Raw genomic sequence first — 253,123 nt, 5'->3', positions numbered from 1 at the left:
CTTGTGCCCTGCAGGCGTGTACCTTTTGACCTCTGCCTTTACCCCAAGTGACTCCCAGCACAAAGGGGAACATGCAGGGCTCCCACCTTCCTCCCAACTATCGTTCTCATCTGCCCTCCCAATCCCAGCTAAAGGCTACTCTGACTGGCCAGGCAAACCAGCTGAAACTCCTGAAGGCATTATGGCTGAGAATGCCTGGTTTGCCTTAGCTGAGCCCTATGGGGTTGACAGACGTGACAGATGTTGCTGAAGTGCATGGGGCACCCTGCGTACACCCTGAGGTCTGGGCAGACTTGAGATATCAGTGGCTTTGCCTGGGGGTCAAAGGCATATCATACACTGAAGCAAAGTGAATGCTGCCTCCCAAGTCATGAACAACAAAAAACAAACCAGAAATGGAAAAAAGCTGAGGGAAGTAATTTTCTTTCCTCCAGAAAGGGCACTGGAGGTTGTTAAAAACAATTCTGATACAGATTTAGCATTATCAGGGTCTGTTTTGGAGGACTGACTTACACAAAAGCATAAACCAGAAGCAGCTCCAATCTAAAGCAGTCCAAGTCCGTGACTGAAAATACTATTGAGACATAAAGCTGAATATCCAGAACTGTATAGAATTAGATGTGTGGACTGTGTCTTGTTGCCATACTTTCCACCACTATGATCCTCATCTTTACCTTAGCAAAGTGATGCCAAGCAATCTGAGAAAAAAAACCCAGGTCCCACAAAAGAAGAAAGTGCCTTCACATTTCCCAGTATCCAGTAGAAATTATTGAGACTGATTTGGTAATCCATCCAAATCAAGGTTGTTTTAATAGCCATGGCAAGGGGGGCACAGCATGGGAGAATGATTAACTTAATCCTCCTACCTTGTTTGTTTGATGCTGCCTCACTCCAGTGCGAGTCAATAAAACTTTGTGCACTGACACACAACTTCCAGCACCTGCCAGCTGGGCCAAAATGGGGATTAGCAAAGCTGCCTTTCTCTTTCTTTTCCTGCTCAGCTCAGGTAAGAGTCCTTTGACTTCTGCTTGTCTAGGTGAGACTGGGGGCAAACACTAGCAAGCTCTATGTGTTGAAGGTAGATCCCTAAGCCAATGCATCACTCATTTCCTGGGCAATGGCGGATTTGGGCCTTGCAGGTCAGAAAGAGTTGCCGTAGAATGAAGTGAGAGCTGTGTTGTTCCACAGTCGTGTTCATCAGTGACACAAGAAGAGCAGCAGCTTTGGTGTCTGCATGGGCAACTCCTGGCTCCCGGCAAACATCTCCCATGTCCAGAGATGGGGGCACCTTTGGGCAGCCTGTCAAAGGCTTGTACAAAACCCATAGCAGTCAGTGAGAAGTCATCTCTGATTTCAGCAGGCTTTGGATCAAATGCTAAAGGTAAAGCTGTGCTTACTGCCAAGCATTGTTAAGCACAGTGGTACTGATCTTCATCCTTTATGACAGGAGTTTTAAAGCTTTGAAATGGAATATTTAAAACAAAATTTAAAATGAACAGGTTCCCTTATATTCCAGAAATTTCACATTCTGTTTTCAAACACTTATAATAAAATGTTCTCCTTTGTTTTCCTGATGGCAGTAGGTAGAAATTTACTCTTCAGTAACCTAGATCACCTTTTCCAGGAATATCTTCAGAACTCTTTTTTACAACTCCAAAAGAAGATAGGTATTCCACTAAAGGTAATATATTAATTTTAAGCTTATCTACAAATTCTGTAAATCAATATTCCATGTGCAGTATACATTTCAATCAGATGTCAATCAGATACCATACTCTCTTGTACTTTGAAATTACATATAGTTGCATGGCACTTAAATGACTTTTTAAATGTACTGATAAATATGTATCAGTACAGTTTTTATGAGTTTTTAATAGTTCAGACACTTAAAGTCAGAATACCAGGGACATATCATTGGATGATTGTGCCAGGTTATAAAAGACAACTAAGGAAGTGGGGGGTTTATTTGATCATTGTTATCAACTCTAGCTGACTTGCTTGAAAGTGATGATCTACAACTGCCTTAAAAACCAATTTTTATGTCTTCTGGGTTAGTATTGGTCAAATCTGGAAAGATGCATATATAAAAGAAGAAACTAGTTTGTTCACATATATTTAAATATTCTGTTCAATTATCATGTGCAATGTCTGGGTTTATAAAGATTTTAGTCAGACTAATACATTTCCCTGATGCATTTGAAATCTTTCATATTTTTTTCTTAAGTTTATACTTTGCAGCGTTTTTCATGCAACCTTTTCCTTTCTATTATCTAAGCTTCTGCCAATCTGTGTTGCCTTTTACTTTATGCATGTCATCCAAAATCCCATGTAATCATTCTTAAACCAACTGTAATAATTTTTTTTTTCTTATAGTCACTGAAAAGGAATAGTATCCAAAGTAGTGCTCTTTGAAGAAACACAGAGTTTTAAGATGAGTCAATAAAGTTTGGAAAGGAGTATTTTCCTGTCCTGGTCCCCTGGAACAGTGACCTCAGTTAACTTAGGAAAAAATTCAGGAAAGGAAGCACTTGTTCACTGAATCCATCAGGAGAAATTAGTAGTCTAGACTATTGGTGCACCACATAGTCCTGCTGTAACAGCAGGATTAGATATGGGAAGCCTCAGTGTCAGGGATTTCTTAAGACGTGGGGTTTATAGCATTGAGCCAACTCAGCAAAAAGACACAGAAAATGCCCTCAGCCAATTAATAATCTTACTTTCACTAGCGGCCCAAATACCTTTTATTTTGTGTGAATCTGTGTCATATGGAGGTAGATGATGAATGGCCCATATGTCATGGGAATTAGTAACACTGGAGAGATGCTGCAGTGAATTCAGCCCTAATACGAATGCATAAATGAAAGATTCACAACATTACCTGTACAAAATTATGAACTTCCTGCATCTGTCAATAATAATCTAGATCAAAAAAATGAAATAATTAAACCATATCACTTGTGCAACATTGTAACCTGATGCTGGAGATGGAAAAAAAACTCTTGTAGAAATTAGGAACAGAAACATAGAATCTTTATAGACATAAAAAGAAAAAAAGTTAATTAGATGGCAAACTCCATCGTGAGCAACAGTATTTTAGAGGTGTGTTAAATGTATTAGCAGGTACATCATATAAATCTTGTGCACATGCAGTTTTCAGATATAATAACACTAATTGATTTACTAATTTAAAATCTTGGGTTAATTTGTTGCAACAGAGACGTAGCCTGACAATTTCATTACTAAGTCTGCTCAACCCATTACAATAAAACAATGGTGGCCACTGTAAAAGGCTATACAGTAACTTTCTGATTGAGGTTTCTTGCTCTAGGGCAGGACATTTTGGGACAAACAACTAGGCAGTGACCAATAAAACTATAGGGATTGCACAACCCACATGACAGGCCATAATCTCACATCCACCTCATTCATGCTTCTCCAAAACTTTGATACAGGTATCACTTCCCTTCATCTTTCTCTAATCAGTGTTGACACCACTTAATCTCTCTCTCTGTTCCCCCTCACTCTTGTTTCACATTTCTTGTTTTTACCTTCAAACTCCTGCATAACTCTAATCAGAACTGCCTCTACATCTTTCTTCTGCTGCTTTTCTCCCATGACATGTTGCAGTCATTCAGCTCTGATTGTGTCAGGAGACAGAAATCACCTCAGAGTTCATCATCTTTTAACCAGAATTATGCAAAATAAATTGTGTCTTCACCTGTCCGAGCTACATGGAAAATGGGACTGAAATCCACAAATCTTCTTAACTGCAGAATTCTCATTTGTAATGTCTGATTCCTTTCCTTTCCTTTCCTTCCAGTGAAAGGAGATATACTGGATGACTATTTAAGAACAGATGGTGTTTGGATACTTACTCGAAATAAACAGTTTTACAAGACAAATAATGAAAAAGAATGTGCAGAGAAATGTGAAGCAGAAAGAAATTTAACCTGCAGGTAATTTCTGTTGAATCTTAAAACAGTGCCATTGTGTGTGTCTGCGTATCAATGATATGTTCCTACTGTTGCTCAGAACCAACATCCCCACTCTGCTGCAGCTCTGCCTACAGCAGTGTCTCCCATGCCTGTGCCTTTAGCTTGTGACTTATCTCCACTCATAAATCACCACAAGATCAAGTAAAGAGTGGATTTACAATGTACTACTCATTTTATAGTAAATGTTCAAGCTCCTGTTTTTATCCAACGTTACACGGAGAACTGCTTGAGCCTCTTTAGCTGGATGCTGCTTTGTTTCACAAGAGTGAAAGGTTTCTAATCCATTGTAGGGACAGACACTAGCCTGAGCAGCTAGGATGCTGCTGATAATGTTTTGCCAATGCAGTTTCTAGTTGCCCACACAATAACTTATTCACGTAGTCATATATCCTGAATAAGTGAGCCACTTGAGAGTAGTAGATAACACTAACCTCTTACTCAGTGTCTAAAGTACTGAGTGCAGTATCTGAAAGATAAAAAGGAATAGCAGTGCTACCAAATTAATAATTTATAGAAAAATAATTATGAGTTGTATAATTTGAATTGCGTTTAAAATATTGCTTCCTATGTCAATATTGCTTCCTTCTCAATTTCAACAGGGCTTTCCTATTCACCAGGAAAAAGCTAGAGTGTTTAACACTGGCTGAAAATGCTAAAATGACAGTGATGTTCACCAGCACGGACACAGTTCTTTATGAGAAGAGAAGTATGTGTACAGTAAGATGCTACATATTTACTCATCAAGCCTATTCTAATGGCATCCATCTGTTCTCCACTGCAGTGCTGGAGCAAATTCCTGTACAGGGCAGAAAACTAACAGAGAATTTGGGGGCCAAACAGGAAGAAGCCACATTACTAAAAATGCTGTTCAAGAAGGATCAAATACCAAGGCCTAGATCCATGGTGGTTTCTATGTGCCATTTGAACTCAGAAGTTACTTGTTGTCTTCCTTCCAAATCCAGTTACACAGTCTTCACCTCCTCTCCCTGGGTGTTAGATATGTCCACATTTATTATTTAGACAGGCTAAAACAATTTAGGAGGAACCTCGCAACATCAGAAAGTCCATGGGCAAGGCTATTGACCAGCCATGGACATGCTGGGACCTGGGTCTCACTGTTGAAGCAGCAGTGACTAGACTTTTGGTCCCTCCAGAAGTACCATGACAAACCAGGCAGCAGCTTCCTTTTAGCAAGACAAACAGCACAGACATTTGTAGTCCCAGCCACAAACTGTGATGGCAGTAACTATTGCAAGGTGTTCCAGCAAGGCTCAGTTTCTTCTATCACATTGCTCTCCTGTCCTTGCTCTAACATTTCCATTTTATATTTTGAGGTTTAGGGAGACTCCTCTTGTGCAAGCCAGAAAGGGGAAAAGGAAGGGGAAATCAAGATCACTGCCCTGAATATCTGGAGATTTTTCAGTGTCTGTTGCCAGTAAAAGCATCATCAATAAGATCTGCATTCTCTCTGCCTTGGAATCCAACTAGAAAAATACCTGGGATAGTCTGAGGCTAAGATGAATCAAAGATTTGGGGGCCACTTATGTGACAAGTGTATTTTGATAACTAAATATTTTTGGCTTAAAGGGATAGTTGGATGACACCCACACTGCAAATGTGCTTACAAACAATGCCTTTCAAAGAATCTCCAGCTGCTGGTGAAAGACATTCCTATTTATCCCGGTATTACAATAGTATAAGCATGCATTTTTTGCACGTCAAAACCAACTGTGATTTGATATAGCTGATCTCTTGACTTGATTTTGTTAGCTTTATAGCAATGCTTCAGAAATTTTTCTCATTAGATGCCTAGTAGTTGTAACTATTTTCTTTTAAAATACATTATAGAATCATAATGTTTGCAGGCACAAGAGGTTCAAAACATGAGTAAAACATGTTTCAGCATGTACAGATGAGCTTCAGTTATATCTGCAGATTTTCAGTACCAGGAATGAATGTTGTAACACCTCTGAATTAACAAATTTGATTCCATTTCAGTTTACCTTATGGAGTGTAAAAGAGGGATTGGGACAGACTACAGAGGAACAGAAGCCAAGACTCAGAGGGGTATTCCATGCCAGAAGTGGGCAGAAAAAATACCCCACAAACCAAAGTATGCCTATTTTCATTTCTTTATGCTGTTCTGAACCTCTTCCAAGCTTCTTCATCCTCATATATATACACAGATTTACAGCGCAAGTTATCAAATCCTGTTGTCAGGTGACTTTTTAAAACAGCTTTATCTTCATCTGTATTGTTACTTTTGACTCCACTGGCAGAGAACTGCAATGATCTGGATAAGGAAAGGATGCATTGTCAGCTAGGGAAGTTGGGTCTAAATGTGAGGTGTCTTAAGCAGATTAAATGCTCCTTCTCTCAAAACTATGAAGATTTTGCTATTGGTGACAGGGGGGTCATAATTGCTCTGCTCTGTATAAGGTGGTATCTGTCCACCTCTACGGCCCCTCTACCTGCCATACAGATAGTCAAAAAAAACCAAAACATCAAGAAGAGTATCCAAGGGTCAAATGGACCTGACCAGGTAGAGTTTTCTCAGGGCTGTTTGTCACTGGGCTCCCTGAAGCAAGTGGGGAAGCAGAGGTCCTGTTTCCTCTGATTTATGTTGAAAATTATTTTTGTTGTTATTCTAATGAAACTTGAATACACTTGCTCAGATAGTTTAAAAGTAATTTGGTCTTGTCTGGGAAGATTACTGTAGGAAGAAGCCTAGCACCACTTGCTTCAGATCTCTGTGTGACCTGGTTGTGTTTGGTGAATAGTCTCTAGAAATACATAACTTTTAAAGTAGCTCCATTAAGACAAACACGATAGAGCCACAGGTTGTCCCTACAGCTGGATGCATGTAATTAAGGACAACAACTGTCCTTTGAGATTGTCATTGTCCTTGCAGGCTGTAAGCTTGCTCCTTATTGGCAACTGGGACCTAGGGAGAAAGCTACTAATAATGGTAGTTACGGCATGTTTTTTCAGTTTTCATTTACGGCTTACAATGGGGAATCTGTTTCTCTCATTTTACTGTGAATGAATAAAATTCACAGCTAGGTGCACAAGTTGGACATTTCCCTTCTGTTCCACCAAAGTATGGGAATTAAAATAGAATTTTAATACTATTACAGTTATACACCCGAAAAACACCCCAATGCAGGGCTGGAGGAAAACTACTGCAGAAATCCTGATGGGGATGAAAGTGGACCTTGGTGTTACACAACAGATCCTGCTACGAGATTTGATTACTGTGCCATTCCAGAGTGTGAGGACCAGGTCACACACACTGGAGAAGGTATATTTACTTTCCAGAGAAGGGATGTTCAAGTAGGTAATATTATTCCTGCTACTTTTTGGTGCTTTATTTTTACAGATTGTTTTCAAATTAGAATTTAAATCAAGCTGAACTTAAGAAGTTCTCAACTCAGAGGTGTTTTCCTAATTGGCTTGAGTTATCAAAGTTCTTTGGTAATCATGGAAGAACTAAAATTTTCTGATAATTTGCTGATATAGTTTGCTTTATCTTCATCTGTCTTGTTACTTTTGACTCTACTGGCAAAGAACTGCAATGATCTGGATAAGGAATATATTGCTCTTGTACCAGTAATTTATGTAATTGTAACAAGAGTAAAGATTGACCCAAGTGCTGTGTTACACACTGAATTCCTATTGCTAGCAGCACATACAGATACAAATTCCTCCCTGCAAGTGAAACATATTCCTAAAGCATTATTAATTTGGCCAGGCTGTAATGCAGAGTCTTCTGAATTCCTTTCATTGTTAGCCTGAGCAAACCCCACTTCTCCTTCCAGTGTAGTCTTCCACAAATAGGCTGGTGCATTCCTCACTTTGTTTTCCTTCTGCCTAGGACCTACAGGGGAGTGCATGCAGTGTAATGGCGAGGATTACCATGGACAAGTTTCAAGAACAGAGTCTGGACTTGAGTGCCAACGCTGGGATGCCCAAGAGCCTCATATGCATGGATTTACCCAGAAACAGTGAGTGATGCTCAGCACTGAGTTCATTCCCACAGAGCCTGGGAGACCCTGCCTGCAGTCAGCCTTGTTGATACATCTGGCCATAGCTGACTCACGAGCTTCTCTTTCATTTTCAATGTGCAGCTATCCAGAGAAGGATCTGAACATGAATTATTGCCGCAATCCTGATGGTGAACTTCAGCCCTGGTGTTTCACTACCAGCCCAAATAAACGCTGGGAATATTGCAACATTCCTCACTGCTGTGAGTCTGATTTCCTGAGATGACTCCAGAGGGTAGCTCTTCTCATTAAAATTATGCAGGGAGGGGAGAGACAAGAAACCACAGTTCTGAGTAACCTAAACATACCTCTGTGAAGCAGGAGAAGTGCACGTTAATAAGCAGAATCACTCATTAAATTTCTGTTATGTAAAACCAGGTATGGTCAGTGAGGACGCAGGTGTCACGAAGAGCAATAAGGCCAAAGATGTTATGGAAAACCATAATTTGCCTTTAACCACTTTACTTTTCAACTTACCTGGGAGGCAGGACATTCAGGTTAAATCAGGTGGTAGTTTACTGCTGATCTGCTAACTCACAGAAATCATCTGAATTGCCATGTGGCCACACTGTGATATTTTACCTGGGTCTGATCAGCACAGCCAGCACTGCCTTTTTCTTAGCAAGGGATGAATCCTGAGAAACAAGTTCAGACCTCATGAGAGAAACCTGACATACCAGCGAGCTAGCTTAACTCATTAAGCAGAGACCACTAAATCTGGATGTTTCCAAGGCACTGAATTAAGAGATAACATTGCCAATTGTAGAAGTGGATTGTGCTTTGAGAAAAAAAATTTAGAAGTGTGTTTTTCCTCTCTAGAGTTTGCTTTCTTATGTATCTGCACTTGCCAGTGCTCTAAGCAGTGGGGTGTGTTTGCTAGATGTAGTTCTCTTCACCATGCTTAATTACAGATGGCAGAATAACTATTTATAGACTTCTGTATGATAAATTGTGAATGTTACCAAAGCATTTCCATCCTGTGACTAAAACTTAAAGTTTAAGGAACACACCAACCTTTTAGGGTTATACTCATGTCTTTGGGAAATTCTGTATATTATAGGTATGTGCTGTAAATGCATTTTCCATTTGCCCTCTGCAGGTTCTATGTCTCTGATCATTACTCTTATTTTCTTTGCTGCTCCCCACATGGCAGACCATTTCACTTTCTTCCTTTTTTTCACTATTCCTTCTGCCTCTCTTTCCCAATTCACTGGCTCCAAAGGCTCAGCTCCAAGGTTGCTTTGCTTTCTCTCACAATTTCTTCCTGGCCCTTTCTGCCCTTCCATGCTACCTGTATTATATTACTGTACTCCATTTCACTTGGGTTTACAAGACTGTACAGGACTACTTACTGCCTTTCCTGTTCTGCTCTCAGGGGACAGCATGCACAGAGTCTGGATCAATCCAGCAGAGTTATTTACTGGCTGCTGTAAAAGGGCAGACATAGGACATCCATCTGGCAGTCTGGAGGCTCATAAAAATGTTCTCTTTGATTTTGACATGGCTTTTAACCAGATTAACCTCTGCTGAAAGAAAAAAAAAAGCATCTTCAACATTATATTTTTGAAAGCACTACTTATCAGTATTTTTCTCCCTTCCCCTCTGTGCTCTCCCCTCCCCTCTCCTTTTTTTCTTTTCCTGTTCCAGCTACACACCCACCAGTCTCTGGCCTAGACTCCCAGTGTCTTTCAGGGAAAGGAGAAGGCTATCGAGGAAGGATATCCATCACCGAATCAGGAAATGCCTGTCAACACTGGAACACACAGTTTCCTCACAAACATGGTTGGATTCCTGACAGATACCCCTGCAAGTACGCTGAGTCTCTCGTTGTAACAAATACCAAAGAACAGAGTTATTCCCTATGAATCCAAATGCAGAGGCAAGAGGAGCACAGGTTTTCCTCATTTATGTTATGTTGTACTCTCGCTGTTTGTCAGTGCTCATTACTCCTGTCCAAGTCTTGCTCTTCATTTTTTTCTGCCTCCCTGTTTATTCTCAGGTATTTTTCTCACCTGTCTCCTCCACATCCCACTGCAGAGCTATAAGTAGTTCACTACTTTTATATTAAAATTCCCTTGGCTGTGTTTTGGCACATTTTCAACGCATTACTCTTCTGGAAGAGTGATGCTCCAAGGACAACATACTCCAATACATCCTTGTGCTCCAAGGTCAGAGGAACTGGGTTTGCAGAGCATTAGCAATGTGCAGGAATAGCTGGGACTGACTGGCTTATAGCTCTGCAGTTTGATCCAGCAAGTTTTCCTAGGCACGTGAAACCCTGTCCATTATCACAGGGCAGAGAGCAGCGTGCACCAGTGCTCCTATCTACACACTTCCAGTCTGTCACATCCAGCCTTGCCTGGTTCTGACTGTAATCTCAGGGGTATCAGTGCCTTCTGTTTTGAAGTCAGCTGTTACTGCTGCATCTTGGCCTCAACAATAAGAGCAGAAAGTGTAAGCATCGGAGAAGTTCTTCCTGTTATCTTCAGCATTTATACCGTAAAGTCGAAGATCATTGATTAGTCCCAAAGCAGTGATGCATGGGTTAATCAATCTCCAGAAAGAATAAATACACCACTGAGCTGAATTCTGCATGCAGTAGTTGTTAATAGTCATGCACGCAACTCTTCTGGATTTCTATGAATGGTTTAAAGTCAGTGTTCCTGTTTCCTGTTTTAAGGGGCTTAGAGGAAAACTACTGTAGAAACCCTGATGGAGAGAAGAAGCCTTGGTGCTATACCACCAGCAGCAGCGTTAGATGGGAATATTGCACAATTCCTCCCTGTGACAGGACAGATCAAGGGATTGCTGGTATGGATAGCGGAGTGTACTTGTGATAAGGACTTTAAAACAGTGAAAGATTTATTGTTTCGTATTGTAAATGTATTAACTCTTTTTTTCAGTCACTTTGTCACTGTTAATGTTTGTCTGCCTGGCATGTTGCAAAATCTGCCAAATATTAAACTTTCAATGGTTAAGGAAATACAGTGATGGTTGCAAATCACTAGTTGACTCAACAGAAGAATTATAGAATGAAAGATATTTATGCTTTTATATTCCTTTTTTTCCCAAAGGCAGGCCAATTATAGCAAGTTCATTGAAAAATTAAAAGCAAGTTTAAACAGATGAAAAATTGCTAAATAAAATGAACTCCCATTTTTGGAAATTAGCAACAAAAATAGGATAGGAGCTTCCAAAGCAATAAAAATCACATTGAAACATTCATTCATTTAAGCACAAAAAATAACAAGAAAGTCTTAGCACAACCAAAAGGATAATAGAGAGATTGAAGTTTAACATAATGTCTGAAAAATTTATCATGGGCACAATCACCAGTATCTAATCTTTGAGGATTTTTCAACTTTCTTGAAGTTGAACTTTCTTGAACTTTCTTATCTTTAATTCTAACATGTTCACATAAGCCAAAATGAAACTGACTGGTGAACACCACCTTCACTGAACAACATCTAACATAACCAGTTAAAACTGTGAAAGTTTTCTCAGTATGTTTGGAAATGCCCTTCTGCTGCAGGTGTGATGATTTCACTGGATGCTGTCTGCATAAACAAGTCATTCATTTTTGTCATGCTGTGTGTTTGAGGCTTTCTTGTGCCTGCTCAGTAAGAACATAAAATTCTGATGCCAAAGACCAGTTTCTGTTGTTCGCCGCAGATGTGCCCGCACAAGTTCCCCAACCAGAGGAGTGCTACCGAGGCAAAGGCCAGAGTTATCGTGGCACAACTTCCGTCACTGCATCGGGAAAGAAGTGCCAGGCCTGGAACTCCATGTTCCCACACAGGCACATAAAAACCCCAGACAGATTCCCAGACGCGTATGTTTATCTCACTTTTTCTCGCTTTCTCTGGCAATAACTATTGCTGGTTATATTATCTTTGCACATCTATGATTTAAAACACTGATAGGGAATATGTCTATAAGAGTCAACTTTTCTAAGATACAGAAAGGTTTTCTGTTAGTCTCATTTTTAAGAATTGTGTTTTCTTGTTATCTAAATTCTGTAAGTAAGTAAGATACAGCTGTGTCCCTTACTCTTAAATCTGATCGTCTGTAACCAACACCAGGAGACTTGTATCCAGAGACTGGGCATCTGCTGAAATATGTGTTTTGTTTATGAATTTGAGACTTTTTGTTGTGGCCTTTCTAATGATTTAATCTGGGGAGGACACAGCATTTATGATGCAAAACACGCAGTCAGATATATCATGCTTAGAAATACCATCTAAGTGTTCTTTGCAGGTGGAAATGGGCACTCAGAATTGCATACGCTGAAATTTCCCCTTATCTGCTTCAGACTAACAAAACTGTACCAGCGCTGACTGGACCAGTGATAAGATAATCAACATCACTAATGTGCCAGTTTTTAGTAAGTGTAGGAAAGCAACAGGATTACAATTGTGAGGAAATACATCATGCTTGGTGTATTATAACTATAACCAGGAAGGGTGATACTTTTCTTATTTTTTTTCCCTTTTTATGATGTCATCCTAAATAATTTGAAATTTTCAGTTCTATTTTGGCATCAAAAAACTTCAGCATCCTCAGAGGGGATGATATCTTTCAAAAACATTTAAAAAAATTAAAATCAAGCTGTGAAAATGTGGAAATCATGTTCTGTCATATTCAGAGAAAAAGCATTTCAGTTCTTTTTTATTCTGAGACTGTGCTGTGAATCAGGACGGGGAAACACTGCAACTGTGAAAATTATTGAAGAGAGAAATTCTACTCCCCCGTGCCCCAGCAAGCACAGACATGGTAGTGGTCTCACTGAAGTCAGTAGAAACGGGGTCTGGGGAATATAAGAGGGAACCAATTGCATAAGCATCTATTTGCCATTCTTCTGAATATGAGAACAAACCCTTTGACATTTAAAAAAAATTTTGGAAAAGCCTAAGTGCCCACCAATAGTATGAATCTTCCTCCATATTTATTACTAATTCACACATTCTCACAGTTGTGTATGCTTATACATGCATACTTAGAAATGAAAATAATTGCCATATGGGGCAATTATTTAGGTACTCAGTGCCTTGAAATACTACAGCCAGAATATAATAGTATATTATAAGCCAGTAAAAGAGTATAAGCCAGTAGTTGAATTATGTTTCCTTATGCATAAATATATTCAAGACTCCAATATGCATGTGAAATATAACTCTTCACTAGCATCACAGCCACGAATGTGTTTGCTGGTAATAGCATATCTGGCCATAAATAAAACCAATAATAAATGTATTTATTTGTACATAGTAGATGTACATAGTACATCTTTTTGTCAAGATAGTCCTATGCTTACTTTCAGTCTTACACAGCATGACTGTAGACTTTATTTGTGCAGGGATTTGAGGGACAACTATTGCAGAAACCCAGATGGTGACAGCAGCCCATGGTGTTTCACCACTGACCCCAACACGATATGGGAGTACTGCAATCTCAAGAGGTGTGATGATCATACACAAGAGCCTGCACCAATGACTACCTTGCAATGATGGAACAAAACATTGGCCCAACTACACCAACCACATCTGGTAACAGCTGGCTATAAGTGTCACCTCCTGTAGAACCTGTGGGTAAAGGAAATAGCAATCCATCAAAATTACTCGAGTGTCATGGTTTAACCACAGCCAGAAACTAAGCCAGAACCATGCAGCTGCTCACTCATTCCCCCATCCCTTCTTTGGTGGGGAGGAGAACTGAAAAAAAAAAAAAGAGTCATGAGATAAGAATGCTTTAATACTTGAAACAAAACTATGTATAATAACTATAATAATAATAAGAGCAGCAATAATAATTGTAATGAAAACATGAGAGAGGGATAAAACCCAAGGAACACAAGTGATGCAATTCAAGTGAACAATACAACTGCTGACCAATGCCCAGCCTGTTCCTGAGCAGCAATTAGTGGCTCTGTCCAGTGTATGTAAAAAACATGTTTTTCTACAGTTGGAATATCCCTGTGGCCAGTCCAGGTCAGCTGTCCTGGCCTTGCTTCCACCCAGCTTCTTATGCACCTCCTCACTGGCAGAGAATGGGAAACTGCAAAGTCCTTGAGTTAGAGTACACACTACTTAGCAACAACCAAAATACCAGTGTGTTATCAACATTATTCTCATACTAAACCTGAAACACAGCACTGTACCAGCTACTAAGAAGAAAATTAATTCTGTCTAAGCCAAAACCAGGACACTGACTAGGCCTGCAACATAACAGTTACATCCCTCCTGCAGCTTTCAGATCTGTACTGCTGAATTTTGCAGCAAGCACTCTTTAGTTAGTACGTGTCCTGTAGCCTATGTCATTTTACAGTGCATTCTGAAGGACGTCTTTTTAATTTACATGAACAAGAGGAAAACAGACAACATTTCTAGTATTTCTCTAGCCATGTGCTACTGAAATACAGAAATGTTGCTATTATAGGAATTTTGCTTGTTTTCAGGGGGGTGATCTTTGCTTGTGTTGTTCACAGGCAGCTTTGTTTTACAAAATGAGGTAAACGAGGTTTTGCTCTGTCCTGTTTTGTTACTTCCTTAATTAATAGTCTACATTGGTCAAAGTGGTATGACATTTCTGAAAGTATAGTGGAGCTTTGCATGGGTTACCTATTTTGCAAAGGAAGGTGGAAGGGTTGAACAAAAGATACATTCCTAAATTGAGTTGTGTGCTCTTCTTACTCACATGCAGCAGAAAAAAAGTACCTGTAGCAATGTCCTTGGAAGCAAAAGTTGCTCTTTCAGTCTAACGGGCTGCTGAAATAAGCTTCTCTCATCAAAGTGCTTACTGATACCAATTTAGTAAAAACCTTGAAATCTTTCCAGATATTTGCAATATGTTACAGAAAATGTTTAGCCTGAAGTTCCTTCATATGAATATGTAATCATCCTGAATTTATGAATGGAAGTATCAAAAATAGTTAATTGTGTGGTGGATTTACTTTGGGAAGCACAGATAACTGTCAGGTAAGAATAATCTTTGAGTATAAGCAGGTCAATGCATATAATTTGGACTTTCAAGGCTCAGAAACAGTTTCAGAAGCTCAACAATTCTGCACGAAGCCCAAGAACTGAGGTATACACAGCATTTTTTTCTTAAGTCACACAGTCAACCAGACTAGTAGGCAAATTGTGTAGGGTAATATCCTACTCATACTAGCCCAGTGCTGTGAATACCCCACTCACCTGAAGCAAAGCCTGTAATACACTGCCTGAACATAGAGACTGTGGGCAGTGCATTCATTGATAGAGTCAAAAATCATTGGACATAGGTATTTATATGCTGCATGCCTGGATTTTAAGGAACAGCATTAAAACAGTTTAATTATTTTTGTCCAGATCAAGTAGATCGGGGATGTGGAAAATTAGGAAACTTCCACTTTTTTATGTGTAATTGACCTTACAGTGATCTGGGGATGTACTCACATCCATGACTGGTGGATCTTCAGACCAAGAGCATGGCCTGGATGCTTAGAAACTACTTTTTTTTCCCCCAATTCTTTTACTCTAGTGATGCCTTTTCCTGGTCTTAAAATCAAGACTCAAACACGGTTAGAAGGGGAAAAGGGGTTTTACCTCTGTATTTATTTTAAGGATCCTTAGGTGCACTAAGTCCAGGTCGAATGCACCAAAATGCACACATCAATGCCCACCCACGAAAGATCTGGTATAACAATATAGGTCTTACTAATTAGCATATCTATCAAAAATTCCCCAATGAGAGGCTCCAGTGAGCCTCCCTTCCCCAGGAACCTTCCCCTGGATGTTCTATCTCAGTTTACAAAATGTGTTCTGGAGAGGACCTTGGTGTCTGGGGCTTTCTGATCCCTAACTACGAGGCTTCTAAGATGTTTAGTCTCCTAGCTTAACAAAATTAAGTCTAAGAATGTAGGCAAAAAGCACTAAGAATACAAAAAGCCATAAAAAGGTATATAAAAGGGGTATAAAAGAAAAGGCAAAAAATCATCATGGCATCGCCAGCAGGTCTAATAAAACACTTTCTCTCTCTCAAGTCCTTGTGTCAGTCACATTTTGAGGCCTTTGGAGTTACAATATTATTCCTGCCAGTATTTTGCTGTTTGCATGCCTAGTGTCTCTATTACTAGAGGAATCACTTTATACTCTCTTTTCCTCCCTAGGCTGAAGTTGAAGGACCTCTGGTCTGCCAAGAGAAGGACATATTTGTCCAATATGGAGTCACTCTTGGAGACTGGACTGTACTCAGCCATCAAAGCCTGGTTTTGTCCGAATTCCTAGTTTTGTTTCTTGGATCAAGAATGCAATGGCTTCCCACTGAATCTGGATGCAGGCTAAGTGCCCTGGAAAGCAGTCCCTGTGTCAGAAACAACATTCCAAGCATGGTTTTACAAATTATGTAATAATTCATAGGAATCTTAAATAAATACCACTACTGGCTGGGTGTAAGTAGCTATTGCAAAGCAATAGGCAAGCTGACCAATTGCTACTGTCTGTCAGTGTCCGTGTTGTACCTGCGTGAGTCAACCATGTTGCACGTGGCAGCAGCTATAAGGCTCCTACTCCACCCCTGTTACACCCCAAATACTTAAATAGGCACTAAACTGAAGGTTTCTTTACTCTAGTTGGTGCAAAGGGAAATCCCAACCAGATATTCTCAAGAAGTGAAAAATCACACAAAAGTTTACTGGCAAAAATATAGAAAATTAAGGGATTTTGGCAAAAGGATTGAATAGGACATCATATTCAACACAAAACCACTAATAGCATTACTGAACATTAATTTAGTATTTAGCATTTACTTTCACCCGGAAACCTTTAAACCTATGAGATGTTATGTTACCCACAAAGTTCCATGAAAAGATAATTAGGATAAGAAAGACAGAGAGAAAGAAAGAAAGACAGACAGAAGAGAGACAGAAAAACACACATAGAGCTACCAGCTCCTAGGATTCCACCGTGGGTGAGATAGGAATTCCAGGAAACTGGCAGGGTCAAGGCCATGTGCTCACCTCGTGCTCCATCTTTTAAGCCCCTGGGCCTCCATGGGCCTTCCCCCTAAAGAGAGACTTCCAGTTGCGTGGCCAATCAGGGGCTGGGATAGCACCACCCCCCCCTCCCCATTTGATTGATTGATTGATAGCTCTGCCAGGGCTTGGGGGGTCTGGGGGCAGGGCAGAGTGCTGCCTCACCTAGCAGCACACAAGCATTCCAAACACCCCAAAAAAGACACTAAACTTATCCAGTCTCTGACAACCACTCCATGTTTCAAGACATCAACTGGGACCACGACCCTGGGACCTTTCCTCTCCTGGTCCCATCTAGCAGACGGAGTAGAGAGGAATGAAGAGGAAAGAATAATGGGAAATTGCTACACCAATAAAACCTAGCTAATATCTTTTTATGCAGTTCATTCCCCCCACCACCCTGTGAGTCAAAAATCTGCAGGACAATCAGGCTCTAGGGGGTGGGAATTCATGCAGCAGTCTTTCAGCACCCAAAGAATCCAGCAGATCATCCAAGATGCCCTGTGTTCTTGGAGGCGGCACTCTCCTTCTGTGAGGTTTAGCATTCTCTAACAGATAATTTACACAACTATTTGTGATACTTGTTGGACTTGTAAGCTGAGTTCCAAAAAAATCTTGGGTGAATTCAATTTAGGCCACCTTGCTTTTCGGACTCCACAATCTTACACTTCCAGGTATCCCCACAACCCAAACAAACACCCATGTCCCAGATCACCACCCTTATCCCTCCCACCAACCAGGTTTCAGGGAGATTCCCAGAACCTGTACACAGGGAGAGAGACAAGGTCAGTGGACATAATGGTGAGGTAAAGAAATTTAGCCAAATTAAATTTAATAAAGAAATAGATTTTATTCCGCGGCCGAAAGATCGGTCACACAGAAAGCCACGACTGAGAAAAGCAGCCCCGAGCCCGGGGTCGGAGCTGGGTGAACACGCATAGATCTGATCTCTATCGCATCAGACCTCCCAAGTTCACGACTGCTGCTTCCGCTGGTTCCTTCTTATACAGGTTTTGGGCAGAGTCCAAATTAATTCTATTTTTCTCGCAATTTAGCATATTCATGATGTTTTCTTGTCCCGAAGTTGGGCTGCACAAAGCCTTTCCTGGGTCTGATGAATTGTCCATCCTGGGTGATGAATGGGCCATCTCTGATGATGAATGGGCCATCTCTGGTTCCTGGAACAGTTATTTTTAGTTCCCGGAATGTCCAACTCCTTATCAGCTGAGATGTAGATATCAGAAGATAGCGATCAAGACATCATAGTGTTAATGTCCCGGTGATAAGATCCAATCACACCTGGGGTGGAATCCTCACCTATTGATTACATCTGTGCTGAAAAAACTTCTTGTTCAACTGCTCTAGTGTTGTGAAATTTTCCTCTCAGCCAGGTTGGTGGGGGGGGGAGTTGAAACTCTGTCTGCATGGCTTTATTACATTTCAGTTTTATACATAATAGCACGAATTACATACTTTATTTATAACAATGGGAAACAACATACAGTACAATTCTACTCATTAAAATGATCTGGATTGCCTCAGGGGTGGGAGTCAAAGATAAAATAACACTCATTCATTCCAAACTCCTCAGCACATCATTTTTAGGGTCATGATTTCAGACCAAAAACCTTTTCAACTTAACCAAACCCTTCAGTGGTTCTCTGACATAAATTTTTCTTTTAATCCTTCCCTGTCTACAGCTGGAAAGAACTTTCCAGCTGCCACTTCAGCACCACAATTACACTTCACACATTCCTTACTACATTCACACATTGCATTACTACACACACTTCCCTTGGTAATATTATGCTTTACCCTGAAGAGATAGGAAGAGGTACACAGATTAGTTTCAATAATGAGTTCCCAAAACTAAATTGAGGGAGGAACCTTTTCTACCCACTGTGTCAACCAGTGAGAAAATACAACTATCTTAAAATGCTGCAGGCAAACCTATATAAACGTATATGAATATGAACATAGCAATAAGAGTCAGAAATAAGATAATTACTAATGAAGTTATCCAGTACTTTAAAAATACAGACGAGTACGCTCAGTATTATGTAAGCAAACAAGTTGGAGTAGCCAGCCATATTGTGAGACCTTTTTATTTTGTACAACGTGGTTTTGAATGGAACGAGGTATTTTGCAACTATACAGCTCCAGGGACACTGGAACTTGAAAAGGCATTGCAAGGGCACCATGGCAGGGTGCCAACATTGCCAGCTCCACACATTCTAAGTTGTGCCACCCATGGTGATGAGGACCACTGCTACAGTGTCCAGCTGACATTAGAGTTCGGGTTAGGGTTGAGACAGTAAAAGAACTTCCAGCTCCAGGGACACTGGGGCTAGGGAAGGCATTGCAAGGCCATCACAGCAGGGTACCGAGACTGCTCACTCTACACTCTTTTCATCCGTTCTATAGTTGTATCACGGACACGGACATGTACGGAGTTAAAATGAAGTTCCTTTACTCTTGTAAGCGCAAACACATTTCCCAACCAGATTTTCTCAAGAGTTCACAAATACACAAAAGTTTACTGGCAAAAACTCAGAAAATTAAGGAACTTTGGCAAAATATTAAACACAACACCAAATTCAATATAAAGCAATTATACCTTAGCAGAAATGCAGCATTAATTTAGTATTAACTTAGTATAAACTTAGCCCATTCAACCTAGAAACCTTTAAACCATAAGACAGTTTGTTTCCCAAAAATGTTCCATGAAAGAAGATTAGAACATGAAGAAAGAAAGAGAAAGACAGAATGCCAGAAGAGATATGGAAAAAACACACATATAACTACCACCTCCTGTCTCCCCAGGCAGAAACTAAGAGAAGGCAGGGTCCAGACAATGGCCACCTCCTGCACAGCCTCTTTTAAATCCTTGGTCCTTTGTAGGCCCTCCTATTAGGCAGGACTTCCAGTCACTTGGCCAGTCAGGAGCTGGGTTAGCTCCTCCCCCAGTGTGTGATTGATTGGTTGACTGCTTGATTGATTGCTTGATTGATTGATTGACAGCTCAGCCAGGCTGGGGGTCTGGGGGCAGGGCACTGCGTCACCAGAAGCAAGGCTTGACCCCTTCCCACCACACACGCGCTGGCATTGGTTTGAGACACTAAACTCACCCAGTCTCTAACAACCACCCCATATCTCGAGACAATCGACTGGAACCACTGCACTGGGACCTTTCCTCTCCTGCTCCGATCTAGTAGATAGAGCAGAAAGGAAAGAAGAGGAAAGCATGCTGAAACTCCTATAGTGGGCAGCTGCTATTCGTAAATCTAGTTAATATCCCTTTATGCAGTTCATTCCCCCCAGCACTTCAAGAGTCCAAAAATTGCAGGACAATCAGGCTCTGGCGGGGGGGAGAATTCATGCAGCAGTCTTTCAGCACCCAAAAGAGTCCAGCAGATCATCCATGATTTCCAGTGTGTTTTTGGAGGCGGCACCTTCCTTCTGTGAAGTTTAACATTCTCTATCATTAGATAATTTACACAACTATTTTTGATATTTGGACTTTAAGCCAGGTTCCAAGATAGCTTGGCGACTTCAATTTAGGCTGCCCTGTCTTTTGGAGTCCATAATCTTACATGTCCAGGTATCCCCACAACCCAAACAAATATCATATAAACTTACATAAACATATATGAATATAAACATAGTAATAACAAAAGTCAAAACTGTGACAATTATTAATGAAATTTATCTTACCTAGTGTTTAATAATATTGATGAGTATTCTCAGTATTATGTAGGCAAAACGAGTTGGAGTAGCCAGCCATCCTTTGAGACATTTTCACTTTTAATTTGTTAAATAACCAATTATCAATGTGAGGTTAGAGTGGTCCTCAGTGAAAAAGACATCCCTCTCTTTTACTTACTTACTTATTCTCTTGGCATGTGAAGCCATACTTGCTATTACAATTCATACAAGCTCTTGCTGGGATAGCTGACTAACCCAGGGACAAACAACATTGTTGGTATACTGGGAACACTGCCCTGGAAATGCAAAACTTTACAATAAAATACATTAAATAGTTCATGTCTTTGTATTTTGTTGCAGCTTCCAGTGCGGTTCCTCTGTGTTCTTCTTTGCTTACAGCTGACTTTATTCACATCTGGACATATACCCAGTCTCTTGGCTGGAGAGGGTGTAGTAAAACAACAAACTTGCAAAATGATGAAAGCATTTTTCCTGGAGCAGCAGTTCCGCCACTGGCCTCCAGTGGCAGGTAAGGTTTAAATTCACTGCCACCAGAAGGAGGCAGTGCACGAGTATTATGCAACGTTTCATTGAAAATAGAGGGAAACTAAATGTCCCTGTATTTTCGGTGAGTTTTGGAGGATGTTCGAATTTGCCCCCCACTCCCAGTTCACCTTTTGGGGGTGGTTCTGAGAGTTTTTTGTCTCAGGCCTGATTTTAAATTTTGGAATTAATAACAATAATTTGGGAGAAGGCCAACAGGGTATCAGCTCCTTCTTGGGCATTGTTAGGAAGCCTGCCACTTCCCACATTGTCCCAGTATTTTTATCACATGTTGGAGGGGGAAGAGGGATCAGTTCTCCGCCCTCTAACAAGTTTAAACTTTTCATGCAACAGTATGAAACAGTATGGCTAAAAGATTAGACTCCTTTATCATATGTTTTCTGTTCAGAAAGCTTTATTTCATTTCCCCAGTAAAATTTTCAAGAGTCTCTGTCCTTTGTAACTTAACTAGTTCTGTTGCAGGGTGTGGTATTATCACCTTCAGCTCTGCGTTTTGATACACTAATTCCTTAACAAAAGGGCAGGGCTGAGTGTGAGTGTCTGAGGGCACATAATGATAATAAAACCAAAAATGATAAATCAACTACATGCTAAAACATTCCTATGTGCTGTTTGAATGAAAATGGCTTGGAGAGTGGCTATGGACACCTAAAATGTTACTGGGCATAGAAGCTTTGACCACCCCAAACTGGACAGTAACATCGAGCTTCACATGGCACCTCACAGTGAGAGCCACTGAGTAATAATGGCAAAGTGACAACAGTTCATGGCAGAAGCGATGGTGTCCCTTCACATGTGAAATATTTGCATCCAATGCCATCCCTGACACATCCTGATGGCAATGGGGTTGCTCAAACCCAAACTCATGTCCTGAAGCCAGGGAAGTCACAGAAGTTGCAGCAGAAAGGACAGCCGGGTCCGTGCAGTCTCAGGGTTGCTGCACTGTGCTGGAAGGAGAGGCAGGCAGGCTGCACAATACTGAGGGGTTGCAGCATAAAACAACAAAATGGGAGCAAGTTAGCACCGAGAGGTAGTAATCACCAGCTCTAGTAGCTGGCTGGATAATCAGAGGTAACTGTTCATGTGGGAGAACTTAGTAAATATTTCATTTTGAACACTGTTGACTTCCTGAATGTAGAGGCCTTGGGAGTGTTTCACGTGCTTTTTGCCATGGGGACTGGATTCATAAACATTGGCAAATAACTGAAAGCACATACATGAGTCACTACTGAGGCACATTACAAATTTTTGATTTAACAACATTTTGAATTAGGAAACCCACAGGGATATTGTGGATTTTATGCAGTGTAAATGCTTCTTTTACTATGTACTTGCCTGGGAACATAAGTTGTCAACAGCTAGAAAAAAAAAATCCAGAAAGCTGTGCTTCATTTTTGTTCCTCCTACTCCTGTAATTCTCTCTTTTATTTATAAAGCCTTCCGCTGATGTATTTTATTTGGAAGCTTAATAACAGAGACAGCATAGTGGAAAAGAATCTTTAATTAGAGACTTCTGAGAGGCAGAACAAAGTAAAAGAAGGATGAATATCAGTCTTTGTTGACTGGAAGCAAATAAAACATTGGTGACAGTCTCCCTGCCACTGTTCTGCCACTCGTGGAATCAAGGAGAATAGTCCTTAGTGAAGTACATGTTTTTGTTGAAAATGTAAAAGGCAAAATACTGAGCATAGTGCCTAACATGTCAGTGATTCACTTTCCTGTTTCATGTATGTATTCTTTATTCCATACTGCTCTTCTGCTCACTTTCCTCCCACCTAATACTCCTTAGGCTTTTGAAAGGAATGAGATAGATTTGTCTTTAGAAACAAACTGGGGGTCTGCTGGTAGGTAAAGATAGGTACTGAGAGACAGAAGAAGCAATGGGAAGAGCCATAAATTCCATAGGAAAAGAAAAAGGGGGGGTATACATAAGAAGGGGGTCTGTATTTAAGTGATTCGGGAAGTCTGTACCTCTCAAGTACCTCAGCCAATGGGGAAAGAGAGAGAGAAATGCAGCCAGGAAATTAGGATAAAAAGGAGGCTGCACCCTCTAACAATTTGAGAGACCCCAGGGGAATGCCCCATGGCCTCTCCCTTTATTTGAATAAAGTAACAGGACTCCTTTGTCTCCTTTTTGGACATAAACCTCTGGTGTTTGTGAATTCATTTTCCTGACACTTTGAACTGTCATTTTCCCAAGCTGTCAAATTCCTATGAAGGAGAAGACTTCATCCAGGAAGATTTTACCAACCACAAGGAAAATGAAATCTAGGCCCCTGAACTGAAACATAGCATTGATTTCTGTAGAAAATTAAAAACTTTTCCTTTATGTTTTGGCTGCTGCAAATCATGGGTGCACATGGAATGCAGCCAAGTGATATGCAGGTTGCAAGGGACACCTGGAGGTGAGCTCACCCCAACACCTGCCCAAAGCAAGTTCAGGTATGTCAGATTGCTCAGTGCCTTGTTCCTGTCAAATTTGGAATGCCCCCAAGGATGAAAATCCCGCACCCTCTCTGGAGCCCTGTCCCAGTGTCTGAGTACCTCAATGGAGGAGTAATTTCTCCTCATATCTAACCTTAACTTCTCTGGTTGCAATTTGTGTCCTTGCCTTTTGTCCTTCAACTGATGCTCCTCCAGGATGATTCTGGGTCCATTTTCCCTCAGCTTTTCACTGGTTAGCTGTAGACAGCAATAAGATCCCACCCTTTACCCTTTCCTCTCCAGGATGAAGAAGCCTCTTTGCCTTCCTCATATGCCATATGCTGCAGCCCCCCACAGCTTGGTGGCCCTGCATCTCCAAGGCTGGGCCCACTCCAGTCTGTCTTCTACCAGCAAGGTCAGAAGTGGCTGTGGCAGTCCAGATGTGGTCAAACAGGTGCTGAAGATGAGTCAAGATTATGAAGAGTTAAAATTTAGCTAGGAGTTAGAAGCATTTTGTAGTGATTGAACCAAAAGGTAAGTTAACGAAGAGTTAGAAATTTAGCCAAGAAGTATAATGCTATTCACTATTATCTACCTGTCTGAAACTTTGCTTGTAGTACATAAACTGTCATGAGGACAAAAGAAGCTGATAGAATTATAGGTAGCACCTAGATTGCATGATCAAATACAGGCAGGAGATATGGACTGTCTCTAGAAGGCTTGCTGAGGCTTGCCCACAATAGAAGGCAGAAAGTTCATGGTGACAAAGAGATCCCTGACTTCATCTTTCAAGACCACTGGCTCAAATCAAGACCGCCGACCCAAATCAAGAAAAGAATTGTGCATGCACAAAGGACTAGTAACCTCATTTTAATAGGAAGCAGGAATGGGAGGTGCTGGAGATATGTATATGATTAATATGTAACACCTTGTGAAATAAATAGAGGGCAAATAACCGTGTCAGCAGCTGGCACATCTCTAGGAGGCGACTCCCGTGCCGCCCACCGGCGTAATAAACATACCACTTTCTTACTTTAATTAGAGAGTTTTTGTCTGTGAATACCGAGTTTTTTAACGATTCAAAGAGAGTGAAGAATCCCTTCCCTCAGGCTGCTGGCTGAGGTTCCCGCTATAGGGCCCTGTATGGGCTGTATAACCCAGCTGGCCTCTGCTGTAAGGACACGGTGTTGTCACAGCCTGACCTCAGGCCAGCCCCTGCAGGGTTGCTTTCTGTGCATTTGGCATCCAGTCTCTGCTGGTGCACAGGGCTATTCCTGCTGCACGCAGGACTTTGCCCTTGCCTCTGTCGAGCTCCGTTTGCAGCTGCACACTCAGGCAATAGGTGGCACTGATGGACGATGTAGTTTGCGTTGTCCCCGGGAAAACGTCACTGCGAAAGAGAAACCCAGCAGAGGAGAAACTGGGATTGTGTCCTCACTCGGAGCAGCGGCCAGGCAAGGACAAGCAGACATGTGGCGAGAGATGCTTCCAAACGCATGGTGAGATCTCTTCGGCACAGGGAGGAGGGACTCCAGACTGGGCTCCCTGGGGTTGGGGGTGGGAGAAAGCCTCGGGAGGGTCAGCAGGCCACTGGAGAGGGGGAGCAGGCAGCTGAGTTCTCCTGAGCATGAGTGCGGAGGAGGTGCTGATCGACTGAGTCTTGTTTTGTGTCGCTCAGAGAGCTGCTTCTGGGACAGGCTTGCTTTGTTAGCAGTGCAGAGTTTGTGCTATTGCTTTGATGACTGGTTTCACTCCTCTGAGCTCCAGGATGTAAGTGCAGGGGGATATTCCTACCTGTTTCATAAGCTATTTGTTCTTAGGAGCCCTGTTCTTCCATGGCTGGAAGTGATTCAAGGAAAAAAATCCAACATAGGCTGTCTCAGCAATTGTTACCAAATTGCCTTGGAGGCTACTGGGATACCCAGCACAGGCTCCAGGTTTTGCATTTCAGACAGCACAGGGAAACAATTCTAGGTGATAACAAACACCCTGTGGAGTTGATTTTTCATGGATTATCAAGTCTTTTTCTTTTTTGGCATTTGTTTTGGTTTGTTTTGTCAAAGTACTGTAATTACGACACCAAAGAGCTCCCTAATGTCGCTGCGTTCCACAAGGCAGAGTAACAAGACTTTCTCTTGTTGCTTCTATTGTTGCTAGATTTTAGACTGCGTTGTTGTACCGGACTCTGCTAGTCTTAAAGGGAGCCTAGGAGGATACTTTTTTTTTCCTAGCACGAAGGGGAGACCTAAAGGCTTGATATCCAGTCAGGAGTAGCTAGAAGTGTCAAAGGTACAGCAGCTCATTAAACTCTGAACACGGAAGGGTCCCACAATACTCTTCTGGTGCCAGCCCTGCGGCACGATGGACACAACGTGGCTGGCAGCAGCATAACCCTGGAGCTCGGAATTGCCCTGCCATGGCTGTGCACCTATTGCAACACAGCAGTCAAAATAAACAATTTTCCTGGCTGAAGTTACACAGCTGGTCACGGGATGAAACACTGCAAGAACACCTACGCAGTTGTTTGCTGCCTTTTATCTAAATTGTTCGGAAGGACGGAATATTATGGCAACAAATTATCTAGCTAAAGCACAGCCCAGGAACACTGTCTCTTTGTACAGAGGCAGTGCTTTGTGAGCACCTCTCTGTCCATCCTATGCAAAGAGTCGGAGAAATAATGGCAGATGTTGCCAGGTGGCTAAACAGCCTGTGATCACATGCCTGGGCAATGAGTGGTACTGGCAGGGGACATTCTTTGCACCGTCAACATGGCTTGGTATGGGACAACACTTTCAGACTGTTAAGGATCTTTCTGGTTTTTCCCCTTTTGTAGGGAGACCGTCTTGTCCCAGATCAGGTGAGTGAAAGAGCTGTTCTGTGCTGAGACCTCCTCTTTTGGTGAGCGCCCTGGCTGGGGCACAGCATTGTCCCTTCCATACTCTGGATGATGACAGCAACGAAATTTTCACTCACAGCCCCCTTGCAGCCCCGTGCAGGAGCCCCAGACACCTCTACTAATCCACAGGGGAAACTGGAGAACTTGAAGCACAGGTCAGAGGGGTGGGAAGGTACACTACATTTAGGACTGCATGTCTGTCAAATCCAGCTCTGGTAACTTAGTTCCCACACCTCAAGTCTGAACTTGCTGTTTAGAACAGAAACAGGGGCATCAACAGACATACCTTACTGGAAAGCTATGGGGGAGAGCCAGGATTGCCCTAAGAGATGATTGAATCTGTAGGGGAGCTATCGATAAAGCACTGGCAAGAGGAGCATGTCCAGCACATCCAGCTCTCTTCAGCAGCTGAAGACTTTTGTCTCTCTTCCTGTTCCTCAGCCCACTCTGCCCATGCACTTTTTGTTGCTGGACAAGTTCAGCTGCTATTGTCTCATTCACTGCAGTACCTGCCTCAAAGTAGATTGGCCCATATCCTATTGAACCTTGTCTCCCTGGGCACCCTGGTTCACAAGGAAAGGGACAAGGAAGCCTTGTGATTAGCAAGTCCTGATCAGCAAGGACTTGAGAGCCCTAAGAAGCCTTGGTAGATAGTACCCTGACCCAAATCTTGCCCATGATCTTAAAAAAATTATAGAAGTGCCCAGTCCCTGCTGACTGCCTTGGATTTATAGGCATTTGTCCCTTCTCAGTCCCAGTGCATGTGAATACAAGCCTCAGCACAGTCCCTTTGACACTGCTGTCATTGAACACAAACAATTTCATGCCTCCCCAGGTCTTTTGAATATTCTCAGAAGAATGCGGTGCTGGTCCCTGCGGCCGCCCTGGGGGTTGGAGGGATGCTGCTTTACTGGCTCAGATCTGGACGCAAGTTCAAGACTATTGACATGGGCGATGGGTGGTGGGGCTCAGGTGAAAGACCCCTCGGAGGGAAAGAAGATGAAAGCATCCGTCCCTTCAAGATTGAAACATCTGACAAAGAAATCGAGGTACCACTCACTGGGTGGTAAGGAGGGGCAGAAATTTGCAAGGGGTGAGTCCATCACCCACCTCACTGCTTCGAGGGGATGTCTTGGGGATGACAGCAGGGCACTTCCATGTGCCAGGGCAGCTACCCAGCTCCTTGGATGATGCTCTGGTTCACCATTCTTTATGAAGGGGATTTGGGCTCTGGGCCATTGCAATGTCCCCTGAAGACTTTCTGAGACAACAGCCCCTCTGTGCAAGCTGAGGCTTCTGCAGAAAGGCCACACTTTGAGCAGCAGACTTTGACAGTGGTCTGTGGATGCCAGAGCAGGGCGGGAGGGCATTGGAACAGCAGTGGCACCAGTAGGGCAGTACTAAGGAGCTTCCACAGAGGAAAGGGCTGTAAGGCTGAAGAGGGATGGGGCCTGGCTTGAGTCATAGCTCCTCTGTCCCTGCATGCCTGTCCCTAGTTATCTGGCCAAGTAGCAGCCAGCAGCTCAAGGTGAGATTCTTATTCTCCCCACCAGCAGTGCTGCCAAGCTCCTAGTGCCAAAGACCCTGAAGTGAGTTAGTAGCAAGCCAAGAGTAGGACCCAGTACTCCTGGGTGCCCATGGGGGACTCGTAACCTTTAGAAAATTGTATTCCCCACATAAAAATTCAGGCAGTCATGCAGCGTATGGCACTTCTTCAGGAGGGCTTGTGGTGTCCCAGAGAGCAATACAAAAGCCAGCAGAGCCAGGAGAGCCTGTCTGTGCCTGCCCTGGCATAGGGGACATGCCAGCAGCTGGCCAGCCTGGCAAGAAGGGCTCCCTTCCACAGGATCTACACCGGCGCCTGGATAACTTCCGCTTCACACCACATGTGGAAGGGGCCGCCTTCCACTATGGCTTCAACTCCAGCTACCTGCGGAAGGTGGTGGCCTACTGGAGGAATCAGTTTGACTGGCGCAAGCAAGTGGAAGTGCTGAACAAATACCCCCACTTCCACACCACCATTGAAGGTGAGGGGGCCTCTGTGGCTTGAGCAGGTCTCACTTGGAATCGCACAGCAAGAAGGGGGAGATGTAAGAAGTGACAATATTTGAGATAACTGTATGTGTAACAGCTTAGTGATATGAGTGAAATCACTGGTGGAGGCTCTATTATTAATAACCTTATAGGGATTAAGACCATTACACAGTGTCAATAATATGAGGTCTGCTTCAAGATGCGCTTCATCTGGCTCTGAACCCGTGCTAACTAACAATGAGGTGCTCTTCAGCAATTGCCTTGAAGCCGCCTTTGAAAACTGCGAAATTTAGCCAGACTGAGGCTGGAATATTCCTCCCCACCACCCAGTAGTTTAGCCAGGTGAGCTTAGCCAGACTTTATATAAATGATGTCTTGATGGGTTAGCCAGACTTTACATAAGTGATCTCTAGGTTAGACTTCTATAATGCCTTTTTTCATGTTTCTCTTTTAATTATTGTAATGTTTTTGCATGTGTCTTACCCACATTATGCTATTCATTCAAGTGCAGCTCTACTTATATACTCTGAGACCAGTTTCTCAGGAGATGGATGCTAATCTCCATGTGACCCCAGTATCTGGAGCTGGGGTCAATATCTCTGTGTAAAAGACAAGACACAGATACAATACCAGACATCCCCTTTCAGCCAGGCATGTTCTTGCAGTAGGCCGATTGTAGAACTTCTGCTCCAGATGCTAATTACAATTTTGCCACCCTCCTTCTTCAGAATCCAGAGCAGAAACTGTGACGGTACCAGAGCTTTAATTTTATTTTCTTGGATCTGTGGCAGGGATTGATATCCATTTTATCCATGTGAAGCCATCCTATGTTCCTCATGGTCGAGCTGTTCAACCTCTGCTGATGGTCCATGGCTGGCCTGGCTCCTTCTACGAGTTCTACAAGATCATCCCTCTGCTCACAGAGCCAGCCAGGCATGGCCTGAATGAGGGTGATGTGGTGTTTGAGGTCATCTGCCCCTCCATCCCAGGTTATGGCTTCTCAGAGGCCCCTCACCAGAAAGGTAAGCTATGAAAAGGCTCTGTTGGAATTGCAGATTTTGGAGTAAGACCTCAACCATCCCTGGCACCCCTGGGCACTGCAGTTTGTGAATGCAGATGCCTGGCTCTTCACTCAGGCCCATGCGGCTGAGGCTTTTGGGCTGGCTGTGGAGATTTGGAACACAATAGTAACTGGATGTCAGCTCTTCACTTTTCACTGAATTTCTTTCATCTTGTGTTCACTTTCTTTCCAAGCAGTGAGGCAGAGCAGCATTGCACACTGTGCCTTCCCACATCCCTACACACACGTGCCTCGGTCAGGTCACAGTCTTTGGCCAGGGGAGGAACACTAGGACAAACAGATCTCCTTTGTTTCTTTTACCTACAGGCTTTGACTCCATTGCAACTGCTCGGATATTTCATAAGCTGATGAACAGACTGGGCTTCAAGGAATACTACCTACAGGGAGGAGACTGGGGATCTCGTATTACCACAAACATGGCCCAGATGCTGCCACAGTAAGTAGCAAAGGAAATCAGTGCAGAAAAGCTGCCTCCAGTTCCCACCCTGCCTTCTTGCTCCATAGTCCTACCTTCTGTTTGCCTTGCCTCTCGTCCCCTTCTGCTTTATTTCCTTTGGGGATAACCCAACCCTCCATATTCAATTGCATTTATATGCTTTGAATTGAAAAGATTTTTTTTGAATCATGATGAACCTGAAGGGCTTTGTGTATTTGATTCAGTCCAGTGCTTCTCTCACAGTTGCAGTCAGACTTGTTTTCTAGAAAACTTGGAGACAGAAAATTGCTTGATTTAACCTTCTATTCCTTAACTTACTTTTAGATCTGTGAAAGGGCTTCATCTGAATTGTGTTTTCATCAGCAAACAAGGTTTGGGAAGGTTGATTAGTATAATGCTTGGGGCTTATGTACCATGGCTCGTAGGCCTCAGTAGGGAAGATGCTCGACGTTTCTACCCTTTCATGCAGAAGAATGTATATGATGTCCTGCGAGAGTCTGGATACTTACACATCCAAGGCACCAAACCAGACACTGCAGGTAATGCACCTTCTCTGTATCCCTGTGAACACAGTATTCAAATACCATGAGTGATCAGTGTACAAAGGCCAGCCAAATTTGAGAAGCAATGAGTTCTGGTGACTGAGTGCAAGACCCATGTGGGCAATGAGTTCATGGGGACAAGAACTATGTAAAAGGAAGTTAAAAGGAACCACTCAAAAATAGATGGAGATTTCAAGTACCACTTTTCAAGGTCTTTTAAATAGCATGCCACTTGTCTTGGGCAAGAACCCCTTTCCAAAAACTCTCTTAAAGTAAAACACAGGGTCCTGAAATTGAAGCTTTGAGAAGTAAATGGGGCTGAAAACAAGAAAAGTATCACAAGCAAGTAGGCGCAATGTGAAAGTTGCAGAGAGGTAGACACAGCTCAAACACCTGAAAACATCCTGGGGCCAGTGGATAAGGAATATGAAGAAACATATGGCCATTTCATAATGCTTAAAGGAATTCTTTTTATCAGTCCCCACTAGAGAGGATTCTGGGGTATTATTTTATTGAAATAATGCCTCATCAGGAAAGACAGCTGGGCTGTATGAGGCTGGTGTCAGATGTGGAGACCAGAGAACAAACAACCCCCCATCCTGGCAATTCACTGAAGGAGAAGAAGCTCAAACTGGAATGTCAGCTAATGCCTAGCCTATTGCTTGAAGTGATCACAAACCCAAAGAAATAAAAGGAGATATACAATATACCAGGTGGGAGGGAGTTATGGTGGTGGTGGTGTTTCTGATTGTCTTGGTCTTTTTAAGGGTCAAAAGGTGAAGGCATCCACAGAAAAATGAAGATTAGTATGTCTAGTCTGTGATGATAAATCTGACAGAATTGTTTAAACAAGGAGAATTGATTTACAGGGGATAATGTCACAGGGAAATCATGCTTCAAAAATCAGAGCTCAGGCAGAATCAAACAGCTGTAGACCCCCTAACAGAATTTATATAATTTCCAAAAATATTTTGTTGAGACTCCTCCCCCAGCACTCATAAGAAACTGAACTGCCTTAAGAAAAGAATTAATACTAGTTAACATGAGAATCCGAGCATAAGAATAAATAAGCAGGTTCCAGGGGAGGGAGAGTATCACAAAAATCTGTGCTGACACCTATACACTTCAACAAGATCCTAACTTCTCTATGAATAAAAGTTAATGTTTAGGTGTAAAATTGACAGCTATCCAAGCTTTGGTTTATAAGTAACTGGTTGATAAAACTAGCCAAGAAAAACTGATATCAACAAAGTTCAAAGCAATTTAAGTGGAGGAAGAAAATCACAGTGGGCTCAAGTTTTGCTGCTGCCATATGAGAGAATCCATGAGTCAAGGACAGTGCTTTCAAACACCAGCCAACTCAGAGATAAAAGCACTTTTGCAAACTCTTAAAAAAGTGAAAAGAAAAAGCACAGATTCCATTATATTCATGACATTCTGAATCAGTTGCATTCCTGTTAGCCCTGTTTCATAAATGTATTTTAGTTTCAGAAGAATATGTCCCATCCTAAGCAGGGCAGAGCTTCCAAATATTTTATCTCAAATTTCTTTTCAGAGTGTCATCTCTTTATTTGCTCTTTCTGCCACACATCACCAAGAACCCAGTGGGACTTCCTTAGGTCTCAGCTTCTTTTGTATAGGAATTACCTAAGTTTGTCGTGCCCTCAGTTACAGTCAGAATTCCTTTGCAGGGAATTTATCACAAATAAAAGTACTATCAGGGTAGATGAATACAGACTCTCTACTGAATTCTCCTGGAAAACTCTGAACTCTTCATGAAAGTCCAGTTTAACTTGCACTGAAGTATTGCAATGCCAGGCAGCTGCAACAGCTCTTCTCTTCTCCTGAGTTAGGTTGTGGACTGAATGACTCCCCGGTGGGGCTTGCTGCATATATCTTGGAGAAATTCTCGACCTGGACAGACAAATCATTTCTGTATAAAGATGATGGAGGCTTGGAAAGGTAAGAAAACAGATGTTATTCCATGAGAAGTCTCATTAAAAGACTGACAGGTGGGAACTAATAGGAGGATACAGGTAAAACACTGGCCAGTCAAAGCTGGAATTTAAGGATGAACAGTTGCACATGACAAGCAGTAGTTTAAACTTACAGCAGACTGCCTGCACACTACTGCTTCAGCACCAGGCAGTTTTGCTCTGGGCACACAGGTGCCACTTAATTTGCTGCTTGAAAACAAGTGGAGATTAAGAGGAACAGCAGTTCTCCAGGACATGAGCCCAATATGGACCACTGCGGAACACCTTCCAGTTAAATTTCTTCCTCTCTCTCTCAACAGCAAATACTCTCTTGATGAGCTTTTGACCAATGTGATGATTTATTGGGTGACATCCTCCATTGTATCTTCAATGCGATACTACAAGGAAAACCTTTCCAAGGACCCTAGTCTAAATGCTTATAGCAGGTAATTATGTGGGTAGTTGCAAGGCAGATTTGCAAATGAGGTTGAAACATTAGTCTGTATAAACATTTAGATCACTTAAACCAGCAAATTTATTAGTTCTAAGAAAAATAAAAGTCCAAATTCTTATTTGCTTTTGATAAATATAGTTAAAGGTCACTTTTCTTTTGAACCTGTAACTCACACAAGGTAGCTTGCAGCCAAAACAATGCAGAAGACTTACCAAAGCACCAAACTCAGCCTTGTGTTCAAAATACAGGTCTATATACTTATTCACCAAACAAATGTGACTTGTAACTCAGTTCAGTGAAAACATAACAGAAGATCATGGGCACATCTAAGAGAGAAGTTTAAACTGAATTAGGAAGGCTATGGCTTGCTGGAGGACAAGCTAAGAACTACAACAGTTAAGCACAAACTTGGGCTAGCAATTTGGAGAGCAGTACTTGAAACCCAGCACCTTGTGACAGCTAGTGCATTAAGATGATTCTAAGAGAGGCTGAGCATAATGTTGCTGAGCAGACTTCTCCAAGCAACTGATCATCCAAACAAATGGGAAGTCTTTTCCTATACGGACTGAACCAGCCCACCTTTTCTCTCCAGAGGTGTTTGTTATGCATTTGGTACCAAATTCTAAAGCAAGCAGGAACCAGCCCATTTCTCAAAGAGGTGTGGTATCTTGTCATGTAGCACAACACTGCAGCTTACAAAAGTTAAACTCAAAGATGGAAAACGTTTCAATATCAAGCTGTGTGCAAAGTTGGCTCTACTTTACACCTCTACGGGTGTAATGTTCTTAAACTCGAGGATACCTAATTAGAAATGAAGTTCCTCAGCAGAGTGCAGACCACAAAGTGCACTGCACAGAGCAGGGAAACTTCTCCAGCTGAATGTGTTACCAAAGTCAGAGGTTTTTATAGACTTCCCCCACGACTTGTTTAATCAATGCAATTAACTTATGTCTTCTAGGTATGGCATATATGTTCCCACAGGGATTGCAGATTTTCCTCAGGAAATTTTACACACACCACATGTCTGGGCAAAGGACGTCTACAAGAACATCATCACTTACTCTTACATGCCACGTGGAGGGCATTTTGCTGCCTTTGAGGAACCAAAGCTTCTGGCACAAGACATCATGCAGTTTGTCAGGAAAGTGGAACAGCTGTGAGACTGCAGTTGAAATACATGCATAGAATGGAAGCAAGTTGTTCTACCAGAGGCAGAACCTGTAGATTGGATTTGTTTAATCCCTCAGAGTAATCACATATAGAAACCAGCATATTATTTTGATAATAATTACAGTACAGAATTTTTAAATCAAGCTCTATATGTTTTCATAAGAAAAAAAACAAATTTAAAAATCCCCAAAGCATCTTGTGTTCTTTTCATTACTAGCACCCTATCATTGCTGCATTCATAGTTCAAGTATAACAGAAAATGTAAACAGTTTATTGCAGTAACATTGCACTCATCTGAGGAAGAGAGGTGAAAGGAACTGGCCCGGGCTTCTGTTCAAACGCTTCTTTAAACACTAGGACAATCTTAAACGTGTTACAAGCAGCTTTGGTGGAAGCATAAAGGGTTTTGATCTCCTGAGCACAAACACTCCTACATTCAAGTTATATTTCCTTCAAGAGACCTGGGATTTCATATTCAAGTGTGCAGCTGCACATAAGGCAGCTTTCTTCACTTTAACAGTTTTTCCCTTAGAGCAAGTTTAAGAATCAGCTGCAGCACATTGTAAACAGATATTAATGGATAATACAGCAGAGAGCACTCTAGTGCTCTCCAAGCTCAACAACATCAAATTAAGTTCCTGCTACTTCTGTCATCTCATTCCATTCCAAAAGGACAAAGTTAAAATAGGCGCCAAGTGTAGAGGGTTACTTCAACCTTTACCCTCTTGTACAAATGATTTTTTACCACCCCATTCTGCATTTTTGACTAGTAACAGCAAGTACCCTCACTACCAGTAGGCTCAAGTTTCTCTTCAAATGGGGGGGGACTTCTATGCATTTCAGAAAGGTTTAAGTCTAAGAGTAAGTTTCTTCCTCAAGTGAGGATAATCTACCATTATTAGAGCACCACTCCTAACTTTCTCTGAAGAGGGTTAGAGAAGAAACTGCTTACTTTTAATCTTATAGCTAACTGATTGTCAGGGCTGTTAGATAAAGATCAGTAAAAAAATAATAAATTGCTTATTGCTACCCTGCCTCCACCAAACTGGTCTCTTTCCATCTTGAGGACAGCATTAGCTACAAGACTTTCCAGTTGCTGAGAAGTCTTACTTTGGCATGTTAAGGAACAGAAAGTGAGTTAGGGGGATGTCTGATTTTATAAAATAGATGGGCAAACACTTGAGTACTCAAGTGGGACACTACCACTGCAACTGAGGCAGTGCCAGGAGCTCTGGCTGCTGCTTGCTGGGATAGCAGGGGGCCCCTGGAAGCGGTTCTGCTGTCTCCACCAGCTCCCCAGCACCCCTGGCGGCTGCAGCCCTTTGTAGAGGAGCTGCCTTCACGCTGGCAGCATTCTTTATCAGCCAGAAATAAATCCCTCCTCTGCAACAATATTACCTCGTGTCCTGCTCCCGTTTTGCTCTCTGGTTTTCTTGCTAGGGGGAGCCTTTTAAGGACTGCACAACGTCTTCCTCCCAGAGAGTTATTTTGCAGGAAGTAATTTCACTTAAGATAGCCTATGGGTAACCTGGCAAAGGCAGGGTCAGAAAATGGCCACATTAGAACTCAGGAGAAGACTGTATGTATCCAGCATTTGCCAGTTCACCAAGCACACAGCAGGGCAGTTTTACTCCCAACAGATTAATTAATCCCATTTCACAGATCAGGCCCCTAAGGAATCACTGAACCTGTGTGCAACTGTGCCTTAAAGTGGATTTGCCTTTGACAACAACTCAGGAAATAAGGACAACAGACGAGCACAGCCAAGGTACAGGAAAGCAGTAGATGCCATGGAGGAAAAAAAAAATTCATACAGACATGGTTCAAAAACACATGGTTACATTTGCTGAAATTATTAACACTTGAAGAAAAAAAAAGTAATCAATATTCCAGTTAAATTTTTACAGAAACCATTCATTCACTAAATCCTTTGAGGGTCACTGGTGCTTGGAACCAGACATAGTCCTCCCAGGTGGGTGCTGTGTGCTGTGGAGGTGAGGCACTGAGGTGGAGGTCTCCATCACAGGACAACGTAACAGTCAGCTTCCTCCCTCGGGTTGGCACTTGGTAGTTGAGCTTGGGCCGGAACCATTCAACACCACAGTCACGGTGTCCCTGGACCAGGACAAGGGTGCCTGTGACAGGGAGAGCCTTAAGTTCACTGAAGACATCAGCAACAAACAGGCGGTGAAAGAGCTGGCGAACACAGGGCGCAGTCTGGAGGCTCTCCTCAGCAGTGCCCTCACAGAACCCTTCCAAGTTCAGCTCATAGAGCTCCTTGGGGTTCATGACGTTGCCTCCAAGTAGGAAAAGAACCCGAGGAACCAGTGTCAGACTAAACATGACCTCCAGGTGCTGGAACAAACCCTCCAGCTCCATCAGCACCTGCTGGCACTTTTTGCTTGCCAGACCCAGGGAGAGTGGCTTCTCAATTCCATCTCCATCCTGGAAAACAAAAATTCAGATTAGTACATTCAGTTATGAAGATATATTTGTTCTAATGTACTCTGCAGAAAGCATGGCCCACCCCATCTCAGAGAGTCAAGAAACAAGAGGTTTGTGTTCGTTTTGAGAGCTATAGGTACCCACATCGAGAAGATGTACATCTCTCCATATCAAGCGATGAGAGAGGAACACAAAAGCACAATCCATAGCTATTCGGTTTGAATCACACTACTGATGAATTCCAATAGGAATTAGAAGTCCATCTTTCAAAGATCAGCCACCACTCTGAAATTACTTATTAGAATTTTTTTTTTTTTTGCTTAGAGGTATTCCAGTAACAAACAAAGCAGTGACACTCTTTGAGCGTAAAGTAGGAAACAATCAATTAAGAGCAATTTGTCGAGACCTTCAGCAGCCTGAAAGTCACGTTGCCTTTGCCTCGTTTTTAAAGGAAGAGGTAACATTTAGGGATGCAGCTACAACACGCGCTTTACTTTAAAAGCGGCAACACATTGCTGTGCGAGTCACCGAGCGAGAACACGAGCTCACAAGCGAAAACTCAAACACCACAGCCCCCCCTAAGCTCCCCGTCCCGGGGGCCGCCTCCGAGCACGGGGGTGCCCCCCGCGGCCACCGCCCTCACCTGGGCCGCCCGCCGGCAGAAGTAGGCGAGCTGCTCGTAGGGCAGCGGGAGCTGGTTCCGCTGGTGCAGGACGTGCTTCAGGAGCTCGCAGGCGAAACGGTAGCCGCTGCCCCGGCACACGGCTCCTGGGAACTCCACGGCCACGGCGGGGCTGCCCGATACCGACCTGTTCCCCTGGGACCTCATCCCGTCGCCGCCACCAGCACGATGCAGGCCCGCCAGCAGCTGGGAAAGAAGGAGCAGTGACGCAGCCCCAACGGCCGCCGCGGGTTTAAATGCCGCCCCGCCGCGGAGCCTCACGGGAGTGGCGCACGGGCCGCGCCGCACGCCCTCCGGCGGCGGAGACCCCGCGGTTGGTGGGCGCGGTGGGAGGCGGGGCATCGGTGTAGCCCCGCCCGCGGAGGCGTGGTCACAAGAGCTGGGCCCGCCCCTCCGCTCCCGATCCCCTCGCGGCACCGCCCGGCTGAGGCGATGCCGCGAGCTGTGGCTGCTTTTTGCAGAGCTATCCGGGGAAGGCCGCAGGAAGCGGCTCCGCTGGCCTCGGCCCCGCTCCCGGCAGCCCTGGCGGCTCCGGTGTCTTGCGGAGGAACTGCCTTCGCGCCGCCGCGGGGAGGCGGAGAGCGTGCAGGGAGTGCCGTGTTTGGAAACATTGCGCTCGCCGCCCCATTGGGTGCCGCTTCCAGCGCACGGCGAGGGGAGGGCGGGACGGCGAGAGAAGCCGCGCCGAGGCTGCTTTACAGGAACAGCGGCCGCCTGTGCATAGCGTCACAAAGGGTGTCAGTGGTACACAAACACTGATCCAGCGCCGCCCTCCCCAGGGGATGCGGCGGGGAAGGAGAAGGCGCAGTGGCCGTAGAACTGGAGACTGGGAAGACACTGAGTGAGGGGATGCGGCGCACAGCTGGACGATGTTTTGCTGTTCCCGCCGCCTCCCCCCCGTAGGAGCTTAATGCGTCCTGTGGGATCGCTCTGTACCGGGCTGCTGCTTCTGCGTAGTCGTGAAGTACCTCCAATGCCAAACAGCTTCGAAAGTGCCCCAGTTTGCCGAAGCCAGTCGGACTGATCGCTCAGTGTCAATAACCAGGGAATCCGGGGCTGTGAACTGCCAAAGGGGCAACCCGCGGGCGCCCACAGATCCCGGCGAGCAGGGCCCAGGGAGCGGCGGCATCCCGCGCGTTGCCCGCCGCTGCCGATAGGCGACGCCCCTCCCTCGGACTCCAACTCCCATCCGCCCCCGCGGATGGAACCCGCACGGGAGCGAGCGGATCGCCCTGCGGGGCACGCCGGGAGGTGTAGTTTTGAGCGGGAGGCGCGCGGTGCGTTCTCGGCGTTGTAGGCGGGCGGGACTCGCTTTCCCGGGGCGCCGCGCGGCGGTCGGTGACGCCGGGGCCGGAGCCGGGCCGGCGGGGCCGGGCCGAGCGGGGAACGGAGCGGGTGCTGCAGCGGGGCGGCGGAGCCGCGCTGTCCGCCATGGACTCGCGGGTGTCAGAGCTGTTCGGGGGCTGCTGTCGGCCGGCGGGCGGCGGGGCAGGCGCAGCGCTGCGCGGGCGCGGAGGGGCCGCGCCCGGCGGCGGCGGTGGCTCGAAGGCGAAGAAGAAGAACGGGCGGAGCCGCGGAGGGAAGGCCAACAATCCTCCGTACCTGCCGCCCGAGGTGAGCTCTACGGCCGTCGCGTCCCGTCAGCCGCGGAGGCAGCGGGGCCAGGCCCCGGGGCGGGGGGCGCCGCCGCTGAGGGGCGGGAGGGGCGGAGGGCCGGTGTCCCCCCCAGAGCGGGTCGGTGCCACGCCCGGACCCCGCAGGTTGGGTGGCGGGTCCGGCTGGAGGTGCCGGCGGTGCTGCTGCGGGGCCGTGCCGGGGTCGCGCTGACAGCAGCCGTAGGAGCGGTCCTGCAGCCCCGGCCCCGCGAGCCGTGTGCCCGCCTGCCCCGGTCTCTCCTCCGGCTGTGCTCCTGTCCCCGGTGCCAGCGAGTTCCTTGTGGGGTCCACCGGAGTAGTATCGCACTGCCTGGCGTCTATCTGTGGGCGCTTTGCCGCCTGCGATCGAAATAGCTTCGGAAATAAAGCTTTGCTCGCCTCGTAGTCCCAAAGATCCCGTTCGCATCTCTCTCCCCGAGAGATGATCTGGTGGGTGTGAGCCCCTTTGCAGTTGCCAAGCTCAGCAGGTTCTAGTGACTCCCTTCCCAGCTAATTTGACAGCTGTTTTCTTACATGGGGCTGCAGGTGATATGGACAGAGTGTGAGGCACTTGTCCCTTGCAGCAGGGAGAAGTGGCATTGGTAGTACGTGTGTGTGTGGTAAGCTGGGGCAGTTGTCACTGCTCTTATAGAACTGTCAGTGTGGGGAGAGTTGAGGTGGCCCGGACTCAATTGCTCAGCCCCAGTCAGTGAGCTTTCTGTAAAATATATAATAGCCTGTCCTGGGAGGGAGCAGTTCCTCCACAAGGCAGGGCTGGGACTCTTGGCAAGATGGGAAGACAGCGCTTCGCTACTGATAGATCTTCTCCACAGGCAGGACTGTGCCCTGCAGCCGTAGTTTAGTTCTTGTTCCTTTCAGCTGGAGGCTGGACAGACCCCTGTAGTTTCAACACAGCTTCCTGTCCCTGGCTACCCTGTGCAGTGTGTGCCCCAGCAAGTCTAGGCTTGTTGCTTTTCTGGTCTCAAGTGCCTTGAAGGAGACCCACTCCCTTATTTAGATGACAGTGCCATAGGTGAATGGTTTTTTCTTAAAATTGGAAAGCTGGTAGATGGCAGGAGAGGAAAGCCTTCCACAAGTTCCCTTTTCTCACTGTATAGCTCTGCTGCCAAAGAACTGAGCTGACAATTGAGAACTTCTCTTGGCCTTTTGCCACTGTAAGCACCGCTGTGGTTAAGAGCTGAGCTGGAAGGCAAGGAGAGGGCTGTTGCCTCTCCTGACATGCAAATAGGTGTCCAGAGGAAAAGGAAGTGCTTACTGTTGCCAGCCCCATTTAGTCTGACAGAGTATGTGGCTTCCTGCAGGCTCCAGCCCTTTCTCAGTGGTCCTTATACTGAATCAATGGGAAAAATTACTTCAGTGTTGTCTAGATATTCTATATGGAAAGCTGGAGCCTGTTGTGGTTGAAGTGAGCTTGATGAATACCTGGGCCTTTCTGTTACAACCCCGTATGGCTTCAGCCCTTGCTGAGGAAGTTCTTCTGAGCACATTGTGTACAGACAGTCCCAATCAGGTCTGGTTCTCCAGAACTGTCTGGCCAGTGACTAGCTGGCAAAGGAGTCATTGCCTTGCTTCCTTATGTCTGTAGTCCTTCCTTGTTGAGAGAAGATACATAAGGATATAGAAAGGAGTCAATGAAAAACTAATTGAGTGAGGGAGAGTATCACTGAGCAGGAGAGGAGGCAGAAGCTTTTGTTCTCAGGCCCCTGTTTCTGTGCACATTGGATGGATGGAAGCTGCTGGATAGGGTGGGAGTGGGATGCTGTGGGTGGCATTTTGTGGGTCATGGATGGGTGAGGGGGGAGACTTTAAATCATATGCTGGCCTGTGCCTTTTTGAAACTGGAACTCTCTGTCTCTCTCTCTGTGACTGTTAGGCTGGCCCTATTCTTTACTGTCCAGAAAAAAACTCCCCCCTGGACAGTATTACCCTTGTGTCCCACTCTAGTTTTGTCCTCTGGTGTTCATGATGTGGGATGCAAACAGCGCAAACAAACCATAAGGAGAGTTCTAGTTGAGTGTAGGAAAGAATGGCAGAAAGCTGGGACTTAACACAGTCTCTTTCTGCCCCTTTCCCTCTCTCTGAAATCCTCAGCACCAGCTTCAGGATATCTAGGCATCAGGTGCCTGTAGAAGTCCCTGTGGGCACAGCATCTAACTCTTCTGTCTTGTTTCATTCTCTGACCAGGCAGAAGATGGAAACATCGAGTACAAGGTGAGTCTTTTGAGGTTGCAGAAGGAGGTCTTCCTCCCAGAGGGTTAGAGGGTTATTTTGCAGTAAGTAACTTTACCAAAGACAGCCTATGGGTAACATGGCCAAGGAAAGGACAGAAAAGTGGACACTGCCCTAAGGAACTACCATTCATCTTCAGTGTCTCTGTGCCAAGCATTACCCAGTATGCAGAGCTGGAAAACTTGCTCTCAGTACTCATTTTTAGGAATCTTTTTTAGTATATGATACCCACTATGTTTTTCTTGAGAGAGAGATGCAGATATCCCTGAAAACAATTTGCAGCTTTCTTGTGGCTGCTCTGCCATTTGCACTTACTGGCTCCTGGATCACAGATTGGTCCCAGAGTGCTGTCTTTAATCCTGCAGCAGGCAGGGTACGGATCCCTTTGTCACGAGGTGGGAAGGTTCTTCTACCTTTGTGAAACCCTTTCTCACCTGTCCCATGGCTTCTGTTCAGACACTAATACAGGCTGTACTTTCTAGAGGTGGGTCAGAGTTGGGAGCATTGCTTCACAGAATTGGGAGTTGCTGGCTTGGGCAATGGGATTGCCTCTGCATGCAGGCTGTGACTAGAATACCCCTCTGTTAAACAGCTAAAGCTGGTGAACCCCTCGCAATACCGCTTTGAGCACCTGGTGACACAGATGAAGTGGCGACTACAGGAGGGCCGAGGTGAGGCTGTCTATCAGATCGGCGTGGAGGACAATGGGCTGCTGGTGGGCCTCTCGGAGGAGGAGATGCGAGCCTCGCTCAAGACACTGCGCCGTATGGCGGAGAAGTAAGTGCTCCTCTTCGTCTGCAGGGCCCACGAGCATCAACAGCCTCTGGTACAGAGGCTCCCTCCCTGGACTCCCCTGAGCAGCTGGCTTCATCCTACAAAGCCCCTGTATGACTGACATCCCTTCAGTCCTGAGGCTCTAGAAACATGAGGAAAGTTATAGGGCTTTTGTCTGGAAGTGCGAGGATCCTTCCCTGCTATCCCCAGCTTTCATCCCCTTCACTTTGTCAGCTGTTATTGTAGAGGTGCAAGAGCTGTCAAGTACAAGTGTGTCTCACGCCTTCCTTTTGTCTTTGTGGCAGGGTTGGGGCTGACATTACAGTGCTGCGGGAGAGGGAGGTCGATTACGACAGTGATGTTCCAAGGAAGATAACGGAGGTGCTTGTCCGAAAGGTGCCTGACAACCAGCAGGTAGGGACCTGTGATTTGGCAGTCTTCTCCTGCTGGAGACTTAGAGGCTTCATACAAGCAGCTTCCTTTTGGGTTGGGAGCCCACACCCTAGAGGCACTTTGTCATAGATTGGCCCATAGCAGATGTTTTAAAGGGCTGCCAGAGGGAGGCTTGATGATAACGCTTCTTATCTCCAAGACTGTGATTGAGGCAGATGTCAGTGTGGGAGATTGCCCGAATCAGAGGTGAAAAATTATTTTGCTTCTATGGCAGCAGTTCTGATGCAGACCAGTGTGCAAACAAGGAAGGATTTAGAGGTCTGCTGCAGCAAATGGCCTGTTTTGTGATACCAAAGCCTAATGTGTCACATCTCAACTCTAGAGAGCGTATCACGACTGCTGGGCAGTGGTTTGCTGGGAGCAGGAGCAGAATCTGAGCAAGATTAAACTGCACAGTGTCCCTGATGCAGGGAAGCTCTCTGAGCTGCATCTCCACTGCCCAGTAGTGCTCATGCACTCAGCACAGTAGTGCTTAAGTTTAATGATTTCTTTGTTCTTTTTCCTGTAGTTCTTAGACCTTCGAGTAGCTGTCCTAGGGAATGTGGACTCAGGGAAGTCAACGCTGTTGGGTGTCCTAACGCAAGGAGAGCTGGACAACGGGCGGGGCAGAGCACGCCTTAACCTCTTCCGGCATCTCCATGAAATCCAGTCAGGAAGAACATCAAGCATCAGCTTTGAGATCCTTGGCTTCAACAGCAAAGGAGAGGTAAGAGAGTGGGTTGCTGAACTCAGAAAGCTAGAGGAGAATAGGACTACCCTTCTGTTAGAACTGTGAGTGGGACAGGAGGGAAGAGAGGTGGCACAGTTCTGTGTCCTTTTAGGTGAATCTGAGTGCTGCTTGTCCGTTTGCAACAGACACTGTTTCCTGCACCCATGGTGGATGATCTCTACTTACTAATTCTGAGATCAAAGTGGATAGATAAGAGCTGGGTTTTCTTTACTTGCCTGCTGGGGCTGCCTCTCTCACAAGCTCCTTATGTTCCTTAGGTGGTAAATTATAGTGACTCCCGGACAGCAGAAGAGATCTGTGAGAGTTCTTCCAAAATGATCACTTTCATTGACCTGGCTGGCCACCACAAGTATCTGAAAACAACCATCTTTGGCCTCACCAGCTACTGCCCAGACTTTGCCATGCTGGTGGTTAGTGCCAACACTGGCATTGGTGAGTGTTGCCCTGCCTGCATGGATTGACTGCAATGTGTGAAGAGAAATGGACAGTGGGGGGAATGGGTCCTTATCAGCTGTGAATGGTTGTCAGAAGAGTTTATTAACCTGTAACCTTCTACTGATATCTTGTAAGCCAGTGCCTGTGAGTGCCTGGGAGGGGAGTAGAGCTGGGATCCTCTTACCAGCTGTAGACCGCATTAAAGTACCCTGGACAGAGAGGCTTTGTTTGGGATTTGGAGCTGTGTTTGTTAGAAAAGAAAACAACTTTGACATATTCTTAGGGCTGCTGAATCCCAAAGCCTTGTAAAAAGGCATCTGGAGTTCTCCCACATCTATCTCTGACATTTTTGTGGCTGTTCTCTGGCAAACTTTAGCCAAAGAATGAAAACTACTGCATCTTTCTGAAGCAGACAGATCAGTCACAAAAATTCTTGGTGGTTTTTATTTTTCTGGACTGATGTTTGGTTTTGTTTAAAAGAATAATTTTGCTTTTTCATTGTATGATGAACTAAGCAGTTACGGTGAAATCTCTAGAGTGGGCCCGTGGGATAGCCAGGAGACACAGCTGTCGGAATAAACAAGCTACAGTGGTGACTGCTGCACCTACACTCTCACTTGTCTCCTGCAGCGGGCACAACACGAGAGCACTTGGGCTTGGCCATGGCCCTCAAGGTCCCCTTCTTCATTGTCATCAGCAAAGTTGATTTGTGTTCAAAAGCCACCGTGGAACGGACAGTGAAGCAGCTGGAGCGAATCCTGAAGCAGCCAGGCTGCAACAAGCTCCCCCTGCTTGTGAATTCAGACGACGATGCTGTTACAGCAGCACAACAGTTTGCACAATCTCCCAAGTAAGGAACCATTCCTTTCTTCTGTTGGGAGCAGCAGGCAGTTCAGGCTGGGCTGGCATGCAGAGCTGGGGAAGGGTAATCACAGGGGAGGTGACCACGTGTTGAACATCTCTGCTCCTCATCAAGTTTCCTATCTCGGCATTCTCCAAGAAGGCATTTTCCCCTCCCAAACTTTTCTGGGCTATGGGAGCAAAAGGCTGCATTAGTTACTTCTCCATGAGAAAAATGTGTGTGAACAAGGGATTGGTGCCTCGACCAAACATTGAGGCAGGGGTTACTGTGGCATTGTACCTAGCCTTCCTGCTTTAGCCACTTACTGGTGTAGGATCCGTCTTCCTGCAGGTCTCAGTAGATTCAGAATCCCAGAAACCTTCTGGAGCTGCACTCAGGCCTTCTGCTTATTTCTGTCTGTTTGTGTCTGACAGCATCACCCCAATCTTCACACTGTCCAGTGTTTCTGGGGAGAACCTGGATCTCTTGAAAGTCTTCCTCAACATCCTCCCTCCACTGACCAACAGTAAAGAGCAGGAAGAATTAATGCAGCAACTTACAGAATTTCAGGTGCATAAGGGTAGTTTGTTTCCAGTTCTGATACCGGACTCATTGCTGTGCCATGGGAGGGACGTTTGGGGAATTTGGACACCACAGGTAGAGACATGGTGAATTCCTGGACTACTGAGAGACATTAAAAAAAGGACTTGGTCCTTGAGAAAAGCCTGATAGGCTGGATATGTCCTAACCATGAGATGTCTGTCTTGGGGATAAGATCATTTCTCTGGTTGCTATTTAAAAGGCAGAGATTCTTTCCTCTAATGGGAAGGTAGTGGGAGCTGGTGAAGCTCTGACATGGTGTCTGATGACCACCAGAGAGCTCACCTCCTTCCTCACAAGGGGCGGGCTCTTTGTCCTCATTCTGGAGTGCTGTTTCACAGCTGTCTGTCTGAGCAGCTTATTCTTGTTGACTTGCTGCAGGTTGATGAAATTTATACGGTGCCAGAGGTGGGGACTGTTGTGGGAGGAACTCTGTCAAGGTAAGTGATGCCAGGCAGATGAGTGTGGATGTGAATGGTTGCTGGAGCTCCCACGAGGTTAGAGTCACCTGCTGCAGAAGTGTAAGCTGTGTGAGGCTCAGTCCTGACTGCTGCCAGATGACTGAGCCAAGTGAGAGTAGAGCCCTACAGGGTGTTGGGAGGTGACGTGAGCAGACCATTGGTCATATGGTGGCAAGCAGACAGTCTGCTCTAAAGTTGCTGGATTAGGAATGTGTCCTGAAGCATGCTGAAAGAAGGCATGCTGGAATCTAGAGTTGGCAGTTGTTAGGCATGATCCCAAGGAGTTGCTTTCTTCCTTCCTCAAGTAGGGGGAGGCAATGTAAAAGGTAGATCCTCTGATTCCAGCAGGGGTTAACTGCACACTACCCCATGAAAAGGCAGCTGTCCCTCCGTGTTCAGGAGCGATCAGAGCAGTTTGACCATCAGCACATCCACACTGAACGAGCATCATCTGAGGTCTCTCCACCAGAAACAATGCAGTGTGGCAGAGCACTGGGGGTGCAATGGCCCCTGTCTGTACCTGGGATTCTTAAGAGTGATAGTGTGGCTTTCACTCCTGCTGTAAGAAATCCCAGTTCTCAGCAGCTTTGTATCCCTGTCAGTTGGTCCAGGGTAAGAGTCCGAAGACTTGGCCCTGCAGAATTTGTTCAGGTTAATCTTGGAGGGTGAAATGTCTTTTTCTCCTTATGAACTGTGTCCTGCTCTTCTACCCTGGGCAGTGGGATCTGCCGAGAAGGGGAGAACTTGGTGGTTGGTCCCACTGACGATGGGAAGTTCCTCCGGCTGAAAGTGTGCAGTATCCAACGGAACCGCTCTGCCTGCCGCGTGCTGCGGGCTGGGCAGGCAGCCACCCTGGCCCTTGGACCCTTCGACCGCTCCCTGCTGCGCAAGGTTGGTCCCGCTGTTGCCTGGTTGTTCACTGGTCCAGTGAGCAGGGCTGGAGGCCTCCCTGGAGATCCCCCATTGATAGGGTGGGAATGAAATAGAGATGTTTGCAGGAAACTTGCTGGAAGGGGAGGAAATGGCCAAGTTACAAAGTACAATGAGGGCAAGGCTGAGAATGAGATGCAAGCCCAAGTCATGGAGTGGAGGTGTATTTGTGGTTTTGGGGGCTGTTCAGAAGCAAGGGGACTGGCCCTAACTGGTCTGAACCTTGGGTTGTTCTGCAGGGCATGGTCATGGTGAGCCCAGAAATGAACCCCACCATCTGCTCAGTGTTTGAAGCCGAGATTGTGCTGTTATTCCATGCCACAACTTTCCGGAAGGGGTTTCAGGTGACAGTGCACGTGGGGAATGTTCGACAGACAGCTATCGTAGAGAAGATCCATGGAAAGGTAGGCCATGGAAAGAAAGGGGAGGAAGATGGACCTCCCTGTGGGGTTTGTTGGGATTCCACCATGCCCTCTAGTAAAGCTGGGGGCTGATGGTATTTTGAGTAGCCGTGTCCCTTCCTAGGAGCAGACTCCATCCCTTTATCCTGCCCAATGGTTGCTTTTCCTCCAAACGTGTTAAAGAAGAGAGGTGAACTCTCCATTCTTCAGAGCTTGTGTCTTCCTGTCTCTTCTTATGTATACAATAATGGGAAGGGCTCAAGCCATGCAGTCTGAAGAATGCTGCTTATTTGCCTCATCTTGTTACTATCTTGTTGCTATCCACATGTTGATAACAATGTTATCTCAAGTCATTCTGCAGCACATCCTTCTGGGCAGAGGATGGAAGAGGCCATGCTACCCACAGCAGGGGCTTGGCTGAACCTCTCAGAATGCATTCAGGACACTTTTAAACCTCTTCATGCATCAGCTTGGGAGATGGGTCTAAGCTCTCCCATTTTTCTTTTCAGGACAAGCTGCGGACAGGAGAGAAGGCAGTTGTCTGTTTCAGGTTCATCAAGCATCCTGAATACTTGAAGATTGGAGCCAAACTGCTTTTCCGTGAAGGAGTCACCAAAGGCATTGGGCATGTCACTGACCTCCAAGCCATCACCACCAAAGAAAACGGCCTGGAGGAGTCCCTGGGGCCTGGACAGCTGAGCTTCTGACTACCAGTAGGTCAGAGAAATCTCCACTCACCAGCACCTGGGGAGAAGGATGGAAGCTCCTGTGGCTTTCTGAGCAATGCCTGGAGCTGCTGCTGTCCCGTTCTAGTGTGGATGTCCCTCCTTTGCACTGTGAGATGGAGCCTGGGAGAGTTTCTTGCATTCAGTGCCGTACGTGGGACAAGTTAAGCATGTCTCCACATCGCCTGCAGCTTTCATTATCCTGCCCTCCTTCAGAATAGATCAGAGGTACCTGCAGACCTGGGCAGGCAAGTTCTGGCTTTGTTTACTGTTTGAAAATTGCTGGTTGGGAGGCACAGAGCCCTTGAAGACAAGCAGTGAAGGGATGTTTTTCCATCTCTGACACAAGATCTGGTCCCATTTCTGCTCTCTGAGCACTGGGTTGATAACAATGTTCTCTCAAGTCATCCTGCAGCACATCCTTCTGGGCAGGGGATGGAAGAGGCCATGCTACCCACAGCAGGGGCTTGGCTGAACCTCTCAGAATGCATTCAGGACACTTTCTAACCGTTTGAATCTTGGTTGGCTTTAATCTGCTGTGTGTCCATTTGTGCACTGGTTTTGCGTTACTCCAATCTGAGTGTCTTACTGTTGGACAGATATCCTGTTCCCCACTCACATGTACGCATTTCTTCAGCATCCTGCTTTCTGACTCCCAGGAAGCTGTGGCTGCTGTGAGTGGCACAGCCTCCTGACATAACATCATGAAGACAGAGTTTGTACTTGCATCTGTTCCTTGCAGCAGCTGGACAGGAGGCCATTCTGTGGAGCAGAGCAGGGCCCGGACCTGTGCTGGTGTGAGCAGGTTGTTTCCATGGATGTTCACCTGGTGTTCAATCTGCACATTGGTAGCAGTGGTTTGCAGTGGGCTCCCTGGTGTGGCCGTTCCCAGCCCACCTTGTTCCTCACACACTTGCCTTAATGCGTGAGGAGAACAGGCTGTGTTACCTATACACAACCAAGTAACTTCTGTTTTGACAATGGCATGATTTTATTTGTTTCTCTTGGAGGAAGAATTCCTTTCTTTCCATTGCCACTGGGGTTTGTTGTCAGAGGAAAGCTGATGTTGCCAGCAAGGACTCTGTACATAGAGTGGAGCACTCTCTCACACTCTGTCATGCAGCTCTGCTGTGTAGCCTGGAGGGTGCAGCAGGGTCTGTAAAGCTGTACATAGGCTTTTGGTTTTATTGTTGACTGTTAGACCAAATGTGTCTGCCATGAGCAAAAGGCCTTCAGCAAGCCCTGCTGGTTGGATTGGTGGCCTGCTAGCCCTGACTGAAGAGAAGGGCGAGGGCCTGTGATAGCACTTGGACACGCAAGTGGCCCTTCTGCCATCCTGAGAGCAGGTTCTGCTGCTGGGCCACTGGCACACGTGGTGCTGCGGGGCTGTGGCTCTCTGTGCTAGGCTGGGCCCTTGTGGGGCGGGAAGGTGGGGGCTGCAGCCTGCCAAGAGCATGCTGAGGCGGGCGGAAGCCTGTGAAGTGGCATAACTGAAGAGAAGGCAGCTCAAGAGTGGCAGGAGTGACCTGTCCCTTGGAGGGAGCACTGATCCGGCTGAAAGCTGCTGCATCCCCATCAGCCCAGCAGTGAGAAAGGAGCTGCTGGCTCAGGGTCACTGCTCAAGCAGGATCCCTTTGACTCCCATTCTGGCAGTGGGCTGGGTATTCCAATGACACAGTCTTTTCACCAATGCCTGCAAGAAGGACAGGCCCCAGCTGCCAACAGGCTCTTCCCTTTGGTGCTAGTGGGTCACAAAGAAAGCTGCCTGGGGGTGGGGGACTCCAGCTCTTTGCAGCAGCACTGGTGTTTTCTGCCCCAAATGGGGGTGCTGTGACCTCTTCTGAAACAGCCAGTGGCTGGTCTCACCTCATCCCTGCCATCTGTGGCATGACTGTTCTTGGTGCCATTCTCTTCATAATTGCTGTTTTGTTGTCTTGAATTTTTCTAATGCTGGGGATTGTCCCTGTTCCCCAAGCACATATATAAATGTACAGAATAAAGATGTTTTATTGAGCTTGCTGGCTGAATTGTACAATGAGCGAGGGTGGAGCTGGGCTCTTCCCCTGCTGCCCTTGGAGCTGGGTCATGGGTGGAGATAGCTACCCTTCACCCGTTCCTAAGCTTCCTGCATTCAGCCCTATAAATACCACGCCGTGGTGTGGAAAGAATGTACGCACTGCTGTTTACAACCTCGAGCTCCCAGCTTATCTGAGTAAGCCTGGGTGTGCAGCCTCAGGTGACAGGCAGCCACGTCACCCTGAGCACAGCATTTTCAGCTGTTGTGGGCGGAACAGGCTGTGGCGAGAGCTTCCTCAGGCATAAATTCCCCCAGAGTGTAATTAAAGAGACGCTTTCTAGGGCACACATCTAACTGGTAGTTTGTTTTTAAAATAGCTTCAACCTTATCAAGGGGTTTGTGACTGCCTTGTCTCCAAGAGAACGGGTTGTTCCCTTTGGACAAGCAGAGTCAGAAAGGTTTCCCTGTGGAGATGACTTATGACCAAAAGGATTTGCCTCTTCTAAACTTGTTTTTGTGTCAGATAGTGGCATCTGCAGAGTCCAGTCCTGCCAGACACTTAGGAAGTGAGTGAGATGTGCCACTGTCACAGGAGATGAGGCAATCCTGACAAACTGGTTGCGTTTCTCTTTGCGTGAGGACTTTGGGAGACTTGTCACTTTGCAATGTTAGGATTGTCATTATTGGGAGTGACTCCGTAATTCCTTCCTCTGGTGATTACCAGAGCTGCATGCACCAGAATGAGCTTCTTGTGCTTCTTGAAATCTCACAACTGTGTTGTCAAGTATTAGACTCCACTGACAGTAATGTAGCAGTTTCCCAGCACAGGCTGTCTGCTGGAAGGAGAAAGCAGCTCAATAGCTGCAATTAGGATGGTGCAGTTCAGGAAGTAGCACATACAAATAGAGCTGCCTTTTGCATCATTATCTGCTGCCTGAAAGGCTCTCTCCCCTCCTGCCCACAGAAGGGAAGCCTGCAGCTGATGAAATTCCCTGCAATGCGTTTCCTTAACCCCACCCAGTGCTGCCTTGACGTGGCACATTCCTTCCCCCTGCCCTAAGAGCCAAGCTCCAATTATTGGCAGCAGGGCTTCTGGCAGGCTCCGGGCAGCTCGCAGTGCAGCAGAGCTGAGCCCTGCCAGGCAGCTCAGGGCAAGCACTTCTCTTGTCCTGGAGCCAGTCTCACCCTCTCTCAGTGCCTGCTTGTCCCCTCCATGGTATTCTGCTTTGTTGGCTGTTGTAATCTGTGGAGCTCTGGAGTGGCCACTTTACTGTGGCCCAAAGAGCTGAACAAGTCATTGGCAGAGCACACTCAGAACAGCTACCTGTCAGCAAGTTGTATCTAGTATCACTCAAGAGTCTGGGAGAGAGGAAAAATGTGGTTATGCACTCTACAACAGACAAAAGCTTTCAGAGTGGGCTTTGTGACTCTTGGCATGTTTTCCATCCCTTCCATAGACTAGCAGTACACTATTTATGTGTCAATAGCAATTATTATGGATTAATGCCAAGATTTCAAAAAGCCCACCAAAAAGTATGCCCATGCAGCTACTGCTTCCTCAAATATTATATGACAGGAGCAGTCTTGTGTGCTCCTGAGCTGCTGATAAGCATCATGCAATGGACTGCTACACAGAGGGAACTGGCAAACCATCTGTAACAAAAATCCTGGGGAGCAGGAGGGTGGGAATAAAAATCAGTGTCTTCCAGGTGGAGAGGGGAGAAGGAACAACAGGGATAAGCTACCACATACAAATTACACTAAGGGCAAGGCCTGCAACTGCAGCCAGAGTAGAACCACGAGTTGAAGGTTTCATACTGAGTAACTGGACAGCGGTTCAAGTCAAGGCTTAGTTGGAGATTCCCTGGGATGAGCTGCTGCACTTGCAGTGGCTGCTTTTATAGGAGGCACAGAACTACTGAGTAGTGATGCCATGGAAATACCTATGGCAAGATGTGTAGGTGACAGTACTGTGCAGCTTCTAGCAAGACCAGGCAGGCAGAGGCAGGCCTAGCTGCCACCAGCTAAACTGGCTACATCTACACAATTCATGAGTTCCAGTTCCTCTTAAACTTGGGGTGGAGATAATTTATTAGACTTTTCAGCATTAAAACCTGACAGGCACTATAAAAACTTTTAACTGTATTTAAAAACAGTGATTCTTTAAAAACAGTGATTCTTTAAAAACAGTGATTCTTTAAAAACACCGATTCTTTAAAAACACCGATTCTTTAAAAACACCCGGTGTGGCTGGGAGTTAAGGAGGTAAGGGCTTAAAGAAAAAATCTAAAGTTCTTGTCACACCTTCTTTGGGTCGTTTTGCACTAGATCCTGCTGGAGTCTTGGGCTTGTTCTTTGCCTTGACAGGAGACCTGGAAGCCACAGCCTTTGCATTGGGAGCTGCTTCTGGAGCCATGGGAGCACTGGGCTCCAGGAAAGAGCTTTGCAGCTCCAGAGCAAAGTGATAGTCCATGTGCTCTGGGAACTCCCACACCAGCACGAGCTGGCCACACTTCTCACAGTGCTGCTGGTCCCCTGGAGAGGCAGGAGGCAGCAGGGTGAGCTCAGGAGACGGTGGCAAATTCTGCTCATTTCCCTCCATAGCTGGTTGTAACTTCAGAAGGGTCCTGGAGCTGGGTGGAGTTGAGGATGTTTGTGTAGCATCTGATGGCAGCTTCTCCCAGGAACTGCTCTTGTAAGGAGAAGTAGGGCTGGCATTGCTGGGACTCCACTTCACAGGGGACTCCAGGTCACACTGCACAGAGGCAAGTCCAACGCCAGCTCTCTCTCGGTGCTCTGGGGAGCTGGGCACAGGAGACTCTGCAGTGGCAGCAGCGGGGAGGCTGGTTGCTGCCGCTGCCTGTGATGGCTGCCGTTCTGCTGCCTTTTGGAAGAATGACTCAATGGCATTAGCTGGCTTCTGCCGAAGCTCTTTGCTTGGGCTCCTAAAGAACTTGACCCTGGCCCTCCCACAAGATGTGGCATTTTGACTAGTGGTGGCTGTGCCATCAGGCTGGGTTTCACCTGTCAGGAAGGTGGCAATGCCTGTAGAGAGGGTGACAGGCTCTGAGAACTTGCTTGCCAAGAGTTGCACCGAAGTCAGTGGTGGAGACCTGCAAAGGACAGACCAACATCAGCTCAGACACCAGCCTGGAAAGCAAGAAATCTTCTGAGGTAAGACTTCAGACAAAACATTCACAGACAAGGGAACTGCAGTATCTGGCAAGGGGTGGGAGAAATGTTTGCTCTGACAAAGTTAGTATTGCTACCTCCAGAAGAGACATAGCAGGCTCTGTTGGGAAAAGCAGAACCCCTCTTTCCAAAGCAGCAATTCCCAAAGGAAGGGCACTGGAGCAGGAGCAGCCTACTGCCAGCCTGGACTTTCAGTCACTACAGGCTGAAGCTGCTGTGAGATGAGAGAGCCCTAAGGGAGCAGTAGCCTTGTCAGAGTTTAACAGACAGGACCTTCTTGCCTTCACTGCAGAGCAAAAGGAAGGAGGGAAGGAAATGCTGAAGACAGGAGTTGTACACTCATTTTTCCTCCTGCCCCAAAGGCTTCCTCCCAAAAAATTTTGTCCCTAGGGTAGGACAACAAGGCTTAGCTAGCTTCTCCAGCCCAGCAGGGCCAGGACAGCCTCGCTCCACCTGGGCACACCCCAGCCAGTAGCAAACCTCAGCTCCAAGTACAGAAGTGTCTCAGGGCTCAGAAGAGACCAGGCTATCCTAGTGCGAGAATGTCACTGCACTCTACTTTGAGGGTGCTGGGAATCACTTCTTCTGCCACTCAGCATCAACTTGAGTTTCTTTCCAACAGACCTCTGGCTCATCCAGTACCTCCCACATTAGAACGAGTTCTGACAGATGATCCACCTTGTCCCACACTCACCATGCTGCCTGGTGGGCCCCAGCCACGTTGCAGTTTTGGATGAGGGTGAAGGCATCGTTGCACATTTTCTGTGCGTCATAGCGGGACAGGGCGCACAGACGTGACACGCGGGTGTCCCCTTGCTGGCGGATCACCACCATCAGCTGCCGGGCCACGCGGTGGTTCTGCCGGGAGAGTAGAGCTGTGCTTCCAGCGACTCCTGCAGGAAGGGGCAGGAACAGCCAAGGGGACCGTTCCCTGCCCGGAGCCCTCCCCAGCCCACCACCCCCCTGCCATCTCCCGATAGTGGGGTGGGATACACAACACCAAAGTGCTTGCACAGCTGTGCCACACAGGATGGGATGCACTTAATCTTTGCTTTCCCTCAAAGGCAGCTCCACACATTTTCTGGCCCCGCTGCAGTGCCAAAGCTGGTGGTTTGCTCCCAACCCTGGCCTGGAGACTACCATCCAGATAGGAGCACAGCACTTGCTCTCACAGCCCACGGGCACCACGCCTGTGTCAGCAGAGGGCTTTTGCAAGGGAGCAGCAGTGGCTTTCAGGTCCCTGCATCCTAAAGCATGGGACAAGGATCGTTCTAAACCCTGCCATGTTCTGGGGCAAAACCATCCTTCCTGGCCGTGCTCCTGCACACCTCTCTACTTGGGACACCTCAGCACACAGGTACACACACCCCTGTGGTCAGCAGATTTCCTCCCATGCCACACACCACCCTCAGCCTCCTGCAAACCACTCATGGTGCAAATGCACTATGTGCCTCCTCGTGTCCCTGTGCCTTCCCTCCTTACCTGGCTCCTGTCCTTGTTCAGTCTGGATTCCAGCTCCAAGGCCATCTGCAGGAGCCAGTGTTGCACCTGGACAAAGCAGGGATAACAGGTTGAACCTCTGCTCACAGCAATACCACAGCACAAGAGCAGTGCTCTGCACACTGGGGAATGCTGGTGGGGGATCAGACTGGAATGGACAGGCTATTGTAAGGCCCCATATCTGTAGTAGTCCTGGAGAAATCAGTCCAGCTGAGGATTCAACAAGGACATTGTAGATACCACACAAGCCCTGCAGCATTACTACTACACTTTGCCAAGTAATCTAGGTTTCCTGTCATGGACTTCTCTTTCCATCTTCCTACAGCTCACCGGGAACCTCGCCCCAGCTAATAACTAAAGCGCATCCTCCCTCTTTCTTTGGGCTAGTTACCTTCTTTCTAGCAACCATGCTCTTGAAGCTTGGCACTGTGAATAACTTTCGAACAGCACAGGCCCACAGTTTTGCTCATGGAAATTACAACAAGGTCGGACATATTTGTGCATGAGTTTGTAAATGCATTTCTGACAAATGGGGATTTCTAGGGCTCAAATCACCTCCCACTGAGCCCCTAGTCTGAGTTTCAGGGCTTAACTGTGCAGAAAAGAAGCAGTTCTGCAAGCTAGTCTCAGGTTTTAGTATTATCTTCTCCACAGTGAAAGCCAAGCCTTATGCTAGATGTAGGCTTCTCCTACCGCCTTCTGTGTGGCCAGGGCTGTCTTCCCAGGGAAGTTCTTGCTGCAGCCAATAGACTGGGGCAGGTACCGGTTTTTGACAGGTTCCTCTTCAATTCCTCTGCACAAGTCATAGAGCCAAGACCTGAAAGTCACAGGGAAAGCTTGAGGTTAAGGCAGCTACAGACAGGCAAGCATCACTGGACAGCACGTCAGTGTCCTGCTGAGCCCTGCTTTCAACTCAGTGCAAGCTGTTACTGTCTCATCCCCAGTTCTGCAATTGCTGAACAGGTAGGATTCCTTCAGGACACAACTGCCTGTCAGCACAACTCTTCCGCCTCTTCTCCTTAAGTGGCAACAGTTCATCAGTCTGCAGGGCACTCCAACCGCTATTCTGGCCCCAGAAGTTGTGTTTCAGGCTCCAGTCCAGCCTTGTCATTTCTTCTGTGATGAGACTGTCAAGACTGCCCTCTTCCCAGCCTGCAGAGAACCAGCCCTTCCACAGCTTGGCCTCATCCTTGGATGCTGTAGAGAAAGGCTGAGGCACTGGCTGACAAGCAAAATACTATTCTGGGGAGGGTGCCTGGGAGCAGGCAAGACTGGAAACCTGTTGTGGGCCCGACAGATCAATGCTTCCCAAAGATGTCACTGAAGTTTTACCTTCCAACCTTCCTAATCACAGCAGAACAACCTAAAAGGTTCTGTGACTGAAAGGAAGTCTCAGTTCCTGCCAAGAGCCAAGTTGTGGTGAATGGTTTATCATTACCCAGTTTTGTCTCCAAAGTGAGTCTGGAGCTCAGTCTCGCTGAACTGTGTCAGCTCCCCAATGTACTCTACTCCCAGGATGTCTGTGATAGCAGTGCCAAGCTTGCCTCCCAGGTTACGGCTACGGCAGAGAAATGAAGAAAAAGAGAAAACACAAATGAAGCATCATGTGGAGACTATGACAAGTCTTGTTGCAGCAGCTGTTCCTAGATGAGGACAGCTAGAAGCTGCTAGGGACTAGCAGGACAAAAGGAACACTTGGCACATAAAGCTCTTCTGCTCATAGTACAAGGACACAGAGGAGTTGATGTAAAACTGCTCCTTGGGTCCCCCAATTTTAGCACTTCTCCCTCAGCTCCATCTAATCCCAAACCACGCTCTGAAGAATGCCTCACACATGCCCTGCTTCCTCCTACTTAGGACCCTTTCCCACACACATCCCTCTCCATTCCTTCCAAGACACTGAAGGGAGAGAACAGCAGTGCAGGTCTGGAGAGCAGGATTAGGGATTCATTCCTCTGGAGCAGCGGTGCTGGTAAACACTTCCCTATATAAGGAAAAGTACTTATGCACAGTGTGGATGCTCAAAACCAAACCACATCTGCTCTCTGTGAGCACAGCTGTCACTCACACTGGGGAACAGCTATGGCCTCCCTGCCCACAGTTGCTCCTGGCTTACACCTGTACACCCCAGCAGTCATCCTGAGCACAGCCTTACCCAGGGAAAGGATGCCCACAGGCTGCTAGTGGGCTTTTGGATTGTGGTCCCTTCACCAGCAGGGCTGCAACTCCCAAGCACAGTCCTCCTCAAGTGTGCTCACAGCTGCAAGGGATCACTGGCAGGATTGCCTCTATTTGTTAGGAGCATTAAGGAGCAGTTACTGTGGAGCTGAGAGCCTCTGCTGCCTGCTATCAGTGAGCATCAAATTGCTGTGCTGAGGTGGCCAGGAACAGCCCCAGGATGCACTGAAGCAGCAGCTCCCTGGTACTTACATGCTGCTGACGGGCAGTTGGCTGAAGAGCTGCGGCACAAATCGTGCAGATACCAGTGTCTGGCGGTTGGGCTTGTTCAACCCACAGGCCAGTTTTGCCAGTGTCTGTAACACAGAAGAGGGTGGAAACCCTGTTATTACACACCGTGCACTGGCCTAATGGGACTCTACCTAACAGCTTGTGCTGCATCACCTCTAAAAGCTGCCTTTGGAATAGTTGCTAGAAGATGTGCAAGGTGCACCACTGGTTGCTCCTAGGCAGTATCCACCTCAGGACTTTACATGCACTAGCCAGGTACTCTGAAAGCAAAGCTGTTTCCAGACTTTAGTTCTGTGAAGTGCTGGACTCCTACTCCAGGCAGCTTAGGGGATCTCAGTCTATCATCGGTTGTGGTTGCCATAGTTTTCCACCAGGCAAGCATGCTAGAGCTTCCACTGCATGCCCATAGTCCTCCCCAGGCTATGTCTCTCACTATGTCTTCCTCCTTCATTGTCTGTATTTGTCTTGCATTTTCTTAGTGTCATTATTTTAATCTTCTGTGAGGTCTGCAGCAGCATAGTGCTGCAAAAGGAAACCTGCAAAATGCAGATTGGCTAGCCTGGAAGGCACGTTCTCCTGTACAGCTTCCCTTCCCACTCTAAGCTACCACAGGGTCAAGAACACACAGACCAGTTTGAAATACGTTTAGCTGGGTGTTTGAGGTTTTTTTGAACAAGTCTAATAACTTCCTCTTTCACTGCTTTGCCACACATCCTGTAACTAAGCAAAATTTCTTGCCTGCCTATTGAGCTAAGACCTTTATTAACAGCTCATTTTACAGGCTTACATACATTTGAACTCTTTTCTAGACAAAGTAGATCCCTTTTCAGATGTCCAGTTACTGTTTTTTCTTGTTTGGCTGGAGACTTCCAAGTTTATCCACCTCATAAAGTGACATGCTGCAAGCGAAACAAATCACTGAGACTTCATGGGGAGAAATCATTTACTTTTTCTGACACCTTCTGTAAACTGCACATGCTGAAACAGGATTTGGCATTTCTACAAGAGCATTTGTATTACTGACTCATCCTGCTGCTTCTCCACAACAACTCCAGGCTACTTCCTGACTTACTGTGACTTAGCCAAAATCCTACTGGTTGGTTTTTTTTCTATAAACCACAGAAACAATTGGTGAGCATAGGAGAAGCAGAAGAAGCGCTGGTTGGTGATTTCAGACTGATTCTAGGCTTTTTCAAGCTTAGAATTTTCAACTCTAATTTCATCTCAGAACTTTCAGAGCCCAGGCTCTGAGCCCCATCTATGCTTAGCAACACCTGAATTCATACAGCTGTTCCCTCTCTGTAGGTTTCAGTGAAAATATTGGCTCTTAGCAGACCTCAGACAGATCCCCCCAGGATCCCACTCTAAACATCCCAATTTGAGTGCAACTGACTGAACAAAATCATTATGGGAAACAGTAATATTTTCTTCAGCTAGATGCATGCCCTTCAGACAGCCTCAGTCATGTTGTCCGCTACCATGTCATCATCAGGTTATTCAGCTCAGGGTGAGTTGTGTTAGAAACCTGAAAGCTGACACCTTGCAACTGTAGTCTTCCCTGCACATTTGGCCACTTGTGCTGTCAAAGAGGGCATGTAAATGTGTGGTTCTTGAGAAAACTATGCTGTTATTCTCCAGGCGCTTCCAAATTGTTTGGTCTCATTCATCATCTGTGTTCTTGGTGTACTCTAACAAGGTACTTCATTGGGAAGAACAGTTCCTTGGGAGAGTTTTCTGTAGAAAAAATACAAGCATAAAGCAGGTCATCTTCACCTTGAGTTTCAGGCAACAGCCACTGTAGCCAGAGAATGGTTTTTACTGACACAAATTCCCAGCGACTCAGAGGCAGAAGAACACCAGACTGGGCCACTGAGGTGAACTGGGTTGCTTTTCCTCTTTCTGGTGAGTCAGTGTTTAGGCTGCCAGCTGCACTTTGGGTGATGTTCAGCCAGCTGCTGAGATCAGCTACAGGAGCACTTGGTGCATGACAGCAGCTGCAGAAACAAACGGACTTTGATGACGTTGATGCTGCAGCTACAGAGGGTTTCCTGCCAGGTGAAAGGGGGGGTGGTTTATTGAGAGCACCCCTTTTATTCTGCAGAAAAGGTTTGTACCCACAGAGGTGAGATGGCTGTGGAAGCACAGTACAGTGTTCTGCACAGCCACAAGTAGGCTGTGGTGATCTCTGCACTGTGCTTACTGCTACAGATACACAGTTCTTCAGGGATAGTACAGTACATCATAATGTCCTTACTCCCTCAAAAAAAAAAAAATGCTGGCATAGAAAATGGAAGCTGGGAGAACCTGCTAGGAATATCAGGGAAGTTCTCTGTTATTCTTGATTAAAGAAAACAAAAAGGCAAATTGAACATCCCTTCCACTGGAAATTTTTACAGTGACCTTTCTCAGCTAGCTCATTTCTGCCTCACAGCCTGCTCTAGCTTTAAACTGAGCCAGTGCAGAACCAGCTCCAGTCCCTGAGTACAGCTAGCAATAGTTCCAGCTGTTTCTGCAGCAGTCTAAGATGAAATTCATCTTCCTTGAACTCCAAAGCATCCACTTAGTCTTCAGTCTTCATTTTTCTTTTTTTTTTTCACTCAGAAACTGCCTTTATGAAGTCATACCTGTATAAATAAGCCCCTCTTCTGCAAAACGGAAGGGGTGCTCTCAGTAAACCACCCTGCATTTCACCTGGCAGGAAACCCTCTGTAGCTGCAGTACCAAAGTCATCAGAGTCTGTTTGTTTCTGCAGCTGCTGTCATGCACCAAATGCTCCTGTGGATGCTCTCAGCAGCTGGCTGAGCATCACCCAAATCCCTGCAGCCAGCAGCCTAAACACTGACTCACCAGAAAGAGGAAAAGCAACCCAGTTCACCTCAGTGCCCCAGCCTGGTGTTCTTCTGCCTCCGAGTCACTGGGAATTTGTGTTAGTAGAACTGGCTACAGTGGCTGTTGCCTGAAACTCAAGGTGAAGATTACCTGGTTTATGTTTGTGGTTTTTCTACAGAACACGCTTCTGGTGGACTGAAACCCCTTTTGTTCCTAGTGAGCTCACTCATTAGGGTATACCAGGAATCCAGGCAGTAAATTGCTGACTGCCCAGGCCACAGCTCTGGGGAAACAACTCCCATTTCCAGATGTTTTGTAATTTCTCTGAAGGTGTGATCACACATGGCTGCATTCCCACCTCGGTTCATCTTCTCCAGGAGACTTGTAAGTATGTATAGGAGAACATCTACAGAATATTCTGACTCTGCTACTCAGAAGAAATCAGGCTGATGCATTATGCACGTACCTTGTTGTGCGAGATGCCAGCTGAACACCTGAATCCAGTGGCTGCTTCCACAGCCACCCTGATTTCTTCCACAATTACTGCGCCCATGGTCAACTGCAGATCAGGACAATCGGGGTTATCGAAAGACAGCGATGCCAGCCACTCGTCCAAACCACGTTGCCGCAGCTCCTCTAGAAAAGGGACACAAAGGGGATCACAAGGGGATATGATGTGGCACTTCTTGCTGAGCCCAGCAAAGGGACCCGCAGCATCAGCCAGATCCAGCCAGCAGCCACAGGCTTCTGTAGGCGCATTCCAGCCACACGGAGGAGAAGCAGGCACCTTAAAAGCCATTCACTGCGGAAAACACAGACCCCATTTACCACGCTCTTGATTCAGGGGAGACAAAGCCGGCGGGGCGGACCCTTCCCGGGGGTCGGGGGTCGGTGCGTACCCTTCCCGCCGGGCTCGGCTCGGTGCGTGCCCCTCCCGCCGGGCTCGGGGCCGGGCTCTGCGGGCAGTCCCTGCACGAAGGTGCTGGGCAGCAGCGCAGCCGGCAGGGGGCGGCCGCGCAACTCGCGCAGCCGGTGGCGCGCGCTGCCCGTCAGGTCCAGGTACGCCTCGTCGATGCTCGCGCGCTCGATGGCGGCGAAGCGCGACAGCACCTGCATCACCTCCGCGCTGGCCTCCCGGTACCTGCCGGGCGGCGGGCACGGGCTCAGCCCCCGCCCCGCGACAAGGGGAGGGCCCGCGCTGCCGCCGCCACCCTCGGCCCCCGCTCTCACCGTGTGAGGTCCGCCTTGCCCCGCGCCTGCGGCACCCGGGCCAGCGCCAGCTCGGGGCACAGCGCCCGCGCCTCCGACGCCCACATCCCGCGGGACACGCCGAAGGCGCGCGCCTCGTAGCTCACAGCGATGATCCTGCCAAGACATGAAGGTGAAGTGCAGGGCGGGCCAGGCCCCGCGGGGAGCGGGGTGGGACGAGGAGCCGGGATCGCCAAGCCGGCTCGCCTACCTACCCTCCGCCCTGCCACTCGGTTGTACTGCACCACGGCGCAGGGGCGGCCGCGCAGCTGCGGGTCGAGGCGCTGCTCCACCTGCATGAAGAAGCAGTCCATGTCTACCAGGGCCACCACCCGCTCCCGGCCCCGCGACATTCCGCCGCCGCCACCGGCTACCGCCCGACTGAGTGAATGATTGAATAACCGCCCGCTCGGTGGGGCGGAGAGCCCCGCCTTGCTCCGCCGCTTTGCGGCACCCGTAGTTTCCGCGTGGGGCACGCCGGGAGTCGTAGTTCTCCGGGGTGTGGTGGGGCGTGCGCGTGTCCCCGCCGCGGCGGTGCGCGGCGCCCGCGTTCTCCCCGTGTCCCCGTCCCCCCCAAGGCGCATGCGCGGAGCTGCGTCCCGGCCGCCCCGCTCGTCCCGCCCGTGGGTGGCCGGTGGCGCGCGCCCGCCGCCGCCGCCATGTCCGCCGAGCAGGTGAGCGGCCTCTGCGAGCAGCTGGTGAAGGCGGTGACCGTCATCATGGACCCGGCGTCCACACAGCGGTACCGCCTGGAGGCCCTCAAGGTACCGCCCGGCGGGGGAGGAAGGGAGAGAGGGACGGAGGGAGGGAGGGCGCCGGGCTCCGGCCACGCGGCGCCCCGTCCGCATGGCCCCGGGTGGGGCGAGAGCCCGGTGGGCAGGTCCCGGGCGTCCCCTGGGGTGCTGGGAGCCGTCAGCAGGCGGGGGGGTTCGGGCGGCCGCGTGTCCCCCGGCGTGCTTCGCCAGGGATGGGGCTGCCACCTCCCGTCCCAGCGTGTAACTGCGTGTGCGTGTCCCGGCCCTCCCTCCCCTAGTTCTGCGAGGAGTTCAAGGAGAAGTGCCCCATCTGCGTGCCCTGCGGGCTGAAGCTGGCGGAGAAGACGCAGACGGCCATCGTCCGGCACTTCGGCCTGCAGATCCTGGAGCATGTGGTCAAGTAAGGCAGCTCCTCCCGAGCCGGGGAAGGGTCCCGGCCTGCCGCCACCCAGCGTTGGCGTGAGACCTGCGCCCATTCCAGCGCTTCCCGCCCCAGGGAGGCACTTTCAGGACGCAGGGAGTTTGTTCTGCAGCAGAGGGCAGTTGCAGTCCTGCTCTGGATTTTTTTCGTCCTCTGTAAAAGAAGGAGAGAAGAGAATGGCTTTCAGGCAGGTTGGGAAGGTGAATTCACTGAGCTCTAAGACACGTTGACATCACAAGATGAAAATAAGTACAGTGGGTTACCAGTAGGTCTTTGCAGTGTTCTGTCCTTGGCCCCCTGCTAACAAAGAGGCTTTGTATTAGTTCAGTTCTGAGATTCCTTTCTCTGCTGCCTCTACAGACCTGATGCTTTGTGCTTTTGCTGCTACTTCTGGTGTCTGTTGACTTCGGTGGGGCACATCCATTTGCCAGCAAGAGTTTTAACTCAGCCTTTTCTTTCTGGGATTGGGTGCTGGCAGAGGCAGGAACTGTAGTGTGTCTAGGTAAAGAAGTGATGGATCGTTGAGGATCAAGTCAGAGATCTTTACAAATGTTTTGACTTGGTGTCCTTTTTGTTTGTTTGTTTATTTTTAACAGATACCGCTGGAACAATATGCCTCGCCTAGAAAAAGTTTACCTAAAGAACAATGTTATGGGCCTCATATCCAGTGTAAGTACCTCCTGCACCAGGCTATTCTCTGAAATGTGAGAGCAAAAGGAAAAATACTCCAGTTAATTAGCACGGAGGATCCAAATTCAGTTTTGCATTTCATTGCTTTCTCACTTTGCGTCTCTGGTTGTTTCAGTGCTTTTCTCTGTCTTGTCAGGTGAATAGCCATGTTACCTCACATGGCAGGAAGTTGTGAGGCTTGTATAACATATATAAGGTACTTTTTCTTGTCTTAGGAGGCAATTCAGTAACTATGGATGTTCTTATCCTTTGCAAAAACACTAAAGTCATTATCTTAGTTGTGTTTTCTCTGTTGTTGTGATTGCTCTCATGACCAAGTGACCTTCTTTTGAGAAGAATCCTTGTCGTTCCCAGAGTTTATTAGCTATGGATGCTTGGGAGTGTAGGAGTGTCATCTAAGGTAGCTGCAATGAAGAGCTGCCCAATGTTGTGTTTTGTTTTGGTTTTAGTTTCTGTGGTTTAGAATGTTTGCAAACACTGTGTTTCCCAGGTCAGAGTTACAAATGCCTGAGGCTTGCTGTTTTGTGTAACTCTGCCCCCTTCCTGTTACAGGGAACTCAAAGTATCCTGGAGGAGGAAAGTCACATTAAGGATGTGCTGTCTCGCATTGTGGTAGAGATGATCAAGCGTGAGTGGCCTCAGCACTGGCCTGACATGCTAAAGGAGCTGGATACCCTCTCCAAGCAAGGGGTATGAAACACAGCTGTTTGTTCTCTTTTGCTTGCTCGTAGTATGGGGTTCAGTCAGTCTTCTGTCATCCCGCGGAAAATCTAACTCCCTCATGGTCAGGTGAGACAGGCTGGTGATGGACTCAAAAATCCCTGTAAGATTAAGGTATTCTGAGATGGCTCTATCAGAGAGAGAGGGCCATCCTCCTGTCTTATTTTCCCAACATGTGACCTATGTCTTCATGCATGGTTGCTTTCTCTCCACATCTTTGAGCTAGTCTCTAGAGATTTTAGTGTTTGGACTATGCTGATGGAGTGTATTTCGCTTTGGGACATCAGGAAACTCAGACAGAACTGGTGATGTTCATCCTCCTACGTTTGGCAGAGGATGTGGTGACTTTTCAAACTCTGCCTACCCAGCGGCGACGAGATATCCAGCAAACCCTCACCCAGAACATGGAAAAAATCTTCAGCTTCCTACTGACTGCCCTGCAGCAGAATGTCAGCAAGTACAGACGCATGGTGAGAGTCTCCTTCCCTTGGGTTTAGTCTGTTTAGTCCTAAATGCCGGAGGCATTTAGAAATTGGGATGCAGCTCCCAAATTGTTGGGGAAGCAAGTGCAGAAACTGAAATCTCTGTTGCTGCCGCTCTGAGGTAGGGATCTGCTGCGGCCTGGGAAGCTGGTGCTGATCAGAGAGACTGAATGCACAAGGCTGACAGTGTTAGTGTTGATACTTTGATTTTGCTAGCATAAATGGCTTGAGTGGATGCGTGCTTCATCCGTACTGTTGGAGTGCCTGCTGGCACGAGGGGTGTACAGTTTAGCAAAATGTAGGTGTGGTTGTGGCAGAAACAGGTAATTTGGGGTAGTTTATGTAACACACAGTGGTTAAGAGATGCCATCCAGGAGTCGTGTCTGCTCTCTCATGCTGCAGAGCTACATTTGAGGTGATGCACCAAAATGTGTGAGTTTCTGATGTGTCAACATGCATCTGGACCTCTGGTCCTTTTCTCCAAGAGCTCAAGTCAGGAAGCCCTTTTTTTGTCAAGTTTTAGTGAAGAATGTGCTTCTGTTTTTGTGTAATGAGACTTTTTTCCTGAACTCTTACTTAGAAGCAGAGATGTGCAGGTCAGTCACAATGGATGGTGAAGGGGAGTCTACCCCAGTCTGTTCCTGTGAAAAGGAAGTGGATTTGAGAGTGAAGCACAGTTGAGAAACAAAACTAGAAACAAGTTGCTTAGTTATATCTCATATTCTTTTTTTCCATTAATTAAAATCTAGAGTTATACTAAATGTGAAACTGGGAAGGAATGAAGAAGCCTTTCCTACCTGACTTCTGTACACTTTTCTGATGCACTGTCAGGCTGAACAGCCCCACTCTGTAGAGCAGCCAGTTTTCTGTGCAGTTCATGGTGGTGGGAGGGTGACCCTGGTGTGTTTTGTAGTCTGGTTGAAATGCATTTCTAGGTAAGGTTTGCATTGCAATGCTTGAGGCTCTGAAGTGTGGCTGCTTCTGCTAATGGTGGAATCTTTCTGATTGGCAAGGTTGGAGCACCCCAGGAACAAGAAGTCCTCACCACTCCACAGGTTAGCAGATCTTTGGGATATATGTGAACAGGGTCAAATCTGAGGGTTGGATGTTCACCTGTCTGCACACAGACTGGGGGAGATGATGGGCAGGTCCCCAGGACCATTATTATGTGCTATGCTTCTCAGTATGATGGATTAATAGACAAACATGTTTATAAGGTGGGTCATTTATGAAGTGTTTGGGACAAAGGCTGATTAACTTAAAATCACTGCAATGAGTAGTCCAAACCAAATCTTTGCAGTGGAAAGAAATGCTTGTGGTGTCTTTGCATCTGAAAAACAAATCAAACCCGAGTGTCTGAGGGACTTGTTTGCATTAGGCAAAAAGATGGTACACGCAGTGCATTGTTTCTGTTAAGTGTCCTAGGCCTAGGAGTCAGGCTGTAAGTTGTTGCTCCAGCTCTCTGCAGCTGCCTTTCTGACCATGAGCAAATCATCCTTGCAGACCTGAATCTTTAAAGCCACCAGCATCTTTTCAGAGTCTGGCTTTTGGGTGTAAGGTGCTCTTAAAAAGTCAAAAGTTTCTTCCCTGGAAACCTTCAGAAAGTACCGAAATGCCTTTCCTTCTTGTCCCCTGGGTCTCCCTGGTACCTGCTGACTGGAGTGTTACCTTTTGGATGAGAAGAGAATTGTTGGCTTAACTTGCAATGTAGAGTCCTGGTTTCTTACCTCTCTGGAGGTGCAGAGGTGACTTTGTTGGCTGCAGCAATGTCCTGAGTGGGAGACTGTGATACAGCCTCTTTTTTGGCTGCATCCTTGAGGAGAACCCTGTGCAGCCGTGGCTGGGTGGAAGTGTGTGCTGTAGCTGTTCGCTTACCCTCTTTTGTTTTCTTTTTCAGAAGACTGATTTGGCTCAGGAGCCAAAGGTGAGTGGAGCTATGTGGGAGTTAGCTCTTTGGTACTTCTTAGGAGGAAGGTTACTTAGAACTAGGCTATTCCCAGGCTTTCAAGTCTATTGCCTGCAGTTTCATACAGATGGATTTGTTCACTCATAGTACAAGCCCCTTGAGAAGAGAGAAGTGAGGAGTGGCAGCAGAAGGGTCCAAGTCTCTCACTTTGTCAGGGAGTTCTTGGTGCTGTTATTCCAGGGAGTGGGTGGCTTTAGATGGGAATTGATGTTTTTCTCTGGTTCTGACCTCATGCCTCCTCTCTGTTCACAGGCCCAGGCAAACTGTCGTGTGGGGATAGCAGCACTCAACACTTTGGCTGGCTACATTGACTGGGTAGCCCTAAGCCATATCACAGCAGACAACTGCAAGCTCTTGGAGATGTTGTGTCTGCTCCTAAATGAGCCTGAACTCCAAGTTGGAGCAGCAGAGTGTCTCCTGATTGCTGTCAGCAGGAAAGTGAGTTCTTCCTCCCCAGTTCTTCTGGCTCCCCTTTATTTTTCTCCTATTCTCCTATATAATTCTTCAGATTGAGCAACGCTATCTTTGCCCTTTTATCTAAGAATCAAAATCAAATTTGGCTGATTCTGTTAATGATATTTGGTGTGAATATCATGCCAGCACAATACATGGAGTAGCTGTTGGAACCCTCTCCAAATACTGTGCTTGCGTCTCCTTGCAGTTTGAACTTGGAGGTCCCCACTGACTTTTTTTCCCCCCACTTCCTACAACTGTGAAGTGGAAAATAGTGTCATCAGCTGTGTCACTTGGCAGCTCAGAGAAGTGACAGCAGGATCTAAACAGGTGATTTGACCCATTCATTCACAAGCAGCTGAGTGTCAAGGCTGTTCATCAGCTGCCTGTAAGTAACTAGCCAGTCTTCTGTGAATATGTCTCAGGGTCAGTTTTGCTGTTGAAAGTTCTTGTGGTGGGATTGCTTGGAGAAAATTTTTTAGATACCTTGGAATTTTTGGAAAGTTTTTACTTAAATCGTATGTAAGCCCCTTCCCAGGTGGAAGAAAAACTGTGACTCTCCTGATTTTGCTTGCAGATGGAAATAAATATTTATGTAAATGGGAATAAATAGTTATGTTCTAACTGAGGCATGTGGTGTGTTTTGTGCATAGGGTAAGCTGGAGGATCGGAAACCTCTGATGGTCTTGTTTGGAGACATTGCCATGCACTGCATCCTCTCTGCTGCCCAGTGAGTACCATGGTGCTGCTGTGATTTCACACAAAACTGCATACAAATGGCTTTGTAGGTGCAGAAGATACTGTTGCTTAACCAAAGGAAGCAGGAACTGGATAGGAGAGAACAAAACCACCATTTCTTTTGCAAAACTTGGAAAACCAGGGGTTTTTTTTCAAAACCCATAATTGAAGGACAAAGAGATGTAAATATCACAGCTTCCCTGGCTTTCTGTTTTAGCCTGAAACTGATCAGGAGGAAGGACTCTTTCAGAGAGGCAATTTCAGAGGTTTTAGATGCCAATAAAGCAGTACTTCTTGATAATAGCAAAGAAAATCCCACTGAGATAAAATCAAACTGCTCTAGTCCTCTTTATCTACAAGATAGCCAGCAGTGTGCCTGTCACCTACAGCATGAGTAACTGTGATCCTGTTTTTCCCCCCTTCCCTCATTCCCAGGACAGCAGATGGAGAAGGCCTGGTGGAGAAGCACTATGTTTTCTTGAAGAGACTTTGCCAAGTTTTGTGCGCATTGGGCAGCCAGCTATGTGCGTTGCTAGTAAGTCTTTACTAATACCAACAGCAACCCTGGCAAGGCTAGTTTTTAGGGCTGGGGCTTGAGGCAACCCTGATCTAAGGTAGGACCAGGGTTCTCTCTGCACATTTGGCAGCTGTAGGGTTCTCTCCATGCATTTCGTAAAGGCAGTAATGGCTCTGCTTTTAAGTGGGATGACTGTATCCTGCTGAGTCAATAGGAATGTAGACTGGAGGGACCCCTGACTGATGCCAGGGCTTTGCTGTCATCAAGAACCATTTCCTATAACCTCTGTAAAATGCTGAGCTTCACTGAAAATTGGTCAGGTTTTTAGCTGACTACTGCTACAGAAAATCTAGTCCAGGAAATTACTCTTCTATTGGAAGCCTTTTAAATTTCCCAGTAAAAATAATTCAGAGAGTATACCTGTCTGTTCTTCCACCAAGACTCTCTCAAGCTCAAGGAAGAAACGGGTTTTGTTCCTGCTGTTCATCTTTGTAATGTTTTGTGTCAATGTTGAGATGAAGATGCAAATTCGTACTGTTCATGCCATGCCAGTGCTGAATTCCCACTCCCTCCCTTCAGCTCAGTGCTTCTAGGATAGAGAGGGCAGGCTTGTTGAGAGATGCTGTTGGTGGGGAGATTGAAGCAACGAGCCTGTAAAAGTGATAGAGCAAAGTAAAGTCTCACAGGGAGGGGAAGAAAAAACCAAAACCAACCTTTGAGAATTCACCTCTAAAAAGAATGGACAGGAACCAGAGTGCATTACTACTTCCAGTGACTCCACTTGCTGTTAGGCAGTAGGAGCTGTTAATCCATAATGAAGTAATGAGATGGAGCTCACTTACTCAGATTTGCTTGGGAGAGGCAGCACTGAGCTGTACAGTTTTGGGGATCTTGAGGGCACCAGGTCATGTTACAGTTTGTGAGAAGCAGCAAAACCTTGAATTTATGGCTCCAGGCAAAACTTACTTTCCTGACAAACTTCCAAGAAAATTACTAGTCATGGATACCCATATGTTAAATACAGGAAACATTTGGAGAAATCGAGTGAAATTACCTGGGTTTATTTTCTTGTGAAATTCTTCAGTTTGAATTGCACTACTTTGGTACAGCTGGGTGGGTTTGACCCAATAGGAGTAAAATTGTGATTCACAGCAGCAGCAGTGGTTGTGAATTTGGTTTTAATGGAACTCCACTATCTGAGAAGTCACCCTGTACTCTTGAATGAGGGTGGTGGTGTCTTCAGCACCTCCAGGCTGGTCAGCAGAACTTGATGCTCCTTGGGCTATACTGGATTCAGAAAAAAATCAGTTGTTCAGTGTTTCTGTCTCTGCTCCTTTACAGTCTATGGCCTTGGATGTAGTGCTCCTGCTTTACCCTGAAACATACCATTTGTGAGCCCAGCCTGCCATAAAGTTAGTATTTTGTCTGAAATACTTCATGTTCCTCATAGGGCTCAGATTGTGATGTGGAAACGCCAGCCAACTTTGGAAAATACCTTGAGTCATTTTTAGCCTTCACAACTCATCCCAGCCAGGTATGTAAAGGGCTGAAAGTCTCACATGTATCTGTGTGTGAATGTATAATTGAGCTAGCCTGCAGAAGACTGCAGAACTTCAGCTGCTAAGTATTGCTCTCTAGGCGCTCCATTTCAGCTGAAGGCCTGGAAGGCAGTGTTTTCTACTCCCATTACCGCCCCATCAAGAGCCATGCCTGATACAGAGATACTGAGTAGAAAATGTAGAATTTGCAATCAGCCCTAGTATTAGAGATTTTTGGCTTTCTGGAAATTTGGGATGTGCCTTCAAGGTGCCTTGGCCTTAACTTTATAGTCAGTATAATTTGCCTTTGCTTTCTGATAGCAGCACTTAATAGTGGTAATTCCAGCAATGAAATCCTCCTCTGCTCCTCTGTTTTCTCTCTTCTCCCCGCAGTTTCTGCGCTCTTCCACCCAGATCACATGGGGAGCCCTATTTCGGCATGAAGTTCTGTCTCATGACCCTTTGTTGCTGGCTGTCGTTCCCAAGTATCTCCGTGCATCTATGACCAACCTAGTGAAGGTATGTGGGAATCACAACTTGTTGGGTGTGAGAAGGTGCCTGGGTGAACGTGGCCTGTGGGTCATGGGGGAGAAACTACATTTTTGTTGTGTCATGGCCAGACAGGATCTCCAGGCTGCTGAGCACACAGTTGTATCTCGGTTTTATTGTCTGCTCCTTGCCTCCAGCCTTCATGTTCTTGAAGCTGGTGTTAGCTGTGATGGGTGACTTCTCTTCCTTCCTGACCTTTTCCACTTTGTTTCCAGGTGGGCTTTCCTTCCAAAGCAGACAGCCCCAGCTGTGAATACTCCCGCTTTGATTTTGACAGTGATGAGGACTTCAATGCCTTCTTCAACTGTAAGTTGCCATACCCTTTGTGCATTCTGTTTGTGCCTTTCTTCCTACTTCCAGTTGCTGGCCAAGCTTGGAGCCTACCACATTGGCTTGGCAGCTTCCATTTGTGTCTCAAGTTTTTCAGCCTGGATCTTGGAGTAAATTAAGTTAGGATTTTCCTGTGGCAGCTCATGTGTTTAATTTTACTATTTGCTGTTGTTTTGCTTGCCGGTCAGGTAGGTGGCCTAATAGCATTCTGGTGTCAAAGAAAATGTGTCTTTTGGTCGCCTAGAGGAGGAAATCAAACAACCTCAAGTCATGTTCAGGTTAGGAGAGGAAGGCACCTTACAAAAGACTTTAGATGCCATTCCAGAAAGAAAATCTGTGTTGGCCCTGGTAAGAAGCTTCTGGTTTAGTACCAATAGCTAGAGTTGAGAATTAAAATAGCAAAATTTAATCATGATATTAAACCAGCACTAGATATTAATGATTTTACTTTCATTTTGTATTTTTCTTCCCAAAACTGAAGTTGGTTCTCATTGGCTGGTGTAGTTTGGTACATACTGGGTGGATGGGAGGATACATTGAATAAATTACATAAATTTTTACTTTTTACATTTCTGTCTGAAGATTTTAAGGGTTGCAGTTTTTGTTGCTTATTAGATAGTTTATTTTTTACTTACTGTAATAAATCTGTTTGGATAGAAACTATAAAGTAGCTAAATGCACAAGGCCTGAATCTGAAATAGTCTTACAGGGTTAAGTTATATTGAAGACATTACATATATAAGAAAATAAACTAATTTGAAGCACAAAATAAAATTGCTTGGCAAAACAACTTTATTAAACAATGCAAGTTGCATTTGTAGTCAGCAGAACTGATTGTTTTGTGTGGAATATTTTGGAACAAATTAAATTCCTGTTCTGTACTTTGCTTTTAGTATCTTCGAAATCAAAAACAAGGCAGCTGGGTTTTTGAGTTCACATTTGTTTGTCATTAGTTGAATAATCTAGGAAAAGTGTGTTTAGCTGAAGGAAGTAGTAGTTATCTAATGCTGGTATTTTATCTCAGTATCCCAAGATGCTTTGTAAGCAGCAAACGTTTATAGTTTGAAGAACATTTTAAATGAAGACTAGAGGCCTAATTGTAGTAAATCTAGCTTAGCATAAATTTTCATAATTCATACTGCATTTTAATTGCACTTTTTAAAATGTTAGTCCATTATGTTTTCGTCCACTTAAATCACTTCAAAAATTGCTCATTCTGTTGTACTTGCTGCACTGTTTGTGTATTTGTGCCCACTACACAGCTATTGCCAAAGCAAAAGTCCATAATGTTCATGGGTCTGAAAAATTTGCAGCATCAGCTGTTTTCATGGTGTCTGATTTTTCCCTGCAGCTTTCCGAGCCCAGCAAGGAGAGGTGATGAGGATGGCTTGTCGTCTGGACCCTCTAACGGGCTTCCAAATGGCTGGGGAATGGCTGAAGTACCAACTCACAGCTCCTGTTGATACTGGACCCATGAACTGTAGGTCACCTGAAAAAAAATGGGGATATGGGATTTGTCTTTTAATTAAAGCCAAAAAGAAACTTCTTGGCCTTTTTTTGGTTGATGTTGTTGGAATTTTTTAAGCAGTAGCCAAGACTCCATGCTAGATTTTCAGGCTTTAAGGTCTTTGCAAGTTAAATGCAAAACTGAGTCAAACCCACCCCTTCCCTAATTTATCCCTTTAGAGTCTACATATGGAATAACTGATGTAAAGCCCCTGGCTCCTCCTTTCCTTCCCCCAAATCTCTCTGCAGAACAGATACAGCTGTCCCTCTGATACAATTTTACAATTATTTGGGTCTTTTTATTTCTGTAATATATTGATTATTTTTGTTAGGGAAGTTGTGCCTCTCTGGCAAATCCCTTGTCATTCACCTTGCTTTCCTACTGTGAAGGAAGGTTCGTTGGTGCTCTGCAAAGTCACACTGAGGGCAGTCTTGCCTGCAGTGCTGAGTCTGGGCATGTGGTCTCTCTTCTTTTCCCTTCTGTGATTTGTTAATATTGCTCTGCATGGTACCTCAAAGACTTATGTCTCAGGAGCCTTCACTTGAATGAAGCAAATCACCTTAATTGCTCCCAGTGCATCCCTGCGAGGCATCTGCAGGGAGAGCTGTGTGGCCAAAATACTTGTGAGTGCTAAGATGTTGCAGCACAGGAGCTTCTCAGGTTGCTGTTGAGGATGGTTGAGCATGGTGTTCTCTTCCTTTCAGCTAAGACAGGCGAAGGTCTCTGCTCCATCTTCTCTCCATCCTTTGTGCAGTGGGATGCCATGACCTTCTTCTCGGAGAGCGTCATCAGCCAGATGTTCCGAACCATGGATAAAGATGTACGTGTATCCCAAGCTCTTGCCTTCTCTCCTGGCTTCTTCTGGGTCGGCAGTTCTTCTGGGTTTTTGCAGTTATGTTATCCTTAAGCAGTTTGTAGTAACTGGTTACCTCCATGCAAAACCCAGTTTGTTTGGTGAGCCATTCTCATGAGGAGTAATGACCCTTCTTTAGATGAGGGCATGTCTTAATTCTGGGCACTATGGGATGAGAAGTCACTGGAGAGTGCTCAAGTGACATGCTTTAAGATAGTGCCTTGCTAGAGGAGAAGAGACTGCTTAAGGAAAAATTTCTTGAGTTTATTTAATTATCCTCTTATTAGATTTTTTTAAAATTTTTTTTCACTTCTAACTAAGTGAGAGGAACTTACGCCCAGAGAGCAGATCAGAAGCATGTTCTCTCTGCCTTTTGTTCAACAGCAGGCGAATCAGAAGGATCAGTTTGATGTAGACTGCCTTGAATTTTTTATTACATTAAGCTGCTCATGCACTCATCAGTCTAATCACAGTAGAATAATTATATGGGTCGTTACAGTTGGTTAAGCATGGAATCTGTTGGACAAAGTCAAGAGGAGAATTGGGAGACAGAGAGGAAATTTGCCTATCCCAGAGGTGCCAGCAAAAGTACGGGGACTAGAGACTGATGTCTCAAGACTGCCCTGTCAACAGTGGCGAAGGCACTGTCCTTTTTCCCCCAGCCTTTTTCCTAGGTTTTGTAGGAAGTGTACTGTAGGTTGAAGTATTGAGTGTTGCCTCCCTTTTTCTTTCTTTTTTTTTCACTACCTTTGTAGGAAATCCCAGTGAATGATGGCATAGATCTGTTGCAGCTTGTACTTAATTTTGAAACAAAAGATCCTCTCATCCTGTCCTGTGTGCTCACCAATGTCTCTGCTCTCTTTCCGTTTGTCACTTACCGACCAGAATACCTCCCACAAGTACTTTCCAAGGTAGGTATGTGCAGACCCTGCTAAAATCACATCAGCTTTTTGTGGTGCAGGGCTCTTGTACTAAACTGCAGGAGTCAATCCTCTTGGTGTTGCTGTCAAGGAAGGACTATCCTTCATGTTAAAGATGGGAGAAACTGAGACTGAGGCTTGTCACAAGAACAGTAATGTCAATTAACCCAAATTTTGCAGTTCATAGCCTTAAACTTAACGTTAAGTGCATGCTCTGTCCAGTAAACAACCATGTTTTCTTTCAAGGCCTTGCTGTATTGATGATACATCTTTCAACTTACTCAGGGGTTCTTCACTGACTTCAATGAAATTGCACTAAAATCTTTATTGCCTGTTCCTTAAACAGATGCGAGTGCTAAATATTAACAAATGATACGAGTTTTTTGATTTTTCCTCCCTTTTCTCACAGTTGTTTGCTTCAGTTACCTTTGAAGTTGTAGAGGAAAGTAAGGTATGTCTGAATTATTATCTACTAATGAGCTGTAACAGTTGGATCAAATAATGTTCTAGTGGAGAGAGCATCCTGAGTCTGAAGACTATTGTAGTAGGCTTCTCAAGTATAGTTCTGCTCCTGGGAAAGCTGGGGAGTCCAGATACTGCTGATCTCTGTGGCTGGCATAGCCCACTAAGCTTTGGCTCACAAGCTTAGAAGGCTGCAGACGTGCTGTAAGGCCAGTACACTTAGTTCCCCAGGCGGTGCTGGCCTTCCCGAGAGTGAAATCTCTTCATTACCTCTGGGTATTCTTTCAGTACTTGGTATACATGGCTCTGAAAGATGGCTGTAAACCCCCTAGTTACCTAAGGAGTGCTTGGAGTCTTGAAATAGGGAGGAAGAGTCATAGCATCCTCACTCCTGAAGTACATCTTGTTTGAACATGGATTTCTTGAGTTGACTACTGCTTCAGAGGAAATTTGGTTGCTGCATGATTGTTTGGAGGGAGCAGGGAGGCATGGAAATGGGTTTTTTTAATCTGTGCTCAACACTGCAGAAAACTATATGTAATGAATTTGTCTCTTGAAGATGCCCTGCATTTGGCTGAACTTTTGTTTTGTTGCATTGAAGTTTGTTGTGTCTGTCCAGGCTCCTAGAACTCGAGCAGTGAAGAATGTGAGAAGGCATGCGTGCTCCTCAATCATTAAGATGTGCCGGGATTACCCTCAGCTTGTCCTGGTAGGTAAACGCAACTCTGTCATGATGAGTCTTGCCTCAATTTAGTTGGATTTTGTGGGATCTTCAGCTTCCTTGGCTACAGTCTCTGCTTTTCTTACAAGAAACATTCCTGCTGCACAAATGGCAAAGTGGTTCATTCCCTGTACCTCTCTTCTTCCCCACTGAAAAATTTTCTGCCTCAGAAATTGAACTGTAAATTGATGAGTTAAACGTAAAAGGGATGAGGAGGAGGATACAAGCAGCACAAGTAAAATGGATGCAGGATAATGATAGAGGGGTAGGGAAGAATGGAAGTTCTCTTAGACTGAACATTCAGAGAAACTTGAGTGTGAGGAGGAGATGGCTGTGTTGAGAAAAGGTAACAGAAATGTACCTTCTCCAGCTGAACAGTACACCCCTCCTCTGCCTCCCCCAGTGGCCCTCCTCCATACCAAATGCATGATGCTTTTCCACTTGGATGTGTTTTCTAGCCAAACTTTGAGATGTTGTACAACCATGTGAAACAGCTGCTTTCCAATGAGCTACTTCTGACGCAGATGGAGAAGTGTGCTCTTATGGAGGCCCTTGTCCTCATCAGCAACCAGTTTAAGGACTATGAGCGACAGAAAGCTTTCCTGGAGGAGCTCATGGCTCCTGTTGCTGGCTTATGGCTCTCCCCAGAGATGCAGAGGTATGGGTCATTTTTCTTTTTATGGGTCATTTCTTCTCCAGCTTTGAGCTGGAGGTGTTGAGGAGGTAATGCCGTGCCCAGTAAGGGAACACACAAGCCGTATGAGGGTGATGGGCTGCCTCTTGACCTCCTGTGCTCCAGGCAATTGTTGTGATTATAGCTCTCCTACAGTTCAGAAACTGCTAGCAGTCTAAATGCTGTTTGCTGAAAATTGCTGGGTAAGAGTCATTTAAGGTAATAAAGGAACATTCCCCAGCATGCTCAAAGCATTTGCAGGAAATGAGAAATCAAAGATGTCTTTGCTCATTCCCAGGAGAAGGTAGGAAGCTGAGTTCTTGTTACTAAAGCTGGGATGTCTTGCAGCTCTGGGTTGCTGGGCATGCAGAAGAGCGTTCCCAGCAGGGCTATCTTCATAAGAGATTTGAATCTTTTAGATCCCCACAGCCTAAGAGAACTGATGATATTTTGAGAGTGTACACATCGCTGGTGCTTTTAAATCATGTTCGCATGTACAGGATGGAGCACTGCCTAGCCTCTCTAGCCTGCTTGGTTTTTGGTAGATGTTTATTACCAGTGCAAAGCTCTGCTCAAATTCCCTGGTACAAACAATAATCCATTTCTGTCTTTTGCTGCTGCCAGAGTCCTCTCAGATCCTGAAGCCTTTATATCCTACGTGGGTGCAGACAACAAAATTGCCGATCCAGTCTTGGAAGATCCTAGTGGCCTGAACCGGTCTAGAGTGAGTATCATTACCAGGAGAGGTGTAATCGTTAGTGAAATGAGACCTGCCTCCTTCAATCCCCCACTTCTCCTGTGATTACACACAAGGTCTCCTGATCATGTACTTCTTCAGAGTGTGCATCAACAGGTTTTTCAGATTGCAGAATAACAGGCTGGCCTTTGCTCTTTAAGCTACGGTAAAGAGCGTGCAGGCCTTGTAAACCACATTATTTATCAGAGTGAAGCACACTGTTTCCTACTCTCTGTTCAACAGAGTTTGCTTTTGGATAAGCAATTGATGTACATGATTTTTGGATATATGGCACAGTGAATCATGCTTTTTAAACCAGGCTATATGGAAAAAACATCATGCTCAGACTGCAGCACAGAATATAATTAAAATTCATCTGAGAAGATTTGTGTTATTTGAGTTGTTAGTGTAAAGTCTTCACTCGGACTGCAAATGGAGTTGCTGTCTTTAGATCTGTAGAGTACACTGAAATGCAGTCCACAGAGTTATGCTTATGATTTGGGGCTAATGCAGTTTGACCGCTGTGTCATCTGGGATCTCTGCATCTGTCCCAGCACATGAAGGACATGAGGAACTGATGGTCTAGAGCCTTACTTTTAGCAGCCTGCCTGGCTGCTTGCATACTCTTGAGACCATATGTATTGATGCTTTGTCTGATAGTGAATTCCTAGGCCATCCTGCCATGGCTAGGGCTCTCTCAAGGTTATGGAATATAGCATGATCGTTTGTTGCATTTTCCTGGCAGCAATCTCACCAGAGTTTTGTTCCTATCAACAGGTTAGGCTCACTGTAGAGCATTCTCTTTGTGATGGGATGATGATGTGTTTCTCTGAAAACCTATTGATTCAGACTGTGATCCGGCTAAGAAACGCTTTCTCCACATCTCTTGCTGCAGATAAGCTTTTGTGTGTACACCATTCTGGGAGTTGTGAAACGAGCTCGTTGGCCTGCTGCTACTGAAGAGGCAAAAGCTGGAGGATTCTTTTTGGGATACCTGCCCAGTGGAACTCCAATGTACCGTAATCCCTGCACTGAGCAGGTCCTGAAGCTTTTTGACAATTTACTTGCTCTCATAAGGTGGGTCAAGTTGACTTGAAATCATTTATGTTGACTTACAAATCTCTGAAAGCCAAACTGTGATAAATACATGGAATGCTCAGAGCATGTTTGCCCAGTGAAGCCAGTGGGAACACAGGCTGGTGCAGGTGCCCAAGTACTGTTCCTGACTGTTCACAGTGGGGAATGGCACTGGGGAAACTGGAGCCTTCTGAATGTTCACTGGTCTGGCCTACAAGAGGCCATCAAAGCTAATGGGAGCTTGTGCTGGGGTTGCCTCCCCCACCTCCAGTGCTGTAGTTCTGCCACTCAGTTAATGATTTCTTAACTAACATCTCTGCTCTGCCCTCAGCCCCTACAAGGCCACCTCTCCTGTCTCCACCAGGGCAGTCCCAGCTCTCATCGCATCCTGTTTGTGTTGTTCTCTCTTCAGTGTTAAATTAAGCTGGCTTTGCTGAACATGAGCAGCAGCCCCCTGAAGCAGTCTGCTATTGAAATCAGTGGATGCATACTCTCGGGCCGTTGCTACCATGCAGTGCCTCTCTGTGTGTCACTGGTGTTGTGTAGGTCTGGGGCAGCCAGGGGAGGCAGCAGGAGAAGGCAGAAAATGGAAATCCTGAATAACACAGTTCCCAGAATTATAAAGGAGAAGTCTCTCTTGGGGTAACTCCTGACACTGGGATTTTGCCAGACTTACAGAACAGTTTTGTGGGATAACTCTACACGTTACATATTTGAAAACCTGACACTCTGTCCTTGGCAGGGGCATGTTGAGAAAGAGAATTTTCAGATGCACTTAGATTTTTCAGCTCCCAGGTTTGTAAGGGAAGGGACCCTATTACCTGAGTGCTGTATAGTCAGGTATGTTTGGTAGTCACTGAGCTCAGGAATGTGCTGCTTCCAGAGAAAAGCAACATGCTGGACTGTTGTGACAAGCACATGCTGTCTTGGCCCACATGAACGGTGTTTCTCATTGCTAAGCTCTGCATAGCACAGTGTGTGGTACTTTGGCCAGCGAGCAGGTTTCTGCAGAATTGTGCTTGAACTGCTTTTGCCTTTTATCCTGGAAGGCTGAAGATCCTGTTGATGAGCTTTTGGGAGAGGTTAGGTAGAGTAGAGTTGCCTTGATTAGGTAGTAGCCTCATTCCATTTCTCCAATGCCTGCCACATGTCATATTGTGTGAGACCAACTAAACCAGTGCCCAAGGTCTGAGCAGGCTGCAGCAGACACTTTTTCCTCATGCAATCACTATTCCTACCAGAACTTGTACATTTTTAGTAAAATCACGTGGGGTCTCTGTTACAAGCAGCTAGGGAAACTGTCATCCAACTTCTGTCACTACTTCACTTCTGTGAAGAAGCAGAAACTCTGTGCCTGGCTGTTTACCACCTCCAAGAAAACCCATGAGCTATGTTCCATATCCAGTCTGTAGAAGAAGAGGCTTCGTGGCTGGTTTGGGCTTTTTTATTGAGATAGGGCATCTGTGTTGTTCACGCATCTCACCTGCAGACTGAAATATTTTCTGAGTACATGGTAGTAACATACATGGAGAAAACTGTACTTCACTCAGAGGTATCTGGGCTTTTCTTAAGGCTGAATGCTCCAACAAGAACTAATGAATGATGTATTAAGAACAGTAGATCTTCATGCTTCATATTTTTCCATTGCTGCTGCTGGATATATAGGCCTCTTTGACAACTGCAAGCTCATAGTTGTTCAGTGCAAGTGTTGATGGTGCTTATGTCTTTTTGGCAAAGCTGGATCTTGTGCTAGGAGGAAGGAGCTCCTTCTTTGCTTGACTCAGGTGCCTTTTCCATGCTTGTCTCCCTCAGGCCCTCGTTAATATGGATCACATAGGAGAATATGGAATCTGTAGCAGCCTGTCAGCAGGCAGAAAGTATGGGGCTGTGAGGAAGGCTACCTGGCAGGAAAGCTGCCTGTGTTGAGGATGCCTTCAGGAACATTGTTGTTGCATTACTACTTGGGGATGGATGCCATTAGGCAGCTCTCTGTAGGGATAAGCAACATCCAGTGTTGCCCATGTGCTTATGTGGGACAGAGATGTGGAAGTCCTGCAGGCTGTGCTGGTTTTTGTGTGAGCAGATCTGCAAGTAGCAGCAGTGTGGATCTTGCTGAGCAGCTGAACTGAGCACCAAGACAGGCACCAGTGTGCTAAAAAAGGGGGTTTTGCAGGCTGAGCAGGTGGGTCTGCTGCTCTCTGGGATAGTGTGTGGCATTCTGCTGCTGTGTTAGCAGACAAGCAGCGAAGCTGTTAAGCCACTGGGCCTTTGCCAGGGTGGTAAGTAGCTTGGAGGTAGGTCATGGCTGGGATCAAAGAACTGAGAAGAATGAGGTAGTCCAGTTAATGGAAAAATAAGGTAGTTTTGAGTAGCATCTTACTGTGCCTGCCTGTATTTGTGTTGGTAGCTGTATTTATGGAATTGTATTGAGGTTGCTTTATTAATCACTGCTTGCAGCTTTTAGAGTAATGATTCTCCTGTGCTCTGTAGTACCTCATTTCATTTAGGTGTTTTCTAGCTTCTGGCTTAAAATGTTCACTCCTGAATTTTAACCTAAATCATGATTTTCAGCCACCTTGGTGCATTTCTGCAGTCAGTAGCTGCATGACCTGATTGGTGCAGAGCCTTTATTGTGCTGGGATTTGCTCATGTTTTGTTACAAATTAAATGCTCAGGCTCAGCAAATGCTTTGCTTAGACAAAGGCTTTTTTGGAACTCCTGATGACGAGATGCTGACATTGCCAAAGCATTAATGCTGGTGAAAGAATTCTTGGGTAGACATGGATGCTGTAGGCATTTTCATTGTAGACAGCTCCTGCTTTGGAAAAAGATTCTTCAGTCATGGACTGTCCTAAAGGACTTATCTTCTGGTTTACAAGCCCTTCTGTCTAGGCATCAGATACTCTTTCTAGCGGAGCCATGACCATCACTGAAAATCCCCCAATTCCTGCCATATCCTTTGCTTGTCTTTTCTCAAGCATAAATGTCTCTTGGGATTAGTTTTACCATGCATCCCTTTGTGTAGGGTACCCAGGAGTGCTGATAGTCTCTGCTGGAATATGCCAAGGGGCTACATCATCGTATATGAGAGCTGTTGGATGCCTTTTTAACTCCTGTGGGAAGTAGGCGGTTGGCCATTTTCTCTCCATTCCCACTGGGAACTTGCTAAAGTGTTAAGAGAACTTGGCCTGTAAATGAACATCTGCCTCCCAACTCTCAGACTTAAGAAAATGCTTCAAGGACTCCAAAACAACTACGGACCATGACCACATCTTCAGCATATGACTGTCTGGCCCATCCTGCTGGAGTTAGTGCAGTGGGATTTCAGGGTTCACCTTTGCAATTCCACAGTCCTTGGGTTGCCCCACTGACTTTCTGCCCAGTATGAGGCAAAGCCAAAGCTGGCATGGAAAGGGCAGGAAACATACAAGAGATTATTTTAGTAGCTGGGTTTCAGGATAGCCTCAAGCAGAAATGTACAGCTTTTTGAGTCAGTGGGGCAACATTAAACAAATCTGAGTAGAAGCTGGGCTGTTACCTGGCCCTTCTTGGCAAAGTAGAATCAGCTTGTGCCCCTTTGAGGCCTGTTGCATGGTGTTAGATCCAGCCCAGAATGAGAGTATGAGTCATTAAGTAGACATTTGTGTAGCTCTTTCTTACGAAGTTCACATACTTGCCTTCCTCACGTGCAGTGAGCAGGGAAGTATTTAACACTTGCAGAGAGAAACAGGATAGTTGCAGTTTTGGAGCTTTCTGCAAATGCAGGCAGACATCACTGCATCAGGGTTGCCAGAATTATGAACATGGACCTTAAAAAAAAACAAACAAAACCAATCATTAATACATGAGTGAAAGCTGAGACTCTGGAGAACATCCTTAGGTTTGTCCACGCTCCCTTCCCCCAGCCATTCCCATGTACCCCCTGCTTTGGGAAATGCTGCTCGAGGGGAAGATACTGAGTTGCCCTTGATCACCTCTAGCAGCAGGTACAATGGCATTGCAGTTTTGGAGGAGGCTGCAGGATTTGTGCTGTGTGCAGCTGGCGACACCCAGAGTGGAGGTCTGAGGTCTCAAAGGAGAGAGGTAGGTGAGAGAGACACCCCTGCTGAGTCCAGCTCTGAGTGTCAGTACCCCGGCTGAGAGAGGGGACCCATTTTGGCCTGGATGGAAAGAACCAGCCACCCATGGCTGAATTGGTGTCCCTTGCAGAGAGCTGACAGTGGCCACCTCCTATGATGCAGAGTTGTTCCCAGCTGGATGTGTTGTCCAGGGGGCGCGTGTGCCTGCCATGAGTAACATCTGATCGGACGGATGTTCTCACTATAGAGTCCCTCCAATGCCACCTGCCATTCTGGGGACTGTGACTCATCCCTGATGGGCAGTGCGTGTATTTTGGAGCTGAAACAGCCCCTCCCTCTGCAGGGGCCTTAGGTGCAGAAGATCTTTTGCAATGACAGAATCCATGTCTTGTCAGTTTTAAAAATACATCTCTGATCCCTTTGGCCAAGCTAGTAAGTTGTTCCCAGCATCATCTGGAGAATTGCTGGGAGTTTTTACTGCCAGTGCTTGCAACGGGTGGGATGAACTGAAATAAGTGGAAGGGGCAGCCAGGAGATTCAGGACATGAGGTGGAGTCACTCCATGTCTCTGTTGGGTCAGCTTCCCCAGTATTTTTGCAGGTGTGGAAGGGGGATCCCATGCACACGTGCTTGGTCTCACCTTCCTCATCATCTGCCTCAGAAGAGTTGTCCACAAGCTGAAGGAGAGGATCCCACTATCAAGGGCAAAAAGGAATTGACTTGCATGAGTATAAACCAAGTGCTCTTCTGTTTCAGGACTCACAACAACCTCTACATGCCAGAGATGGTGGCTAGGCTGGGGGATACATTTGCAAAGGCCTTGGACATGCTGGAGGTGGAGAAGAATGCCATTCTAGGTAAGAGGCTTCTCTTCGGGAGGAATGTGTGGGCAGATACTTAGAGGTATTTGAGTTCATGATCTGTCTGTAACAGTGGAAGTGAAACAGGGCTGGAGGACCAGCTTCTTCATAGTATTTGCAGCTCAGCTGTGAGTTGAACATGCTGAAACTAAGGTGTTAAGTAAGTTATTGGTCTCAGACACATTGGTTTCTTCTGCATGAAGTGAAGGGTACCCTACCAAACCGCTTATCCCATCTGGGTGGTGGTCTCTGCAACATGGCATTTCAGGCTGCAGAGTGCTGTAATTGTCTGCCTTTGAGCAGAATTAGTGCACAGCAGGAGCCCTGACTGCTGGTGCAGAGACCTGTCCTGAAGGGCAAGAGCCAAGTTGTGCAGTGTGGCCCTGGCATTTATTTCTAGACAGCGTATTAGAAAGAGGCCTTTGGAACCTTCTTAAAACAGGTTTGAGATTGTGAACACAGAAGCCTTTCCAGCCAAGCACGAGTGGGTGGCCTTGTAGATAAAGTGTGGATCATGACTTTGGAAATTGAGGTTTAATTTCAGGTTCTGACAAACAGTGAAATATTTTGGGGAAGTTGCTTTGTCTTTCTTTCTCCATTTCCTCTGTAAAATGAGGACATGCTTCCTTTACCTTTTCTCTGTGACTTTAAACTCTCTGTCTGTGAACCCCTGCACATAAAGCAGCAGGGCCTTGATCTCTGCTCTAAACTTTTTAATATCATAGTTCAACAGTAGCTTGTGTCCTGGCAGAGAATACAAACCTGAAGGGATGAGCTATTAGAGGAGCTGCAACAAATGTGAGCTTTGCTGCTGACTGGGTTCTGATAGCTCAAGTAAGTTCTACTTTGGAGAAATGAGGCAGCTACAACCTCAGTAGAAACACCTCTGCTCAGGGTGCAACCAACCTGAACTTGGCTGACCTCTAAGGGGGGTTTCTGCCCCAGGGTTGCTGCACCTGTTCCCATTTGGCTCTTGCCAAGAGCTTCCCTTGCTGCCATCAAGCTGGCTGGCGCCTGCCCAGCATGCTCTGAAGGTGCACCGTGCTCTTGAATTAATGTAACTGAAGCTTATTCCTTCCCACAGGTCTCCCTCAGCCTTTGTTGGAGCTTTATGACTCCCCTGTTTACAAAACAGTCTTAGAAAGGATGCAGGGCTTCTTTTGTACCCTCTACGACAACTGGTAAGAGCACCAGATCTCTCACCACAATCCAGCATTGCACAGCTGGAGCAGCAGGTTACAGTGGGGTCCTGACTTCCTTTAGACTTCTGATGTGAGCTGTATTCTGTAATATCAAAGTACAAGCTGCAGTGGTGGCTTATATTCAGTGGTTGTAACCTGTCACACAGACATGGAACAGTCTGGAAAAAGTACCTCAAAATGGGGATCTGCTTTTAGTTCTTCCACAATTAGGTAGACAGATTGGAGCACTTATCTGATATCCTGATCTAGTTTGTCTCTTGCCGCTTCTCATTATGTGTCAGGGTATACCAGCACTTGAAAGTAACTTGTAGTGCTTAAATGCTTAATTCATTGTCCCTCTGCAGGTATCCCAGAAAAAAAAGAGATGCTGTGCTAAAAGTCCTCTATAGTATTTGTTTAGGAATGTGACAGCTATGTAATCTCAAGATGGTAGAACTTGTAGCCTTTGCAGAGCAGTGGCATGGTACTTGTTATCTAGCAGACTTGTAACTGACTTGTTTTTTGTTGAAGTTTTCACATCCTGGGAAATGCAGGCCCCTCCATGCAACAGGATTTCTACACTGTTGAGGGTCTCGCCACCCAGCTCCTCAGCTCTGCTTTCAACAACCTCAACAACATTCCTGATTACAGACTGCGTCCCATGCTCCGTATCCTTCCATCACTGTCTCAGGGAGGCTCAGAACACATACATTGAAATCCTGCATTGTTTTCAGTATGGCCAAGACAAAGAAGGGTGATTGAGGAGGTAAACAAACAGGAATACACCTGGTGTGGACGAGGTGTGAGCCTAAGAGGGCACAAACAGAAACAGCAGTGCATGGGGTCAGAAGAAATGCAAGGGATTTGTGTGGTTCTGGAGGCACTGTGAGAGGCCAGTAGTGCCTTCCGAGGGGCAAGGGGGCTTGGATAGTGAGGAGCTTGACATTAGGATGTGCTTCTCTGGGAGATCAAGTGGGTTTCCCAACCTACTTTCCAGGGCTGGACATTCAGTCTCACAGCTAGGAAATGGGTGCTAAGCACCCTTAGCTTTCTCATCTGAACTGCCAGGAGAAAGAGCTGAATAACTCATGTTCTTGCTGTATAGGGATGCCACTTGTTAATTCAGGGCTGTGAGAAAGTGGGTTTCCAGGTGCCTGTCCCTTGGCCTCCCAGTGGAATGGGCTGGCTTGGGCACTCTCCTGCAGCCTCCCTTGCAGCTGGCCTTATGTGTTGGATCTCTTCCTTAACTGGTCTGTGCAGGTGTGTTTGTGAAGCCCTTGGTACTTTCCTGCCCCTCAGAATACTACGAAACCCTTGTCTGCCCCATGCTGGGACCACTCTTCACCTATCTACACATGGTAAGAAAACAGCTTCTTTGATGCCAGTTCCTTGACAGCCCAGGCTCCCTGCAGCAGCTGGCAGCAACATTTGGGAATGTCTGTCTCTACAGAGCCAGCAGAGAAAAGGGCCTTGATGCTTAATGATTTTGATGATGTTCAGGGAGGGCTTTTGAGGTGCATTGAACCCGGGCTGTTGCACAGCACCCCTTGCTGTGAATTCAAACCTGCAGACACAAACTCCTCAAACTGCAGCCCTGAGAATTTTGGAGTTTGGTTTTTTTTTTTCCTTGTGTCCTCTCATTTTCATAACAGCTCATTCCAGCACAGTTGGTAGCAGTTCTCCTGCCATTCAAAATGGGTCTTGCTGTGAGAGCTCTGTTTAACGCTCTTTTGCTTCTGCCAGCAGCTATTGCTTGGGTCTCCTTGCATTGTGTCCAGATTGAGTCTTTCCTTTTGTCTTGAACAGAGGTTGTCCCAGAAATGGCAGGTGATCAACCAGCGAAGCATGCTCTGGTAAGCTTCCATCCCTTGGTATGAAGGGGGAAGTGGGGAATGGGATGGAGGTTGGGTCTTTTACATAGCCCTTTGCCCAGGAACAGCCCTGCTAGCAAGGGCTGGAAAACACACTGGTGACTCATTCCCTGTGTTTGGGCAGAGGGGGTATTTGAAGGCACTGGCTCCCTTCAAACTAAAACCTGTTCTCCTCAGTGAGGATGATGCTGCAGATGACAACCCCGAGTCTCAGGAGATGCTTGAGGAACAGCTGGTCAGGCTGCTGACTCGAGAAGTCATGGATCTCGCCAGTAAGTGAAATCAGGCTAGATCTCCTGAGATATTTGGGAAGTTTTCCCTGGAGAGGACAACAGGAATTCCCAGTGTGCAGTAGAACTTAATTGTAACGGTCAGTAGTATTTAACATAACCCTGAGAAGGCAGGTGTGAAACAGCTCTGCCAAAATCTTAGCTAAAACCTAGTAAGAGATCATTTTAAACCTTCAGAAGAGAGTTACTTCCTTTTGTTAACTTTTAGGGCTCCATGGTTTTGGTACTGTTCCTGTAGGAATCCAGTCCTACAGGGAATTGGGTTTTCCCATTCTGTGCTTTGGAACCCAGTATGGGACATGGATTTGTGGACAAGCCAAGCACGATCAGTTTTGTTGCTGGTAATTGCTATGTCTCTAACCAGACATAAGGGAAGAGTCCCTCCCCCAAAGCAGTCTCCCTTGTGTTCCCCTTCTCCGACATCATTTTTTTGTCAGCATGGCTTTCTGCAGGGAGGCTGGGGAAATTGATTCCACATAGAGATTACAGATCTCAATTTTCTATCTCCTTTCTCGATTGGCCTTTTTGCTTTAAATCAGTGTTCTTCTTGGCTTATGGGCTTCAGATGATTTTGCACATTCCTGGTTCTCAGTAGTTTGAAGCAGCCACTGTGCAGCAGGTTCCACTGTGGGAAAGTGCCGTGGGTGGGGTGTTAGAGCCTTCCAGGTAGTGCGGTATTGGGCTTTTATTCTGGGCTTTCTGATTCTTCAGATTCTCTGTAAGAGCTGGGGGAGCTTGAAGCAGCTATGAGCCCATCAGAGTCTGTAGGATAATCTCTGCATGTTTTGCAGTAGCATCTTCCCTTTTCTGCTCCTCTGACCTGCAACTGTTTTTGCAGCTGTTTGCTGTGTTTCTAAGAAAGGTGTTGAACAGAACACTACTGCTGCTGTAGATGGAGATGGTGAGTAAATGCCTACCTTTGCCTTTCCTGCCCTTGGTGTACACAAACACTTTTCCTGGTTCTTGAGGGGGAGGCTGGGCTGATGTTGGAAGTTCTGTGTGAGGGGTATAGGTTTGGTAAGAAGCCTTCAGCTCTGTCCTGCTCAGTGTGTCTGGGGGCCACAGAAAAACCCAGTCTAGCCTGAAAACTAATGTGCTGTAGGGTTCACAGGTGGCATCTTGGAGCAACTGGTTCTTAAGGTTCTTAAGCTGAGGAGAAGAGGGGGATGTGCACAGTTTCCCAAGAACTGAAGGTAGCCAGTTGCATGCCCTTCCTGCCCTACAAAGGGTGGGTGCTTTTTGCTTGAAAAGAGATGTTCAGGGTAAGCTATGCCAGGACACTGATTCTGTGTGCTGTCTCCTGGCTCCCAGCTTAGTTCTTGCAGCCTCCCCATGTCCCCCTCAGTCCTTGGGAGGCCTCATTGACAGTGCTGCCTTTGCTCTGCAGATGATGAGGCGATGGCCACGGAGGTGACTCCCCCTGCCAACGCAGAGCTCACCGAGCTCGGCAAGTGTCTGATGAAGCAAGAGGTGAGTGTGTGCTCTGACTGCCACCATCCTTTCTCTGTACTCTTTGTCACACTTGTCTGCTCTGCAGCCAGACACTGCTGCAGAGACCTAGGCTGCTGGAGCGTTTCCCATGTGAGAATCACCTCTTGGCAATGTGCATGGCTTGGAAGGGCCTTGCAGAAGCCACAAAGCAAATGGGGGTTGGGATCCAATATAAAATGCAGCTACAGAGCTTCAGCTGTTCTGGGGAAGAGGCCCTGGGTATTCAGCCCCCAGGATGCTCCCTGGCTCTGCCTTCATCCTGGGCTCCAGTCTTCATGAGGAAGAACTTCATCCAGCTTTTTCTTCTATGTAAAATCTGCCTGACCTGGTACAGGAGCCACAGTGCTAATACCACCCACTGTGCAGAGTACCTTTATCCTGATGTTTCTGTACTGTCTGCTGTGGATGCCTCAGAAGCTCTTGTAGAAGCTTTTGCAGTGACTTGAGAGTAGCAGCTGAGGGAAGTCCGTGAGTGCTCCAGGGCCTTTCCCAGGGAGATGAAGGGAGCAGGTTAACTTAACACTGGTCTGTCATGGTTATGATGCTGCACACTGGGTGAACACCTTCCACTGGAGCAACAGTGACATGCAGGATTCTCAGAAGCTCCTGCAGATTCTCTGGATTGCATCTTGGCTCCCATCAGGTTTGAATGCTGGAAGTAGGAAATAGCTCCTCTGACTGGTTTTTCTCTCTGACTCCTTTTCAGGATGTTTGCACTGCAGTGCTGATCACTGCCTACACATCCCTCTCCTGGAAGGACACCTTGTCCTGCCAAAGAACCACAACACAGCTTTGCTGGCCACTGCTCAAACAGGTACCTCTGGGAGGAAGAAGGGATTAGTTCTGGCAGGGGTGGAAGAGGAAGCTCTGAATGTTGTGAGAAGCGTGGCTGCTTCACCTCTGGGCACCTTTTCCCTCAGGAAGAGCAGGCTGTTGCAGAAAGGTGGTTATGTACCAGTATCTTGCTTCAGTGCTGACAGTGCCTCTTCCCCAGGTGCTTCCAGGAAACCTCCTTCCCGATGCTGTGTCCTGGTTTTTCACAAGTGTGCTGAAGGGCTTGCAGGTACATGGGCAGCACGATGGCTGCATGGCAGCTCTTGTCCACCTGGCTTTCCAGATCTACGAGGCCTTGGTGAGAAATTCTGTTCTTCGTCCAAATGTGAGGTTGAGGAATGTGAGGGGAATGGTGAAAACTAATCCCATGCTCAATGAGTAGGGGCAGAGGAGCTAATGGCCCCCAAGGAGGGCAAGGCAGTTCCTCTAGCAGAGCTGTGTTAATCGTACTTCTCCGTGCAGCGCCCTCGCTATGCTGAGCTGAAGGCAGTGATGGAGCAGATCCCAGATATCCAGCTGGACTCTTTGGAGCAGTTTGATTCAAAGCTTCTCAACCCAACACTGCAGAAAGTGGCAGACAAGCGCCGGAAGGATCACTTCAAGCGCCTCATCTCAGGTTGCATTGGGGTAAGTGATATCCTGGAGGAAAATTTCACACCTGTATGCTGCAGAAGTGATGGGGTGGCCAGCCTGCCTGTCCCTTACCAACCACTCCCCTTCCCAGCTGGGAGGCTGTTGCAGTGTATTCTTGGTGTTTGTTCTTCACCTTGTTCTTCCTCCTCTTCACCCTGGAGGTCCAGCAAGGCTGGCAGGACAGGCTGAGCAGCCCCTCCAGCAATGGCCTCTCACTGAGAGGCAGGGAGTACCTTGCACAAGGCTGCCCAGGGAAACCGGGTGTTAAAATGTTTGATTGAAGCTGCTGGGTGGGCACTGGACCTCTGTGAGGATGGTGGTGGTGGAGCCTTGAATTAGAAGCTGGGGAGCTGGTATTCTGGTGGTTACCTCAGTGCTCTGGCGCTTGGGAAAGGCCAGGCCTGAAATTCCTCAAAATGCAAGCACAGGGTCCAGGCCTAGGGATTGCTCAGAACCTGGGGTCTGCCTCTGATGTGCAAGCAAGCTGCCCCTGAGCTGAGTGGGGGTATGAAGACAGTAATGACTGATGCCTGCCTGTCTGTCCTCTGCAGAAGCCCATCGGGGAGCAGTTCCGCAAGGAGGTTCATATCCGGAACCTTCCATCTCTCTTCAAAAAAGTGAAGCCATCATTGGAGACAGATGTGCTAGAAAATGAGGATGGAGAGGGCTTCAATGTACTCTTTGAACCCTGAGCCTGGGATGCTGCAACCATCTCCTCCCCTACCTTATATTTTGTCTCTCCTCATAGTAAGCACATTAGATTCTCCTTGTCACCACCTTCACAAGCGTTCGTCTGAATAAAGCCCCTTACGGGTCCTGTCCCTGTTCCATACACTGGGATGGGGCCTGCGGTGGCATTTGAACCAGTCAATACTAAGCTTTTCCCCTGACTCCTTCTCCTCCACTGGATAAGCATCTTTAGACCTCTGCTTCTCTGCAAGGTGGGAGCCGAGTCCATAGATCTCTTTAGGGTAAAGCCTGATCATCTTGTAGCCTCGGGTCACTCTTGCTCCACCTCTTTGTCCCTTGGGGTTTAGGATTAATGCAAAAGGCAGAGTAGTGTGCCATGTGAAAAGAGGCTACCCTAATCTTCCTCTGGGTGCTAGTAGCCAGGCTTTGTAGGGAACACATTGGGCACTCCTGTCATGCTTATCAGCACTCGTCCCTAGTGGACTGGTATTCTGCTGAATCCGTTTCCCTCCAGGATGCTGAGCCTTGGGCTGAGGGCTGCGTGCCAGGAAGCCTAGCAGTGCTCTAGGATCTCCTGTGAGATCAGCCTTTCTAAGGTGCAACTGCTCTCTAGAAAGAGGCAGACACTGTCATATATATACATATATATGTATAGATATGATCACACAGCTTGTTCTACCCAGAGCCAAATGGAAGGCTTTTACTTTGTGCCGGCCTTTCTTGGACATCTCTCAGGGGGAGCAGGACAGATTTTTTTTTAATTTTTTTTTTCATTTTACCATGCCCTGTAGACTAGAATGTGGCCAGCGCAGGGTAAGTAAAATCTGGACCAATACCTGAAGCACCTGAAATCCAAAACGGATCTCCTTGCCCTGTGGCAGTGGAGGTGACAGTAGCCCCTGTTTTTACCCAGTCTGGTACTCCTCAGAGAATTGCATGGTGGGGCAGGAGAGGTGGGCTTTATACTGCAGTTTACAAGGGGGAGCCAGGTCAGAAACTGGGTTTTAGGTTAAGCCACTCTAGTCTGCAAAGCTGGTTCTTCTTACATGACAAATAGTTCACACAATCTATCCTAGTGTTAGCACAGGAGCTGGGAGGGTCTGTCCAGAGCTAGCTGGCAGTTTTGCCATCCAGAAGACAGAACAAGTAATAAACTGTGGTAGATGGAGAAGTGGTGTCTCCACACAGACAGACTGGACAAAAAGGCTGGGGCTGGGAGGCGTGGGAGTGCAGATAGGAAGAGCAGGCCTTGGGCATCCACTCACCCTCCTGCCCCTGCTGTTCCACCAGCACCCTTCTCTTTCTTCCTGGCCTCAAACTTTTTTAACCTCTGAGCTAACATGGCTCCTGGCTCTAGCAAAGGCTGGGTGTATTTATTGTGTTGTGATATTTTTAACATTCTGTGACTTCATGCTAGACACAAGGGGTTTTTGTAAAATGGATTTTAAACCTTTTTTGTAGGAATGTTTAAATCCGAAGCTGTCTCTGAACTGGTTGTGTTACACCTGAATGTCAGTAAAGCTATTCCAGTTTCATACACATGGTGTCCTGTTTCATTTTTATTATATCTGTTTCAGTAAGATCTGAGGTCTTTGGTCTGGCCAGATTGCCTGCCTGGAGATTGCTCAGCATTCCTTATTCCAGCTACCAAAAAGGGAGCACCTCTGCTGGTGGTCAATACACTGTCAGGGAGGGGATGAACCATTCCAGACTCCATAGTTTAATTAGGTGAGGGGGAAATTGCATTTTTAAAGTATTTATATGTCACTTACTGCTATTTTATATTAATTCTAGGTCCCAGCTTACAGCTTGAGTGGTATGTGTTGCCAACACAAAACCTGTAGGTTACTCCAGGGTATGTCCCATAAACATGTGAAGCAACAGCAGAGAGAAGTGTATATATATATGATGATAATGTGTGATATACACGTGCAGCATATACCTGCAGCATGGCATGGGACAGGCTGGGGTTAGAGCCAGGATGCCAAGTGTACCTCCTCCCTTCAGCATGTTCACCTTACAAAGGATGTTTACACTGTAAGTAATTGTACCCCAGGCAAGCAGTACTTTGTCTCTACTTACTACACTAAAGTCTAGCACTATAGTGTGCATTGCCTTAAGCAACTGGGACACACCAATACTCCCAGACATTTTCAGCTTTTAACACTCAACCACATTGCTCAATGCCCCATCCAACCTGGCCTTGGACACTTGCAGGGATGGGGCATTCACAACTCTGGGCAACATGAGACATGTTAGCCCTCATGATAAAAAAGGTCTGATGTTCAACCTGTCTACCTTCTTCTAGCTCAAAAGTGTTGCCCCTTAGCCTGTCACTGCAGACCCTGGTAAAGTCTTTCTTTATGCCCCCTTTACATACCGAAAGGCCAGAATAAGGTCTCCCTGGAGCTTTTTTGTTCTCCAGGCTGAACAGTCCCAGCTCTCTCAATTTCTTCATAGGAGAGGTGTTCCAGTCCTTTGACAGTACAGCCTTTTCTCTACCATCCATATTAACTATCCCAGAGCTGGTCTGAAACACCTGCCGAACAGGTTTCAGATACCAACTCGTTAAATCTCACTGACCTGCTGTGAAATGCTTTACTACCCTGCCCTATCAATCTTCCTCACTCCTCACTGCATACCATCTAAAAAAAATGCTGTTACTCATCTTTAGACCTGCTGCCCCTTCCTTCTTCATGTATTACAGTTTCACAATTGTGAATGGCACAGGAGACAGCTTTAAAAAAAAAGCCTTTATTTTAGTGCATCTCCTCACTGAGGCTCATTACCAACAGAAAAATCCGAAGAGATGGTCCTTGGACTCTTGGCAAGCCCCTGTCAAGCCTCCTGTCTATGGAAGAGGAATCCCCCTTCCATGCAGGTATAGGAAGCCCAGAACAGCAGTGCAGGCATCTGCTTTCCCAGCTACAGCCTGGTCACTCCATAGGCACAGAGTCCAGCTCATTGAGGAAGCGCTGACACTTTCCCATCAGGATCTTGATGGCTTCGCTCACCAGCACATCTGGAGGCAAGATACCCGTTGACTCCACTGAAACTGCACAGAGACACAAGTCAGCACAGCCAGAAGGCAGCCTCAGCCTGCACCTGGCTCCAGGCTTCTGTCCCTTATCTTCCCTTACACCTCACTGAAAACAGGCCAGATCTTCACAGCAAGAGAAGCAGCTACATTTGCCAGCAGGAAACACCAAGAGATTCAATCCCAAAGCAGGTAGTTACCCACTGGATTCTGAATGTATGGATGCTGATGCTGAGGGTGGGGAGAGGCACAGAGCCAGCCATACATGCTGGCCATTCTCTGCTTGTTCACACACACCACAGCAGGACTCTGTGGAAAACGGGGCACTTACAGATGTAATGGTTCCGCACTCTTGCCAGGCGCACAAGGTTTTTCAGACCCTCGTGACGGAAAACTTCTCTGCTGAATGTGTCCAATCGTGCATTGGCTACTCTCGCCACCTTTTTTCCTAGAGGGAAAAAGATGAAATGAGATGGGCAAATTGCAGCAGGTGGGTGCCTTATGGTCACAGCGGGTGCTTACCCCCCAAACAGGCACTTGCCCATCACCAAAGGCAGGGAAACCACCAATAAAAAGAATTAGCATATACCCAACATGAAACTCCGATCTGGCAGAACTAACCCAAACACAAAGCCTGCATGCACTCCTGGAAGGACACAAGAAGTCTCCTCCACACTCAGCTGCTGGAAAGAGCAAGCTCACTACCCAGTGTTACAAATGAACAGCACTGGAAGCAGCAGTCAGCAGCTGCAGAGCTCTGTGGACAGGTATCCAATGCCTTAGCATTTCAGGGATGTCCCAGTTCATCACCCAACACATCTGCACGGGGCAGCCACTCATCCATAAAACTGGGCTCAGAAAAGCATGAACCATTGATCAGCAATGCAACATAACAATGCAGTTTTGTCTCTACAAAGTTTGGCTCTAAGCTCAAATCAGTCTCTACTAAAGCTTGCAAGGAACAAGGCAGGAAAAAAGTACCATTGATATTCTGGATCTCAATGACTCCAGGGGAAAAGCACTTCTGCAACGTCTCAGCTGCCTCATCCTCAACAGGCTGCAGAAGAGTAATGTCAGGAAGCAGTCGATAGCTGGCTGTGGCCACAGGAGAAAACTTGGCATGATCCTTACCTGTATGAAGAGTTAAGAGTCAAGGATGAGAGTAGGCCTCAGGGAACAAGGATGCTGGGGCCTAAAGCTCCAGGGGAAAAGCCAGTTCTCTACCCTTCCCCATCATACAGCAGTGCCCTAGTCCAAGCACTCACATTCCTTGTCCCACTGTCCCAGGAGCCACAACTCACCTATGCCCTTGACACAGTGCATAAGCACATCTATTTCCTGTCCGGGTCGCAACAGTGCAATGAGGATGTCATCGTGAACAGGTCGGAAGTCAGCGTCTGGAAAAAGGTCTGTCTGATTCCCCAAGGGCACCCATGTCATGTGTTTACTGTACACTGCAAAGAGAAGCCACAAGCATCAGGCAGCTGCTGCCTCAAAGCAGGTCACTCACCTGTATAAGACTGAAGACAGCAAAAAGAAAGTTTAGCAGAATGGAATCAACTCTCTTCCTGTGAGCACACAGGGCTGAGAGAACAGCCCAAATCCTGTCTTCCAAGACTGAAAAAAGGAAAAAACCAGCACCTATTTTTAGAAGAAATCTCACCTTTGTGATTGAAATATAGTTCATCAGGATCAGATGATTCCTTGGCAGCCTGAGGGTTCCGTTTGCATTTGATTTTCAGCTGAAACTGCAGAGTATCAATTTCTGTGCCTTCTTGATCTCCTGAGAAGAAGCACATGAAATTACACTTCTGCTCAGTTTACATGACCATGATTTCCTACTTTGAGGAATAGTTCTATTCTATCCAAGAGTCTCACCTTGGTTTCTGTACTCAAAGAGACGAGGGTCAGCTCGGATAGGGATGAGGCCCAACCGATGAGCCAGAATTTCATCCTGCACAATGGATGTGTTGTTGTACACAAAGACCTTCTCTACGGCCATCGTTGGCACCTCAGGGAGACAAGAGATCAAGTCAGCCTAAAACAATAGTTGAACTACATGCCAAGAGATTATCCAGCTCAAGTGTCTCTCCTCTCCTACAAATAACTGCCATGCAGACTATTTTCAGTGGTATTTCTGCCAAATCAGGATAAGCAATATACCCTTACACTCCATCTACTCCCATGCCCATTTTTTTAAACAATCGCAAGAAGTGAAGGGTAGGAGAAAGGGCTTTGAGGCATCCTCAACCTTTTAGTACTTGGCAGCATTATGTGGCTTCTGTTGGGTTGGCAACACAACTGTGTCGAAAAGGCTGACCCACAGATGCTACCAACCGCATCCCTAAGAGCAGCAGGCGGTATTGCCCATGCTGCTAAAGCCCTCATTCTCTCTGGGCTCCTGGCACACGTGCGGAACGTGTGCTTCTCTTCCAAACCCTGCAGCTGTCCGCAAGGGCTGACACAAGGCTGAACGTTCCCCGCTCCCTGTTAAGAAAGGCTTAGGCCGGCACCCCCAGGTGAGCACCCCCGGAGCGGCGGTACCTCGGCGAGCAGGATGCGGCGGAAGGCATTGGCGATAGCGGCGTCGATGCCCACCATGTCGAACTCCAGGGTGTCCTCTTCCTCACGGATCACGTCCACGCGGAACGCCTGCGGGAGCCGCGCACCGCGGGTCACGCCGGCCGCGGGGCCCGATCCCCGCACACCCACAGCCCCGGCCGCCGGCGCCGCTCACCCACCTCCTCGAAGCGCCGCTGGTCCCAGGCGTCCTCGTAGCCGGGGTAGTTGCCGGGGAAGTCGGTGGTGTGGACCTGCGAGGAGAGGGCACAGACGGGGCCGTGAGGGGGTGCGGGTGCCGGCCGCCCCCGTCCCTCCCCGCCGGGCTCGCTCACGTTGCGGACGCCGAACTCGCCCAGCACCACGCGGTCCCGCATCTCGTCCGCACCCCGCCGGGCCGCCATGGGTGCGATGGGCGGCGCTCCCGGGCGCTGGGAGTCGCTCCACGGCTGCCGTCACATCCGGCTCCCGCCCATCCGGGCCAGCGCGGCGGGGCCGGGACGGGCACCATGGCCCGCGCCGGGGGCGGCGGGCGGCGGCAGGAGCGGCGCCCCCGGCGCCGAATGGGGCGGCTTCGAGGACAACATGCAGGTGGGCCGGGCCGCGGGCGGCAGCGGGGCGGCGGGGCCGGGCCGCGCCGGGCCGGACCGGACCGAGCCGAGCCGAGCCGGGCCGGGCCGAGCCGAGCCGAGCCGAGCCGAGCCGAGCCGAGCGGGTGTTGACGCCGAGTCTGCCCTGGCGCAGGGTGGCGGCTCCGCCGTCATCGACATGGAGAACATGGACGACACGTCAGGCTCCAGCTTCGAGGACATGGGGGAGATGCACCAGCGTATGAAGGAGGAGGAGGAGGAGGAGGCGGAGGGCGAGGCGGGCGCCGGCGAGGAGGAGGACGGGGAGTTCCTGGGCATGAAGGGGCTGCGGGGGCAGCTGGGCCGGCAGGTCGCTGACCAGGTGAGCGCTGTCCCCCGGCCGGCCCCGGCCCCGGGGTGCCTGCCTGCCCGGCCGGCCGCTGCCCGCTCCCTTCTCTCCGCAGATGTGGCAGGTGGGGAAGAGACAAGCCTCCAGGGCCTTCAGCCTCTACGCCAACATCGACATCCTCCGGCCCTACTTCGATGTAGAGCCCGTCCAAGTGCGAGCCAGGTGGGCAGCCCCCGGCGCGGGGCACGGGGAGCCGGTGGCTCCGTGCCTGCAGGAGGCTAGCTGTCAGCTCCCAGAGAACGAGCAGGAGTGGGCTGTCAGCCCTGCGGGAAGACTCACGGATGAGGAAACACATTGTGTGTTGTCCCGCTCACCTTAGTGAGGTCCCGTGGTTGGGCTGGCGGCCCTGTCACCCAGCATTGCTGCTCAGGGCAGGAGAAGGGGCTCTTTTCATACTCGGCTACCTTATGTGACTTCTGTTGGGTTTGCAACACAGTTGTGTCCAACAAGGCAAAGTTTTGTGAGCCTTTATGAGGAAAGTTATCTTTCCTTCCTGCTGTTCCGTCAATGATCTCTCCTCCCTGAGTGGATCCCTAAGCATTTTCATTGAATCTGCCCCTCCCGAGCAAAGTTAGCCCACTGACAGTAAGGTTTTTCTTCTTTAGTGACCTTGACTCACCCTTTAGAAAGAATCTCTGTCCCCCAAGTCCTGTCAACACAACAGCAAACACTGGTAATGGGTGTTGGGATCTTTTACTTATGAAGCATTTTGTTAACCATTCTGTTGTCCTTCCTGCTCCTGTTGTCGTTCCCTGCTTTCCTGTGATGCAGACTGCTGGAGTCCATGATTCCTGTGAAGATGATTAATTTCCCACAGGTGAGTTCCCTTTTGCTGAATCAGACTCCATGGCCAAGTGACTGTCCCCCAGACACCTTGTAAAACTGTAATAATCCGTGTTATTAAGGACTGAGTTTGTTAGGTGTTCATCTCCCTGAAAATGTTGATGACTCCTTTCCATGGTTGTTCCAAACCTCAGTGTGCTCTCACCTAACCTCAGGTGATAACCTGGGTGATAAACGCCATCCAGTGTACTTCTCACATCACTTGTGGTGGGGACCCTGGTGTTCAGGGGCTCTAACCAAACTTTCCCTCACCTGTCTCCTCCTGTAGAAGATTGCAGGCGAGCTGTACGGACCCCTCATGCTGGTTTTCACACTGGTGGCCATTCTTTTGCATGGAATGAAGACCTCAGATACCATCATTGTACGTCAAGTCTCAGTGATAAGTGGTGGTTTGACTGGGTTGCTGTAGGGACACTAGAAAATGAGAGGAAAGCTCTTCTATAACTGAATAAGTGTCTTGCTAAAAAGCAGATTGATTTGAGGAAAAACATTTTGGTTTGGGGGTGGGAGGAAGGATGCACCAGAAAGTCTTGACACTCTGCTGCTGGGAGAAGTTGGGGTGTAGGTCCTGTGACCCCCTGAATGCTGCTAGCCAGCTATTTGATAATGCCTGCAAAGGATCTGGGACTCTCAGGGATTAATTTGGGTGCTGGCAGGTCAGTTCTTTGAGTTCTCTTCATCATGACACTGTCTCCACAGAGGGAAGGCACACTGATGGGCACAGCCATTGGCACCTGCTTCGGTTACTGGCTGGGCGTCTCATCTTTCATGTATTTCCTGGCATATCTGTGCAATGCCCAAATCACGATGGTGCAGATGCTGTCACTGTTGGTAGGTACTGATGGAGCTGCCCTGTGATGCACATTGGCTGCATGGTGTTCCAGAGCAAGCTTTTCCCAAAGAACAGGAAAAGTCTTTGTAAGTTGCTGGTCCCAGGTAACTGCACTGGGACAACCTGGAATTCCAGGATGTTCTGCTGACCTGCCCCATCCCAGGCACAGTGATAGTACAAAGAGGCAGTTCCTTTGTGCAGGTCTCCTACTTTGCACTTCCTGATTTGAGAGCCTGGTGGTAAAAAGCCAGGAGACAGCAATTTCTCTGGGATTGGAGGATCTTTCCTCTGTTTCCCAGGTTGTCTCAATCTCTTACGTGCCTGTGAATCCTTCAGACATTATCTGTGTGTGAGCTGCTGTTAAAGTTGTTGTTCTGGTTGACTGTTTGGCAGTGAATGAGTGGTTTGTGAGGCTTTGCCATGGTGAAGTGTTGCAGGAATAGGCTGTTCATGCTCTTGATCAATGGCCCTTTGTGTGGGACTGGTCCTTGTAACATGGACATTTTTGTTTTGTCAGGGCTACGGTCTTTTCGGACACTGCATCACCCTCTTTGTCACCTATAATATCCACTTCCACTCCCTCTTCTATATCTTCTGGTTGGTTGTTGGTGGACTGTCTACACTACGAATGGTAAGGGACAGGCAGCCTGGGGTCCTCCTCTTCCTGGGACAAAAAAAGGGAGGGAAGTGTTTGCTTTCTGTTCCTTGGCCTGGTGGTTCATTTCACAGCCAGTCAAGCTGCTGTGGAGAACAGCCCCATGCTCCTGCATAATTTGGGCACTGGTGTATGGAGTTGCTATTTGGATTAATATCCTCACCCGTTCTAACAGCTGCAGGAGGTTTATTTACCTGAGCATCCTGCAAGGACTGGGCAAGGTTCACCTACACAGAACAGTTTTGAATTGCTCTAAATTTGTCGGTGAAAACTGCGAAAAAGACTCAGTGCAGTGTTTCTGCAGATTCTCACTGCCTGACCTGTTCTTCTCTGTGTTCCTGATTGCAGTGCCAGAGGCTCAGGCCTTCTCTGATCACCTCCTCTCTCCTAGGTTGCTGTGTTGGTGTCACGTACCGTGGGACATACCCAGCGGCTCATCCTGTGTGGGACTCTTGCTGCTCTGCATATGCTTTTCCTCCTCTATCTGCACTTTGCTTATCACAAGGTGGTAGAAGGTAAGCAAGGGAGATTTGAAGACATCGTGTTAGATCTGGGGGAAGAGAAGTTCTCTTTTCTCTCTCTGAGAGAAAGAATGGACAGTTTGAATCGGTCCTGAGGGCATCTGTGCCAATTTCCAACTCTAAAATGACCGCCACTAGCTTTTCTAGAAGAAGCTGTTCAAGTAGGGCAGCAGGTAAACATTGGGGTAGTTACTATGCACTGAGTTTTAGCACTTAAGACCCAGTTTGTGAGGCAGGACCCTTATTATTTCCCGAGTGAAGTGTAACAGCACTGACTGTTCTTGCATGCAGATGTCCAGCCCCTTCCTGAATATTGTTGAAGTCAGGTGGCTTTTCTCTGATCAGGAAATGTGTCATGAGTGTTCTTCCTTCTTTGTTCAACACCTTTTTTAATCTTGTGTTGTACAGCACAGATAGCAGAAGCTGTATCTTCCCCAGCTAGTACTGTTTGTTAACCAGGCCATGCATGGTCAGGTCCTCCTTCCACATCTCTTCTTGTTTTCTCCTAACAAAGTCTCAACCTCCTTAAAAAATACAAAACCAAAATTCTTCTCTCACCCCATCTCTAGAGAGTTTCCAGATCCCTAAATATGCAATTCTGCAAGTCTCTGTATGAGTTTAGGCAGCCAGACCCATCGTGATATTTCTGATAAATCTGCATAATTAGGGGTTATACATAGCATTACAAGTCCTTTTAGGTACAAATCTTGTTCTTTCCTGAATCTGTTCTAATGGCATAGGTTCTGATCTGCAGCTTCTTGGCAGAGAAATAGAATAAGATATACTCCAAGCAATTTCCTTCAAAGCACTCCAAAACTGATTATCAATCTTAAGAGGGTAGTTGACAGAGACTTGAGGATATTTGCATTGGTCTGTGTATTTCCTGCCAAGCATGGTCTGTTTGCACTGCAGTGACAAAAATTCCACATTGCAGCCCAGCTGCAGCTCCTGATATGGGTCTGCAAGTGTATCTCAGGATGAAAGCAAACAGAGAATCTTGGTCTAAGAGCAAGATCTGTGCTGGGATGAAGTAGGAACAGGATTTTATCAATTTCCCTCAGCAGAGCAACATCTCTGGCCGTACCTGCATTCAGGTCGAGTGGCAGGGGACTGGATCTGACACCCTCAAAGCAAAAGGATCTGTGTTCCTCTTGGGAACATGCACAAGCTCTTCCTGCCCTGAGCACAAGGTCTGGTGTGTACCCTGTGTCTCTGGATGGAAGTGTTTACTCCTGTTCAGTCTTTGGGGCTAGATGTCTCCTCCCATTGCCTGCAAGTGCTTTGCCCGTTCTGGGCTCTGGCACCATCAACCACTACCTGGACAGAGAAAAAGGCAAGAAGAAATGTGCCATCTGCTATCATCTGAACTAACTCTTGCCTCTCTCCCCTTTTTTTTGTTCCTGCAGGTATCCTGGACACATTGGAAGGACCTAACATGCCACCCTTTCAGAGAGTTGCCCGAGACATTCCAGTTGTTTCCAATGCTGTAGTGAACACAACAGCCAAAGCCATTGCATTGACCCTGTAGTTTTACAGACTTGGACTTGCTTCCTTCACTACTTCGGGGGCTGCATAGGGCCACAGTAACCTGCTGCCTCTTAGGAACAGGACAGAACAGCAAGAAGACAACTTGGTTTTGTTTTCCTGGACCTGTCCTCTGCGTTATGGTTTTGGGCAGCTGAGTGGACTCAGCTGAGGTGAGTCGCACCTCAGTGACTCAGAAGAGCTACACTCTTCCCCCATCCAGGTCTGGGCTGTCTTGAGTAGAGTGGTTCTGTTGCCTGCATGTTTAGCTGGGATTTCCCAGCGCAGTTTGTCCCTTAGCTCTCTTTCCGCTTGCTGATGTAACTCCAGGAGTATCTGCCCTGTTCCTGTCCTGAAGAGGGAAGGATTAAATTGATGTTGGTGCTGAGTGATGTCTTATGCTTGAGCCTGTTTGTCTAATGGGAGCGTGGTGCTTGGGTCTCTGCACCTTCATCTGTCCTGCCCTAGACTCAAAGGGGGATTCTTTGCAATTTTCTGCTGTCCTTCTTCAAATATTCTGTGATACATGGCCTGTTTGGGGTACCGTTTTCAAAGGCACAGTAGTTCAAAAGGTGCGGGAACTTCACTTTCTCTGGCAATTTTCAGTTTTCAGCTCAGTGTGTTTAACCACATGCTCTTTCTTGTCATGTTCCATATTGATCCCTCTCTCTTCACTTGGTCGAAGCTGCTATCTCACCTCACCATCCCTTCTGCTGTGTATGTCAGAAATGTATCTGTCCCCATGTGTAGGAGCTTTGGGGTGGTTCGGACGGGGACGGTGACGAGAGATCTCTATAGTCAGATCTTGGAACATGCGGTTTATTGCAAAGGGCGTGGGTACAGGGGCACTGCTTAGAGCTGCAGCTGGCAGCTCTGAGCAGGCCCAAGAGAGTAAGCGGGTAAGAGAGAGAGCGAGAGGAATGAGAGTGAAGAAGTGTGTGTGAAGAGAGAGTAAGAGTGTGTAAGAGTAAGAGAGAGAGTGAGAGTGGAATACTGAAGTCCTGGTTATAATACAATAAATCATCTTCTGTACTGAATATTCTAATTGTCACTAACCAATCTAATACAAGATACAAATCCTATAGCATTTACATACAGCCTATAAGAGTTCTTATATTACCATAGAGTGTTACATCTTAACTTCTAAAAACTACTCTTTGGACCCCTTCTGCTGAGCTAGTAGGGTCTGCTCTGACCCTTGGACCTGCCTGCAAGCAGAGGGTATTGTTCAATCAAGAGGGGATTACCTTCAGTCGGCCATACCATTGTTTTCCAGTTGTTCAGTAACTAAGATTTGGTATTTCAAAAGTGGCTTTCATTTCGATGTCGCCTGTAGTTTTCATATTCCCAAAATCTTTTGTCAGGCAATCATATTTATAAAGCTTTCCTGTTTCATCTTCCCCAACATCCATGCTTTCACAGTGCCTCTTGTTCTTACTGCCCTTCTGCCCATGTTGCTCTGTGGCACATGCAGGGGCAGCATGTTTGTGCATGGTCTTCAGTGGATATTTCTGTTAGGAGGCCAGTTCAGCCCACCCTTGTGCTGCTGGCCTTCATGTCTCCCAGCCATGGGACTGTCACCTCTGGGCAGTGTTTCCATTTAACGAAGGGAGAAATAGGGGAGTGTGCAATGGAAATAGAGTTGGCATATTAATCTCCAGTGTATTGATGCAGGAAAGCTCCAGTAAGGATGGGTAAGCAGAGCAGCCTAGGCTTACCTGCACTGCAGTAACTCACAACTGAGTAGTCCAGCCTTCCCTCACTACTCTAATTTTTACTGGTCTGTGAGTGGAAGCTGTTAGCTGGTAACTGGCTTTCATCTTTTCTCTCCCTGTAGTTCTGGATGTCTGGGAGAGAGGAGCCACCCCTCAGAGAAGCTCATCTTTAAACTTGGGCAGAAAAACACCAGGATGTTGCCCTTTCTTGGTGTACCCACAAGTGCACAAGGCAGACAGTGTGTCAGAACTGCACTCTTTGGTCCCTTGTTTATATTAATGGGAGAGGATGCAGCTGTAGTGGCATTCAGACTAGTGCCAAGGTGCAATGAAAGAGAGGAAGATAGTGCCAGCTACTGTAATCAGGCTGGTCATCTGCTTCAGTTGAAAAAAATGTCACTAGACAGGACTTGAGCATTTTCAGTCACAGACCTACTTTCCACTTAATATTTGCTTATTCCCACATTCATAATTTGTTCCCCTTTCAAGAGCAAAAAGCTTGTCTGCTAACAATCACATGCGTAACAGACAGGTTCCCTCACTCTCTTCTCTCCTCCTGACCCCCTTTTCTGGGAAACATTTTGGCTGAAGAACAGAACTCGGAGCAAGCTACTTGGGAGAATTGGTAATTATTTGGGCTTGTAGTCTCCATGGGGTTTTTTGGACCAAATGAACCACTTTAAGCTCCTAGAATTTCTGTTACTTCAAAACTTGACAAAATGGAAGTGTTAGTTTGTAATGCTGCTTCTGGTATTACCCTCTTTATATCTCCATGGGAGGTTTGTTTCTAATTCCAAGTTCTTGCCCTGGCGGCCTAGAATGGATCTGTTTCTCTTGGTGCAAACTCTGGAAGTACAGGCACGGGGAGGAAAAGAGAAAGACAATTGTCACTGGAGTAAGTTCATCTGAGAAGAAAAAATCATTCTGCACCGAACTTGTATCGGTGCTGATCTACAGACACAGTTGGAGAACAGCTGTGCTCCCTCCTGCACTGAGCCACTCAGCTGAACCAGAGGGGTGAAGCTGTGCCCTGTGTTTTTCACTCAGAGCACAGAGGAGAGAAGTAAGCCAACTCCTCATGAACAGTAAGCAAAGCTCCCTGAGCAGCTTGTGTGCTGTCAGCTGAGGACATGATCGGGGTGACAACCAACCACCCTCTTGGAACCTGTGGGGCTTGCTCTGCTCCAGTTCTTCAGCCCTGATTAATTCTCTGTGCAGCAGCAGCTGGAAGCTGAACTGTTCTGTACTGCCAGAAATTCAGTCCTCGGCTGAGAGCTTCAGCATTGCCTTTCACTGACAGAGAAGGACACGTTTTTTCAGGGAAATGCATGCATGCTGCAGTTCCAGGGAGCATGCTGAGCACACAGGCTTAATAAAGTCCTTGTGGGAGGGCATCTCAATGCTTACTCATGTCCTCTAGTTACCAGAACAAGCCTTACAAACCCTATCGTACTACACTATCTCTGCCTTTGTTTCCTGCCACAGCTCTTGCAGCAAATAACAAATAATTTTCTTTCTTCTCCCTTGCAACAAATCTGAAATAACCCCCTCATCACTTCCCCCTTTTGAGTAAGGGTAGCTCTGTGTTAATAAATAAAAATAGCCCCTCTTTAATAAATATGGAATAAACATAAAAAGCTGTCAGATTAGAAAGAGGAAGCTGTATATTAAAGCTAAAAATGTGTATTAAAACATCTATGACCTCCTCCTCTCCTGTGCAGTACCCGGGAGTCCAATTCTTCTTACAGTCCATCCTTGTTGCACTAATGGTCACCTTAGGTGTGATTTTGGGTTACAGGTAGGCTGTTTCTTCTCCCATTTGTTTTCCTTCCTGCGTCTACTCTCACTCTAGCTGCTATTCGTCCACTGCTTTTCTCTGTTTATTTGTGAACTCTTAATGGCATCACTCTTTCTGCCCCAGTAGGTAAACAATAAATGACCTTCCTCATACCTGCTGGGTAACTGCACATGACAAGGAAGAAATACCTAGTTCTACACAAAATAGTATTGCCAAAGTCCCTTCTGCATAGCCCTGCATTAGATTTCGTGAGCCAAAGCTTTGGACCACTAGTTCCTGTGCCACTTTTTTCAATGAATTGAGCATAAAGTAGGTGGGACAATTGTCTCTTCAATGTGCTCTTGCTCCTGACAACAGGCAGCAAGGATGCACTAGGGCATCTTCATCAATGTTTCAGGACTGCTGCTGTCAATAGAAGTGGGACATGTCCCAGGGGCTCTCCTCCAAGCACCTCTCTAATAGTAGTCTGTTTAAAAAGTGTGGGTTGACTAGTGCATGGAGGTAATTGAGAGGTGAGTCTCAGTGTAGCTTTCTAGTTGACCTGCATGCAGTAGGAGCAGCTGGAATTTTCTTGGTCACCCCCTGCCCACAACTCTGAAATCCAGCCTTTTGTCCCTCACCATCCTACAATACATAGGATCCCCTTCTCACCTGGGTCTTTTAATGTGACCTTAGAGATAAGCTGCTCCTTTTCTGAAAGCCGCAGTACCACAGCTGTACCACAGCTGTACCACAGCTGGATGCTTGCAGCTGCTGCTCATATCCCTGCGCAGATGAGTTGCCAGACCAGTGGTCTGTTCTTGGTGTATCTTGTAGAACAGTATCAAGGTCATGCATCTCTGTGCAACAGGGAAAGAAAGAGGGGGGTGTAGATACTCTAGAGAACAGCAATGGATTACTCAAAGGGCATGGTGATGCCCACATTGGGAGTTAGATGGTGCAGCCAAAGTCTTAAAGCTGCTGATCCCCTTATCTCATTCAGGACCTAACATGCATCCTCAGCTCAGGTGATCTGCTCCTCCATTTCAATGGAGGAGAAGTGCTCCATATCCCCCTCCACACCCTATTTTTCTCTTCACTTTCCATCCCTTCTCCTGGGACTTGGCCTGCAAACCAAGCAGAGGAGCCTGGGTTTGTCCCAGTGTTACCCACTGGGCTGGAATTCACTTGAGCACTGCTATATGCAGCAGCCAGATTAGTTACGTGCAGAAAGCTGCCTACTTAGGCGGTTTAACCTAATTTCCACATCACTGCCTTCCTTTTTCAGCTCAGTGAAGTTGAAAACGCTGGGGCCCTGCTTCCTATTTCTCTCCAAGTACAGGATTACTCAACGGGAAGAGAGGGAACAAATCCCTCTGATCTATACCTGTGAATTAGGAGGTGGGGTGTGCCCTGCATACGAGGGCACAGGCTGTGTGCTCAGTGATAAGGAAATCTGTGGCCCTTCCCGAACCATCCAACTTTCACCTCCAAGCAGCTGCCTCCAAGCACCGGCTCTTGCAAGCTCTGGGCCATGAGGAGCAGCTCAGACTGACCTCGCCATTAAGTCATGGGTCGAGGTTTCAGGTTTAGCAGGTTTAAGCATTAAACGCCACAGAAGCCATGGAACACCACAGTTCCTCGGACCAAGCACCCAGAGTGCGCCAGGGCCCAATGGCTTTGGCTTCTTTCCCAGGTGGGAGCGGGGCTGGCACGGAGAGCCCTTCCCAGGTGCTTCTCCCACCCTCCTGCACCCCCACTGTCGGGAACCCAGCCCCGGCGGCCCTGGCCCCGCCATCTCCTCAGGGTAGCGGCCAGGTGCCAGCGGGCGCTGCCGACGTCCCTCGCGGGCTTTGAGTGGCATCGGGGCCCAAGATGCCGGGCGGGATGCCGGGGTGGGATGAAGGATGCCGGACCCCCTTCCACACCTACTCCGTTCCGCGGGGAGGTGCTAGCCGGGCGGGGAAGAGGGCCCGGAGCGATGGCCGGGGGAAGGCGGGGCGGCCCGGCAGGTGCGGGCGGAGCGGGGCGGGGACCCGCGGGGCTGCCCGGCCCCCTCCCGGCTCTGCGGGGCGGCGCGATCCCGCGCCCCGGTGCGGATCAGCCCCCGCCGATGGCTGCCCTGGGTCCCGCCGCCCCGCCGGGCGGAGCGGGGCGGCCCGGCGGCCGCCGGTGAAGCAGCGCGGTGCCGCCCCCGGGGCCGCGGTGGGCCGGGCCGGGACTGCCCGGCAGCGGCGGCGGCAGCAGCGGCGGCGGCGCCCGCCCCGGCCCGCAGCGCGCAGCGCGGCTTCCCCCGGCGCCCGGGCGGCGCGGCCCCGGGATCGACGGCGCTCCGAGCCGGGGGAAGATGCTGCCGGGGTCCATCCAGATCTCCGGGGAGACGCTGTCGGGGGCGGAGATCCGGGACATCTGCGAGAGCCTGCGGGAGAACTCGGTGCGGCTGCTGTCGCTGCGGGGCTGCCAGCTCTCCGAGCGGGACTTCGGGCACGTCTGCCGCGGGGTGGCCGAGTCCCGCTCCCTCGCCCAGCTCAACCTCAACCTGGGCATCGTCTCCAACATTAACCGCGTCAAGCAGCTGGCCGAGGCCCTGAAGACGAACCGCTCCGTCCAGTCCCTCTTGTGAGTACAGCGGGGCGGGGGCTGCCGGGGGGGCCAAGGCCCCCTCCCGGGGGGGACGGCTCTTTCGGGGGACTTGCAGCTCGGGGCCAGCCCCTGAATTCGAGTCTTGTCGGAGGGAAAATGCCCTTGGCGCTGCGGAGGATAAGCCCCTGCCCGTCACCTGGCTGGGAGGGAGCCACCTCTGCTCCCGCCAGCTGGGCACGGCCCTACCTCTCAGTCCCGGCCCTCCAGCCCCCAGTGGTGGGGCTGCCCCTTCACCGCTGGCATCCCCTGCACCCCTCGTCCCGGCCGGGAGAGGAGGGCCACCGTAGCGGCCAGCCGACCCTCGCGACAGAGGCTTCACAGAGCTTTTTGCCCACTTGGGGTTAGTATTTGTCATCCACCTAATTTTGTCTGCTTCTTCCTCCCCGTCAGGTTAGTTAGCCCCAAGGAAGAAGGCTCCGTAGTAATTTTCCCTTTTACCTGCACAGCCTCCATGGGAGTCCCCTGACAGATGCAGGCTTGGCCCTCCTCAACCCTGCTCTCTCCATCCACCCCTCGCTGGTGGCTCTGGATCTAGGAGACTGCATGCTGGGTGATGAAGGCATCAACCTTATCTGTGGGCTCCTGCCGCCTGATGGGGCCAAGTCTGGTAAGCACCAGGGGCTGTGGGCTGCTCAATGACTGGTGGAGCTTTCACGTAGATCAGATGCATGCAGCAGTAAATCTTCAGCCCTGGAGGAGGCAGGCTCTATGGTTTGCCAGGGCTGAGGAATTTCTTTCCCCCAACTTAAGAAAAGCAGAAAAGCCAAGTAATAGAGGAGTGGTTCCCTAGGGTAGGTTTGTGCTTTCTGCTACTGATCTGTCCCACTGGCAGTTTGGAGCTCAGGGACTAACAGGTTGCTTCTGGTTCATGTCAGCAGCATTTGAAACTGGAGGAGAGGACAGCTTGGACTTTGAATTTATTATTTTGCATTTGTATGTGGATAATGACCATAGATAATTATATTGTGTGCCCCTACCTCAGCACTTGGCTTTATTATCAGTGCCTGGGAGTTGTCCCTACTTGCAGGTACACTCCATGAGTGTGTAGTTGCATAGCCTTAGTGGCAAGACTCGGGTCTTTGCAGGGAATGATCTTTGGTGGTGTGAGGCCAGTGACCCAGTCGAGCTGAGAGCTGGCATGTGCTGAGCGAATATCACTTCTTTCTTCTGATTCTCGAAGTGCCTTCCACTTTTTCCCATCACCTTCTCCTCTGTGTGCACACAATGCCACTGATGCTGTTATCTCTGCTGGCCACCCCTCTCAGGTGCAGGCTTCAGAGCCTACTGTCCCCGTTACCCTCTCTCCAGACTGTCACCTCATGCCACCTTCTTCGCCCAGTCAGTTGTCTCACACACCCCTTAGTTTCCACTGTGTTTGCTATTTAGGGTAAGCAGGACACAGGTTGGGAGAGCAGATAAATGGGGCAGTTGCAGCACGGATAAATGAAGGGCCACAGCTGAAGGCAGTGAAATATTTCACTGGTCACTGAAATATGTGATGACAGTTGTCAGAGCAAACCAAGCCTTTAAGCCCAACAGAGTACAGGGGACACAACCCAAAGCTGTTCTGGTGAGCTGAACTAGTTCTCCTGTGACTGCTTTGGGTACCCTAAGGCTCTGGTTTGGCTTCTCTCTCTTCTCCAGGCCTCAAAGAGCTAACACTGAGTGCCAACCCAGGCATCACAAGCAAAGGCTGGGGACGCCTAGCCATTGCAGTGGCTCACAGCTCACAGCTCCGTGTGCTGAACCTGGACTACAACCCGCTAGGTAAGCTGGGGGCCAGGGAGGAGGAGCAGGGGATGCTGCACTCCTGTCTCTCAGTGTTTGGGCAGTTTGCACCAGTGGGTGGCCAGGGACCAAGCTCTGGAAAGGCAGTAGAGCATCAACAGTAGGACGGGGCAGTTCCTTGCATAGGTGTCCTCTGATCCCCAGCAGCAAGTTCACCCTGCCAGGCACCTACAGCTGTATGGGAAGCCACCCTTACTGCTCTGCCTGTGTGAGGTGGCCACATGCCCTGCAGGGAGGTGCAGAAAGGAGGCTGTGCCTTGCCCACTCCACTGCCTTTGTTGTCACATTTGACCCTCCATGTCTCCCTCGTTCCTGAAGCCCTGGGCGCCGAAGCTGGCTTGGCAGATGCAGTATGTCCCCGCACTCCCCCCTTCATCTTCCTGGAGGAGCAGGGAGGAGGAGGAGGAGAGCCTGGCACTCGTTGCCATAGAAACAAACTCTCTCCCGCTCTGCTGCAAGGTGGTAAGGAGAAGATTGGGCCATGCCTCTTTGAGCATCAGGATGACACTCCCCTCCTCAACCTCCGTGCAAGCAGAGCCTCCCCCAGGCCCTCTGTCTGACCAGGTACCTCCTCTTGGACAGGAAAAGCCCCAGGCTGTTACTTGACAGCAGTCTGGATTTTGTTCCAAGAGAGGTGTCACAGTTGTATGGCATCTTAGCACTCGACAGAGAATGTCAGAACATGCTGGAGTCTTGTCTCTTCACCAGCATCAATCTTTAATGCTCCTCATCCTGCTGCAACCCCCTCAAAGTCTATCCCCTTTCCAGGGAGGCAGTCTGTCACCTGGTGCAGAGTCTTCTCTCTGACTCCTGCCTTTTCCTAAACTGAAGTATTCAGCTCCTATTCTGTCTGGGATGTCTTACAGGGACTGTTAAAGGCCCTTGCCTCCTTGAGTAGGAAGGAGATTTGGGAAGATATGGTCCCTTGGGGAATAGAACAAATTTCACTGTGTTCCTTTGTGTTCCCCCTGAGAATCAGTGACTGCTCCCATAACCACAAAATGGTGCACCTTTCCTTGTCTCTCTTCTCAGTTAACAGTGTTTTTTTCCACCATGAGGTAACAGATTTGGAAGGTTGTCTGATGGCAGAAATACTCAGAGGATGTTCCCATGACAGCCCCAGGTGCATGAGGACATGTGGCATTACATGAGGGAAGGCAGGCACTGCTGACAGCCCTGGTTGCTCCTCCCACAGGTGACCAGGTAGCCGGAATGCTCGCAGTCGCTGTGGCCTCCAGTCGAACCCTCGAAGTGCTGGACTTGGAGGGAACAGGACTTACCAACCAGTCAGCTCAGGTATGGGAGCCCACAGTTACTCTACAGCATCACTGACCTCTCAAGGGTGCAGGTCTGGGAGGTCTACAGAGGCCCCAGGACCCACACCTGCCTCCAACCACATGCACACCCTTCCCTCCCTGCAACCAGGGGGGTTCTTGCTTTTCCCTGGCTGTTTTCTTGGAAAAAAATAAGGGGTTGGATTTTTGGCTGGGAATCAGAGCTAAATCTCTGTGGACACAGGCCAAGGCTCAATTGCACAGACTCTCCTCTCAGATCTCCAGCTTCCAGTGGTAAGAGGGAATGACCCTGGATATGTGAGAGCAACAGGGTGTAGAGCAGTCCCTTCTACTTTAGATAGAGTCAGGAAATCCTATCTCAGCTCTTCCTGCAGAAAGATGGGAACTCCTCAGTCTCTCACAAAGCCTGATGAAGGGAGGTCAAGGCCAAGGGAAGGAAGAAGTAAGGAGAGGAGGGCTGGAGTTCGCAGGGAGACAAAGCACTGACACTCTTTCTACTCAGCCTTTGTGCTGCTTGTCAGCCTTTTTATCTCACTCTTCCCCCAGACCTTGCTGGACATGGTAGAGAATTACCCCACAGCCCTACGGACACTCATCCTGGCGGAGAACAACATCAGTCCCGAGCTGCAGCAGCAGATCTCTGATCTTCTCTCAGAGGGTGAGGAAGAGGAGGAGACGGAGGCCCATGAAGTCACAGCCAGGGAGAAGAACCCCTGGATCTGCCAGAACAGTAAGAGCTCTGGGAGTTGGGCTGGGGACAGGAACTGGGGTGTCTGGGGTGTCTCCAGTGCCACTGGCCTCTTGCAGTGGGGTCGGTGAATGGGTCTGTCCCTTCTCCCCATGAACGGGAATACATACAACCTCCATGGCATACATACACCTCCCGGCGTGACCTTCATGTTAAATAGCGTTGGGCTGAGCCGCTCTTGGAAAGGCAGCCTCCAAGGACAATGTGGCTGCTGCAAAGAGTGGAAACGGTACCTCTGAGGCATTTTTCCTGATGCTGCAGGAACAAAATCTCAAAGTATTAAAACTCAAGGGCAGGAATATTAAAGATCTCAGGAGCCTTTGCCAGATAATCTAGCCAAAACTTGTGTCATTCCTCACTGTTTCCAGAACCTCCCTGCAATCCACACAGCATCAGCTATTCCTATCTCTACATCCCAAACATGTGAAGGGGTTAGCCAGGTGCCACAGGCTGTCTGTTGCTTGTGATGGAAAAAAGACGTATTATGGAGATAGCAGTAGCCTCTTCTGTGTAGTTTGCATAGATGATACTGTATTTTGTCATGCCTACCTTGTGATTCAGCTGTTTGAGGATTTGCTTTTTTAACCTTCATTTGTCCTTCACCCCTCACAATTCTCCTATCAGACTACCAGCAGACAAGCACAACCAATCCTCTGAGCCTCAAAACATCTGGATCCTCATCCATTAAACCCATAAAAATAATTTAGTGACAGTTTGGCCAAGTTTTGGATCTAGTTTCCAGAAACTGATTCCTGAAATAGAGATCCCCTGCAATAGTTTTGAATGTGTAGGACTGCCACTAGAGATCTCCTCCCTCCCATCCAGGAAAAAAAAATCTTTTTTTCTGTTTAAAAATGTTTCTGGATGGGAAACTGGTAGCCTGCTAAGTTTCTTACTTGCTATGCAGGCCCATCCTCCTTGCAGTTGATTCACTTGCTGTGGGGAGAGTCACAGTGTTCCTGGCTGGTGCTCTGAGCCATGGCCGAGCCAGCAAGCTGCCCTCACCTCCCCGAGGCAGGCAGGGGAGGGCTGCACAAACCCTCCATTCATGCAGTGCAGAAAGTCAGTATTTCCAGGCCTCTGCTGCTGTAAAATGGCTGATTGCCCACGGCATTCCCTGCTCTTGGGAAGGCAACACCACCACTCTATGTGGTGTTGGTTGGCTTGCAGCCTGAAGCCTGCCCTACCTGGACACTGTCTCTCTAGCTGAAAAAACACTCGATGAGTGCAGATGTAGACGTCTGTGCAGGGCTGGGTAAGGGCATGGCTGGGCCAGCACAACCAGGATCACCTGCATGTTGGGGGCACTCAGACCTGATGTTCCTCTGGCCTCTGCTTTCTCCCCCTCCCCAAAAATTGATTCCGTTCTGCTGTGTGGTCAGAGTAGGCCTAGTTCGTATTTAATCTCACACTTCTCTTCCCACCCTGCGGTGTTTTAATTCCTCATCCTCACACCTGCGTCTGGAGTACAGCCCTGCACTCTCTGGCAGCCCGAATGTCTCATGGTTTTCTCCCTCTCTCGACACAGATTCCAGCTCCCAGATGGTCCTGATGACGTCAGGCCTCGGTGACAGCCTCTTAGCAGAAACAGAAATGTAGCTGGGCTACCCTGCCTGCTTCTGCCGAGAAGAGCACCGTGCCCGCCGGGGCAGCGTGCACCCGCCAGCCCCAGCCTCCGGTGGGCTCCCCAGCCTCCGGTGGGCTCCCCAGCCCTCTTCTCACACATTTCACCTCCTGTTGATGCCTCCCTCGGCTCTCTGAGCGCAGGAGCCTGGCCCGAGCGAATCTCTACACACGTCTCTGTGTCATCACACACGCCTCGTCGGCCGCTTGTGATTGTCCCCGTCGCCGCATGTGTAGCTCACGCCGCCCTGCCACCCCCACGCCCGGCTGTATTTATTCAGATGTGTATAAGAGATGTCCTTTCTATCGCTTGTACTGCTGTCGCGATGAGACTTTTATAAAGGTCACAGATGTGGTGGCACCACTCGGGAGCGTCCGCCTCCACCACTGTGTGACCCCGGGAGGGTGGGCGCCGGCAGGTAGCGGCAGGGCCGGGCAGGGACGGGCAGGGTCTGGTAGGTGCCCACAGGTACCGGCAGGGCCGGGCAGGTGTCAGGCGCGGGCAGGGGCTGGTAGGTGCCCACAGGTACCGGCAGGGCCGGGCAGGTGTCAGGCGCGGGCAGGGGCTGGTAGGTGCCCACAGGTACCGGCAGGGCCGGGCAGGTGTCAGGCGCGGGCAGGGGCTGGTAGGTGCCCACAGGTACCGGCAGGGCCGGGCAGGTGTCAGGCGCGGGCAGGGGCTGGTAGGCTCCTCCAGGCCAGGGACGAGCAGCAGCCGCGGGCCCGGAGCGCCGGCAGGGGGCGCCAGCCCCTCGCCTGCCGCCTCACGGCTCCTCCTGCGCTTCCCGAGGCTCCACAACACGGGCCCGGCCCTGGGGACAGGTCGGTGACAGCCCAATTTTCTGTCCCCCAGGCCCTCTCTCGGGCCAGGAGGAAGCGGGTTGGATTAATCGGGCTCTGCAGGGAGCTTGGCACCAGCCGTGTACGCCCTGGTGAACGTGGGTTGCGCTGCTTGGCCAAGCGTCCCTTGTTGACAAGGAAGATCGTGTTTCAAGGCTCAAATTAGGCTAGAAGATTAAATTGTGGCAGCAGCTGCTACTCAAGGGAACAAGGAACAAAATCATTAATTACGGGGACAAAGAAACAAGACAGTCTTTCCAGTGTTAGGCTGTGCATGCAGCCAGGTCAGAAAGGCACAGGCAGTGTAACTTAAGAGATGGAGGAAAATTCATCACAGCCCTCTGACCTCTGCAGCACCCTTCAGCATGAAAAGCAAACACTTCCAAATGTCTGTATCAGCATCCTGCAGGAACTCCGTGGCTCATGTTTGGAGGGCTTCCTGTCTGGGGTATGTCCAGTTACCCCCTATCCTCCCTCCCCACACGGAATACTGACTCTAGCATTATAAACCCCCTAGGAACCCCAGCAAGGGGGTATGTTCTGAAGTGGGGAAGTGATACTCTCAGATGACTCCAAGAGCTGGGACTCCAAGGAAACCAACAACTATCAAAAGGATTAGCTATACCTTATCCTACACTAGATCAGCATGTGGAGGTCTACCAAGACAGATCAGCCAGGACAGCCAGCAAAATATGTGAAATGGGGTACGCAGAATCTTACGAGTAACACAGGGGTGCTTATAGCACCAGCTTACAGGTCACAGGATCGCTCTCCCTGGAAGAGCCAATGGGTGGCACACACAGTTCAACAAACTTTGGACACTGTACCATGAGTAGCTCTGCACCCTCACATGCTCAGGCTCAGCCCAGTCCAGGTCTTATCTAGCATCAAGTACAATATAGCCATTGCCATCTACTTTTAAAATAGTTTATTTCTGGTCTTAAAATATACATCAGTTTGAAAATCTCAGAAAAAAACACATTAGTGACAGATTAACAGTCTGGAGTTGGGACACCGGAAGTGGGATGAGCTCAAAGCCCCAGAGCCAATACTGCTGGAGGTGGGCAGGAGTACAGAGGACACAATGCCCACAGGGAAAGAGAGGGCTCTGCTGCTTGAGGCAGCCACTCCCCCTCGACCTCTGCCAGCAGCCTACTGCTGCAAAGCACGAGTGTCAGGTGAGGCACTGGGCATCTCTTTGCCACCCCTCCACTTCCTCACTGTTTTGCTTTTCAGTCTACCTTGACCAAAAGCAGAGGGAGGCTGGCTCTGTTCAGCACCATCAGCACCAGCTGCCTCAGCAAAAGAGAGTTTTGTCCACTGACTAGCATGCCGGCATTCAGGGGAGATGGGGCTGAGCCCTGAGGGGCAATGTCACCCTCACTGCAGGCCACCAGCAGCCTCAGAGCCAGAGCAGCTCACTCAGTGAGCACCCAACCCCAGATGACATCCGTGAGGCAGGATCTGGCAGCTGCTGCAGAGGCAAACCCTCAGCAATGCTGCAGAAGAACAAAAGAAATGCAGCAGTGGAGTGGCTGATGGCAGTAAACAGAAGAACCCCCCAATCCCCCACAACTGGGACAGGGGAGATAAATACACTGCAGGCTCAGAGGAGGCTCCCACTCTCAGCAGCAGCCTGTCTGCACAGCGAAATACTGCAGTGAAATACTGAGTCCCACCTCCCCACCAGAGGGTGGCATCCAGCTCCACGACTGTTCCAGGTGGGAAACAAGGTGAGTGTGTAGGCAGCAGCTCTGCCCAGGGTACATAAAACAACCTACACAGCTGCCAGAGAGGCCTCCAGCTCCCTTTCACTGGCCCTGAAGCCTCCAGGCTCAAGCTGAAGCCCTGGCTGGCCCCAGCTACAAGCTGCAAGCCCTTTGCAGAGACAGGGGTTTGGGGAGGGGAGCAGAGCCCCCAGGCAGCTTTTGGCTGCAAATCTTGATGTAAGCATATGAACAGATGCTCCCTCCTGGAGAGAAGGATGCTCTCCTCCAGCCCAATGAAGAGCCCGCATTGTGTAGAGTGGGAGGACAACACAAACCCAACTCAAAAACCAGACAGCAAGCTGAGGGCAGGGTTTGAAGAGGGTATGGTGAAGGGAACTGGGCTGTTCTCTGCCCCGCACCCCCGTGGAAGCCAAAAAACACCAGACAGACATGGGCACAGGACAAAATTAAAACAGGAGGCCTGGGCTTCATAAGCCCTCAAAAAAATACCTACATCTACAGACCTCTCCCTTTCCCTCCCCCCCCAACAAGACACTGAGCACACAAGACTGAGAAGAAAAGTCACACAATATCACACTACGCTAGGAAAAACACACAGAGAGCCCTACCCAAAGAGGGAGGCCCCAGGGAGGCACCAGAGCCTGGAGCCCCCCAGAGAGAGAGGCGTGCAAGGAGACCCTGGTGAAGGGCTGCTGCCGAGCCATGAGGTAGTGCATCTGCAGGCAGCAGCTCCTCAGCATGCTGCCCTCGCATCCCTGCTGGCCCTGCACCAAGCCCTGCCCAGAAAAGCCCGGTAGCATCCTTCACGCCTTGCTTGCCCAGGGCAAGACCTTGTTCTTGAGACTGGAGGGGTTTCTGCAGGCTGGAGGCCAGGATCAGAGGGAAGCACAGCTCTTGATAGCTGAGACTCCTCTACACACCCTCAGTGCAGGCATCAGACCGGCTGCCAACGGCTGTGTCTGTTTACACAGGGTGGGGAAAAGGAAAAACAATACACCCCAAAACCAAAGGCTTGGAAAGAAGAAAGAAGCCCACCCAAGAGCAAAGCATTAGCACCGTTCAAACAAAACAACAGCACAGAGAGCAGGGGAAGAGGTGTGAGGGAGGAGACACACAAACAAAAACCCCAGCGCCCAGCAGGCAGCACCCGTGTCCCACAGCACAAGCACCTGTGCATTGCCTCAGTGGGGACCAGGTGCTGAGCCCAATGCTGGAGACATGCAACAGCGACCTGCTGAGGCAGATTCTGGGGAACCACCCAGTGGGCAGCTGGGGAAAACAAAACCCAGCAGGAAAATGAGACACCAGCAATCCCAGCAAATCCCCACGGCACACAGCCATCTGCTGGGAGAGTCCTCGTGCCCCACTCACAGCCCCTGGGGCTCCCAGGGAATCAGACACCACCACACAGGCACTCTGCCCTGTTGGCACAAGTTAAAAGAGAGCAGAGCAGGTGTGGGGAAACAGCACGAGAGCACCCAGGGCCTCAGGTACCTGAGTGGGAAGGGGGATGAGAGCAAAAAGAGGCACAGGCACCAGGACAAGGGGTACCAAGAACTAGCTCTGGTACAGGCACCAGTGTGAGGCTGTGAAGAGAGCTGCAAGTGTGTTGGGACAGTGGGTGTGCTTCTGCACACTGTGTGCTAGTACTGTGGGTCTGAGTTGCCAGGGAAGGGAGACCCCACCTCTTCCAAGTAGCAAAAGAAGAGAATAAATATAAAATCTCAGAGCAGATTTCCCCCAGGTAGTACGGTACTAAAGGAGGCTTCTCCCTCAGGTGGACTGATGGAGGCATCCCACAGTGTGCTCTGCAGTGTGTGGCTGCTTCTAGCTCTGCCTCAGCTGAGAAGGTTGCCCTGTTCCTGGGCTTGTGTCAGACTGTCTTTGCGATGTAAGTGGTGCACCCCCATCCTCTTGGGGCTGCGGTGTGGCCGACTGAAAGGAGGCTTGACCCTGCCTTCTCCACTTTCCTCTTGGGCACCTCCTTGGCTGCTCTCCTTGTTTCCCTGGAGCAGCATTTCTCTCTCCTCAGCTGGGCTCTCAGGTAAGCCAAGATCTACATAGTCCTTGTGCTTCTCTGGTGAGGGGCTTTCAGGCTCAGCAGTGCCTCCGCTGCTTTCATGCAACAGCTTCTGGGCTTCATCCTGGGAGAAATCTGTACCATAGTCTGAGGAGAAATGGCTCCTGCGGGCTCTGGACTCGGTGCTGTCTGTGTCCACGCTTGAGTCCCGGCTCACGGTCCAGCTGCAGCTCTTAGCAGACTCCTCACCATCCGAGTAAGCTGAGGCTGCCCTACCCAGCTCCTGCATGGAGCGGCTGAACCTTTTCTGGAGCTCAGGGGCTGTGTCACGGCTGAAAGCAGTGCGGTTCATCAGCACTCGCTCTGAGGTGGGGGGTGCCTTATCCACAAACATACGCTGCCAGTTAGCCAGCAGGTCCTCCTCAGAGCTCGCAGAGCTGGCAAAGGCGCTCGGGATTTGGGGAGGGCTGCTGAATGGGCTGCTCTGGGAAGAGCCGTGAGCTCTGGCTGCTTTGGGGGACTGCTGACAGGAACAGCTGGAGGCTGAACGGCGCCCTTCTGAAGCAGGGCTGCTGGGGAGTGTCCGGTGCCTGTCGCAGCTCTCATCTTCACTCTGTACCAGGCTGAGAGAGATGGCCTGGCGCGTAGCATATGTACAGTTGGGCAGGGGGCTGTTCTTTGGGATCCTTACCTTGTCCTCAGAGAACTCAATCACTTTGCGCCCTGGGTACATAGGATGGGGAGGTGAGGGAGTAGGGTATGGGCTTAGCTTCTCAAAGGCAGGCACCTCCTCAGGCACACTTTCTGCACTACTCTGCAGCTTGCAGCCACCATTCTGCTGTTTCCCCACATCTCCTCCCTCCTTCCCCGTCTGCCCTGTGCTGTTGCAGGCATCAGGAAGAGCTCCGCTCATGTCCACATGCACAAAGACATCCTCAGCCATGGGACAGTTACCACTGCTAGACTTGGCTGAATTCAGAACCAGAGATTCTGGTTTCTCCAAGACTCTGGCGATGACAGAGGTGGGCACAACATCAGATGGAGCCAAGGTGTGGGCTGCTTCTTGGCCAGGGCCTGCAGACTCCTGAGTGCTGTGCAAATGCTTATTCACCATGTCCTGCAGCTCATAGGGAAGCTAGGAAGAAGAAAAAGGACATTAGAAGGGGCTGCCACACAAGCCATTTAGTTCCACATAATCTGCCTTTTCCAACCAACCTACATGTGTATTTTGTACTCATTATCTTGACCCTAACATTCACCTACCTTGCCTTTGGAAGGGTATCTTTTTTCAAAGTAAACCTGCCCCATAAGCAACTAACAAGGCTCTCTAGCTATCACAGCAGTCATGCTCGTTCTAGGCCATGGTTCACAGGCCCCATTTGGCAAAGTGAGCAGGTAAAGACAGCATGTGGGCTCAGTCCCACATGCCTGTGAGCACAGAGATAAGGCCCATCCAGCACATGCCAGGAAGGGGTCAATTGATCTGTGGAAAATCAGCTGGTGGTTGCACTGAAGTGACTCTACAGCCCCCACTGCTGAGATCCACAGTGCTCCCTGAATGCGTAATTGCAGCCATGCTGCCTTGGCAGCCTGCCTGCAGACCAGGATCAATGCCTTCCCATGTTCCTACCAACTCCACCACGTCACCCCGCTTCCTCACTCTCTCAATTTCAGAGAGACAAACATTGGGCTTATTACCAAAGTTTTTGAACTGGGGTCTCACCAGCAGGTAAGCACTACCCCTTGTCCTGCAAATGGGCACTAATGCTCTCCCCATTACTCTGCCAAGCTGCCCTCATCTTGGTCACCCCACAGGCAAGTGCAGCATGAAGCGGAGAGCAGAGCTCCCCAGGCCACTCAGTGGCATAGCAACATCTGTCCCATCACAGCCAGAAGGAAACTGCACCCACATCTGGGCATGCAGGGTGCATTGCATAACAACAGCTGGCTGTGAGGCAGGCTGTCTGCACAGCTGGTCAGCACCAACCCCCCTCCAGTGGCAGCCATGTGGAACACAGCGCTCTGGGGGGCAGAATTCAAAGCTCCAGAGAGGGGGGGACAGCTGGGAGAGAGGTCAAGGTTACCCCAGCAGTAACTGATACACTGACCTCAAGAGTGCTAATTTGAGACACCGTGGGGGAGGGTGACATAGTGGTCACCTGCTAAGTTAAAAAAGACAAGCACGTAGTTTTGCTGAGAGGAACACAAAGAAGGGAAAGAGACTAGAGGTATGGGAAGGAGAGCTGGGGTACGGGCCTGGATGATACTTTCAACCAAAGAACTGAAGCTACTAATGTGAAAGGAGATGAGAGTAGGATGAGCCAAACTGCCCCCATCTTCATTCCTCCCCACGAGGGGGAGCAAGTCGGTACCAGCCTCTCCCGTTCAGAAGGCCTAGAAAACACCCTGAATACCACCTCACACATTTCTCCTCAGAGGAGTAAGTGACATCTGGTCAGACTACTGCTGCTTGACTTCTTATGAGGCAGTATGGCCCTTCCATGTGGCCAGGTGAGGAAGGGAAAAGGATGGAGGAGAGTAAGAGAGAGGTCTGTCCTCCTGCCAGCTACCAGCACACACCCAGCAGGCTATCAAGTTCAAGGTTATTGTGCTTTTTATAACAGCTCCTGGCTGAACTGTGAAATGGAGCTGTCATGAAAGAGGAGCTGGCAGAAGCTCTGTGCTGCCCTCTCAGTGGGAGTGGGAACAGGAGCCTCCCCCCACCTCCGAGGCTGAAGGATGAGAGGCCAGCAGCCCTGCAGAGAAAGCAAAATGCAGTCAAAGCCCATGAGCCCTTCTTCCCCACCTCAGCAGGATTACTACTCACATCAGCAAACTTGTGGTTCCTGAAGTGAGACTTGTTACACTTGAGCAGCTGTACTGCAAGGTTACAGTCCTGTCGATAGCGTTCCTGCAAGAGAGGGCACAAGTGTGTAACGCTGTCAAACTCGCCCAAACTCTTACCCAAAAAGGCACCACCAGACCAGATGCTGCTTGAACAGAAGCCAGAGGCGGCATCTGATGAATCGCTCATGAGGGCACTGCCATTCCTCCCTCCCCACACCTTCGTGTATTTCCTTACAACTCAGCCAAGGTGTCCCTTTCAACTCCAATCCTTGTTGCCATCATGTCCTCTGTCAGTGTATCAATCCCCTCTCCCTCTGGGGATTTTAATCATCCCCAAAAATCCCACCATATTTTCTCTCCCATCCCACAGTTCAGTCATATCTGATGATGCAGACAGACTGGAGGGAGTTGAGAGCAATTAATACAGTCAGGCACCAGATCCAGGAACTGCTACATTAATGGTGTAGAAAAGGCATCAGCTCCCTCCCAGCTCTGGAATGAATGACCCCTCCATAGATATAGCTCAGACTCAGGTCAAACCCTAAGTTCAAAAGAGTAAATACATCAAACTTGAAGATCCGTTCTCCCTGTTCAACCCCTCAGACCCTCTTCTGTTTGTCTGGCCCTATTATGTACAGCTCCCACACTTCCATACACACTGGAGTCATTCACGTGCTGCTTTACACTAATGACTTTGAACAAAAGGAAAAGCCCACACCTCACACACTTTCGCAGCCATTTGCAGACCAACACTTACATTGAGTTCCTCCAGCTTATTGATGGTGGTTTTGGCATCAAGCAATTTATTAGTGAGCTCTACAATCTCCCAGTCCAGCGTCTTGCGGTCCATTTCTGCCTTTTTAATCTGGGATGCAAGAACACCAGGTTTAAAACTCCCTAGCACAGAACTTGGCTTCACCACCCACCTCAGCCCAAGCATAGCACAATGACATGTTCAGCTGGGATACAAAAAACTTCCAGACAGACAGACAAGGAAGACAACCCTCTTCAAAAGAAGGTGATTCCAAAAGCCAAAGAGGACCAGCCACTCTGCTAGCTACAGAGACAACAGGTTGAGTTTGAACCTCCTTAATGCAGTATCTCTTGCAGCACCAGCATGTCTCCTCTCTGCCCCTGGTTCCCATGGTGCCTCATAAAAAGCTAGTGGTTTTGAGTGATCAGTCCCAACCTGCCACTGGTAGAAAAGACCTCTGAGCTTGTGAGCCCTCTTTCCTGGGGAAACCAAAACAAGAATACTGCCTGAAAAGATCCAGCAGTCAATACTGAATGGACAAAAGGGGGAAGGCACCATCTTGAAAGAGTTTAAGCCTTGCTCTAGAAAGTAAAAGGACCTGTAGCTTCATTTGAAGCTCAGCTAATGTCCTCTCTAAAGCAGGCAATCTTGCCTCTTTAGACTCCCTAACAGTTCAGGTGCAGGGCTGATAGAGACCCAGATGTAACAGCAAAGAGGGACAACTCAGAACAACCAAGCTATTGCTTTCTCAAGAAGTTCTTCCAAACTGCCCAAGGGTGTTGCAAGGCTGTGACCACCAGGGCCAACTGTGTGTCACAGGTACAGCACAGAGACAGGCAAGGGGATGGAGAGCCAGTACTTCCCCAGTATACGGTCTCTTCAGGCACCAGCACAATGAATAATTGGCAATGAATATTAACCCAAGAAATTCCACTTCTAGGACCAAAGAAATCTCACCCTGGGCAATCAGCACCTCAGCTATTTGACTTGCCTGCTCACAGATCAGAAGGGGAAGGAAAGGGAGCAAACGAGGCTCACAGCCATCCACATCTTGTGCGGTGCTGCAGCTTATGGGCACCACTTCCCAACACGCCATGCTCCAGCTGGCTCAGAGTCAAACACTCTTAAGATGGAGCCCTGCAAGCTAGGACCTGCTGCATCTGCGGGCAACTGCTGGATACCAGGTGAGCCCTTGGCTGGACGAGGGCTGGGGCCCCTCCATCTGAGATGGTGTATGTGGGACTGACAATGAGAACAACAGGCTGAGACACGTAAAGAGGAAAAAGGAAAAACACACAAACGAAAAGACGCAACTGCAAAAATCCAGCTTTGGCTGAGAGAGGCCTGAGAGGTGAGTGCGCCCAGAGTGTGCCAGCGGCAGCGTGGGGAGGAGAAAGAGAAAGAGAGGGGGAGGGAGAGAAAAGAAACAGCCATGAGTGTTATGAATGCACACAACAGACATACACGCATATTGGCGCTGCTCTGACAGCCCCCATCCTCCCAGGATGACCACCCCAAGACTGGCTGACACATCCCTGGCATTTTGAGAGGGACTGAAGCAACATGACGGAATACCATGCAATTATGTTGTGAGGAACCAAAGCTCTCATATGTGACCACGGAGGGGCTCAGTAAATCAAGAAAACCGCTCATGACACCAGCCAGAATGGGGAGTAGATGGTCATGCCCAGAATTTCACCCTTCACCCACTGCCACATCTGCTGGGTAAAGACAGGGCCCCTTCCCCCATCTGCTTCTAACACACACTGGTCTCTTCTACCTCATCTCTGTAGTGACTTAATAGGGCACTCACCAGGGCATGCAGCTTCTCCTCCAGGTCTTGGTTGGTTCTCTGGGAAGCAGTGTAGCTGTTCTGCAACCTACAGAAACACGATTGTATGCTTGGGAATGGATCTCAGGCACCTACTCAAGTTGTCTTCATAGGTGCCAAGAAAACCATCATATCCAGAACTCAGAAAGACTGCTACTAAGACAACCAGGCATACTAACTATGCCTCACCTCTGACACGATGGCTTTCAGACCCCAAGTTACTGGAGGCAAGATGAGGCTGGCTGGGTGAAAGGATCCTGCAGGAGAGGATGTAGATGACTTTGGAGGACTCCTCTGAGCTATGGCATGTCTAAGCACATGACCAGTGACTGGCACTGATTTTTAACTGAGGTACTTTTCAGGTAAAGCAATGATGTATTTTCTTGCAGCCACCAGTGGCTTTTTTTGCACACGTGCTTACATCCAACAGATGAAGAATTCCCTGTCATCAGCTTTTCATGCTGGCAGCATTCCTACACTGTACTCGGGAAGAAATAATGGCTGCAGAGCCTTTATCTCCCCTAGAGTCTGGAGGTGCGCCTTATCAAGGATGCAGCATGCCTTTGATTTGCGCAACAGGGCACAGCCTGCTCATGCCAGCTGAGGGAGCCTTTGGTGTGAGGGATCTCTCTAACTCTACCCCTCTCATTTTCATACCTACGGAATTTGTCCTTGAACTTCTCCAGCTCCTCACGGTTCTGACCTAGTTCCATCTCCAGGTAGTCCTGACCTGACTCCAGTTCCCTCTCCATTGCCTCCATTTTATTAGTCACATATGTCAGCCGTCGACGAAGCTCCTCATTCTCATGCTGCAGTAGCCTGGGGCAGGAACAGGAACAAGGTAGCACTGAATGCACAAGGGGTATTCCACACCAGCACCCCCACCCCGCTGCCCTGCACTAGGGCCCAAGAGCCCTCAGAGGGGCCCCAGGAAGTCAGGAACTGAACTGACAGGAGACTTCAACACATGACGCAAGAGGTACATCTCGGTCAAGACAGACAGACAAACACGCTTGGAGCAGGGGCAAAGAAGCACATGCCAGCTGGCCAGCCATGGCTCCCAGCTCCCTCTCGGGTTACAGTGCTTGCATAAAGACAGATGAGCTGCACAGCTCCAGTGTCTCTCACCGATGAATGAAAACCAATCAATAATTTATCCCAGTCCAGGTTAGAAGAATAGAAAGGAAAAATCCTCTCTCCACCTGTATTAAAGACTTCACCTGCTTTTTTTCACACCCACCAACTCCTCTGCCTGCACCTGTACGGGGGGGGGGGTGGGGTGGTCTATGTTCCCTCCTCCTCCAGTGGGTGGGACATGCAAGGCACAGGTTGGCAAGGCACAGACCAAAGATCTGCCCACACAGCCCCAAGACGACTGAAGATCTGAGAGGAGCCTGCAGGGCCAGTCAGCTTCACTGTGCAGGTGGCACAGGCAGGATGTGAGTAATCAGAACCTACACAGTTGCAGTATGACAGGCATAAAGGGGGAGCAGGACACTTACTTCATCCTTTCTGCATCCGTCAAGGGTTCCTGCACAGGGAAGAAAACAGCTGTGAGATTCTTTTAGAGGAGGAGTTGGTCTCTCACACTGTCCTAAAAGGCAGTTTTGGTTGCTAGACCCTAGCTGTGACTCTTCCTCCCCTGCTCTGACAGTTCATACCAGGCAAGCTTAGAGCTACAAGGATCTGTACACACTGCTCAGCTATCTGATACCAAAACACACTGTGTGTCCTGGTTCAGGGTAGAAGAGCTGGACTAGAATCCACCACACGAGTTAGGTAACTTTACCCTCCCCATGGAGCAATCTCAGCATCTCTTGTAACATCACCACCTTAGCTGGTGTTTCAGCTTCCTCCACATCCACAGCTGGTGGGCAGCAGGAATCTCACAGGCCAGCATACACAGGATTCACTTGTCACCGCAGCAATCACTTGTGAGGCTCCTGAAGCCCCACAAAAAGCACGAGACACAATCATTTGGGACCTGAAAATTATGGCTACCAATTATACCACCCAGATTGTGCCGTGAAAAAGGTTTCTTTCTGCAGACCTGAAACCAGCCACTGTAACTATTCTAGGATAGCAGAAGAAACACAAAAGGTCAGAAAAGCCCGTAAAAGAAAATGTTATGGGCAAGATCCCCAGAGATGGCTGGAGCAGGGCCCTGCAGAACAAGGACACAGGGAGCAGACAGAGCACACAGTTCAGGTATTTTCACTTCCTTTGCACTCCCTGTGCTAACCCATGAGATGGTTGCTGCCTGACAAGATGGCTGGGAGATATTTAACTAGCACTAGAAACAACCGTATTTTCTGTGAAAGCCCAAGACTCGGACCACTCTCACAAAGCCCAAACTGCCCATGGATGATTTTTGGTGCTTCATACCAACAGCACTTCACAAACCCAAGTGCTGCCACACTTCAGAGAGTCCATTATGGGTCACAGTCAGCCGTGGGCTGAGAGACCAGGTCAGACAGCCATTGAGCTGCTAACAATTCCATAAGGTACACCATCCCAGTTCTGGCCTTAAGACATCAGGGGCTGCTTCCTTCATTAATTCACACTTTAAAACAATGGTCTTTACCACCTGCAGACACCATCCTGTTCCTAAAGGCAAAGCATCAATCCATTCTTTTCTTACCTCCTCACTCCACATGGCAATCAGTTAATTCACATGGAATTATCCAGCAACTGCCTCCCCTGCCCTCACAAATACACAAACAGCAGATGATAGTGACCAGGCAAAGGGGATAATGTGATTCTTATTAATACAAGGTAATGGCATTGCCTCAAAGCAGGCTAGAGAAAAGAGGAGAAAGCTTAAAGAACCTGAAACAGCCATCACACAAACACCCAGTACCCCAAGACAGCCAGGCACAGGGCATACACAAAGCACCAGGAACATCCCAGCACCTCCTGACAACAGAGCTGCCTCCCTCCAGCACACACCTACTGCCCAGCAGCCTGAAGGGCATCCAACCAGCAAACACCTGGGAAGTCTGCAGTGGGGAGAACAGCACCAGTTTCTACCTTCCTTAAGTCCTGGGCCAAAGGGAAGCTGGTTACCCCCTGGAGTAACCCAACCTGTAGCACAGCCATGAGTGGCACCCACAAGAGAGCACCTTCTGGTGATTAAGCACCCACAACATGAGGTCTGGGGGCCTGCTCTCGCTCTCTGCCCTGGCATTACAGACTAGATGACATCCAGGTAGGGGTTTGGCCTTTGAGAGAGCCCTGCCTGCAAGTTGGTGACCCTGGCACCTACCTTGTTTAGTGCCAGGTTGAAGGAAGGGGAGGATCTAGATGGGATAGGTGGTCCCTCCTCCCGACTCCAGCATGTTGGAGTGGAGCAGGATCCTTTCTCTGGGTAGTTCGGCTCCACTGCACGCTTCTGCCCAAGCTTAGCACACTGATGGTGTGGCTGTAAAAGCTGTGAACAGGGACTGCTTTCATCCCTTCTGCCCTCTGCACTGCTTTTCCATGAAGACAGTGAATGCTGCTGCCCAGAGGATGTCCCTGCCAGCCCCAGGTCTGCCAGCTGCTGCGGCTCATACTGACACAGATCTACTACCCTTCTCTCCAAGGAAAGTTTTCCCTTACTGTCCTTCCTCCCAAGGACAGGTTTCTTTCTTAGTCTGGAAACTCTCTCAGCTTCCTCAGCATACTTTCTCTGGCCCGAAGCCATTCCCAGCCCCTCACTTTTCTTTTCTGCTTTTCTTCTGCTTGGGCAGGGGGATCTTTCAGTTGCATGCTTGGTTTTGACCCCTTTCAGACGACCTTCCCCTTGGCCTGCTGGCACAGAGCTTCTGGGGAAAAGGGGAGAGTTCTGGTCTTGTTCTGCTCCCCTGGTCTCTCCCAGTGAGCGCAAGCGGTTGGGACTCAGCACCCGCTGGGTAATCTCATCCAGGAATTTGGAGAACTTCAGTTTTTCCTCTGTGATCTTCTCCCTGCGCTTGACAGAGTCAGCGGCCCTGCTGCTGCTGTGCTCCAGGGAGCGCTTCTCCCTAGGGCTGAGGCAGAGCTGAGGATCACTGTACTTGCGTGAACCACGACCACGGCAAAGTGTCTCTACTGAGCAGGACTTGCATAAGCTCTCAGGGCATGAGCCTGTCATGTTGGTCTGCTTCAAGATCCCTTTGAGAGGCAGGTGTGTAGAAGAGACACGAAACTTCCTCGGTGTCAGGACTTCGGGAGGCTCTTTAAATATAAGTGAGCGTTCCAGGCTTCTGCTCTTGAAAGAGCAAGTGGGATGGTGTCTTTCATCTCCAGACACCAGAACTGTCTCCATGCTACGGCTCACAAATTTGCTGTGGTGCCCACGACTGCGGTTTGAGCACCGCTTCCCACTTCGCTGCCCCATCTTCCCACCACGTGGAAGTGCTGGTGAGACAGTCTGGCTCTTGATGTTCAACTCTGCTCTGCACCCTGCCACTTCCTTCTCACTGCTGGACTCCAGGGACCACGATGAGGAGAAGTTCAGGTTGCAAACCTCAAACCCCTCTGCCTGCTCGAGCTGGCCTGCCTCGGTGTAACTAAACCCTGTTTGCTGGTGCAATGGTGTTAAGCCCTTTGTCACCCGGCAAGTTGTTACCTGACTCTGCTCAGCCAAGATCACTCCATCCTGGTCGTCACGAATGATGGGTACCTCATGTCGGATTTCGCGATGCTGCGGGGGCGCCTTGCGATAAGGCTTCTTTGACGGGGCTGTGCTCGACATCCTCCCACCTGCGTGGCTCCGAAAGTGGGTTACCTACCAACAGCAGAAAGTGTACAGAAGACAGAGTCACGGCTGCTCCATTGAACCCTAGAAGTGACCCAGCAGGAATTCAGCTCCCCTGGAGTCCCAGAGCAGGTCCCCATGCAGAGTGCTAATAGAGCAGGGAAAGGATGTAGCCACAAGCCTTGAGCAGCAGCTGCAAGAGAGGGAGCAAAGTAAGAGGTAGCAGTGTCCTTCTCCCAGCCAGTGAGAGCAGAGGGCTGGCACATCCTCTCCCCCCTCTACACACGCTCACTCACGTAGTTGTGTGTGTCCAGATTATATATAGCAAATGAGAACAGACCTCACAGCAGCATATTGATTAGGCTCTTTAGGAAAGGCCTTTTTCAATATGGAAACTGCAAGCTTTACAGGCAGCAGTGACAGCTGGAGCAGGAGTTATTGATCATGTCCTGTCACTGTCAGGAGGGACTATGTGGGAGGAGACTTCAGCCATTAAAGAGCCCAGAACTTTTTGGCTTACACTGGGACCCTGGCACAGCAGACCATGGGAGACTTGTCAGGAGAACTGATAACTCTGGCAAAAAAGACAAAGACAACCCCCAAATCACAGGTGGCATCAAATTAGGGAACACTGTCACTGATGTTGGTACCTAAGGCCAGGTTTTGTAACACAGAATCATGGAATAGTTTGTGTTGGAAGGGACCTTAAAGATCATCTCATTCCAACCCCTCTGCCATGGGCAGGGCCACCTTCCACTAGACCAGGTTGCTCAGAGCCACATCCAGCCTGGCCTTGAACCTCCAGGGATGAAGAGTCTCTGGGCAACCTGTTCCGGTACCTCACCACCCTTAGAGTGAATAAGTGTACAATAAGTAGACATGCAGCTGTACCACTAGTGGAAAGATTAGTTCCTTCATCCTACCCATGCTGGGATTCTTCCTGCTGCAGGAGCAGTACAAGAGCAAAAAATAGGGTAGAAGAAAAGCAGCTGTCTTGTACACATGGAAGAAACACCCTCCTTTCCATCTTTTGAGTCTGCAGTGGAGGGTAGGAAGACTTCCCCACAAGCAGCCAGAATGTCAACAGCCTGTTGTACACAAGACAAGAAGTCTTGGAGATACTAAGCAGGTGCTGCAGAGCCCAATACCAGACTTTCCTCAGTGACAACATATGCATCATTGATAGTTGTCCTATATTTGGATTAAGTGCCCAGTTCTCATTCTCCTTGCCCTTGCAGGACCCTTATACTCAGCAAGCCTAGCATCTCTGCAATCCTCAGCACCTGACCTGCAGCACTTCAAAGTGCAGGACCTGTGTTCTCTCAAACCATGCTCTCTCCCCACTTCTACAAGCAGGGCCACACAACTCCCATTTACACAGCTGCAGCTGACAGCTACCACTGGGCCCGTGACCCAGCAGACTTCACTTGCTTTGTGTGTTGGACAGTGACATTTTACATGGTAAGAGCCTGAATGGCACCCCAGGAGTTCTCTCCAATTCTTATCCACTCTCATGTAGCTGCCTCTTTTGACACCTAGACTGAGTCCCCTGAGAGAACTGGCAAGTGGGAGGTGTCAGCACCAAGCACAGAGTGGTCCCAAGACATAATAGGCTTTACACTTCACAGGTACATTTGCAAACTGTCCTTCACTCTGCTACAAACACAAGCTCACAAAGGTTTCTTGCACCTTTCCACAAACACGAACAACTTCCTAGGACTAACATGTAAATCTCCCCCATCAGAATGCTGGGAACTTTCCCTTGCTGCAGTCATTTCCTCAAGGTCCTTTCTCCTAAAAAGACTGAAGTAGGTGAAGAAATCTCTAATATTTTAGAAAAATTACATCCATGATACTGAATACACATTGCACTGCATCCCTAAGCAAAACAGATAGGTCTCATTTGCTGGGAAGACATTTCTCCTTTTTCAGAGAGAAAGGCTGAAAACCTGACCCAAAGCAGGTTTGTAAATGGCCCACTATCAAACAGGTGGTCTAAGAGACTCTTCTGTCAATTCTGCCAGGCTAAGGACAGGAGATGTGCATGAAGATATGCCCAGCTGAAATCACAATCATTACTCTAGTTCATAAGGACATGAGCACTTACCAGCCTGGGCTCAAATTCGAAGCCTCATGAAGCTGGGACACTCACAGAGATGACCTGAAGAAGAGAAACAAATAGCTTAGCATCCACCAAAACAGCCAGCTTGAAATCTCATCCCGTAAGTACGTAATGCATAGGGAATATTTATAACCAAGGACAACTGGAATGGCCACCTCATTCCAGGTACCCACCTCAACCTACATCAGATCTTCTGAAAGTAAAGAAAATGAACTTAGAAATAGCTGGCCACATAGCCCAGCAAGAGCCGGAAAGGCACATGGCAAGGAAATGTTCAAGGCACTCAGGCAGCTGGAATCACATAAACTCAAAATTCATGAATCAATGGCTTCAAAGCAACATTGGTTCCAGGGAGGACTAAACAAACCTCCTTTAGAATAGGACCCTCCCAGCTAATCTTCCCTGCCACTGCAGAGGGATGCTAACTGTGAAGCCCTCAGTACAGAAGCTTGGTGATGCTAACAATTATCTCACTCATCCTTTTAAGTCAGTGCTTTTCACCCACAAATGAGCTGGCAATTATCAGGCTCTTGTTTGAGCCAAAACATTTGTGCCTAGAGCTGTGATAACCCAACACCTCCACAAGGGAGGAAGGCAAGCTACCCTCTGATTTCCATCAAGCAGCATATCATACTCTACCTTGCTGTTGACAGGCCTCTGTAAAATATCCAGCCAACCACGGATACAAAACAGGTTCAGAAATAACCTTCCTCTCTGGTCAAAGCCTGGGGTATTTTACGGGTTTTGTCTGGGATAGAGTTAATTTTCTTCCTAGTAGCTAGTAAGTGCTGTGCTTTGGATTCGGGATGAGAATAATGTTGATAACACACTGGTGTTTTAGATGTTGCTAAGCAGTGTTTACACAAAGGCAAAGATTTTTCAGCTTTTCACCCTATCAGGGAGTAGGCTGAGTGGCACAAGAAGCTGAGAGGGGACATGCCAGGACAGCTGACCCCCACTGTCCAAAGGGATATTCCATAGCATATGGCATTATGGTCAATACATAAACTAGGGGGAAAGCTGGCCAGGGACCACTGCTCAGGAATTAGCTGGGCATTGGTTAGCAGGTGGTGAGCAATTGCACTGTGCATCCCTTGCTTTGTACATTCTAATTCTTTTATTATTAGCCCTTCCTTTTCTGTCCCATTAAACTGTCTGTATCTCAACCAACAAAATTTTACTTTTTTCCCAAATCTCTCCCCATTCCACTGAGGGGTGAGAAGTGAGCCAACAGCTGTTGATGCTTAGTTGGCAGCTGAAATCAAACCACAACATGTACCCCTCACTACAAGAAGAGAATTGGGTTAATCTGGGTTAGTCAGCTGTAAGAGAGTAGCTTTGTTGCCATCATTCCGCCACTGGCATGAAAGAGAATTCAGTAAAACCTTCCTTTCCCTGAAGCACTATTGATGTTGTGCTACTTTTCCCTTGTCAGTGGCACGAAGCCCTGGGAGGTGGGACAGGAGAGCAGGGTGTGGAGCAGTTACACACATGCAGGGAGAGTCAGATTCAAGGTGAATGGAACAAGCAGGCAACCAGAACCACGCAAAATCAAGCTTTGCCAAAACAAATTGAAGAGGTGCCCCAGTGCTGGCCCTGCCCCAACAAGCTGTCTGGCCCCTTTCCTTGCTATAATGCTGTAGTCGGGTCTCAACTAGCACAGGGAAAAACAGCTTCACAACAGCATTAACTGCTCTGTGGGGCAAACTGTAAAGTATGAGGGGAGAAAGGGAGAACATGCACCTCCAGGAAGGATCAGGGCAGTATAGCTTGAATCTGCTTTTCCATTAACTCTCAGCAGGAGCTGGTTCAGCATCAAGGGATAACCACCAGCCACATGGCAGACAGACAGAGGCTTCCAGGAACAGCTGCACCCATGCATGTTTCCACTGCAGCTGTGCTCAGAACGAACATGCCAAAGGCCTCCTTGTCTCTCAGCACACAGTTCCTCAGGCTCAAACAGAACTCTCCTGCTTCCTGCCCTAGAGGCAGCAACCATGCTACCTGCCATCTCAGCCCCACTTACCTGGAAAAGATACCAGGATTTGAAATCTACCCTCATGATCTGAGAATTTCCATACTCAAAAACTCACAGGGCTGCCAGGCAACTTTCCCTCAAACAAGGACTTACAGATCCCGAGTGACGACGTGTCCAAACATTTCTGGTCATTTGTCTCCGAATCAGCTTTCCCCTGTCAGCATTCAGCAGCATCTGGCCAACAGTTCCTGAAACATGAGAAAGGAAACTTGCTGTCACCTATCAGCACAAAACATGGAAACAACCAGGCATGCTCAGAGCAACCCATAGCCAAGTGCCAGGGCACAAGTCAACAGCAAACTGCTGTACCATTGCACTGCTATCTAATGCCAGGTCACCATGGTAAAAAGCTCCATGTCTTCAATGTATCCCAGAAAGCAAAGGTCATTTAACCATCTCTCAACTGAGCAGGATGTCTGTGCAGACCAATAACTGACCTCGGAAAGGCAGCTGTTTTTTCTACATGGCTCCAGGGGTCCCTGCTTCCCCACCTGCATTCCTGTCCAACATCAAGAATCCAGTCTCCATCATTCTGCTTCAATGACTCTGCCACACCAGCCCAACTTAGTTTTGCAGACATCCCTGCAGGGAACAGGACAGCAAAGGTCTCCTCATCTACAACACCTGAGCACCGCTTGCTACCACAGAGTGAGAATCCCAAGGCGGTTCAACTCACCACCCCTCTGTTCAGAGAGGAGCAGATACTCTCTGCAGAACAGATGGACCTCGTGCTCCAAAGCAGAAATGGATATAGGTAATATCCAGAAATAGAAGGCGGCACTAATTCTGCTCATCACACTATTCACAAGCCTCTCTTTGAAGGAGCTTGCTGTCAAGTCCACATTAAGACTATCCTGCAGAAGCTCAATTTTAGCCGGGAGCTACAGCAGGAGGCAGCTCTTCAGCTTTTCTAATTAGCACTGTAATACAAGAGGAAACTTAACCTCCTAGTTCCTTTTGTCCATCCTTTCCACCTCTCATCAGTAATGTTCCTTAACATTTACAGTCCTCTTCCTAGCAGTCTATCACCTGCAGTAGGTCCAATTCTACTGTCTTCTAGCTATTATCCAATGTTGTGCCAGTCTTGATTTCTAAACTCACTGACAATTACAGCTTCACTGGAATGGCTTATTGAGGGCCACAAGGCTCACACTGATCAGCATAAGCAGTAGTCACATCTTCCAGGCAGACACACACAAATACACAAAGGGTCAGAAGACTGCAGTGTAAACCTAACAATTTGCTTTGTTCATGCAAAAAGCTGGGGATCCCTCAACCGCCTCACAAAGATGAAACACACACAGACTTTTTCTTCACAGGGACAGCATGTCCTGGTTACAGCTGGGACAGAGTTAATTCTCTTTCTGGTAGCTGGTACAGTGGTGTGTTTTGGATTTGGGATGAGAGTTATGTTGGTAACACACTGATGGTTTAGCTGTTCCTACGCAGTGCTTACTCAAGGACTTTTCAGTTTCTCATGCCATGGTGCACAAGAAGCTGGGAGGAGGCATAGTCAGGACAGCTGACCCAAACCAACCAAAGGAATATTCCATACTTAATGGCATCATGCTCAGTACATAAACGGGGGGGAGTTGCTGGGAATGGCCAACTGCTGCTCAGGGACAGGCTGGGCATTGGTAAGGGGGTGGTGACCAATTGCATTGTTCATCACTTGTTTTTCTTGGGTTTTATTCCTCTCCCTCTCTCCATTACAATTATTATTATATTTTACTTTATTTCAATTATTAAACTGTTCTAATCTCAACCCACAAGTTTTACTTTTTTCCAGTTCTCCTCCTCATCCCACTCAGAGCAGAGGGAAGAGTGACCAAGCGGCTGTGTGGTACTTGGTTACCAGCTGGGATTAACCATGACCCAGTGACAGAGTGCAGCTTACACAGGCAGCACACAAGCTTGACTCTAGCTGGTTTTACCAGAAAGCATCCCTCAGTGTAAAATCCACTTGCAAGGTAGCTCTGCTCTCTGTGTGATCAGAGAAAGGCAAAACCTTTACCACACACCAGAAACAGATGTCATCTCGCATTGAATTGCTTAAGACAGTTCTGTGGGCCCTGTACAGAACAAACAGCCACTTGGCATGCATACAAAACCACACCACCACCCATGAGCATTGCTTCATCTCCAGTAACAAGAAAGAGGTCCCTAGCAGAGAAAAGAAGTTCAAAAAGGAATGCTTTGAAAAAAGTGAAAGAACAAGAGAAAAAAAAAAAAGATAACATTTGTAGGCACCTAGTGTCTTCCTGATATCTGACAAGTCTCTTGAGGTCTGAGGTAGCCAACACTTATTTAGTTCTAGGATGCACACAACTTCTGCCTGCTTGTGGTTGCAATAGCTGAACATTCCCTGCAAAGAAGCAGAGGACTTCTAGTCTTTTCTTCATCATCATCTTCTCTTGTGTCGCCTTTTCTGACCTTATAAAACAGTCTGCTTACCAGTGCTGAGGATCAGCACTTCCTCAAGAGAAATAGTGATTATGATGCAGATAAAGTTTCTTATTTCAGGTACTGCATCACCTTTCCAATTTTTTCCTCTTAAAAGCAGCATTTCTTTAGCATTGCTTTTTATTCAGAAAGATAAACTTACTGAAAAAATACATTCCATAACACAGTCACAGTCACATTTGTTTCTAATGTGACACTACAGAATATTTTTTTTGTGGCTATCAGAGTCAGCACACTCTAAAAACTTGCAAGTACAATACCCACAAGGTAAGAAAACCAAATGTCTTGTGACACATAACTGATCACCACAGTTAACCTGGAATTTTTGCTCTCTGTGGGCCAACCTATATTCTGCATGCATATCTAACACAGGATATTGGCACATCCTGCTTTAGGAGGTATCAATATCTCCTGACTACCTTCATGAAAAGCAAATGCAAGAGAATCTTGTCCAGTTGCTTTCCTGTGCTTATGGATAGAGGAAACCTTAGCTTTCAAAAGTCTCAAGGCAGACTACCTGAAAAGCTGCTGCAGTAAGCCTGACCAAGACAACTAACCACTGAGATGGACGGTGCAATAACTGCACCAAGGGATGTCTGTCCAGGACAGAAAAATGAGCTGTGTGAAATTAAAAGCAGGACTTGTAGACTGCTGGTGCAAGTACAATTGAAAAGGACTGAAAGGTTATTAAAGGGTCCTTTAACATTTAATGAGAGAGATCTTTTCATTCAGAGAAGGCATCTCAAAAGAATGTTCAGATCCATTCTGCTGCTGGTTACACTGAAGCTCATTTTAAAATAAATTGATAACAGTTCCAAGTGCAGAGACTCACATCTCAGTTCTGCTTGTATGTTAATGCCCATGATTCAGATCTGAGTAATAGCATTATAGTGACTCTTGGATTAAAATCGAGTTTCAGGAGGATTATTGCTCATTCCTGCTTTTCCATACCAATTAACCTTGACTGTTAGGCAGAAACCTCTGTTCTCTGCATGGGAACAATTCCAAGAGCTATCAAGAAAAAGGGATCAGGCTAGCTGTTGAACAACAGTCCATGTAACAAGCCCTACTTAACACCTAACACATTTCCAGTGAAAATGAAATCCCTGGACTCCAGTGATACATAGTTCTTGTTGAATGGAAATACCACAGGACATATCATGTATCAGTCATATCCACTGCATCATGCAGAAATCTCTTAAAAATTATCAGAATCACACTTTTCTTACAGTCCCATTCTCTCTTTCCACAATACAAAGATCTCATTCCCTGTAATTCAGTTGCACTCCACACCCTTAAGTGTGCATTTTAGTATCTACTCTCTGCTGTGTTAAGAGTAGCTTACCTTCCCTAATTCTTTTATAGAAGCCAGGACTGGTCAACACTGACCAAGAAGCACTAACATCACTAACACATAACTGGAATAGAATGCAACAGCTGATTAACATCTGAACAGGAACAGGACAGGAAGCAAAGGACCAGAATTCAAACCTCAGAAGGAATGTTAATGGAGAATAAAAATACCCAGGGGAGATTTTGACCAGGAAATGAGCACCAGCTTTTTAATGCATATAAAGCATAGAACCACCTCTAATGGCTACACCTGAAATTGCACAAGAACCAGCTCAGCAAAAGGTCATTTACCAAGTTACCTTTAGCACAGACAGCTACATCAAGGGCTAGTGACAGCTTCTCATTCAGAACTGCTGACACACCAGAAGCGTGTTTAGTTTGTTCAGTGAACCTGCTAGCTTGATCTCTTTAGTTTGTTCAGTGATCCTTCCAACTCTCACAAGGTAGTTCAGGCTACAAACTTTCAGAGTCTCTTCATCTTTGCACCCTGGGTTCCATGTCCTTCCTCACTCTGTCTTCTTATCTGTTCTTTTAAGATGTCCCACAGGAAGACTTCTGGAGTATATTGCTCAGAAATTTAAAGAAATACCAGAACATTAGACAAAAACTCATGGAGATTAGGAGAACTCTCACAAATTTCTGAAAGTGTCTGGACCCAACTAGAAAAGCAAATCTTGATAATCTAACAACATGTATCTGGATAAAGCTGATAGGTCAGAGGAGGGAAATTTGGGAGTCATGGTCTTAAACTTTCTCAAACACAAGCAAGGGAATGGCTACAACAAGCAAACATTTGAAGAGAAATGAAAGAGGGAGATTTCTGTAGAAAATCAACATGCAGGAATTCCCTTCCCAGACCTTGGTCATATCCTGTGCTGTGTAGGACGGGAAGAAAAGGGGGAAAACCATACATTACCTTCCTAGAGCATAAAATCAAAAGGCATTTAATTAGGACAAGGTAGAAAGAGCTTAAATTTTTCAACTACTGAGAGTCAGACTCTCAGCCCCTGTAAGTACTCCCTAAGTCTCACACAACCCTCAGCAATTATTATCAGCGGTCCCTTGTTTCAAGCTTTGGTTCAGAAGTTCTGGGCAAACTGCAATCTCCATCTCTTCAGTGCCAGGGACTGAATATGAATATCACTGAGCTGTCCCCCTAGCAGAGATATAGTAATGCTAGAGAATGCTTCATTGCTGAAGCATTCAACTATACACTTGCCACAATCCACTCTCCAAAACAACCCCTCTGTCCGAGAGTCTCAGTGATGCACAGATGGCTGACACACTATGCAGTATCTACACAGTGGGACAATGGAGCAGAGCACATTATTTGCATTATTTACAGAGGACAGATGGACAAGTTGCTACAGTGACTTAGCTTACAGAGCATCTGCAATGTTGAGCAAGCGCTAAGTCCAGCCCTAATGCTTGCAGGTGCTGACAAAAACAAACCTCAAAAAATAAAGTGGCTGTTTACAGCAGTCAGCTTTATTCTGAAATGCTATCACTACAACCACACTTGCAGAGTAATTCACGTGCCAGTTTTGTTCCCATAGAGCCTTTACCAGCAAGTAGAAAACAAGATGTATTGACTAGATTTATCCTTTTCAACCAGAAAGAGAACTGACATCTGCAGTACTAACTTATTTCTTGGCCGTGAGTTTTGCATGTGTAAGTCACCATATATAGCAGGTGGCACATACTGTTGGGAGACACAGACCAGGAAGGAAACAGCAGCAAAATTGCATGACATTTATTTCAATCTATGGATGAAGAAAAGCAGCAAAATCCAGCTCAAACCTGCTCAGCCATCTGATTTTTTTTTTAACATTAAACTTTTGTGCCAAGTTTTAAGATGTTGCTTTTGCTGCCTAAACAGGACATTAACCACCTCTGCAGGCACTTTTACTGGTAGGCTGAGGAGGAAACCTAAAATAACATTACAGGGGTCTCACATCTGTTCTAGACAGGAAAAAGCCTCATTTACAACGAGGATCAACCTACTTTAATTGAACGCCGTGGCTAAGAATGACCAAGTTGTACAAAGGCTCACAATGATCAGTTTGCCCATCCTCCACCAACATGCACCACAACAGGCCCTTTCATTCTATGATCACATGGCTGCAGCCAAACATGACAGACTGTTCAGCAAGTAATAAAAAGGATCAGCTTTTTCCCAAAGGTCTTGTCTACATATACACTGTATTAAATTAAATTGACTTCGAAAATAATAAAAAGCAGTATAACGCTTCTGGGCAAATGTTCTTAATTCAGTTTAAGAGCACTTTACATCTTAAGTTAAATAGATAGATACAAGACACAAACTAAATTAAGATGCCTATACATGAATGCTTCACTAATATAATCACAGCTGTCTCTAATCTGATTAAGTTAAATCAGTACAACTTCCCTGAAATGGTAAAATCCTTACCGTTATTGAAGTTAACCCTATTTTGCACTTTTCTACTTCCAGAGAAGGTTTTGCTGGGTTTGGTGTTTGGTTTGGCTTTTTTTCCTTCCAAAAAAACCCAAACCCACAAAAATGCAGCCTCTCTCAGAACCAAAATAAGCTAACTACACTACACAAGGTATATTAAGTTACTAAAGGTATTGACATTTGTATGTTCTGAAAGGTTTATTAATCCTATGCCAAATAAACATCATAACAATGCTCAGACCAGCACAGCTTAACATTTTCTGTACTTTCCCCAGGCAGGATGGAAAGGGTGATCACAAATACTCGCACTGTACACTGTTTTCCATACACCCACACAGCTTTTGCTTGCTGATGTCCAACATACCTGGAGCAGTTCCGGGAAGACAATGTTCCCCACTTGTTCATTCCTAAGGGTATGGCTCACCAACAGTTTATCTGAGCAAACTGGAGTGTGGAGTTAGAGCATGTTATCTAACTGCCCCCAGGCACAGTCTTACTACTGACCCTCTTCTACCAAAATACATTCTCCTGTTAACTGTGGGGTAAGCACGTACACAAACCAAGTCCTAGGTCACAGAGCTAACATGCTACAAACCCACAGCATTTCCCCACAAAACATATTAGTCAAAATTAAATTTCAGAAATTCTAAAATTAGTGGTGTTCTTTCCATTCCTCATTAAAAACTATTCAAACTCTTCCTCCTCAATATCAAGATTACATTTATCTTCATTCTCTTGGCAGTCTTTCATCTCTACCTGCTTTCTCAATTGTGTCTCTTCGAGCTTACTAGTCTTCCTCATATCCATACCAGCAACACAACCATTTCTCTCTCCTCAGGGCCACCTTCTACTGTTGCCTCTGAGCTACCATGTGCAGAACTAACTTCCTCTTCAGTGCGTTTTCCAAGTCCAGCACAGAAAGACAATAACAAGAATCCTCTCAGAGCCCCTTAAAGAGAACTAAATCCCTCATTGGCCTTCAGAAACTCTGCCACAACTCTGAATAGTGGTGAGCTGTCACTTGAGTACCCACAGCAGCCCTGAAATCAACCTGAGTTGTAAGTTCTTCTTTTTTTTTTTTTTGAAAGAGCTGTTTTGAAGCCCAGATCACGTGGCATCAAAGATTGTAGGTACACAAGAGTTTGGTTGCTAAGGGCACCACACTTCCACATTTTCTGTTTTATAAGATTTAACCTTCAACTCTCAAATGGCTGCAGATATATTTTTGCAATAAACTGTTTGGTCTTAAGTCTCAGATTCACACTGGTGCAACTATAAAGTTACGTGGCCCTGCACCAACCCTAGGATTCATTCTCACCATAAATACATGCAAAGAAGAAGGTAGGAACAATTTCCATTCCATAAGCAGAGAAATCGAGGCACTAGGAGAAAAAAAAACAGCTTTGTGCACTGGTTTTGCATCAAATTGCAAGTTAAAGAAAAACAGACTCAGCTGTCATAAGAAAGGAACTGCACAAAAATTCAGCAAGACAGTCTTATTTCTTGCACCTAAGACAAGAATGATCTGGGATAGAAAAGAGAAAGGAAAGTGTGCATGAGCTAAACACCTACCTGACAGCAACTGAGCTGAATAGCCTGCAATTCTTTATAAGAACAAATAAAGCAGCAACCCTGATCCAGTAGTAGGAGAACAATATTTGTACTATACTCAATTTTTTCTGCTGCTGGGATTTAATCCCAGCAAGAATCGTTTTGGTTTAATTAGCTTTTCCCTAGCAGATGGTCAGATATGAGAGGCAGAGAATGGTACAGGCTTAACTGTTGGGCGATTGTGCAGCTGCATCTGTAGCTGAACAGTTAAGCATGTCCAGGGGTCCAGCTGTAGTTGCACGACACAGGCCGTCTCTGCCATTAGCCAAATGTCAGCTTCCTCTTTCTCCAGATTATCTATCAGTCAGAGGCACATCCATAGGCAGGCAAACAACCAACATGCAGTTTCACCACAATCTTAAACAAAACCCTCAAATCTTAATCAAAAGAAAGTCCCTCTTTCTTCGGTGACAGAAGCACATTCAGAAGCATTGCCATGGAAACTTGAGACATCTTCTGTACTATTCATCAGAGAAGATCTAGCACAGAAATATTTTATGATCTCTACGGCACTGAATACATACAGCAGTCAGCACAATGAAGTAAAACTAGTGACACCAGAGTTGTGTGAGGATACCAGTGGGGTGTTCTTCAACCAAGCTGCCTGAACCTTACTTCACCTACAATGAGCAATAACTTGCTCTAAGTGGCAGGGAAAAGCAGAGTGGCACTGAGAGAAGCAAAGGGGAGTTGGAGGAATAAAACTATCCAGGTAAAGGGATGAAAGAGAAAAGGGGTGACCACAGCCTTTTCCTAAAGCTGATTATATCCTGCCACTTTCCCTTCCCAGAGGATACAAGTGGTGTTCCTACTGACTCCTTTGCAAAGGAGGATTCCTACCAGGCAGAGACATCTCCCAATTAACCCATGTCACAGCCACTGGCTCCTTAGGAGGCTACATCAAGTATTCCTCATTGACTTCCAGTCAGCCTCTGCACCCAGGCACGATACAGAGTGTTAGAGCATCCACTCCTGTACACACCGGCAGTAGTCATTTCAATAGACCACAAAGGCAGAACATGGAGATGGCTTTCAAAACCATGCTTTTGGCCTAGATTCAGAGCCCGAGCCAGGGGCAGAACAGGCACAAAACTTGTCTCAACTCTGTAAACAATTCAGCAGCATGGCTCCTGAAGCAGCATGGAGCACCTTCTCTCTTTTTTGTAGTTAATCTGCCTCAGTTTGCCTCATTTGCTTGGTTTGGGTTTTTTTGTTTTGCCTGGGGTTTTTTTCATGGTTCTCTTAGTCTTCAGCACCACTGAACTACTGAGAGATTTTATTCTGAGTTCAGTCACAGAAATATAACATGGCTTAATCCAGCTTAGGAAAAACAAATAGATCCACCCATCTATCTTTCACTGACGACCTGCGTAAAGCACGCAATTGACTACGGCTCCTCTCTCCCCTCTCCCCTGGGCTCCAGTCAGTCCTTTTAACAGCAGGATCCCAGCCACAGCAGACGGGACCCACTCTTCCACCCCCTGCCCTGCACAAGGAGGCTGCCTGTCACCAGCAGTCATGGGCTGCACTGCTTGTCCTTCTGTACATGCTGCATTGTACCTCCCAGATTCACCTTCCTCCCTTGGAGAGGGATAACCACAGATGCCCCACTTGTGACCAAGCTGGGTTGCTTCAGCTCTTCCCTCAGACACAACTGCTCTTCGTGGCAGATGAGTCAGAGAGAACTCTCATCAGCTACCTCCTTCCACATCTGTTATCATTGCTAGCACCAGTGCTGTTCTTCAGCTGGAGCTAATTATGAGCATCAATTGTCTCAAGGGGCATTTGCAGCAAAGGCCCATCACTTCAGTTTTACCACACGGTCAGCTTCTCCAGACTACTTTACATCCCCTGCCTGGCATTGCTCTTGTAAAACTGAAATGCCTTTACCACTGTTGTCTTTTGGGATAGCATAAGTCCATTAATTATTCTAAGGTTGAGAAAAAACACTCCTTTTTAGTAATGCTAAATTAAATAGAGAAGCTCTTCCCCTACACAGGGCTCCCTCCTGTAGATCCCCCGTAAGTAAACCCTATGCAGGTCTTCAGAGAGCAAGGAGGGAATGCGAGATAGTCGAGCTACCAGTGAAGTCACCTATCCTCAAAGGGGCTCTAACTGAGGGCTAATAAACCCCAGGTATCTTAAAGAAAGCAAGCCACCACATTCCAGGTACCCTTTTTTTTTTTTTTTTGTCAAGTGTCAGACAACAACTCAAAGAGCTAGTAGCTCACTGCTCATCTAAGAGCAAAGACTGTGGAGGAATGCCAGCATATAGCCAGGCAGATGTTGCAAAGACAAGGTGTTTGCTCAGTACTGACAGTGAGCTGTTCACTCACGCCTTCAGCTTCATGCAGCTGCACGAGCTCGGCTCTGCTGAGTCTGTGACTCTGGACTAAGGAATGTCTCAACTGGACAAACACCACATCTGCTGCTGGCTCAAGGTGCCCCAGGATCAGACCAACTCCCAATTGTACCGTCCAGCCGTAGCCGTGCCTCCTGCTCTCTGGTCCACCAGGGGGAGATCTAGCTACTTGGGAGGGTTACAGCTCTAGACAGAGGAACACATTCCCCGGTCAGAGGTGGTTGGGACTGGATACAGGAGCACAGAGGTCTGGATTCCTACAGCCTTGAAGACCAGCAGGAAAGCTGAACCAAGGAGTAAGTGACTCTCTCTCCACAACATATCAAAACTCACTGACAGGTTGCAAAAAGGCCAATAATCAGCCCTACTTCCTCCTTGGCCAATGTCACATCCACTTCATTTTTATTCCCTCACTCCTTTCCTGGCAACTGGAAAGTGTCAGCAGAAGCAGCATGTAATCCAAAACAAGACCTCCATCTTTGCAGCCGTAGCTCATATCGCATGACAAAGCTGAAACACCCAGTACGACAGTGATTATACACAAATGTTCTATCAGTAACCAGCCACACAATTCGATTTTAGACTTACTTATATTTTGTTACCACCTCCTGTTGCTGCAGGGCATATTGTCCAGTCTGCCACTACAGAACAGAGGAAGGAAAATGAAGATTCAGGCAACACACTTTCTCAGCATCCAAGCCCTAACAGTCACGTGTGGAGTTGGTGGCAACTAGTTTGAAATAAAATGCAAAGATTACATGAAATCAAAAGAGAAGAGCACCCAACGTGAATAATTTCCAAATGTTTCACAATTCTAAGAGTCTTGGAACAAGTAACTTTCCCTTAATCACTAGCATTGAGATCCTGCTTTGAAAAGTGATACAAACTTCTGAAGAGAGGGTGGCATGGACCTGTTCATGGTAACGTGAGCTCTGCAGTGACTCATGCTGAGAGTGTGGTGACAGCTAAAAAGCAAAAACTAAGCTTTAAAGCCAGAGAACTTCTGAGCGCAAATTCTTTCACTCCCGCTACTGCCTAAGGATGGCAGTAGGGAGGTCTTCTACAGAAGGCTAACTTTAATATAGAAATGACTGGCAGGTCACAGAATTCCAGGCTACTAGAAATTACCAAAAGGGAAACTCCAAAGGATCCAAGCAAACTGGGTAATGAACAGCCCAAGGCTTACCCAGAACACAGAAGATGGTCTGCTGTTACTTCCACAAACCTTGCCTATGGGCTGCCCATAATGACACTACCAAACGGGATCACGTTTCCCTGTGCCAGGCAAATGAAAGACTTGTATAGAGGACAAGGATGGCTTGCATGACAGGTGCATAGAAAACTAGTGACCATTTCTCAGAACGGATATCAAGGATCCCAAAATAAGGTAGCTACATCCTGATCTGCCATCCTTCAGCAAGCTTCCTGTCCTCAGCTCTTGGGGTACCAGCTAGAAAAAGAAAGATTTTCCAGAAGAAGATGGAACAGAATGTTTACCCACCGACTGCGGGAAGCATTCCTGCCTGGGTTAAATCCCAGAGCCATTCCATCTCCAGGCAGACATCTCGTGCACAGTTTGTACTGAGCAGAGCTGGACGGCATGAAACCACTCAATCATCTACTGATTGCAGAGAGCACACAGGCTGCAGGGGGGACGAGCCAACCTTAATTGGCCTTATCGGTGTAAATTAAACCGTACAACACACCCAAGCAAACAGTCAGTTCCTCTGGAGGAGCAGGCATGAGTTATTTTGCTGGAGCTATAAAGGAAACATTGCTGCTAGGACATGCCCCTGGAGTGACTGTGCCGCTCAGCTCTCCCGGTGCATTCCTGGGGTTGTTTAGCATGGACTCGGCTCCAGCCTTTCCACAAGCAAGAAGTCTGAACCCTGAATGCCATCTGCAAACACAGCCAGACTCCACCTCCTGCATGCCTGCAGGCCACCAGGTGTGGCCAGGAATGGCACAAGCTACACACTAAATACACCTTTGATGTGGAGCTGAAAGCATGTAGCCACGGGGCACGAACAGCACGCCGCCCGCCGCCGTGCTGACTCCCACTGCAGGAATGCGGCTGCAACCACAGGCCAAGGAAGGCAAACACATTGCATTCCTCACCAGGCAGAGAAGGCAAACAAGTAGCAAGCCCACACACCCACCCTGCTGACACCCTCCACGCTCCCTCCCCATACATGATGGCCACTGTCAGGACCCCAACAACAGCTTCAACCCCAAATTCATTTGTGTGAGGGTCAAGTTCTCCAAGCAACTTCTTGAGCACACGGCAAAAGAGAAACAGAGCAAGGCAGGAGAGTTCTCAGTTGGGCATGCAAGCTACAGGGAGAAGAGCTGCTGCCCGGGCTGTGAAGTAGCCACAGCCCAAGGCAGGAACAGCTCTGTGCACTAGCCTGGGAAGGGAATTTCCCTGACTTTTCCTATAAAACAAGTGGCAAATATAACACTGAGACCTCTTGAGTTGAGGGGGCAGGGCTGAATAAGAAGCTGTCTTTGGGCAACAGGGGTGCTTGCAAGGATCCAGGTCTTTTTCCAGCCCCAGGAAACCATTCTACCTTAAGTCAAGTAGCTTTTCTGGGACGCAGGCACTTCCTCATTAACCCAAAATCCTTCCGTAAACACTTGTCTTCACTGCCTACACACACAGATCTGACCTTCTCTGTACATCATTCTTCCACTACAGCACCGACAACGGGTCATTTCAGTGATCAAAAGAAGAAAAACTTAATGTACAAATACCCAAGACATCAGGTAACCTCTAATCTCAGAACCTCATAATTTTAGAGTTGCAGAGACTCTATGCTCTAGTCAGAAAAAACATTATTCCTCCTTCATGCGACACTCCTACAAATCCTAAAGCTTTCCAAAGAATTCACATTCTCAAATATGAAGTTACTCTGAATGGAAAAAGATGAGGATGCCTCAGATGTGAAACTGTCAGCAGAATTCTCAAGTCTACACTGCCAACTCCCCACATTGTGAATCTGCACATACTCTGTGCAACATAACTAAACAACAACGCACTCCTAAAAAATCCATCGCCCAGTGCTACGGGCCAACTCTGAGACTCAATAGCCAGTGCTCTCTCAGCACCAAACAGGAAAACCAACACTTTCAAGAGCACTGCAGAAAGAAAATATCGGACTTGAATGTAACAGACACAAAACAGTGTCAGGAAATTCAGAGAGAACCAATTAAGGGCTGAAACACTGTAATCTCTGGGAACCCTGAAAGGGGAAAGGTCAATGTAGCCATAAGCTCCAGAAACATACCGATGCATCTAGCAGGCCGCCGGAGCAGGGATGATTTATAAGGCTTACAGCCCAGCTGCTCCACACCCCACGTGTGCATTTCAGGCCCTCACAGAGGCAAATGATCTGATATTAAGTAACAGGAACAGACCAGATGAGGTCCAGTAAACTTTCTCATGCCTGTTGAAATTCAAGGCCTCAGGCTACCTGCTCCCTTCAGTAAACTGCAGTAGCTCCAGTACTTGGAAGAATGAGGCATGAAAGGCCAAATTTACCAATAGATTTATATCCAAAGATAAAAATAGAAGCCTGGCAGGGTTTACAGATTAGGTGTCTAAATCACTGCATAGAGGAGAATGGGCTTCTCCCCTTCTAACCACTCCATACCTCTCCAACCCCAGCCACCACAAGAAAACCCATTTCAGACAGGACGGAAGGCCTTGCTGTTCTATACATTGCCAAGGGCCATCCCTGTGCAATCCACTTCGATGGTGATGGCACCCAAACTCCACAAGTCTCAACAGTGCAACCTGCAATGGCTGCAGCTCTCACAGAATGTAGGTCTGCCTGTTTCCCAGAATAGGAACTGCCTCTTCAGCCTCTCATCTCCCTTCCCCCACTACATCTTTACTTTTCATAGACTTAATACTGTTTCAAGGTACCCTCATCCTGCCACCGGTGGGCGGATGAGTGGGGGAAAGGGGCCCTTTATAATTGTAGTGTTGCAATCTGCCAGCCCGGCCAGGCAGCCTGTTCCCGCCTGCACTGCATTAAATACCTTATAACTGATTACACCCCCATGGGGCATGATTAGCAGTCTTCAGAGAACAAAGTCTACTTTCATAAGAATAAGAACAGACACGTACTGCTAACCTACTACACAGCTGGGCAGGTGAGGAAACAGGGAAGAAAGGAGGGTGTGTGGGGGGGAAGAGTTAACTGTACTAACTCTACGGCATCCCTCCCTATCCTGAGTTGAGATTTCCACTGCCTGAACAGTAGTACCCCTCAGACCTAGCCCACAAGACTGAGGTAACATAAGCTCATAAACAAACTGTTGCCTGTGGAAGTCAGGCAAAGTCCTAACCTGGAGAGGCAGGGCCTTGAGGCAAGTGGATTGAAGTTTGCTCTGGGTGACAGTAATTCCTTCACATCAGTTCCCAGGAAAAGGGAAGGGTGAATTCCAACTTCAGTATCAAAAACAAGAAGGAGGGAAAGCTCAAAATAAGATCACATATCCACGTCCCTCTCCAACCTCTGTATACATCTGAAAAGTCTACATAAGTAACAGCAAAACATCTAATTCAATTTGGAGGTTAACAGCTCTCCAGGTGATTATTTTTTTCTTGTGGGGAGGGAGGAGGTAGCAAACAGGAGGAAAGCCCTCTGCATATGAGATAGGTAATAGGGATCCCCAAACACACACAGTCCATATGCATTGCTGCAACAAAGAACCAGCTTGATGGAAACTCAGCCAATCTGACATTAAATGACCTACAGCTCATCAGCAAAGTGCCTTCCAAATCTCAAAATGCCCACACAAACAGCCACAAATATATTTGGTGCTATCTGGCCTCCATCTCAGCAGAGTAGAAAGAATCAGACTGCCTTTTGCCAAAAGCCTTTCACCAAAAGCAGTAAGAAAAATGGTGGCAACTCTGAGACTGAAACAAGCCTTCCAGCTACTCTCTCCAAACCTACAACAGAAGAGAGCAGAGCAGAAAGCTCCATGAAAATGGGCTTATTTGAGAGAGAAGTCCATGCAGCAGCTTCAAAAAAATAGTAAGAGGTTTCCTAATTGTGTCATTTTGGAAACAAATCACATGCTTTACCCAGAGCCCACTGGCTTTGCCCATGGCCCCATGGATGCTCATGGTACAGTCTGGAAGCACTCATGCTCAGCTGATGCATCTTGAGGGGACACCTTGCTGACACATTCCACCTGGATTCTTAACCAACCCACCTCAGAAAGGATTTGTTAATGAGAAACCAACCCAGCTGAAAATGATCTACTTATATCTGTTTTACTCAGCAGCTGGTCCTTCAGCCAGTACACAGGAGATCTCTGAACTGTACTGTCTAGTCCCATTTGTACAGCAAAATCTGCATATTCTCTTTATTACAGGAAGACTTGAAGGTACCAATTGACTTTAGGCTCTGATGCACTTGCCATTGATATAAAGCATCAATACATTTAGAGTTACATTACCAAACAGATTGTGCTTTCAGGGTTTGGATAAATGGGAGCTTTCATCATAAACACAAGTTAGTCATTAGAAGCTCCAGGAGGCAATTTAAATTATCGCAGCCAGTACAAAAATAGTTTTACTTTGAGAGCTGAAGTTGCAAAGCTGTATTAAATCCAAGTGGCACAGTAAAACTTCTTATAAAAGCTCAAAATTAGTTGCGAAGCCCCAAATGGCCTTGCATATAATTTGATACTGCTACTGTCGGCTAGCAAAAGGGAAACCAGTCTTCACACGGTAAAAAAAGACCCAAAAACTTTATCATCCTTCAGCTCCTAGGAGACAGAAGAGGTCGGCTTATATTTTGTGTCTCTACATATACGTGTAAAATACATAGAAATAATAAATATATAAATAAAATGTTAAACCCACAGAACTAACAATGACTTGTTCAATCCCACACAGTGCTGGGCAGCTATCAATCAGGCATTAGAGCTCAAACTGGAGCACTGCAATGCTCTCTCCTGGCTGCTGTACCCTCACAGATACCCTGTACCCACCCCCATTCCCAGAGTAAATTGCCTTCCACTGCTGAGAAGCACTCCTGCTATTCCGATGCTGGTATTCACCACCAGAGCAAGAGACCCTAATTTAGCCCCGCACGGGCCTTCTGCAAACTGCTAATCCCCACTACACAGCTGCTTTTCAAATGTACGGGCATGAGCAAACCGTAAACGATTTATGGCGCGTGGCAGGAAGACTCCTGGCTCCCTGTGTAGGCGGGGTTTGGGACAAGATCATGCTTGGACTAATGTTTATGTTGCAAATTGTCAGTCAGGCAGTAAATCATCTCTGGAGCTGCACAGTAATACAGCCCCATCCAGCTGGGACCTTGACGACACTGAATTCTGTTATAGCCATTCCAGATACACCTGAGGACCTATTTGCAAAGGCATCAGCTAATCACAGAAAAATGAATACACTTATAAGTAGAATCTACCAGAATTCTGCAGCCCAGCAAGGGTGATTTGCTTTCAGGAATCAAACCAAACTGGTACGAGATGTTCGCCAAAAATGACTCTCCATATTAGTCCTAGAAGAAATTGGATTGAGTGCCTACACAGACATCTAATAACAGAGTATCTCTAGCAAAATGCAGTTACCTTAGAAAACCCTTCTGAGCAAAGTTTTCATTTCCCAGTGTTTACATAACTGTAGTGAAAGCAATGCTTAGAAATTAAATTCTAAAAGGGAAATAAATGTATTTTGCACACTTTAGTGCATGAGACACTTTCTGCTCAGAAAAATAAATGCACTTAAAGGTAGGATGTAAGCTTGAAGTCCATTCTCAAGAAAGGTTACTTAAAATAACTATAATTTTAAGCACAAAAATCCTATCATTTTCCATTTTATTCTTTTCCCCCATTTGAAAATGCTTTTCATACAATACACTGGGTATGAATCTCCCACAGATAAAACAGAAGGGAGAACAGTTCTCGATAATGAAAAAATTATAAATAAAAATAGCCAAGGAAAAAAACCCCAGCAGAGTAGCATTAACTGCAGTCACTATTCAGTTATGTGAGAGACACCAGATTTCGACTCATCTCCCTAGAATATTTTTAACCTTCCCGTTGGGCAGCAGCAGAGTCATCACTAATGAACACTAAAGCTGCAGGAAGAAATCTGATTTAGGAGACAGAGCAGCAAGGCAACTTTGGGAATTGCAGAGAGTTTGTGAAGCAAGACATATGCAGGTCTAAAACCAGCTACTCTGAGTAGCATATGCCAAAATAATGGTGAAAAACCTTACAGCCACAACGATTATCTAATTATTACCTTGGGAAAATAACTTATATTATTTTGAATCAAATGCTATAAAGTAAAACTCGCCTAAGGCTTTTTATGAGCCTATGTGTAATTCCTCAATAATCAGAGAGACTACTTCATCTGTCCCTTTTGATTTTAGAACATTTGAGCACGAGTGTTACATGAGTGCAGCTGGACAACTGAGACTTTAAACACAAGAGTAAGAAAATCCAGTTACGACTCCTACAACATTACCAAAGCCAGTTTCATCACAGAGCTAAAAGACAAATACAGAACTCAACCAAAGACATAGAAGTCACTGTGAGACTTCCAGTTCTGAATTTGCTGACCCTTAAGAAATCAAAAATTTAAAGCAGTTCTCTCTTGCCACCAGAAGCTGGTCAGATATTCTCAGCCTAAAAACCAGTCTAAGCCTTGCCAGAAAACTTACTTTCCAATTCTGACCCATTTCACTTTTATCAGCAGCACAAAACTTCTACGAAACTCAGTAACCTTTTATTCAAAGCTGTTAGGCCTGCCACAAAAGGGTTAATTTGTGCCCTAAAGCACATGTTGTTCCCAGAGAAGCCCACAGGGCCCATACAGGGATCTTGAGGTTTACATATCCTGCTTCTGTCTCTGAAAAGACACATACAGACTATTTCCTTCAGTTCCCCTTGCATTTAGGCAAACATTACAAACACACAGCTTTTTATACATATCTTCATGCCACTGCTGCTTATCTTTATTAGTCTATGCATCAAATGAAATTTACACCTACTTGCAGCACTGATGATTCTCCTGATCCTCAACAGACTGGACATGAGCACAGGACACAGACTGTCTTCACAGACATTAATACATTGAGGCTCATGCTACAACATACCGGAACTCACTTCAACAGCCTTAAAGCCCTGCCTTTCAGACTAAACTTTACAGACCTTACAGACTGAAGTCCACAACAAGACTGCAATGTGGAGAGGCCAAACTCCACATTCTTTTCCCTCTTACAAGCAGAAGAAAGAAGCACCAAATGCTTTGCCTGACCACTCAGCATGAAAAGACAATAGCTACATGTCTCCATGTCCATCCGTAAGACGGTCCTCCTCTATGAACTGCACTGTCTTTCCACAGTCCCTGCTCTTCACCAGTTTAAAATCCGCAACCTACCAGGACTAATCAGAGCAGCTGCAGTGCTTTGTGGATTTGTTCTTTGGTTGGTGATTTGTTTTTTTTTTTCCCCTAACGCAGTTACCACAAAAAGCAAGGTCAGCGAGCAACCTATCATAGCACGTAAGTGATTCAATACCTTGCCCCTGACATAGGCCAATTCATTAAGGTTGTTTAGTAGATGGAGCAAGAAGCTTCAGTGGACAATTATAGAACACACTGCCCTTTCTTCAAACCTTTACCTGTTAAGAGATTGGATTATGTCTGAAAAATACACCTTCTAAAACAAGTTCTTTAGCTAAAGCAAGTCTGAACATTTCTACTCCTAAGTGCTTGATCTTTTCTGAATCCCTCTCAGCTCTTAGCCTCAGTGCTATTATGTGGTAGTGAATTTCCACAGATTAGACATCATGTGAAAATACTTTAAAATCATTATTCAGTTTGATGCCTATCAGTTTCACTGAATTGCATTCACCTCAACTGAGGAATACATTCCAGCTCCTTCACCCCTGCACAGCAGTCTTCCTCAGGCTTGGCACCCAGCATTGTTGAAAAGCAGAAGAAAACTGAGCCCACCCAAGTGATGCTTATAGCGCATTCCAACCATTGCAAAGCTATTCTCACACTCCTACATGGTTTTCTATGCCATTTCCTTCCTAAGTGCAGCTCCCAGAAGGACACTCTGGAGAGGGTGGCTCATGTCATTCCAACTATGAAACATCCTGCAAGCTGCTGCTTTTGGCCCTCTCTGGCTGAGCATATTTGGAATAAAACCATACATTAAACAACCTGACAATGAAGAGAACAGTTTCCAAGTATGGAATAAACAAACAAGCAAAAAAGAGAAAATTGTCCTTGAAGTCAAAAAGATTCAGGCAAGGTTAGACATGTGAGCAAAACAAGCAAATAGCTCCTGGGAAGGCAAAAATGGTGAGGTCTTGCAGTGCCCATTTGCCTTGAACAAGGCAGGGCCTGACTTGCACTCCATAGTAATTTCACCATGCTAAATAATACACAGGACAATGGATCACACAGGGGTCTGCTTCATTCTGAAGTCACAGCTTGAAATATCCTTTTCACTTCTCCTCCACCGAGCTTTACTAAAGCATTCAACACCACAGTATCCAAGCATCCAGACACTTACGGGTTCATCCTCAAATCCCTAGTAACACTGGTGTTAATCATATTTTCCAACCAAAGAATGAAGAGTGAGAAACACTAATGATCTGAACGCAATACATCTGTGGCAGAAATCAGGTATCTTTCTGACCATAACATCACCCTTCCCCTCCAAGCAGCTGTAAAGGTATTTCAACTTAAAAAGTAACATTCTTCCTACTACAGTTACAGACCCAGCCAATCTAGATCTAAGGAAAAGCCCTCAGGTAGGGGAACTGGCAGGGAAACAGGATGGATGATTTCATGCCCTAAGGCATTAGTCCTGTTTGCATAGGTTACACACATAGTTCCTCTGCAGTCCTGTGTAAAGTGAATCTCAGAGAGGATCATATTTACCCAGTTACTAGTGATTTGAAATACACACAGCTGGCATGAATGCCAACAAGCATTCTCTCTCTGAAGCTCAGGGTGTCATACAGAAAGGAGGTATCTTCCCAACCAAAAGCCTTCAAGCAAGGAGATGAACATACCCAGTTTCAGGACCTTAAATTTACTCTCAAAGCATGAATCAAGTCAAATAGTCAAGAAAATCGGCTCTATTAGGACAATTCCAGATTCTGACAAGCCAAATAAAAAGAGCAAGATGCATCAAAAAGGTGTCAAGCCAGACCCTCATTTATTAGCAGAGGAATCCTACCCTCAATCTGTATCACATGCAGGCTCATTTGAGACCTCTACATGTTGTACTTCTCCCAGCAACACGTAAGGCACTCTGTTGTCACTCTTTGCTGGGGAAGCAAGACCCATGATAACAAATACACAACAAGTAAATTTGTCAGGACCTAACCTCCAGAACTGTTTCTCGGGTCTACACTGTAGATGTGGCGATACATGGAAATCTCAGAATCCAGTTTTCAGTGGATTCTCCATAAAACATAGCAGACTTTTTAACAGGTTAGGGAGCTCACCTTCAGAAAAACCATCAGACTCCAAAACTCACAAGCATGAAATCAACTACCAAAAAATACACTTTAGTAAAACTTGTTTATTTTGTTACTGCTCAAATAGCTTGGCTTTCTTCACCTTTTTAAAAACACTTTATATGCCACACCAGCTGCCACAAGCCCTTTCTCCAAGCCAGCTCTGGTACCATTCGTCCCATCTGACTTGATTTGTTCTGCTCTGGGACAAGAAGCAGGCAGACTTTCAAAAGACTACACCTTTTTCAAGGCTTTAGTCTATCTCCCTGACAAGCTACACCACGATTGTATTTAGAGTGGATGGCAGAGATAAGAATTGAGGGTTTGTTGGCTGCAAAGCAAGTGACTTAGCAGCAGCCAACAAACAACTTGAAACAGAGTGGAAAAGCACACAAGGTCATCTTTAGTTCAGAAAGCTGGTTTGGAGAGTGAAGAGGCAACAGGTCTTGGCAAGTAACTCATCCCCTCCTGACCCAATGCCTTGTTAATATTAAAGATGAAGATAGCCATGGGCTGCACTTTGGAACTCTGCTGGCCCTGCTGAAATGCATTCACAGGATTTCCAGAGCACTGCATGCCAGGGAAGGAATGAAAAACTCCTCTTGATACCACAGCTAAGACCTGATAGCTTAAATGCTGATTTAACACCCAGAAACTAAATCACACTGTATGCAAAGAACTGCTGGGATACAGGTGCTTTCTGCAGTGATACACTAGGAAGTGAAGAAGAGAGAAAGGAGTTGTTACAAAGGTGATGTGACAGTGTACAATCAAAAGACCAGCTGCTGGGTACCAAACAACTGCTCCTCTAAACTGGGTCTCAACAGTGAGTTCAGGAGAGGACAGAAAGGTACACCTGCACCACCCATCACAGGAACAGTTAAAATTTGTGTGGAAAAAACAATGTGGTGGAACAAATAAACAGAGAACAGAAGGTCACTAGAATCACTGAAGTTTGATATTGCAATTATTCCAAGAGCAGGATCATCAGAAAGGATTTCATTTGGATTATGGCTGGGCTGACCCCTTGTGAATTATACAGACAGCATGGCTACTTTGGCACTGGATCGAGCACTTTTAAGACTGCTTTCCCGGATTGCATGTCAAGAGCACTGGCTTACATCTTTAATGGAACTTTTCTCCCCAGAAGCCCTTGCTGAATTTCTCCAGGTCACTGCCATTTCACTGACACCCCTGGCCTCTCAACTCTGGCAACACAGGCCTACTATGATGCAGAGAACACCACAGAGAGGGACAGTTTTTCAGGTATGTGGTTCACATGTTCTCAAGAAATTTGAGTAGTGGTGCCAAAAGAACACAGCCTGACTCAGCATCAGCTCATTCCTGGCTTTCTTACCTGCTGTCTGATGTTTCAGTAAGGATTCATTGCTTCATCTTATGTAGGCCCTTTATCCCGGTTTCTTCTCTGAATCTGTAAAACAGAAATGCATAGCTCTGAAAAGCTTTCACTGGCACAGAACTATCTACGTGTGATGGATGATTCTTTTCAGTGGACAAGATCCACCTGGCATCTCTCAGATCTAGGTCGCTCTCAGCCTTGCCAGATTTGTGTATCATATGCACACCCTGATGCCTACCAGTGCAACCTCCTGCGCACCTAAAAATCTGTGTATTAGCACTCAGTCTTTTACTCTGCTCTATGCAGAGTGCTGAAGGTCAAAGCCAGAAGCAGTACAGTATTTACCATTCACCTGTTTTCCTTTAAAGTCTCCCCATGTTCCCAGAGGCTGCACACTAGTTCTATAGGGGGAAGCACCCCTTGTCCTAGAGAGGATGTCCAGGCTGGTAGAGAATTTCCCATTAAACCCTGCCAGATCTGACACCAGGGGAATGCTGATTCTTCTTTTCCAACCCTGCCTCTGCCAGTTACACTCCGGTTCTTTAACACACATGCTGGCACAGATTTGTTCCACTTTGCAGCTCCTACTCCAGCAAGGCTCCCTGCAGAGATACTGCTTTCTCATCCCCCACACCACGTAACTCTCTATTACACTACCTAACTCTCCATCACTCAGAAACGGCTACACCCTGCGTGGACCAGGTTCTGCCTGCCGAATCCGTGCCTGCGCTGCTCCCCGACACGGGTCTCTCCCCGGAAGGGAGAGCTCCGTAATGCCCTGATAGCTGAGGCAGTGGCACCACCACCCTTCCCCAGGAGGACCGTCCCTTCCCTGGGGCCGGGGCTGTGGCCGCACCACCCTCCCGCACCCGGTCCCCGCCCCACCTGGCTGACCCCCCCTGGCCACGGTGCGCCCCGCCCGGACCCGCTGTCCTCGGGGAACTCTACAATTCCTCGCCACACACGTGGACAGAAAGGCCCACCCCGCTCGCTGGGCGCCGCCCGAAGCCCGCCCGGGAAGGCCAGAGAGGCCTGGGGGCGTAGGGAGCCCCGCCCGGGGCTTGGTCCCCAGCCGGTCGCGTTCCCCGCTCCCCGCCCCCGGAGCCCCAGCCCGGCTCTGACCCGGTCGGGCTCGGCTCCACCGGGGGTCCCAGTGACTTTGCGGCCGGTTCGGCCCCGGTTCGGCCCCGCCTCGGCCCGCCCCAAACTTTGCCCCCGCCCGGCCCCTGCCCCGCGCTCTCGCCTTAGGCCGCCATTTTGCCGCGGGGCACGCCGGGTAATCCGGCGGAATCCCCACGTCGCGGCGCGGTTGCGTCATCGGGCGGCACGCGCGGGGGCGGGGCCGGGCGGTCCCGGCAGCGCGAGGGGCGGCGGGACGGCACCTGCCGGTGTCAGTGCCAGGCTCCGGGACCGGCTCCTGCCCCTTCCCACCTGCCCCGGGACCTGGGAACACCCTGAGGGGCGGCGGGACGGCACCTGCCGGTGTCAGTGCCAGGCTCCGGGACCGGCTCCTGCCCCTTCCCACCTGCCCCGGGACCTGGGAACACCCTGAGGGGCGGCGGGACGGCACCTGCCGGTGTCAGTGCCAGGCTCCGGGACCGGCTCCTGCCCCTTCCCACCTGCCCCGTGTTCTGAGAAACAACCCAACAGCCTGGGGCTTATCCCAGCCTGTCACTAGGGAAATACAAACCCAGCCGTGGGACCAGGTGGAGAGGGAGGGAGAAGGGTAGAGTAGTAAATGGAGAAATCCACCTGAAACCCCCCCAAGGACAACTGTCTGCTTCCTAAAGGAGAGGTGCTGAGGACAGCGTGTACCAGGCAAAAGCTAGTCAAACCCTGACACAATTTGGGAATGTGCTTTGGTATTCATTTGAAAAATCTTCCACTGTGTTGTTCTAGTTGTGGGTCTTTGAAAAGTCAGTACATTTTAATTTCTAACCAAATCACCCCATTTATTCAACTCTGAGCTCAGACAGGTACCTTTTCCATTGCTTCTCATGCCCAGTGCACTGACTTACTCCCTGCTTCCATTTCCTGTTATCCTTTCTTTCACAAACATTTCATGAACTGATGATTCACACAGTAAATAATGAAGCCTAGTTCAGAGGAAATTTGCCTGGTTCAGAAAAGTCCTGATAGAATTTACATGATGTTCTTCAATGTACTACTACATTTACAAAGCCTTCAGATTTACATTCAAGTAGTACCAGGCTCACAGTGCTGCAAACTCTGCCCAAATGGTCCCCTCTCTTACACAATAAAAGACAGGTGCTCAGCAGGACACCGCTTCCATGACCTTGGGAATATTGTGCAAAAACGTCTGCTGAGCGCCCAGCAAGTGCCGTCTGCACCACACCACGCGTCAGCCAGGGATATTTCAAGAAAGCCTTCAGTACTTGTGCCCCCATAAATTCTCCAAATCTTCCCTGTGCTGGAGTCAGATAACAAGCAGAAGGACAATGCCTCCAAGAATCCAGGCTGCCCATCTGCTCTGCACTTCCAGATTCTTGCTTCCGCAGCGCCAGCTGATGAAATTTTCATAGCTGATGAGGTTTCTCATTTCCACCGGGCCTTGCTGCCCTGGAGCCTTCACAGTTGTGGTCTGTTCAGGTTTCCGAGGGTGAGCACTGATGGCAGCAAAGATTAGAGTACTTTGCTTTCTTTTAGTGACTTGTCAAGTAGGATCTTCAAGCTCTTTGCAAGTCTAGGTGAAATAAGCCATGCAGGAAGGAGAGAGGCTGATTTTCAGATGGTCTCATCATTTACTGCTTCTATTAAACTCAACTCTTCTCAAAATCAGATCTCAAGGTCAGACTGCCAAAGGGAAGCAGGAACTCAACTTGGGCTGGCTGAGCACCAGTCACCTGCTCTGAGCGCCAAAAAACACTCTTTCCTCAGATCCCAAAGACCTTGATTTCCAATCCTTCTTCCTCTCCACATACATCCACCCTGCCTTTCCCCATATCCGGTATGCTTGTGAGCTGGACTCACCATTGCCCTGAGCCCAGAGATGTGACATGATGCGGAAGCATGACGTTAGGCTACATTATATTCATTTATATAACACCATTAATACCAAAGTGCAGCTCCCTGCTAGAGCCAGTTGCTCGCTAAAGCCTCTGAAGTTCAATTAACAAGCACCAGGTAATCTAACACTTAACTCCCAATAATCCTTTTATTTTAAGGGGCCTCTGGCGGATGTAAAGCCCTCAGCAAACAGTCCTGGAAGTACATTTGAGATTCTCTCAAATACCAGCTGAATTTATGACCCTTAGTGAAGAGCAGGGAGGAATCTCTTCAAAATACTTTCCAGCAGGCAGGACTTTATATAGGCCCTTGTAACTGAATAAAAGGAAACCCTGGAGGGGCAGGTGCCACCCTGTGGAGGGACAAATCCCTCTGAAGTGCCTATAGTCATGGCTAGCAAAAAAGGAGATGCCAGAAATAATGTCTCCCCACCAGAAGAAGGCAGTGCAGGCTTGGTCCTCTCAAGTTTTCCATCAAATCTGGTCAAGTGGGGAAGATGGCAGGTGCTGGACAAGCCCTGGTGGCTGACTTGGAGGCTGTCACCTGCCTGAGACTTGTATGAAGTCCCATTTTCTCCAACTTGGATGCTGCAGTGCTGAAGGGACTCTTAGGAAACACTTGCCTGCTCCACTACTTCTCTAACTCCAGTTGCACAGAGGATTCCCCAGTAGATACCAGCTGGGAAACCCTCAGAGGCAAAAGAGGTTTCATGGATGGGCTGAGTCCACCAAAACCAAAAGACCTGAGTCTTATTTTGAGCAAAGTTTTCACTCTGGGATGTGCCAATACAAGAGGAGCTCAGCACTCAAAACTAACAGCATTTTCAGGAACAATAAGATCAGTGAAATACTGCCAGCCTGTGACAGTCAAACAAGTCTGTGGATGCCGAATTGGACAGCCAAACACCTTCTGCCAGTATGCCTGGAGCATACACCTACCAGACAAATACAACCAACCCGCCAATAAAACAGTTGCTAACAACATACCCACGTGTATAGTTCAGTCCATCCCACTGTGTAAGAGTGAGGGCTGGGACTCAATTTTGAGTTTAATAGAGATTCAACACTCAAAAAACCACTGGAGTCTTTTCACAAGCAGACACATTCCCCAGCATTGGTGGCTAAAGAACAAAACAGTGCTGACCCATCCCAACCCAAAATGCTGTTTGTCTTATGGGACTGCCCAAAGGCATCCAGCATAGTTGAGATGTAGTTGTGCTGGGCACTGCACAGAAAAACAAGCAGATGCAATATCCTGCCCTCGAAGCTTGAATCTCTGAATCTCTCAAATCTCTCTCAAAGCACCTCTGGCAATATGAAATGGAAGATGAAAGCAGAACTGGGGAGCAACAACAAAAATTCACCACTGCAGCATCCTGGTGCTTGGCACAGCTTGGTGATTTCATGTCATCATGGGGTTTGAGCAGAGCACGACCTACAGCTCACACTGGTATTTCAGACATACATAGGGGCACTTTCCCCCAGCCTATATGCTTGAAGAATACACTGCACATCAACACTTGCCCATTACAATTGCTGCCTGTGCATGTCTTCTATATATTATAAATGCGTGTGTATAAAAATAGAATAAAATAAATATATATCAGTGACCCCTACTGGCCATTTCTAACTAGCCACAAAACTGTGCAGCAACAGTGAGCTCCTGCCTCTTGGCCAGGTGCAATATTTTGATGTAAGGTGCAGAGCGCAGAGCCTGGCAGTGGTGTATTTGTGCTCTTTGCACTCACTTTGTGCTGGCTGCATCACTCCTGGGGGCAGGCAGCTGAAATCGGGATTTTCTGACCTCAAACATTTCTTTGTGGCATCCCACTCATTTCTCTGGTCACTGCCAGCTCCATGCCACGATCCCAGCTCTTGCACTGAGCCCTGTACAGGTGCCTCCAACTCTTACTCTGCACAGTTCAAGGGCTCTGCAAGGGACACCGTATTCGGCTGTGCCCTTATACAGGGTATTTTTTCCCCAAAAATTCCGTTCCCAGCTGGGACCACACCACAGATACTGCTGCTCCTTGAGGTCAGCTCTCTAGAGAAGGAGCTGCCCCAGCACTGCACAGTTTCTCCTCCTAGCAGCCTCCCTTGAGCCCTGCCAAAGCTCACTGTAAAGTCTTCACCCCACTGGGTGCTAAATCTGGCATGAGTGCTGCTGTGCAGCAGAGACTGAAGGGCCCTCCTGTGCCAATGATTTACCTTGGTGAAGGAGTGGAGAGAATATGCCTGACAGGAAGGATGACTGCTCCAATGCAAGGCAAAACCCCATCGGAAGCAAAGCTGCAGTCACTGTGTCAGCCTCAGACCAAGACTCAAGGGGCTCTGCCTCCCTTCCCCTTCATCAAAACTTGTTTAGCTTGTCATGCTAATAAAGCATTTGAAATGAACTGCGTTAAAAGTATGTGCAGAGGAAGGGGGAGGACGTCTCACTGGAGCATGCATGGGGAGGTGGCAGAGGGTTAGGTGTGACACCAGCTCTCCTTGGCGTGTGCAGGTAGACAGGGCTTCATCCAGGTTTGGGCACAGCGCTCGCCCACGTGCACAGGGAGGGCAGCACACGCTGGGGTGCGGGGGTTGGCACTTAGCCACGGTACACAAACGGGGAGGGAGTAGCTGATCCTCCAAGCCCTCTGAGGCAGAGCAGGGACTCGTGGGCTCTTTCACGTAGAAACACATGGCTGTGCGTTGTCTCCCAAAGAGCCTTTCTGCGTGCCTAGCACGCACCTCCAACTCACAGAGACCTCTTTTTTTCATGAAATCTGCAGCACTGCTCTCCCCATGCAGCTCCTGTTGTTTATAGGGACGGGTCCAGGCAGGCCGGGGAGGAATTACCTTTCCCTAGGACACGCTTGGTGCTTGGCTGAGCGCACCGCTTCTCTGCTTCACAGGAGCTGCTGAAGGCCAAGGAGACAGTCAGTCTACAATTAGCCTCCATCCCAACACGCATCCATATACCCTGGGGCTGCTAATTATGGACTCCTCTGCAGCGGGGTTCAAGTCTTTCTAAGCCCAGGCCATAGTTTCATGAAATGACCTTGAAATTCTCTGCAACAAGCTCTCCTGCCAGGTTTCACTGCAAACACCAAGATATGCCATCCTCTGTAAACACCCAGGAGCAAGCTCAGAGGCAAGCACCGAGAAAGCACAAAAGATTTGCTTCAAGAGTCTCCCATTAAATGCTTGTGTGCTCCTGGTGAGATTAAGAGGTTTAGTTGCTAGAGCTGCCAGCTGGAAAGGCAAAGGGAGACTGCATAGCTGGAGATGGGCTTTGAGGCACCCATGGGTGTGTGCCAGCAAAGGGAAAGCCCGGCAGACATCTCCTTCCCACTCCAGTCCTTCCAGACCTCCTCCCGGCAGCAGGAGGCAGGTGGGGGCAACGGGTACACCCCCTGAATCGGTGCCCTTGGGAGAGCCCTGACATTAGCTGTTGTACATGCACACAGAGGGAAGCCAGAAATCACAGGGCAAAACAAGATCCTACACCTTCTCAGGAACTTACAGGGGTTCTTTGAAGGGGGTTTACTCAGCCTTTTGAGCTGTGGGGGCACAGGTAAAACCTCTTTTCTCTAACTGCCCTCCAGATATACCTCAATCTCTTTCCCCCCCTCTTCAAGTCTAAGTCTTTTTCCTCTAGAGTTTAATCTTTCTTTTTTAATTCTTTTTCCCCTGGTACCTTTGTCTTGTCTTGGATTGAAGTACTGAGGGCGGATTCGAGGAATCTGTATCTCAAAATAACATGTGACTTAAGCTTACTTTTGCTGCTACTCAGAGCAGGTTTGAAGGCTGTCAGGTACTCAATTCAAGTCCATTACAAAGACACATGCAGTCTCCCACACTCAGAGGATCTGCTCTAGTGGAGCAGTCCAGCAGGCAGTCAGATTTTAGCTAGTCCCATGATGCCATGAAGATTTTTGCCTTTTCTTTTATACCACTGTTATACCTTTTTACAACTTCTGTATTCCTAGTGCTTTTTGCCTACATTATTGGACTTGTTTGTCAAGCTCAGAGACTAAATATTTTAGAAGCTTTGTAGCTAGGGATCAGTGTGCCCCAGACCCCAAGGTCCTCTCCAGAACACATTCTGTAAACCAAGATAGAACCATCCAGGGGAAGGTTCTTTGGGGAGGGGGGCTCACTTGAACCTCTCATTGGGGAATCTTTGATAGATATGCTAATTAGTAAAACCTATAATGTTATACCCAGTGTTGGGGGGGGAGACAGAGATAGACTTGGCGGGGTGCATCTCGATGCATATGACCTGGATGTGTACACCTAAGGATCCTTAAAATAAATACCAAGGTAAAATCCCTTTTCCCCTTCTAACCATGTATGATTCTTGATTTTAAGACCAGGAAAAGGCATCACCCAACAGAGCAGCTGCCTGGAGGCCAGTGGAGAGTGCTGCTCAGGAAGCAGAAGCCCTGGTGATGAGGGACTCCCTGCAGCTGAGAGGAGGAGAAGCAAGCTGATGATCAGAGGCTTGGACGGAGGCTGACACTTGGATTTGAACACCCGGGAATTGCCTCTCCAGGACATCTCACAGGCACCACCGGGGCGCCCCCCCAGTTCATCCCACCTTGGCCTTAGTGATGGTAAATGTGTGCAGTGGGTGTGTACAGAAGGTGCCTACCCATGTCCAGCATCCTTTGTCTCCCAGAGCTGGGTCTGCATGGCTCAGGGAAAGGTACAAACATTGCCCTGCACAAAATTGCTGAAGAACTTGTCCTTGTGGAAAGCTGCTCCTTATTCCATCGTCTAGAACTCATCTTCAGTGCCCTGGAGCAAGAGGGTTTATAGTTCTTTGGAGTTCATTCCTATTTGTTCTCTTTGTCTATATAAATGTCTAGTCAGGTTTTTTTTAATGGATGCCTTTTCTTGTTACCCAGTGGCAATGAGTTCCCTGGATCATCAGTGTTTAGGATAAAAGTAATCCTTCCTGTCATTCATTTGGATTGCACTTATTTCTCATTTTGCCTTATATCCTGGCAGGTCACAAAAGAAGCAAATGAAAGAAGCTCATGCCAAGTCTAGGCAGTATTCCCAGAGACTTTGGGGTCTCAGGGACTGGGACATTGGACTTGGGCAGCATTCCTGGAGGCTTTGGGAAAACACACCTTGGAGTAGCCCAGAGTGGCTACTCTTAGTAGTACTGGAACATAGGAAGGTGAATCCAAGGGCAACTCCCATTCACTGAGGCACCCCTTGCAGAGCCGCCAGGCTAGGGGAATTGGGTACTTCCCTCCCCAGTGGCACTTCTAGTGCTCTCAGCTACCAGACCTAGGAAGATTTTGAGAGTTTTTGGAGGCTTAACTGCACTTTTGCCACCAGAGAGCAAAACTTGGGGCACGCTAACACAGGATATACTCACCAAGACCACAGCTTGTCCTTTTCTCCATCATTCCCCAGATATGCCATTAGTTCTGCTGTTGAGTGCATGTTGTTGTCTGCCAGCCTGGCCATGCTCCACAGTGTGGCAGAGCATCAAGATGATGCAAAATGAGAGAAAAGAGCCAGGAGGTTTTCTACCTTCAACTTTCACCCCCTCCCTGCTTCTCTACTGCCTGCCCCCTCCACTTCCCCGCTGAAGGCACAAACACCTACTGCCCATGGAAGCTATTTCTAAGCAATCCCGGGCATCTGGGGAATGAGGCTCTGAACAAATATTGGAGCGTGTGTGTGTGCAGAGAGTGCACACACATGTACACACACACACGCACAGCCACGGTGCTGCTGCAAAGTCAAATATAGACCTTGTGGAAGGGGAACAATGGCTGGGGTTGGGTTACATGGCTGTAGGGCCAGCGAGCTGCTGTTTGTTGTGGGCTGGGGTGGAATTGGAAAAGCAAGGGGGGTGGGATGGGGGAGAACATTTGTTTTAACCTAGAGACCCTGGGCTGGTGCTGTGTGTAAGGCGGAGAGGGTGACCCGGAGCAAGAGCTGAAGAGAATGATCATTTGAGTCGGCAGCTCAGAGGTGTTTGCAGTCTTTCTCCAGCTTGTTTGTGCTGCTTTTCTGCCTTTCTTGAGGAATTAGAGTGAGCAGGAAGGGGTGAATTTCTCCGGGCTTCTGCATAGGGAAGAGTTTCTGCTCTGGAGAAGGCTTCTTGGTGAAGGAGAAGAGGCAACATTACCTGTTTTCTCAGCCCAGCATCTGCTTCTTGTCCCTGATGTCTGGCTGCCTCCAAGGTGCAGGTTTCAGACTCCGGAAGAAAAGGAAGCAGCTTCAGCTGGTTTTGACAGGTAATTCCTCCCTCTATCTGTGAGTCGTGGTGGTGTGTTGGGACAATGGCAGGGGAGGGAGTCTTCATCTGGCATGAATTGGAGGCAAAACCATGACAAGAGGGTGCTCCAATTCCCACTCCAAGTCCCTGCTTTGTGGGATTTCCTTCACTGGAGGGAAAAGCCATGGAGGGACTCTTATGGCTAGGAAAAAATCCTTCCTAATTCTGACCCAGCAGCTGTTCCATCTGAGACGCCTCTAGGGATGGGATGGCAGGGATCAGAGCCTAGTAGAGCAGGGTCTTAGCCAAGCACAGGAATCCCCTCAACGCCCATTTCTTGGGTCTGCAAATAGAGCTGCTCTGATTAAATAGTGCAGGGCAGTTCATGGCCTGACAGAGCAAGCCTGAAACTCAGGATTGTGCCTGGCAATGGGACAGGAGCCCTTCAGTGTGGAGGAAGGACTGCACCCAAGGTCCACATTGCGTAAGTCCCTTCTCCCTCCTCTGTATTCCCCTGTTTTACTCCCATCCATCCCTGCCTGCTTCTGTCTGTGATACTCACATGCAAAGCCAAACCTCAAGCCACAAAACACATTTCCTCAGATATCCCACCTTCTGAAATCCCACCCTGGATTTTGTTCTTTATTCCCTTTTCTCGGAGCTCAGATCTTCAGCAGCCAGCTTTACCTCCTCAGCCTGGGCAGCCCTCACTTAGCAGCACAGCTCTCACCTCCAAGAGAAGCAGCACAGGGAGAACCACGTGTCCCATTCTGCTGGCTGCAACCAAACCCCATCTCCCTCTCTCACCTTGCTTGTGCTGTGGACGCAGATATTTATGGATATCGGCATATGTAGGGGTCCCTCTGCAGGTCCCCTCCTATCTGCCCATTCAAATGTACGAACGGCATCCAGAAGGTTTTCTTAGGCACGTTAACCAAGTGAGGTTTAAGAGTTCCCGGGCACGGCTGTGCAATGACTTTGCAGTGCAGCGCGGTCAGGACCGGGGCAGATCCCAGCAGAGGAATGCGGGAGCAGGTGAGGATGTTGCAGGAAGTGGTGTTCTATCTGACACAGTTAGTGAAGGTGGTAGAATTTCAAGGAGGAAGTGAGGGTGAGGCTGAGCAGCCTACATTCAGTGCTGGAGGTGTTGCCAGTAAACGCATGGCCCCCAAGCATGAGTGGGAAAGAGTGCAAGGCAGGGTGCTGTGGGTGTCAGAGCAGAAAGGTGGATCCTTTCAGGTCCTAGAGCTGTGGTGACAGAAGGAGAGACTGTCTGGTTTTAAACCATGTACCAGAAGCTGTGCTTCACCCTCAGCCTCCCCCTCTCCTTTTTGCTGTAAGCTCCAGACATGGTAGGAGTCAGGGCTCAAAAGCAGGCTGAGCTGGCTGTGAGGGATCGGGGGATGAGAATGGATATAGAATCACAGGAAGTATCTCAGGATAGAGCTGGTGCACACCTGTCTCATGAATACCTGGAGAGCTGATGAAGCAACCTAAGCAGGAGGTTTGGACTTCTCTGTCCCTCAAGGGGGAATGGTTACGTGGGGTGATAGAGACAGGAGGAGGAGGAGGGCAAGGAAAGGGACAGGGCTCCTGGCTGACAAGAGAGCAGGAAAGAGGCAAGAAGGAGGCAGCTCCTGCAGAGTTAGGCAGGGTGGTAGGCCCCCATTTTATCACTCAGTCATGTTGTGTTGTCCAGTCATGCCAAGGATGAGCAAGCAGGGGTCCACACTCAGAGCTGGCAGAGACCTTGGCTTTGATGAGGTTGCTGCCTGTTGGGCTGTCACAGGGTCCTGGGGCCTGCACAGCCACCCATGGCTGCCACAGGGTGCTGACAGGGCTGTCAGGAACTGCAGAGGGCTGGGGGGATTGGAGAAGGTGAGAGCAGGGATGGGTTGAGCTTTGTCTAATGAGATGAGATGGAGTGTGAAAGCATCCACCAAGTGCCTGTAGGACATGGTTCTTCTTCCTTCCTGGTGAAAACCAGCAAACCATGTAGGATACAGGGCTAGAAAAGGGCTGACTGATGTGAACTTGTACTCTGATTAAGGATTGCTAGGACCTTTGAAGGTGACAGACACGATCTTGTCAAGTAGCAGAAAGGCCATGCAAGGTGAGGAGGAGAGTGGGCAGCTGTTCCTTCTGAATATGTGACAGCCCAGACCCTCTCCCACAGTTGCCTTATTGTTCCTTACTGTCCACTGAAGTGCTGGTGCCCACATCTTGTGAGTGGCAGCGAGAGAAACGCTAGAGACCACAGCTTCTCTGGATGGCTTATTTTTTCTGGGGTAACCATTACAAGTTGAACCTTTATTTTAAGGATGGGGCTTCTTAACCCTACAGTTTGCCAGTGGAGGTGTCTTAGTGGACCCCGGGGCCGTCAGGGAGGGGCTGCAGGAGGCGTTTTCACTTATTACTATTATTTCAGATAATCTGAGCAAAACGAAGGCTCAGATCATCGCGCACCTATTTCTGAGAGGCTCAGTGCCCCGCGGGACCGAGCCCCTGCCCCAAGCGAGGGCGGCGAGCGCTGCAGCCCCCCCCGAGCCCCGGGCGGGGGTCCCTCCAGCAAGGCCGCGCCCTTGCGGAGGACTGCCAGCCCGGGACACCTCTCCATGCTCTGCGAGTCGGTGCCGGGGCCGGTGAGCCCTCGCAGCCGCAGCTGCCCCGGGGCGGTGGGGGACGGGCGGGGCCGTGCCGGGGTCCCCCCCCGCCCCCGGCGGCGGGAGCAGGGCAGGGGTGAGCGGGCAGGGGTGAGCGGGCAGGGCGGGCCGGGTCGGGGGCTGCCTGCGGTTTGGGGCGGCGGGAGGCGGGATGTCCCGGGGAGGGAGCGGGGATGTGCAGGCACACGCAGCCGCTGGCAGGCGGCCGGGGCTGCACGGCAGCGGCGGCGGCGGGCGGAGCGGCGCGGCACACGCGGCGGCAGCTCCCTCCGCAGCCCCGCGCCTCGCCAGCCCCGCCGCCGCCGCACCGGGCATGGCCGCCCCCCGCCGCCGCGCCCCGCGGTAGCCCCACGACCCGCCGCGTCGCCGAGGTGAGCAGGGGCCGGGGAACAGCGCACGGCGGGGACCCGGGCCCCCCCAGCCCGGCCGGCCCCCTTTCCTCGCCGCCGCCCCGGCCGCAGGGGGACCGGCGGGGCTCTGCGGAGAGTCCCCTCCGGGGACGGCCGTAGGGTGGGGTGGGGGAAAGGCGAGCACCCCCGTGGCCGTGCCTCTCCGGGGGGCACTGGGGCTTGGGGTGGTCCCAAACCCCGGGGGGAGGGGGCGGGGGGACAGGCGCGGCGAGCCGCAGCGGCGCGGCATCCCCCGGGTTCCCACCCCTGCCCCCCGACCCCAGTCCGGAGGGGTCCCGCTAGCCCTCAGACTAGGGGCAGTGCCTGATACTCCACGTCCTGGGGATGTCCCTGGTAGTCCCCAGGCGCACAGAGGTCCCTAATACCCTCGAGAGGGAGGTCAATAGGCTCGGGGGGCGTCCTCGCAGCACCTGGAGGTCTGGTAGCCCCCAGCCCGGCCAGGCAGACGCGGAGGAGTGGGATGGAGGGAGTTCCCTCGCCCGTGTCCTTGCGACCCAAAGCCAGGCCTGCCCAGGTGGGAGCTGCTCACACCTCTCCTGGGCACCACCTGCAGCCCAGGATGCCGCGGTCCGGGGCGACCCCGGGGGTTCTGCTGGGAGCAGCACCCATGGGGTGACTACATCAGGAGGTCTGAGAGGCTGTGCCTCGAGTGGGGAGCTGTGGGGAAAAACAGCCTTTGCAATGACATGTGGTCAGAGCTTACGCTTCTCACAGTCCTGAAGGAACATGATACTCCCTCTCCAGCCCTAAATTATTTTTTAAGTTTCATAGTAATTGCTTCACCCTCCCCTGAAATGCAGCAGCTGTTTGCCACTGCCCGGTGTTTAGGGGCAGGAGGCGAAGGAGGGTCCTGCAAGCATGGTGTCAAAGGGACTGTGAGGAGGGAGAATGCAGCAATCCATGGTGGGATTTGACTGGGGCAGTGACAATAACATCCTGTAGCCCCTCTGAAAATGCTGCATCCTTTGTCGGTGGTGGTTTGTTTGCTGGAGGGATGCTTCAAGCAATATCATTGCTTTTATGGGCTATTTTGTCTGGTCCAGGCAGGTGAAGCTCTTAGCAGGGACCTCAAAACCTCTTCCTGCAATGCATGTGTACGTGTAGGTGGGTGGGAGGACTTACATCCCCATCTTAGAAGTCTCTCACACAACTGTGAACCAAACACAACCTTCCAGAGCTAAAGAGTCAAGCTGAAAGCAGAATGGCCCCTGTTCATCACACCCACGCAGCTGGATAGAGTCTGCTCCATACCTTCACCATTCTCCTAACAAAACTGTTTAACCCCTCCCATCTCATTACAGTAATATATTTATGATATCACCCTTGAATTTCCTGCCCTTAACAACCCCAGAAGGCTGGGAGGGAATGAAGCTTTTTTGGAAAGTATTTAATGCTACTTCAAGAGGGCAAGAGGCGGTCGGAAAATAGATGGGTGCAGGAAGCTTGGGCTGACGGGGCTCTCTGCAGGACAGCTGAGGAAAAGGACCGCACCTACTGAGAGATGTGTGCTCGCCTTTCCTGCCGGGGCTGCAGCCCAGCTCTAGTGCCTGTTGCTTCACTCTCTTGCTTGGCTGCTGTTTACTGCCTGCTCCTCTGCTAGATCTGCTGGACTGCCTCCTCTCCTGCAGCTGAAAAGCAGCCTGGGCACTGTAAAATACACTCAGCCTATCTATTCATTTGAATGTGCACAGGAGGACTTTATTTAACATGAAGCTGAAGCCTCCCAGATCTAGGGAGCGAAGATTAAGGTCCCCACAGCTGGGTTGGTATTTCTGGAGGTTTCTGCTCTCTTGACAGCAGCTACCAGGGGCGGGTGCTCTAAGATGTGGTGTAACAGCCTGAGCTATTACACACTCAGGATTGAGTGTGCACACTCGGTTCTCCTGTACACACATTTTCAAAAGCTTTTTAATTCTTAGTGCCCCAATGCTGACTTAGAGGAAGGAGTCTGGAAGGACAGAGGGGAGTGTGGTGACAAGTCTGTATAAAACTGGATGTTTCAATTCAAAAACTCACAGGTAGTGGAAAGAAAGAGATGTGTGAAATGAAGTTGTGGTGTCAGCCAAAAGTTTTTGCTGAGCTTGCTCTTTTTCTCTCTGTAGGTGTTCATCTCGGTGGGGCCACACTGACCATGCTCAGGAGCTTCTGTCTCCAGCTCATGTCCTTGATTTGGATCCTCTTGGCCCATCACCAGCTTGTGCAAGGTGAGTCTCTGTAGACAGGGTCCTTCTCTTTCATATCCATCTTTCCAAACCTGTCCTTGGCATTGCTGAAGTCTCCTCAGTTTTCCACGCAAAATAGAAATGGTCTGACCTGGAAAAGCAGAAAATGCTGCCCAGTCATTAATCACTTGGGGTGTGACACTGGAGGGACCTTAGAAATCCTTGCCCACAGGGGTGGCAGTGCCTGAGCAGACTGGCAATGAGACATCCCTGCTGCTCTGTCTCCCTCAGCGAGGGTGAATGGGTTCCCAAACCAATGAGCCTGTTCAGGGGGAAGAAGGTTCCAAAAGTGAACAGCTAATCCTGGATCCAGTCAGACAAAATCCTTTCCCAAAGATTAGTTTGCTCTATCCCTGCTCCAGATAAGCAATGAATTCCCAAAGCCATATGCCAGGAGAGATGGTTACAAATAGGAAAGGTGACAATACTCAGGCTTGGGCCTGAGCAGTCCCAGGATGCTGCTCCAGCTCCATAGTGACTTGTTTTAGGAGGCTCTCACCTGGTACAGTGGGACCTGCTGCCTCACTGCAGCAAAACTGCATGCACAGGGGATTTCTTCCCCTGTTCGTTTTCCCAGGCAGCACAAAATGCTGCTTGGGAAAGCCTGAGAGCATCTCTAGGCATGGGGGCTTTAACCTGTTTTGGTCCAGGATGGAGGGGCTCAGGTAAGGACATTCACGTCCTGGGCCTGGCCTGGGGTTGCACAAGGCTTCTGGAGAAACCCCCTGCTTCTTGACATTTGCTCTAGTCCTACTACTTGTGGAGCCAGAGTGAACCAGCTCCCCTGTGGAGCTAAGATGCGAGCAAGTGATGGGGGAGAGGGGAAGGTGGAGATGAAAGGGAACACCTGGCATGAAGGAGAGGAAGAGAAGTGGCACAGTGAGGCCATGGCTCAGTTACAGCTTCTGTGGCCTTTAAATAAATAAACAGAACTGGATACCTGGCCCCATGTGATGCCAAGTCCTGCTTCCCTGTGCTGGAAGGGGAGTGCTGGCAGCTGGGTCCTGGAAGAGTGCAGGAACTCCCATCAGACTGCTCTGTGCCAATAGCTGTCCTTGGGAATGATGGCATTCTGGGAGATAAAGAAGAACCATTTTTTCCATTTCCATCCTTGGTCCCTTTGTGCCCCTTGCAGTACCTGTCCCTGAGCTTTCCCACCATACTTGCTGCAAGACTGTGGGACCAAGGTCCCAGGTGGGTCAGTCCCTATTACACAAGTTGTCTTTATGCATGGGCAACACCAGCTCTTGCCCAGAAGGGCCAAAAATCTAAGGGAGGCAGCAGAGAGAAGGTGGGGAAGATGACCAGAGATCGGGTAGTTTTGAAGCAGAGCCCTATTCCTCAATAAAGACAGTGTTACTGCTGCTTGGGTTACTGTGAAATCCTCATTTCTTGTGTGGCATCCAGCCAATGAAAGGAAGGTCCCCCACATTACAGTTCTGAGGAAGGGTAGGCTGAGCACTTAAGGAAAAACCCAGGGCCATGGACATATCTGGAATCATCTATAGTCTCTGCTTAATCCAACTCCACATGTCTCTTGTCTTGTAGGGGATGACTGCAGTGAGCGCTGTAATCTTGCCCACGGCTGCTGTGACCAGGATGGGAAGTGCAGGTATGGCTTGTCTTTGGCTCTCTGCTGCTCCTGACTGTACTGCTCTCCCTCCCTTGATGCTGTGTCCTTGGTGCCTACACCCCTGCCCAGAGCTGAAGCACTTCCTCCTCCACTCCCCCACATGTGGAATCAATGACTCTGCTCTCTTCTTACCTGACACCCTCTGGAGTGAGAGATTTTGACGCCTCAGCCTCTTGCTGGTTCCCTCTAGCCTTTGCTCCAGTGCTTCCAGGGTGCTCACCTTCACACACTGACCAGTGTTATTCCGCTGAGCCCTTTTTGTCTAGAGGGAAGCCTAGGACAGCCCAGTCGTGCCTGGGTGATGGGAAGCAGCCTTCAGGCTCAGATATGATGTGGGGAAAGTCATCAGGCAGCAGGGCAGACATGAGGGTTGGCCAGCTTGCTTGCCCTCCTTGTTGATTGAGGTGGAGGTGCTCTCCCTGGGGCATGGAAGAGAAGACCTGCAGCATGCATATAACTGAGGGCCTCAAGGGTCCCCTCTCAGAAGCCTGAGCTGTAGTGGGGATCTTTGGATGTTTTCATAAAGGGTTTACCAGCAAGCTGTGAACTACTGCAGCAGAAGTGCTTATGTGGTACTTGGCATCCCAGCTCCAGCTGATGCCCAGATCCCGCAGGGTCAAAGCTCAGAGCCTGACCCTGCACTTCAGCCTGGGAAGCACCCATATAACTGCTCTGGGCTGCCACAGACCCACTGCCTATTGTCCCACTGTAGGACCATCTGGAGCCCCCATTCTGCAAGGCAGAACCAGGAGGCAAAGGCTGCTCAGGGCTGGCTGGGACACCTGTGGCTGCAAGGGGACAGACTACCCAATGTTCTCCTCCCCAGGGCATGGTCAGCCCCCTTTCACAGGACAGCCCCCAGTGTTACACCACACCTGGGCCACTTGTTCTTGCCAGGGAGTGTCTAGCTCTGGTTTTGCTGGGCCCCCCTTTGCAGCTGCACAGAGCTCCTCCCTGAGCCCTTTCAGCAGCTGTGGCTGGTTGGGTGCTGCCAAGCCGCGGTGAGAAAGGCCACATGTCACCATGTGGCAGGTGTTCCAGCTGCAGATCTTTCCACGTGAGTTGCTGCTGCCGATTTCAGGCCTCCAGAGTATTTGCTGAACCTTGCAGCTTGGCAGTACCTTAAAATCACCTCAAACTCAGGGAGACTTGGCTGCTTACCTGGCCCCCTCGCTGGCAATTTTTAGGTTGGCCAGCTCCCTTTTGGAGAAGTGGAAGGAGCTGATGACACCTGCTCCTTGCAGGTACTGGGGGGTAGGGGTGTCCACATCCCTCTGCTCAGGGCTGCCCAGGTATGAATGTATTTCCCCAGACTATATCAGGCACATGGTATCACCTCCATTCCCATCAAAAAGCCTCTAATTAACGTATTAATTAACATATACATATATATTTAACCATTTTCCTCATTCCTAATCTCTTTGGAACAACATACAGTGACAACAGCCAGCCCAGGTTTGAAAGGGCAGCCTTGGGCCAGCCCAAAAAAGCTGAAATGAGCCCCAGCCATCAAAATGAATCCCCTTCCTTACTCTAGAAACTGTGTTGTTTTTGTTAGGTTTAATTTCATGCTGGTTTGAGTATAGCTTTTGTTGTGGCTTGGTGCCACCTCCTCTCAGCTCTCATCTTGTTATCACTTGCTTCCCCCTTGGAGCTGGCAGGTCTGAGGGATGCCTGCCACTGGAGCAATGCACCTTGGCTTTACTTAGTCATTGCCCCTGCCCTGCTCTTCTGGGGCCAGAAGGCTCGTTGTGTGCCCCAGGTTTTCCCATTGTACTGCCCTTGTGAGCCAGCTGATAAGTCTGTTCTGTGCACCAGCCATAGCAGGCAAGGTTTCACAGCTGGATTACAGTGCACTCCAGACAAAAAATGACACACATTAGAATGCAGAGAGGAACAGTGAAACACACAGACCTCAGTGGCCTCTTGTCCCTTTCCCTCAAGAAGTAGGGTTAGGGACGGGCTTTTGTCTGCCTGTCAGAGTGGCTGCATGCTGTGGGAGGCGTGGGAATTGCTGAGCTAATGCAGTGGCATATACAGAGTGGCTCGCTGGAGCAGAGGTATGAGGGCAGTGATAGTGAAGCTGCTGAGCTCTGTTGCTGGCCACTTACCCTTCCTGGCTGCAGAGGGTGAGTCTGCTCCTGCTCTGTCTGCTTGCTTCCTTGGATAGATGAGATGCCTGTACTTACCGCTGGAGGAGGGAGCCAGGAGGTCTATGGGGCCTTTGGGAGGGTTTCCAAGCACTGCTGTATTTGTGGGAACCCTGCACAGCACACAGCCAGCTTTTCTGCAGTCCCTGCTTGGATCTGATTATGCTGCTATGCCCTGTCCCCCTGCAGGTGCGATCCAGGCTGGGAGGGGGAGTACTGCGAGGAGTGCGTGCGTATGCCGGGATGTCTTCACGGGACGTGCCACCAGCCTTGGCAGTGCATCTGTCACACTGGATGGGCTGGCAAGTTCTGTGACAAAGGTGAGTTGTGGGCTTGACATTCCGGCCTCTGGTGCTGAGGGCAGAAGCCCAGCACATCCTCATGGATATGTCAGCCAACATAGCCAACGTAGCCAGAAGCCACCTGGGTGATGCCGTTTTGGCTGCCTGGGAGATGGGATGTTGCCTGGCTGCCACAGCTGGGACCATTCCCTTCCTGCAAAAGAGGTCAGACTGCTGGTACTTGCTCCCTGGCTGCGTGGCAAGAGCTGGCATGATGCTGGCCAGCCTCAGGAAATGGAGCAGATGAACTCATTGCATTTCCCATGCTGCATCAGGACTCCAAGCAGCATCCCCTGCTTTCCCCAAGGCTTCCTGCCTTCAGCAGGTGGCTGGTGGACTCCCCTTCTCCAGCCCCAGAGACTGTTCTCTTTCATGGGGTCTCCACTGGTCGGACAGTTGGCATGCACAGCATCTTCACAACCACACAGGCACTGCACTTCTGTTGCTGCAAGTGCCCATTGGAGGGGAGAAGGGAGAGGCTCTTGCCATTTCTCCATCCCCAGGGGGTTTGGTGGGTTGTGTTTGCACTGAGTTGGCCTCCTTTCTCCCTAATTCACACTGTTTTTTCCCCTCAGACATACACATCTGCGAACACCAGTCCCCATGCCAGAATGGGGCACAGTGTATCTACGATCGAGATGGGGAGTATTCCTGCTTATGTCCAGAAGGTTTCCACGGGAAGGACTGTGAGATGAAGACAGGGCCATGCGAGAAGGCAGGGTGAGACACTGCAGTGAGATTACAAGACAGCATTAACTTCAGGTCCCACACTGCCAAGTGGAGGCCCAGCTTGGCTTATCTGTGAATTTCCATACACTAATGGAGTTAAGCCAAAATCACCTTTGGCTTTGGTTAAGCAGCATGCAGTGCATGGTCCCACCGGGGCAAGGGTGTTGTTGCAACCTGAACAGATTCCTGTCCCTGCTCTAGGAGGACAGGAATCTGTTCATCTATTCATCATGCCTGGGACATCCCATCTCCCAGGCAGCCAAACTGCTGTAGGTGTGATGAGCTGACATCCATGATGCCTTTGGGGAACATCAGGAGGGCATGTTTCCTCTTTAGATCATTTGGCTGAAGACCTTCCCTGGGGGGTGGTGGGCCTGTGCACAGCCACAGCCTTTGAGGAGGCAAAAACTCCCACCCAGTCTTCTCCTTGAGATAGCTCCCCCCACGGAGAGAGCTGGACACACTGACCATGCAAGCAGCTCTGTGTGTGTACCTCCCTGGGGCGGCGGAAGCTGCTTGGTCGCCAGGGCCATGACCTATCCTTGCTCTCTCCACACAGGTCTCCATGCAAAAATGGTGGGCAATGTCAAGATGAAAATGGCTTTGCCAGTAACTTCACCTGCCGGTGCCTCGCTGGCTTTGTGGGGGCTCTCTGTGAGCATGATGTGGACGACTGCCTGATGCGCCCCTGTGCCAATGGGGCCACCTGCCGCGACGGCGTTAACCGCTTCTCCTGCCAGTGCCAGGTGGGCTTTGAAGGGCGTTTCTGCACCATCAACATCAATGACTGCGCCAGCCAGCCGTGCAAAAATGGGGCAAAGTGCTATGATCGCATCAATGACTATGACTGCTTGTGTCCTGACCGTTTCTCTGGCAAAACCTGCGAGATCTCCGTCCCTGAACCCACCTGGTCTCCTCCCTACGAGAATGCCGGGGCTGTGAAAAGCACCACTAGTGAGATGCCGGGGGTGACACAGCCGGAGCCTGTCAGGACCGTGGTCACGGGGCGGCGTGTGGCCAACCACAGTGAGAAAGAGCCGGGGGGAGGGTTGTTGAAAATCTCTGTGAAGGAGGTGGTGACCCAAAGGGACTCAGGGCTGAGCGAAGCCCAGCTGGTGACAGTGCTGGTGTTCGGGGTGCTGACAGCAGTGCTGGTCCTCATCACTGTCCTGCTAATGCTGAGGAACTGGCAGAGAGGCCGTCAAAGGTCGAACTGGTGCCAAAGCCCTTCTCAGGCTGCAAGAAAGCTCCAAGACCAGGAGTGTCAGGTGGGCATGCTCAACACCATCTTGATTGAGCCAAGGAAGACCACAGAGCTGTGAGCTGTGAGGACTCTGAACCAGGCCACGGCAGGTCATCATGCTGGCAAACCCTTGGAACTGCACCCTGCGGAGCCACACCGGCACCGACTGGGCAGCAGGGAAGGGCTCCCAGGGCAACAAACATGTCACCAAAACCCTGGGTGTTGAGCATTGGTGTGATGGCCCTGCCTGGGTCTGAGCTGTCTCCTGTTTGGCTGGCTCAGCTGGCACCCACAGGCATCTGAAAGCAGGGCTGTGTTGGGCCAGCCCCGCAGGGGAGCAATGGCGTGCTGCTTGCAGCAGCCCGTGCCATGCAAGCGTCGGTGTCATCTGACACAAGTGCTCAGAAACAGGACAGGTCGTGCTGAGGAGGGCACAGCCCTCTTGCAAGCCCAAATACTGCCAGGCCCTTTGTAACTCCTCTCTGTGACTACGGGAAGGGGCTTTATCCTCATTTCTGCTGGTGTTGGGATGCTTCTTCTGGGGCCTTTGGGACAGTTGTGGCTGCATGGGTCTCCCTGCCGCAGTACTGTATGGGGTAGTTCCTAGCTGTTTCTGGAAGCTGTCATTTCAGATGCCATGTCCCTAGGGAGTGAGCAAACACCCTTGTTCCCTGGCCTTGTGGTTCTGTGAGCCAGTTCAAAGAGACTTTGAAAATCATTGCAGGTCTCCTCATACCCTTCTTCTGCCCCGGCTGATGCACCCTCCTCTTGTAACCTGGGGGTTACCAACACGTTCCGTACTTTCCCCCTGATGATTATGGGGTCTTTTTTGACCCACTTACCAAGCCGTCCTTTCTGGTCTGGCCACAAATGACCAAGCTTCTTTGCCTCTGCAGTGCACACATCTGCCTCACTATTTGTTCTCCTCTGGGGTCCTCTGGGCCTAAGCTGGTCCTTCTCATATGTCCTCATAGGTGAAGCTGGAGATGGACAAGGCTGTACTGTGGCTGGTTCAGGAGCAATACAGGATCCAGGTCCTCCTTTCCTCTCCCATTCACCCTGAGGCAGGCAGCTGGCTCTAACCTCAAACCAGTCATTGCAGTGTTTCTCGATACAATAAAGGCTAAACTCCCCACAGTGGATGTGAGGACAGGCTACTGAGCCTGGGATGAACACAGAAAGCAGACACAAAACTGCCTTCTCCACTGTTGCTGAAGCATGGCTAAGAGGCAGTAGATGGTCAGGTCACTTAGCTTTTGTACTAGGTCTGTTCCTGCCAGTGCTGGTCTGGTGTGCAGCAAGCAGTGTCTCTCTCCCAGGACCAGGAATTTCTGTGCCTCCTCATGGGCACAGAGGGCTAAGCAGTGGGGCAAACCACCCTCAAGCCAAACTCTACTACTGGCTTGTAGGGTTGCAGAGCTGTGTTCAAGGTGGTGTAAAGAGAGCCAAGAAGTGACCACTCAGGCAGGAGGGAGAGCTGGGAGAGGGGACTGAAGCTTCATCAGAAAGATTATTTTTTTAATACACGGATGGATGATGTACCTTTATCAAATAAAACAAGTACAAGCCCAGAAACAGTGTTATCAGAGCATCATAAAACAATTTAGGTTGCAAGGGACCTCTGAACACCAACCTTCTGCTCTCAGCAGATCCAAGTAGATCAGCAACTTGTTCTTGATGAGTCTCTCCATCACTTGCCTCAAGAATGCAAACCCAGACTGTGGCACAGGAGTTGTCCTGCCTTATTCTCCGTCTGCAGGGATGGGGATGGCTCCTACAGCCTCAGGGAAAGGAATGGCATGTATCTCAGGACAGCAGAGCAAAGGTGGGGGTTAGGCATTGCCTTACAAGTGTTGGGAAGAATGGCAAAACCCAAGACTGAGTCCAAGGTGCCCATGGCAAGAGCAAGATCCTAAAACTGAAAGCAGCTGTGGGTTTGTGCAGCTGGGAACATGGCAGGAGGGATAGAGAATTCCCCTTGAAGGAGTGGTCTTGAAATAAACTAGCCTTAGAGGCCTTTAATGCAATTGCATTCTGGCCCCTTCAGGGGAAGGCCTTCTCCACTGAAAACCAGAGGAAAAGCAGCAAGGTCCCTGGGTGCAACCTTCTGGGCTGGGAAAGGCCTTCGGGGAATAATAGAGAGTAGGTAGGTTGTCTTTGTGCAGAGCAGGCACCACTCTTGTATCTCACAAGGAAATACGTGTGTGGTGAGGAAAAGCGCCAAGGACCTGAATTAACAGCTTCACAAGGATATTTCCACTTTATTTTACATTGCCTATGTAAGACTAAGTCTCAAACTAGGAGTTACTGATTCTTCAGTGAGTAGAAAATCCCTCTGTAATCTCAAAGGGAAGCCTTGGAGGGGAGCAGGATCCCACCAACCAGGCCTGCATGACTCTAAACAGCAGTTTGCATCTTCACTGTTAAAGGAAAGGCCACAGTGCCATGCTCCCATCCCTAAGGACACACAGTTGCTGCTGCAGGCAGGAATAAGCCCATCCCTCACCTCAGCAGCTCCTGGCCCTGCAGGGACAGGACTAGTGTCTGAGGTAAGAGGAGAGCAAGGCACTGAGCCAGAAGGGCTGCCTAGGCTCAGTGCAAGAGGGAGGTCATTGCTGCCTGCTGTGCAGGAGATGCTGGAACAAGGAGCCATCTTTCTGGCTTAGGTGGGCGGGTGAATCCAGCTCTGCCACTCTCCCAGCTTGCATCACCAGCACGCGGTCCGAGTCCAGGATGGTGTTCAGCCTGTGGACAACAAATGCCAGGACACACGTTGGTGGATCTGAGGAGAAGCTCTGGATACTGCTTCCCCTGCTGTTAAGGGTGGCCCAAGACATGCCCAGCATTAGGAGCTGTGGAGGATCTCCCTCTGCACTCAGGGTCACAGTGCAGTGCAGCTCCCTAGAGAGCCTCTGCTCACTGCTGAAATGCAGCACCTCTTAGGAGAGCACCATGATGCCTTCCAGTTGCTGGGCATGGCAGGGCACTAGGAGTACAGAGGGAAGTTCTGTGGAGGGGAAGCTCAGAGCATGCCTGATTCTGGGGTTGCACAAAATGTCTCCATCCCCACAGAGGTTAGTGAGTTGCTTCCATTTGCCCCAACACCTCCTCACCTGCCACCTCCCGAGGGCAGCAGAAATGGACTTGTGCGTCAGCTGTTACTTGCAGTCTGGCATCTTTGCTTATGCTACCACCACCACTGGATTTGTAGTTGCCAGCCAGCCAACCACAGGACCCACTGCACACAAATGTGCCCAGGTCTGCCCAGACTGCCAGCAGAGCAGCAACCTCTGGCCCTGGGTAGGGAAGACAAGACAGCGGGAATGTCTTTGCACAGTCAGGCACTATTCACTGTGAAACTACAGCCCTACGGAGCTGCAAGTCACAAGGAAGACACAGCACAGGATTTGAGCTGGTAAAAGGCACTATGGAGTTCAGAACTCTGGTTACACATTCATCCCCAAGAGAGTGCAAGCTGCAGCACTGAAAATGACTTGGGAGGGCAAGAGACAAGTTCAGAGTCACTTCCCATCCTGGATTTCACACAAAGCTGAATGGTATGGAAGAACCATGGATACAAAACAACCCCATCATCACCTCTCTCCCCCTACTGCTCTCCCCCACTGCTCTTCATCCCAGTGGAAGCGGGGCTGGGACCATCTTCAACTCAGTCTTGCTGTTTTGCCTTCTGCCATTCCTTCCTCTGCTGTTTCTCCTCTTTAATTACTCCCCCATCAAAGGTGGCCTCCCCACACCCAACCCAAACACACACCTCAGCCCACAGTGCCCTTGCACTTCTACTCTATTTATGCCTAATATCCCTAGTGTATGAACCACATTCCCTTCACACTGTTCCTGCCTCCCTCCTACATGATGTATTTAACAAGACCCACTTGATTCTCTTGCCAGGCCCAGCCCACCCTGCCTGTCATCCATCACTCCCACTTCTGTGCAGCAGGACACCAGCCCCTGCCACCTGCTCATTTGATTTTTATTTTTGTGGTAACCTCTGTGCTTTGAAAACACCCTCCATACGATTGTATAACCCTCCTCCAAATTCTCCTCCACTTGGCAAGAGTAAGAGCAGAGAACACCACCTAATGCTGATCCATCCCTTCTCTGCAGTATTCATGTTGTGCCCTCCTCCCTCTGGCTGCAACCATCCACTGACTCTACTCTTAATCTCTCAGATGTGGGGCAATCACTGTTGTCCTGTCCTGCCTGGGCGGTGTCTGTCTTGCTGGCATCAGGTGCAGGCTGGGACTAAAAGTCAGGATTTTGGAAGACAGAACTATCCAGAAGCTGGCTGCAGCCCTTCGCTGCCGGCTGTCCTGTACTGCCCTCTACTGAGCCAGGGACACCTGCTCCTCCCCGGTCTCCACACTGCCCTTTCCATACGATAGCTCTCCATTACTCCTAGCCCTAATTTGGCAGAACCACAGGTGGGATTCACCTGCCCTACAGATCCCAGCAGGCAGTGCTCAGGAAGAGAAATGTGTGATATGATGCGGCATTTTGCCCTTTGCTGACACCAACTTCTGGGTACAACATTTTCCCCTTTCCCAGCAGAAAAGGCAAAAGGCAAGGTCCAGCTTTGGCACTTGAAAAAGCTTATCACAGAGACCTCCCTGCTCAGCCTTGAGGCCCAGGCATGGCATGTGCAGCCACCTGTCCCTGTGAGTGGTAGGATGACTTTAGGCACAGAGTGCTGCTTCCTCCTTACCTGTGAGCAATCGTCAAAACAGTTTTGTCAGCGAAGCGCTGGCGGATGGTCTGCTGCAGCAGCTGGTCTGTCTTCTGATCCACACTGGCTGTGGCCTCATCGATGCACAGCACCTGCCGGGGACAGAGAGTGAAGGGAGCTCCCAGGAACCACAGCAGAGACCCCACTCCCTGCCTAGAGACAGCCTGAGGAGTTAGCACAGGATGTCTGTTCCCATTACACCTCCAATTCTGCAGTGCTCCCCTCTGCTGTCCCCAGACAGCTGCCAGCAGTTCACCCTTCCCCTGCTTCGATGGAGGCAGTGCACTCACCTTGGCCTGCGTCAGGAGGGCTCTGGCCAGACACACCAGCTGCCTCTGTCCCACAGACAGACTCTTTCCCCTCTCTCCCAGCTCACTGTCCAGTCCACCTGCAGGGATCAAGATCAGCAATCATCTGCATCACCTGCACAGGGCCGTAAACAGTTCCACCAGTCCAAGGTTTTCCCAGCAGCACAGAAAATCCCAACTCTGCTCAGGCCTAGGCCTTAGCAACTGGAGCCTTTACACTTAGACACAAGCAACATCTGGCACAGTTCCCTTAGAACTAAGGCCTGGCTTATCTCTCAGGTAGTCCTCTAACACCCACTGAGGCCTGGTCTTACCAGCAAGATTCTGCCACCCAATCCATCACCTGCCAGTCCATTTGCCTCTAAATATCATGGAATGCCACTGGGTCCCACTGACCTGTTCCTACTCTGATCCTAGCGTGACTTTGCCTAACCCATTGCCTACTGCATCCACCTGGCCGCTTTTCCTCAGCTCCCTGCCTGAGCTAAGGCCTTCTCTCCTTTCCCAGAAACACCACTCATCAGCTGCTTCTCACTGGTTTCCAACTCACCCATCTGAGTAACAGCATCCCACAGGTGGCACTGCTCTAGCACCTCGCGGAGCTCAGCATCTGTCCATTTTCCCTGGGGGTCCAGGTTTTCTCTGATTGAGCCACTGAACAAAAATGGATCCTGGGGGATGATGGCCAGCCTAGATCTGCAAGCAAACAAGAGCTGAGGGCTCATGGGGTGGGTTCTGCAGAAAAGCAAAGGTCTGCTATTTCTTTTTTCATGGGGTGTCTTAGCTTGCTACAAATCTTAGAGGCACAGAGACATGGGTCACATATTCAGCCTGGTTTCCTTAGCACAACTGTTGAGAAACAACAGAGAAACTCATAAAAAGCTGCCACAATCAGAAAAGAGGGTGCTGTGACAGTGCATCCTTTGCTCCTGACTCTTTACTTTGGCATCCAGCCACTGACAGTTCTAGGTCACCATTAGCTACCCTTCACTCTGTTCAGCCATACCTCAGCTCCTCCAAGCCCACCAGCTGGCTGTCAACACCATCCAGGAGAATCCGGCCTGATTTCAGCTCCACCATATGGAAAAGGGCCAAGAAAAGGGTGGATTTCCCAGATCCTGTGCGACCCACAATCCCCAGCTTCTCTCCAGGGTAAACAGTGAAGCTCACGCCATCAAGTGCATTAGGCAAGCCTGCTCTGTATGCCAGGACCACTTGCTGGAACTCCACAAGCCCCTGGCTTGGCCAGTCAGCAGAAACCTAAGAGGGATACACAGGTGAGAAAGGGTATGATAGTGATTGATTGTCATCTTCAGCATCAGCTCCCGCGAGTCCAAGCACCATCCCTCCCTGTAGATGGTTGCTTGGCTTCTGAGCAGAACCCACACACAGGCCAGTCCCACCTCCCGCCCACTCCTAGGCTTGTTTTTATGTCACAGCTTGTATCTAGCACCCGTTCTGCTTCCCTACTTCTTCCCATCACTTCAGCCTTCACCAGTTCCTGCCAGAGATTCATCCTCCCCAGGAGATATACTGGTAAAAGATGAGTGATCAAGGTGGTTTCTGTGGTGAGGGCCATCTACCCATTCAGTGGAACCCTGTGATCTCCCTAGGGGGCAAGTGCAGGGCACAGAGCCAGAAGATGGGCCAGTACCTGATAACACATTTGAGCTTTTACCTGGACCAATTTATCCTGAGGCTCCATGGGGATGTCTGTGGTATACTCCTCTGTCCGCTCCACACTCACCATCATGATCTCTGTGTGAGTGAAACTGGCAATGAGGCCTGAGAGTAGGTTTGTGACAGACAGGGCGTATGAGAGTGCCAGGCCCACAAGTCCTGTGAGGACAAAAGCATAAGTAAGAATATCACTGGCAGGGAAAGAGCTGGCATCTTGGTGGGCAGACAAAAACCCAAAGGAAAGTCAGGACTCTGGCGTCTGGGGTCACACTTGAGGTTGGAGACACACAGGAGCAGAGACAGGAGCTGAAGCACTACACTGTGGGTGACTTGCATAGGGACAGGGAGCAGGAGCTTTGGATCTTATCCCAGTGTAGGAAAATGTGTAGCTCTGGGCCGGGAGAGGAGGAACCCCTTGGCCACAGCCTAGGAGTAGACATAGATCAATCCCTGGCAGTCTACCTGGATTTCCCAGCTGCTTCTGGTGCTGGATGATGGCAATTCCTGCAATTGCAGTAACCACAGCAACCCCAATCATCTGCAAGCGGATGTCCAGCCACACCATCACTGTGTTGCTGGCGAAGAGGCAGCGCTGGTTCTGCTCCAGATGCAGCTGATTCTCCAACTCAAACCTGTCAGGCACACAACAGAGGTTTGCACCACTCAAATTCCACTCCTGCTGTCCAGACCAAGGGCATTCCAGCCATGCTACAACCAGTCTCACACCAGGAAGGCCTTGGCCTATAAAGCCAAAGCTCTGTCTCTCTGGGTGCTCGTGCTTTCTGCTCACCTCTTTGTTGCCCGCATGGCTCTGATACTGCTCAGTCCCGAGAGGGTCTCTGAGAAGTGGGTGTAAATGGGAGACAGGGTGACACTGCACAGGCGCTTGAGCTCCCGGGATGTGCATCGGTAATAGTGCTGAATGAAGAAGTAGACTACAGCCAGAGGGAGTAAGACCAGACCAATCCAAGGGAGGCCATAGGTCATTATCACCAGCATACCCAAGAGCCCATAGATATTGGCCAGGAAGATGTTGAGGATAAATGGCAGGCTGTCATCCACACAGTACAGGTCTGAGGAGAAGCGGTTCAGGATCCGGCCTGTTGGTGTGCTGTCAAAGAAGGTGACTGTGGCCTGGCGATAAAGGAACCAGAAAGTAAGAGCCAGTCAGCTGCAGTGAGATCCAACCACAGAATAGTGTGCAGGAGAGCAGCACAAGGGGAGCAGATAAGGCCACAACACGGTAGCCACCACAACCCACTTCCTTACCTCAGCCTCCAAAGCCAGCATCCACTAGCAGCCAAACAACTCATGCTGTTTGCATGGTAGAAGGAAGCATTCCCTCTGTAGCAAATGGCAGACAGCTACTGAGACAGCAGGCACTCAGATGCCATACTAGCCCAACAGCAGCCAGGCAAATCTAGCCTCTAATCAAGACTTCCAATGCCCTAATCCTAACTCTAGCCTGAGGACCCAAGGAAGCTGAAGACATAAAGTTAACTGGCACATGCCAGCATCAGCCCTAGATCTTGCTTAAATGACTCCTTCCACTCTCACCTGAACCTGAACTCACGATCCTGCAAAAGCTCCTTTGACTCAACTAGCCCTCATCTTGGCTATACATCTAAGCCTAATGAGTGAACAGATGCAGGTGGGAGCCATAAAACATCCTTCCATGGAATGAACAGGACACATCTTGAACCCCAGCTCATTGGCCCCTTCTACTGGCTGTGGTGCAGCCCTTTTTGCATACAGTCCTACCAGTCAATACCAACAGAAACCTTAGTCTATCTCCTGCACCATTACTCCTAGCTATGAGAAGAATGTCAGCTTGCAGGAGCCTCAGCCTGCTCTGGACTTTTTGCCCATTACCTTTAGAACCCTTTGGAGCAGTCGGTTGTGAATGACAGCGGCAGCATGGAGAGCGCCGTAAGCAAAGAGGAACGCCCGAACAATGGTGAAGAGGGAGTTGGCCCCTGCAATGCTCCCATAAACTATCAGGTAGAAATTCACATCCACTGAGCCATTGAAAGGGGCTGGGGTGTTGTCCAGATCTTGAATGGGGGAACTGGAAAAAACGAGGAGGAAGATTATGAATCTGCCAATGTCCTCCTGACAATAAACTCACAGACATGGCATGGGAACCCAAGAGCATATTCAAGGGGAAATCAGGCTACTTTAGCCTGATACTCCTGTTATACCCCTTTGGCATGTTGGGACAAATACTCCAATTACTATGCAGCTAGGGGTCCTCCATCAGCCCCAGGCAGAAGCCTTTTGGGCACGTCATCAGATCAAAGATTTTGATTCTCTTTGTCAAAGTGGACACACATCCCCTGAAGCAAGGTGGTCAGTTTATCTATCCCTGCTCTCCAGGATCGTCACGGGAAACGCACTTAAGGGCATTTCCAGCTTCCTTTGGCTCCTCCAGACCAGATTCACTTACACAAGTCCAGCAGTGGAGAAGAGAAGCAGCTCTGGGGAAGGCAAGGAAGCTGAGCAGGCCATCACAGAGGTATTTGCTGTCTGGGATATGCTGGAGATCCAGTATGACAGCCACCAATCTGAGATGTTTCTGGATGCTACAGAGAAAGACAGACTACATAAAGAGGAATTCAACTTTTGAATCAGCAAATATAAAACAGGAAAGCTGGAGGGGAAGCTGCTGGACAACTTTTGCATGGTCTCACTGCCCAGTCTAGTCTTCCCCCTGATAGCAGTAGAGCAGGAGCAAGGGAACAGCCTTGAGCTGCAGCAGCGACAGAGCACTGCTACAGAGGTACAGTAATGCAACTGCAGCAGCAAGAGGCCAGGTACAGTTCCCACATGTGCCTCCTCCCTAACAAAGTAGCTCCTTGAGCTACTTTAACTTAGGGAAAGTGGTCTTCCTGCTACAGGGTGTTTAAACCCCTGGCGTCTTTCCTTCTGGACTCCATGCAACCAGGGAATGAGACAAGAGGAGAGGAATATCTAAAGAGAGATGTGCTGCTGGGTCACTGCCTCACCTTGCATCAGGAACAGTGAGAAGAGGATTGATATTGCCAAGCAGCTGCCCATTGCCAGCCAATAGGCCTTGTACACATGAAAAGCCACTGCCCCTTCTTTCTTCTCTTCCTCCTTGTGGATGAGATTATTATTTTGGGTTGATTCTTCTGCCTCTGTCTCTATGGCCTCTTCCTGTCCCTGTTCATTAGGGGCTGTGGGAATGGATGCAAAAGCAAAGGTCAGTGCAATGTTAAATTCTTCCTGCAGTTTCTCCTTACTGTGAACAGAGCAAGTCTAAACTATGAGGGAGACTTTTTCCCCTCCTCTCTCCTCTTTCAAGACAGGTGCACCAACTCTGGCAGTTCTTCATCCAAAACTGGACTACAAGTGGAACAACAGGTTCAAATACTGCTCTAGATCAATATCCAATGATATGTGGGCCTCCTGTCCCTCTGTGTATACACCACCCACATATACAGCAGAACAAGATAGTGGGAGTTCTGCTCTAAGGCCAGCAGCCATCAGGTACCAGTTCTGTCTGGATGGTCAGCTAAGCTGTGCTGCCCCAGCCACATTCAAGCTCATCAGGGACAGACCTTTATCCTTATTCCCCTTGTCTGTAACCTTGAACTTGGGGAAGGCTTCAACAAGTGGCAGGATATCAGCTGGTGTGCCTGTGAAGAGAGATATGCAAATGCTTCAGCATCTGTGAGGAATAGGTGACAACTTCCCACCTTCCCTCTGCCTCTTGCTCTGAAATGACCCAGTTCTGTTCTCTCATAACATTCCCTATGTCATACAGCAACTGCACCCTTGAAGGCTTTGCTCCTGTTATGTTTTTCTGCCTCATCAGCTCCTCACATCTAGGGCTGTCCTGTTTTATCTGTACATCTGCACATTCTCTTCCACCCTATCTTTGCCCACATGCAGTGTCTCCAATGTCCTCTTTTATCACTGGGTTCCCCGCTAGTTAATCTTAATCCCCTTAAGCCATTCCAAGACACAAGTGAATGCCTGAGAAGACAGACAGTGTACCTGTCTTAATTATTTTGCCATTGTCCATCAACAACAAAGCGTCGGCCTTCTCCAAAAGCTCAGTCCTGTGAGTGCAAAGGACCCTGGTCTTATGTTTGAGAACTCCAAGAATGCATTTCTGCATAATATGGTTGGCTACATCTGCATCAACAGCAGCCAGGGGATCATCAAGAAGGTAAAGTTCTTTCTCCTGGGAGGGGGACAAAACATAAAAGGATACAGCTGCTGCCCTGCTGGAGCAGGCAGCGCTGTAGAGAAAAGTCCAAGTGCCTCCATGTCGGCAGCACCTTTAGGCTAGCACAATGTGCTTTAAAGACATGCTGCCAGAGCTCACTGTACAGCTGAGTGCTTCCAGCCTCTTCAGATTTGATTCAGCACTGGGCATGACCTGCCACACAGTAACTCCTTTGTTATTTACCTGGTAAATGGCTCTGGCAAGGGCTATTCGAGCCTTCTGTCCCCCACTGAGTGTCACACCATTTTCACCCACCTCTGTCTGGTCACCTGCTGGTAAAACCTGAAATATTCAAGAAAATCATTTAGAAAGGGACAGGAAACTGCTGGGGATTCAAAACCAGGACACAGGGGCACCTCTCCAGTCTCTGGCAGTAATTTCTAAGGCTGACACCTTACCAACAATTAAACACTGCAACAGTCTATACACTGGTTCTACAGATAACTGGCAAGCTTAATTAATGCAACGAAAATCTCTTATGCTCCAGAATAGGGTGGTCACATCTGAACTACCCATTGAGAGCAACTTCTGGTCCAAGATAATTGCACACAGTAATTTTCTGTGAGAACAAGAGCTGTGCCTGCATCAAAATTATGTCAGGGTCCTTCCAAACAGTGTAGCAGTAAAAACTACCAAGTTTCAGTATCTGGAAATAAGTCTCCTCTCAGTTTGGTAGCATAGGTGTATTCTACTAAATCTCAAATAAAAATCTTGCCTTTACAGAGTATTCATAGCTCCAGCCGAAACAAACAGGAGCTGCTAAAGCTTGGCACTTCAGAAAACCAGGTATAGCTTATAAACTGGGAGAAGGCTAGTTTCCTACCATACATACAGCCAGGTTTATTGGCTAATACAGTCATAAACCTCAAATTCAGAATATGCGTATTACTGATAGAAGCACTGGCTTAGCCCTTCCAGATTCCAAAGAAGTTGCTTCTGATCCCACCCCCCCAAAAAAAGCATCAGCTGCTGATAGATTCTGCCTGAAAAACCCAATTCAGCAGCCATTCAGCTCTGCAAGAAAAACTCCTCTCCCCAGAATGAAGAGCTTTTGGCTCAGCAGCAGAAGAAACCATCCAAAGTGCTACAAGAGTGTCTTCACACCTTAAAGTATGGGGATGCCGGGAATGGTGTGGGCTTGGTGATCAGAGGAACACTGTGTGATGGGACATTGGAAGAGCAGTCTATACCCTGAAAGAATAAAGACTGATCCCAGTGAGGCTCAGGATGGATGCAAAAGCCTGCCAAAAAGGCCCAGGCAGGTTTACAGTCTAGGCACTCACATTCAGGTCCTCGGAGAGGGCACAAGCTTCCAGCACCTCCTTGTACAGCCTGGCATCATATTCCTGCCCAAAAAGAATGTTTTCCCGGACAGTGGTAAACTGTATCCATGGCTCCTGTGTGGCCAGACCAAATCCTTGCTCCAGGTCACAAACATACACTCGTCCACCTTGTCTGCAAGCACACCGAAGTGGGTGTAAAGGGCAACAAAGGAAAACTGTTGGCAAATCAAAATGGCCTACAAGCTGGGATAGTACTGGACAGTCCCCACCTGCGGTGGCATGGAGGGACCAGGCAGGGAAAAGTCTTTAGGCTACTTACTTAATGAGCTCTCCAGTGATGGCTGCAAGCAGAGAGCTTTTGCCAGAGCCGACCTTCCCAACAACCCCAAGGAGCATTCCCTGCAAAGGGAAATGAAGAGAAACAACCTGATGTGCTAGTACAGGGTAGCTTGTCCAGATTTCTTGAGCCACACATGGTCCTAGCAGTCAGCTCCTTACAGGCTATCTCACACATTCAGCAGTGCAGCTGGGTACATTTGTCAGGTAAACCAGACTCCTGATATGACAGGACACAGATTTGCAAGGAGTGTTAACTCCAGAGCCCTGCTCTGTTCCCTGTCCAGTTGTCTCCTGCAGTAATAGCAGAAGGCAGAGGGAACTAGTTCGTCTCTTGTCTGTAAGCCATGGATGTTCCCTAGCACCTTTCAGCTCCGAGATGTAATATTTGTCCTGTGCCTCTTGACCAAGAGAAGGTTTTGATGCACAGCTCCTAAACTGAGGGAAACATGCCACCTCTGCTCCATTATTTCTAGGTTCCAGTATTTTTTCTCTAGTGCCATTTTTCTGTGCTACCTCCCATGTCCTTGCTCACCTTTCTCACTGACAGGTTCTCAATGTGCAGTTGCAGAGTGCCTGTGGATGAGGGCTGCCTGGTGCTTTCCTCCTCAAGTGGCACCCACGAGAAGGCTGCACATTGCATCTCCATGGCAGTAGCAGTATCTGAAGGGCTATCTACAAGTGAAAAGCAGAACAGCAAAGCACTGCTATGAGAAGACCAGAAAATTAAAGGCACCTGGCATCACAAATACTATCAGCTTTACTCTCAAATGCAGAGACCATGGATGAGGCACTGCATGATGCCCCTGACCCAACCACAGAATGAGACTCCTGCCTACTGACTTGCCCTTGAACTTATGCATCTCTTCATCCAACCCTTCTGTCTCCAGCTCACACCAGATACACACGGCTGTCAGGGAGACACTCTGAGGATGTAACTTGGTTTTATTATTGCTGAAGGTAAAAGAATGTCAGGGAGCCGGCAAAAGGCAATGAAAGAAGGAAAGGGAGCTAATATGGCTCAGGAGAGGGGCAGCCACTCAAGCCTTTCTGCCAGGTGAAGCCAAGTTTGTTGATGGGTTCAGTGTCAGAAGAATTTTGATCACAGGACAGAGCTGCTTGTTCTACTGCAACACTAATGGCTCTGTGGGGACAAGCAATGGCTTATGGTTGGTAAAGTGGAATGTTATAGCCTTGTCTCCTGCTTTCCACAGAAATTAAGAGAAATTAAGTGTATTCACTCTGCCTCCACCCAACTGAACATCTTGAATCACAGGGTGAGAGCCAGCTGCCTTCCAGTAATGCCCCTGGGCCTCGCCCCTCAGCTCTCTGCTCTGAATGTCTGCTGACCAGAGTCTCAGGCCTGGCAGCTTCCTTAACCATTACCTAGGGCATAATAGGCTTCCAGGTCCTGGTCCATGAGTTCAAAGAATTGCTGGATTCGATCCAGGGAAACTTTGGCCTCCAAGATCGCATTCAACACCCATGGGAAGCTGTTGAGGGGTAGAATAAGCATCCCAACAAGGGCCAATGCTGTGAACACCTGCATGGGTAAGCAAACAGCCATGAGTTGGAGCCAGTACCTCCCTTGTATCCTCCAATCAGCTTCACCAGAGAGAGCCTGAAGAGCTGTGGAGAGATGGGCTGGGTTTATTTCCCAGAGAAGATGCCCGAGGACTGCAGTCCCACTGCAGACTGTGGTGTGCACAAGTTTGGAGCTCTCCCTACTACCTACTCACCTTTGTGGCAGTGAGCTGGTGACCCAACAGAACGTAGGTGATGAAGATGGTAATGGAGACGATAACAGGCAGTGCTGCCCACATGTACACGCACACGGCATCCAGGTAACTGACAGCCCGTGACTTCTGCAGCTCTTTAGCCCGGCAGGCATTTATCCTGGTGCTGAAGTGCTTCTCCCAGGCATAAAACTTGATCACACGAATGCCACTGAGGAACTCTGTCATTAGCTGCAGGCAATGAGGAAAAGAACATCACGCAAATGTGTGTGTGTGCCCCTTCTGGCATTTTTCTCAACAGCTGTGATTCAATTAATCTGCCTTGGATTATGACAAGCGACCAAGAAGCCAGCGTTCTGGGACAAGCAGGGAGAAAATACAAACTCAGAGAGATACCACTGCCCCTCACCTTGACTCGTGTGTCCTTGTGTTTCAGCATCTCCTCGCTGTTCATCATGATGCGGTTAGCTATGATCTTGTTGATGGGCACAAGCAGCAGTGCCAGGGCCACACCTCCCAGAAAGGCTACCCCCACTTGCTGGTAGAGGAGGTAGAGGGTAATGGCAAGCTGGACAGGCAGGCTCCACAGCTCATGGAAGCTGAGGCAGAAGTTGACCAACCTACTGGTGTCTGTGCTCATGAAGTTGACAATTTCCCCCACAGTGAAGCGGGCAAGGCTGGTGCTGCTGACATGCAGAGCCTTGCGGTAGATGGCAGAGATGACAGAGGCCCGCACCATCAGTGTCATCTTGTTCATCTCGTAGCTGAACTGGTTCCGCAAGAGAGCGCCCAGGAAGGAGCCAGCAAAGAGCCCAAGGGCATACAGCACCCCATGGCTCAGGGGCTCCTGCCGTGACTCCATGAAGTTCACCAGCAAGTTCAGAAGCAGAGGACCTGAAAAATCCAGCAGACTGCCAGCCAGCTTGAGAAGTCCAAGGGTGTAGAAACGAAGCCCAAAGGCCGCATGAAGGACCGACAAGAGGCGCACAGCTTCCTGAGCATGGTGTGGGCTGTCTGGAGCATCACTGCTCCCGTCACCTGCAGCAATGATTGGGCTGGTAAGAGACACTGTCTCCTCCTCTGCTTGGTGAAGAGCTGCCTTCTTCTGCCAGCAGGAGTAGAACCGGTCACAGACCCTGGCAGCCTGGAGCTGGCGAGGAAGCACATAGACATCCTGTGGATGGTTCAGCTTCTGCTGGTAGCCACGCTTCATTAGGGGGTTCATCCAAATGTAAAAGAAGCGTGAGAGCCAGCTCTCACCATCTTCTGCCACTCTCTGCTGGTCAGGCACTGGGATCCCTGGCTCTGAGATGGGCTGGTCTTGTTGCCAGGAGCGATTGATGGAGAGGAAGTCCTGCCTGCCAGCAGTGGGGAAGAGGTAGCTGACCACATAGGCAAGCAGAGAGGCCAGCTGCAGACAGAGAATGGCAAACCTGGAGGAGGCACCAGGGTGGGCAGGGGACCAAGCTGTCCCAGTCTGGCAGTACCACACCAGTGTGATGATGAAGGAAGGTAGGGGTAAGAGAGTGAGGAGAGCCAGGGCTGCAGGGCCCCTGGTAAAGCCATGAATGGACCTGCAGAGCATGAGGAGAGCGAAGCCATGCACCAGCCATGTCAGGGCAGCAGTGCCATTGGCCAGCACTTCAAGGTACATAGGGCCCAGCTCCTGCTGGGAAATGCTGGCTGGGATTGTGTCAGCAAGGAACAAGCCAGTAAGTACAAAGGAGGTAGCGATTCTCCATCCCCAGCTTAGCCTGCAAGGCACACTGGAGCCAGACCTTGAGGAGAAAGAGCGAAAGAGTGAAATAATTTACGGCTGAAATTCCACTACCTCTCAGTCAGTACTGTCCTTCTTCCTCTCCTCTTCCTGCTGTTTATACATCCACTCTTATTTAACCTTCTAGATACACCTCCTTCCAGATACACCTCCCTAGATTTGTAACTTTATGTGACTGTAGGCATTGCTAAACTACATCAGGTCAATACAGCCCACTCTTTGGTCAATACCAGAGATTTAGATGCTACCAAAGAATAGCACTTCTTTACAGAAATTTGTTTGCATACTATGATATTTTGTGGTCAAATTAGACTCCAATCCTTGAGGATTAACAGCAAAAAAAATTATATTTAACCTCTTTAACACAAATTTTGGATGATGAAATTCTCTGTGTCACATCTCTGATCCTTGATTTCCTTGTCTGTGGGATATTTCTTCTAGAAACATTTTTTTAATCACTCTTAGTTTCAGTGATGTTGTGCTTGTAAAGTCTATAATCTATTGCCCATCAAAATACTTCAGTATCACTGGATTCTTTGTGGCCTTTCAGTATGAGTGAATGTTGTAATTTTTATGAATTTCAGAAGAGGGTAAACAGAAAAACAATTTTGGGTTTCTCTGAACTCCTTATTGCCTTACATACATCTTCTATGCCACCTTGGATTTATGTCCTTTCCCAGAATACTCCCAGTTTCCCCAGTCCTCATTCACTGAAATAGTTTTTAATTACTTTCTGTGATTTTATGCCCACAATCCCCTCTATTCTTTCTGGATTCCTTTCTGTACACTGTACTCTGAATTAAGACGGACGCTGACAAATACAATAGCATTATAATATTGTGTCCTTCCCTAATTACATATTCAGCACATTATAGGGAGAAATAATTTCAGCCTTTCCACCCCACCTCCAGTCCTGCATAATAATCAAGAGTCAGACAAGTCAGTTGTCATACCTCGGAGTGCCAAGGAAGCAGGCACTGACCACTGCAAGGATCACATGAGGAATCACATTCAATGTCAGCTGGTTAAAGCAATGGCCAATGCTGCCGCGAACCCACACAGGGAGTGGATCTTCTGGGCTGGTCCCACACAAACTAGCCAGGATGTTCTCCATCCTTTGTTGGTAATTCAGTGTGAGAGTCAGGATGTCCTAGGGTAAAGAAAAAGCAGCATGAGGTAAAAACCATGAGAACTACGGCTCCAGTCCAAGACGGAGTGTGATGAGTAATTAACATGGAGCTAGAAGCAACTTCCTGGGTCATAGTCCAAGCCCGGCTATTGTTCACTCACTATCATATTATCTACTTCATGAAATGATCAAGCTCCAGCTTAAATTATGTTGTTTGCTCCCTTAAATCACCCCGGGACTGCAATGCCCCGTGAATCTGAAGCTTATTTCCAGGCTGACTTTTTTTTCCCGTGACGAGTTTATCCTTTGTAAGTAGTATAAGGAAGTATTTTCCCTTCTGTACATCGGTATGAAAAATATTTTGAGCTGCTTAAACAATAACCTATTCATTGTATCTCCATGTTGACAACACTTCCCACCATGGTACTTCCTAAGGCAGGATGTAACACGAAACATTCCCCAGATGGTAAGGGAGGATGCTGGTGCGCATCCAGAGAAGCAGGCGGTACCCCTAAGCTACACAGGACTGGCGAACCAGCCCCCTCTGTGTGCCGCCCCGCGGACTGGAGCACACCTGGGAAGGCCTCGGCTTTACAAAGATTTCTGCTCGCACCAGCCCGTCCCATCTCCAGCCCGGGGCCGGCTGAGCGCCACGGGCCGGGCGCCGCACGGAGCTCGGCAGCAGGCGGGGGCACGGGCACTGCAGCACCGCGGCCGCCACCCCGTCCAGCGGCCCCCGGCAGCGGCCCGCGCCGGCGCCAGCCCGGGGACCTCCCAGCCGCACCGGGGCGGGCGCAGCGGCCGCCACGTGCCGGTGACGGGCAGGCCCCACCGCCCCCCGCCCCGCGGACCTCGGCTGCCCCGGCGGCGCATGCCCCGCGCGCCCCCTGGCGGCCGGGAGGACTCGCCGCAGCCCCGGCGGGGCGGGGCGGGGCCGGGCCGAGGGGGAGCCGGGCAGGAGCTGCGGCTGAGGCGAGGGGCGAGAGCAGGCCAGGGCAGCACGCACAGCGCGCTCAGACTTCTGCGTTCTGGTTAAAAAATACAAATTACCCGAACTAAAAACCAGCCGTGAACAACTGTGATGTTCCCCAAAATTCCTCTAGTTCCTTCCTGGTGATCTTATCCCTCCCCTCCTTCTGTGATATCTGGCTCACAGCATCCGAACTGTTTGTACACTGACTGACACCAGATGCACATCACAGACTTGCAGTGTCACCGTGTCAAACAGCACAGGAATAGTTATGGACCACTGTGTTATCCAAACATCAGCACCAACAGGTATAGCCCAGGCAGTGCTTCTACAAGTATAAATGTACTTCTACAGGTACAACATTCTTTGCTTGGAGACAGTACTACAAGACGAAAATGACATTACTGTAAGAGCACCTTGCCAATAACACATCAGCCTACTCACAGTGGCAGAGCTCTCCTGGTGCAGTGAGAGATCATGATGTTAATCTAACACAGTCATCTGAGTAACACAGGGTAAACAAATCCTCTCTGTTTCAGTGCTGTGTTCAGTGACTATGTTTGTCTGGAGCATGAACACACACATGCAAGCAGCACCCCCAAATGTGACACTCATTCTTTACTATAAGAGTATGTTGCATTGGGGTAGGGGCAGTAAATGCACAGCTTTCCAGATGAGAGAAAACAAACCGGAGAGGACAGCCAGCCCCATCTGCTCTGAACTATTATACAGTAACAGAGGAATGCTGTAAATGTCACCAACGCTACCTGGCAATTTTAGCTACTACTGGTGATTTTTACAGCAGATGTTCTGAATGCTTCAACTGTCCCAAACCCTCCCTCAGTACTCTCTTGCCAGGGAAAATAAGCATATCCCTGTAAATAACTCATCACAGGTAAAAAACTTTACTTTCAACATGCAGCTCACCAGAGATACAAAAAGCATTCTCTGAGCTTATGGGTGTTATCAGTGGGGTGCTGAAGAAGGAAAATATCAGTGACATTCCTGAGAAAGCAGAGCAATCTGGCTAAGAGAGTGTGGAACAGCAGAGATAAGAGCAAGAGCTCAGTGGCCACACTACTCTCTACTCAGTTTCCTTGAAAGGGGCAGGAGGGAAGAGTGCATTTTCTGCAAGTCTCTCTCTCTCTCTCCCCCTCCCCTCCTTGTTTAATAATCTTTTCTCACTGCAAAGCAATCTCAGTTTGTGTGTCAGAGCTGCAAGGTTGCCCTTTCATGAGCAAGCTACTCATACTGTACACGGTGTGTATTTGGCCAGTCTACTCTTTTCCCCCACAGGTCGTCCAAAGGTTTCCAGACTAAACTTTCTGGAAGAGGCCTTGAGAGTAAGTTTTATGCCCTCTCTGCTCAGGGAAGCTTCCCTTCAAAGAAAATGGTGTGAAAGCAGCAAACTCTCAAAACAGCAAGTAGGAGTTGTGTGAGGTTGAAGCACTCAGCAGCACGCAAATGAAGCTGATTTCAGATTTCATGGCTCTGATGTCCTATTTATTTCCAAATGAAAACAAACAAAGAAACCCAAACAACTAAAAAACGTCCAAAACCAAACCCCCCCCCCCCCCCAATATACCCATAACCCAAACCAAACAACCACTTCGCATGTCTTAATAAGATAGCAGAGTTGTTCTCGGATATCAACAAAGGACAACCTTTCTCCCTGGAGCTAATCACTCTCAGAGCTTTTCCATTCAGCCACACTGTATTTTAGCATTCTCTTTTTTCACGTGCTGCTCATCATTTCATCCTGCTTACTCATCTCTCCTAACTTCTTCAGGTTCAAAGCCATGAACTTTATCACTTCAGCTGAAAGATGGACAACTTTCAGATGCCACAGGTTCCTTTTTGGTCCAGACAGCATTGCCTACACTCATATGGGAAAACAAGCACAAAGGGTATTAAAAAAGGAACTCCAGGAAAATACCAATCCACCCTAACTAATCTGAAATCACTTTGCCTGTTCTGCATAAGTGCATTTAAATAGCATCACAGCAAGAATTGAAGTTCATTGAAATGAACTCCTCATTTTCCGCTTCCTTTTGGCTATTTCCCCTGCTCCTGAATGCCATTTACTGCTATGTATTTGACTGATTTAAGATGTGCAGCACATGGAGTAGAGGCTGGTGGCTATATTGCTTACAAAGTACCTTGCACACTATAAATAATCATACACCTGGCAATTACAAAAAAGTCAGAGCATTCAAAATTTAAAAAAAACCCCACCAACATTGGGTTTAATTTAATCCACCCCCACTGGCCATGCAGGCCAGATTTTATTCGCTGTCTTCTATCCAGAGCCTGTTAGTCCTCTATATTGAAAAATCCCCAGTGAGGAAGCGCTGTCTGGCAAAGGGAGACTGCCCTCTCCTTCTCTGATGAGTTTGTTTTGTAACAGATTACTTAATACCAACCCCAGGACTCAGGGAATCAGTGCAGGCTGCATGCCCATTCCACTTCCCAGCAAAAAGTAAATATTGAGCTGAAACAGAAGCCAGCCTAGACAAGCCTTAAATTCAGAATTATCAACCTTGTAATTATAGATGTAAAATCTCTGAAAGCAATTGTCTGTTTGGATGTGTTTTCTGTGCTCCCAGCCAGGACTCTGCTATCAGCTGAACCATCCTCAAATTCCATGACGACACAGCCAAGGAAGGTTTGATTACTTGGCTCAGTCCAAAATTTTTCATGAACAGGCTGCTTTGCCTGGACCTGAAGACAGAAGATAGATATTGTGAGCTGTTTTCCAGGGAAAAAATTAATGCCAAGTTCAGGAGACAGGAGTATCTTCTACCACATCTCCTCATGAGAACACCAATTCTGCCATAAAAACACAGAAACTGTCTTTGTTGTTACTCATAGCCTAGCCATTCAACATTAGGTGGTTGTCTCATGCCCCTGGATCTAGTCTTGACTCAGACAAGGTAAAAAATTACAATTAAGGTATTACATTTTTCTCTGTTCTGCTTCTTAACCTGATGGTCCAACCTGAATTAATTCAATTCTGATTTCTGTTTACTTGTTTATACAAAGCTATTGCTAACCTTTCTTATTCTGTTCTTTATGAATGTCATTTGCTCCCTTTTCTTATTTGGGGCCTGATGAGAATTCACAGACACCTTATTACCCCAACATTGCCCTCAGCATCCAATTAGCTACAGCCTCTCCAAGCAGTAGCTAATTGCGAGTTCAACTATGAGCCTTGGAATTTCAAAGAGGAGTTTAGAAGCTGAACTTCTAGCAAAACAGACTGACTGGCACCTCTGTCATCCAGTGAGAATCTAGAGCACCAGCTGCAGGGATGTTACAAAAACCTCTGCAAAGCAGGTAAGGGACCTTGCCTGACCTTTTCAATCCCTGAGACAAACTGTAGTGCTTCCTCTTCCAAAGATGTGAAAACTCTCAATTTGGTCTGCACCACTGGGCCCAGATTTCAGTACCAATTTTAGGAATAATTTAACTGGATCCCACTATGGATGCCCGGTCCCTTTAAAAACTTAACTTAGTAAGTCATGTGGTTAAACGATGACACTACATCTAGTTGAAAATGAGTTTATAAATTCCAATTATAAATCGTAAAGCAATGCTCAGTAAGATGACAGGGTGCTACAAAATGCTAATGAGCACTGGTCAGTCTCCAACAAATGGAATTTTTCTCTTATGAACTCTTTTGACATCACAACACATAGGGTATTTGCTTTCTTTTTATAATTTCTTCCATGAGCAGTTTTCTTATTGGTGTGCCGATAAGACATTTTAATGAACTTTCTCTTCAGTTTTTATTATCTGGATTCTTTCACCTTCCAAATGCCACCAAAATCTATGACCAAAACCCACCAGAACACCTCCTCTAGGCCTCCTTTGGACATAAGGCAAACAAGTTAGAAAAAAAAATTCCTTTTCTAACATTTTGCAAAGTTTTTAGGTATTAGATGTATAACTATTATAGAAAACTGATTTTAAAAATGTTTTGCTGCGTTTCTTGGGTTTGTGGCTTTTCACTTGTGTTTTGAAGCCAAATTATAGCTTAAAACTGATGCAAAGAAAGCAACAGCATGGAAGAGATGTCCAAAACCAAACAAGCCATTTTTCTCACTCCCTTTATTACACTCAGATATTTTTATTTACTTCAGTTGGTGAAGCTGAGTACGATGCAGGCACCTGACATTAATGCATGAAAACGTGTTCTTCCTTGAATAAAGAAACAGAACACATTTGGGATAACAGTAAATTCCTTGTAGTGATAAATTACTTGAATGTGATCTACAATGAAAAACTAGAGGGAAAACTACTACATACATATCAATTTTGTGGTTATCTCGAAGTGTTTTGCTTCTCTGAGTGTTGCTGAGCCTGCTGCTTAGGGTACTTAATTGGAACAGATTAAGCATCCATTGCTCCTGCTAGAAGCAGATCCGCAGTCTGCTGGGCATCCTCAAAGATGCAATTCTTATCCCAGGAATACCTACAACTGAATTAGGGTCGCTGATAAACACTGCAAGCCAGAGGACAGAAAGGTGAGGACAATGGTAACAGAAAATAAGTCTTTATATCGCTCATGCTTATTTTGATGATTGAGTGCATTTCCTGAGCCTGGGTGGTGATGCACTCATTCAGAAAACCTCAGAGCGGCTTGGTCTTAATACAGTTGTACTACACCACTCCCAGCATGATTATCTTGTTATCAGACAGATCACCATCCTGCTGCTCTTTGTTGCCACTACTCTTAAGTGGTACACTTCAAAATGGTGTGTATGTTTGAGCAAATACATTCCCAAACACACAGGCAAAATTTCATCCAAAAATCGACTGGCTCTTCAAATACAGGCCCTCACATGTCGTAAGTAAATTACAAATCAAGATATAAAAGCTTGTAGATTTTGGAAACGAAGCTGAAGGGTTTTATGAGAACCTTAATTTCTCTGCTTTCATTTCTTTTGACCGCTAGCCCATCTTAGTTAATTGGAAACCCTCCTCTTCTCCGGAGACAGTCCCCAGCACCAAGTAAGAGAAACGCTTCTGCAGCCGTCGCACGGGAACCGAAGCTGTCACAGCCACTCCCCCGCACTAAGCGCGGTCGGCAGCAGGTGGTCAGGTGAGGAGAGGGAGGAGGCGGGAAGCCATTTCCTACCCTGTCATCCCTGCTCCCGGCAGCCAAGAGAAATCGGTTCAGGAATTTTCTGCGCTGGAGGCTCAGCCTCAGCACCGTCTGATCGATCAGGCAAGGATCGCTTTCGAACACACTTCTGCTTGAGGACAACACCCGTACCGACCAGCTCCACAGCACAGTGCGTGTGTGTGTATGGGGGAACAAAAAACAACACAAGCAAGCAAACAACAACAACAAAAGAACCCAAATAACAAAAAGCCATCAAAGCCAAGCGTGCCCCTGTCACGGCCGCCGGGGACCGAAGCGCGGAGGGAGGCAAAGACGCACCGCACAGTCGAACGCGGCAGCAGCCCCCGCTGCCACCACACCACACCTGACGGAACCCCCGCGGCCGCCATTTTGTACGGGCGTCCCCAGGCACCGCCTCCCGCCCGGGATCCCGCCTCCCCCGCCCGGCTCGGGAGCGCGCAGGGCGGCCGGGAGCGCGCACGCCGGTGGAGGTGGGGGGGCCGGTCCGGAGGCGCCGCGGGACCCCCGGGCCGCCGGCGCCATCATGTACCGCTCCATCAGCGGCCGCTCCGGCCCCTCGTCCTCGTCCTCCTCCCACCGGCTGAAGGAGGGCGGCTCGTCGGCGTCTCGCGCCTCCCGCTTCAGCACATCGGGGCCGGGGCCAGGCCACGGCCGGCCTCCCCCGCCGATGCCCGCCGCCGCTTGCGCTGCCGCCTCGCCGCCGCGCTCCGCTTCGCCCCGTCCGCCGCCGCTTCGCCGCCACCGCTCCCCGTCGGGCCACCGCGGGCCCTGCCGCCGGTCCCCGTCGCCGCACCGCAGCCGGAGGTTGCCATCGCCGCCGGGAGGAGCGGGGCTTGGCGGGCCCCGGGGCCGCCGGGGCAGCGAGCACGGAGACGGCGGCAGCAGCCGGGTAAATACTGCCGTGCGCCGGGGGGTCTCGGTGCGGGTCCTGCCCCCTCTCCCGGGGGGCTGTCAGAGCCCCAGACTTGGCGCGGCGAGGTCCTTGCAAAATTACACCGGCCCCGGGCTCTCCCTGTGCGGAGGGAGAGCTGCAATGTCCCCCCTATTCCTTAGAGAGCCAAATGGGGAAAAAAAATTCATTGATTTCCATTTTAAGTAGTGTTTTCCCACTAGTTTACATTGCATTTTTATTTTTCTTACCGTCTAGAGCCATTTTAGAGAAGGTTCAAAGATGATGCTGTCTTTTGCTAAGGCAGAGGATGTAACTAGTCATTTTCCTCCATTTAACACATTGGGTTATGTTAGTGCATAAATATAATTTAACTTAGGAGAATATAACTTTTTTGATAGCATGTTGAGTGAGTACTTTGAATTCTTCCTGCTGTCACGGCGAGCATACAAAGAGGACTGTTACTGATTTATATCTTTGAGAGGTATTTGATACGCACTGCTTTGTAGTTGGGGCTGTGCACAGGGTGTTCCAGTCTTCTCACTCTGGATCTGGCAAGATCTTGGCAAAATCTGATTTGGGCATGTAAAGCTTTGTTTTGGCATCTGAAGTGGATGGCACCTTGGATGCAGATACCTTCGTACTAAATCGAAGTGTGAACTTTTTTTTGCGTGAGTGGCATCCGCTCACTTAGGTTTTCTCTTGTTGCTCCTTGGTGCAGTGATTGTTTTGTCTGGTGACTCTAAGCTGTGGTATGTAATAAGTTCATTGTGCGTTTGTATTACCGTGAAAAAAAGAGATTTTCGTACTGGGGTATTCTAGGCAGTGGTTGCATGGTCACTCAATCCAGCACACATACAGCTGGAAAGAATGGTATACTTGCCTTTTGCTCTTGCTTTGCAGTATATTCTGCCCTCTCCCGTGTGCTCAGGCTTGGATTTGTGAGTTGCAGGGCGGGCTGTAGCTGGAAGTTCAACAAAAGTATGTTATGATTCATTGCCTGATGGGACCCCCTAAGAGAAAATGGGGGTCTCTTTTTCATGGTGATACAGGTTCTTACCGGATTTCTTTGGAGCTGCAGCCATAGAAGAGGTCACAGGTGATTGTAGTGGCATTAAAATTTAGGTATTGGTGTTACTTCTTTTTGAAAGGTGAGCTGTCCTGGAGACGCAGGAAGGTAATGTTGTCTTTGACAGTTAAGCCAAGACAGGCTAAGAAACTTGCCTCTGGCCATTTGTTTTTATGTGGTATTTCACCCTTATCTCCATCCTATTAAGTTTCCTGTATGGTGCCCTTGCAAATTGCATTACTAGTAACATCCATGTTGAAAATAAGTAGTTTTTTAAAAGGGAGTGTTTTTCTATCTGGTTCGTGTCAGTGTGTGTTGTGGCTTGATGGACAGTTGCATGTTCACAACTGATGGGTGGCAACCTGGGGTCCAGGACAGAACTTTCTTAAACTGACTTCACCATCACTGTCTCCCATTTCACTGCATCCATAATAGGCTGTGAACCTGTGCTGACTGTAACAAAACTTTCAGTGCTAACTGTGTTGGTGTTTCAGACTTGGGGAAATTTGGTCTAGAAGTTTTGACTTGAAGCCTCCCATTCTCCCTTTGATGGGGGGGGAAGGCCACCAAAAACATCCACTTTACACGAACATTATTGTTGATGAACACCCTTCTTCTAGTGCTATTTTGCACCCTCCTGGCTCAAGTTAAATCAGTCATCTCAGCAAATTGTTAGAGATTAATGATGTTTTTCTTGCCTGTTCTAACATCAGAGAAGGATTGAAAAACTATTACTCCTAGAAATTAGGTGTTAGCAGGCTAGCTAATGCTGAACTGATGAGCCAAATGGATTTTTTGTTTATTTACAGGATTACTGCATTTAAGGAAAGCCCTTCTGTAGGAAGCAATTGTCACAATAAGAGAGATCTTGAGACAATTAAATAGAGCTCTTCAACCTATATTGTGCTGACTCTTGCGTTTGCTAAAGCCCAGTGTAAGTAATCTTAGAGTGTAACATCCACATTTTTTCCATGGAAGCTTTTGTTCCCCAACAGGTGTTTGACAACTGACACTACTTCTTCAAAAGCGATGTTACAAAGCATAAACTACATATATAGGTTTATTTTAACTTTTTAAAAGTACTGTTTACAAAAGTGGCATTAATTAGAGAAAGATAAAAGCTGGGATTATGCTGGTGTTTTCCAAAGAGTCAGATTAAATGTGATGGAAACAAAGCAGACCGCAGATATGTTGGGTTGTCATGACTGGTTAGGGTAAAGTTTTAATACATTTTTTAGGGCTTTATGACTTAAGATCCTCTCTCTTCAGAAGTCTGAGAATACAAAATGTGCAGATGTGGAGAGTTACACAAATATGTTAGTAAGTGGGATTTTGGAGCTGTCTCTGAAAGAACATGAACTTAGAAGCCTGAGGAAGAGGAATTTAAGTTGCAACAAGGAAAGAGGCCTTGGAACAGGGGAATATATGCATAAGGGTGGGAGATACAGTATGTAGAATGAAGACACTGATGAGATAAAGGCATGGGGTTGAAATGGAGAAAATATTTGAGTACAAGCTCCAGGTTATTGTCCCTATCCTTCATATGAATTGGACTATGAAAGGAGCAGCCTTAGAGATTTCTTACTGCATTTTCTTGATTCTAGGAGGGTTTTTTTGTTTGTTTTGTTTGATTGGGGTTTTTTGTGATTTTTTTGTGGGTTTTTTTTAATATTGTTTGTGAGATGGAGTACATGCAGTTCCAGGTAACAGCATTGTTGCTCATTTTGTTGTGCATAACTGGGATGCTGGTGGTGGAGCCACATACTGGATGTTGTAAGTAGGTATGGTGTTAGTTTCTTAATAGCTGAGGAAAACTCTGTGGTGATTGGAAGAATGTGTAGGGACAGCAAAAGTTTGGGGTGAGTACTGAGAAATGTAATGGAGGAGAGGATCAGGGCTTTACAGTGAGAGATTTTGGCAGACTTTCATTTGTTCTTGCAAGGCTGACACGTGCTGCTTTTATTTATCCCTGCTGACCTGCGTGCTTGTTCTTTTTAAAGGTTTTGTTTTAGCTTCTTTGCTTTCTTGTAAGAAAATTGGCTGATTAGAGGACTGGAGCATGTGGGGTCAACAGAGAATGGAGAAATGACAAGCAGGTATGCAACCTGTTCAGTAATATGGCAGTGGTAACTGTGGTTTAGGTGACAGAACAGGAAGGGAGAAAAATGCAGTGCAGTGCACACGTAGGTATGACTAGTGGTGGTGTTCAGTGCTCCAAATACAAAAACCTTTTAAAACTGGAATTTCTCCAGTTTAAGAAGAAAAAAGTTCAAAAATCATGAAGTTCAAATATTTACTGCCCTAACTGCTGTCTCTGGGCAATCTGTATAGGTCAGTCATAGGCAATCCAAACGTTCTTAATGTAAACTATTTCTTTCCTTTGCCTGGAGTTTGTTCTGAGATGTAATCATCACTTCTCTGACTTCAGTGGAGGTGATTGTCATCTATATGCCCACAGTCTTGATGGCAAGAAGATGGCCTTGAAGATAGTAATTTCTTGAGGCAGCCCTCAAAATCCAGTGTTACCTTGGGCACTAGTGAGCCTTCAGAATGTGTTTGTATGAGACACATGTACCTTGAATATGTTGTATCTCAGCCAGGCTGTTGCAGGATCATATTGTGCTGGACAAGACAGTTGGTCTTAGAAAGTAATTAAAGTGTGTTCTGTTAAATGCTGGGATTCAGCTTAATGGACCAAAACAGAAATCACTAATATGTTATCATAGAATAAAGCTATATGTACAATGGATTTTAGTACAGATTTGTACTGCAAGTGAACTTCGTTAGGTAAACCTGTGAGGGAATTCTTTTGCTTTCTGTTGGAGATTATGTACTGTTCTTTTGGTCTCTTGGAGGACTGAGCTGAATCTGCTGCATGTTCCCAGAGTGGGTGCAGACAATTCAGTGCACCTCCTGCTTGCTACTGCAATTTTCAGCAGTAAAAGTGGTGTGCAGTGCATGGCTGGTTTGGCAGAACTGAAGCTGGTTCACTGCTTCCTGTTAAGCAGAATCTAAATTGTGTTGATTTAAAAAAGCAAATCAAGTATGTCTGTCTTTAGACGTCTCATCTGTTTTTTATGGAACTCCTCGTAACTCTGATCATTCCTGTATTCCAGTGCTGTATTTCAGAATAATGTGAGGTGTAACTAGTTAAGTGTAACTTACCACTGATGTTTTGTGCACTGTGTATGTGTACAAAGGAAGGTCTGTGCAGAGGCAATGAGCTCAAGTCTTCTCTGCTGTAGATTTTTCAGAGGCAAATGTATTTAGTTTACTCTGGTTTATCTCTACAAGTAATAAATAATGGTAATGGGAATTCTACTATAGAAGGTCTTTCTAGTGTCATTGATGTTTTTAGTATTATGTTGTGCTTATCTGCTGAAAGCAGCATGAGGTGAGGAAAACTGCTAAAAACATCACTGCTAGAAAAATCTTTGTTTACACTGGTTTATACTTTGGTTCATGTTGTTACTGAAGTTGTAAAGGGCCAGGAATCCAGACACTTCATTAAGAAATTTCTGGCACTGTTTTTTATGCAGTGTTTATTTAGCTGCTTCTTCTCTACAAAGAAAGGAGGACAGCAGCAAATTTGAGATTTTGTGACTTTCTCTTTGGTTTTACATCTTCCAAAATGGTGCTTTATGAAATGTATTTTTGAGTTGAAAATTTGTAGATAATTTAAATATAGAGCATGTTATTAGCACCTGGGATGAGAAGTTAAATGCAGTCAATACCTTCCCCTTTCTTTAGTAACTAAGTAGAATTGAAGTATTTGGAGCAGTTGTTCTTCTGGTTTGATTTTTGAATTGGTCCATCCCCACAAGTCGCACTTATTAAGCAGGGCAGAATCACTTTCCTTTCTGTAGCTGAGATTAAAATCCCGATTGATGGGCTTGCACTCCTTCTTCAATTTACAGAGGCGTTCACCGAGTCTGCGCTCCGAGTCTTCACTGGAACACAGCTTGCGGATCACTGTTGGTAATGACCGGTATTGCATTGGCACGCCAGAGCGAAGGAGGCTGCCTGATAGACTGAGCTCACCAGCTGATAACCTGAGTGACAGGTACGGTCCTCTGCACGTGGGGATTCACGTGGGTGAAACAGTGTGGGAATGGGAATGGCTCTGCTGCATGAGACCAAACATCTCATTAGCCCACTTGAATGCCTAGGGAGTGAGGGTAGGCATGTAGTGATGCTTCCCGGCAATATTCCCCCCAGCCTCTCGCAGGCTGTGGTGCAGGGTATTCTTGAGCAAAAGTTTCTGCCTGTATAACTCTGAACAGGTATTTCTTCTCTAATTTTTGTCAGCTGCTTCTAAACCCCATATAAATGAAGCATGCACAGCATATATTGCAGGAGGGAGTGTGATGTCAAACCCTCTGGTGCTTCCTTCCCCTTAAGGGTGGGATGTCACATGGAGACACTTCATTTGACATTTCACTATTTCAGCCACCTTCTGTTTCCTATGAACCTACCTAGTCCTTACTGAAAGGAAGGTTGTTTAGTGTAAGGATAGTGTAAAGCTTCGACTTTCTCATTTATTGAGAGAAATTGTCTACTTTCCTGGTTTTTGAGACTAGTCTAGAAGAAAACTCTAGAGCAGCTTGAAGAAGATTATTATTTTGACTTTAAAAACCTTTGCAGAAGAGAATATAGTCAGACAGTCTCATACATTATAAAAGAAGTGTTAGAATTCTTAGGATGCCTTGATTGAAACTAGAGAGAAACAGTTAATGGAGAGAATTCTTTCGTGTTAAAAATACTGCTGTGGACAGTGAAGTGTAAATATTAGTAGATACAATTTGGAAATCTTTGCCTTCAGTAGGAGAACCAGTATAATCTGGCAAAAGAAAAAAAATCAGAAAACTGTGCAAATAATTCTCTTTGTCTTGAATTTCAAAGTTAAAGATGGCATAGCTTGTGCCCCGAAGCACACAGTTGCACTTTCAGGTCAGGGATAAGCATCCAGCACAAAAAAAGCACTACCACTTCCATTTTTGATGCAAATACCATCAACTGTTAAAAAAAAAGAAGAAGAAAAAAAAGAGAGAGAAAGGGAAGTGAGCAGAATAAATGAATTTCCTGTCTTTCTCAGATGTAAAGTTAAGTTTCAGCAGGTGTACAATGAGAGTTTGGTTTTTGGTACTGTCACTTTTATGCCTTTACCTCAGTTCTCCTGGCATTAGTGTTTGATTTGTAAATCCCCTGTGCAGTCTGCAATCTTCTGAGTGAAATGAGTGCATATGCTCAGGGAGAGTAGAGTGGTTGGAAGGAGAAGGAAGTGGTATGTATGAGAACTGGCACTTCTTTGGCAAGTTAGGAACATTTGAGGGCAGGGAGTGATGGTGTCTGTCCCATTGCTTCATTTTCTCAGGTGAGATTTTAGATTTTACCTGTTCTGTGGTGCTGATGCATGGTTAGAAGTAACATCAGGTATAGTGGAGTTTATCTGACATAAGAGTGAGAAATCACAAGAGTTGACTTCTCTGTTACAGAACCCATAGATGCGAAAAAGAATGGTAAGAATAGACTCCAGAGGAGGTTTAAAAGTGACAGATGAGTTAGAATGAGAAGAAGATAAAGTGAGACCATGTAGACTTTAATCTTTAAGTGACTTCCTCTGTACTTGTAGTGTAAGTATGCAAGAACTTCATGTTGTTACATTTACTCTTTTTTTTTTTTGTCTAATCTGTGCTGGCTGCACTTTTCTGAGTGATGCCCATTGTCCAGAAGCTTAAAGTATGTGACGACCAAGTCACCTGTCAGCTTTTCCTAAATCATCCAGGTACCACTTCTGAATTCTAAATTTCTTCACTGCCAGCCATTTTGGTTGTTTTCAAAAGACACTTGGTATTTGGTTAAGGACATTATTTATCAAGTACTTTTCATCATGTATTTTTTCCTCCTCTCTGAGAGGCTGCCCTGGTACCAGGACACTGACTTTATTTCTGTCTCTGTTCTCTCTCTCTTATTTCTATCTCTTGTTACTGGTCATATCACATTTTTATTTGGCATGTGGTATGTTCTCATTCTAATTAAAAAAAAAAAAAAGGCAAAAGAAAAAAGTGTTTCCTGAAGATGTCTCTTCAAATCCTGAGGTAATTGGAGCAAATAATTCTGAATTTAGTTATTCTCTGCTCTTTTTGCTAACTACTTCTGTATTTCAAGCAATCGCTTTGACACATTATTCTCTGTAATTTGTAGGGCCTTGGGATGGTAGAGAGGTTCATTAGCCTGTAAAGGAAATAAAATACTGAAGGATGGAAGTCAGGGAGGCTTTTAGAGTCTCCTGCAGCAGTGGGTTTTCAGGATGCCCAAGGAGGGTTTCTCAGGGTTCGTGTTCACATGCAGGTCCATCCCAAAACATCTGTAAGAGCTTGCCCCAAGTTTCTAGGGCAGCTGGTCTCCTGCACATGTAGGCATACTAAATGCTGCTGGACTGTGTCTTCAAGGTCACCTAAGCAGCTTCAGTCTCCTACTTTGACCAATAAGTATGTTTTTGTCTTCCAGAATCTCAATCTGTCAAAGTGAAAAATAAATCTTTTCCCTCTCCCTGTCTTCCATCTCTCCAGCTCTCAGTATTTTTAAGACATTCTACTACTATCTGGCATGAGCTATAGAGAGCATCCCACCAATTCTTTCATCTGAGGTTAATACAAAAGATAGACCATATCACTGCAGAGACTTGGTCTGCGTTAAGCTGTGGTCTGAAATAGCATTTTTGGCATAATATCAAGAGTAACAGTTGGCTTGAATATGAACAGCTCATCTGACTCCCTCTTCAAAGACGGTGTATTAAAGTGGAGTTCTGTTGGTTGCTCTCAGCAGAATACCACTATTTATTTCTCTTTCTCTGTATGTGAATAAATATGCCAAAAAGTAAATTACCTTATACTGGTTGTAGGTCTCTGAGGCATCATGTGTGTAGCCTGTGATCTGTTTTCTGTCTTTGAAACTGCAAATTCCTGTGATTAATGGATTATCTGTTGGTGAAGGAATTGGGATGGTCACAGTGGTACCACCTTGTGTTCTCTCTCAGGGATGCAGTAGCCAGTAGTGGACATTACTGGCTGAAAGCATCCAAACCAATTAAGAGGGACATATCTCTATTGGACTGTATGCACAGAAAACATGTTTCAAAGAATCCTGTAAGGCAAGTAATCATTTTTCTCACACCAATATTTAATCTTCAGGTTTTAAATTTGCATCTTAGCTGTTCAGAGTGTATTTGGAATGTCTTTCTGGTTGTAAATACAGTAGGTTTGCTGCTCCTTTCTTTCTGAAGTATGATTAAAAATTCCTCTGCTTTGTCACTGCAGTCAGAGTGTTTGAATTGTAGGTGACAGCTGCTAGACATGCATCTAAATAATTTTATTTGCACAAAAGTCAGCCAAAGGTATATGGTGAAACACATCTGTTACTCCATAAGGTTTGTTCATGCATCTTGTTCAGGTTTAGCAGGCTCTCAGAAAATGTGACACTGGGAGCAGACATACCTTTATGTAGGTTGTGACAACAACATTTATTTATGAAATTTAACTTAGCTATTTTTAGATATTTTTGTGCCTTTGGAGGAGGTGGATATGCGTAGTTTGCTGAAAACTGGAAAGATACCGTGTAATACAATGGATACAGGTGCATGCCAGATTTGCTCTGTGAGATGTGTTGGACTGATAAAGTACTAAATGCTTAGCAATGATGCAAGGTAAAGTGAAGTTTTGTGTTGGTTTTGTTCTTAAATATGCATATGTGAACTATGAAAATACTCAAGAAAAAGACCTTGTCTATGCATCTCTGTTACTCTTTAGTCTGATGTGAAAAACTGGGGCTGTAATTTATTTGCAGATTTTTTGAAGATGTCTTCTGTCGTGACTTGATTTGTCCCTTCTCAAATCTATGGAGGGACCTTTTTGAGGAGGAGGAGGTAATTTTTGAGGATTCAGGCCATTAAATGTAGTTTATCTCAAATTGATTCACTCAGGAAAGAGTTTTCTCTCTCATTGATTTCACTTAAGGAGCACATTTTCTTTCTTGGACGATCTTGATAGATTTTGAAATATCAATGAGTAAAACCAGCAGCTGGTAACTTTTAAAGTGGTTTGATTTGTTTCTGCCTTATCTAAAGAAAAGTCCCAGAATGGTTTTTAGGCATGGAGAAAAAGGCCTTAGTTAAAAGAGTACTCCTAATTGGAGGTGTGTGTAGGAATTGGTCCAAAAGAAGATACTCAAGAGAAGAAGCTGGTTATTCTGACACTGTGAGAGTTGCACATCCACTGCGTGTAATAACGCAGGGGCTGGCACAGAAGAACAATACCATTGCACTTGATCTCCCTGGTTTATAGGTATCAGAAACTTTGCTTCTTTTTGGGTATGGCGTTAATGTGATTAGCGACAGTGCTGTCTACATATCCGTTGCAAAAGAAAGTGTTGTTAGAATTTGTGGTCCTTGTCCACAGCTGAAGATAAAAAGAGGATCTGGTTGCATTTGCCAGTGTGAAACTGAATAACACTTTGAATAATTCATACGAAATCTGACCTTGGCATCTTGCTGGGAGAGGCAAGGAAGGGGATTGTGGTCTGAAATATGATAGTAAGGTTTTTTTTAAAACATGTAGTCTCTCACATTCACAGCAATGAATCCATCCTATCAATTTTTCAAGGCTCTTATTCTTCAGTATAAGTTGAATTGTTCACGTCGCTGTGTTTGAGGGTAACTTCCTAGGAGGGATGTACAGTACCATTAAAAATAAGTCTCCCTCTCTACCCTGCCTTTTAAGTAAATAAAATGTTGGTTCTATTTAGTGAGGGAGTTTTGAAACTGATTTGGAAATTTCTTACCCCTAAGTAGGAGTAAGACTTACTTACTCTGATTCAAGTACTTGTATTTATTCTGTGTTTCTCTTACACAGGGATGATATGGCTGATGGTCCAATATTCACTAGAGGCCTCACATGTCCTCGAGGCCTTGAAAGATACCCCGCGCATGAAGATCAGCCTTCAAGTCCCTTCGTTCCGAGGCATGATGAAGACTACCGCAACAGAGACGTTTTCCTCCACCGTTCCGATTACAGTCCACACTATGGCCGTCGGGAGGAGCTGCCTCGTGGATCTGACAGCGTTGGTGACAAACTGAGGAGATCCCCCTACCCACTGAGGGCAGAGGAGAGGGGACGAGAAATAAAGCGTCCACGGTATGAAAAGGATGAGAAGATGCATGGTGTGAGTGGAGAGCATCAGGGTTTCTCATCAGGAACACGAAACTATCGCAGACGAAGCCGCAGCCGTAGTAGGAGCCTGAGCCCATCATACCCGAATGAAGAATTCCGAGAGCTTGACCGTGCAAGGAGGAAAAGAGAAGAAGAAGAGCGCAGTAGAAACTTGAATCATGATGTTTCAGGCAGTGGCTATGTGATCCCTGGCTTGACTAACACACTACAGACTTCTGAGCCTCGGTATACATATAAGCCTGAAGAAATCCCACCCATGCCCAAAAAATCTATTTTGAAGAAACGAATAGAGATGGAAGTAGAGTCTGCTGTTCAGGTTTGGTCTCTGTGCTTCTGTCTATGTGCTTGTACTTTCCAAAACAGTTACTTCATGGTACAGAATGTTTGTTTGATTTCCAAAATAGAAAAGCCAAATCTTTGCTTCCCTGTCTTTAAGAGAATAGGTATCTTTTTGCAGGCCTGTATGAGTTAGAATTGCATTAGAAACTTTAAATGGTTATGGCATTTAATCAGGAATCATATACATATATATATATACACACATATATACATATATATATATATATATATATAATCTGAGACAGAATAAAATGTCTTTGTGGAAATTCAATCCAGGATGCAGAGATCTGGGCCAGCTTTTATAGAAAAGCTGACTCTTGTAGTACTACAGGCAGTCAGGATATTGATTGAATTTCTTCCCCTGTCGCAGTGTCTCTTTCTTGTTTCTTTATAGGCTTAGAGAGCTGCCTAATGCATTCTCAGTACCTCTGTTTGAAAATGTCTTTTAAATTTCCTTATTTTTTTCCCTTTGGACTGTAGGCTGGGATCAGCCCTACTTAATTTGTACCAAACCTATACCAACTGAGTCTCAAAATTAGAGCAATGGACAGATAAGTGGCTGTGACAACTGTGATAAATTGACTTTTTGTGTTATAAGACATCACTTTGATTTGCCTGTTGTACTGATCAGCGTTGGTATGACAGTGACATGTTTATCTCAGGAGTGCTCCGATACTGAGGATCCCGTTCCTATTTCCTGTTACTGGAAATGCTATTTAATACGGCATTAATTATGAATATCTGACAAAGTGACTGGGAATAACCCCAATGCAGTAGTTTTTACCTGAATTAACGTATTGAAATCCTATTTGACTGTGACTAAACTCAAAGCATATCCAAAATTATGCAACAGGATTTCAATTTTAAAATTTCAGTTCTTACGCTTGCAAAAAATTTGTGAAATATAATTGTGACTTTGTGTGTTCTCTGAGATAAGCATTCATTGTTGGACATGACATTCCAGAATCAACAGGCAACTTGGTTTGTTATCGTCTGTGTTTTCTTTCAACTGTATATTGGCTCTTCTAACACTTTTATTCAGCTATGAACTCAAGGAGAAATGAACATGTTCCTTTGTTCTGTGAGGTGCATGGTGCCTTAGAAGGCCTTGTTGTAAATAGTATCTTCTCTCTTTCAGCCCGAGGGCTTTTCAAGCAGTCCAGCCCCCAGCAAGGATCTTCCTCTTCTTTCTAGTCAGTCATCTTTGCCCCAGAGCAGCAACATGGCTCCTTTTGCCTCTGAAGTGGAAAACTTTCTCAAACGGTTTAACAAAGAGTCCCTTGCGGAGTCTGCAAACAAGGAGTTGCGTGAAGGTTTATATGAGTGGAACCAGCTCTCTGGACCTCCCAAAGACACTTTGGCGTTTGAAGAGAAATTTGGAAGCTTCTTAAGTCACAAAGAAAAGGTGGAACCCAAGGCAGAGCCCGCTGATCGCCATACTGACTTCCTGCTGCCTCACGAGAGGGCCAGTCAGGATGGCAGTGGTTTCTCCCGAATTCTGGGCATGATGGCTGATTCTGTCAGTGCTCAGGAGAAGAGGAGGCGTAGCTTTCCTGACATTGAGGATGAAGAGAAATTTCTTTATGGTGATGAGGATGAAGAGACCAAAATTGAATCTCTCCCCATCGAGAAGCCCCCAGTGAGTTGTAGCAATGAGATAATAATCCAAAAAATGAGCCCACCTCCTTCTCCTGCTCCAGCTGTCAAGATGGATCCTTTAGAAGAGCCAAATGCAGAGTATGCAAAAATCCATGACTTACTCAAAACCATTGGGCTTGACATTGGTGTTGCTGAAATTGGAAAACTGGCTGTTCGTACCCAGGAGCGCCTTCATGGCAAAAAGCTGGCCTCTCGTTCTCCAGATCGCCGCTCTTCAGACACTCGCAGACTGGATGCTTGGGACCTGCGCCGCAGCCGGAGTGACACTCGTTCTCCCGAGTCAGGCCAGCCGCGCTCAGCGTCACCTCCGGGCTCCTTCCAGCAGCCTAAAGATGCGTCCTCTCTTCAGAAACCAGAATATACTAAGAGCAGTCCAGTGGGACAGGAGATACCTCCACATGCACCAGACCAACCTCTTCCTTCTGTCTCTCTCATTCCTTCAATTCCACCAACTCCTCCTAGTTTGCCACCTACACCTACTTCTGTTTCCCAATACCAAATTCCCAACTATTCCCACTACACTGCTGCTCAAATGCCCCAAAACTATCCACCTCCCACAATGGCTCCTCCAGGATACGATGCGTATGGGCACTATATGGCATATGCAGCCCCTGGATGGCCCATGTACCCTCCTGCCCAGCAGCCTAATCCTACGCTTCCAGAAGCTCATGGTCTTCTTACTATGGCCATGTCGGCGAACCCCACACGTCCCAATCTCCGAGTGATTGAGACAGTCTCTCTGGGAAAGGATGTCCCTGATGTAAAAAGAGATGGTTCTGTGCTCGTTCAAGTCCCTACCACTCCTTCTCATTCCAAAGCACCCCTTCGTCTGTCTTCACACGCTGTCAAAAATGCCACAGAAAGGATGTCGGATGAAAAAAATCGGGCAGCTCAAAAGCAGAAGGTATGTTAGGTATTCAGAATGTGTTGGATTATGTGGTTGGTGAGGTGGAAGGTTTTTCTCTTCGGGTGCACCTTTTTTTTCCTGAATTACTCCAGTTTAAAAATGGTTTGACCTAGTTTACTTTTGTTAAAGATTTCTAAGGATTTGTCTGTATTAATCTGTGACACTTTTGAAAAATGCATTTCAAATCCCCTGATGCCTTGATGGGGCTACCTAAAAACAGAGGCTAGGCAAAATTAAGAGGATAAAAGCAGCAATTTACTGAAGTGCCTTCAAGGTACACGTTGGGCAGTCAAAAGCCTTCAAAGAGGCTACACCCAAAATGGACGACTGGGTCACGGGTTTTCATACTTTTATAAGTTTGATCCATTTGCCTATCTGGATTAATTCTCCAATTACAATTTCAGGTAATGAAGTCATTACCCCAAGTTTGTTCTCCCCCCTCCCCTTAAGCCACTTTGTCAGTGTATTTCGGGGCCTGAGACAATAAGGTGTCCTTGAAGTTCAGGCCTTGAGAGGATTTGTTTTGTCTGACCAGAATGGGAGAACAGTAGCTAACAGGCTATATGGAGTCTTAGAGTTACACACTAAGGCATTACAGGATATGAAAAATATAAAAGCTAAAATCCTAAGGCCTCACCCTCAAAGTTGTATGCCATTGCCTATGGCAGAACAGATGAAATCAAAAACAAAGTTGAAGTTCTTTGGACCATCCAAAATCTTACAGAGAAAACACATGGTGACTGCAGCTTGGCTTTATTCTGCTGAGCTTTGGATATTGAAATACCTGAAGATATGTGGAGATACGTAAATATCTGAAGGGACAGTGTTAAGAAAATAAAATGGCTTTTTTCACTGATGTCCAGTGGCAGAACAAGAGGCAAGAGGCACAAACTGAAACATGGGAGACTCCATCTGAACATGCTACATTGTACAATAATACCATGGTTATACCTGTGTTAGACATTCTTAAATACAAACTAAAGGATATTGGCATTCACATCACATGCAATCTTCTCTCTACATTTATATTAATTCTCTTACAAAGATCACAAAATGAGAAGATTGTAAGGGAAACTACTTGGAGACTCTGACACCAGGTTATGGGTGTTAATGTTTTCCTCTTCTAATTACCTTGGTTTGTACAATAATTAGAGTGTAGTGGGGAAGAATGTATTTTAATATAGGAATCTGTAGTTACACAACTGTCAAAGAACTGGAAGATTCCCAGAAGTTGTTTGAGTTTTCAGACTGGTGTCCACTTGGTCTTTGTTATTAAAGTAGAATTATATGGGTTGGAGGGGACAATTAAAGATCAGCTAGTTACAACCCCACTGCCATGGACAGGGACACCTTCCACTAGACCTGGTTGCTCAAAGCCCCATCCAACCTGGCCTTGAACACTTCAGGGTTGGAGAGTCAGAATCTCTATGGGCAACCTGTCCCAGTGCCTCACCATCCTCATTGTAAAAAAAATCTTCCTTTATATCTAACTTAAATCTACCCTCTTTTAGTTTGAAACTGTTGCCACTTTTCCTGTGACTGCAGACCCAGGTAAAATATCTATACCCATTTTTCTTCCACATCCCCTTTAAGTATTGAGGCTGCAATAAGGTATTTTATTATAAGAGCCTTTTCTTCACTTGCATGAAGTGCTACATCAGCAAATACGTGAGCTTCCACTGCTTGCAGAAATAATAATTTCTTCAGCTGACACAGCTGAAATTTTGTTCTTAATGAAATTAGTACTTTTGTAGTAGTTTTCTTGGCTAAAGGTCTGTGGTTTTCTCCTGCCCTGACACACCCTGCTACCTCATATGTGCATCTCGGTAGAACTTCCAAGGCTTTGTGTGCACTACAGACGTTTTTGACTTGGGCTTAGTCCACTGGATTTTTTTTGCTGGGATGGCTTGGAGTATAAAAATTTGCATGCTCCAGTTGATGCCCCATGCTGCAGAAAACTCAGGAGAGAATGGTGCTTTGGTGATAAAAAAATAGCACACAAAACCAAAATAATAATTTTAAAAACCCTTATGGTGTTTAAGATGTGGCTTAACTGTGTTGGTAGAACTACTTCAGGAAGGATTCAGGGATCCAGCCAACATTTACGGTGCCATAGTAGAAGTGATTGTCTAGGGAAGTCAGGATCACTTGTTTCTTAAGGGAGGGGTCTAGTAAATTTTAAGAGCCTTGTGAAGATAATAAAAAAATTGGGATTTGTCTCTTGAAAAATGAAGGTGGAAATGAAACTGAAAGAACTTTTCAGGTTTCATTTTAGCATATTGCTTTGTTTCCTTCTATGAGAATCATTCCTTCCAGAGAATCTGGAAAAAAGATTTGTGAGCTCCTCATGCCGCAGTTTACCTTATTGAACAAGAAACAAATTTCATCCTGATGTTTCATGTCAGATTGAAGCAAAATCTAACTAATAGCTAAAATGGGCCAGAGTCAAAGCAGGAGGCAAGGTGAAGGGCTGTGAAGGCTACATGCTAGCTGTAGAGATACTGCATGAGTTTTGATTACCCATTTGGCATTGGTCTTGATTAGCCCTCTAGAAGACAGTCAGCTGAGCCTAAGGGCCTTGGGAAGTGGTGCAACAAACAGAGCAGTTTAGAGGAATACACTGCCCAAAAGAAAAAAAATTGCCTACCAACAGGGTTGAAGTGTGACCACACAATACAGTTACCTTCAGATGCAGAGAGAGGTGTATTTATTGCATTAAAATACTCAAGAACATTTTGGGAATTGCGAGCAGTGTGTCTGGAAGGCTGAAGTCTTCCTGTGATTCTTGCAAGACTTGTGTTGGGAAGAGAAGAAAATCCAGACACCTTCCAATTTATTTAGGTGATAGAAGAGAGAGAAAAACTGAAGAATGATCGAGAAGCACGGCAGAAGAAGCTTTACTATCTCAAGACTGAATTGGACAGGCTTCGTAAACAGCAAGGTAAAGTATATTATTCCCCCACACCTCAGCCCCTGCTTCTTTTTTTCCCCCATTGGGGTGTGTCACAAGTCTTGGTACCTAATAGGAGAAGGGAGGACCAAAATAATAATAGTCCATAACAGTATTTTCATACTCCTGGCAATGCAAAACTCTTCAGAAAACAGGGACCTAGTTACTATATTAAAATCAATTACATCAAAGTTTGGCTGTTACACTGAAGCAAACAGTTGCTCTTGCATCTTCTTTGGCAGCCTGATAAGCTAAAGGAATTGTACTTTATGCATTTTAGTGCTTCTTTAGAAGAAGTGAGAAATAGTAACTGAAGATGTTATTGTGCCTTTCAATTGTTCATGAGTATCATCTGGAGCTGGAAAAGTCCTCTCTCAACAGAGCTGATTTTTGTATCTTAAAACTTGTTTGGTTCAAGTAAATACTTATTTCCCTCACCTTCGGAAAATAATACTTTCAAGTTAGAATATGCAATTTAACTTTTGCTCATTTGGTCACAGGGAGATAGTGATTATTAAATTCATGCTCTGGAGGATTGTGATGCCTCTCTTAGGTTGTGTATTATGGCAGTCCCTATAGAGGCAGATCATGCAGATTTAGTGATGCTGTACCTGAGAGTTCCATCTTTACAACTCTGTAGTCAAGATTTAGCCATAATATTTTATATTAGAATTTTACTTGTTGCTGGAATTATTGTACAGATCTAAAGTAAATTTTCCTGTTGCATTTCTGACTCTTCTGCTTCCTTGTTGCAGGAGAGATGTTGAGGAAAAAACGTCGTGAAAAGGACGGACACAAAGACCCCTTGTTGATTGAGGTGAACAGACTACAAGAGAATATTATGAAGGAGATTGCAGAGCTGCATAAAGAATCTGATGCAGCTGACAAGAAGCAGTCTGAGCTTGACAAAGTAGCACAAATCCTGGGGATTAACATATTTGAAAAACCTCGGAAACCATCTGTGGAAACTAAAGACTCCTCGGAAAAGAGCAGCAAGTCAGAAAATGCAAAAGGTGTAGAGAAAACGTCTTCCTCCAACAAGGTAAAGTCTTACAGTTTGTGTGCTAATGATTTTCCCACTAAGAGAAGAGGGCACTGGGGAGACAGCTGGTCCCAAACATTTACTAAAGGATCATTTTATATCATTTATTACCACATCTCATACACTGGCTTTGATGGTGCATGCAGGTGAGAGTCAATGTATCAGTATATATAATGTCCCTCAGGTTTTGTGCTGTTCAGCACCACTCACTGTTTTTTATCTTGGTTTTGCTGAGGTGTTGGTTGGATTGAACAGTATCATGAGTGTTTGTAGCTGTTTGGTCTCAATACTTTACCAGGAGGACAGACTTTTTTTTTCTCTACAAAATTTCCGGCATGGCCTTTCAGGGCGGAGTGTTTGTAGCAGCAAAGCTCTCTGAAAGCTGGGAGCATGTTGGGCTTCTCACTGGGTAATGATAGTAACAAATCACAAGACTTAAATGTGATTGTCAGCTTAACATGATTTTTATGTACATGAGTTCTCTCTTAGGAAATGTCAGCATGCATCAGTATGGTCTGTACTGCTCTGTGCTGGGTGTACCAGAACAGGCTCACTGCATTCCAGAAGATAGTTTTTAGTTTGAAAGTAGTATGGATACTACCATCTGAAAGGTTATGCATGTATTCAGAAAATCGATTATCCTGCTTCTCAGATGTTTATTCAAATATGTAACAGAAATAGCTAATGGGAAATTGTAGGTGAATTTTGTATAGATCTTAGCATATATAATTTTTGCAGAGAGGAAAATGTTAGTAGGGTAAGAGGTATAAGGACAACTGGGAGGGGACCTCATCAATGTATCTCAAGGGAGGGTCTGAAGAGGATGGAGCCAGGTTCTTCTCGGTGGTGCCGAGCAATGGGACAGGAGGCAATGGGCAGAAACTGATGCACAGGAAGTTCCACCTGAACATGAGGAAGAATCTCTTTACTGTGTGGGTGACTGAGCACTGGAACAGATTGCCCAGAGAGGTTGTGGAGTCTTCCTCACTGGAGATATTCCAGTACCATCTGGACACAGTCCTTCCTGTACCATGTGCTCTGGGATGACCCTGCTTGAGCGGGGAGATTGGACCAGGTGACCCCCTGTGGTCCCTTCCAACCGTACCTGTTTTGTGATTCTGTATTTTCTACAAGGTCACTCAAATGTGTTTATCCTGTAAAATTTTCTTTATGCTTTATTGTGGTCTGAGAATCATTAGGTATCTTTAATTTAAAGGCTTGCTTTTGTTATTGTTGTTTCTCAAAACATCTCTGAAGTTTACTGTCCGCTTTAATAAATCGTTTGCTTCAGTCACCACTTCATAAAGAAGGCAGAAATGTTTGTTAAGTCCTACATTGCATTAAGTTACATTGCTTTCTTTTCTTGAGATATGGCATCTGTGAATATACTTTTCATTATTTTAATTTGCATTGTCTGTATTGTCCAAACCCATAATGACTTGATCTCTTTTTCATAGTTCCTTATTTTAATGTGGAAAGTTGTGAGTTCTGGACAGGAATATTTAATATTTTCATACATATGTAGGCACATAGGACATGGCCTTCAGCCTCTAAAATTCACCTTGTAATTCTGATTGTTAACTTTTTTTTCATTAAAGAAAGATGATGCAGGCCTTTCAACACTGAGATTGGTTGACTCTGCCAACCTGAGGGCAAGAGCCTTTGCCTTTCTGCTTATTTGCAACGTGCCTTGTGGACCCTTGCTGCTGAACCTGTGTCTGTGTGTTGTAGTTACACAGTCAGTGCAGAGGTGAAGCCAGTGTTAATGTGCTAAACAGATCACCCCGTCTGGGCTTTAAATAGTAGCAAATTATAAAGACTTTCTGAGCTGGGGTAATGCACAAACTGGAGTTAAGAGTGGGCTGTCACCTGTCTATCTGAGAAGCGTTGTCTCTTTAAAGTTCAGATAAAGATAGTATTTTTATAGGTGTTATGTCTATAAATAGCATAACCATTGATGCTTGTGTGACATTGTGAACATCCTTCCATGCACCTCCTGCAGATCATAAGTTGATCTCATTGTTTAAGAGAATGTCTGCTATGTTCTTGCAGACAGAGTGCATGCAAATATTCATTGGGTCACTTCTTATTCTGCTACCAAGAACTAAATTATATTGGGATATGGATATCTGGGGGGTGCATAGTGGCCTGGCTGTCTCTTTGTTCTTTGATTTACAATGCATGTTGTGTGGGGTGGTGTCAAGGAATTTAAAATAAGGCAGATGTTATTTAACAATTTTGAATCTGCTTAAATAAATATGTTGAGTTGTTGGTAGTGAATAACTTGGAAATCATGCGACCAACTCAAGTCTGCTAAGTTAACATGCTGTTCTTTCCAGACTGCCATGCAAAAGGATAACATGTGATGGACTTTAAGCCATTGAAAATGTACTCAAAACTCAAAATACATCTAGTACTATGATAATCTAAGTTGCCAGGGCTCATTCGTGATATATTTCTGATAATATTTGTTTTGCTACAAGTGTTAGTTTAGTCTTAATTTTGGATAGAGTCTTGAAATGTCTGTATATTACTATATGGCGTCTTTCTATACAGATTAATGTAAGTGCAAACACCACATGTTTAAAGTACATGATCCTTCACCTTATATGCTTAGGTAATTATCAAAACACCATCTTTCTTTTATTATTAAGCAACAGGTTTTCTGGAGAATTCAGGAACACTCAAATAATCTGATAAAACTGATGGAGTTAAATACTTTTAGTCAACTTCCTTTTCCATTCTGCTTTCATCCAAGCTACTTTTACAAAAGTAATTTCTGAATGACTCTAGGGGAACCATTTTAGGTCTTCTGGGCACTGTTTGGCTAGTATGGTAAATTGGATCTCTTATGTGAAACCAGTGAAGTGGGAAAGGTGCATGCCACAGGGAATTTGTTCATTTGGTTCCTTGATTACCTACAACCATCCAGCCATTACATCTGGGAGCCTTATTGGAAACTCTTCACTGCAGCCTCACAGCATCTTAGTCGGCAATACCAGCTCTCTGAAACAGTGGAATTAACCTGGGCGCTGAAAAGCAGGTGATATATATTTTTTTTTTTTTGGTGTGTATGGCTTCTGCTGGAGGCAGGTTCTGAGTTCTAGAGCATTATGTCTGTCCTGCCTTGTCTTAGAGAAGTGTTTCCTTTTGTTCAATTTAGGAATCAAAAACTACTAATGAGAAATCGAGAGGTAGAAGCCCGAAGCCAGCAGAATCCTCTTCACAGTCCTCCAAACATCCTTTCCAGTTGGCCAATATTTATGAATATTATGATGCAGGGAACCACTGGTGCAAAGACTGCAATACCATCTGCGGGACCATGTTTGACTTTTTCACACACATGCATAATAAGAAACACAGACAGGTATGTTGCAGGCTTCCTTCACTAAGTGCATTTCATACTGCTATGAATATTAACCCTAAAACATACATCGCAGAACTACATTTTACAAGAGAACCTGAAGTAATAATGAACCCAAGAAGTAGCTTATCGAACTGTTTTCCCCTAATACTGGACTTGAGCAGTTGTACAGCTACCAGTGTATTCCAAATAGTGTAAATGGGGCCTCTGTTCAGTTTGCTCGGGTTTGCCACTTGTGTTTCATGTTTACCTGTTCTTCGCGATCATTTACATGTTACACTTTTCACAGGCTATTTTGTCATTGTAAATTGCAAAATGGGAGGGAAAAGAGAGGAAAATTAGTTCTTGTAAATATTTGCACGTTGATTTTAATGTTCAGTGTTCAAAAAGGATATTAAAAAGGAAAAAAGACAAGTGTACTTGCCTTGCTAGTGTAATATATGAGCCTATATACCTCTGTCACTGTGCAAATAGACCCTGGATCCTTACAACAGACCTTGGGCTTCGAAGACTCAGAGTGAGACCAAACAAGACTCCATAAAACGCATTGATAAGATAACGGTTCCTGCCAAAGGTATGTTAATTTTTATTAACTTGGCTATCATCCCTCCTTGCCCTCCAGCAGCCTCCATTTGCTCAGAGAAAGGAATTTTCAAAACTTTACCTTGGTATAGGAGCACATATAGATAACTGTATCATTAGGTAAAAGGAAAATTATTTAGTTTCTTGGTTGTTCTTGTGGAAAAGGTCATAACGCAAGAGTGTAGGAAAAGGTTGTGGTTTCTTCTCTTCTTTTTAGAGATCAGTTTTTTATTTTGAATACCAGTTGACTTTCTCCAGTGCAGTTCTGAAATAATTTTTGCCAACATATTAGAATTCAGAGCATGACCACAAGAGTTGGCAGTGTTTGGGCAGATCTTGCACAGTATTCCACATAGTCTTGTAGTAGACTTTTCCATTCAGTACATTTTTAGCAGAGGTCTCCCTGAAAATTGACCAATGAGTACTTGTTATAGTGCAGATACAGAGAATCTGAGACAGACATCTAGAAGGAGCTGTAAGTGATTTGAAAATTAATATATGGTTTAAAATCTGAATGTTGAAAAGGCCTGCCAGTGATTAACTCATCAATCTGTTACATATTTCTAGTAGTGCCCACTAAAGAGGAATCTGCAGTGTCTTAGATAACTGTAGCTGGTTCTGTAGGCACAAGGATGCAGTCTTGCTGAACTTTAAAGAAAATATCTGTGTTCTGTTTATAAACCAGGTGTTTAGTATTTGAGCAGACTATACCAGAATGATGGAAAACAGATCAAGGCTGTAGGAAATGTTAACCTACTTGAATACTCAATTACCTTAATACTATGGAGAGCACTTAAATAATTTCTTGAACAATATTAATGAAACTTCTTCACTTTACATGTTTGTTCCTGGTAGTGGTGGTTCCTATACAGTAACTGAAAGGAGAGCAGTATTAACTGTTCCAAAAAGAACATTACTGGAGGTTTTGCTGTTGCTCTTTGACTGACTTTGTTAAGAGCTTGGCATTTATTAAGTTTTGTTTCTCTGATAATTTTCTTTGGCCTTTTCAGGCTCTGAGTTTCTGATTCCCATCACTGGATATTATTGCCAGCTCTGTCATGAATTTTTTGGAGACCAAATCTCAGCAGAGCAGCATGTGAAAAGTCATCCCCACAATGAGAAATATAAGGTTGGTAATTGGTGTCCTAGGAAAGAGACATTCCCTGTGTTAGCTTCCGCTTGTTCTGTCTTCCTTTCCTGAAGAATGACATTTAACTCCTTGGAGTATATGTATTTGGTTATTTTCACTACATTCTACTGAACTAAATAAGCAGATCCTCCCACTACATCAGTACATAGAGACTGATATTTTATTTGCATGAGGCTGAAACAGTGTCTACTATAAAGTATTTGTAGTACCTCAGTTTCTTGGTAGGAAAAAGTTCTCTGTTCTCTTAGTGTTGAGATGGCACTTACTGAACAAGTCAAAATTATCAGAGAGCTGCATTTTTTTTTTCATGGAAACAGTGGCTAAAATGTTGCTGTTTATTTCCACAGAAATACATTGATGAAAATCCACTCTATGAAGAGAGGAGAAATCTAGACCGTCAGGCTGGATTGGCTGTAGTTCTGGAAACAGAGCGCAGGCGGCAAAATGAGCTGAAACGGAAACTGGTTGAGAAACAGAAAGAAGAGAAGGATGAGAAAACCCCAAAAATAATAAAGAAGGAGGAAGTAAAGAGCATCGCAGAGTCTGGAGAAGGGAGTAATGAAACTCAAGGCAAAATAGATTCTTCTGGGCGAAAAATGGGTATCATGGTAAAGCTGAAGAAGGAAGAGAAGACAGAGGAGAAGAAAGAAGAAAAGAAAGAGGAGTCTAAAAAGGAATCACCAAGCCAGACGTCCTTTGGGAAATTCAGCTGGAAAAAGACTGAGAGAGAGGATAAAACCGCAGGAGCTATTACAAAGGAAGAGAACACAGAAGGAAACAAAGAGGAGAACAAGTGTCAGTCTGTGAAATCCCATATCAAGCCCATTGAAATCAAGCTGTCTGGGAAAACTGTTATTCCACATACTAGCCCATGGATACCAGTTGTTTCCACACCGACACCAACAAAAATTCTCCCCAATCTACCAGTCCCCACCATGATTTTCAGGAAGTCTAATACTGCAACAGTTAGTAAACCACCACCTTTGAACACCTTTTTATCCATAAAATCCTCTGGAGCTACCACCAAACCACTGCCAGTGGTAAAAGAAACAAATGCAGATCTTCTACTGCCTCCAGATATCATATCAAAAGCTTTTGGAGGAGAAGAAGTAATTTTAAAAGGGTCAGAGGAGGATTTGAAAGCAGTAGAGAAAAATGAGCCTTCTCAGACTTCAGATAGACTACCTCCACCCCATCCTCCACCAGCAGTCCAGCCGGCAGCTCTCATCCCTGCAGACGAAGTAGCTCCAGGTGTGTCTGAAAGTGAACAGACAATGTTGGCAATGCCTGTGAGACCACCACCACCTTCAACTGCTTTCAGTGAACAAGCAAAAAAGATAGAGAAACGAAATTCTTGCTTGGCCACAGCCAATGCTAAAGATCTCTATGATATTTTCTACAGTAGTGGTGGAAAGAGTTCAGGTGACAGCAAGCTTGCAAGTTCTGCACTTCCAAATGGAGAAAACTCTAACCTAACAAAACCTGCAGATTTATCTGCAAACCACAGAACAAACTGTAGCTCATCCTTGTTGAAAGAGGATTCTCAGAATGTGGATTCCTCACAGTGTAATAATCAAGTAACAGGGAGTTTGGTTCCTGTTGAAAATCAGGCTGAATTGAACAAATCACTTCAGCCTCACCTGTCAGAAATGTCAGTCACAGAATTACCAGAAAAAAAACGTGTTTCTGGTATCCAGATGCCTGCAGAAATTGGATTTGTTAATACAGGAGGTAGAGAGCAGGCAGGCAGTCTGGAATTCTGTGATCTACAGAAAACTAAGGTCCAAGAGAAGGTTGGACAGGAAGATGGAAATAAAACCCCAGTTACAAACACAAATGTTTCTGGTACCTTGGAGAAAGACACAAAGACAAAAGATTGGGAAATAAAAGCAGTAAAGCCTAAGCATAGCCTACACCCAAAGACTTTGTTACCTGAAACACAGAATGAAATTCAAAGTTTGGGAAATTCCCATTTGGTAGAGGAAAGGTTAAATGATAACTGTAGAACTCACTCAGAAACTGGTAATCCAGAGTTGCTCTGGGGCACTTCCAGAACTAATAATGGAAAAGGACAGATAGTCACAACTCGTTCTGAAAGTGGTTGGGATCTATCAAATACTCCAAATGCAGAAATAAAATCTGGTTCCAATGGGGCTAATACTTCAGAATTGACAGAGGAACAGGCAGAAACTAGAAGTACCCTATTAGAAGCTCAAGGAGAAGTTCAACCTAAACCTTCAGGCCATACAGTGTTAGATAACCAGACCCAGAGGCAGGGAGTGGAACAGTTAGTCAATACCTGCTCGAACACTGTTGAACTCAGATCCAGTCTAGAATTAGTAGCTGAAAATGAAAAAAAATCATTAGGACATACTGGATCTGATGCAAAATTGGATAATTTTCTTTTCAAGAGACCATCAGAAGATGCGAAACACATGAAGACTCCCTCCCAGAAAGCAGAGCTTGAGTTGAAAAGCACTGATTTCAGTTTGGGAGACAATAAGATAAAACATGAATGTTTCAGCATCCTTTCAGCAGGACTTTTAAATGAAAATACAGAAGAAGTCACAAAACTAGAAACTGTTGCGTCCATTAGGCTGGAGTCCAGTAAACTTAAGAAACTGGGCATTGAAAGAACTGTGAATGAAACAGAGATTACTGATTTTGCTACATTGACTTCTGGTAGTTGTGAAGATAAAATTTGCACACGGATTTCTCAAAAACCTATGCTGCAGCCTGGATCACAGACCTCAAATAATGACACCACAGAAGTGGTCATGCCAGTTCTAGAAATGCAGGGCATTTCTCCCACATCTGAGATACTTCTGCAAGTGGAGGAGAGCAAAGGTGGCACTGTTGAAATGCCACCACTGAGTTGTGACGGAGGCAGCACAGAAAGTCAGGCTTCTGGGTGTGCAGAAACTTTAATTCCTGGGCTCAAAGAAACACACGGAAAGGTGGGTGGCTCAGGAGGCAAGGGAGTGGGCACCATCCAGAGCAAGAAGACTGAGCAAACAGAAGCTGCTGACAGTAGTGTGGAAGTTACAGTGAATTCAGGAATTGCTGAAAGCGTAGCAGGAAGCCCAGTGGGTTGAAGTAAACCCAGCCAGTCCCAATATTTGAGGAGCCAGAGCTGGGATTATGTATATGTTCTTTGTTTTTCTTTTTGTTCCAGCTGAGAGTTTTGGGTGTATTTTGCATTCTGTGGTAGGACTTGACTAAAGTGAAACCTAAATCATCAGAAGGCAGTCACATACTTTATTCTGTACATAATTAGTTGTGTAAAATGTTTTTTCATGTGAATTTTTTTGCCAATTTCTTTTCTACACTCTGCTATTAAAATGGAATCTCATTTATAATGTGTGCGTCTTCTTTATTTTGGGGGCTTTTATTCTTTGACCGTTCCCGGGTGATTTCCAGCTCACCCAGTTTGTGTCAGTAGTACCGTGAGTAGCCCAGCTGCTGAGACAAGCTCAAGAACAGCAATTTAGAACTTGAGGAAAAGGAGACTTGCAGAAGAACTAAAACTGAAAATTTCTTTGAACTGTAATGCATGAGTTCGTTTACTTTTGTTGTTTGAAATGCAAGAATGTGTTTAGAGTTGATTTTTTTGTTTACCAGTCTCTGTGATTTGTAATTACTGTTGTACTACATCTGTACTTAAGGTGTTTCATTGTATTGTATAAGCACATGTATGGATGCCACATCACTAAGCAAGGGGAGAAAATCTGTCCCGACTGGCTTTTGGAGAAGAAAACTAATCGGTAAGGCTCTGTGGCCTGACACCTGGACCAGACATATTGAGGTCACTTACGTGATTTGAAATGGGCTTTCTTTCATTTTATTGTGATCCAGTAACTATTTGTGTTAAATCATTTAGCAGCTGACCAGCTCTGAAGAAGTAGAAGATCAGAACCCTGGTGTCAGGAATTGGACTCGCTTCATGTGATACAGACACATGCATGCCTACCCTGAATGGTCCTTGAGCTATCAAAAGCTCTAGTGTGATGGTTCTCATTTGTATAGCTTGTTAAAGACTAAAGTATTAAATGTGTTTACTTAGATAAATATAACATTTTTATTTGTAAATTGTTTTAAAAAATAAACTTATGGAGGTCAACAAGGCTTTCTTCTCGGTTTTCTTCTTTCCCTTAACTCAGTGAAAGTTTTATTTCAATTAGTTTCTGACTCCTGTAGTAGTTGATAAAATTGAGAAACTGTAGAGGATGAAGATACTCAACTGCTCAGTAAAAACCAGTTTGTTCCCAGCTGAAGTCAATGGAAGAGCTACTGTCAACATCATCAGTGGAAGTTTGTTTGAAGTCCTGAACCGTGTGCGAAACCAGAGGTGGGGCGTCAGGGAGGGACCCCAGCAGAGCTTGAATTTCTGTAATCACTGCCTGCACATGGACCTCTGGAGAGGGCAAAATCACCATTTGTCTTCGTTTGCCATGACTATGTGTGAAGAAGGTATGAAACATTTCTGAGAGTCTTATGGTGGTTTTCATACAAGACCTGTAAGAACTGTCTAAGCTGAATTTGGAAATCTAGTATATGGTCAAGTCAACAGTAAAAAGGTAATTAAGAAGGGAAGAGAGTTTTGGGAAAGTCTCTTTGAGCTGGTTTTATGATGTCAAGCAGTTACTGCATTGAATATAGGAAATCTTTGTTAGTATCATTGCCTTACTTTCATCAGATAGCTGATTTGCTGTCAAAACCAAAGAAAGCAAGATTTGACGTGCTTTGGTAGTTTTAAAATGGCGTTGGGCAATGAGTAGGGATTGCTTAAATCCTGGTTTATAAAAAAGTCCTTTGTAGTTGCTTCTTGGTTTTCTTCTGTATTTTTTATTATATACCTGATTTTGTTTGTTTACATTTGACAGATAAATTTTTCCCCCAATTTTCTTTCAAAATTTTTCTGTGAAGTGCCTGGTCTCTCATAAATCCGCAGAAGAAGAGGGAAAGTGATTTTCTCTACCTGCCTTGTATTGAGAGATATAAGTGCAGGGAAGGGAAATATTCAAAGGAAGGCTGAATTTTTCTAGAGTTCTGCATTTTAGATGGTGCTGTTTTAGAATACACACATGCTTTCTGGTTAGTTTCCTTCTGCAGATTGGTTTTCATGAAGGTCTCAGTGGCAAACGGAGTAATCTGGACAGTCTTCTTCAGACAACCCTATTCAATGCTGTATTATCTGTGTGGAACTTCATTAAAAAAATTAACTTGACTTTTGGGGAAAGGACAATATAATTCCATTATCCTTGTTCTGTGCTCTACAGTTGCTTCTACGAGTAGTGGTCTTGGTCAGTGCTAAACCTGGCTGGCCATGAATGGAGAAGCTAGCACCAAGGGCAAGCAAGAGCTTTGCAAAGGAGAAACTGGGAGTTGTTAACCCATATTTGTCTAAAGCTTTCCAGAATCTGAACTTTCCTGTGGTATAAATGAAATACTACTTCTCTTTCTGCCCTTTATTCTATCTCTGAGAGGACAGAGGGCTCTTTACTCCTGGAAGGAAGATTAACTTGCTCTCTTTTGGGGAAGGAGTAAAAGGTCCTCCTTGAACCTCTCTAATGGACAAGAACATAATGGGTGATGTAGGTAATAACATCTAGGCAGACTGACAGACAAGAGGCATTAACACTGTAATTTCATGAAATGGCAAGTATTTTTATTTATGTGTTTTTTCTTTTTTTCTTTCTTTTTTTCCTTTTTTTTTTTCCTGTGGTTTCCAGAGGCTTGCAGTAAATGATTTATCCACTGTACTCATTCCCTGTGCTGGTAGAGCTGTAGCATAGTGCACTGACTGGGAAGCCTAATTTCTAGGCTGGCCTTGGAGTCTTCCAGATCCTCAAGAGGAGGGGTAAGTTAATGGGGATTTACTTGTCTGTTTGAATGGTGCAATAAAATGTTACCTCTCCTCCCTGACACAGTTCTCTAAAAACTGCATAAAGCATAAAAAGTTACCTTTTTCCTGGGTTTTTAGAAAGCTGCTGATAGGAAGGAAACAAACATAGTTTGAATGTTTCTATCTTTACTTCAAACCAGGCATAAATACCTAGTAAATTCAAAGAATGATGGATTAACTCTTAAGTCTTCATTTGATGCTGTAACCTTTAATTTGTCATGATGGGGGCTGGCACATCTTTTCTCTTGGATGAAGTTTGTTGCAAAACCAAGCTTGATGAAGAAGCAGTGGAAGAAGAGACATAGAAAAGCTGCGGTCATCGTCAATCTCTTTTAAGGCCAGGTGGGTTTTTAATGCTTCTTCCAGTCCCTTTGAATGTACATTTGGAAAGGAGAAGAAACCTTCAAATGTTTTAGGCAAAACACAGTAATTTTTCCTGGGGTAGTCTGTTGGGTAGGTAAATCTTGCTACTAGCTCCCTGGAATCTTGTCTTTGACTAAGTTGTAACTAAGCAGCAGATAGGCTTTCAGGGGGATTGTTTGTTTTAGAATTTTAAATGGCGTGTGAGCAGGGAAGAAATGTAGCAACCATCATTCTGTTAGTAATTTTTTTCCAAATGCATTTGTGACCTGGTGGTAAAAGTACAAGCAGTTGATTAAGATATAAGGTCTCTGCTGTTTGGCAGAGATTTTCCAGAATCATCATCCCTGGAAGTGTTCACAAGATGGGTGGATGTGGCACTTAAGGACACGGGTTAGTGGTGAACACAGTGGTGCTGAGTTGATGGTTGGATTCAATGGTCTTAGAAGTCTTTTCCAATCGTAGTGATTTTGTGATTCCTTAATTTTTACCAAGGGTGGAAACAAATGTGTAATTCTTATCTAAGAGAAACTTCACAGCTTAAATTTTCTCATTGAAACAGTAGGAAAAGTGGGCAAAGGTCAATTATTTTTTTATCCTGGTAAACCCCAAACAGTTTTCAGAAATACTTATTGAAAGTAAGTGATGATAGGAGAAGATTTTTTTTTTTAAAAAACAAACCCACAACCATCCACCAAACCAGTGCATCTGAAAGCTTGACCAAACTGTATTTTTTTAGTGCAGAGGGCAAGAGAAATCACCTGAGGCAGGTTTTCCTATGGCACCTGATGTAATACTGTGTTGGTTTATTGTTCTCTCAGAACATTACAAAAGGTTAAAGGGAGCAAAATCATTCTCTGAGACAGAACTCAGTCCTCTTCTGCCTGCTGCACAGTTATGTGCAAACAGCCTGTGTGCCAGCAGTGTGGGAGTATAAAGCAGCCATAAAATTTATTTTACTTGACTCCTCTGCTTCTGCCTGGCATGAAGAAGAAGAGAGAGATGAAAGGTATGGTTGCTAGACTATCCTTTCTCTCAGCTGTTTTCAGGCAATACAGATGTATTCATGTTTGTAACCAACTTGAACAGAATAACGCAGCTGCAGACTGTCCTATTCTGCCTTAGAGCAGAAATCCAAGGCTCCATAGTTAGAATTAGTTTCTGGGTTTTGTTTTCTGATCCCACCTCCACCACTTCTTGGGCTGTCATCTTGCTTGTGATGAGAAGGCTGACTGCCATATGTTAGCAGTTCTAGGCTCTGGTAAAATGAGTCAAGCTGCTGTTACAGTTCCCATGAAGCTGTCCATCAACTGGGGATGGAGAGAGCAGAGCCATTAGAATTGTTGGGGCAGGTGGTGGAGAACAGTTGAACACCTGCAGGAAATAAAATCTGCATCAGAGCTGCTTCAAGGCAAACAGCATTCCCTTTTCCAGCACCCTGTCTGAAGAGTCTTCATTTTACAGGCAGTAGAGCACTCACACAAGGTAATGTTTTCAATCCATCATCAAATACAGTTTTTCTTCAAGAAGCTGCTTTTGTGGGGGCGTTTCAGCCAGAACGTAAGCAACGCTGAAATACTACAAAAGTCTGTGTTACCACCTTGTTTAATTTGCTTGCAAACTTTAGATGAATGTAGATACAAAATAACACTTTAGGAGCCACAGTAGCTGTGATGGATGAAAAGCCCTGTAACAGCTATCTGGTAAAGAAATCACAGGGATGGTCTTCATAGCAGATCTTGCATTAGGCTGTATTCATATCTTGTCAGAGATAAAAAAAACAGGAGTTAAATGTAAATGCCAATATTAGATGAGAGGAGTCTTGTAGCTAGGTACCTGCAAGATGGGTATTTAAACATGCTTTATGAGTGGGGAAAAAAATAAAAAGTCCACTAGCAAAGGAATATCAATGACTGCATTTTCTCTTAAGAACTGAAGGCTTAATGCAATTAAACCCATTTAATGTGGTGCTTTCCAGGTACTGTTTAAGTTTCATGTCCTCTGCTAGTTAGTTTCACACGTTATATTGCTTTACCAAGGTGAGAGAATGGTTCAAAATCAGTGTATCTCTGTTGTGTCCAAGCTAGGGTTACAAAAGTAATTCACCCTTGTATTTTGTGTATTCAGTGCAATGAAGTTGTGCAATGGATTCAGTTTTGGCTGGGTGAAAAAAACATCCCATATTTGCATTTGCTATAGTCATGGACAACCTGCCTCAAGCTGCCTACAATGTCTACAGAAGAGAGATCATCCAAGATAGTAAATGATGTGTAATTATTTCTCCAAGAGTTGAATTTATGTTTCAGAATGCAAGAAAGACTTACAGGTTGAAGGTGTATTTCAGGTTTGTAAGATGAAACCTTATGCTTTATATGGTTAGCATCCTAGACCAAAGCATCAAATACATGGCTTTTAGTTATCCTACTTCTTACAAATCCCTTCTCCTAGTGAACTCTCTACATTCACAGTGTGTTCATTGACAGCTGTTTTCATTTTGTATTATGCTTGTGTTACAACCCACCCCTGAAGGTGGGGTAACTGAGGTTCTTGTTAATAATACATCCCTTGGGGTGGAGTACAGTGAAACAACACTAAATGGCCGGTGTTTATGAATATATATATTCTGGGTTTATTTCAAAACAATTTGGTTGCAAAGGATAGGAGGTATGTAGCTGGTTTGATTATTATCTGTAGAAATATAACAACACAGAAGCATAAAAATAACATTTAAGAAAATGTATAAAGACGAAAGAAAGGATAGGTGAAAGGCCTCAGAAATTAGTTTGAGGGCACTTTGGGGGTCTTTGTGGTTTATGACACCTTCTAAGATGTGACAGCTGCCTTTCAGGACAGCATAGTTTAGCCAGTTATGCCCCCATCAGAAGGAAAGGGATGAGCACCTTCAGGCCTCCATGTGAATACCCCAATGCCTCCCCACCTATCCCACTTCCAAAGGGTCTTTTTATCGACCTTCTCCCTTATCTGGCACAAGCCCCAGCTGTAGCCCGTGGTGCTGGCTGTAAGCCCCCTCTGCAGCTGGGCTGCTGCTTTTGCAAGTGGCCGATTGCTTGAGTCACTAGCCATTAACATTCCAGTCAAACAGCTTGACAAATTCTTTCCAGATTAGCTGTTTAGCTATTGAAAGGTTTTGATGCAGGGGAGAGGGAAACAATTAAAAGGGCCTAAAATTTGGGATTGTAACAGTCAAACCCACTAGAAGCTCCAGCAAGTGAGATTTTAGGGTGAACATAGTTGGCTCTGAAAAGTATTTGTCTTTGCTGGCTCTTGATTACTTTCCACAGGAGGTAAGAAAATGTTATCTGGAATTGCCAGACTTCTGCAAACCTGTTCTGAGAAGGTGAGTGCAGATTTGCATGACTGGAATGGTATCTTTTGCTCCTCTCTTTGTATGAGGGCACATTCTTTTCGTTATTATTAATGTGATTAATCAGTGAGGCTTTCTCTGTATTCTTACTGGTTAAACCTGCTGGTCATGGGTATGTCTCTAATTTAAGCTCTTTTGCCAGCATCCAAAAAGACTCTTATGTGTGGATTCCTTTCTCTCGATTAAATAGTGTTATTTTAAAAGCACACATTAAACTTTTATGAAATTATACTGATTCCTGAGTGTTGTTTCTTTAAAAATTGTTCTCTAAAGAGGATTTAAAAAGTGCAGGCTACTATGAGGTATTAATAGTGGCAAGAGAGGGCACTGGATTCTGAAGCTTCTTGATTCATAGGGCCTTTACAGGCCTTTCTGTATCCTTTGGAAGAGCTGCTTAAAGTAGGGGAAAAGGCTTTTTAAAGCTCTTGTCTCTATACTTAATTTGGAATCTTGCAGCTATTCTTAAACTCAGCTACCCTGTTAAATTATTCATGCAAACTACTTTGTCATGTGTTCACAGAAGTGCCTTGTTAACTCTTCTCACAAGTATTTCATCTCAAGGGAAGTGGTGCTGTGTTTCACCAACAAAAATGTCTTGACAGCAGCTGCCAAGCATGTAGAAGAAAAAAGACAGGCTGTGCTTTTTCCCTCCCCCCCCCAAAGATTTATCATAGCTGTTGATTATTCTCAAAAATAATGTCTGAGAGATGGCTATTCCATGTGTAGATAGGCTCATCCTGCTTTATATATGATAAAAACCCACAAACTAGTTTGTTGCTGCTGCTCAGGGAAGAACATTTTAGAAATTCTTATTTTCCCCAAACTTCACGCAATAAGTCATACCCATCAGTATAATCTTAACTATTGAATTGTCAACTCTTAGCTTGTTCTTGTGTTATAGATCCACTTTCCCTTTCTCCTTCCTTAATTGCTACTGCAGAGGCTGACTGGTAAACTAATTACCATAGCACCGACATCCTTTGGCTAACAGAGGTGTAATCCAGGGATGGATTCTAACAGCCTGCCTAGAAGGGATGGCCTGTACTTTAATCGTTATCAGAGCATCACAGCAGCAGAGATCCAGCTGCTCCAGAAAATATTCAGAAACATGGTCTGTACAGCTAGTGAAAAAATTACCTGTCACACAAAGGCTGCATTTTAACTGTGTTCTTTAGCAGAAATTACCTCCTGCCTGCAGTGGAAGTGTTGGCTGGAGTTGGTAAACCTAGTAGCCTCACAGAAGAGAAGCTGCTTGCATCTTTTTTCTCACCAGGTCCAGACAGCATCAAGGCTGAGTGTGTACTCCCAGTAAGCACACAACACATCTATGTGTGTGCACATGGTCAGCCACACAGATAAACACATACAAAACCAGAAAACAGCACTTCTGCAAATGAAAACAGGACCAACACCATAATCCTCTTTCTCTCTGGAATGAAGGTCTGTAGTGGAACATACAGAGAGACATACAGCATGGGCCTCCTTAGTAACAGGACAGATGCTCATTTATCTAGTAGCCAGCCCTGGATCCGTGTTCCCTCCAGCTGCAGATACTGATCATGGCAAGACCTCAAGGCTCACTGCCCCACTCAGTGTGCTGGCACCCACAAACAGTCACCCAGAGTCTGTGGATCCCCTCAATAACTGGCCACTGGCAGTCAGCTGTCAGGGCAGTCAGCTCGCCCTGGTACCCTCTCATCTCTAATCCTCTCAGGCAGAACCTGATGGCGCAGCAGTAAGGACTGAAGAAAGTCCGGAGAGCTGAAGGTAGTCAGAAGCTCGGTGAATAGTAGGGGAAGTGCCATATGTCATTGTCCTGCTCTTGATCTTTCGTAGTATCTGGTTTCATTTAGTACTACCAATAGGCCATTTGGCTAACCAGAGCATGCTCTGAGCCAGAACTGACATTTCTAGACACCTGGCAAATCCAGCTGTATGTCTGGCAGACAGTGAGCTGCAGTACAGTGGCTGGATTCTGTTGCATCTGGACATGGAAGAAGCTGCAGCATCCTCAAAGAAATTAGTAAAACAATTGATTTTGATATAAAAGTGCTTAGCAGCACTTTACCCCTCTGCACCTGGTAACACTCAAGTGTGTTTCATGCTGTTCTGCAAGTGCAGATTTCATATTTCATGCTGCTGTCATGGGGATTTTTGACAACCACAGAGCCAACAGGCAAGACCTGAGGTGGGGGTGGTGTAAACACTGTGAAAATAAATTTGTCTGTAATGAAATAAAGCCTGCCTTAAGGTTGTTGTCTTTGGCTAGCTTTTGTATGGAAGTGAGGTTTAAACCATCAGGGTGTGTCTTCAGTGACCTGGGCAAGTTCAACAAGTCTCCACCACGCTGGCGACAGGTTCTTTTGGTGCAAAGCTGAAGGAGGGGTACAGCCTTACTTTATTAGCTGTGAGAGTATATACTCAGGAGGAAGTCATTTATCTTCAGTCAGAGCTCGCAGCATCCCAGACACCAAAACCAATCAATCACAAAAGGCAAGTACACAGGAAACAAATTGTCTTTGTTTAATGACAACTGGCATCTAATCCATCACACCTCTCACAATAAATATTTTTGGGCTGCAGTGCCTCAGGCCATGCATGGGCTGCCAACTTCCTTAACCTGTATGTAACAGCCTGGGAGCACCTGACCGATACCCACCACACACATCCCCATCTCTCCCGCGCTAAGGGGGTCAGGAGGGGTTTACAGGGGTCCCTTGAAGAGGACAGCAGCAGCCTGGGCTGGTTTGCTTCTTGCCATAGGAGAAATCAGTATTACATGACTTTTCTAGCAGTGGCACAGTGTAGGGAGTCATGTATGGCTCTAGCCAGGACGTTGCAGTCAAGCTGCCTGAGGGACACACTGGACTCCCAGTCCTACAGCTCTCTGTGAGTGAGGGCGGGAAGGGAAGCAGGCGTAACAAACCTACCCCAGGGAGAGAACAAACACGAGGAGAGCTGAGCTCAGTTCTGCAGGCTGACAAGTCCATAGCACCTTGTGTAGCCCAGGGAAATCTACCCCACTTACCAACCTTCCATGAGCCAAAAGCCCAAGTGGCTGCTGCTCCCAGAAGTAACCTGTCTGTAGAGCTCTGTATCTCATTGTGCAACAGCAAAATGCTCAGGACAATATTATTTTGTTCAAGAGGCACTTGTATGCAAAACAAAAACTGTCCAGCATCAAAACTAATTTCTTCTAGAGGGGCCAGGATGCTGTGCAGTGGCCATTCACACCTCCCATGTCTCCAAAATTTGTGTGGTGAAAAACCCTCTGTTGGTAGGAAAAGAAAAAATCACAACTGCTAAGACACAATGACAAAGCAAAACTCTCATCCCTGTCCCCAGGACAAAATTGTGGCTGCCTTCTTCAGGTTAGCATCACACCTCTCCAACTGTTCTTCTTCCCAGCCACAAGATGCATATGTCTTTCAAGAAACTACTGATTTCCACAGCACAGAAGGGACATTAAAGCAGTTATGGAACTGAGTGACACAGACTGGAGAAGATGCCTTCCAAATTGTCTCTACCCTGCAGTATTGGCACAACTGAACCCAAGAGAGAAATACACTTATTTGTTTCAGAAGGCAGATGTTGTTAGCGGAGTGCCAAGATTAATACAACCCTTCTGTGCCGATGCTTACCTGAGCAGTAAATGCAGATGACAGCAAATGTCTCCATGAAATTAGCACAAAATCCTCACTTCACAACATGTGCAGGTTCAGGATTGGACACAGGAACAGTGTCCATGTGACAAAATGAATAGTTTCATGTACTGCTTGCTCCTAGGAATGCTTTTAAACCCTAAATTTAGGGCAAGAGAAAAGAAGGTTCAGAAATAAGGGCTAAACATTGTCATGAGCACAAGCAGCAGCACCAACTGAGCAGGGTCAGACTGTGGACATACTGCCCAGCTTTGTACACTTCCACCTGTGCAAGCAAGCTCAACCCAACCATTACATTAAAAAAACCCCAAACAACGAAACAAAAACCAAACAGAACCCCTCAAGTCAACCAAACAAGCAAAAGGTCACAAGCTTTCAGCAGCAGTGTTGAATTTGTGAGGAAAAGCCTGTCATAGGTTAGCAAGCATAGTCCCGGAAGGGATGTCCTTGCCAAGGGGTGCTTACAGTTTCCTCTGGGAACTGATAGAACCTATCAGCTGGCCAGTTTGGATATGGACAATTCTCTAAGCCACTTAAAGTTGTGACCACCTCTGTGATCCACATTTAAGAATAGGCAAACTCCCCCTCCAAGCTCTCTCTCGTTTCCGGCGCTGGCACAGGTGGCTGCGGGCCCCGAGTGGGGGCCAGCGGGCCCGGCCAGGCCCTGCTTGGGCCAGGCCGGGCCGGGCCACGGCCATCCTGGAGCCATGGACCTGTTCCAGCCGTGGAACCCCCCCACTGCCTTGCCGTGGGCAGCCGGAGCGGCTCGGCTCTCCCCCCTCTCCACTGCGATAAGAAAAATTCAACATTCCAGCTGCAAAGCTGCAAGGCCGAGGTGAGATTAACCCTTTTAGTGCTGTGAAGAGCTGAAAACCTGAGGGAAGAGAGAGAGGAGATGCTTAAAGCTGAAAGTCTGTTGTGAAGCTGTGATATATCAGAGTATCCCGTTGTAATTCCATGAAGATATGGGGGGTGGAGTGTTCAACTCGTGAGCAAAAGCACCTGCGCTGAGATAGGCAGATGCTGATGCAGCTGTAATTTCATGAGAAGTTTGGACAGGGAGAGATGGACCAGATGAAGACTTTTGCTCCAAACGGGAAAGGAGAAAACCTCAGTTCCTAGAGATGCTCCCAGAGATAGTCCTAACGATGAAGATGAGGAAGACCCTTTGCTCCCAGGGAAAGAGAAGGGCCTCTGTTTTTGTTTCTGAACTGCTCAACCTTAAAATTGTACCCCAAAAACTTCAAGAGTGGACCCTCGAAAACAGTTGTGGGAAAAGCTGCAAGTCGGGGGAAGGGACTCACACGCAGGCAGAGAGACTCCTCTTCCTATATGGACTGAACAATATTTGGAAGTGGGCGGCTGTCTCGTTGTGATAATGTTTTCATAGCATGGGCAAGAGAGACTCCTCTTCCTAAATGGACTGAACAAGGTTATTATGGAAGTGGTAAACAGACTGAACATCTCAAGGGTTGTCTTTTTACATTGTCAGTGGGAGAAGGGAGGAAGGTGGGGGGAGGAGGAGAGTTCTGAAGGTGGTATAATTTTTTTTCCCCTTTTTTTAGGTCTGTTAATAAACTTCTTTATATTCTTTCAAGTTTGGTGCCTGCTTTGCGTTTCTCCTAATTCTTCTCTCACAGCAGATAAACAGTAATGAGTATTTTGGACCAAACCACTACTCTAAATTGGTGTTTCTGCTCGGTTACAAACCCAACCCGCTACAAGCTCAATCCCCCAGATCTCCAGTTTAGACTATCCACCCAGGCAAGGCTCCCAAGCAGAACACCTGAGATGCTTTAAATCAAAAATGGGTTGACTAAAGGAAAATCAGGTAATTCTCACAGCCCAGCAGTGACAAGGCAGCTTGCCAGCTTTATCTCTTTCGTTTTTAAAAAATTGAAGTGGTCTATGGCTACACTGTACTAACCACTGTACAACTAGAAGTAAATCCACAAAGTAGAATGCCTGTATTATTCCTTTGACATTAAGATTTTAGTCCTTAGGAGGTAATTTCCCCCTAAATGTGTAGTTGATACGTCTTTAGTAGCAGAACTGGTGACTGAGCTGTCTGCTAGTGAAGTATTTGTTTTTTCTAGCCCTTCAAGGTACTGTTTTTTTATCCTCCTACCTAGATTGAGGATACAAGATCCTTCATATTTTGACTGCAGCTTTTCTTCTTTGTGCCTGCCAAGGGCAGTTTCATGAAGTACGGGACTCCCCTCCTGCAGCATTAGCTCGCTGCTGGTGACAGACTGGGATTATTTTTTGCACAAATGGTTTTGGCTTTCCCTAGAATGGTGTAGCCATCCCAACATATGCTCTTATCCGTGCCTCCTTTCCAGTACTGACGTTCTGTGGGACTGCTGTCCCGGGCAGCTGGGCAGTGCTGGCTAACAGAGCTGCAGAGAGCAAGCAGAATGAGCCCCTTTAGCCCCGTAACTGGGCTTTGTGTTCCTGGTCATGGATCTGTACCTACGTGCACGGCTTTCCCTCTTAAGATGCTGGCAACTGAGCAGCTGGAAAAAATGAACGCTGCTACACCCCTCCCCTGCCCCCCCCCCCCCGAATTTAAAATATTTTTTAAAAAAGCTGGCAGAGCGTCTGTGCGGAGTTTCACGGCACAGAGTCGGGCAGGCTCTGGTACGCTCAGCGCAGCCTTCGGCATCCCCAAACGCCACGTCCCGACCGTGACACCGCTGCAGCCCGCGCCGCCGGGGCACGGAGCAGAGGAGAAACGAGACCCGCGGATTCCATATAGTAATTGAACTGAAACTATTTCGATTAATTAATTTTATTAATTGTACTCGCTGCCGGGCGCCCCCCGCGAGGGGCCCTGCTGCGCGCAAGGCATGCCGGGATTTGTGGTCCCGGCCGTGCCGCGGGGTCTTCTCAGGGTGGGGACGCGCGCTCGCTGCCTGGCGTTGTTTGACCCTTCCGGCGCCCCGTCCTCCCCCCTTCCCCCGCCCGTTGCCTCGACGCCGCTCGCCGCAGCACATTCCTGCGCGGGCTCCGCGGCGGGGAGGGGGGTGTTCTTCTTCCGGGTCTGCCCGTGCTGGAGCCTGAACAGAAAAGTGAGATCTTTGGCTCGTCCCGGGCTTCTCTCCCACAAAAACAACCCGTTTTCCGGGCTCGGACCCGCGTCTCTGTTTAGCAATGCTGCTCCGCTCGGCGGATAGGCGGAGACCGCCGCGGACGGAGGCGGCGCCGGTCAGGCATGGGGTTGGGCGGCCCTAGAAAAGCCGGGTGAAGAGTGAGGCCGGGGGCTTCGGAGCCGCGCTCCCCGCCCTGAGATGCCAACCCGGCAGTCGGCGGCGCAGCTGCGAACGCTGTGCGTGGGGCCGCGGGGGCTCGGGAAGAGGGCGAGCATGGGGAGCGGGGGAGAGGGGCTGCGGCCTTGGGGGCTCTCCCTCACCGCAGGGCGGGGGTTGAGAGTTGAGCCTTCCCCACGGAGCCGGGGTGGGCTGGAGAAGGGGGGGAATGGCGGGCGGTGGGGGTTCGAGTACTGGTGCCGCTGAGTCCCGCTGTCGCGCAGGTCTGCCCCCCGTGTCCCGCCGCAGGATGGAGTTCGAGCTCCTGGAGAACGACGTGCTGGAGTCGCTGGAGGACCTGGGGTACGTGTCCGGGGGTGGGGGTGCGGGGCGCTCCCGGTGTGGGCCGGGAGCAGAGGGCGGCCCGGCAGGGGACACAGCGCCGCTGTCCGCCCCGCACAGGCGGAGCCGCTGTCGCTCCTGAGGACCACAGCGCACGGCAGCGCTTGGAATGGTCCCTTTTTGTCAGAGCTGCCCCCAGAGCGGGGCTGGTGATGATGCCCCGAGCCAGACGGGCAGGTTTTTAGCTGCACGGCCTTGGCGAGCGTTGCACTTCTCTGATCTCTTTGATTCTTGGGTGCCATCTCGTCGGTTGCTGCTCTGTTCTGCCTAGCGGTCCTAGCTGAGGATGGGAAGGGATAAAGAGACCTTTAAAGATAAGTCAGACAAGAAGAAAACCTTCAGGCTTCATATTTAGTGGGGGGAAAAATAGTAAAAAGAATCGCAAATTAGGGAGTGTTTGTTCTCTTTACATTTTTTAAAGTGTAATAGGAAAAGCACAGGAAACTTTCGCTGTTTAGACCTGTTACTTTGTCAGAGTAACAGGTAAAGGTTCCATAATTATGAAAGGGAGAGCATGGAGAACACGTCCTGCTGTAAGCTCCCATAGCTGTAAACTATTGAGAGTTCGGAGGACAGGCAGCTATAATTTCTGCTGGTTCTATGCAAACAGCTGTATTTACTCACATTGGCCCCATTCCCATAAATCACTTTATGGCTAGAGTCATTATGCTCCAACAAAGATTATATTTCCAGGCTAAGTTAGTGATGATAGTTGCAAAGCTTGACAAATAGGCTTCTGTTTTGGCAGGTATTTCTCCGACTGAAATGTGAAAAGGCCACTCTGCCACAATGAAAATACTGTGATTGGCTTCTTTTTTCTGTCATTTGTTTAAAAGGGTACTAGTGGATTTGTGCTCCTGATTTGTGCAATTAGAGACAGAAAGTGTTGTTGATTTTTGACATAAAGAAATGAAGCAAACAGTGAAAGTAGATGAACAAATAAGTCACATGAAGCAAAATTGACAACAGTGGTTGAAAAGAAAATTTGGAGGATGAAAGACATGAGACCTCAGCAGTATTGGTAACAACTGGGAAAACTTCTGCATGTGTCTAAAGGACTTCTGTTTCTTGGTGTCTGAAAAGACTGGGGTGTTTGAGGTTTTGGCAAAAGCTTCACGGTCTTCATGGTTCAACTTACTTTTTCTCACCAGATACTGAAGCCATTTCTAATATATTGCTTGTTGGTTTTTTTTTTTTTTTAATAGCATTGCATGTTAAAGAGCTGTTTCTTTTTGTAATTGTGCTTAAGGTGTTCAGATGGTGGCCTCTTGTCTTGTAAATCAGTTTGCTGAACTGTTGAGAAAGCAAACAGACGGGATAGTACAGTGTTACCAAAAGAATGTGTAGCTCTAGAACATGTGCCATTGGCAGAAACAGAAGGAAAAAGCTGCTTGCAAGGAATCTGCAAGTTGGATTATTGGCCAGATCGATGTGTAGGTGAAGTCATAGTTATCAGAAATAACGCATTCAAGATGTTACCTCTGTTAAAGAAAAAATCTAGAAAAGGTGCCTCTAGAAAATGTGACCAGGGCCTTAAATCTTGATCCTCCCAAAGCAAAAGGCTTGCCACTGCTTCCTTTCTACTTTAATCTATAACTGGATGCTTCTATTCTGAGTCCCAGATGTTCCCAGACCAACATGTGTATGTCTGAAACGTCTGTGGGATGGGACTTAAACTTGCTCTAATTAGCCTCTTGAAGTGTCCAGCCTACTGTGGTCATTGAGTAGGGTTGTAATGCCTGAGATTACAGCTTCCCACCAGCTGCCAGTAGATTAACTCTGTCACAAATCAAGCTGCTCTGTGAGGTAAAAGTTATTTTTGAGTGTGGCTTCTTCATTTTACTTGGCTGAAGTAACAGGCCACTACAGTAAAGGCCAAATCCTTTGTATGTGATACTAAGCACAGGAGCAGAGTGAAGAGAATTACATTTCAATTTGAGATTTTTTTTTTTTTTTATTCCTGATGTTTGCCAAGAGTTTGCCTGAACTCATTGGATTGTTGTGATGTAGTGGGTGACTTTACCTGGAAGTTTCCAAGAGATTTCAGTTGGTTATATGCACTCTTGGATGTTCTCTTTTGGGGACAGTATACCAAAATATTGTACATTTTTTTTCTAAAATACTCGGGTGAACTCTAACTTGTGTTTGTACCTGGTTAATAAGGCAGCCTTCTCCCTACTCTTCAGTCTCCCCCCTGAGAGATGTCCTGAAAACTGTTTTCTAAGATCTGATTGTAAACTCATGCTTTCTTACACTAGGTCTGATATTTGGCTTATTTTGCTTATGCAAAGAACTAATTCCATTGATTTTTCTTGTGCTTATTTAGGGAGGTTGGGTTTTCAGGAGAGGATATTGTCATGCAGATCCCTTTTGTAATATTTCTATCAAAGGCTTTGTTTTGTATGGCAACCCTTTTATATGTGATAGGAAATGACAGAAAAGATGCACTTGTTCAGCAGTAATTATTCAACTGTAAAGCAGTATGTAGAGCTCAGGAAGGATTCTCTGAGACTGCAGTTGCCCTGGATAGATCTGTTGTCAGTAACATCTTCAAGAGATGGAGGCAGAGAAGTTGCCACTGTACATGGTAAGATTCTGGAGGAGGAAACCTTTGATGGTGATATTTTGTGACACAGTCTCTTGGATGGTAAATTAATGTGCACAGAAATGCTGAGTTTACTCAGATGTTTTCAGTGTGCTTCTTGCTACAGTTCAGTCCCGGAATCACCGCTCCTGGAGATCAGCACTGCAGACGTGTTGTGGTTGTAGCTCTCAATATGTTTAGAGGATAAAATAAATCTTTCAAAGGACATTAGTCACAGCAAATATGAATATTAATTTTGTTTTACTTTGCAGTTACAAAGGCCCGTTGTTAGACGACGGAGCGCTGGCTCAGGCAGTCTCTCATGGAGCCAGCTCCCCTGAATTCACCAAACTCTGTGCTTGGTTGGTGTCTGAGTTACGGCTCTTCTGTAAACTAGAGGAAAACGTGCAGGCAACCAACAGTAAGTAGTCATAACTCCAGCACAAACATGCACTTAAAGGGTGTTCTTGCATGCCACAGAGATTAGGGCTGACGATATCTGTTGTACCAGGGAGTGTTGTCTGCACACTGCCAGATTTTGGGTATTTTCCACCTCAAGCTTGCCTAATGAACAGCCAGTATAGGTTGAAATAATAGTGGCGATCAAACTGTCTTTCTTCTGAAATTAGCTTTTTCTTTCAATTTTTCAGCCATATTGTTTTTTAACGTTCTTGGGTGGATTTAGGGAAACATTAATGCTAGTGGGGTTTTTATTAGATCGTGAGAATATTTTATTTAAATGCTTCCTTTTGTAATTTTGATGTCAGTAGTACTACTATTCAGGGTAACATTCTTCTGACTACGGTAACCATATTTTCTTTTTAGTGTTGGTTACCTTAACTCTGTGCTTTCTATGAATTTTTCCCTCTTCATGAAACGCTCTGAGAAGGAGCCTGAAAATGATTGTTTGTTTTTCATTTTGGTGGAGGAAGCAAACCTTAGCTTTCAAAAAAAAAGTTGGTTTTGGTCAGCTAGTCGTGACATTCTACAGATTAAATTGTTAAATTGGTATAATAACCCATATTGCTGAATATCTAATATATTAACTCATAATGTCTTTATGAGCTGAGCTTTGTATTTACTCAGTGGCCAAAGGTTGTTGCCTTTTACCTCAGCATCTGTTGCTTCCTTTCTCTCTGTTTTTGACATGTTCATTCTTTCTTCCTTGAGTGTATTTCACATTCTTTCTCTGTAGCAATACAGTATCTCACCCCTTCTAGTAGTATAAGGTTCCTATTCTATGCTTTGTGTAAAAATACAATCCAGAAGTTTTCAAACACCAATTTCAAGTTCTTTAAACACAGTGATAGAAACATGTTAGCTGGAGTACCTTCAAGTCCTACCTTCATTTTGTATGTCTTGAGTTTGGGAATAACAGACATTTGGGGATGAAGTCTCTTTCCAAAAGATAAAAAATAGTTACTTCTCATCACTGTTTCTTTTTACCTAAAAAATTCTGATTAGTTTCAGTAATTTTTGACAGAAATATCAGTCAAAGGTTTTGTTTACATGACTTAATTATTTTTAAAGGATATTGATATGAAATAAAATCAGTTGACAAATGTGGGCTTACAGGGAGAAGAAATAGAAAAAAAAAAAAGAGCATTCATAAGCCATGTTTATTATTCATGACTTTGTCATAACTATCTGAGACATTTGTAATGGGAAGAGATAATCGATATTTAAAATACACCTGTAAAATTTGTGATGTTTTTAATGTCCCCCTTCATTGTAGAAGTTGCCAGTGCCTGTCTGTTGTAGCTTGGAAAAGCTGTCAGTGAAACAAAATTTTACATTAGTGAAGCATATCATGGTTCCAAATAGGTTATGCTGTGTCTTGGAGGAACCCAAGAAATGCACTTGGCCTCCATTAAAAACAGGTCTTAGTATTAAATAGCAACTCAAGCAAAAGATTTATTTTTTTAAATAACTAATTCATTCTAATCATAGCCCCATATATATTAGCAGTGAATGAATGATTATTCTTTTCTTTCTAAGGTCCAAATGAAGCAGAAGAATTTCAGCTTGAAATGAGTGGGTTGCTGTCTGAAATGAACTGTCCGTATGCGTCATTAACATCAGGAGATGTGACAAAACGCCTTCATAATCAAAAGAACTGTCTCTTGCTGCTTAGTAAGTTAAAAGGGTGCTTGCAAGCAAATCTGGTTTTCTGCAAGATTCATAGTATTGTTTCTTCCACTTAATGAGATACTGGTTTGTCTAGCACAATGTACCACAGTGTAGTTACCTAAAAATATGCATTATTTTTTCTGTAATTTACAGTGTCAGAGTATGACACTTCTGGGTTTACCAGTCAATGTGTAGCCAGTATATGACGGAAGATATTATGAGTATTAACCTTTTTTGCATTCACGAGCAAAAAGCCTGTCCTATTACTTCTGAAAAGGCACAACAAAAAGGGGATTATTTGAAGAATTCTGCCAGAATTTAGCTACTGAACTCCACTTAGCATGGTTGTAAAAATGACCACTAACATCAGATGCATCATAGTTTTGGAGCCCCCTCCCAGTGTGATGACTTGCAAGGTGCCACAAAACTTGCATTTTCCTACACTGACAACAGTTGGAATTGTTATGAAAGAGAGAATGTTTTATCCCAACTTCCAGTTCTTTTGATCATCATCCTTAGCAAATAGCTGTTGCCTTCTGCTGACTGAAAGGAAATTAATGTTAGCAATGGTGATGTCTTTTCTGCCCATCAAATCTCTACAGCTAAATTGGTTTTATTTCTGCCTATGAAATGTTAGAGGAGAAGAAATAGTACTTGAATTTGTAAAAGGTGTGGGATATTGACTCACATTAAAATAAAGAAATACAAGTCTCAGAGTTAGAAATTGCAGTACTAGTTTTAATCTGATCTCAAATTAAATGTGAGTTAATGTTTTATTTGCTTCCTCAGTTGCTGCTGATTCTTTAACTTTTCAAAAAGAAATTTAGTTCTGCCTTCATCTGAGATACAAAAGTTAATTACAGAGTAGGTTCCTGTATTTCAACAGTAGATGAGAAGACTTAATCTGAATATTTTTTGTAGTATGTTCAAAAATGTTGGATGAAGTGTGGTAGCTGTTGCATTTAAAATAATTTGTAGCTCAACCAATCTCCTGTTCAGCTTATTTTCTCTCAGCCAAGCCATTCAATAAATTTGGCTTGTCTGTGACACACAGTTTATCCCAGAGGTCCTTTGGGATGTACGTTTTGGTAATACAAGGCCGTGTTCAGGAGCTGAACTTTGGTATCCTATCTGGCAGGATTACTGTGTTTACTGTCAAATGTGAAATTGCAATAGTGCCAAACTCCTTTTTTGTGCACCACGATAGTTGCATAGCTTTCTTAAGCTGCATCAAGTGAACTTATTAGGTATCCTGTTGTGAGCCATAAAACTAGGTTTTTTTGGGAGAAACAGGATAAACCTCTGTAATGAAATGCCAGGGTATTTTACACTTCAATGAAATGCAGCACAGTTTATGTCACTTGGAAGATGTAGCAGTATTGCTGAGAGAGGAATGCACCAAATAAACCTAAGTAGTTAGGATTGATTGCCCTGAGTGTGCAGCATCACTAGAATACAATGTTAGGTAGTGGCATCTGCAAAAACAAAAAGTACAAGAGTTTCAGGCTGGTTCAGAAGAGGTCTGCAAAAAAGAATCACTATCTGAAGAACATTTGTCTTAGTGACAGACTTAAAAATTTTTGTCATTATCAGAGGAGGTTGAAGGTAGCTTAAATGGGATCTCTAAGTTTTTGAAACAAAATTATTCTGGTAGTTTCTTTTCCAGTAGGCCTGAAAAGAGTGTAAATAATTGGAAGTTCAGTGTAAGAAAACCCTGTATAAAGTATTGCTGAAAGAACTGAGAGAGGATGCTTCACTGCTTTACATATTCTAAGAACTTTTTTATTTATAAGGTGTTCTGTATCTTTAGCAGAAGACATTTTAGAGATCTAGAAGAAATTCTAGAGATCATTAAAATGCTGTGTTTTATTAATCTTTTTATCTGCCCAATTTTATGAATAATAAGCTTCTTTTGTACAGCCATGGGTCTACTTCTCTGCTCACAAGTGTGTCTGCAGTATCAATTTTTCTTATTTTTAGAAATGTTTATGTACATTATTGCTATGGTCACTCAGTATGACTAATGAGAAGAGTATTGCTAAACCTGTGCATTTTTTAAAAGTCAAACCTTAAAGTTGTGACACCTGCCAACAAAGGCTCTTTGTATCATTATAAATTTGTATCACTGTAAATGACACCTGATGCTGAAATTCTGGGCATATACTGTGTTCAGAAATTGTGATTTTGATTTTTCTCTGTTTGATAAAGGACTTACAATGTAGTGGTAGGCTCTTACAGTTCTGATATTGAAGAGAACTTCAGCCATTCTAGCTTCTATTTCATCAGTTACAGCCTTCCTTTCCGAAGTTATTGTAAACATGAATTCTCAATAGTACTTCTAAGTGGGATTATTTTTCCACTCTGCATTTTGCATGGGAAAGTAGAGGAGATTCACCCAACATTTCACTTCTCTTTACTCGTTTCCTTGCTTTTTTCCTAGAGCCTCAAGAAGTGCTTGCTTGACTACCCTTAATGCACATCCCAGTCCCTCATCCTGCTTGTTTCCATGTTCCTAGTTTCCTGTCTTTGCTGGGTGAAGCATGAAGGAAAAGAGCTGTGCTCTGTTGAACTCTGGGATTAATACCTGCTGGAATCATGGGGATTTTTTCCAGGCTTTAATTGGTTGTACTAAACCTGTCCTCTGTTTGTTGTGTTCTGTGGATACAAAATTTCTATCCCTCACTCTATCTAAAACAGTCCATTTGCACAGCTGTTGTTTGTAAGCACTTGAGTTTTCACTGGCTCTAAAATAACTTTACTCTGCTGGATCTGATGGTCAAATCTAATTTTTCTTATCCCAGCATACCTCATCTCAGAACTGGAAGCTGCCAGAATGCTGTGTGTGAATGCCCCTCCTAAAAAAGCCCAGGAAGGAGGTGGCAGTGAAGTCTTTCAGGAGCTGAAAGGCATATGTATTGCTTTAGGCATGTCCAAGCCTCCCGCCAACATAACGATGTTCCAGTTCTTCAGTGGAATTGAAAAAAAAGTAAGATCCAAAGGAAGAAAAGTTGGAATACTTATGATGTTACTGTTTTGATGGAAAATAGTTCTGCTACCTGGGCGACATTTGTCTCTTGTGAAACTCCAGTGTTTGAATTGTGAAGGAGAGTTAATGTGTTTTACTGCATATGCAAAGAGAATTTTGAAAATGATTTTAAAGGCTTTTTCCATGCCAAGGCATGAGGTCAGGGAGTACTGCTATCATTGCCTTCCAGGGTGACTGCTCTAGGTTTTAATGCCATCACTTGCTGCAGGAGACATAGAAAATGCTGAGCTTAGGCCTCAGGAAGAATGTTAAAGAGAAATGTTTTTCAAGAAATACACCTAAACAAATTTGTATGGGATGATGTTTTTATTTTTTTAGTGTTTTAAAAATGTTTCAGTTAAAAGGTGGTGTAACTAAAGTAGAACTTAACACCTTTTCCCTAAGACTTCATCAATTTGTGTGATTCCATTTATTTGTATTCCTTACATGTGTGTGTTCTCTGGGCTGTTGTGATTTTTTTAAAATAAGTTGTGCCCAAACTCCTAAAATGCAAGTTAGATTTAAAATTTCATATTAAAGATTTTTCTCCTTTTGATTGTAAAGAGGGATCCTTCTTTGGGTCATGTTATATTTCACATGGTCTTAATATAAGCTTTTTGATACAAATGTGGGGTTTTTTCTGAATTAAAGAGATGATGTGTAGAATAATCCCTCTGGCTTCAAGAGGAGCTGCACCTCATGGTATCTTTGTTTTAACTGTTGATCTAGTCTGTAGTTCCTTCTCTTAATTTCTAAGTAATTATAGCTGAGACTACCAGAAATCTAAAAACAGTTGCCTTCCAAAAGAAGTGTGCATGGTTCTCTGTTCCAGAGAAAATTACGTGATATTGGAGGTTGCTCTGTCATACCTCTGACTATCCAACAGTCCTCTCCTTTAACTTCAATCTTGAAAAGCTAATTTTGTTAGCCAAAGCTTATAATTTTGTGTCTCCTAACAGCTGAAGGAGACTCTAGCAAAGGTTCCACCTAATCATGTTGGAAAACCTTTACTGAAGAAGCAACTGGGACCAGCTCACTGGGTGAGTAGTTGCAGGTATTAGAGCCCGTTTGCCTTTTTCAAGTATATAAAGTATTGATCTTGATTCTGTGTGTTGCAAAATGATTCTTCTTTCTGAGGACAAGATGATAATTTCTTGCAGTATAATGTATATGTTGGTGCAATAAATGTGCAGCAACTGATAAGATCTTAGACTCATGAATCTCTGGGTCCAGGTGCAGGTTAAACTTTTCTGAAATAAAAGATCTACAGTGGTGGTGCTGACCAGCATGCTTGTGCAGTAGCTTAAACCTTCCTCTCCTGGCCTTTGCCAGCACTCTGTGTGATCTAGCCCAGCTGAGATGGTGTCATGTCTGCTCCTGGGGCTTTTTTTTTAGCTAAACTATGGGTCTTTTCATAATGCCCTCCTCTTTCTCTCATTTGGAGTAGTCTGCTTCCTTCCCAGCCTCTCCAAGAGGCAGTGAGTATGCAGGTAGGAGCTGGGAGAGATGTTGTACACCCAGGCTGCAGAGCCGGGATCTTCTCCAGCTGGGATTTGTCTCCTGCTGTTCTAGGAGGATGGTGCCTGGGTTAATCACTGCTGCTGCACCAAGCACAAAGCTATGGCTGCTGCTGCAAGACTTCAGGTCTCTCTTGCTTAAGGCTGAAGCACATCTTCTCCCAGTAGTCTGCTTCCTTCAGTGTTTGTACTGTTGAGACTAAAGTGGGCCCCACTGCCCCCCCTCCAGCCAGGCCTCTGTCGATACATAAATTATTTCCCTAATGGTGCATATCTCTCCTGCTGCTCTAACTAAACCACTTTCTGCTACCAGGTGTGTTTCTCATGGTGACTTTTTCCTTTAGGGCACTTTGTTGTTTTTCCTGTATGCAGATTGTACTTTAATCAAGATCCTCTTACAGTACTGTACTTACTTTTAGTCCTTTATCTTTGCTCTTTGTCCTTAAGCTTACTACTTTTTAAGAAGGCAAGGATGTCCTGTCCTGTTTCCTAGGACTTACATATGCCCTTGCTTCAGCTTGTTGCCTGTAGTATATTGTCACCTTTGCTTCTCTGTCCTGGTGGATGTTGAGAAAGCAGTGTGTGCAGTTTTTGTGCTGTTAGAAATGGTAGAAGGCTGAACATGAGCCTTGGAAGCTTCAGGAAGATAACATCTGCAGGCACAGCTTGGCTGTGAGTCCATTTGACAAGGTAGATAATTGCAATCTTAAGCTCTGCATAGTATCTCTGTGTGTCATACTCTCTTCCATCCACATAGTTTATTAAGTAGAAATGTTCTATTTATGATCTATAAATAATGCTTGCAAATTTTTGTTTCAGGAAAAAATTGAAGCAATTAATCAAGCCATAGTCAACGAATACGAAGTCCGAAGAAAACTGTTAGTCAAACGTTTGGATGTTACTGTGCAATCCTTTGGCTGGTCAGATAGAGCTAAGGTACAAATAACTTGCTGTGAAGTAGTGGTTAATGGTAACCCTTTATAATAAGTATCTCTGCAAAATTGCATCATTGTTTTGTCCTTCATGAGTCAGAAATAATCACAGGAGTTGTCTGGTTTTGTTTTGAGTATCTGAAGAAGTTTATGACAGTGTAAGAGGATTAAAAATATTTTACTTAAAACTGATTTGTTGGGTTTTAAATCAGTTTGTAAAATGAGAAGACAGACCATGTGTAACTACACACCAAAGCCACTAGAAAAAATAGAGATTACTGATCCAACCGTGTTCAGAGTACCATAATGTGAACCATTAGGTGCTGTGTCTCGTGTGATGGTAGAAAAACATCTTCCTGTTGACCATCCGGTATCTTTGTGCTGTCCACAGCAGTCAGATTTCCTTAACTCAAAGTGTGTCTGCAAGCACAGCTTCCCAGATGCACATGAGAAAAGCTGCTAAGGCACTACTTGTTCTTACCTCATAGACAGGGTAGTACTTTATGTGCTTCTTTTGTCTTTGAACCGTGCAAGTGGCTGTGGCATGAGATCTGTTCTCCTTTGAGTATGTGATGCATAATCTGCTTTTAGAAATAATTACATGGTTTCCCTATTTCCTATGTCTCAGAAGGAAATGACAAGATTTAAAAAGTAAATGTAATTTAGTTTCTAGGACTAAACTGGATCTGCTAACATGGTGTTTAAGAATGCTGCTGACAGTGTTTGAGTTATTAGTGCTAAACTGTGGCACATAGAATCAAGTGGGTTTTTTAAATAAATGTTTTTTTCAAAAAGCAACTGTACTTTAATAATAAACTGTGACCTGTCCCATTTTCTGTTTCATCATCTGAGTAGGACTTCTACTGGTATACTCTCTCTTAAACCTTGTATTCTTCAGGCTTTTTAGTAGATGACTGAAGAACTAGCTGACTGTTTAAATATTTTAATAGTAAATAAAAATGAGCAAAAATGTGAATTATGTTTAAAAAGCAGGGATTTCTAATTGTGTTACAGCTTTGCCATCTTTATCCATGTGTTTTTGGTTTTTTTCCTAGGAATTCTCAGATATTTTTGAACTTGACTAGCTACACAAAATATTTTCACAAAACCCACAAGTTGTGTATATGCATTTATATCTATTAAAATGCAATTTTTTTTTAGAAGCATAACAGTACAAAATTGGAGAACATTGCTGTAGTATTCCAGTTTGTTTTGACAGTAACTTTTAGCTAGATGGTAATTTTATTTTTTATTTGAAAAGTATCAGAATACAGTAGTATGACTAAATAGCCATTTCTCCAGGTAGTGGAAATGCCAGGGGAAAAAAAACCCTTGCAGTCTATTAATAGGGATTTTTTCAAGTTAAAATGTCAAGTTTCACCTATAACAGTATCATAGCACCAAAACATTGTGTTCAGAGCTCAGTCAGACTTACCAGGGAAAAGCACACTAGTACTCTGGTGAATACATTTGCTTCTCCTACCTTTAGCCAGTGTCATATTCCAGTTTTCTGCCTTTAGATGGAAAATAAGATTTTAGGATTTTAAAATGTGCTCCTAAGTTTTTGTGCTGTTAAGATATGTTGGAGAACCTGGTTTGCCTATCCTCACTGCCTTCATCTGCATTCAGATAGCAATCTGGTTTATCCCAACTGCATCACACACTATACTCTGTTGATAACTGAAGGGAGACGTAAGTTGTGTGGTAACTCCTGTCTGGTAGCACAGATTCCTCATGTGTCTCAGCTGGAAAATTTTGGAGGTGTTCAAAAAAGCCAGAATGGTTAGTAGAGGAAGAGACATTGCATGCAAGGCAAAGTTGAGTGTAGGATCTCATTTCTAGTTCTGCCAGTCGCTCTTGGTGCCTTGTCTTTGTGAAGAAGCTGACTAGAATGAAGAGTGAAGAGTTAACAGGACCTTTTTCTGCTGAGAAGTGTTGGAGATGGGGTGATGCTGGCCTGACTGGAATGGGTGCGGGTCAGGGTGAAAGCACAGAAGGAGACCTGAAGCCTAAACAAAAATGTGTTTAGCTTTCAGTGTCTTCTGGACACTAGCAGAAATTCACATAACTATATGACACACTTCTATTATGTGTTTGACTGCCTGGAAGTAATACAGTCTGCATGTATATACATTGTTAAAATTGTCAGCTCATTGGTGTCTTGGCAGTTCAGTCAGAATTGTGTTTCCTATTTACTTAAGAAATGAATGTGACAAATGCTAGTTTTGTTGAAGTAATCCTTAGTTATAAAGTACTTCTCACTGATTTTATATTAACTTTTTGTTCTATTTGCAGTAGTGGCTTGTTATTCATTGCTGATTTGATTCTTCTGTTGAGGTGTCCCATTGCTTTAACTGACTGGGTTTTATTTTTCTTTACTCCAACAGAGTCAAACAGAAAAACTGGCTAAAGTCTACCAGCCAAAGCGTGCCCTCTTATCTACTAAGTGCACTATATCAATTGCAAACCTCTTGGCGGCTCGGCAAGATCTGTCAAAGATTATGAGAACAAGCAGCGGGTCCATCCGAGAGAAGACTGCATGTGCCATTAATAAGGTACCTTTGATGACTAATGGCTTTTGTTCTTTTAGGAATATTTAAGTAACTTGAATGTAGTAACAAATCCTACTTTTTTTCAGGATTCTAAGTGGAATTTGGAAATACAGGATAAGAAACTTGGTGTTTATACATTCCAGATAATGCATTAGTGCATTATGGATAGTGCAAGTTCAGCTATTGAGGTTCACAGTGTCTCTTCTTTGGGGCAGTAAAAAATTGCTGAAGTACCTTGGATTACTTTCAGTGGGAGTAGGCCTGCTCTGTCTTACCATAATTACTGTAGTCATTACACTACTGCTACCTAATTCTGTCACCATGTCTAAAATAACACCTACATAGTAACTGTATTTCTGGTCTATGTAAATAGAATGTACTAAGATCACAAGGCAAGGATCCCACAAATGAGGTTTCCCTGGGTACACAAATAGATTATAGTCAAGTGTATGGTTCCAATAACAACACAGTAGAAACATGACTTACACTAAACAATTTGCCTTGTTTCAAAAATTGATTTCACAAGAGTAATAGGCTCACAGAAGTAAACGTGCTGAATTTGCAGCTCAGTAGCTATGTACAGCAGCATACTTGGTGCTTTAAAACTGTGGGGATAGGTGCATGCTTTTCTACCTTCTGGGTGCCAACTGCACCTCAGGTAAAGCTCTAATTGATTTAGGAGAGAATAGTGGTGTGCTGATTTGACCACAGCCCATCCACCCCAGATAATTTCTGCACCTTTTTAGTGTTGTTGGAGTGTAAGAAATTAAGTGGTAAGACCGGTTGATTATATCATCGGAATGTATGTATGTTTTAGTAGGAATGCAGTATTGCTCTGCTGCTGATGCATAATCTGTTACCTTATCTCCATTATCAATATTAAATGTTTTCCAAGGCAGTAGCATGAAATAGCAAAGTAGCCTACTTCCGTTGAAGTTCCTTTGTTATATTGTTTTAAAGCAGTACAAATGTCCTGTCCTATTTTGTCTTGCTAAATTTTTAACATCACACCATCCTTAGACAGCTGAAGACTTCTAGAGTCTTGCTCCACTCTGATCAGTGCTGTCTCACACCTGTCTGTTGTTAAGTTTCTGTGTATCCTTACTGAAAAATAGAATTTTTTTCCGTTTGTTTATCAAGTCAATGTCTTCTACAGCAATTCAGAGCACTAGTTAGGAGAGAGACTGTGTTGCACTGTACTTGTGCTTATTTGAGTTTAGCACTCTGGACTGATAAAGAGTTAAGTGAAAGACTGTGTTGGTGCTGCCCATGCTGGTGTGCCTGCTGTTTGAACAAAAAGCACAGGTCTCCTGACTTACCTTGTTAGCAGTGCTTCAAGTACTAGATAATCCCTGTTTAATTTTTGTTAACTGGACACAGAGGTCTGTCACATTCAAACAGACAAAATTTGCCTCTGGATGTAAAAAACCTTGGAGTGGGTTCTGTCTGTGGTGTGTCTCAGTAAATGTGATTTCTCTGTGAGGTGTCACAACTCCTATGGCAGTTTTCCCTTTCCCTTTGCAGGTGCTAATGGGCAGAGTGCCTGACAGAGGAGGAAGGCCCAATGAAATCGAACCTCCACCTCCTGAGATGCCACCATGGCAGAAAAGACCAGAGGGTGGCTCACAACAAGGTGGTGGCAGAGGAGGAAGAGGTGGCTACGACTCTTCCTATGGAGGGCGGGGAGGTTATGACCATGGGGGTCATGACCGAGGAGGAAGAGGAGGCTATGACTCATCATATGGAGGGCGAGGAGGTCATGAACAAGGAAGCCATGATAGAGGGGGACGAGGAGGACGTGGTAGTTATGATCATGGCGGCAGAGGAGGAGGAGGAGGAAGAGGAAACAAGCTTCAAGGAGGCTGGACAGATGGCGGAAGTGGTGGCTACCAGGATGGCAGCTACAGGGAGAGCAACTACAGAGATGCAGGTTTTCAAACAGGTGGTTACCATGGTGGTGGTGGTGGCTACCAGGGAGGTGGCTATGGTGGCTACCAGTCATCATCTTATTCTGTAAGTGGCTACCAGGGGGGTGGTGGCGGTAGCTACCAGCAAGACAACAGATACCAAGATGGTGGGTCCCACAGTGACCGAGGGGGTGGACGTGGAGGAGGGAGGGGTGGCCGTGGTGGTCGTGGTGGCCGTGGAGGTCAAGGAGGTGGCTGGGGGGGCAGAGGTGGACAGAACTTTAATCAAGGAGGACAGTTTGAGCAGCACTTCCAGCATGGAGGTTATCAGTATAATCAGTCTGGCTTTGGACAAGGAAGACATTTCACCAGCTGAGGCTGCTAAAAATTTACACTTCAGCAGAGCTCACATAATAAAACCTGGTTTCAGAGGCCTGACTTAAATGCTGCTTTGAATTAGTACAGGTTTGTACACAGCAGGTAGAATCTCTTCGGGTGGGATGTTTTGCATTGAGCAAAGTACAACTTTGTGTAGACCTCTCCTCCCCATGCACCTCCAACCTGTCTGAATGAAAGGTATTGTCACTACACCCTGCACCCTAAACATCAACTAATAGCCATGCTTTTTTGATGTCGGACTGGTTCCCTCTGCTCAAAACATTTCTGTTTTGAATGTGCCTGCTGTGTTTGCCTTCTGTTTGATTTGGATAAATACCAAGACCTGTCAAATTTGTCTGTTATAATACACAGTAGAACTTCTGCATTCCTCCCCCCCATAACCATTGTTGAGTTACACGTTCTAAACCAGTTCAGAGTGTTGCTTTTTGGCTTGCTGACCTCTTGTTTCAGTCTCCATGACGTTACAGCACGTGCGTGCGCACAGGGAGCTCCTCTGACAAATGGGATTTGTGTTATCTGAGCTCTGCTGTGGATGCCATGTTCAGTAGCCTTATCTCCTGCTAAACAACGTTTTCCCACCTGCTCAACTCTGAAGACTGACTGCCGCCAAAATCTGCAAAGATCATTTCAAACTAAGCTAAATTGTGAACTGATAGTGTGTGTAGGCCTGTAGTTAGGTGTAGCAATTCAAACTGACCTGCATCCATCCAAAACAAGTTGCTCCTCCTCCAAACCTAATTTTTACTTGAAATCAGCTAGAAAAAATGACAAACTGAAGTTTATTTTATTTGCAAGTTAATACCACTGGCTCAGCAAATCTAGGGCAATTTGTTTTGGGGGTTGTCTTTTTAAAGAAATGCACTACGGCCTGGGAATACTAGTTCCTGCCTGGAGGAAGCCCTTTTATTATTGCTGCAGAAAACAAAACCTGGCTGAGTTTGGTGTTCTAATGTTTGGGTTTTTTTTCTTTACTGAAAGCCGCATAATGCTTCTTGCTGGGTTTTTTGTGTACATAAACATTGTCAAAAAGCTGTGAAAGAAAATGGCTGAAGGTGTGCTGTTGTATAAAAGGTGAGCAATAAAAGTATCTGTATGTTCTGTTCGCTTTTGTTTCTTTTTCTTGACAGTAAAAAGCAGTTGCTAAAGTAGCTGGGAATCCATGGGGATTTCTGTCTGCTTCATCTTTTTAATATTTTAATCTATTTTATATTTTGTAATTGCCCCAGGTGTACCATGTATTCTGCCCTTTGAGGAGCTGTCAGAACAGGAGGAGGTGGGAAGAACTGACCTTCAGTTGCTCTGAGTTTTGTTCTGTTCCTCCCTCTGACCTGATGCAGCAGCTCGTAGTACTCTCTTCCTGTGTAAAGTGATTCTTAGGCTGTGTG

General features: G+C 46.7%; 14 protein-coding genes across 33 annotated transcripts; 9 read left to right on the top strand and 5 right to left on the bottom strand.

Moving 5' to 3' along the window:
* The first annotated feature begins 900 nt into the window (after positions 1 to 900).
* On the top strand, positions 901 to 16,510 carry LOC104684353 (plasminogen-like). Its single transcript, XM_019281161.3, has 13 exons — positions 901 to 1,006; positions 1,625 to 1,681; positions 3,821 to 3,956; positions 4,595 to 4,701; positions 5,994 to 6,108; positions 7,133 to 7,296; positions 7,870 to 7,999; positions 8,123 to 8,241; positions 9,686 to 9,848; positions 10,719 to 10,849; positions 11,711 to 11,870; positions 13,395 to 13,496; positions 16,185 to 16,510. Exons 1-13 carry the CDS (start codon positions 958 to 960, stop codon positions 16,300 to 16,302), a joined length of 1,551 nt encoding a protein of 516 aa, XP_019136706.3. The 5' UTR covers positions 901 to 957; the 3' UTR covers positions 16,303 to 16,510.
* Positions 16,511 to 25,079: 8,569 nt separating this feature from the next.
* On the top strand, positions 25,080 to 34,521 carry LOC104684354 (epoxide hydrolase 1-like). The gene is made up of 10 exons (XM_010391662.4): positions 25,080 to 25,240; positions 26,575 to 26,598; positions 27,473 to 27,686; positions 28,484 to 28,664; positions 29,463 to 29,693; positions 30,059 to 30,188; positions 30,513 to 30,727; positions 32,584 to 32,692; positions 33,027 to 33,152; positions 34,119 to 34,521. The coding sequence occupies exons 1-10, from the start codon at positions 25,212 to 25,214 to the stop codon at positions 34,318 to 34,320; spliced, it is 1,461 nt and encodes a 486-aa protein (XP_010389964.3). The 5' UTR covers positions 25,080 to 25,211; the 3' UTR covers positions 34,321 to 34,521.
* Positions 34,522 to 36,093: 1,572 nt separating this feature from the next.
* LOC104684464 (MAD2L1 binding protein) lies at positions 36,094 to 38,504 on the bottom strand. The gene is made up of 2 exons (XM_039568918.1): positions 37,419 to 38,504; positions 36,094 to 36,775 (listed from the first exon to the last, which is right to left on the bottom strand). Exons 1-2 carry the CDS (start codon positions 37,797 to 37,799, stop codon positions 36,245 to 36,247), a joined length of 912 nt encoding a protein of 303 aa, XP_039424852.1. The 5' UTR covers positions 37,800 to 38,504; the 3' UTR covers positions 36,094 to 36,244.
* A 302-nt stretch (positions 38,505 to 38,806) lies between these two features.
* GTPBP2 (GTP binding protein 2) lies at positions 38,807 to 49,705 on the top strand. The gene is made up of 12 exons (XM_039568917.1): positions 38,807 to 39,071; positions 41,297 to 41,323; positions 41,934 to 42,118; positions 42,421 to 42,529; positions 43,077 to 43,274; positions 43,556 to 43,730; positions 44,364 to 44,583; positions 45,009 to 45,144; positions 45,556 to 45,614; positions 46,355 to 46,526; positions 46,805 to 46,969; positions 47,476 to 49,705. Exons 1-12 carry the CDS (start codon positions 38,889 to 38,891, stop codon positions 47,671 to 47,673), a joined length of 1,827 nt encoding a protein of 608 aa, XP_039424851.1. The 5' UTR covers positions 38,807 to 38,888; the 3' UTR covers positions 47,674 to 49,705.
* A 2,070-nt stretch (positions 49,706 to 51,775) lies between these two features.
* POLH (DNA polymerase eta) lies at positions 51,776 to 61,390 on the bottom strand. The gene is given in 11 exon segments (XM_039568437.1): positions 51,776 to 52,821; positions 53,595 to 53,758; positions 54,383 to 54,448; positions 55,094 to 55,217; positions 55,839 to 55,958; positions 56,831 to 56,934; positions 60,165 to 60,334; positions 60,598 to 60,839; positions 60,929 to 61,063; positions 61,162 to 61,178; positions 61,180 to 61,390. Coding segments are annotated over 11 exon segments (2,118 nt in total). The 5' UTR covers positions 61,300 to 61,390; the 3' UTR covers positions 51,776 to 51,965.
* Positions 61,391 to 61,526: 136 nt separating this feature from the next.
* Positions 61,527 to 90,522, top strand: XPO5 (exportin 5). 6 transcript variants are annotated; one of them, XM_039568433.1, is made up of 33 exons: positions 61,527 to 61,710; positions 61,980 to 62,101; positions 62,719 to 62,791; positions 63,365 to 63,502; positions 63,820 to 64,002; positions 65,028 to 65,069; positions 65,915 to 65,938; positions 66,233 to 66,418; positions 67,087 to 67,163; positions 67,607 to 67,706; positions 69,139 to 69,222; positions 69,620 to 69,745; positions 69,991 to 70,081; positions 71,457 to 71,585; positions 72,317 to 72,432; positions 73,221 to 73,376; positions 73,795 to 73,836; positions 74,449 to 74,556; positions 75,027 to 75,226; positions 75,866 to 75,965; positions 76,873 to 77,054; positions 81,890 to 81,990; positions 83,078 to 83,174; positions 83,706 to 83,842; positions 84,435 to 84,532; positions 84,981 to 85,027; positions 85,223 to 85,317; positions 86,174 to 86,236; positions 86,723 to 86,805; positions 87,533 to 87,640; positions 87,821 to 87,958; positions 88,123 to 88,287; positions 88,845 to 90,522. In XM_039568433.1, exons 1-33 carry the CDS (start codon positions 61,606 to 61,608, stop codon positions 88,983 to 88,985), a joined length of 3,657 nt encoding a protein of 1,218 aa, XP_039424367.1. In that variant the 5' UTR covers positions 61,527 to 61,605; the 3' UTR covers positions 88,986 to 90,522. The 6 variants fall into 6 exon arrangements, with proteins under 6 accessions (XP_039424367.1, XP_039424368.1, XP_039424366.1 ...); XM_039568434.1 differs by having other exon boundaries at positions 65,912 to 65,938; positions 74,467 to 74,556; XM_039568432.1 differs by having other exon boundaries at positions 65,912 to 65,938.
* Positions 90,523 to 91,717: 1,195 nt separating this feature from the next.
* POLR1C (RNA polymerase I and III subunit C) lies at positions 91,718 to 95,016 on the bottom strand. 2 transcript variants are annotated; one of them, XM_039569621.1, is made up of 9 exons: positions 94,915 to 95,016; positions 94,762 to 94,833; positions 94,565 to 94,672; positions 93,899 to 94,031; positions 93,684 to 93,803; positions 93,322 to 93,474; positions 93,002 to 93,151; positions 92,352 to 92,468; positions 91,718 to 92,038 (listed from the first exon to the last, which is right to left on the bottom strand). In XM_039569621.1, exons 1-9 carry the CDS (start codon positions 94,981 to 94,983, stop codon positions 91,920 to 91,922), a joined length of 1,041 nt encoding a protein of 346 aa, XP_039425555.1. In that variant the 5' UTR covers positions 94,984 to 95,016; the 3' UTR covers positions 91,718 to 91,919. The 2 variants fall into 2 exon arrangements, with proteins under 2 accessions (XP_039425555.1, XP_039425556.1); XM_039569622.1 differs by having other exon boundaries at positions 93,322 to 93,417.
* Positions 95,017 to 95,031: 15 nt separating this feature from the next.
* YIPF3 (Yip1 domain family member 3) lies at positions 95,032 to 100,324 on the top strand. The gene is made up of 9 exons (XM_039569623.1): positions 95,032 to 95,170; positions 95,324 to 95,530; positions 95,613 to 95,719; positions 96,329 to 96,374; positions 96,669 to 96,761; positions 97,100 to 97,231; positions 97,750 to 97,863; positions 98,279 to 98,402; positions 99,815 to 100,324. The coding sequence occupies exons 1-9, from the start codon at positions 95,165 to 95,167 to the stop codon at positions 99,934 to 99,936; spliced, it is 951 nt and encodes a 316-aa protein (XP_039425557.1). The 5' UTR covers positions 95,032 to 95,164; the 3' UTR covers positions 99,937 to 100,324.
* A 5,313-nt stretch (positions 100,325 to 105,637) lies between these two features.
* On the top strand, positions 105,638 to 111,887 carry LRRC73 (leucine rich repeat containing 73). Its single transcript, XM_039569166.1, has 6 exons — positions 105,638 to 106,043; positions 106,514 to 106,674; positions 107,712 to 107,834; positions 109,051 to 109,151; positions 109,697 to 109,880; positions 111,427 to 111,887. The coding sequence occupies exons 1-6, from the start codon at positions 105,772 to 105,774 to the stop codon at positions 111,495 to 111,497; spliced, it is 912 nt and encodes a 303-aa protein (XP_039425100.1). The 5' UTR covers positions 105,638 to 105,771; the 3' UTR covers positions 111,498 to 111,887.
* A 1,387-nt stretch (positions 111,888 to 113,274) lies between these two features.
* TJAP1 (tight junction associated protein 1) lies at positions 113,275 to 153,757 on the bottom strand. 6 transcript variants are annotated; one of them, XM_039569164.1, is made up of 13 exons: positions 153,662 to 153,757; positions 152,537 to 152,611; positions 130,517 to 130,611; positions 128,371 to 128,424; positions 126,784 to 126,837; positions 126,135 to 126,293; positions 123,046 to 123,074; positions 122,201 to 122,362; positions 121,526 to 121,592; positions 121,027 to 121,056; positions 119,716 to 119,823; positions 118,939 to 119,022; positions 113,275 to 117,246 (listed from the first exon to the last, which is right to left on the bottom strand). In XM_039569164.1, exons 6-13 carry the CDS (start codon positions 126,258 to 126,260, stop codon positions 115,930 to 115,932), a joined length of 1,923 nt encoding a protein of 640 aa, XP_039425098.1. In that variant the 5' UTR covers positions 126,261 to 126,293; positions 126,784 to 126,837; positions 128,371 to 128,424; positions 130,517 to 130,611; positions 152,537 to 152,611; positions 153,662 to 153,757; the 3' UTR covers positions 113,275 to 115,929. The 6 variants fall into 6 exon arrangements, with proteins under 6 accessions (XP_039425098.1, XP_039425097.1, XP_039425099.1 ...); XM_039569163.1 differs by lacking the exon at positions 126,784 to 126,837; XM_039569165.1 differs by lacking the exons at positions 121,027 to 121,056; positions 126,784 to 126,837.
* A 10,760-nt stretch (positions 153,758 to 164,517) lies between these two features.
* On the top strand, positions 164,518 to 173,903 carry DLK2 (delta like non-canonical Notch ligand 2). 3 transcript variants are annotated; one of them, XM_039569669.1, is made up of 6 exons: positions 164,518 to 164,533; positions 166,970 to 167,071; positions 168,638 to 168,701; positions 171,062 to 171,192; positions 171,789 to 171,933; positions 172,502 to 173,903. In XM_039569669.1, exons 2-6 carry the CDS (start codon positions 166,999 to 167,001, stop codon positions 173,262 to 173,264), a joined length of 1,176 nt encoding a protein of 391 aa, XP_039425603.1. In that variant the 5' UTR covers positions 164,518 to 164,533; positions 166,970 to 166,998; the 3' UTR covers positions 173,265 to 173,903. The 3 variants fall into 3 exon arrangements, with proteins under 3 accessions (XP_039425603.1, XP_039425602.1, XP_010389970.2); XM_039569668.1 differs by lacking the exon at positions 164,518 to 164,533 and adding an exon at positions 164,781 to 164,828; XM_010391668.2 differs by lacking the exon at positions 164,518 to 164,533 and adding an exon at positions 166,560 to 166,629.
* A 783-nt stretch (positions 173,904 to 174,686) lies between these two features.
* ABCC10 (ATP binding cassette subfamily C member 10) lies at positions 174,687 to 196,949 on the bottom strand. 3 transcript variants are annotated; one of them, XR_005604263.1, is made up of 23 exons: positions 196,850 to 196,949; positions 190,258 to 190,454; positions 187,937 to 189,305; positions 187,531 to 187,758; positions 187,178 to 187,334; positions 186,327 to 186,466; positions 185,775 to 185,854; positions 185,456 to 185,627; positions 184,356 to 184,454; positions 183,938 to 184,127; positions 183,499 to 183,576; positions 182,923 to 183,114; positions 182,364 to 182,499; positions 181,790 to 181,985; positions 180,708 to 181,051; positions 180,380 to 180,549; positions 179,916 to 180,076; positions 179,244 to 179,497; positions 178,788 to 178,933; positions 178,220 to 178,317; positions 177,909 to 178,021; positions 176,299 to 176,481; positions 175,841 to 175,930 (listed from the first exon to the last, which is right to left on the bottom strand). XR_005604263.1 is itself a non-coding variant. In XM_010391670.4 (22 exons), exons 2-22 carry the CDS (start codon positions 190,416 to 190,418, stop codon positions 175,795 to 175,797), a joined length of 4,620 nt encoding a protein of 1,539 aa, XP_010389972.3. In that variant the 5' UTR covers positions 190,419 to 190,454; positions 196,850 to 196,948; the 3' UTR covers positions 174,687 to 175,794. The 3 variants fall into 3 exon arrangements, 2 of the variants coding, with proteins under 2 accessions (XP_010389972.3, XP_010389971.3); XM_010391670.4 differs by lacking the exon at positions 176,299 to 176,481 and having other exon boundaries at positions 174,687 to 175,930; positions 196,850 to 196,948; XM_010391669.4 differs by lacking the exons at positions 176,299 to 176,481; positions 196,850 to 196,949 and adding an exon at positions 191,008 to 191,171 and having other exon boundaries at positions 174,687 to 175,930.
* Positions 196,950 to 196,994: 45 nt separating this feature from the next.
* ZNF318 (zinc finger protein 318) lies at positions 196,995 to 223,855 on the top strand. 4 transcript variants are annotated; one of them, XR_005604261.1, is made up of 11 exons: positions 197,076 to 197,441; positions 202,428 to 202,573; positions 207,420 to 208,053; positions 209,215 to 210,639; positions 213,484 to 213,583; positions 214,348 to 214,634; positions 217,798 to 218,001; positions 218,473 to 218,572; positions 219,591 to 219,709; positions 220,078 to 223,494; positions 223,611 to 223,855. XR_005604261.1 is itself a non-coding variant. In XM_019281186.3 (11 exons), the coding sequence occupies exons 4-11, from the start codon at positions 207,427 to 207,429 to the stop codon at positions 222,823 to 222,825; spliced, it is 5,610 nt and encodes a 1,869-aa protein (XP_019136731.2). In that variant the 5' UTR covers positions 199,332 to 199,444; positions 200,511 to 200,606; positions 202,428 to 202,573; positions 207,420 to 207,426; the 3' UTR covers positions 222,826 to 223,855. The 4 variants fall into 4 exon arrangements, 3 of the variants coding, with proteins under 3 accessions (XP_039425601.1, XP_019136731.2, XP_020439584.1); XM_019281186.3 differs by lacking the exon at positions 197,076 to 197,441 and adding exons at positions 199,332 to 199,444; positions 200,511 to 200,606 and having other exon boundaries at positions 220,078 to 223,855; XM_039569667.1 differs by having other exon boundaries at positions 196,995 to 197,441; positions 220,078 to 223,855.
* Positions 223,856 to 236,094: 12,239 nt separating this feature from the next.
* On the top strand, positions 236,095 to 252,840 carry FAM98A (family with sequence similarity 98 member A). Of its 2 annotated transcripts, none has more exons than XM_039569528.1 (9): positions 236,095 to 236,113; positions 236,575 to 236,653; positions 239,549 to 239,697; positions 241,275 to 241,409; positions 244,208 to 244,392; positions 245,391 to 245,471; positions 246,768 to 246,884; positions 249,268 to 249,435; positions 250,957 to 252,840. In XM_039569528.1, exons 2-9 carry the CDS (start codon positions 236,601 to 236,603, stop codon positions 251,713 to 251,715), a joined length of 1,647 nt encoding a protein of 548 aa, XP_039425462.1. In that variant the 5' UTR covers positions 236,095 to 236,113; positions 236,575 to 236,600; the 3' UTR covers positions 251,716 to 252,840. The 2 variants fall into 2 exon arrangements, with proteins under 2 accessions (XP_039425462.1, XP_039425461.1); XM_039569527.1 differs by lacking the exon at positions 236,095 to 236,113 and adding an exon at positions 236,263 to 236,370.
* Positions 252,841 to 253,123: the final 283 nt, after the last annotated feature.

The sequence above is a fragment of the Corvus cornix genome, chromosome 3, assembly GCF_000738735.6.
Source record: "Corvus cornix cornix isolate S_Up_H32 chromosome 3, ASM73873v5, whole genome shotgun sequence".
NCBI classification, from domain to species: Eukaryota; Metazoa; Chordata; class Aves; order Passeriformes; family Corvidae; genus Corvus; species Corvus cornix.
Note: the sequence above shows the minus strand (reverse complement) of the source record. Positions and strands in the feature narration are given on the sequence as shown.

What these genes read in the sequence shown, in the direction of transcription:
- XPO5 (XM_039568432.1), top strand. Translation starts at nt 61,606, where the DNA reads ATGTCCGCCGAGCAGGTGAGCGGCCTCTGCGAGCAGCTGGTGAAGGCG. An exon ending in TGATACTGGACCCATGAACT is followed by an intron (nt 71,586 to 72,316) that starts GTAGGTCACCTG and finishes TCTTCCTTTCAG; the next exon opens with CTAAGACAGGCGAAGGTCTC. An exon ending in CTCTCCCCAGAGATGCAGAG is followed by an intron (nt 75,227 to 75,865) that starts GTATGGGTCATT and finishes TGCTGCTGCCAG; the next exon opens with AGTCCTCTCAGATCCTGAAG.
- LOC104684353 (XM_019281161.3), top strand. Translation starts at nt 958, where the DNA reads ATGGGGATTAGCAAAGCTGCCTTTCTCTTTCTTTTCCTGCTCAGCTCA. An exon ending in GAAAGAAATTTAACCTGCAG is followed by an intron (nt 3,957 to 4,594) that starts GTAATTTCTGTT and finishes CAATTTCAACAG; the next exon opens with GGCTTTCCTATTCACCAGGA. An exon ending in GAGTACTGCAATCTCAAGAG is followed by an intron (nt 13,497 to 16,184) that starts GTGTGATGATCA and finishes TTTCCTCCCTAG; the next exon opens with GCTGAAGTTGAAGGACCTCT.
- POLR1C (XM_039569621.1), bottom strand. Translation starts at nt 94,983, where the DNA reads ATGGCGGCCCGGCGGGGTGCGGACGAGATGCGGGACCGCGTGGTGCTG. An exon ending in GCGAGTTCGGCGTCCGCAAC is followed by an intron (nt 94,834 to 94,914) that starts GTGAGCGAGCCC and finishes CTCTCCTCGCAG; the next exon opens with GTCCACACCACCGACTTCCC. An exon ending in CTTTGAGTACAGAAACCAAG is followed by an intron (nt 93,804 to 93,898) that starts GTGAGACTCTTG and finishes GCTTCTTCTCAG; the next exon opens with GAGATCAAGAAGGCACAGAA.
- DLK2 (XM_010391668.2), top strand. Translation starts at nt 166,575, where the DNA reads ATGAAGCTGAAGCCTCCCAGATCTAGGGAGCGAAGATTAAGGTCCCCA. An exon ending in ATTAAGGTCCCCACAGCTGG is followed by an intron (nt 166,630 to 166,969) that starts GTTGGTATTTCT and finishes TTCTCTCTGTAG; the next exon opens with GTGTTCATCTCGGTGGGGCC. An exon ending in GACCAGGATGGGAAGTGCAG is followed by an intron (nt 168,702 to 171,061) that starts GTATGGCTTGTC and finishes GTCCCCCTGCAG; the next exon opens with GTGCGATCCAGGCTGGGAGG.
- ZNF318 (XM_039569667.1), top strand. Translation starts at nt 197,076, where the DNA reads ATGTACCGCTCCATCAGCGGCCGCTCCGGCCCCTCGTCCTCGTCCTCC. An exon ending in ATAATAAGAAACACAGACAG is followed by an intron (nt 218,002 to 218,472) that starts GTATGTTGCAGG and finishes CTGTGCAAATAG; the next exon opens with ACCCTGGATCCTTACAACAG. An exon ending in CCCACAATGAGAAATATAAG is followed by an intron (nt 219,710 to 220,077) that starts GTTGGTAATTGG and finishes TTATTTCCACAG; the next exon opens with AAATACATTGATGAAAATCC.
- TJAP1 (XM_019281297.3), bottom strand. Translation starts at nt 125,903, where the DNA reads ATGGGGCAGCGAAGTGGGAAGCGGTGCTCAAACCGCAGTCGTGGGCAC. An exon ending in TCAACCTGGCACTAAACAAG is followed by an intron (nt 123,075 to 124,808) that starts GTAGGTGCCAGG and finishes TTCCCTGTGCAG; the next exon opens with GAACCCTTGACGGATGCAGA. An exon ending in TTCAAGGACAAATTCCGTAG is followed by an intron (nt 121,593 to 122,200) that starts GTATGAAAATGA and finishes GTGTTTCTGTAG; the next exon opens with GTTGCAGAACAGCTACACTG.
- LRRC73 (XM_039569166.1), top strand. Translation starts at nt 105,772, where the DNA reads ATGCTGCCGGGGTCCATCCAGATCTCCGGGGAGACGCTGTCGGGGGCG. An exon ending in CCTGGACTACAACCCGCTAG is followed by an intron (nt 107,835 to 109,050) that starts GTAAGCTGGGGG and finishes CTCCTCCCACAG; the next exon opens with GTGACCAGGTAGCCGGAATG. An exon ending in TTACCAACCAGTCAGCTCAG is followed by an intron (nt 109,152 to 109,696) that starts GTATGGGAGCCC and finishes CTCTTCCCCCAG; the next exon opens with ACCTTGCTGGACATGGTAGA.
- LOC104684354 (XM_010391662.4), top strand. Translation starts at nt 25,212, where the DNA reads ATGTGGCGAGAGATGCTTCCAAACGCATG. An exon ending in ACCGTCTTGTCCCAGATCAG is followed by an intron (nt 26,599 to 27,472) that starts GTGAGTGAAAGA and finishes ATGCCTCCCCAG; the next exon opens with GTCTTTTGAATATTCTCAGA. An exon ending in AGAGGCCCCTCACCAGAAAG is followed by an intron (nt 29,694 to 30,058) that starts GTAAGCTATGAA and finishes TTTTACCTACAG; the next exon opens with GCTTTGACTCCATTGCAACT.
- GTPBP2 (XM_039568917.1), top strand. Translation starts at nt 38,889, where the DNA reads ATGGACTCGCGGGTGTCAGAGCTGTTCGGGGGCTGCTGTCGGCCGGCG. An exon ending in CTCCGTACCTGCCGCCCGAG is followed by an intron (nt 39,072 to 41,296) that starts GTGAGCTCTACG and finishes TTCTCTGACCAG; the next exon opens with GCAGAAGATGGAAACATCGA. An exon ending in ATGGAAACATCGAGTACAAG is followed by an intron (nt 41,324 to 41,933) that starts GTGAGTCTTTTG and finishes TCTGTTAAACAG; the next exon opens with CTAAAGCTGGTGAACCCCTC.
- YIPF3 (XM_039569623.1), top strand. An exon ending in CCCGTCCAAGTGCGAGCCAG is followed by an intron (nt 95,720 to 96,328) that starts GTGGGCAGCCCC and finishes CCTGTGATGCAG; the next exon opens with ACTGCTGGAGTCCATGATTC. An exon ending in TGCAGATGCTGTCACTGTTG is followed by an intron (nt 97,232 to 97,749) that starts GTAGGTACTGAT and finishes TTGTTTTGTCAG; the next exon opens with GGCTACGGTCTTTTCGGACA.
- ABCC10 (XM_010391670.4), bottom strand. Translation starts at nt 190,418, where the DNA reads ATGGAGAACATCCTGGCTAGTTTGTGTGGGACCAGCCCAGAAGATCCA. An exon ending in AGAACCTGTCAGTGAGAAAG is followed by an intron (nt 185,855 to 186,326) that starts GTGAGCAAGGAC and finishes TTCCCTTTGCAG; the next exon opens with GGAATGCTCCTTGGGGTTGT. An exon ending in ATCACTGGAGAGCTCATTAA is followed by an intron (nt 185,628 to 185,774) that starts GTAAGTAGCCTA and finishes GTGTGCTTGCAG; the next exon opens with ACAAGGTGGACGAGTGTATG.
- FAM98A (XM_039569528.1), top strand. Translation starts at nt 236,601, where the DNA reads ATGGAGTTCGAGCTCCTGGAGAACGACGTGCTGGAGTCGCTGGAGGAC. An exon ending in GAGTCGCTGGAGGACCTGGG is followed by an intron (nt 236,654 to 239,548) that starts GTACGTGTCCGG and finishes TTTACTTTGCAG; the next exon opens with TTACAAAGGCCCGTTGTTAG. An exon ending in GCTGGTCAGATAGAGCTAAG is followed by an intron (nt 246,885 to 249,267) that starts GTACAAATAACT and finishes TTACTCCAACAG; the next exon opens with AGTCAAACAGAAAAACTGGC.
- LOC104684464 (XM_039568918.1), bottom strand. Translation starts at nt 37,799, where the DNA reads ATGCCCCGCCTCCCACCGCGCCCACCAACCGCGGGGTCTCCGCCGCCG. An exon ending in TCTGCCGGCGGGCGGCCCAG is followed by an intron (nt 36,776 to 37,418) that starts GTGAGGGCGGTG and finishes TTTGTTTTCCAG; the next exon opens with GATGGAGATGGAATTGAGAA.